A 288,358-nucleotide genomic window follows, 5' to 3' on the forward strand; every position below is an offset into this window, starting at 1 on the left:
TTTTTGTTTTACATTTTTACCATTGATAAATACAAAATTTTTTGAAAAAAAAATTAATTAGTAATGTAGGTTTGGGGCCACTGTGGGGCTCCACCCCTATGGAGGGATATGGGAGATGTCTCAAAATCTTCAGGAAGAGTCCTCCTACTAATCCTGAGAGTTTGATCGATTGTCTTTTTGTTTTACGTTTTCCTCATTAATAAATACAAAATTTTTTGAAAAAAAAATTAATTAGTAATGTAGGTTTGGGGCCACTGTGTGGCTCCACCCCTATGGAGGGATATGGGAGATGGCTCAAAATCTTCAGGAAGAGTCCTCCTACTAATCCTGAGAGTTTGATCGATTGTCTTTTTGTTTTACGTTTTCCTCATTAATAAATACAAAATTTTTTGAAAAAAAAATTAATTAGTAATGTAGGTTTGGGGCCACTGTGTGGCTCCACCCCTATGGAGGGATATGGGAGATGGCTCAAAATCTTCAGGAAGAGTCCTCCTACTAATCCTGAGAGTTTGATCGATTGTCTTTTTGTTTTACGTTTTCCTCATTAATAAATACAAAATTTTTTGAAAAAAAAATTAATTAGTAATGTAGGTTTGGGGCCACTGTGGGGCTCCACCCCTATGGAGGGATATGGGAGATGGCTCAAAATCTTCAGGAAGAGTCCTCCTACTAATCCTGAGAGTTTGATCGATTGTCTTTTTGTTTTACATTTTTACCATTGATAAATACAAAATTTTTTGAAAAAAAAATTAATTAGTAATGTAGGTTTGGGGCCACTGTGGGGCTCCACCCCTATGGAGGGATATGGGAGATGTCTCAAAATCTTCAGGAAGAGTCCTCCTACTAATCCTGAGAGTTTGATCGATTGTCTTTTTGTTTTACGTTTTCCTCATTAATAAATACAAAATTTTTTGAAAAAAAATTAATTAGTAATGTAGGTTTGGGGCCACTGTGGGGCTCCACCCCTATGGAGGGATATGGGAGATGGCTCAAAATCTTCAGGAAGAGTCCTCCTACTAATCCTGAGAGTTTGATCGATTGTCTTTTTGTTTTACGTTTTTTACATTAATAAATACAAAAAATTATTAAGAAAAATTGAGTTTGTAATGTACGTTTGGGGCCATTGTGGGGCTCCAACCCTATAGAGGGGTCTGGAAGATGGGTCAAAATGTTCAGGAAGAGTCCCTCTGTCGATTTAGTAAGGTTTAATATAGCATTTTTAATTTTTTTGCAAAATTGTATTCGGTCATATATAGGAAAATTGTATTTTTTTTAGAGGAAAAAAATATGGAATTTTCCCATAATATGGGCCCCCAGGTCCCCCATTTGGGTCTAAAGTGGTTGTGGAGGCTATCCTGATGATAAGAAATGCATTTTTCCTCATTTCCCGTTAAAAAATATCAGTGAGCTTTTTTTTCGTCAAACTGTTTTTTACAGTGTACCTGAAAGTTTGTATTCGCCGCAAGTTTGTATATACTTCAGGGACGTATTTTTTGGGGTGATTGAAAAGCGTTGGAACTCGATTAATAACTTAGATAAATGTTTCCAGGTGGACAAAGATAGTCCTGAATGCAGCCTGTGCGGCAGAAAGTCATGTGATGAACACAGAGCTCATCAGTGGCGACCAAAAGAGCCTTGGCGTGGATGGAGTGTTGATGAGCAACTTGACAAGGCTGTGGATCGTTTCTACACTCGCATTCTCACAAGTTTCGTTGAGAGTTGGTTCTCCCTTGTTTCCCGGAATGAAGATTTCGTGCAGCTACTGAAGGAGAACCTGCGAGAAGCAACTTGTAGACTTGTCCTAAAAATGCGCCAAATAGATGCCCCGCTGCTTCTAACAGACAAACTCCTTCCGTGTGTCTTTGTCCACCACGAAACTGTCGCTAAGATGCTGGCCGAGGGTGTTTCTGTAGAGAAACTCTCAGCTACTTTTGTGCATCAGGAATTCTCTGTTCATCCGGCAGCGCTCAATCGTGGCGCAGAACTTGAATATCTTCGTGGAGTGGCTAGATGTCTCATGCCACGCCTTTTGAATATTGATCAGCTCGAAAGCAGAGTTCTGGGTACACTTCTTCGAGAACTCCTAACTTGCTGGGTTCTTCTTCCAATCATGGATGCCATCTCAGATCCAAATCTCATTAATCTCCTAATTGTTGTTGCTACAAATCCCCGAAGTACACCCATGACCTTCAGGGAAAGCTACAGAGTTATCTTCCTGGAGGCATTTGTCCAACGTAAGGATTCTATTCCGGCGCCTGGATGGGCTTCATGTGACGATCTCCTAGCCGATCAAACCAAGCTTTATTCATTCATGCAATTTCTAAAACGTGAAGGCGCCGTAGATATGCTGCGCTTTCACTTGGACGTGGACAATCTCAATAGGGAACTCCTTGATCCCCGACTCACCACGGATCCCGCCAAAGTTTCAGCCCTTCAGCAGCAATCGGAGAAGCTGTTGGACACTTATCAGACACAGATGCAAAAGCAATTCGGCGCTAGCAGTGTCAAGACTCTGACAGAGGCTCATGAGGTTATCAGAGAGAGTCTCCAGGGTCGTTGGAGGAAGGCCTTTCGCAACACTCCTGAATACTTCCGACTTATCTATGGCGATAGGGATGTGCATGCAATTGAGGGTAGCCACAATCAGGGTCAAGGTGGATCAACGATTTCTCGGCTTTCGAAGCTCAAGGGCGTAATCCGGGGTGCCGTAGACGGAGCCCCTCTAGAGGCTACAGAAATCCCCACCGTCTGGGATGCATTCAGTGAATCTCAGGTAAGTCCACATTCCACAAATTTATCTTTTTTATTTTGTTTTTTTTTTATTGCTTTTTGTCCCGGCCAGAAAATCAATGCACTTTGCAAGTTTTGGAAGTTTTTTTTTTATTTTACAAAATCCGTATCCTTTAAGACTCTGTGAGTATCCTAAGAAAAATATGGATACTGTGGGAAAATTAATTTTTTGTACTATTTAGAATGGTTTACAAATTTAATTCCTGTGGATGATTACAAAATATAAGGACGTAGAAGTGTAGAATATTTATTGCAGAACTCTAAATAATTTATGAGCTAATACATTATTGATCAAAAAATCGTAAAATTGGCTCGATGAAAGTTACAGTCCGAAAACAGTTAAATCTTTCCGGATCTTCTGTTTTGCCCATATTTAAAATCCGAAATGATACTACGCAGGGCCGGATTTAGAAATGTGGAGGCCCAATGCCCATTTGTGGGGACCCCAAAAATCGCAACTTTAAAATTTTATTATATATCGTTATTCAATGTTACAGGTAAATTTAAGCAACTTTAAGTTTACGTGAGACCTACGACTTTTCTTTTACTACTCCAAACGACTCGAACTCTATCGAAAAAAAAATAACAAACAGTACAATCCCTCGGTTTTTTTTTGCCTATGATATGACAGTTGCAGATACAGGTGAAAGGCCCAAACGAGAACATTTCTCTAAAAAAAAAATTCTAGAACGTTTAAAATTAAAACGTATTCTCTAAGTAATACGAATTATAGAAGTTAGAATTCATAAAATCTGCTTATAACACTCTTGAGCCGTCTCTGTGACTACTTAAAGTAAAGTGGTGAACTTTTAATGGGTTTATGAGCTTCTACAGGAATTTGAACATAAAATTCTCATTATAAGCCTTGTGAAGGTGTATTAAAAGATTTGTAAAGCCTTGGTTCTATGACGCAGCTATTTTGTTTCCCGACTTTCTTGAGTGGTAAATTCTGATAAAGAAAAAATGTTCTTTTATGTGTTTAAAATTAAAAATTTAAATTAAATTCAATCTTTCGGAGGATTTCGTAAGCTGAAAGCTTGCTAAAACCACCAAGAAAACTTTTCCTTGTAGAAAATTATGGGATATTGATCAAAAATGGAAGGAAAAATGCTCTTTACAAATCTTAAAAGCTTTTTGATTTTTTTTCCAAAAATTCAATGCTAACCCTTTTTTGATTATTTTAGTTTAGGGCCTAATGAGGAAAGCTTTAGCAAGATATTCCCTAATACTTCTTTGAAGGCGACTTCGTAGCTTCTTTTGCGAAAAGTTGATCAAAATTTTACCCAAAATTCCTTTAAAAGCATATTTTTAAGATTTTGAAAATTAGGTTTTGCACAAGAATTTGGCAAAAAATTAAGTTTTCAAAACATGTGAAAAAATACTATAATGTGATTTAAATTTTTGAGGTCAGGTCCAATGGCCTCTACTCGACACATTGGGAGCAATTTTCGTCAAAAAAAATTGCTTTTTTTAAGGATATTGCCTGCAGCGTTGTAGGTGGAAACATCAGAATTCTGTTAAAAAAATGGACTGATCTTAAAGAGGCTCAATGGATCCAGTCAATTAAGTGTCTTAGGTATCTTATAAACTTAAAAAAAAACGTATTTACAAATTTATTTAAGAGAGCTGTTCAAGGGAAAGGCCCCATCAAAATTGTCTCTTTGCTACCCCCTATATCCGCCGCTTGAATCAGACAACTTCAGTGAAATATAATATCATTGAAATTTTGAGTTATTTAAACTCTGATTCAAAACAGTTATCTAAGTATATTTAACAAAAATATAGAATACAAAAAAATATGCAAAAAAGAAATTTTAAAACCCGAGATCACAATACATTTCTCCATAAGTTAGACCATTAGAAAACTTTATTAATATGAGTAAATTATGCGAAACGATTTTTGGGACTGAGCACATTGTTTTATTTATTTTTTCTTATTGTTTTTAGCGATTCTTAACAATATTATAAATAAAATAACGATTTTGAATGGGGCCCTCAGGACGAAAAAAAAGGAAAACCTTTTCCAAAATGCAAGCCGTTTCAACGTTTTTTTTTTTAATATTTTTGTATATTAAATGCTTTAATTGTTAATACTTAAAGCAGGTTAAACTGTAGTTTTTTTTGTAATAATTTTTATTTTGTGACCATTGTGACTATAGTAAACTTCTTAAATGTGGAGGCCCTTAAAATGTGGGGGCCCGGTGCCATAGCCTCGGGGAACCCACTTAAATCCGGCACTGATACTACGGAATGGGCATTCGAATGACAAATCCGTATTGCTTACTTTATAAAGGATATAAAGTGATTATTCTTCAATTATAATAAAATGAGTGTGACCGGAATTGGTTTCTCAAGCAATACACGCACTTTCATAATCTCTACTCACGCAACACTGAATCCCATCACGTCTTTTTCATTGATAACTCCTTATCAAATTGATGTCTAATTAGTTCTTAATTGTAATTGTTACCAAAGAACATTTTTTTTTATGACAATCTTTAGTGGTTGGACAAAGACAGTTTAAGAGCTACACACTAAAGGAAAATCTCAGGAGTTTTTCACTAAATATGGATATTCATTTTAAAACTCACTGGGGTGAGTGAGGTACCGTCGTTGCGGGTGACTTTGCACTTGGGGGGTGACTTTGCACTCTGCTGTTCGTGAGAGTTTGAACAATTCTAGCACTTATTGATAGTCTTCGCCGATCCGGTCTACCATGTCAAAGTATATAGGGATATGCTATGTACCAAGTAAGGTACAATGATCCTCAAAAGGATTCTTGTAGTTTCAGTAATAGTCAATGAAATCCTAGTATTGGTATTTTGTCAAAAAACGACTCCGCGAAAAAGTTATCTGAAGATGCAATTCCAAAACCGATTTCAGAAAAGTAAATTGTCCAAATCTATTCTAAATTTATCTGGCTAGAATAATCCACTTCGATTTTGTTCATTATTTTTATGAAATTCCTTTTTTTCACCATAGTTTTCCTAAGAACGCATGATTTATATTATAAAATTGCATATACAGTAGACTCTCTCAAAATCGGGAATATGGGGCAAAATGTCATCCGGTTTATCGATTGATTTGGGCGTCAAAGCCTTTGTAAATTCCACAAAAAGCGCTCAATTATAAAGAATCACGATAAAATAGGAAGAACTACAGCTAATTTGATCGAATTACCATCATAATTAAACATGAAAATTGTCAACAAAATTTGTCGTCCGATTGAAAAAGAGCCGATTGAGCGAGAGTCTACTGTAATGGGATTTCTTAAGCTTTATTATAGAAGTATTTGGCTAAAAATTATCCAATTATTTTTATAACTTAAGATAAAATGACCGAGATCTACAAGATGGTGTGGTCGCCATCTTGATTTGACGATTCTGTCCGCCAATTTGAATAACTGTCAAAACAAAAAACTTATCCGATTGAGCTGAAATTTTAGTATGTTCTGGCTGATGTCAAGATCTTTTCAGAACATATATAACACCGACCTAGGTCAAGCGATTGTCTGGATACTGGGGCTCTAAGTTCAAAATTTTGACATTTTCATAAATACAGAACTACGGAGAGTTTCTTTTATCGAAACCATCACAAAAAAGGCAGTATTATCGTTAGGCGATGAGATCTAAATAACAAACAAAAAGAAAAGTAATATTTTTCTTTATAACAGCATATTATTTGAAGATCTGAAAAACTTTTGCAAAGATGAAAAAATAAAAAAATAAATAAATACACTTTTCATTTATTTTTTTAATTATGTAAGAGTAAATAAATATATAAAATTAAAGCCTCAACCATGTCTAATGGTTACTGAGGCATTTCGTTTAGGTTTTAAAATTCAGGATTAGAAAATAAAGATCGCCAAAATATGAATATTTCAAATTTTTAAACTTTGAGCCTCTGTATCAAGGTAAATACTTGATGTAGACCGGAACATAGATACGTTCTGAAAAGGTCTTGATATCAGCTACAACATACTAAAATTTCAACCCAATCGAACCTGTTTTAGATTTTGACAGTTATTCAAAATGGCGGACAGAAACGTCAAATCAAGATGGCGATCATGTCATCTTATAGATCTCGTGCATCTTACCCTTTAATGTGAAGATCTTCATTGTCGTTTATTATCAGAAATTGTTGATTTTTTAGTATTTATTAAAAAGTGCAAAGTCACCCGCACCTTATCCCCAGTGCAAGCCTATTTTCTTGATTTTTTTAAACATAGTAAAATTTTATAAAATTAATGCTAGTGGCACAAAATCCATTCATTAACAACTGAATACAAATAATTTTATTCAAAAACCCCCTTCCCTTCACTTTAACTATCCACTTTTAGAGAGCAAAGTTGAAAAACAGCGAAAAAACATGCAAAGTCACCCGCAATGACGGTATGTCTTGAAAATCTCGTTTACGAGAAGATTTAGTTCCTCTAAGGAACGTTGTGTCACTATTATTTTATCCATAAATCGGTCTCTGTAAAATCAGGAGAGGTAAATGCAGCGGCATACCCAGGACTTTTTCCATCGCTTTTTTAATCCTAGTTTGCAGAAAATTATAATTTTTTATCAGTGCACATCAAATTTTGATATAAACAAATCTAAATATTTAAAGTAAGTATGATAAGCTCAAATATACATAATGGGATTTTCAGGCCCAAGCATCAAATCCCACAATTTATAGTTCAGTCACACAAAAATTGAGGAAAGAGCGTGGTCAAAATCTAGACAATTTCATGGTCAGCTTCATGCAGTCCATCGAGCAGACCACAGATGTAGGTGAGGAGGTTATTGAGATGCGAGAGGAGAGTGAGAGGCGAAAACCAAATCCGCCAGGACGAAATCTCGTTTTTGGTGATTTGTTTGAAGTACATAAGAATGCCCACCTGTTACACAACTCTTCCTTAGCGCTGCCTTATACCATCAAGGGACCGTCGCAGTGTCTCGTGTATATTTGTAAGTAGAGGGAGGATTTGTGAGTATAGGAGACCTCCCCCTTTGGTGTTAGATGAAAATTAGAGATTTTATTTTTGAAAAGGGATACTAAGTATTCCTTTTTTTTGGGACTTTTCCCTATTTCAGTGACTCGAATACTTGTTGTACCATCTGTGATAGTGAAATTTGCACTGGCTCTAATACGTCTTTCACGAACCACTGTGGATTCAGTTATTTGTCGAGGCCTGGCAAAGCTAGTAGAGGTAGGTTTGCATGAGCCACGACTGGCATTTCTGCTTACACTGCTAGAGGAGCAGATATTTGGTAGTACCAGACATCCAGAACCGGGCGGAAGTGAGTTGAAACAGCGCCAGGAGTTAGCTAGGAGGCGAATTGTGATGGTTTCGAGGCAGCTAGGCAATGTTCTAGATACTCTTCAGTCGCCAGCACTTAACAAACATCTCATCTACTGCCTCTTTGACATAATTGTGGCTGAAATGTTTCCCGAAATGGATAATTGTGCACGTGAATAGGACAATTACCCTTTGGTTGTTATTTATTTTTTTTTTCATTATTAGACAATTTGTACAGATCGTTTTTTTTTTGTGTAAAAAGTAGATGAAATTTATTAAAAAAAAATGGGACTCAATTGTATAAATTTATTTGGATTCATATACCCCTTGTATTTCCGGATGACATAAAAAAAAATCCCACGAAATAGGGGCTGTCGTGCAATATCTGGGGGCCTATTCTGGGGGCCAATTCTGAAGTTTATTTGCTATGTAGTAAGAGACTACATAGCTTCGTTGAAATGTCTCTGTGTGTGTGAGCCACAGGATGCCGAGCTGTTGCCACTTCACATTTTACTACCTACGAATACAGGCACTAAAACACTTTGGAAAAAAGATGAAACCTTATTGAAATGTATTTTACAGATTCTCATCGAATTAATAGGTTTTTCCGCGATTAAACTGCACAAAAATGTCTTTTGCGGAGCTGTTGTTTTTCATTTAGTCGACAACGAAAACTCGGCGGTGACTGAGGCAACTACCGCAATTGACGAAATTCAGTGGAGACACACTGATTGAGACTGAAAATCGCTATTTATTTTCGCGGTAATTATTTGAATTCAAATTGCATCTTTTTTGGGAATGGGTGCATTAATATTGTGGGTGCATTAAATTACCCATTTTCTTTATTTAAAAAAGAAGTAAAGTAAAGTTATTTCTTGCAAAAGGTTTGTGGTATTTGATGATAAATAATTTAATTTCTGGCTATAATCGTTATAAAAGAAATCCTAAAAATATCAAGAGAAAAAATAAAACGCTAATTGATAAGTCAAAAACAGTTTCAATTAAATTTAAATTTATTTACAGCAAATAGAGTTTGATCCTCGTACAAGAACGTGGTAAAACAGTTAAATGAAGGCCTTGGGGTAGTTAACGGGTAATAGAAAACGATAAAATTCTGCATTATTTTCAAAAAAAAGTTTTATGACATTTTGCTAATAAATTGACGGTTTTTTTTTTAATAAAACTCTTTTAAGCTGGATTCACATGATGAAAATTTGCATGAGAAATTTTACTTTGTAATTCTCAATTTAATTCACAACTGTTCCCAATTTCAAATCAAATGCGCGCGCGACGAAAATCAGCTGTCAAATCAATTGTGCGGTGCGCGTGAAGCAAATTTGTTTGTTTCGTGAGTAAAAATTCACGGAGGAGAGAAAAATACAGATTATTTGGGCAGAGAGTATTCCAAGCATCGCCCTTGTGTGTGATATCTTGGTGGAATGTGTGTACATTTGTACAGAAAGACTCAGGTTTGAGATGTGTCAGGACAGGACCATCAGCAAAACATGGAAGAACCACTCCAACAATAGAAGTGCTGTTTTTCCACGAGAACTCAAGAATTGAAATGTCCGGAATTGATTTTGAAGGAAGCTTGTGTGGAGTCAGCATCGCATCCGGAGAGAAGTTGTATCTGAGCCGCAGAACCTCGGGGAGAATCTCTCACCAGTTGTAACAAGTAAGAAATTACGTTTACTGTTTATTATAACTGTGAAAATTTGACAGCTAATTTTTGTCGCGTGCGCATTTGATTTGAAATTGGAAATAGTTGGGAATTAAATTTAGAAATAAAATTATCTTTATGAAAAATTTCTATGCAAAAGTGCGTAAGCTTCAGCCAATCAGATTGCTCTATTTCAGTTTATGTATTTTTTCTTATGCAATTTTTCATCATATGAATGAGGCTTTAGAGTTAACAAAAATGCGGTCTACGATAATTCCTAATGAGATGTGAATTAATTTTTATGGGACAGGACTATTTAATTACTGTTAATTTAATATGCTTGCACTGTACATAGGCAAATTTAGGTATTAAAGCTTAGAAGCTTGCGGGTATTGAGAAAGACAAGGAGAAAAATTATTAAAATTCTATTATAATTTCTTATATCTTTCTTTTTTAACAACTTTAAAAGACAAATTGTTATTTCTAAAGGATTTTTCCTTTAGAAACTTTTCAATTTGAAAGCAACATTAAGGCTTAATATAGTTATTTATGCATTCTTTTTATAGCTTTTACTAAAACCATATTATTGGGATTAAAAAACTCTCAAGTTAGAAATAATTTTTCTAATTTCATTTGTATTATTTATCGGAAAATCACAATTTTCAATTAATTGCAAATTTGAGTATTAGTGATTGAATTTTATCTATACTTTATTTATAAATTATATTTGCATGAGAAAATTAATACTCCCTCTGTCCCAAAAATGTCGTACATTCTTTTATATATAAAATGTATTAGCAAAAGTATGAGTTTTTTCGGGACGGAGGGAGTATTAAAATTGGGCATCGTTCATAAGAAAAGCTTTTTTTTGGTAAATACTCTATCATTACTTATTGTTTATTGTTTAATATGATATAATGCTTCTGGAAGACAACAAGAATATTGTTATAATATTCTAAAGAGATATTAAAGAGTTCTACTAGTTTTTGTGTTAAGAATGTAAGAGTACTTCAGACAAAATGTACGTAGCTTGTAGAATTTTTAAGTCTTTTTTTTTTAACAAACCTCGTGGATTAAAAACTATTTTTTATATTTATACATCTTTATAATTCTTTATTTTCACTAATTATCTTGATTAGTGAACACGAGACCTCAAGTCTTTATAAGTTTATATCTTCTAAAGAGGAAAATGAACAAGTTAATACATCAAAATATTTTATATCTCTTTTTTTTAAATTTAATTTAATCTTCTCTTTCAAAGACATGAGAATATTCTTGCTCCCTCTTTGAATTCGAGCAATAAAATTTAAGGATGGCACATTTTTAAATAGGAAACCATACATCCATAAAAAATTAACATTAGAAAAGAAATTTTAAATTCAAATAACAGCGATTCTAAGCTTTCAAGCGTTAGATGTAAAGAAATATTCTAATTTTGAGTGGACTTTTGCATACAAAAAATGCAATTTTAAATATGTGGAATTTGTGCATACATTTCATATAACTTTAATTATTTAGCATTTTTTACATTTACTGAATGTTTTCAACTATATTAAAGACATTTTTGGTCAATTTCAGAGAAAGTTTTGCCATCTAGGCATGTCCAAGAGGTGCCTAGATAGCTTTTGGCTATGTAGTCTCCTATCTAGTCAGGGGTTGTCGCATTTTCAATTCGTTAACCAACTTAACGAATCCCAGAGACTAGATAGGGATACGGCAATACTGAAAAATGTGTCTCGACTACACTCACACACATTCACCAGTAGTGTACATGTACAGTAGACTCTCTCTCAATCGGGAATATGGGGCAAAATGTCATCCGGTTTAGCGATAGAATTGAGCGTCAAAGCCTTTGTAAATTCCACAAAAAGCGCTCAATTATAAAGAATCACGATAAAATAGGAAGAACTATAGAGAATTTGAGCGAATTAGCTTCATAATTAAACGTGAAAATTGTCAACAAAATTTGTCGCCCGATTGAGAAAGAGCCGATTGAGTGAGAATCTACTGTACAGCTATGTAGTCAGACTACATATATGTAGTCTGACTAGATACGGTCAGAATTGGCCCCCTGGAAGATGTCTCTAGGAATCCGTTAGAACCCGTATGCACTGAGTTTATAAAACTGACGAAAAGACATGGACAATCTCAAAGTTTAAAGGGAGTCTTCAACAATGAAGATACTTCTATTATTTGTGATTTTCTTTGTCGCGATTAGTGCCTTTCCTACTCGCAGTAACCTGCATCATTTCATGAACGCCAATGAATTGGGATACTACTTTGAGACTGATTCTGTTGACTATGTCCCGGATTATGAAGTTCTGCCCCTGGTTATCGCTGAAAGGAATGCTCTGGGTGAGTCTGGAGAAAGGAATATCCGCCTCAATTTCTCAGCATTTAATCAGCCCATAAACTTGGATCTCCTACCTAATCGTCAACTCGTATCACCTGAGATGCGAGCTGTAGAGATTGAGGAAGACGGGAGAGCTAGAGAAATCCCCCTAAAAGACCAAGATTGTCACTTTTTATCGTCTTCTCGGGATATATTGGCTGCTGTGAGTCTCTGTGAGGAGGTTGAAGATGCTTTGAGTGGCATTGTCTTCTTGAACGGTAATCCTCTTGAGATTCTTCCACTGAATACCCGTCTCCAGAGACTTTTATCAGCTCAGGAAGCTCTTCTGGAAGGTCCAGTTTCTCCTGGAATACCTCACATAATCCGCCGAGCTGTTCGTATTCCTCCGGAATTTTCTCAAGATTACACAATAAATAGTGATTTGCTGAATGCTCTGGACAGTGAAATTCCCATGGATCGTTTGGGATTCAGAGATTTGAAAAATACAGTGGAGTTGGGTGTATTTTTCGATGAGCCTGCGTATCGAGTTTTCGCGCCATTTTTCAATTATGACTCGAAAAAACTGAAAAATATGATACTAGCATATTTGAATGCTGTCCAGGCGCTCTACCATCATCCATCTCTAAGTGAGGAAGTTGAAATTGTAGTGGTATATATGGAAATTATGCGTCATCAGCCAAAAAGTATGCCCCATCACGGTGGAGAGAGGAATGCTCTTCTTGATGAATTTTGCAACTACCAGAAAAGTCTCAATCATCAGTGGGATTCTGAGTCGCAGCACTGGGACATGGCAGTGTATATTTCAGGATTGGATCTCTTTGCGTGGGAGAATGGAAAGCGCAATGGCGTGACAATGGGTTTGGCTACAGTTGGTGGAGTTTGTGTTCCAGACTACAATTGCGTTATTGCGGAATTTGGAGCTACAAATTCTCTTGGAAAACCATATCCTTCCACGGGATTCACTTCAGTGTTCATCCTGGCTCATGAGATCGGGCACAATCTGGGAATGCATCATGATGGCACTGGGAATGCTTGTCCGAAAGAAGGGTATATTATGTCACCATCGCGTGGTGTTGAAGGGGAAAGTACTTGGTCATCTTGCAGTGCTAATACCATACGATCCCTAAGACGCTTTGCAACTTGTTTGAAGGACAAGCCTGATCATGTTAAGGCTGAAAATGATGCTTGGATTTTTCAAGGAATTCCAGGTAGTACCTGGACAGCTAGAAAGCAGTGTCAAGTGCTTCTCTTGGATCAAGATGCTTTTGCCACGGAATCGGCTAGTATGTGCCGGAATCTCCACTGTCGGACACCAAATCGCAGTGGATTCTATTTTGCTGGACCTGCTTTGGAAGGTACAGAATGTGACACGGGGAAATCATGTCAAGGAGGAATGTGTCTACCTAGGAGGACTACTACAGAGCCCCAGAAACCCATAAGAGAGGGTGGTTGGAGTTCTTGGCAGAAAGAAAAATGTTCCTCAGGATGCATCCAGAATTCTCGTGGTTTTCAAGCCAAAAAACGTCAATGCACGAATCCTCCACCTCAGAATACTGACAAAGGTTGCGAAGGACATTCTTATGCTGTTGATCTTTGCCCAGATGATCGTCTCTGTCACCGAAGACGCTCAATCGAGGAGTTTGCCACTGGGAAATGTCGGGAGTTCAGTCGAAAACTCCCGGAGTTGCACAAAGGAGCTCCTGGAATGCAAGCTCCTCATGAAAATAATAGATTATGGATGAGTTGTGCCATCTTCTGTAAGCGTAGAGACACTGGAGCTTACTATACTCCGCGAATGGAGCTAAATGATCTGGGAATTGATCCATATTTCCCTGATGGAACTTTGTGTCATAAGGATGGTGGTGAGAATTATTTTTGTCGGCATCATCACTGTCTCCCGGAAAATTTTCATCTTCAGAAAGTAGATCCATGGCTTTTGGGTGAAGATGTTCCTGTACCAGGAAATGCTCTTCCGGATTCTGGACAGTTTGATGACAGTCTCTTGAAATATCACTCCTTGGACAAAAATGGACATCCAGAGTTAACACATCTCAACGTTGAAGATCTTCCGGATTGGACAGACGAGACTAATTGGATGGATAACGACTATATTGAACTCAATTTTTAAATGTTTAAAAAAAACAATCCTTTAATGGAAATTTAATTTATTATTCATTAATTTGCAATATATTTCAAATTGTCTGAAAATCTGTTAGGGATATTGCATTGTAAAGTTAATTTGTTCTGACCGTTCTATGGATTTTGCATGAGACTTTAATCAGCAAGAAGCGAGGCACACATCTTTTTTAATTTCAGATTTTCTAGAATTTACTTAGAAGTAGTTGGTGGGAATGCAAGGATGAGTTTAGAAGGAAATAATTAAAATTGTAGGTTCTACAATATGATGACTATTAATCAAATTTAATTTTATGCTACTGGCTGATTAAGGGCAGAATCACATTGACAGTAAAATGCTCATCGTATTTCCTTAATTTACGCATTTTCATTACAACTCTTACGCAAATTCTCGATTACCGTATTACCTTATCTCACACTCGGTGGCACTAAGTGAAAATAAAATATAAGAAAATTGAAGAAATAAAACGAAAATTCGATAAACGGTGAGCAAAAACAAAAACTGTACGATTAATTTCCCTTACAGATTTTCCTGCTCACCGTTTATCGAATTTTCGTTTTATTTCTTCAATTTTCTTGGTTTATTTTCACCTAGTGCCACCGAGTATGAGATAAGGTAATACGGTGATGGAAAATTTGCGTAAGAATTGCAATGAAAATGCGTAAATTAGCGAAATACGGTGAGGCTACAGCGAGCATTTTATTGTCAATGTGATTCTGCCCCAAAGCTGGCTATACATTAGACATAATTTATTGAAATATTTCTTTTCAATGTCAAATATTGACAAGGATTGCCTCCACATTGCAAAGATTTATTGACATAAATGTTTCAATATTGAAGAAAATTGTCCAGTGTGTAGGCAAATATTGAAATATTTGTTTCAATATGGAACATTTTATTCAATATTTTATTTCATTATTTTGAATGGCTACAAACTAGGCAAAATCATTTCAATAAAAAATTTCAAAGTCACATTGAAATAAAATTTCAAAGAAATTCTAAATATCAAATTTAGTTGATATTTCTTTCAATATTTTTTAATGGTCAGGAATCTTCGTCCTTCAGAACATCACAGAACTGCTGGATTTTCCTTGATCATGAATGAAAACACATCCAAGATCAAAATACAAGTCAAGACACATCTCTCCTGCTTCCCCCAGAAAATCCCAGATTCTTGGAATTTGGTTATATATTTTGTTCAATCTCCTCAAGAACCCAACTCGGTCAGCACTAATCACCTGCTTTCTCCAGAAAATCTCAGATCTTCTGGGATTTTCTTGAATATTATGCCCAAAGCACTTCAGATACATTCTGTGGTCAGAGGATTCCTGCAGCTTCCTCCAGAAATCCCACTTCATAATTTTATGATACGAATTGGAATCCTACAGAAGGAACGAAGGCTTGTGGTTGTAGCCACACGGTATGATACGAAGCATGATCCTGAAAGTCTGTGAGAATTCAAGTTATTAATTCAATTTGGCTTTTCTTTCCAATCTGAAGTGTTTTTGACATAATATACAAGAAAATCCCAGAAGATCTGGGATTTCTGGAGGAAGCTCCAGAAATCCTCTGACCAACTTGGTTATGTTTGGGTGTTCTTGACAAAATACGGAAGAAATCCCAGAAGATATGTGAATCCCTGACTAGACTGGTGTTTTTAATATTGAAGTTTTAATATTGAAGTCAATTTGTTCAGTGTGTAGGCAATTATTGAAATATCGGTTTCAATATTCGCTTCAATATTGAAGTTACTTTTCAATGTCACTTTGAAATGCTATTATTTCAATAATTTGTTTAATGTGTAGACAGCTTAAGTCCATAAAGTCAGAAATGTTAATGCTGTTGAAGCAAAACTAAAAAAAAAAATGAAATTTAAGGTAACTTTTTTTCACTTAAAAATCCGCCCAATTCATAAAATCTTCTACTTAGTTCTAAGATAATCACATTTTTAATTCTTAATATCTAAAATATTGGAGAATACTTCTGCTTTAGCTGACTTTATTGATCATTTTGGTGAGTTCTGTGTAGAGAATGCAATTTCGATTGCGAGGTTTGCAAATTTCACGGTGATCCAAATGTACGCCACAAACCTCTCCAATTCCCGGATCTGCTGAATCCACACCAACAATTCGCAAGTAGAGCACAGACATAAGAGTTAAGGCTGTCTCGATAAAACTGAAGACACGAATTTTCAGTTGTCCGCCGCTGTAGAGAGCTAAGAAGCGCCGATGGAGCTCCAAGATGCTCTTGCAATCTTAGAGAAAAAAATAATTTAAATTAAAAATCGATTTGGGAGAACTACTAACCGCAGAATGTCTTACTTTTCTGAATTTCTGTAAGTTCTACGGATTGACGCAGCAGAGGAAGGTTGAAATCAGCCAGAGAAGATCCACGATGTGGAACAGAGTAGAAGAGAATCCCTCGGCTTGACTGCCAAAGAGGGGCCTTTTCGGTACGACCACTTTCCCAGGCTATTCTTGAAAAAAAGACAAGCTCTATATAATAAGAAAATAGAAAATTTATTTATAAAAAAACCCACCATCAACAATAATCTGTTTGATGAAGATGCCTCCTTTGGAATGTCCCACCCAGACAATGGGATGCCCAACTCCAACCTGATGCTGAATCAAGAGCTCTGTCATCTCCCTAGAGCGTTCAACTAGAGATGTTCTATTGCGCTTCCGGACCCAAACTGGCCTCCAGAGATAGGGGTCCGTTGTATAATTAAGAGCTATCACTCTCACTCCGGGACAACTCAGTGGTAGCCAATCCCCTGGCCAACATTTGCTATAAGGCTCTCCAGAGGCATCTTCTACCATAGGTGGAGTTCCTGGACACTCTCGTACATCCTCCTCGGAGTATCGTGTTCGAAATGTTGGAAAATTTCTCTCTTCCCATTCACTACATTCCCCGTATTCCCCGTTAAAGCACTGAGCTAGATTATGCTGAGCCTCAAAACACATTTCCCTCAAAAGTTTCTCAAACTCTTCGTCATTTTGTAAAGGGTTGGAGTAGTGCCTTGCTCTTTTGGCTACATGAGGAGGAGGAGGAATTTGGTGAGAGTGACGGGGACGCTTAGGAGGACGAAGTGGTGGTCTTGGAGGACGCTGAACATTCTGTTGAATCCTCTGACGCTTCCCATTAGTATCCCAGAGACCCTGCTTCCATGTATTCACCTGAGAACCATGTAGACCATGGATGAAAATCACATCAGCCCGGATGGGCATTCCTGGTGGTGGTTCGGCTAAAACATTTAAAGTCACGCATTTTTCTGGCAACTCATCCAACTGTGGTGTTGGAATGCGGCCTGGAAGCTGGGCTCCCCGTCGGATTTTCATCATCTTCAGCAGAGGATCGATTTTATGTACCACCTGAACAGAGGAGAGACTCATGGAAACAGAATTGGCCGAGAAGGCCAAAAGATTCGTCAACATGCTTCGACTAGACCGCAGATTCCTCAAAGAGCGCAACACTCGAATACCTCGAATTCCATGCCAGCCTCTTATGACCCCATTCAAGATGGGCACCAGAAGTCTCATGAGTACGCCAAAAGCGACTCGCATGCGGTTACTTTGGGAGCTACAATATAGAAATCCATTGAATATCTGCAATAATATTTCTTGACCTTCCCCAATCAACTTAAATACTCAAATACTTACTCTATAGATACCGCCAAAAAGTCATTCCTGCGTGGCACAAGAGCCACATTTTCCTCCAAGTCATCTTGTGTATCTGCAGAAGGAGGATCAGAATTCATCGAGGTATTTTCTATCCTCTCAATTTGTAATGTTCGCGTATCTTGATGCATTTTCTTTCTAGTTTTATCTCAATCTTATCGCCTTACTGGCATTTGCTCCAATAATTTCATCTGAAATGACAAACATTTGTTAAAAATAGCAACAATAAGCCCAAAGAGGCATGCTAATTGAATTTTTTTACAGAGGAAACCTCCGGATGCTTGCAACTTGGGGTACATGAACTTAAATTTGCACGCATTCTAAGTTGCAAGAGCTCCGAGGTCACCTTTTAAAAAATTCAGTGATAAGCTTATCACTGGTCATTAACTGTTTTAAAACCTTTGAGTGCAGAAGCCCAACAAGAGAAATAAAATTCATAGAAATCGATAACAAAATGTTAGAGATAGAATCCGGCTAATTTAGGTACAACAAAGGATTTAGATTGAGGTGAAAGGAAAAGGTCCTAATCTCAGCTACAAATTACCAAAATTACATTAAAAAAATCATTGTTTAGTTTTCGATATATTTTACATCAAATTTTTAAAAATCATTTTTTGTTTAATATGCCCTTCGATTAAATTGAGTACGGGAGACTGGGGCAAAAAGTCACAAAACGGATATTTTATTTTTTTTATACTAGAACTCCCCAGAAATTTCTAATTAGCGCAGTTTTATAGGAAATTTACCGCTCTACAATTTTGTGAAAGTAATTTTCCTCTATTTTGTAAGGAAATACGTTTATCGAGCCAATTTCTAAAAGGTAATTTTGTGACTATTGTCAAAAATGCTGAGGCAAATCAGGGGCATGACGATTCCTATGTTTCCCATATGTTTCTGTCATGCCGAAAAAACTTTTGAGTTTATTAGCTGTTTTCTGTCATTGTAGAATGAATTAGCAAATAATTCTGATACAAAATAAAAGTCAATTTAGTAACGAAAAGGCAACCGAAAACCCCAGATGGGCAACCTATGTAGTTTTGGAGATATCTCGTGAAATGTGTACAAAAACAGGAAAAAAAATACACTAAAAGTGACTCCATTTTTCAGAGCTAATGTCAACCCCCTGGGGCAAATAGTATCAGACAATGGGTATTATGATATTTCGATTCGCTTCATTACAGCCTTCCCTAAATTTGAAAAAATACCTAGAGGACATATTTTCATAGAAATTTTATTTATCTACACCTTTGTAAAACACAGTTTTCTCTGCGAGAAAAGTGAGAAATAGGAAAAGCACTTTTCAAGCTATTTTGGAAAAAACACACAAAAGACTGCAAATCGTTTGACCAATGCAAACAACAAGCCGCGAGACATGATAATGACGTTTCTTTTCGCCGTCAGACATCAGAAATTGTTTCGCTTTTTTGCTACTTTTTGCTCTATACATTTTGTTACTTTTTACCCCAAGTGGCTATTTTTAATAAAAGGATTTCTGGAGAAAAGAACTTTTGTGAAATTCTAAAATGGATAGCGGATTCGTATTCAAAAAAATCCAAATTATTTAGAAAATATTCACCAATGCATCAATTTTGGAAAATAAGTAGGTAATAATTGTTATCTTCTGCAAGGAAAATATTTCAAAAATAGTGCTAAAAAGTTCGATATTTTTTATTTTCTAAATTTCTTGTTCGAATTCTAAGTAAGAAACTTATACAGTAAAAAAATGTGTAAAATGTTACTACTATAATAGTGCAAAATCGACCATTTTAGTTGTTTAATTTAAAAATGTTTAAAAATGCACAATAATTTGGTAATTTATTGTCACGTGATTGAAAATTACCACTATTATAGTTTAAAAATTTTCAACAACGTTGTTTAATTTGAAAATGTGTAAAATTTTCACACTATAATAGTGTGAAATCGGATAAATTAATTATTTAGTTGCGATCTGCGTGAAATTTCTCACTATTATAGTCATAAAAGATTTTCAACAATATTTTGTTATTTAAAACTGTTGAAAAATCCTAAAAATTACCACTGTTATAGTATGATTATAGTTTTTCACATTATTATGGTGTGAAAAAATACACAAATTTATTGTATTTTTTGTCACATGATCAAAAATTAACACTATTATGGTTTGATCATAATATTTCACACTATTATAGTGTGAAACCTTGGGTATTTCAACCAAAGTTGTTGAATTTTCATACAAAAGTTGGTGAATTTTTAAACAAAAGTTGTGTAAAAATTGTTGAATTTCTATTTAAGACATATACTTCAGTCGAGATGTTTTTCATTGGGCAAAAGTCATATAGAACATCAAATATTTATATACATAATAAGTACATCGTGAAGATCCAAGCATAAGATGTAATTATTTCGCATTAGGGATGATCCCAAGGAAAAAACATTACAAATGTCCAAAAAGGCAAAAATAAAACTAAAATAAACGAAATGAAATGAAAATTCAACAATTTTTGAGTTTACACACAAAAATTCAACAATTTTTAAATTCAACAACTCCAAATTCAACAACTTAAAATTCAACAACTTTAAATTAAACAATTTTGAATTAAACATTTTCTCCAAATTTAACACTGTAATAGTGGTGTGAAAGATTACACACTATAATAGTGTTAATTTTTTTTACTGTGTACGACATTGAAGAAGGTCTATGGAGGCTATCTATAGAAAAAAAATTGAGCCGGTATCTTTTTTACCTTGGAAAATCTTGAATTTTGAATTTTTCGATTTGTGACTTTTTGCCCCAGTCTCCCTTAAAGTTAAGATGCTTTGTAAAGGCATTGTATTAAACAAGACCTTTCTCAATTACCACTCAGAATCAAATTCTAATAATTAGAACTAAAACTGTGACCAATTTAAGATATATTGAGATATAAATGGTATAATCTAAAATTAAAATTCAAAGTCGCTTGTCAATATATCTTTCGTTCTCCCTCGAATAACATTTGTACTACGGACGAATGGAACGTGCGATTCATCCACTACAACATAATGTCCTTGTAAAAGTGATTTTGGGCCCGATCTGACGAAGTTGGATTTCACATCGAATCTCAGAAAAAGAATTAAATTAATGGACTAAATCTCTAAGCCTCATATATTTTTGCAAGAGTGTAAGACATTATGTACTCTTAACATAAGAGCTTCAATACTTTTGTACTTTAACTTCACTTTCCGCTTTTCTTCGTAAATTCAAGTACAGTAGTACGCTATAATATTTAAATAGGCACCTGTATTTGATTAATTGTTGCCTTCAATTATTATAAAGTGATGGGAAAATTAGACAAGAAAATTGTGTCGACTGTTTTAGTTGAGAAAATGAGAGAGAAATATAGCAAGAAAAAAATATTATAATTAGAATTTTAGCTGAGATTTTTTGCAATCTCAGCTTTTGTGGTTTGAGGTGGAATTCGACCTCGTCAGATCGAATCCAAACTTTATATGTACATGTTTTGACACTCATAGCCTATGAAAATCATATGCGCAAAAATCGCTTATTTACCCTCAAAATTAAATTGTTAGTTGAATTTTCACGGATTTTGAGTTGCAAGCACCTCGAAATGCAAGCGCTCTGATATCGCCTATAAGGAATCTCTGCTACCATAAGCTTATTTGGACTTATCACTGGTTTTCTCACTTGAAGCGTAAAAATTGTTTTAACATTTCTCAAGACATACATTGAGATCTCACACAATGAATCAATTTAATTGAAAAACTACCATATGACTAAATTTGTACACATGATCTCACGAAATGGGCAATTCTGCTGAGCTTTGAGAGTGGTCTTGTGGAGTCAATTGGGAAGTGAGTGGTTTTCGAGTGCCTTAATAGACTCGTCTTAAATTGTCTCTAGCTGAGTATATTCATGTGTGGCTTTTCCTTCGTCAAAGTCAAAACAATTAATAAAGGCAAGAAAATGCATTTGTAGAGTACATGGCTGAATCAGTTGCCATATGAATATTTTTAATGCAATTTCTGCAATTCTGCACATAGTGCTTTGTCTATAGAGAAATAGATTTTCTCTGTTGGCAAACAATTGACAATGAACGATAAGATACTATTTTCTTATCATGTCGACTAAAGCAGCCCAACCACAATCTGCTTATATTATAGAAGATTTAAAAAAAAAAAGTATGAGCGACGCAGAGATAAATTTAAACACAATTCTAGGCTGCACGTGGCTAGAACGTGCCCAATGAATCCCAAAAAGTTTCACAGACAATGTGAAGAATTCTTGCTTAATATCTTTTTTTAGTTTTTTATTTACTTGAATGTTCTTTAGACAATTTCGAGAAAGGCAGGAACTTTTTCCTAAGACTGTGTACTCTTGGCGATAGACTTTGACCTAAGATAATTTTTAGTCTTTAGTTTCTTGCAAGAAATCACCACTGTGATAGCTAGCCACACGCAATGAAATTTCCTTATCGCTTTTTTTTGTTAATTAAAATTTTCTTATAGAACGATTTTCATTTTTTGGGCTTTTGTTCCACATAAGAAGCAAAGTTTGATAAGAAATTTTATGTTGTAATGTAAACGAAAAATCACGTATAAACAGCATCTAGTGCAAGAAGACAAATTAAATTTATGATTACAATAAATACAAAATTAGTAACATCAATGTTTCTGTTTCAGTTTTGAAAAAAAAAACTTTTAGTAAATCAAACTAAAAGGAATTACCCTTATCATCGTCACATTCAATTGTTTTATATACATTATAAATTATAATGTACACGGTAAAAACTTTTGGACACTGACCAAAATATTGGAACAAGTTTTCCTTGCAACAAATTTTTTTGGAATCAATTTGTACCTAAAGAAAATTTGTTTGTTCCAAAAAGTTTTCTTTACAGTTTCGTTACAAAATACAGTTACAATTTTGTTAGAGTTTTCTTTTGGAACCGTTTTGATACGGTGGAATGTCTACAAATTTGAGTTGATTTAGTTTTATACAAATTTGTTCCCGAAATTTGGAACAAAATTTGTTGCACTCGGCTGTTTTGTTCCCACTGTCAGGAACAAATTGGTACATATTTTTTATAACAATATTATTCCTACATCTGGAACATATTTGTTCCAAAAATTTTCAGTGTCCGTGGACGAGGTAATTTTTGGAACGAAATTGTTACTCATTTGGGGAATCTTATTGTTCCCATTGTCGGGAACAAATCCGTGTAAGTGATTTGGTCTTACAGTTAAGCCCTATACTTCAGTCGAGATGGATTTCGATTGCGAAAGTTCATAAGGAACATCAAATAAGAATCAACTTAAGAGTGTTTTATACAGACGCGTGCATGACGAAATCATATGCGAGTGCTGGCAGCAAGAGGGGAAGGGAATCTCGAATTAAAAAAGTGAAACCATGTAACACTAAAATTGCCACAGATTTGGCGTCCTCTTCACTTCGGTGACGGGTGACTGAGTGTGAGAGGAGAGATACGCTTTTATACTAGACGAGCTATTTATTGGAACAAATTCATTACTATTATTGGGTATCTTTGTTCCTCCTAGAAGGTACAAATTTGTTCCAAAAATTTTCGGTGTCCGTGGATGAGCTACAATTTGGAACAAATTCGTTACTAACATTGGGTATCTTTTTGAGTCTCATAAAATGAACAAGATTATGCCAAAAATTATGGTGTCCGTGGACGAGCTAATTTTTGGAACAAATACGTGCCGAATTTTTTTACCGTGTATATAAAACAATTGAATGTGAATGTGTGTGTTTATAATAAATTTTTTTACGTAATCTAATAATTTTCTTCTTCCGCGATAAAAGACTTCAAATAAAACGTTAAATAATACAACATTTTTTTTTTAATAACTTTTTGCTAATTTTATTCTGAATATTTTATTTCTTCTATGTGCCAATCCTTGGTTTACGTTAAAACTCTACTGTTTCAAAGAATTGATGAAATATTTTAAAAAAGTTTCTCGAATAATTTTTTAGCTGTGAAATTATTAATTTCTGTTGCAATTATATGTTGCGAATACCTTTAAATATTAGGAGAATTCAATTAATTTTTTAGCAAGATTATCTCAGAATCTATAGTGATTTATAAATACTTTACTCGGCATTATAATTGATAACCGATAAATTTCCCTTGACCGCAAACAGGCCGTGTTACTCGGTTTGGCACAAACATTCGAACACACAAACCTCTTATCTTCAATTACTAGCAATTTATATGTCAGACAAAAAGCAATTTAAATTATATACTTCAATAATGAATTTGCTGAAAAATCATTTTGTTTACAACAACAACAGATATATATTCGTGCTAAAAAGTCCTATTTCCGGCTTTTTTTTCCCAATAAATGCAAATTTTATTTCAGGAAGTGAACTTTGAACTCTATAACTTTCGCGGTTCAGTGACTTTCGGCTGAAGAAAAATTTCTAGAGTCGCATTTGCAGAGAAGATTTATAGAGAATCAACATGTGAATTCGTAGGAATGTTTTCTGTAATACAATTTGTTTGCTTTATATACTGTTTTTATACTGTCTTATATACTTTTAAAAAAAAATTAGGTCATCGTCACATCAATATTATCCTAGCAACAAAAGGTGAAAAGTGAAAATTTTATAGTGATTGTATGAATGTCTATCATATCAAGTTAATTTTATCGTTGAATATGTATTGAATATTGTAAAAGTAAAATCTCACTTTTATTTATGTCAGATTAACCAGCTGAAAAGCACCTTTCAAGGTGAACTACTTGGTAAACACATTAGAAGTTCACAAGACATTTAATCATACTGTAAGCACACGATAAATTATTCCGTCTTAAGCACCTCTTGTGAGGCAAAATAGGGATATATTTTCTTCAAAACTGTTCTACAGCTGCTTTCTTCACAAAATTCCTTTGTCTCTATGTAACACACACCAAAATTTGCCCTCTCACACAGTTATTCAAATTTATATCAATTGCAAAAGTGAGTCACTTGCATAACACTATAATGTTCAATTCTTCGTTATACTTTTTGGAGAATTACTATACTAATATTTATAATTTGTTCCGTGGTTCCTTGTGATGTCTTTTTTTTAATCTTGCCGATATAGCAATTTCCACTCTTATAGACTTATTGATACTTTTTCTAGTCGAGATGGTAACTGAAATCATCCAACAGCTTAAGAATGCTATTCACAACTGAAAATAAACGCGGAAAATACAAATAACGCAAAACCATGCGCGAACAAACACTACAACGTTTGCTATTAAATGGGAAAATGTGTGAGAATTCTGTGATAGTAGATTTCCCAGGGCTGAATTCAGGAGATATTTTATTGAAAAAAAAAATAGTATAATTCTCAACTGTTTGGGCAAAGTTTGAGTGCATTATAAAATTTTGAACCGGTATTAAATTGATAAATCAATTTTTATCGGAAATGTAGAATTTTATCCTGGTTTTTGGGAAAATTTTAAATTGATTTATCAATTGGCTTAAAGATCGTTTATGAACTAGTAAAAAATAAGGAAATAACGTAGTGGAAAAACTTTACGAAATTATCGAACTCATGAACACAATGATACTTCCATGAGTTGTACCGTTGAAGTACTGAAGTACGGAGTTGTAACTATAGATGTCAAATTTCATGAAATTTCACGTTTTTCCGCCTATTGTAGATGGAGACTACAGTGAAATTTCATGAAATTTGCCATCTAGACTAATAAGTAACACTGAGAAAAAAGAGGGTGCGATTAACTTTTTTTCCTCATAACTTTAACACTTTTTAGGTGTAAAAATATATCAACATTTTTTAATGTTAATTTTACACCTTTTTAAGGGTAAAATTAACATGAGAAAGGGTAACTTTAACCCCCAATACACCTAAAAAGGGTAATATTTACACCGATTTCGGATCAATACTGCAGGGTAAAATTAACATTTCCGAAATGTTATTTTAACTTTTTCGGATTTCTCTCTGTGAAGGAACGTCTATGCATATTTATTTAAACTTAAGCGGTATTCAGGCTAGAGGTTCAGCCTAGTTCCCGAAGGTCTCAAAATCTTAAATGGCGAGCAATTTTATTGCTTTTTGAGAACCTAATATGAGTCATTTATCTTTAATAATCCAATCCTAAGTTAAATTTTCCAAAAAACATCGTTATTAATAAGAAATTAGATCAGTTAAACCATACGGCCAAACCTTAGGTCTAAAGCCCATATTAGAGGTTCTTTGTAACTTAAGTGTGTTCCCTGGCTAATCCCTCTGGGTTGGCTGATCCAAACGAGGGTAAAATTGAATATCATAAAGAACACATGATATACCTCAGCCACTTGGACCTTGGATTCTATCTCTTCGGTCATAACTACATACATGCAGCACAAATAGGTCCTTTTCAGGACCGACCCTGAATATCGTTTTAAAGGATATTGAGGGTTTATAACGCGGTCAAAGAAAATCTTATTTGTAAACTTTGTGTAAAGAATAAAATTGACGGCTTTTGTCTGTAGAAGAGTCACTGGGGCCTCACACAACGTCTATTAGCCCTTTAAGGACGATTGGGACACTGGTGTCCATTAAGAAAATAATTTTTCCTGACTACCTAAAATTATTTTTTTCTTATGTTCGTATGTAATTGCAAAGTAGAGGATTGAGGAATCCAGGATATTTTTTGCAAGTCTCCAACTATTTGCTATAAAGTAAATATTTAAGCTTAAAAATGACGAATTTTTAAATTCTCATATTGAAAATAAATTTGAATTATTTTTTATACTTCAATTTTTTTTAAGCAAAGCCGTTCTGGAAAAAGAAACTACAATACTCATACATAATATTTTCCATTTAAATGAAAATCATTATTCATTGGTATTGTCAGAAAATTGATTTAAATTTTTGGGCTATTTTTGTCCCTATCGCCCGTAGAGGTAAAAAATGCACTGAATCAGACTCTGTTGGATTTTCCAAAGTCAGATGTAAAACGTTTCATTGATTTTGTTTATCGGTTAAATTTTTCTTGTTGGTTTTTGGGTCCATAAAATGTGTCTCGTCGTTAAAGGGTTAAGGATCAGTGGGATGAAATTGGTGATTGAGAGGCACCGAACTCGTAGTTCAATTTTTACAAAATCGGACATTGATGCTAACATGGTGGTTCTCATGCATTCCAACAACATTGAGGCCATTTACATCGCCGCATTAGATCGGATTTGTTTAATTTTTCTCGATATAAACGGCAAATTCAATACGACACCTCGTATCGAATTGGATTGAATTCAAATTGTCCCAATTGTCCCAAACATTTTCGGAGCGCGCGAAGCGAAATTCGGAGTTGCATTTGACGTTAAAATTAACCTATCATTTGTGTTGTTTTGGTAAGGAAGTCGCACAAAATAAAACTTTCAGGACTTTTTTTTGTGTATTGGGCAAGGATATAGGCAACGACAAGTTTAAAAGAGGTGGCAAAGCAAGGAGACTAAGCTCGTCTTCTAAATTAATCAGGAGAAGGAGTTGTTGTGACGATAGACTCTAAAAAAATCGCAACCAAGAAGTTTTTGCAGAGTTCCTTAAACAAGGTATGAACGTAATGTTAAGCAAATTGTGTAGTTAAATTTAAGAATCTTAAGCAAAAAATCCAACTTAAAAATCGAAAATATCATTTTTAACCTCACAAAAATGGCATCCCGCTAAAAATCCAATTCAATCTCAACAGTAGTACGATGTAAACAGACAAGATTGGATTCGGATTTTGGGACAATCCAATCTCAATCTAATGCAACGATGTAAATGGCCTCATTGAGATTCTGAATGTGCTTCTTGAAAAATGTTCTATGATAACCATTTATGAATTCCTCTGGGATAAGAGTACAACGAACACGGCTAGGTAGGAAAGTCAGGAGGAATGGTATAAGAGCAAAGAGCTAACATTAATTTACTATGATAAACTACCAGTATCCTTTCACATTTAAAGATGGCGATAGGGTTACAGTCCTGATTTTATCTTTGTAGATACAAATTGAAATGGGAGTCTCTTGTAAAAAGAGTATTTTGCTCACTAGGGGGAACTGGGGCAGTAGTAAACATAGAGGTAAACACTACGATTTTTAATAAAATATTAGACTTCAGAAGACGAGGTCTATATGAATTTGTTAATACTATAGGGATCCTTGTTCACTGAAAAATGGTCAACATGGTCCATCTATTGTAGAAACAAAAATCAGTGTTTAATAATAATAATAATAATGCATATATTTAAATCACAAAAATAGGGTCACCCCTCTTACAATTGTGATTAAAGAACATATAGAAAGTAATGCAAAATATAATTCAGAATAAAGGAAAAAAAAAGAATCTTAATAATAAAAAGAAACAAAAGGAAAAAAAATGAGTAGATAAATAAGAAGCATAGAAGCTTCTAAGGTTCAGCCAGAAAGAATTCACGGATAGCATCCGCGGAATTCCGACTACCACACGGAAGAGAATTAAAAATAGTGATGCCTTTCACAAAAATCGTCCGATAAAGGCAATCACTGTTAACTTTAGGCACTATAAGACTCCGAACCCTGGCCGAACCCCCCCTAACCAAAAGAGTCGACAGGTACTTAGGACATCCAAATATCAGCAGGTGAAAGAGATATAAAACAGCTCTCATTCTCAAAAGAGATGGCAGATCACAACCAATGAACACATTTCTGTGAGGAGTGATGTGATCTCGGCGACTTAAGCCGCATATATACCTGACACAATCATTAAAGGACACTGTCAAGCGGCGAATTGTGTCACTATCCGCTGCAAAAAAGAGCTCTGCCCCGTAGATAAAAAAAGGAAGAAGAAGCGCTCGAGCGAGGATCAAGCGAGTGTCATAGGGCGTAATGTCCCGGAAGCGTCTAAGAGTGTAAAGAGAATAGTTGACCTTACGGCAAATAGATGTGGCATGATCAGACCATGAGAGTGTAGAGTTGAAAATAATACCAAGGTTTTTGACTTGATCAACAAAAGGGATAATTTCACCGTGTAGGTATAAAGGTTGAAAATTAAATGAGAGAGCTTTCTTAGAAATAACAATAGCCTGGGACTTTTTCGGATTCAATACTAATCCATTTAATGAAGCCCAATTTTCAATATTGGAAAGATTTGCGTTCATTAGAGAAAAGGCATTTGAAGGGTTGAAGGGATCACCCTCAACATAAATTTGAAGATCATCTGCGTAAAGGTGAAAAAAGCAATTTAGCAGCACAGAGGGTAAATCATTGATGAAGAGAGAAAACATGAGAGGGCCAAGAATTGAACCCTGACCGATGCCCTTGCTTAGGGAAGCAGGAGGTGAAATATCTTCACCAAATTTGACAACTTGTGATCTTCCTGAAAAGTAAGATCGAATAAGGGCAACAGCTGAAGATGAGAATTTGAAAATTGAGCACAATTTATAACAGAGCAAATCGTGAGGAAGACTGTCGAAGGCCTTTGTGAAATCTAGCAGAACTAGAATCACAAAATGACCTTGATCGATAACTGAAGAAATGTCATGAGCTACCCTGAGAAGGGCAGAAGTAGTGCTGTGACCCTTTCGGAAGCCCGACTGGAACTCACAAAGCATACCATTGTCAGTCAAATATTGAGAGATTTGCTCATGAAGGAGGATTTCGAATGCTTTTGAGAGAGAAGAGAGGAGGCTAATTGGCCTAAAATCAGAGAGAGATTTGGGATTAGATATTTTGGGAATAGGTACTACTAAAGCCCTTTTCCAACAGTCAGGATAAGTTGAAGTCACAATAATGTGATTGAATAGGTCAGTGAGCACTGGTACAATTACCGGGAGAAGAATTTTAATAAAATCAAGGGAGACGCCATCACACCCCATAGCACTAGACTTGACACAGGAGATAGCGTAAACCACATTTTCTTGCGAAACACAGCTGAAGCTAAAACCCTCCCAGGGCGCGGAAGGTAGAGAAGGAGAAGCCAAAATACCAGCTGAGGAGGACGAGAAAAAGGAACTAAAATCATTTGCATTAAAAGAATGATTCTCACTTGGCGAAATGGAGGGTCGCAGGCCAAGTTTCTTAATATTCGCCCAAAGTGTTCTGGAAGGGAGTTTAGGGTTGAGACTATTACAAAAATGTCGCTTTTTGCGAGCCTTAATAAGGCTACAAACCTTATTGCGCAGCTTTTTAAAACTTCTTTCATCCCTTTGCGAACCCGACCGCTTCCACTTTTTATAGGCTGTATCTCGGCGTTTAATAAGTGTTACTACGCCGTCATCAATCCATGGTGTGGAAAGAGGAGGAATAAGGAAGCGCTTCCTGGGCACAACTCTTTCGAACAAGCTAATAAATAAATTTGTAAACCTATCAACCCTCTCGGAGGCCGAAACACTCAGGAATACATCTCCCCAATGAACTAACGATGCAGCAGCACGAGCAGCTGAAGCATCACAGTTTTTAATATCTGATATTGTTTTGTATTTATTCTTAGGTTTAGGGAGACGCATACTATATGACACGCAAATCAGATCATGATCAGATATTCCTGGAAGAGGAGTCTGACAAAATTGAATGATTTTCTGCGAATCACAAGAAGGAAGAATTAAAAGGTCTAATAGTGACCCCATTCGCGTTGGATTGAACGGCACATAATAGAGAGAGCGTGCTGATAGGAGAGCCAAAAACCTTTTGGCTAAGGAAGTCTGTAATGCAAGGTTAACATTAAAGTCACCCATGATAACGAAGTTGTCATAAGACATCACAAAATCAAGGAAACATTCAATATCTCCAAGATTTGTTACTGGAGGAGGGTTATAACATGTGAAGATATTAAAGGTGACACTATAAGAAATTGCACGAGCACCGACATACTCAAGCTTTCCAAATGTTCCCGAGCAGAGTACTGAGGAATTGAGGCAATTGCGGACGTAGATGCCAACACCACCTCCCCTTTTTTGATTAGATCTGTCACACCTGAGGAACTGAAAGTCCCGAGCACCAACAGACTCCATGGAGTCAGAGGAATCAAGCCAGGTCTCGGAGACACACAGCACCGAAATCGAAAAGCCTCGAAGAAGAGCTCGAATCTCATCAACATGGCGCCTGATGCTTCGCGCATTAATATGCGCAAGCATGCAAGCGTAACGAGAATCAGCAGTAAGCTTATTTAGGCATATAGAAAGAGAATTAGAATTAGAATCAGCGTAAACTAAATCATCAGGCTGAACCTCAGAAACTGCAGAAATGTCACTAAAGTTAATATTTAACAAAGAATTACAAGAAAAGCTAGAATTCAAAGAGTTAGAGAGGGATGACCCACTATATAAACCAACAGAGGAATCGCCCCGAGTTTCAGAATATCCAAGTCTAGTTTTCCGATGATCCAGCGGCAATTGGAAATCGGGAGTCCGTGTCAATATCAGTTGTTGGGGCACTTTCTTTGATTCCAGGAGTCTTTTTTCTTGCCCGAAAAAGAAATGGTTTCACCAAAATCCCCTCCTCCCAGAAGTCAGGAGAAATCGCCTCCCCAAACTCAGCATCTGTCAACTCCACGCGAAAAGATGCACACTTTTTAGATGCAGGGGCTTTAGAAGTCAGGCAAATACATTTGGGGGTCCGACCAGAAGAAAGTCGCTTCGATAACTCTCCACGCAATTGGTCCTCCGTTACCTCACGAGATAACCGAGACAAAAAAAGCCAACGATAATTCCTTGCGATAGGCAAGGCATTAGCCATTTTGGCCCGGCCCCAAATCACCGGCCTGGGATCCCGGCCACTCTGAGGAGGTTCACTGTTACCTTCCACAGCTACATCGACAACAGGTGAAGGTTCAAGACGTGGAGGAACTCCCGGAGGAGCACTAGTAGTTTTCAGACTGGGTATCAGGAGCTTTTCACGCAGATTTTGCACTCCATCCCCGCAACTCGGAGCAACTCCATCACCCACAACACCAGAAGAGCGACGATTTTGGTCAAGCGTCTCACGCTCATTCAACAAAGTTGATTCCAACCTGTCCTCCCAAATACCCCATGTTTATTACTACCCCAATTTACCCTATACCTCACTCTCAGCACAGACTCATCATGTAGCAAGTCACTATTACAACAACTTCGGGATAAATTTGTAGTTAGGATAAGTATTAAGATAGATTAGATATAATTTTCCAGTAGTGGTACTATAAATATTTTCTTCACTGTAAATAGAGAGGAGCAGATGATGTCTTAACAAAGAGAGAACTGTCATTGAAAACTAAGAAACATAAACAAATCGTCCCTTGAAAGAAGTAGAATACTTATTGAAATTTACTTTAAAATTAACTGAAGCTTTCCTTAAAGCTATTGAAATAATCTTTAATTAAAAAAAAGTTTGAATGTTTTAAATACAGTGTCCAGAACTCGTGATAAAAGTGCAGAATATGTTAGAGAATAATCTGGATGTGTTTGGGCTGAAGGAGAGAATTTTTTTGGTGAAGCACTTCTACCAAAACTACGGTAATTGTGTTACTGTAAAACAGGACTTTGAGATTTACTACGGATCTTCCCTGGAACAAGGAATTCCTACAATAGAGAATATTGTAGAGGTCATTGAGTTATTTGAGGAAACTGGATGCGTCTTCAAAAATGTTGTAAATCCAGAAACTGTCTTTCAAGTGACTGAGTTAGCTAATAATGTAAATATAGATAAAGTAATTGTTAATAGACAGAATAATGAGAATGACGTCGGTGTGGAAAATATAAAAGATGAGATAGAGTTTGCGAATGTAAAAATTGAGCCTCCGGAAATTGATGAGATGGAGAATGCAATTCTTCCAGAAGAAATCCAGAACTCCCAAAGAGAGATTGTTATCGTAAAAAAAGAGGAGCCTATTGTTATACGAAAATGTCCTAAATGCTGGGAAAATTATGAGGAGTACTCTCAACATCAATGTCGTTTGTTAACCTGCTGTTTCTGCGGGGAAAAATTCCCTAAAAAAATCTTAAAGAAGCACATGAGGAAAGTGCATAATATTAATAACCGTAAGACAATGTGTCGAGTTTGTGGGAAGGTTCTAAGTTCAGAAAAGAGTAGAAATGTCCACGAACAAACCCATTCAATGGAAAAGCCTTATATCTGCACATTTGAAGGATGTGACAAAGCATTTTCCATCCAATACTACCTCAGTCGACACCAAAGAATCCACAAGAATGAGAAGAAGTACAAATGTGAGATGTGCGAGAGGACTTTTCGTTTCTCCAGTACCCTTTACAATCATACGTGGCAGTATCACAATTGCACGGAATGTGATAGTAAATTCACAGAGCATAGCGATCTGCTGGAGCACCAAAAAATGCATGATGCAGCTCCCGGAAATTTCCTGGATAAACCACCGTCAAAAGGGAAGTCTAGGAGATGCAAGACCTGTGGGAAACTTTTCGCCTCGAGGTCTTACTTGAAGGTTGAAACTAATTTTTTTTTTTTAAAATCAAAATTGAGAAATATGTTAATAATATCCTAATTTCAGACTCACATGCTGACCCATTCTGGCATTCGGTTGAACAAATGTTTATACTGTGAACGTTCTTTCAGAGATAAGCACGTTATGAAGGTGAGTAGGACGTAGGAAGCTCTTTGAGTGTCTGATAAACCTGGGGTGAAATAATAACTTTAGCTCTCGCTAGTATCGATTCGACACTATCGAATCTCTAGTATCGTTAGATCCAAACCCAGTAGCGAAAAGATGTCTTACATAAGTCTTACATGATAGTGCATGTAAGCCTTACAAATCACTATCGCTTATGGAGGTTTAACATGGTATAACCACACTTTTGTCACTTACGTAAGCCTTACTTGTAAAGCATAAGAAAGCTATTGGATGCATTTTTGTGGTTTTTAAGGATACCTTACATAAATACACAAAGCATTTGTAAGCAAATTCTGTAAAACTATAGTAATAAATACTTGTAAGCCATAAGAATTGCATTCATGTAAAGCATTTCAGAAGGCAAAAAATATTCAAGGTAAGCCCTAAAAAGGACCAACTTGTAAGTCATACGTCAAACTATCTTTTATGGACGTTTAACATTGTATAACTACTTTTTTGTCACCTAAGTAAGCCTTAAATATAAGGCCGACGAACGCTTTTCATGAAAAGCATTCGTAGAAAAAGTTGAAGTGACTCTCATTAGAGAACTCACTTCAGAATATGATCACAAGTATCATATTCATAATCATTCATCTTAATAGTAGGTTTTAGTTAAAAACAAAACCCCACTGATGAATAGAAATAAAATATTTCACCTGAACCTTTTGTATCAGAACTCCGGTGTAGCTCGCATGAATTATATCTTTAAAGTGAAAATTTCCAGTAAGCCATTCGTAAGTCATACTTATGTCTTACATGATAACGTATCCTTCATAGAACTTACATGATGATTAATATGCATACAATACATAGTAAAAAGTAAAACTTTCATAATGATTTATTTGTAGAAGAAGAGAAAAACTTACACCATGTTGTATTTATGCCTTATATGACAGTATAAACTTTCATATACCTTATTTCTAAGTTTTATGAGAGCAAAACATGGTAAAGCTTTAGAATAGTTTACGTGTTGATTAAAAGAAAGCTTTGCATCTTACGTTACTTAAGCCTTACATGATGGTGTACCCTTTCAATTACCTTACTTGTTATTATTACGAAAGCAATACATAGTAAAGCTTTAATATGTGTTGCATGTTAATTGAAAGAAAGCCTTACACTGTGACTTATTTATTCCTTACATGACAGTGTATACTTTCATATACCATACATGTTAGTTATTTTGAAAGCAATAAATTTGTAAAGCTTTCACATGACTTAAATGTCGTTTAAAAGTATAAGGCTTACACGGATCCTTACAAATCACTATCACTTACATGTAAGCTGTACCCTCGCTACTGGGAATGATGAGATGAAATGAGTGTCGGCTCTTTCCGCATTGTCGACTCGTTATTGTGACACTTTGGGACAGTGCAACATAACCTCACTCTCGCTTGTTTTGATTTTGCAATCGGAGTTCTTTCAGTAATTTAATTGATTTTAAGTTAACAAAATGAACATAGAAATTACTTTTAATGGAAAATGTGGTATTGGGGAAGCTCAACATTCATTTTGAGCAAAAAGACGCAAGAATTGTGGGCTGAAAACGAATCTTTGGAGCTTCCGGAAGATGTGTAAGCAAAGAATTTTCATTTACAGTAGACTCTCTCTCAATCGGGAATATGGGGCGAAATGTCATCCGGTTTAGCGATAGAATTGAGCGTTAAAGCCTTTGTAAATTCCACAAAAAGTGCTCAATTATAAAGAATCACGATAAAATAGGAAGAACTACAGCGAATTTGAGCGAATTAGCTTCATAATTAAACGTAAAAATTGTCAACAAAATTTGTCGCCCGATTGAAAAAGAGCCGATTGAGTGAGAGTCTACTGTATATAAAAAGCTATCTATTTACACATATCTTTTTTATTTGCCTTAGATTCTAACAAATTAATTGACTCTCGAAGATTTGCTGCACTGCTTCTATTGAGGAAATGGTTCCAGGAATTTCAGGAATGATGGCATTCTCTGTTCAATCAGTGCATGTATTCTTGTTGGATTGTGATGTTTTATAGTTGTCCAGGAACAGCAGAAACTCCGAAGAACGTTGACTCTCTGGTCATCTTCAAGAACTAACGAGTTCCTGCTGGATAAATTTCATTTAACCACAAGAAATCCATGAAAACTTGTGCGTCCACTTTCTGGATAGTGTCTCAAACATTGCAACTTTAATTACCAAGAACAGCTACTTCATAGGATGAGCCTTTCCTGGTGGGTGCAAGCATAATTGCGTGTTTGGTTAAACACAATCAACATAATACAATTTTCCCATTCAATTTGGCTAAGATTATTCCATCAATTCCATATTTTATGAAATGAATAAAATGTCCCGGAAACTATATTACTACTAACAACATTTAATAAAGATAAATTAAAAGTATAAAAAAAGTATTTACTTACTAGAAAAATTCAAATGCACTTCAAGGGTACAAATCGACAGCTCTAGAGGTGTCGATAAATTAGTGGCGATAATTATCGACAGTAGCGACAAAAAATGTAAGTCATCATCTCGATCGCCCATAATCGACACTCGACACTAGCGATGGGACAATTCGAGAGAGTTATCATTTCACCCCTGGGGTGAAACGATAACTGTCCCATAGCAATGTATCGCTAGTGTCGAGTGTCGATTATGGGCGATCGAGATGATGACTTGCATTTTTTGTCGCTAGTGTCGATAATTATCGCCACTAATTTATCGACACCTCTAGAGCTGTCGATTTGTACCCTCGAAGTGAAATTTAGGAAATATTTTACATTTTTTAGTACGAAAATACTTTACTTTTATTCTTTTAATTTATATCTATTAAAGTTTTTTTTAAAAATAAATAATTCTCATGAAATTATATTTATTCTGGATCCATTATAAAATGCGGAATTGCGCGGCATCATCTTCGACAAATCGAATACAACAATTTTTCTGTCGATTCTGTTCAACAAAAAAAAATTTTGGACCGACCGGGAAAGGCTCATCATAGGAAGCTGCTACCATATATTCTGTGATTGAAGCTACAAAACTTGAGGCACTCTCCAGGAAGTTGAAGAAGTTTTCATGGACTCCTTGTCATGAAATCGAACCTCACTAGCAGAAAGTTATGAGTTGTAGAAGGTAGTCGCAAGTTCGTCTGCTTCCTTCAAATCTTCTGCTCATTCTTAACAAATATTAAGTACGTTACAAGGGTTACAAGCCACAAAAATTTCCGGAGCCATTACTTGATCGATAGCTGTGTAGCAAATCTATTTTGTTTGATCTAATATAAAGTAAAAATAAATATGTGTAAATAGATAGAAATTTATGTAGATGTTAGTTTTTTACTTGCAAATATTCCGGAAGCTCCAGAGTTGTTTTTATGTCACCACGTTCTCGTCCTCGTTTCAAATGAAATATGGGCTTTCTCAGCAAACCCAATTTCCGTGAAAAATCACTTATGGGTTGATTACTTTAACTTAAAATTATTAAATTTACTGAAAAAACTTATTGCAAAATCAAAACAAATGACTAGTGAGGTTATGTTCCACTATCCCAAAGTGTCACAATAACGAGCCGACAGTTCGTGAAGAGCCGACAGAGCCGACACTGATTTCGTCTCATCATTTGGATCTAACGACCCCATAGCAAAATAAAGCGGAATAGGAATAACAAGCGAAAAAATCCTCGGAATTTTCCACTATTTGCCTTAAAAAATTCCATAGGAATTTTCCATAATAGGTTCCAAGGAAAATTTAATGGATTTATGCTGGATTTTTCATATAGAATACATCCATGGAAATGCTCGTGGAATTTATGTGGATTTTTCCACCAAAATAAAATGGAGAAAAAATGAAGCTGTCACATGCACCTCGTGATTTTACTTCCGAATATTAAAGAAATAGCAAAGATTACGAGGATTATAATATGTTTTACTAAATCAGCAATAACGAATTAACACTTTAAGCAATAAAAAAATATTTTGTAAAAAAAAAATAATTTTTTCGAAAATATTTATTAATTAACATAAAAACAGTATTATTTTAGGTTGGCGACCTATTTAATGTAATCACTTCATTATTATCTACACGAAACGCAGCATCGCATAATTAATTATATTATAATTGCCACATGAATCACTAGAAATGTTTGCGGAAGGTTTGGAAACAAATTCTAAAAGTTGCCGCAACACCATTTTGTTTGACATTTCAGAAAACTAGTGGAAAAATCCATATAAAACAGTATGGAAAGATAGTGGAAATTTCCATATGTTTTTTCCAGCTTATCCCGCGGACGTTTCACGTGTGAGTTTCCATATAAATCTTCCGCGGAATACCGCGGAATTTAACGCTGGAATTCCAGCATGTCGTACTAGTAAATTCCATGGAGCACTATGATTTCCATGGAATTTCCGGCTTTAAATTCCATAGGAAAACTTAGTGGAATTTTAGCGTCAAATTCCAGCGAATTTAGCCATTTGGACGCAAGTTTTCCATTGGAATTTTTGCGGAATTTTGCTATGGGGGATACTAGAGATTCGATAGTGTCGAATCGATACTAGCGAGAGTCAAAGTTATCATTTCACCCCTCTGAATTTCAATTTTTCAGAAACACATGAAGATCCATGAGAGACCAGAGAAAGCATTTAAGTGCAATGTGGAGGACTGTATAAGTTCCTTCGACAGAGAACCTGATCTGAAGAGGCACATAAAGAGGTATCACATTGAATTTTTGCATCGATGCACATTCTGTTCAAAAGAGTACAAAACCAAGTCTCATGTACAGGTACAACTAAAAATTGAATCATTTAAATTTTCTTCTAATTTTCATTTTTCATTTATTTTAAAGGTCCACATTCGGAGGGATCATTTGAAGGAAGACGCACCCCTGAAGTGCACACAATGTGACTATAAATCCTGGTTTTCACACCTATTCAGGGCTCATCTTAAGCATCACCATCAAATTGATATCGCTTCCATGAAGAACTACAAAAATGTTTTATGTCCAGAAACTGATCAGGAAAATGAGTCCGATATCATTTCTGTTAATAACAGCAAAAGGATTCCATGTCAAGAAATTGGCCAGGATGCTTAACTTGTAGTGAATTCTTATAAAATAATACATTAATAAATTCTTTATTTTGTTTATTTTTCAATTTATACATTAATTTGGAATATTTTCATATTAAATCTCATCTCTGAAGATGAAAAGAAATACTTCAAGCCACTTATTAGAAAATACATTTTTCATGGAATCAAAACAGTTTAGAAATATTTTTTGACTAAGATTGTTTAGTATTTTACTGATGAATATAATACAATATTATTGGTCAAAATAGTACGTTTTACTATATCAGTTTTTTATTGATCATTATTTTTAACCCTTTAACGACGAGACAGTTTTCTCGGACCGAAAATCAGCAATAAAAATGAAACCTATATACAAAATCAGTTAAAGGTCTTACATCTAGCCTTAGCAAATCTAACAGAATCTGATTCGGTGTATTTTTTACCTCTATAAGCGATAGGAACAAAAATAGCCCAAAAATTTAAGTAATTTTTCTGATAATACCAGTGAATGATAATTTTCACTTTAATGAAAAATATTATGTTTGAGTATTGTAGTTGCATTTTCCAAAACGGTTTTGCTTAAAAAAAAACGAAGTTAGTTTTTGAAAAAATGTTTGAATCAGACCGATAAATATTTTAATGAATGGATTCCGGTCAATATCCTGAAAGTCAAAATCCCGAATACCAAAATCCTAAAAGTCAAAATTCTGAATGGGCTAAAATCCTGAAAACTAAAATCTCGAATTTTTATTAGTGACATAGCTAGGGGGAAGTGGGGCACCTTTGAAATTGGGAATTTTCACCTATTTTTAATTATAATTGAGCCTTATCGTGATATAATTTAGCTGCACAAACAGATTGAAAATCTAAAAATATCCCGATTAGTCTCAATTTTATTTAAAAATAGGTGGAAAATCCCAATTTCAAAGGTGCCCCGCTTTCAAAAGTACCCCACTTCCCCCTACTCCCACAATTGCACCCGCGTTTGCTGAAGGCAAAGGGAAATTGTCTGGTCTTGGGAAAGTATTATACAAATTATCCTCTATATAATTTCACCCCTTTAAAGATTTTGAACATTCGGGATTTTGGGTTTCGGAATTTTGACTGCCTTCGCAATGAATATAGAGGGAAGTGTTCAATTTACTTTCAGTAAAAGTTACTTTGTTCAATATTCCGTCCATGGCAAACTATAACATCTCACTGTGTAATTCTACCCCTAACTAATTCTTCCCCAGTCACCCCTACTAATAAAAAGTGTTTATTTCTTGTATCAAAATAATTTCTGTAAATTAGATATTAACGTTTTGCTCGTCGAGTCAAACGGAGTAAATTTATGATTTCTATGATGACAAAAGTACAATAACATATGAGAAATATCGATGAATTAATATTCAATTTATGTCTCTGAAAATTCTTTATAAATAGTTTGTTTTAATTAATGAACTTAGCTCTATTAGATCATCAATTTTGAGAGCTTCCCACTTCCCACCATTATTTTTATTGACTTATTACAGCTTCAGAAGTTGGATATTTCATGGGATTCTTATGTGATGTTAAATTCAATTAAAAATTCTGAATATAGTAATAACTACACTACATATCCATTAAATTCCACATTTTACATAAATTATGCAGGTGTTGAGCGAAATTAGAACTATTTTATATAATTTATTATTTATTTTTCACTCGGGATTTTGTACAAGGGTTTAGTGTTATTTGCCATAAAGTATGAGAAATTAATTGCACGAAGCATTGATTTGCAAAAAATACGTAGCCAGAAGTATTAGAATAAAAGCTCAAGAGGAGGAATGTTTGAATTTGAATAAAATTCATCTGACATTCCTGAGTTCAGACGGAAAAATTAGTATACAATTTTAAAATATAAAATGTAATAAAGAAAATGTCACATCAATGCAGACATATCGGTTGTTGTACAAACAATCACGCTATATTATTTTTTTTTCGTCTGAATTTCTTGAATATGACTACACACTACACACACAGTGATACGTCGTTTGCAGGAAATGCAGATAATAAAGCTTATACGAAGACTATGCAACTTATCCAAAAAGAGCTGAGATGCTCTTTGTCACAAAATGATGAATGAAAGGAGCTTTTTGTCACAAAATGATTTTGAGGAAATACAAAATTGATATGTTCTATCCGGTGGCAGCCAAAATCCCGAACGCCAAAATCCTGAAAAGGCCAAAATCACGAAAGCCAAAATCCCGAATTTTCAAAATTCTAAAAGGGATGAAATTACACGGTAAAAACTTTTGGACACTGACCAAAATATTGGAACAAGTTTTCCTTGGAACAAATTTTTTTGGAATCAATTTATACCTAGAGAAGATATTTGTTTGTTCCAAAAAGTTTTCTTTACAGTTTCGTTACAAAATACAGTTACAATTTTGTTAGAGTTTCTTTTGGAACCGTCTTGATACAGTGGAATGTCTATAAATTTGAGTTGATTTCGTTTTATATAAATTTGTTCCCGAAACTTGGAACAGAATTTGTTGCACTCGGCTGTTTTGTTCCCACTATCAGGAACAAATTGGTACTTATTTTTTATAACAATATTATTCCTACATCTGGAACATATTTGTTCCAAAAATTTTCGATGTCCGTGGACGAGGTAATTTTTGGAACCAAATTGTTACTCATATGGGGAATCTTTTTGTTCCCATTGTCGGGAACAAATCCGTGTAAGTGATTTGGTCTTACAGTTAAGGCCTATAGTTTAGTCGAGATTGATTTCGATGGCGAAGGTTCATAAGGAACATCAAATAAGAATCAACTTAAGAGAGTTTTATACAGACGCGTGCATGACGAAATCATATGCGAGTGCTGGCAGAAGGAGAGGAAGGAAATCTCGAATTAAAAAAGTGAAACCATGTAGCACGAAAATTTCCACAGATTTGGCGTCCTCTTCACTTCGGTGACGGGTGACTGAGTGTGAGAGGAGAGATACGCTTTTATACTAGACGAGCTATTTATTGGAACAAATTCATTACTAATATTGGGTATCTTTTTGTTCCTCCTAGAAGGTACAAATTTGTTCCAAAAATTTTCGGTGTCCATGGACGAGCTACATTTTGGATCAAATTCGTTACTAATATTGGGTATCTTTTTGAGTCTCATAAAATGAACACGATTATGCCAAAAATTATGGTGTCCGTGGACGAGCTAATTTTTGGAACAAATACGTGCCGAAATTTTTTACCGTGTATATGGAGGAAAATGTTTAGAATAATTTCCTAAGACACAGAAGATTTCCCTTTGCCTCCAGCAAGTGCGAGTGCAATCCTGGGAGTAGCTGTGACACTTTTAAGTATTCGGGATTTTGACTTTCGGGATTTTGGCCCATTCGGGATTTTGGCCCATTCGGGATTTTAGCGTTCGGGATTTAGACCCGGACCCGTTCTATCATATCACATCAAATATTTTTAATTTTGTGGTTTTCAAAATCATTTTGAGACAAAAATTGAAAATTTCTGAGAGGAGGCCATAAGTATGGATTGGCCATAAGTAATGCCGCAACCCTAAATAAAGTTCTTAAAAGTGAAAATCATAAACTTCAAGAAATTGGAATTAGATAGCAGATTGTCTGTTAAGTCTTCTCTTAAGACACGAACCTTTTATAAAAGAATCAAAGAAAATCTGGAATAAACAAAAAACGAAAAATGTCATAGATAGATACTTGCCTTACATGCATGAAAAAATATGCTGGTCATTTATCACAAATCCACAGAGATATCCGAGATGAGTGACGGGGAATTTCTCAGTATTCGATATGACATCATTATATTTAAGTTTATCGGAGAAAAAAGTCTCAAGAAAAACAAGACCTTTCAGTATCACGTTCTGTAGTTTTTTCCACTTCAGCATCAGTTTTGGTTGTTTTCCTTTTGGATTTTCCCATTTGTTATGCATGTGAATGGGACATTGTGTATTTGAAGATGGGTTGGCAAGTGAACTGAATCCCTAACACTCCTTATTGCAACTTTTTCTTTAAAGCTGAAAGAGAAACAGAAGAATTCCCGGAAAATTCTTGCTGTGCATATACAACAAGTTTTCTGCTTTCACGTCAAGAGTTGCAGCTTTGAATATCTTGAGAAGTTGCACTCCAAAGCTCCAGGAGATATGTACTTTACTCACTGTTTATTTTTTTTCAATTGCAAGTTTTTTTTTCGTAGTTTAACTCTTACACACATTTAACTAAAAATCAACAAAATCTACAGGCATATAGTATCTCTACAACCATAATTTTAATTAAACTAATTCCTTAATTGAAATTTGCTTGTTTACAAAACTCGTAAAGAGACCACCATTTGACGCATATAAATTCAAAGTGCGGGTTGAGGTTTGTCTCTGATTTTCACCATTGTCTTTGTCAACTGAACTATACAAAATTTTTATTCACTTTTTGGTGACAGGATCCCTACTCACAGTGTCCTCAATTGACACGGTGGAATTTTTGCTATTTCATGTTGTATTTCAAGTAGAAGTAATCGCAAAAATGTTAAATAAAAATTTTCAATGGCTCCATAGAAGTTGATGAAATGGATCTGGTGTTTTTCAAGAGAGTTAACACGCTTTGAATCTCAAAAGATATCTCTTGAAACTTTATATTAAAAAAAAAACTTTTGGACTCCGGAAAAGTCTAATGTCATCCGTAATTATGTGTCACATAACATTATAAAGCATTATATTTATTTACTTGAATTAAAAATGAAGAGTATTAAGTATGTTCTTTAGTATTATGAGCCAAAAGGCAACGTTCGTTCATAGCTGTGTCATATACACTACAAGTGGGATTTAACGCACAAAACATAACTATGCTTTCCTGTTGATATTTTTCTTGCAAAAGTACTTCTTTTATTTAGAATGAAATTGTTTGCAATCTAACTCATTAGCATATTAATATTATCATTAAAAATAATTACTGCCGCGAATCGCGGGTACTGACAAGCCCCGAGATGGATCACATATCACAAACAATTTTAATTATTAATAATTATACACGTCAATTGATATGTAAATTTACAAATAGTTTCATTTTCCATAGAGACACGTAGATTGCAATACATCTTAAGGAAAGCTTACGAAAGTAATATTTTGTGAGTATACCAGTAAATGCAAAACTTTGTAGGGTCATTTGCCTAAAGCGAGACAGTTTGGAAAGTTGGACAAAGCAGTGTGGAATGTGAGACACCTCCTTAAAAACTTGATAATAAATCAATTAAAGATTTCAATTTTCGATAAAAAGATTATCAAACCTAATTTTATGATTATTTTAGAAGTTAAAAATGCAAAAATCGTTATAAAACAATCAAAGGGTGACTTGCAAGAAGAATTTAAAAAACGTATTGCATGCGTGATATTCATAACCTTGACACGGTAGTTGTCATTTTCTCTGTTTCTTATGGAAGTTGCTAGGAAAATATCAAAGTGTTTTGTTTGATTTTTCGGCATAATTTGTGAAATATTGTGAAGTCCGCAGTGAAAATCGAAGGACATACATCCATTTAAAAGGTGAATAAAAAATATTTGTGAAATAAGGATAGAAAAGTGATTTAATTTCGTGTTGTTTTCAAAACAAGTTTTTTGAAATCTTGGACTAGTTGATTTTGTGAATGAATGAATGAAGGATGTCAAGCGAATTTTTTCTTAAATTCAGACATCCTTTCCTCGAGCTTGCAAATTCCTTCGCTTTTGCGCATCATATGGCTATGTATGTTTTTGCAATTAGGGACAAATTTGTACTAAATCAGCCAAGGACGAAAGCTTTTCTGCCGTTTTGCTTTTGGAGGCTGTCGTGAAGTCGGCGGCAGCCGCCGCTCGAGCTCTAGAAGCAGAATCTTTGTCTGCAGTTACTTGCTTTTGTCTACCTGCAAAGCATTCCACTTATGTCCATGTATTTTTATTTGTATAGCTCGAGTGAATAAATATTATTATTATTATTATTATTATTTGGTGGTTTTGTGCAGTGAAATCATGTTAACAAGAACGACAAAGCGTTCCTCAACTATTACCCGGACATAAAGGAGGGATTAGCATAACCATCAAATGTGCAAGTATACAGAGAGAAAACCTTCAACATTTGATTTTCTACATATTTTGTATGATATTTTGTCATTAATATCACTATGTCCAACTTTCCAAAAGTTTTTGTCCAACTTTCCAAAATTTTGTCCATCTTTTCAAAATGTGTTATTTTTTAATTTCCGTGAATTTTCCGATTATTTGGTTGCAATATTTAATAACAACTGTTAAGATTCTGCTAAAATATGTGTGAAAGAATCCCATGATACACAAAAAATGGTAAAAAATAATTATTTATTCAGTTTAAAAATTCATTTAAAATTGAATTTTTTCTTAAGTGTCTCGCTTTCCACCATTCACCCTAGTACGTACGGATCTGACTTGACTATGAACGAATTTAGTCACGTTCTTGCTTAAACTGTAAATAGGTCCGACACACTATTTCGCACATTTAAACTAAGATTTCATTAAAGAGAAAAAAATGAAAGTTTAATTTCGCTTACAACTGCTTAAATGCCAATTGTATACAAAAAAGAGAAAGGGCTTTTCCACCGTTTTGCTCTGGAGGTTGGACACCAACGCTAAAGCTGGCTATACACTAGACAAAATTTATTGCAATATTTCTTTTCAATATCCAATATTGACAAGGATTGCCTCCACATTGCAAAGATTTATTGACATGAAAGTTTCAATATTGAAGATAATTGTCCAGTGTGTATGCAATTATTGCAATATTTCTTTCAATATGGAGCATTTTCTTCAATGTTTTATTTAATTATTTTTAATGGCTCCACACTAGGCCAAATAATGTCAATAAAAATTTTCAAAGTCATATTGAAATAAAATTTCAAAGAAATTCTAAATATCAAATTGATTTGATATTTTCTTCAATATTTTTTAAAGGTCTGGAATATTTTTCGTTCAGAACATCACAGAACTGTTGGGATTTCCTTGTTTATGAATGAAAACACATCCAAGATCAAAATCCAAATCAGGACACATCTATTCCTGCTTCCTCCAGAAAATTCCAGATTCTTGGAATTTCGCTGTACATTTTAACAAATCTTCCCAAGATTCCAGCTTGGTTAGCATTTCTCACCTGCTTCCTCCAAGAAATCACAGTTCCTCTGGAATTTTGTTGTGCACTTGGTCAAATACAGCCAGAATACTCAAGTTGGCCAGAAGATTTCTCTAGCTTCTTCCAGGAAATTACAGATCTTCTTGGATTTTCTTCTGCATTTTATCAAGGACACTCGAGATACCCAAGTTGGTCAGAGGATTTCTCCTAATTTCTCTAGAAAATCACAGAACTTCTGAGATTTTCTTCTGTATTTTGTCAAGAACACCCAAAATACCGAAGTTGATCATAAGATTTTTTCTGGTTTCTCCAGGAAATCACAGAACTTCTGGAATTTTCTTCTGCATTTTGTCAAGTTCGCACGGAATACTTCTGTTGGTCAGAAAATTTTTCTTGGTTTATCCAGGAAACAACAGATCTTCTGGGATTGTCCTATATCTTTTGTCAATTACGTCCAGAATACTCAAGTTGGTCAGAAGATTTCTCTTGGTTTCGTAGATCCCAGAAGATCTATCTGGAGAAACCAGGTGAAGTCCTCTGTCTTCTGACCAACTTGGGTATTTTGGGTGTTCTTGGAAAAATACAGAAGAAAATCCCAGAAGATCTGTGATTTCTTGGAGGAACCAGGAAAAATCTTCTGACCAACATGAGTATTTCGGGCGTGCTTGACAAAAAATACAACAAAATCCCAGAAGATCTGTGATTTTTTGGAGGAAGTAAGGGAGAAGTCCTGACAAAGATGGGTTCCTGGGATGAATTGAGCAGGATATACAGCAGAATCTCTGGTCCTGTCTACGATGATATTCTGAGATGTCTTCCTGTTCATAAACATACTAATTCCAAGAGTTTTTCGTTGTTTGAAAGAAACTCAATCTCTAACTAAAATGGTATTTTAATAAGTTGTAATATTGAATTTTTAATATTGAAGTCAATTTGTTTAGTATGTAGGCGAATATTGAAATATTGGTTTCAATATTCTCTTCAATATTGAAGTTTCATTTCAATGTCACTTTGAAATGTTATTATTGCAATAATTTGCTTAGTGTGTAGACAGCTTAAGACAGCAGTGCACGCTTACTTTTGAAAGTTGGGCACATTTGAAATTGGGATTTTTCACCTATTTTTAAATAAAATTGAATCTTACCATGATATAATTCAGTTGCACAAACAGATTGAGAAGCTAAATTACATTATGATATGGAAAAAAGCCCCACTCCTCCCTAGTCAATTTTTAAATTACCAATTAAATCAAATATAGAGGGAAGTGGGGAACCTTTGGAAGTGGGGTACCTTTGAAATTGGGAACCTATATGTTTAAGTGGAACTGAGGCAGAATGTAATTTAGCTTCTCAATCTGTTTGTGCAGCTAAATTATATCACGATAAAGCTCAATTTTATTTAAAAATAGATGAAAAATCCCAATTTCAAAGGTCCCTTATTCAAAGGTGCCCCACTTCCCCCTATTAATCTAAATGGTGAGTTTTTATTTCGGAAATAAAAGTGGAAATAATTTAATTAACAGATAAAACTTTCTGTTAATCCTAAAAAGAAATTGATGTATTTGTCAGGTACTATATAGAAAAACGAATCTGAAATTTAATGTGAAGTTTCTAATTCTGAGGTATCGCAATCCCAACAATTTATTAAGATTGTTATGAAAATTGACAAAAATTCATTTGATTGGCAATAAATTAAATTTATGAGATAAATTTCCTTACCAGACTTTACCTGGGTGTATTTCTTAATTAATTTTAAACCAACCCTATCGGTTGCCATATCGTATTTTTCACTCAAACTCTTTCCAACAGAATTTTCCAAGGAATTCTGCGGCAGAAAATTTTCTATTGAGTTTGGGGAAGAAGTAACATCTGTCTGGGCGTCTTTGGAATGTTTATGAGAAAAGTCGTTTTTTTTTTGGGGTGGTTGAAAAAAATGCCAATCGTAAATTCAATCGTATCGCATGACAATTTTCTCGCATTCTCATTTACCCAGCGCGGAGCTTTTGGGAGCAACGTGACAAATTCCGGATGTATCATTTTCATTTCAGCCCCATCTCATTTCACAACCTCCCTGGTATCACTTCTCGAGACAGCCAAAAACCACACATCGCAACTTATAATTTATAGACGCATTCCTCCTCTGGGATAACACTTTCTTATACACACTCCAAAATGTCTTTCTTTGGGAAAATTATGGGTAAGGATTGTGAAATTTTAGATTGATTGGGAAGTTAGATTTTAGTTATGTACCAAAATTCAGTGGAGTTAGGAAAAGTAGTAATTATCAACGTTGAGCTATAGAAATTGGCAAAAATGACCTTAAGGGGAGATGAAGGTGTAAATTGAGATCGTCAACAATTAACCCAGAAGAAACTGTCTCTCAATCTATTTTCCTGTAATTTAATGGAGGGTTGATGATGGAGTAATTAAGAAAATTTACCAGGGCAGAGAGATACGCAATCAGTCAGTGGGAAGAATGTCCAAAATGAATGTGTATCAATCTCTGCAGTCACCTGTTTATCTCAGCACATGTGGGTACTATCACCGCAAAGTTGAGGGAGTCCCCAATTGGGGATTTTGAGATTTTTGCTGCCCTTCTAAACCTCCTTTATACCCATCAAAGTCATGCCGGGGGAGAATAAAATTAATCAGAAGCTTCATACGTGATATTTGCAAAGCACAGAGGCTCGTGATTTTCGGGTTATTTGCACAAATTTGTCACAAGGAGTATTTTGTTTCCAGTAGGGAAATTTGTTGTTTCAAGAAGACTGCTTCTGATACGTAAAAGGTGTAGTGTATGAAATGGTGTTAAATTATGCAAATGGAAACTCACATAAACGTCATATTTTCACCTACAACTACAACACCGCACAGAAAAGAGGGATTTCAAGTTCAAAAGAGGATTTTACATTAATAAGTTTTAGTTTTAGATTACGTATTCGCTTCTTGCAAAGCATTTGACTCTGCAAAATTTATGCACATCATATAAGAGGAAAATTATGCCAAAATGATCCTTATAAATTCAACTTTTCTTTAAGACTATATATGAAAGACTTATTTGCTTAGAAATTCTGTATGATGAAGAAGACTTACTATATCTGCGAAAGTTAAATTAAACTCAAAATCAACATAGGAAAGCTCTTTTCAGAATGGACAAATATTTTTTTGCTCACGACATAAAATATTTACAGAAAAATTGCTTTTGAAGACTAATATATCCATTCAGGATATTAGTAATTTCTAAGGCAAGCAGAAAACTCATGCAATACACTCGTAATTTTTTTTTTATATTCAGTAGGGGAGATAGGGGTAGAATTAGCCAGCAAATTAAGCTTTTTTTTCGCGCGTGATTTGTAAAAAGATGATAAGGTTTGTCTAATGTTCTTATATTTCATAAGTAGCATTAGGATATTGGCTGTATGAAACAGTGTAGTCCAAGGCTCTAAAATCCTTGAGTTCTTCTAGAGAGGATAATGAAAAAAAAAATTGACACATTGGCTACACTTGCCCCGGCCTGGGTAGATATAGCCACTTTTAGGGTGCTAATTTCCACCAGAATTCCAGACGAAATTTTAAACTGGAGATACCAAATATTGTTTTGCTTGATACATTGAAGCCCACTGATGCTAAATATGTTAAGCTACTAAAATAAATATGTGTGCTACTGATTCTCTTGAAGTATATAGGACTATTCGAGGTCTGAGGGATGGTTGCGCTAGTGGTTATGATGGAATTTCCAATAAGGTTTTAAAAGCTATAATTTTCAATATAGTTGATGTTTTAGCTCACCTAATCAATAGATCTTTCGAAATGGGAGTATTTCCGAATGCCTTAAAATTGGCATTGGTTATTCCTCTTCACAAAAAAGGAGATCGAACGAACCTAACTAATTGTAGGCCGATTTCAGTACTTCCTGCTATATCTAAGATCTTTGAAAGGATAGTGCATGCTAGAGTTTATAAATTTCTATCTGGACGCAATTTTTTCTCTCCGTCGCAGTTTGGCTTTAGACCGGGGTTGGGATGTGAGGACGCCCTCTCACGATTTATTGGTGACCTGAATGGCAATTTAAATTATGGATATTCCGCCAACATGGCTGTTTTCGTTGACCTTACGAAGGCCTTTGATTCAGTTCGGCATTGCGTTTTGCTTGACAAGCTTGAAGCTGCAGGCTTTCGTGGTCTTCCCCTTTCCTGGTTAAAAAGCTATTTGGCCAATAGAGTTCAAAAAGTAAAACTATCTCCAAACGTCATTAGTTCTCCAGTCTCATGTACTGTTGGGGTGCCGCAAGGCTCGGTACTGGGGCCACTTTTATTTCTAATTTACATAAATGATATGTTAGAGTTAGACCTGTATGGAAAACCGACTGCGTATGCGGACGACGTGGCTTTATTGTATAGGGATTATTCTAATGACAATGTTATTGTTGGAATGGAATCTGATCTTCTTGCGATTCGTAAATGGCTTAGGGGAGACTGGGGCACATGTAACCATTTTCGATAAATGCGAATTTGAGGTGATTTTCCAAGGACACCGTGATTTTTTGGAAAATCTTTCTTAGCTCATGTTTTACCCTTGGGTATAGGCAATTCGTCGAGGGTAATGCGGATGCTGGAAAGCAATTGAGTTTTCCATAAAAATAAAATTTGTGTCACTGTGCATTTTTCTCTTTTCACAAAATACCTGGGGTAGAAGTAACCACTTTCTGGGGAGGATGTAAACACCTTTTTTCCCACCCTTCAAATTAACTTTACACCACTTTCAATTATTTTAATTACTTAAGAGATATATAAAAACTGCATATTTTTCAAAAAATCACAACACTTTTTACAAAGAATAATTAAAATAGCAAAAAAACTAAAAGCATGCATATCAAAGACATTTTTCAATGGATTTTCCCCATATTTTGACATCATGTGACTTTTTATTTAACACAGCGCCACCAATTTCTTTCGTAATCTATGAATTATAGATATTTCGCATGAAGGTCAATTTCCCGCTCTTTTACCTACTCATTTTGTGAAATTGAAATTGCCTGTTTACATCTACCCCAAATGCTGTTTTCTGACCAATTATTAATTCTTTTGAAATAATAAGAATCTCAATTTCTCTAGTAAATCCATAAATATAATCCTAAAAGATGTAGGAAAGAACTGGTATTGCTACATTTCGATTATTTTACACAGTTTTTAATTTCCAGGTGGAAATCCAAATGACCAAAATAATCGAAATATCAACATTTTCGGGAAAAATGATTTTTATTTTTAAAGTATTAGGATTTTATTGACCAATTTTTCTGTGGACATACATCCCCATGGTATCTATGAATGCTTATGGGTTTTATCCTCTGGAGTCTTAAAATTAATGAAAAAAATCACAGTGTTTACAACTACCCCAGTTTACTACTGCCCCAGTTCCCCCTATATCTCACGGGATGCAGATTAGTGCGAAGACTGAGGTCATGGGTTTCTGTACCAGCGCTGTGAGTCTCAGGGGCCGCACAGTGTGTTGTCATTCACCCGATTGTGGGGTAGGTTGTGTTGCTCAATGTATGAGTATCTCTCCGGTTGCCCGTTTTAGGTACCTAGGGGTCATGCTAGATGAGGGTTTATCTTGGAGGGATCATACCGATATGGTGGCGTCTTCCTTGAAGTTGTTGGCTCATCAAATTTATAAATTAAGGGGCTCATGCTCTTTAAAACTTCTTAGGGCTTTTTATTTTGCGTTGGGCGAATCTCGGTTGCGATATGCTTTACTATGCTGGCGTGGGGCGTGTGCACAGCATCTGAAGCCAGTGATTTCGGGTCAGAGAAGAGTCATTAGGACTATGAAGTTTCTAAGACGTAGGGATTCTCTTGCTGCCGTATTTCAGTCATTGAAAGTCTTACCCTTCAGGTCCCTCTATGTTCATAAGGTTACAGACACATTCTTTAAATGTAGCGGCTATGATTCGGGATATATCCGAGAGAATGGGGTTGGAAGCAGGGATAGGTTTTCTGTTCCACTGCCAAGGTCTCAGCTATTCAAACGATCACTGAATTACCTCCTTTCCTTTGGTGCTAAATAACGTTGCCAGGATTGTTTCCCCATTTGTGGGTGGCACTGTTCGAGCTTGGTTACTTTCTGCCGATCCTCAGAGTGTCGAGCGACTCTTAACTTCGATATATGTTTGATGTGTGAGAGGGTTGGTACATTTTGTTGTCGGGGTGCCCCTCGATCTGCTCTGCTTGATGGCGATGCCTTGGTTGCTTGCCTGGGCATCTCTTGGTTGACCTAATGGACGGGGCTAAGTGCTTAGGATGGTTTTATTTAACGCAGCTTCCTTTCCGAGGTGAATGGTCGCGTTCTTATGCTGGGGGGGTTTCTTCCTCGGCTTCACTGAGTTCTTTCCCCCAATTTGTGATGGTATAAGCATGCGATTTCCGTCTCGGGGGCGCACGGTCTCCGGGGTACACCCTTTGGGATGCTTTCTGGGCTTGCAATTGGGGGGTTGTTGTCTTTGCAGAGGGATTTGGGGGGTTGTCTTCTGGCGGTGATGTGCTGATGTTCTCTGTGTCTTTCTTTCTCTCGATGTCTTGAGTTTGAGTTTTTATTACTTATTATTTTTCTCTTTTTTTTGTTGGTTCATATGATTTAAGTGGCTCTTACATTTTTGTTTAGTTTTGCTCTTTTTTATAATTTCATTTTATTTATTTAAAGATTTATAAATATAAGTTCTTAAAATGGTCTCCTTGTTTATCTAAATTTAATTAATTATTTTCATTTCTTTTTTTTTAATATTCACTCTACTCTTTATGCCAAACGGCTGTCACAGCCTGGCCTTTGTCTCTTGATTCAGTGGACATTTCCCATAACTTTAAATTAATTCTAATATGATTGTAAAAATCTTTATATTATGTTGATTTCTATGGCTGATTTCTATGGCTTATACAACCTGTGAAGGAGTTTTCCATCGTTTTGCTCTGGAGGTTGGTCAACAACACTAAGACGGCGATGGCCGCAAGGGGGGGTGGGAATTGTCTGAATCAAGATGAATAATAAATACAATACAATACAATACAAAATGTCATTAAACCTAAAGAAAAAGGCTTTAGCCGACTTTTTTATGAAATTTTTGTAATTGCGGCAAAATTGATGAAAATATCTTGAAAAAATCTATTTCACAAATTTTTCATCCAAATGGCAATATTGCTTGGAATATCAATAGTACTTTTTCATCTAATAATTATCCATATCCATGTATTAGTGAAAAATCATTGATAGTTTTATCCCGGCACGGAAGAGTGGCTACAACTGCCCCGAGGGCTGTTTCAGTGTTTATCGTCTTAAAATTGGATAATTATTATCCAAGTGAAAAATATTTTTTAATTAGGTTTATTAAACCAGAAACGAGGTAAAATTATGAAATCTTGACTAGAAACTCAGAAAACCAAATGCTGGTCCAAAAACTATACCATCAACTTTACAATTTTATACCCATTTTGTAAAAATGCTTCTAAATTGTAGGATAATAGGATCAGACTTATAAATATTTCTGGCAATATTGGGATGTGTTCCTACTTTCATTAAAAAATAATTTGCTCGATGTACATTTTAGGAAAAACGAGAAAAATCCACTGACTAATTCTACCCCTGGCCATAGGTACCCCGGTCACCCCTAACAACCAATAGTAAATTGATTTTTAATACTATAATTCAATATTGTTGCCATTTTTTTCTCACCTCATAAATTTTATTCCGAAGATTATTAATTAAATATGAATAAATGAATAAGCTCCGGTGGTTGAGTAGCAGAAAGCTTTCCCTTATTAATATTTCACTAAGTCGAATTTAAGCGGATTAATATTTAAAATAGGGTGAAGAAAAGAATGTGAAAGGGACCACAGATGAAGGGGGTTGGTGAGAATGAGAATAAAAGTGGATTAAACATATCCATGTAGATGATCCTCTTTTGGAGTTTTATGGGGCGAAACCGACATGAAAAGCAAGCAGGAAGTTTTCTAAGTGAACATCCTACTTTTTCTTTTCTTTTTATCTTTTCTACGAATCTGTGGCAAAAGCTCGTTTCTCTTGAACTCAATATGTAGTAAGATAGCATGACTAAAATTGTCCACTTTTGGTACTTATTTAAAAGATTCAAGAGAATGACAAAAACTCAAAGTGTAAAGAGAATAATATTTCCGAGTATGGAATAAATTTGAATATATCAAGTAAGATATTAAAGACTGACAAAACTTTTTTAGTACTTCCCGATAAATTGTAAACTCATATTTTAGGAATTTCTTTTAAATACTAATAATATCAATATTTTTATGAATTACAAGTCATGAATAATAAATCTACTAATTTAAATTTGAATCGCACTCCTCGACGCACTTTTCAATTGGTTGTTCGCCTGGATCTGACAAAAAAAAGCTCAAAACTTTTGAAAAAAGGGATGCTCTGCCAAAAAACTTTATGTGATGTGTATCGATTTGTATAAAATTATTTTCTTAGGGCATAGAATGGCTCAAGAGGGTTTGAAAAGGAATCGTGCTGAGTATCACTGTATGAAGTAAAATCCATCGAAAAAAGCTCTATAAATAATGTCGAAGTGAGTAGCATGAAAAAAGCAGCTTTATGGATCTTTCCACCTCTTTTCCTGTCTTTAAATTCTTCCAATACCCATAGTCAATTTTCCAGCATCTAACATCGCAAGCCCTTCGCAGCTGTGGGCTAGGATTTAGTTTCTTTATGAATTATGTTGGCAAACGGAAGTTGTGTGTGAACATCTAGAAGTGTGCAAGGGTGCCTCAAAAGAAAGAAGTATATAAAATATTCAACATTAACCCCAAAGTATGGAAGTGTGTTAAGAAAAGAATCACAGGGAGGTAAATTCCTATAAAAGGGTTCTCCTGGCCATTTTTCGCGAACATCTTTAGAGATTTTTTTTACACTATATGTATCTCTACAAAGAAACACTTAGAAGGGATATTTTCATCCCTTAACCCCAAATCTTTATTCATATTATACTTCTTGTTCGTGACTACCGTTTTATTCTCATCGTAAACAATAAGATTAAATCAGAATGTGACTTTAAAAAATAGTATAGCTTTGAAATATGAAAGGGGTGGCAAATCATCCCATGCTTTGCGAAATGCTTAAAACATATAATTTTGAGTCTACCTCAATATTAATTTTGCATTATTTTTCTAGATTAATATAGTTCTTTAGAGGTCTAGTTCATGAAGAATAATGTGTTCACAAATTTGAGGATTTCGTCAAAGTTTTTTACTGTGTAATTTCTTTTCTAAGTTGATGCGTTCTCAATCGATTTGAAGCGATTTAAGCTTAAGAGATTATCTAAAATAGCTTAAGAAAAACAATTTTTTCGGATAAAAATTAATTATTGGTTCATAATCGATTAAAACCAATTCATTGTCAGAAAATGCGAGAACCTTTTCATCAAGCCCATGCAAACACGACCCTTTTCGGTTGACAAAAAATATACTCTCAAAAGCCTCTTTAACTTTTGACAATACACTACCGTTATTAGGAATTATTTATTGATATTTTCGTTTATGAACGAAATGTATGCCTATAAGCAAACTCTAAAATTATATAGAAAAATGAAAAAAAATCTCACAATGCATTTTTGAGCAATCTCAAGAAACTGGTTTTATCGGAAAAGAGGAGAGATGATAGATACACTGAGAGAAATCCGAAAAAGTTAAAATAACATTCCGGAAATGTTAATTTTACCCTGCAGTATTGATCCGAAATCGGTGTAAATATTACCCCTTTTAGGTGTATTAGAGGTTAAAGTTACCCTTTTTTCATGTTGATTTTACCCTCAAAAGGTGTAAAATTAACATTAAAAAATGTTGATATATTTTTACACCCAAAAAGTGTTAAAGTTATGAGGAAAAAAAGTTAATCGCACCCTCTTTTTTTTTCTCAGTGTAATAAAGGTCATGTTAATAATCGGAATTTTAGGTAATTAAATAACAAATATTGGTTAATAGGGATGACCCTATTTGTGAGAATAAGTTATAATCAGATGTTTTCCTGAATTGCATATTTATTGATTAGGGGGAGGTGGGGCTACTTTGAGCTGTGGGATTAGATTGTTATACGACTTTTTCGCCTATTTCTAAATGAAACTGGTTCTTACAATTATTTTATTTAGATCCAGAATTATTTTGTCTATCCAAATTACATCATGTTAAAACCCAGTTTTCATTAAAAATATGCGAAAAAATCGTTTAACAATGTAGCCCCACCTCCTTCTAATAATAATTCCTGAGCTTGTATCTTTTATTTATTATAGTAGGGGAAGGCTTTCATGCTTCGCATATACTCTAGCTTCGAATACTTCATATTTTTCTCTTATGTTTTTAAAGAATCTGACCTTTTTTTCAGGAAATATGTAACTTAAGTCTAGCTATTAAAATATATTGCCACAGATTGGTCACATTCATAAAAGGAATATGGGAAAAATATAAAGTGTTCAAAGCCAGAGTGTGTGTTATGCCTATAAGCTTTCTGTTAGTATATAGGGTAAGTGTGCCAAATTCCGGCCAGCTTGCAATTTCGGCCACCTTTTTTGTTCCTCGAATTTCCATGAACTTTTAGATTTTACGTACTCTAGAAATTATACAATGCAAAAGAATAACGAAAAATGTAGCTTCGACAAACAAGATGACGTGAAAAAGATATTGGAAGAATTCCCGAAGGGCAAGGAACTATGAGAATGAAGGTGGCCGTCTATATTTAACTATGTATGTAACTATGTTATGACTATGTCTATATTTTTATTCATTTTAAAATGTATTAAGAATGATTTTAGAGTAAATAAAGACGGTAAACTCTTTACAAGGTTCCAAGCAACACTCTTTCAGAAGAAAGAATAAAAAAAATCAATTTGTATTTAAAATATTAGGGGAAAGTCGTCTGCCTTTAAATGCAGCAGCCTTCAAATGTTGCGATTTTTTCGTTGTTCTCAAAAGCATAAATTATATTCTATTAACTATTAGGTAGCTATCCATCATCCTCACAAATCATCAAAAAATGGAGAGCCTAGCTCCTATTTCCTAGATGCTAGATCAAAAAAATGAAAATGAGCTCTAAACTGTAATTTTGATGTTCCACAAATCATGTGATTTTTCATAGTAAAAATCATTTTACAAATAAATCTTCCATTGTGACACATAGAAGGTTAATCAGGCTTAATATTTCTGTTAATACATTTTGGTTCAGATGACACAATTTTTGTGGGTGGCAAAAATTTGCAAATATCACCCTGCAGCAGCTTTTAAATGCTAATGTCGTGTGCCTTTAAATCCTATCTTTCCATACATCAAAACATGTGAAATCGAACTCCTACTTTTCTCTGACGAACGTCATACAAATACTTATAACCTGCTATCTTGCTCCGGCCGGGATGTTTCAAGTTGACAATTTTCAACTTCAATGGCTTTTTCTTCCAAATTTTCAAGTGCAAAACAGTGCTTCAGAAAAATGTGAAGAAAAGTTATTGTTTAATGTCTTTTGACTGCAGTGATGATTTTAGTGAGTGCGTTAGGCTTTAACCTAATCATTTATAGCCCATTTAGTTTTATTGATTCAATATTCTCAGTGAAAAAAAAAACATTTAACTCTTTCCGGACCACAACATATCCAGCGAACGAATTTCAGTAAAATTCACTTTATTGTAAGTCTTAGTGGTCAAATATGATACTTTTATAGAGAAAGAATTTTCTCCGCCTCTGGGAAATTGGAAAACTCATGGGAACTCTCGTCCCCTAAAGAACGCAAAGGATACAAACTTGGACAAACTTCAATTTTCCAAAAGCCAATAATATCAATGTTGTGAATTATTTTTGCGTGTCAAATGACTCCTTTACAATATTGATCACTAAAACAAGAAGAATTATTGACCAGTATCTTCTGTGATGTCCAGGAAGTGCTAAAAAGGACACCCAGCTCCTGCTTGCCAACAGATTCCTCAAAATATTTCACAGAATAACACTTTAACACACATTTCTCTCAACAGGATGTTATTGCAGACACATTAAGCTTTCTCAAGAGCCAAAAAACACTTCCTGGACAATCAGAATTCACCAAAATCTGGAAGAATAGGAAAAACTTCCCCGAAAGCAATCTCCTTCGCTGCCAAATGTCAAAATTATCGGCCATATTGACAAAAATTTCGCTCCCGCTTGAATTTTCTTACAAGGTTGGTGTCAAAAAGCAAATGGCGGACATTGGCGGGATAACCTTACATTTGACCTCTAGATTTTTGGGGACGAGAGTACCCATCAACTTTGAACAAGTTTTTTGAAAATTTATGAAAAAATTGTTTTTCGAATTTATGTAATCTGTAATTGTTAGTTATCATACTTATTGGCCCCGAGAGGTTTTTCCTTATTCGGGTTTAGGAATATCAAAAAAGTCACAATATCTGCAAGGAAGCAGAAAATCGAAAATTCACGATTTTTGACCAAGAATATCTTAGCTCAGGAGTTAATTGGGATCCTGCAAAAAATATCCTAGATTTGGACATCCTTATAGTTTGTAATTATCCAGAAGAATCGGAATTTTATCTATTCTAAATAGTCTAAAAAAATTCTTTTTTCCATGGGTACCCAGAGTCCCAAAGGAGACGAAAGAGTTAAAGGCAGCAGTCTCGCGTTTGAAGGCAGACTATGCCAGCTGCATTCATACAAATCGACATCACTTTTTTAATTTCCTCAGAAGGAAAAACTGAGGACTTGTAAGTGCTAAATGAGATAATCATATACGCCGAATGAACAAGAGAATTTTTTGGTGTAGTAGAAAATAAAATCCATTTTGTGGATTCTTCAGAAAAAAATCTTAAATTTGGAACTCCATTTTTCTTTTGAAGGCAGACGACCTTCCCCTACATTTCAAACTTGAGACTTTGACGCTTGCATGCAATTATGCCGAAATTTGGCACACTTACCCCATATTTTTTAAATTATCTTATGAAAAATTTCTTAAAAATTTTAAGACTTTTTATAAGATAAGGTTTTTGGCGTTACAACGGTGCAAATTATGGAATTTTGTAGATTATTCTATTAGGATATTACACGTTAGCATATTTAAACTATGCGCTTGCACTGCAAAAGTAATTATACATTTGGTCCATTTGGACGTTTATCCAAAACTCTTTTAATTATTTCCAGTGAATATGGGAAAATTGAAAGAGACGTTTGGAAAATGACTTTTAGGATTTTGGAATTATCAATTCCACACACTCTCTGCAGAAATGACCAACCATGTGAAGAGCTTGTGGAAAATTGTACTGTTCTACTGAAAAGTATGCTGTTATTGTCACTCTAAATTGTATTAAGTCTCATGTGAGGAATTTTACATTTAAATTTAAAACATTTCATTCGCGTGAAAGTTGTGAGAAATTAAACACAAGCGGAACCAACAGAACGAGCAGAACATGTGAGAGAACAAGCATTTTTTTTTCTCAAACAGAAGAAAAGTTTTTTTTCCTATGGAAAAATTATCGAGGGAAAAAATTATTTTGAATTTCTCCCTAAAGTCTGTTTAATTCCTCATTCTTGTGCAAACTTACTTTTTTTTTTCACCAAAAAGACTGAAAAGCGGTAACCAAGGATGCTGGGATTTCCCATATAGTAATCTCTCCTTCGCGTTCTTTTCAGGCAAATGCCTTTGAGGCATTGGAGCTTTATCCTTTCCCTAAGAGTTATATCAATCACTTTGAATTCATCTTCCTCATCGATGGAAAACACGATAAAAGTTTGCATTGGGAAAAGTTGCTTTTCATCTTTTTTTTTCTCAATATCTTCATCAGATATCCGTCGAAATATAGTCTGGAATGGAATAGCCATTTCGTCCGTACAATATAGGGAAGTTTTCTGAAACAACTCTCAAGATTAATTTTTCTGTCTTCTCTTCCTGAATTTGTGTAATCTATATTAAATAAATAACTTTATAGTAAATACTTGCAACGTATGCCAAGGTATATAGATTTGCAAAATAAAAGCAAAGGAAAAATCGATTTGGAATTAAAGGAAACTGGAAATGCAATGCAATGAATTTGTCATACAACTTTGCCAGAATTCTTGACTTAATTCCTTTCACATAAAGTGCTCGATAGCACATAAATCTCTCGAAGCTGGGATTTGCTGAGAATCGAGTGCTAAAATGATGGATGAAACCGAAAGAAAAGAGAGATGATATCCCAAATTATATACATTCATATACTTATATACATTATATGTATATAATATAAATACGCGTGTGTGTATAGACGGAAAACCTACATATTTTCCTTATTAGTATTCAATTCACATTGGCAAAGATATCATGAATAAAATTGCAAGAATACTTTCAATGGAGAATTTTGATTTAAAATTCCGCTTCACAGCATTTTGAAAATTTCAATTGTGAGCTGTGCAACGTTTTTACGAACAATATATGATTTAATTCAGATATTCAGATAGCATCTAAGACTGAAAATGTTTATAAAGACATACAAACGTCTTTTGTAGTAAATTCTAAACTAAGAATCAGATGAAATTATATCTTAGGGTGGTACAGTTTTGCAAAGCAATTGTCGTGATTTTCGTAATTTTCCTTACAATTCAGAAACCATGAGGGGTAACGTACAAAAAGCACACAACTTATATACAGTTCGTGTACAATTTTAAAAATGATGATGTTCGTAAAAAAGCAAAAGAATCGTGACAAAGGTAACGAAACTTGGCATTGAGATGCACATAAGAAGCTAAAAAGAAGAATGAGAAAGGGGGTGGAATAGGTGGAGCACGTGACGGTTTATTTATAACCGTTTATTTGTGAGTGTTTTGTGTGAAATAAAAAATTGCCAGGTAAATGAGAAAACACTTCTACCAAAATTGGTCAAATGCGAAGAATATTTGCTATGTGAAAAGTTTTTTTTTCTTCCTTTTATGAGTACGCCTATATTTTATGATCCTTAACTTTACATTGTGATGCACGAAGTCAAAAGAGAATTTTTATTTGCGTCGTTCACTTTATGTGTCCATGTTTTTAACCTTAACTCACCATTAAACTGCCTCCCATCTCAATTCCAGCACGTCTTACTCACATATGGCAGGTGGAATTTTCTTGCATGAAGACTTTCGCGATATATTTATTTAATAAACCTAACCTGATGGAAATTTGAACTCCTGGACAATAATCTATCTTAAATATAAAAAAAAAATCAGTCTGAATATTTTCTTTTTCACTTCATTGAAATGAATTGTAAATGAATGTTCAATCTCAAGCCTCTGAAGATCAAGTTAGACTTTTAAAGGACTTATAACTGTCCTCCAGTAAGGTTTACGACAACAATTTTGGGGTTAAATACAGCTAGACACTATTTAAAGTGACACTCTCTTACGGCGTTATCACACTTACACATTAAAATTTTAATGTGATTCACATTAATTGTCGCTTGTGAGCGTCCAAATATGTTATTTGTGTCTCTGAGTAACTTAATATTTGGGGTTTTTCTATTTATTGATAAACAAGTAGACTTGGCCTGCAAAAATAAGTTTAAATTTACCTAAAGCACAAATATTTTTCACATTAAAAAATTAAAGAGAAAATCGCATTAATTTTTCGCATTAATGCTATAAATCAATTTATATCAAATTTTGCGGGCCAAGTCTACCTTTTTATCAACAAATAGATCTAATTTTGAATATAAAATGATTCAAACACACCTAATACACATTTGGACTCTCACCAGCGACAATTAATGTGAATCATATTAAAATTTTAATGTGCAAGTGTGATAACACAGTTATACAGGGTCCCAGGGATTTTGCATATTTCATAGATTTTGTGTGATTATGTTGCATATCTTCCAAATACATCTGATTGGTCAGAAGATCCTTCCCGTTTCCTGTAGGAAATACACACACAAGAAGACCTCATAAGTCAGAAAATTTCTCATACTTTGTCCTAGATCTCACATTATTCTTCAACTTTTTTGGCTTTGTTATCGTTGAAATATTTTTAAAAGCATTAAAAATGTTCTAATAAAGTTGTATGCTGCCACAATAACTGATGCTTATGGGGATAATATTAAAAAATTACCAATTTAAATTATTTTTTATTTATTAACCTAAAATAAAATGTTCTTATTTATTTTTAAAAAAGGCATGTAAAAATGTTTTACATCCCAAAACTGGGCAGAAAACACAATAATAATTTTGTTTGAGAATTGAAGTCGATTAAGGTGGCGGCATTACTTATGGCCAGTCTATACTTGTGGCCACCTCGCAGATATCTTCAATTTTTGTCCCACAAAGGAATTTCGAAGAACCACGAAATTAAGAATATTTAATGTTCGATCATTAAATGCAACTTTTAAACTGATTTACTTTTATATTTTGGTAGAATTTTATTTATTTTGTGGAGATTATTGTACTGATGCGCTTGACGATCAAACGTCAAATCGTTAAGAAATTTACTAACGATCTCACATTTTTTACTGACTAAATTATGTATTTTCAATTAAAAATATTTAGTACTATTTTTCAAAACTTGTTTTCTTTGGAACTATATTTTCTTTTACTACTTGATTTTGATAGTTTTTCAAACAAAAATGTAAAATAATGACAAAGGCCATAAGTTATGACTAATTTGATAAGATTATTAACTTGTGGCCACAGCATTTGACATGTGGCACCCTCACAGATATTTGCTTTAGCGAGTTGTCAATCGTGTTATTTTGATTCAGTGAATTTGAGTTTTCTAGCAAAAATTGAATAAAATTTTAAGGTAAGTGTTGAAATTATAGCATAAAATTGTTTACAAATGTGTGGTGTGAATGATCTTATTGATTTTTTCCATAAACTTGCATTTTGTTGTAAATAACCTAACTTTTTCTCTCTTTTTTCCCTCTTAGGAGAATGAAAAATACGAAAAAAACAAGAGAAAAGCCTCATTATTGAACTAAAAGGATGAAAAAGGGGCGTTGAGAAGCATTGAAAATAGAATGACCACGACCAAAGTATTCCAGTCATTCCAGCTATACCACATCCCCTCACAAACTCTGCGTTAAAGTTTTCGGAAAGTCTCCGGAAGAAATATCAGATGACCGAGGCTTTCACAGTGCCCTAGCAGGCAGAGGAGGATATTATAAGGTGGGTTCTTCATGCAGCCAAATGTAGCTTTTCCATCACGAAAGTCTGATTGGATTACTAGCCTCTGTGGGGAGAATCAATATTAGCAGTATCCGACTATTATGAGAAAAATATTTGAGAAACTATGAAAATTTGTTAAACAAAATAATAAAAACCTGTGAAAGTACCTAAAATGCTTTTCTTTTCTTTTGTATTAAAATTATTTTATTACCAAGTTTGTTTTATATAATTTGAAATTGTGGCCATAAGTTATTACACGAGTGGCCACAAGTTATGAATTTTGCATGGTTGGGAAAATCACATATTTTCCGGGAATTGAGGGATTTTCCTGATAAATTCATTTGGATATATCGAATGATACTAAATGAAAGAAATTACTCTTAAAATTTCGCTTTAATTGGTCAAAAAGATCATCAGCTGTATGGAGATATGTCCTTAATGTGGCCCTAAGTAATACCTGCACCCTACATTAGGAAAAAACAACACATATTATTATGAAACTCTTTAATTTGATTTTTTAGGAAAAAAATTGTCCTAATTGCATGAAAAACTTTAAACACGATTATCTCCTAAACTTGCAACTAAATAAATATTTTATTCTAGATCTATACTGTTTGCCTATTTTATATAAGAATAAGAAAAAATCATTTTGAGAACATTTTTCAAAATTAAAATATTACAAAAGAATTGGACGTGTGGTCAAATGGAAACAAAAAAGGATAATATTTATAATACTTGGTGTATTTTCTATTGAAAAAATGAATTGTACAATACTACAAAAACGACTGCCAAAAAAAGGAGTCTGGTTTATTTTATAAAGAAATTGTTTAATTTTCAAGGTATAATCTCACCTGGATATGCAGCATCAGTGTTGCATGTTGCATGCTCGCATCTCATCCATATTACTAGAACCTTTGGAACTAATGTCACCAGCATAGAAAGTATGCCTTCTCCAACCAGCCACAGTCGATTTTGGTCTTGGCCAGTCCCCTCCCAGAGGAATACCGGAAGTTCATCGCTTCTCTGAGCTACAGAATCTTATAGTAAGTATATAGAGATAATTTATTCAGTATATTTTGTCTATTACAACATTTAAGACCATCAGTGCAGTGCACTGAGTATTGTTAACATACTCATTAGAGATCAATCAATTTAAGAAAATAGTCATTAGAGTTTGAATTTCATGCTCAACCCAATGTCAATAACTCCAAGGGATTTCCCGCACAGAGTTTGCAACTTTTGCGCAAACAGTGGGAGGATTTCAAATGATTCAGTATAGTGGTACGTGCAGAAAGCCGATCAGAAATCATTAGGTTTATGCTCAGTCTCTAACCGTCATCAATGAGATGAAGGAGAAAATTTTGTTGACAGAGAGATAAAATTATTAACTCATGCGTAAGGACTTCACATCATCCAGCAAGATGTTCAATTCACATAACATTATTAGCCAAGAATGACAAGTATGCCAAGTCATGGGATTATTCTACACGCTATTTGACCAATTTCCACTGTCACCAAATGCTTGTTCCGGAGAGTTTTTTTTTTTGGTTAAACTCGCCATAAAATTTCCCTAAACTCAATTCAATTTTATTCTTCATCATCGTCCTTTGATCTCTGAAATTCACAGAGTTTGCTGTATGATTAAAAAAAAAACTGATGAAAGGTTAAAAAAAGACGACCAAGAACGCGAATGAATTTCCATGATGATGATGATGAATAAAAAAAGAAAAATGGGAAAATTTGTCATTTATCAAACGATTTTTTGGACAAAATTAATTGGTGGGAAAATTTGTTGAATTTACTCCAAATATTCCCCTCAAAGACTTACCTTAAACTTATTTACATGTTAATATTGTAAATTGTCTATTAATTCATAGCACTATAGAAAAAAGCATGTTTCGCATTTGCAATTTAAGAGGTATTACATCTTTAGACAGAATATTCTCGTAGCACCTTTTAGCCTTCCATCGTCCAAGATGACTCTCAAGTACCATCTCCAGTTTTTACTCACACCTCTCGATAACGAAAGCTAATGATATCATTTTCTTTTAATGATGATTGAGGCAGAATGTCTCCCACTGAGCCTCCAACCTCGCACCAAACGAGAACGGATGAGTCTTGTAATTAATAACCAAGGGTGGAGGCATCAAATGAGCCCCCACAGACGCTCGTAGTTGTTAGTTTAATGTTTGCACACAATGTGCTCAGTGTAATTAAGGATTTCTTTTCTCATGACAATATTCTCATCAAACGATCTGCCTAATTCTCTATCATTCTTTAACTTGGGCAAAAATTGAGGAAGTTTTTTTTTTCTATAGAGAGCATTTACAGGATATTAAAGGTGTAAATTTTCGGAAACTAATTGAACTTCTGAAAGAGTTTAAATATTAAGGAAAGTGGGACAGTTGATGCATACATCACTGTGAATTTTCACTCTCTATTTATGAAATTGATTAAAAATCTTTTTAGGAGGAGATGAGGTTACTTTAAGCTGTGGGGCTACATTTATATACGATTTTTTCGTATATTTCTAAAGAAACCTGGGCCTTACCTTATAATGTAAATGCAAAAGTAATTTGTCTATCAGAAAAACATTACGTTAAAGCTCAGCTTTCTTTAGAAATATGCGAAAATAGGGTGGAATAACCGGCTATCGCCATGTTTAGGAAAAAATTAAATTCATTTAATCATAACTTTTGAATCCTTGTTACAAGATAAGTCAAATTTGACACAAAGTTACTTAGATGTATTGGCTCTAGATACGTGAAAACAATAATCCTAGAACATAACGCTGGACTACTTAAAAAACTGATTTTTATTAATAATGCAAAAATAACCATTTCGTCGCCACTTTTTACCACTTTTCGCCAGTTTTGTAAAATTTGTAACCACTTCTCGCCACCCACTTGAAAAGAACCACACTCGGTTATTTTAGGCAATGCTATGAAAAGAATACATTCACCATTTCTCTTTCCTTGTGATCACTTTATTATTACTCTCTTTAAATGATTTTTCTTCACTTTTATTTAAGAAATCAAATTATGGGGCTTTTGCAGAAAGTAAACAATGCAGATTTGACAACTGAGAATGTACGAAGTGAAGTTAGCGTCGCCTATTGAAAAGATATGGCGACAGGTGGTAAAATCAATTCCAGAATATTACCACTTCTCGCCATGCCTCATTTTTATACAAAAATAATATAAAATGAAATATTAATTGACTAAATACAAATTTTATGTATTCCACAAGTGCAATTAAATATTCAATAGACAAATTATTTACCCAAATAGGTATTTTTGGCCTGATGAAAATTTGACGACACTTAGTACATTTGGTAAGAGATGTTGGATTCGATGCACTTGCTTAAAATATTGCTCTAAAAAGTGATCAAAATCGTGAATCCAAAACGAATAATTATTATTTTTCGATTCTATGCGTAGAAGCAGAAACAATACAAAAAAATTGCCACTCATTTATTTCATAAATTGCGAAAAATAGCGATTTCAATGTAAGTGGCGAGAAGTGGGGCACTGGCGAGAACTGGTGATTCCACCTTAATCGTTGCTCCACTGCTCAAAGATTTAATTACTCAGAACTTTACTAGCTAAACTGAAAGTTTATAATTTTTCATTAAATTTTAGTAACGTTTTATTTTGTCTTACATTTAAAATATTTTTAATAGACACTTTTGAATAGGTATGAAAATAAAAATATTTTCAAAAAAAACTTTTCTATTTCAAAGTTTGGCGTTTCACATTAAATGTATATAGGGTAAGTGTGCCAAATTCCGGCCAGCTTGCAATTTCGGCCACCTTTTTTGTTCCTCGAATTTCCATTAACTTTCAGATTTTTCGAACTCTAGAGATTATACAATGCAAAAGAATAACAAAAAATGCAGCTTCGACAAACGAGATGACGTGAAAAAGATATTGGAAGAATTCCCGAAGGGCAAAGAACTATGAGAATGAAGGTGGCCGAAATTGGACACCAAAGCTATGTCTATATTTTTATTCATTTTAAAATGTATTAAGAATGATTTTAGAGTAAATCAAGACGGTAAACTCTTTACAAGATTCCAAGCAAAACTCTTACAAAAGAAAGAATAAAAAAAATCAATTTGTATTTAAAATATTGCATTTCAAACTTAAGACTTTGAAGCTTGCATGCAACTATGCCGGAATTTGGCACACTTACCCTAATAGTTTAAAATTAAAGATTGTTATAGAAGAATGTCAGTCAGTTTTTAAAGTTCAATTAATTTAACGTTTTGAAACCTTAAGATTTATCTCAGAATGCTAAATATTTCTTTTAAACAATTCTTTGAAAAAAGAATAGGTATTTAGACAATTGAAAAATTCGATTTTTTTATGGTTTCCTTTTGTAAACCAATTGTAGTAAATTAAAAAAAAATTAACAATAATGTTTTTCTTTATTGTTTATCAAGTTATTATCACACATTCTCAATATCTACTCTCATACGTGTATATTCATTACATAAAATCTACTCATTATTTATAACTTTGATATAATTTTTAAATGACTAATATTACAATGTATTTCATTTTAAACACTTATCAAGATTTATATATATTTGTATATTTAAAATGATCTCCCTCGTTAATTTATTGATTTTATTAATTAAATTTCTATTGCATTATCGCAAAACGGAAGGAACTTATAAAATGCTTAACACTTCTCAAATAGGCTACACTGAAGAAATACAGAGTTTTAGAACTAATCTGGGTATTTGTGGCAAAAAAGACACCACTGTAAATTGATTTTCTCTCACACAGCATGCAACAATAATAAGCAGTTTGATAGAGAAAACCAACTTTTTCTGGGGCTCTGAAAAATTTTGTGTCCTTTTACCACAAATTCATTTTAAATTTATAAGACTGTACAATTTTTTTTTAACAATTTTATACAAAATTAATCTATATTCATAGCAAGATAATTTCCTTGTAATTTTGCTGAGAGAGTTCAATACTACACCTCTTATTGTTTAAATTACTCACACTGATATTGTTGTTTTTTGACCCTCTTTTGCTGCTTTGTAAACAGTAAATTCGCTGTGTCAAAATTGCACCTCTTTGTGAATTCTCAGAATCTGAAAAATGTTTGTAATGCAAATTGTTAAAGTTGTTAGAACATAAAAGTTCACCATGTTTGCGTTTTTGGAAAGCTCAAAAAAAAAATAGAGAAAACGACAGATTTTATGCAACGGAAGGAAATCGTTCTTAGGAAGTTCCAAAGTTTAACAGGAAACAGGAAGCTTGTGTGAGCATATGTGTTTTTCAATACCTATTCCTTATTTGAAGTGTAATCAGAAGTAAAAGACGGAAGGATTTGGAATTCAAAAGAATCAACACAGATTTGAAATTATTGTCCTTGAGAAGGATTTTAAATTCTGGATAAGAGAGAGAGAGAAAAAGGAAAAAAATGGCCGATTTTCTCATACAAATATTTAATGTTTCTCTAATTGAATCACTCAAACTTTGTTGTGCGTCCCAAAAAAGGCATCTCAAGAAAATTCATTTTAGGCCTTATTCTTTTTAACATGGCCATCAAGTAATCTTTCAATGTTTGCTCATTGTTCTACGCTCATAAAAAAAAAATCTCTAAAATTAATGTTTTTCCTGTTAAAAGCTCAAGCAATATATAAAATGTCATTTACATAAAATTGAACGGATTTTGCTTAAGTCTATTTAAAATTATGCAAAAATATGACTATTATATAATAATATACATTATACTCTTTCATTTCCATGATTAAATACTTAAGGGCAAATATGAAATACACGAGAGCTGCTGTGAAAAAGAACATCACTTTTATCTGAAATTCTGCACAATTTCTTTCTCAAATATTCACATTTACTAATTCTTTTTCTAGAATTTCTACTACAAAGATTTCGAACATTTGCGACTTATAAAATAGGTCTATTATTAAAATTTTTTAATACAGTTCTTCGTTTTTGTAATAGGGGAGACCGGGGAGGTTTGGGACACTTTTTCATGTTTTGACTTTGAGACACTATTCCAAAAAACCACGATAGTGTATTACAATTTTATGCGGTCTATAGGATACTTATGGGTATTGACTTTATAAAAAGTACTCGATAGAACTTGGAAAACAACTGAGTTTTCTTGGAGAAGATAAAACATTTTACTTGACGCTTTGTCCCAAACCTCCCCGATGTGGGGCAGTATGGGACGCAAAAGGTGATGTTTGGGACGCGTTTTTTTCTCGCATAATTTGTAACACTGGAACACATTAATTAATTTTAAATACCAGATTAAAAATATTTCTGATAGAAATAAAAATGTTTCATCTTTTATTTACACTTAGAAATTAATATCAATTTTATTTGTACAGTAGAGTCATTTATTGTCAATCAATTATTTAAAGTATTTTCATATTATTTTCCATCTACCTTTCTTTTCTTTTTTTTTTAATTCTAAATATTGCAATCATGATTATCAAATTCCTCAGGCGAGTAGATTTTCTTGCAACTCTTAGTTTTGAACTCATTGATGGATTCCTGTTTGATTTTACGACAACTGCATTGTACCTGTTTTCTCATTATTTCTCTGAATTAGCTCTCGGCTTGCCTTTTCTGGAGAACTTGTTCGAGAAATTTTCGAAAAAAATAGTTTTTAACTAAATTGGGCAAAGATCGAATATCCTCTGAGAAGGAATTATTGATTCGCAAGACATTGATGGTTTAATTGTCCCTGTAGTTAGAGAAATCTGCTCCACTGGTAAACTTTGCACAAGAGGAGGGAGACTTCCAGTAGAAACTGGGCATTGCTCTTCATTTTGGCAATAAATAATTGCATACCACCTACAATCTTGTCGAAAATTAACGTCCCATTCATTCCCTTTCAGGTGTCCCAAACATCCCCACGTGTAGTTTTGGTATTTGAAACCTTTATGTAAAAAACAAGAGTGTATAATCTCTGAAACTTTTATAAAAATATGTTTCCAGATTACACTGCTACCTAATGAGATAAAAAAGTTTTGATTATATATCGCGGATATAAAATACAAAGAGGAAAACTGAGACGTCAAAATATACAATTTTTATCAATTTTTAAAAAAGTGTTCATAGAATTAAGACAATAAAACTGAGGACATCCATTCTTTTAGTCAAGATACATTTTAATATTGCCTACGATACAGTAATGGTTAAATCCCATTTATTTCAAAAATTAATTGAAAAAATCGCCTTGTCCCACACTACCCCTGTACCAAACCTCCCCGGTCTCCCCTAATTATTTTTTTCAAAAGACTGTCACATTTTTACGGTATAAGCATTTGTAATACAAAATCAATATAGAAAACGATACTGCTTCCAATAAAAAATAATCCGTCTTTTCATCAATTCAACAACTATTCATTACGTTTGTTTTATCTCATGAGGGTTTTACAAGAAAATGTACACAATTTAACATAAATCCTTCCCCGGCGTCTATTTACATCTACATTGCTAATACACTCTGATTATTGGTTTTGGCTCTCAGTTTTGCATCTGATTGTATTGTTTTTCGATATATATATATATGTATAGTATAACGTCAATCAATTCTACTTCAATGTGTGGAAATGTTGCATCATGAATAACCCTCAAATCTGTACTCTGAAAGAGATTAGTATTGTTACGGAAAAGGTTACCCTTATCTATTAGGTGTAATTCTTTCATAATAACACCCAATTTCATTTACCAATTTTGTGAAACATTGTTGTTTGTTTATTTTTTTTAAGCTTTTATACAGGGGGGTGACATTAGCTCTGAAAAATGCGACCGGTTTTAGTGTAATTTTTTCCCTGTTTTCGTACACATTTCACGAGATATCTCTAAAACTACTTAGGTTGCCAATTTAGGGTTTTCGGCTGCCTCTTCGTTATTAAATAAGCTTTAATTTTGTATAAGTATTTTTGGTAATTCATTCTACAATGACAGAAAACAGCTAATAAACTCAAAAAATTTTTCGGCTCGCTAGAAACATATGGGAAACATAGTAAATGTCATGCCCCTGCTTTTATATCACTTTTCTAACCTCCTTGATAAAAAAGTTAAAAATGTATCATTGGCAAGTTGTTTAATTGTTCGATGTCCAGTGAATCCTAACATTTTCAGTATGACTTCAACCATACATTCTTATCCCGGGATGAAAAAAAGTAAATATTAATTTGGCAACAAATATAAATCTTAGATACTAATTAAGTTGACAATAAAAGGAACATCTTTATCAAAACTCGGGGACGATTGGTGGACCCTACTATAGAGCTTTAATCGGTAAACGTGAATCTTTGCATAAAATCATAAAAATGGGCAATAAACAGTATAGATATAGACTGATTCATTTCAGTATACTAAGGGTCGGGATATACGGAAATAAAGTGGAAAGGGATGTGACCTATCCTTGAAAAGGTCTCTAGTCTCTATCTACCTCAGACACAACATATTAAAATTTCATCGAATTCGGATAATAAAACATCGACGATATAGACTGGCCAAGTTATTTTCGTTTATAGTTTGGGTCAGGGTACATCGATAGAAAGTACGATTCATAATTGGAAAGGTCTCGACCTCAACTACAAAATACTAAAATTTCATCGTAATTGAAAAATAGGGGTTTCGAGATTGCCTCTTTTTATGATTGTTTTTCCAGAATCTCATTTGTGAATTTTAGTCCGAAGTATATATAACATTTAAAATATCTAACACGTTACATTTACAACTAAGCAATAAATATCTATTCTGGGTTTGATAGAAATGTTCCTCAATCATAATGAATCGAATATTTAATTTTGCTATTTAATGATTTGACATTTTACTTTAATTTCATATTAAAAAATCCAAGAAAGGAAAATATTGCTTTGGGAATTTTGTTCGATAAATGACTTGTAAATTCATACTAAGAAGACAAATTAATTCATTTAAAAATCAACAAAATCACGTATATAATATATTTCATTCGAGATAAATTGTTCCATATTTATCATGAGTATTTGCAAGCTCTCAAAACAATTCCAAAACGACATCTTTAATATCCACAATCCATCTCTGTTCTATGAAAAGTAGTTGTTCAACCCGAATTAACCATTGTCTTATGAAATTTCAGAGAACAATGCCAGGAAAAAGAAAATAATTCAAAATAATTAATTTTTATAGAATATTTGCAAAAGATACTGTGAAAATTAGCTTTTTCTATTCAGAAATAAATTTAAAGGTTATACTAAATGTTTTCCCTAAAAATTAAATCTTTCAACATATCCCTTTTAGTATGTGTGTTTGATAAATTATACTAGCTATGCAAAAAACTATATTTGTCTCAAAAATTTTGGGTGCTGCAATAAAAGATTATATAAATGATAATAGTGAATGAGCTAATAAATTTAACTATCCAATAAAGAGTAATAACCCAATGCTTTTGAAGATAGTATCCCATTTGGGAGCAATTCCAAATTCTTTTTTTTTTTTTAATATAATATATAGGGTAAAGGCTCATAATTTTGGACAGTCTGCTGATAAGCATCGATGTTCCAAGTTTGAAGTGCGATATTTTCAATACTAATTGATTTTTTTTGCTACTCTCTTTTCAGAAGGGTTGTTTGGAAACTTAGCAAGCTATTTATCGTCTTATTTTTACTAAAATTAGTTTTAATACGTTTAAAAATGAATTGATGTGTAGAGGTGAATTTGACTCTTATTTTGGACAACTTGTTTATTAATTTGACCAACTTGGCTGTAAATTTGGACAGCTAATCCGCCTCAATAGGATGCCCATTGTTCTTTATTTCATGAACCAATCTTACCAAGTCCTCTTCCTGTTCATGTAAGGGTAACGTAGAATGTCACAAGAAGCCCAGAAACTTTCCATATCATTCATTAAAGTGAGTTAACTTCGGTAATCCAAGTTCTCGCAGATGCGCTCATTCCCTGGCCTTTCCGGGAGCCTTTCAAGGCTTTTCTCGCTACATCTCTTTCATAGAGATGATGCTCCTTTGTTTCTCCAGGCATTTGTCCAACCTAGTTATCACAAAAGCTAAACTTTACGAAATTTCGAGAGAGAAACACCTGCCCAAAATAAGGAGTATCACCTCACTAGTGAATGTCTTAGAAAAATGTCCAATTTTTCACACGAAAAATCTAATTCACAAGGCAAATCTCACTTCAGGTCAAATGTACAAATCATCATTAATGTGAATCAACACAATATTCAATGAATATTCAATAATATCACTTAAAAAGGCGAAGAAACATTGTTAGTACTTCATCACAGCTAAATAAGACAGAAGTAAACACGAAGTTCTGTCATATTTCTCGTAAGCAATTGGTCACACTGAATTTTCAACAAAGCATTTCAACTCAAATCATATTCAAAATTTATCGTATTTAGTGTTAAAATCTTAAAAAAAGAACAAATATTTAGATAGTATTCATTATTCATCAAATATCGGATTAAAAATCCATAATTTTAATCAATTTATTTTTAGTGTCCAATTTTATCCTCAAAGTGTCCAAAATAAGAAACTGGACAAAATTATGAGCCTTTCCCCTAGAGCTTTTTGCAGAAAAAACCCTAAATGTTTTTATACACCTTTTGCTGATAAGCCCTGATGAGCTTGTGGTATCTGGGATTCTTTAGAGGCTTTGATGTACTTCTTATAACATAACAAATGGAACTGTGGAAGAACTTCTAAATTCAGGCAATAGGATGCAAATATCTACTATTTATGGGTAAAATGGAAATAAACAAGGGTAATGGCACTCGAATCCGTTGGAAGGCTGTAGAGCCGGAAGACTGGCGCCCAGTGGGCGGTTCCAGACACCCACTTTTCACCATCCTCAATTTTACTTAATTAGTCAACAGGCTAGCAATGACATCTCATATTTACGCTGTTACTCTATCCAATGAACAAACATGTGCCCATTCGTACCGTGAAAAGCTATCTGTTTTTTCCACCATCTCCCTGTTTTTTTTTTCCTTCACACATTCGTGGGTAGTGTTAATCATGAGTTATTTTCGTCAATGTCGATCCTAAATCGCCTTCCATCGAAGTCCTTCCTGGCTACAAAAATTAACACTACAACTCTTATACTAAGAAAACCTAGTGAAAGCCTTGAGAGTGTTAGAGAAATTTTCCCTTTTTTTTTAAACAAAATCCTTCCTATTAAAAATGCAAAATTCCTCATTTTTGTGTGGTTTTTTTCTATAAAGATAAAGAATTTTTCAATTCAACTTAAGAATCACCTCCTGGTGAACTTTTGAAGAAAATATATAATTGCATCGGTCTCAAAGTGGGTAGATATCATCTTTTGAAATAGTTTTCGCACAGAGTTAAACAATATTTCAGTGTGAAATCCACCATTGCAATTAAAATCTAAGAGCATCTCAAGAATATTTTAATTAAACGGGTTTCCTTTTATTTGCGTTCAAATTCTACTTGAACTTTTCTAACTTCCGAGAGATTGTTTAACATTTCTTATTCAATGCTTTTATACAAAAAAAAAACATACGAACTTTTTGAAGAAAAATATACAATGTTTGTGGTTGAAATTGTCTGAAGTGTTTGATAGATTTGATTGAAACGTGCTTGCGAAATAATTCTGGAAAACTCGTTGAAAATCTCATGTGCACAAATATTGAAGTTTGCGAAAAATACGTGATAAATTTTAGCGAGCAAATTAGTTGTTTTTTTTTTGGAAAAAAGAATGTTTTGCAAGATAAAATAAATGGAGGTGATCAAGAGGTTTAACACCGGGCCATAAATGTGGGTAAATCGGAAAAACATTTTCTCGGTATTTTCATTGCACCCTCAAAATGTCCACTGTGAGTTTTATATTTGTCGTTTTCACCTTTTTATCCTCCCTTAATCCAATCACCTATTCGTCCCTCGTTTTCTGCTGAACAAAAATCGTACTGAATTTGCTGTATACTCAATGCGAAAGGTTGAATTGCACAGATCACATCTTAATCCTTTGGTAATTCCTTCTTTTATCTCATGGATTTTCTTGCGATCACTCTTCGTTTTCTTATTGACCAATTGTGTTATTTATCGTAGATACCAAATAATTGCTATTAAATCTTCAACATCCTTTTCACTGTTGACTAACAAAACTTCTTTATTTAATTGTACTTTATATACTCTATCTAGAAAATTAAAGTATCTTCTCTATTGAAAATATAGAGTTGACAAACTATGTACAAAATGTACACTCTTATGCGATTGACTCTGTGGTAATTTTATGCAAAGTTTATGAGGAAATTGCATTTCCGGAGGGAGCTGTATTACAATGGAAAATATTTTACAAATATTTGATACAAAAGTTGATCCATTTCATATAAATGAACACAAAATACTATGAACATGTATATACTGTTTCATTTGGAGAAAAAATGGCATATAAAAGTGCATTACTTTTTCTCACAATTTTTGGGTCCATACCGGGTCTCCTACGGATTTTAACTGATTCATAAATAATTAAAAAACAATCTCAAAATAGTAAACTGATAATTAAGTGTGAATTTTGAAACAGGGAAGTGGAGCAGCTTTGAAATAAGGCTTTTTTCTCCTATTTTTAAATAGAACTAGGCCTTATTATGATATAATTTAGCTTCACAAACCAATTGCGATGCAAAATTCGATTATGATAGGGCTCAATTCCATTTAAAACAGGAGGAAAAAGCTCAACTTTAAAGCTGCCCCACTTCCCTCTACTTTGACTTTTTACTTTGAAGCAACTTTGATCCGTATAGACTGTAAAATAAACTTAAGAGTACTTTAACATTTGATGTTCACAAATTGTTATAACGAAATGTTCGCTGTAATGTTAGTGCTTATTATTGTAAAACCAACATACTAGAGCCACACTTATATAAAAGAAATATTTAAATTAAATTTGAATTGTTCTTTATGCATAAAGATATTGAAAATGTTCGTTTCAGTCTAGAATGCTTGCCTAATAAAAAAGTTTCAGATACATTTTCTTCAGTTTTGGGAGGAACATGTGAAAAAATATTAGAAGAATTCTTTGGGGCTCAATTATAATTTTCACAAAGAATGCAGCCTTGTTAAAAGTTCCTCAGCTATCTAATGCCTCTCAAATCTTTATTGCTCGAACTCTAAGGAAAGCAATATATACAGTCCCTACAGTCATAGACACATTGATAGAAAAAAATGTTCCTATCGAATTTTCTAAGGTCAAAATTCAACCACTTTTTAGGTCCTATTTCCTCAACAATTTGGTTAAATTTGTAGTTTAATTTCAAAAACAGCTCTAGCACTTTCTTCATTTTCGGACGTGATTTAAAAAGTGTATATAAACGACGATTCTTAAGATTTAAGAAGTGTATAAAAAACGATGATTGAAACGCTTTAGGAGTCTAGCAGAGTCGGTGGCAACAAAAAAATGTATAGTCTAAAATAAATCTTTGGATTTGTAAGACAATGAATGTGACAATAAATTGAATTGAATTGAATTGAATTCTATACAGGTCAACGACCTCAATTCACTCTTTCGACTGATTTTTCAATTTCAAAAGTGTAAATACTCTAAAATTATTTCAGAGCCAAAATTGAATATGGTTACTAGCTGAAATCAAATCTTTTAAAAATTGTACTTTCGAATTATAAATTTTAGGATGAATATTTCCATTTTAAGTAAACAGATAGGGGAGAGCCGACATGCTTGAAACACTTTTTATGTTTTGACTTATTTCCAAAACAAAGTAAATTATCTTAAAATTTTTTAAAGGATTTAGTACACTGACTAGCCTCACTAGTATAGACTGTATCAACTTGATGAGTGTTCTTGTTATATTTATTTAAATAATCAAAGAGTTATCCACTGCGTGTCAAACATGTAAACATTCTAGATATAGACACAAAAAATAGTGAAAAAATAACTCTCGGAGAACTCTATTTCATTAATTCGAGCATTCCGCAAAGCTAGAATACTTTGTCATGTCTTTTTAAATTAAATTCTTTTCTCTTGAGTATGATATACACATCAAATACGTAAAAATCTTTCAATTTGTCCTCCGAGGCATTCATGATTCACATCTCTCTGGGGAAAATCGAAATTTTATAAAATGGAAATTGCCTCAATATGGTTGAAACTTAATTTATCAATCTTATCAAGAAGAGTTACGACGTGAAAATTGGATTGGCAGTAATTCTCCATTTGGCAATTACATTGCCATTGGCGCAAAAATTATGAAAATTTACGAGATACTGAAAAATGATAATAATAGAGACATTGCTTGCGAGTACATTAAAAGATCATTGAATGCACTACAGAGCTTTTCCAGAGCTTAAAAGGGAACATATACAGCAAATAGATGGGTGGATTGAAAACAGTTTATTCTCAGTTTGAAATTGCACTGTTGGGCGATGGAATTATTGAATCATAAATTACAATTTAATGTCTCATATCCCACCCTTCATACTCTTGCGTATATAAATCATGATGAGGGTTTGGAGAAATGTACGATATGTTTACGTCCGTCTCTCAATAATCTCACCTATTGGAGTCTTCACTATATTTCGAATAGTCAAATCGGGCTTAAACGTAGGCCAAGTGAGTAGTGACTTCCTACATTACGAAGATAAGTTGACTGACGATCCCATCTTTAGAAATTAATCTGACAAATATTTGAAAGTTCTCTAGTCTCAATAAACAACAATTCATTTTTTGTCATCTTTTCACAATTTTCACTAAAATAAGCAACCTAAATTTGGCTGTGATACCAAATGAATATAAAATAAACTTGTATTCTTACAAATAGTATCCTTCTTTAGAAAAAGACGTAGGGGAAAGTGACCATGCTTGATACTGTAAAATGATGTCCAAGGTTTGTGATTTTTTTCTGGTTAACACACAAACCGAAGCGATTCTACCACTATGAAAAAAAAAAAATGTCTCACTTATTAGGTTCTTAATTCCACCTCAAATAGTTCCTGGAAATCCTTAGATTTTCCTCAAGAAGAAAATGAAAATTCAGTGGCGACTTTTATACAAGTCGGGTCCGGGGCCTTCCTGTATAATAATTGATTCGACAAATCGGAGGTCTATTTACACTGCAAAAATTTCACCGGATACAAAAAATTGCACATCAATATTTAGACGGAACTCTAATCTATCTGCTTAAATCGTTTGTACGACTTTTTATTAGTTTTAAAATCACTTTTATGTAATTTTTTTAAGCCGTGTTTTTATGACATTAGGGCACTAGCGAAAACCATTTTTTCACTTTGAGTCCATGAAAATGTCACTCTGCAACCTTAAAATTCAGGCAACAGGGTTGAAGGCTATGTCAATTGCCGATAAAATTGGAAGATTACAATAGGTGTAATTCTGAAAGAATCAATCTAATGATAGAGTTGCCACAATTACATTATCATTCATGGACCCTTTTTAAAATATAGGATGGACACAGGTAGAATTTATGAATTTGTCACCAACCACAAAAACAGTGTTCACTAAGTAAATAATATTTTTACATAAATATTAATATTGGTGAACCCTCTATGTGCCTATGATAGCAGTTTTCCTGAACAGCGACATTAATTAAGAAATACTTATGAAATATCATGTATCAAAATTACAGTTTTGGGCCTATTTTTGATTTTTGCTTCCTGAAACTAGGAAAAAAGAGCTAGGATCCTAATTTTTTTAGGAAATGTGAGGCTTAGGACCAGCTATTAAAACATATTGCTTTGAGTCATAACTATTGATTAACATAGGCAAAAAATAGTTATTATTAAGCTTGGATCGTATCAAGCATGGGCACTTTCCCCTAGTACAGTATATATCTAAAATCTGAAGTCCAAAATTTACTATTCTAAAAAAGCATGTTCATCTTGAACACGCTATAAACTGATGTTTTGTTTGTAGTTCCTTCACTAATCAATTTAAAATTCGTCATCTGATGAAAATTATTATGTTTTTTTTTAACGTACCTTATTCACAAATAATTCGTGTTAACACATATTAAAGAATCCCCGTACAAATAAGGTAATCTAGACTTATTTCAAAGTTTGCTGTTCCTTTCAATTCTGTGACAACCCCGGAGTCTCCCTCTTGCACTCATCACACTGTATTTGGGGCAATTTATGCTACGGATATGTCATGGATGTTGCCAAAAAGCCACAAGAATGATGAAAAATTAAGGGTGAGAGTGAGATCTCGGGGAGAGAACATCAACCGGACTTTTGTCGCCGAGAAGGGAGCAATAACTCTACAGAGCACGATTGACCAACCCACTTTATTTTTATAGTTAACTTGCGTTCTTGGTCTTTTAGATTTTAAAATATCCCCATCAGAGTTGAAAAGAGAGTCGTTAAGTAATTCTATTGAAATAAATGTTTCAGATTTAAGTATATGCTATCTGCTTGGCACTGTAACAGTTGTTTTATCCCAGAAAATTTCTTGTATAATATTCTATATAGCCCAACAATATCGCGTACAAAATTACTATAAGTATTTGTTATCTTGTATTTTTTTCTATACTTTAGAAAAGCAATTCTGACATTTAAGTGAATTATATTCGAAGAATATATAATTTAAAATAGAATTGCATTTGATGATACTAAAGTTACAATTGCGCATACATTATTCTTATTCCGACAGAAATATTCTTAGTGAAGTTTGCTCATAAATTTGCCCTTTCGAAAGAAAGAAAGAAAGATACGGAGGAGGAAAACTCCCCTGGAGATCTTTTTTAAAAATGTGCATTAGAGATACATCGCATTTTTTTTTATATTTCTCTCATAATAAAGCGTCAAGGAAAATGTATTCTTCTCCACCGCGTTTATTGTGTTATGTATTTGATTTTTTTTTAATTCGAAAGAGAACTAACCAAGAACATTCACTTTTGAGTTAAAATTTGTTGATATTGCAAACCATCAGTTGGAATTCTTTTTGTACCAAACTTTGAGATGGGGTGGAATGTAGTGAAATCATAAAGGGAGGTTTCTTCAGCATGAATGAATGACCTCGTTTTCGGTCTCAATGGAATTGTATGTTGGAGAGATGCATGAAACGCGCAGGAATCACTTTCTTCTTTTGATGGTGAAAATATTGTTTCTCATACTAACTTTATCTCATCCTCAAGATGGTACAAATTGCACGACAAGTGCGTGAAGCAATTTATACCATTTTCATTATTGAATTTCTCTTTAAGCTATACACTTCCTTGGTTCATCCTTATCATTCTCTCCAATTTATCCGCATTGATTTGAGAAAGAGGATAATCTTTTTTCAGGGAAAAGAACCCCTCGCTTCGATCTCTAACGACTTGTGTTTTACTTAACAATTATCCTTAATCCATATTAAAGAATAAATTTATCCGGTTCACCTTTAAAACTTTCTTATTCAATATTCGTAGATATTTTTTCTAGTTAATATTTATCTTTAAAAAGTCATTTACAGCTGCAATTCTTTTTAAAACTGCCTGACACATAAGATATTACAAATAATTAAGTTGACGTAAAATAGTTACTGGAAAAGTTTATCGGAGAAGAAATAAAAATTTAGATTCCTAAGAAATTGTGATATTTTGTAGTAAATGGAGTAAAAGTAATGAATCGGAATAAAGTAGTTACAAAATACTGTACCCCAAGCGGCATTTGATATCTAACACTGAGTGAGAGAAATCCGAAAAAGTTAAAATAATGTTGTGTCGAATCCTTTTGGGGTGGGATTCGGCACCCTATGAGTGTTTTAGGGGCGAAAAATGCCTTTTTGTAAAATCCCCGTATACTTCAGGCGAACACCAGAAATATCGGGCAATGACCTAGTTGTTGGTTTTGACAATGTAATCAATTCCTTTGGCACACTCTTAAAGCCAACTCTGGTGAATTAGTGTATGTGTGTGACCTAAAGAGAGAGAAAGAGAGAGAAATAAGTAGTAAGTCGTCTCCTTCCCACTCTTCCACTGATCAGGTAGCATACCGCAGCGTAGCATAAAAGCCACGCTCCTTATAGCTCTCAGTGGCCATTCCTGTCACCTCTACTGTTGCTGGATAGAGCATTCAGAGGCGCGGGTTAATCTAGCGCTCTAAATAGCTCCCGGTAGCACTTGAGAGTCCCTCTGTATTGCCCTGGTCAGAAGCATTTAGAAGCGCGGGCTGAGACTAGCGCTCTAAATAGCTCCTGGTGGCCGAGATCCCTTAATCTTGCACTGGCTGGAAGCATTCAGAATCGCTGGTGGAACTAGCATCCTGAATAGCTCCTAGTGCGCTAAAATTTCCCTTCCTCTCACACACTGTACTTACCTTTCCTTCCCTTGTGGGTTTTGCGGTGCTCGAGGATCGAACTCCAGCAGTGATTTCCCTTTTCTCGGGCGACCCCGTGCGGTGAAAGATCCGGACTCCCTGAGAGTGTAGTCTGGAAAAGCCAGAAGCCTGATCTCCCTGCAGACGTTGCGTGAGGGATTACGTGCCCTGGTGAACCCTCTGGTCTGGGGCAGCATCTCCGTGAAGTCTGTTGCCACGTAGAGGTTGTGTTGCACCCAAGACACCCTATACTGGTGTTCACCTGCATTTTGGCCACCCTCATTTCGTCCGGGAGTAACCTCGGCCCCAAGTAGGCTGCTGACACGAGCTAAGCCGCGACACCATCACCGGAAGCAGCTCGTAGAAGCCTCTGGCCTTGAGACAGAAGGCATTGGCTGTGCTGGGATAAACCCACCCCCACGGGGGCCTTTGAGAGAGTTGCCTAACCACCCTGCCCTCTACGCCAAGAAGGATCTTCCTGCTCCAGCTGTTGGTTTGTCACACCGCTGTATACCCTCCAGCTGTTGTTAGACAAAGGAGATCAGGCCTGGGTGAAGCAGGCGGAAAAGGAAATACTCACCAAAACCCTCGGATAGTCCAGGAAAGTCCCCAGTCACGATCACTACCACATCACCACAAAACCAAAACAACTCTTGACATTTGCCTCTTGAAGACATAACCTTGTATTTTTGCCTGCATTATCGACTTTGTACATTTGCGCTGATAGCGCCCCTAGTGGAAATTTAATAAAACCCAGAAGTAAACAAAAGGTTGTGTTGTCATTGGTTCATCTGTCAAAGGGGACAGATTCCCTCCAGAATTCATCGTCGAGCCCCTTTTCCGCGATCAGCTGCCTTCCCGGAAGTCCCATCCACAACACTGGTGTCAGAAGTGGGATTTGCCTGACCACTTGCGAGTATGGAGGCAGCTGAGACCGGCCAGATATTGGACGGACTGAAGGAGTGGCTCACGGACAGGATGGAGAGGTACGATGGGTTTCTGCAGGAACTTCGCATCCAGCAGGAGGATTCTGAAGCCCGTCAAAGCTCCACTTTGACCAGGATCTTGGACCTGCAAAAGAGCAATGAGAAGTTACAGAGACAGCGCAATGAGCGCACGGACAGGGAAATAATGGAATTGAGACAGCAAATCAGTCTCTGGACATTCCAAATGACCGGAAGATTATCCGGAGATGCCCCTCTACCGGCTGGGCAAGTACCGCCGGAAGAGGCCTCTTTCCAGGTACCACCTGAGCTATGCTCAACTGGAGCTCCTGGTGGGCGTGTGGCAGCCGAAAATTACCCGAGCATCGCTCAGATTTTGGAGGGAGATCGTGCGACCTTGGAGACCAGCCGTCTGGGGTTTTTGGCCTCTGACCCAATGCCTGCGACCAGTAATGAGGTTACCGCCCCCCAGGGAAATTCTAATGCCTTACCTGTTGAATCCGGGATCCGGGTGACTCAGGTTCGGGCTGGGCGTTTGCCTTCTCAACAGTACAGGGAAGAAAGAGCTTTTGAGACTCTAGAAGGGGGTACTGGACCGGGAAATTCACGGCTGAATCGTGACATGAACCATCTCAAACTGAAAGTGGACCATTTTGATGGTAAAGTGGTTTTAGAAGATTATTTATTACAATTTGAGATGGTTGCCAAGGCTCGCGGATGGAATGCCTCTGAACAGGCCATCATGCTGGCCTCTTCTTTAAGGGGGGATGCATTAGCCGTACTCTCTGAAATCCCACCGGCTAAACGGGGGAGTCTGGTCGAGTTGGTACGGGCCTTGAGGAGTCGGTTTGGGCGTGAGTTCCAGCAGGGATTGTCACATCTCCACTTGAGGAACCGTAGGCAGAAGCCTGGGGAAGAGATAGGGGCTTTTGCTCTAGAGATCCGTAGGCTCACGCGCCTCGCTTTTCGGGACTGCCCAGAGGCTGCACGCGACAAGATTGCCCTGGGTCAGTTCGTAGATGGTTTGTGGGACCTGGATTTACAAGACCTTGTCAGATTAACAAGACCGTGTTCTATGGAACAAGCTGTTTATGCGGCCTTGGATTATGAGGCTGCCCGGAGAGCCAATCGGGCTTCCCGCAACGTCTCTAGAGCCGCCGTGGCGGAACAGGAAATCACCTCCTCCGAGTCAGTAGCAGGGAATCAGGGAGGAGCTATCTCGTATCAAAGAGGCGAGGCCTCTGCCCCTGCTGGGAATCGGTATAGGGGAAATTGGAACCGTAGGAGAGGAGGTTCCTGGAATAGCGCGTCTGGAAGCGGAGGTGCTGCACCCACGGGACCATCGGAGTCTAGTGGACGGAGTTCCGGGAACACAGGAGCTGGTGGTCATGGTGGGGACCCTCCCGCACCTACTACTGAGTCCAATGCTGGAGCCCCATTGTGTCGTGGAACACGGGTAGGCCCCCAAAATGGGATGTCGATAGATTATTCGGCCCGTGGCTTGGTGGTAAGGGGGCGTGTGAATAATGTGGACTGTGACGTAGTGGTAGATACGGGGGCAAATTACACCCTGATTGGCCGCCGGATATATGAGGCCATGTCTCCCCAGCCTCCAATCCGCCCTGTGCGATGGGTTCTAACGACAGCCACTGGACAAAGCTCCCCCATCCTAGGAGAACTGGAGGTGACACTGGCACTGGAGGACTGCATACATCATGTCACTGTTTTGGTGGCGGATATTGTAGATGATTGCGTCCTGGGGTTGGTGTTTTTGCGACAACAGGTGGCCCGGTTGGATCTGGAATCAATGAAATTAACTTTCTCCGAGAAGGTTAATGAGAGGACGATTGGTGAGGATGGGATAGTGCGGATATGTACTAGTGAGGCTGTCGTCCTAGCTCCCCGCCGAGAGACTCAAGCCGAGATGGAGAGGGAACTGCCGAGAAAGCAATCGGAAGTTTTCTCCAAAGTCCCACGGGGTATTGGGCGCACTCAGTTAGTGGAGCGCCCGATAGACACAGGAGATAGCGCTCCCGTTAAGCCACCACCCAGGAAATTCCCAATGGAGTGCGGAAAGCCGTCTAAGGATAGACCTGATCTACATGTCGTAGAAAACTCACGTCAGACAATGAACGACATACACCGGAAGGGGCGAGAACGCTTGCAATTTTTTCCTCGAGTGGCCAAGGACTACTATGACCACACTCAGCATCTCTTGACCTTTGCACCAGGGCAACCTGTTTGGTGGTACAAACCCCTTAGGAAGGTGGGAAGGTCTCCCAAGTTACAGAGTGACTGGGATGGGCTCTATTTGGTGTCCGAGAAGATAAATGAGGTGGTATATCGTATCCGGAAGAAGGCTAGAGGTCGCTCCCGCATTGCTCACGTGAACCGTTTAGCTCCTTACCGGGGTGTTAATGCTGGCCGGGACGGCCAGAACTAGGAGGAGGGCAGTGTTGTGTCGAATCCTTTTGGGGTGGGATTCGGCACCCTATGAGTGTTTTAGGGGCGAAAAATGCCTTTTTGTAAAATCCCCGTATACTTCAGGCGAACACCAGAAATATCGGGCAATGACCTAGTTGTTGGTTTTGACAATGTAATCAATTCCTTTGGCACACTCTTAAAGCCAACTCTGGTGAATTAGTGTATGTGTGTGACCTAAAGAGAGAGAAAGAGAGAGAAATAAGTAGTAAGTCGTCTCCTTCCCACTCTTCCACTGATCAGGTAGCATACCGCAGCGTAGCATAAAAGCCACGCTCCTTATAGCTCTCAGTGGCCATTCCTGTCACCTCTACTGTTGCTGGATAGAGCATTCAGAGGCGCGGGTTAATCTAGCGCTCTAAATAGCTCCCGGTAGCACTTGAGAGTCCCTCTGTATTGCCCTGGTCAGAAGCATTTAGAAGCGCGGGCTGAGACTAGCGCTCTAAATAGCTCCTGGTGGCCGAGATCCCTTAATCTTGCACTGGCTGGAAGCATTCAGAATCGCTGGTGGAACTAGCATCCTGAATAGCTCCTAGTGCGCTAAAATTTCCCTTCCTCTCACACACTGTACTTACCTTTCCTTCCCTTGTGGGTTTTGCGGTGCTCGAGGATCGAACTCCAGCAGTGATTTCCCTTTTCTCGGGCGACCCCGTGCGGTGAAAGATCCGGACTCCCTGAGAGTGTAGTCTGGAAAAGCCAGAAGCCTGATCTCCCTGCAGACGTTGCGTGAGGGATTACGTGCCCTGGTGAACCCTCTGGTCTGGGGCAGCATCTCCGTGAAGTCTGTTGCCACGTAGAGGTTGTGTTGCACCCAAGACACCCTATACTGGTGTTCACCTGCATTTTGGCCACCCTCATTTCGTCCGGGAGTAACCTCGGCCCCAAGTAGGCTGCTGACACGAGCTAAGCCGCGACACCATCACCGGAAGCAGCTCGTAGAAGCCTCTGGCCTTGAGACAGAAGGCATTGGCTGTGCTGGGATAAACCCACCCCCACGGGGGCCTTTGAGAGAGTTGCCTAACCACCCTGCCCTCTACGCCAAGAAGGATCTTCCTGCTCCAGCTGTTGGTTTGTCACACCGCTGTATACCCTCCAGCTGTTGTTAGACAAAGGAGATCAGGCCTGGGTGAAGCAGGCGGAAAAGGAAATACTCACCAAAACCCTCGGATAGTCCAGGAAAGTCCCCAGTCACGATCACTACCACATCACCACAAAACCAAAACAACTCTTGACATTTGCCTCTTGAAGACATAACCTTGTATTTTTGCCTGCATTATCGACTTTGTACATTTGCGCTGATAGCGCCCCTAGTGGAAATTTAATAAAACCCAGAAGTAAACAAAAGGTTGTGTTGTCATTGGTTCATCTGTCAAAGGGGACAGATTCCCTCCAGAATTCATCGTCGAGCCCCTTTTCCGCGATCAGCTGCCTTCCCGGAAGTCCCATCCACAACAATAATATTATAGAAATGTTAATTTTACCCTGCAGTATTGATCCGAAATCGGTGTAAATATTATGCTTTTTAGGTGTATTGGGGGTTAAAGTTACCCTTCCTTCATGTTGATTTTACCCTTAAAAGGCGTAAAATTAACATTAAAAAATGTTGATATATTTTTACACCTAAAAAGTGTTAAATTTATGAGGAAAAAAAGTTAATCGCACCCCCTTTTTTTCTCAGTGAAATAATGTATGTCTCAAATGTAACCAACATATTTTTAACGTAATCAAGCTATTACTAAAAAATATAATGTATGAACATTATGAAGGTATATTATCTGAAAATTATGTGCGTTGTATGCTATAAAAATAACTTAACTAAAAAATGTATAGAAAATATCAGTTATTTTCTATTAATATGAACAATACGTTTTATTTGATAAATTCGAGTTAATATATTGGTATTTCCCCTTAAAATTATGACTACATGTTTTTATAATCCATAAATAAGTCATAATATAATTCACTTTTGAGTGAAAATGTGTAAATCTATGTCGAAAATATCGTAAGTATAATTACTTTACATATTCTTGCTGTTATGTCCACATAATGTCGTTAAATTGTATGAACATCATGTTTTGATATGTTTTAGTTACATTTGTTCTGTAAAGGAGACAAGTTATGTCCAACTTGTGTTCTTTTTATATAACACTGGCAGTTTGTCAAAATCGGCTTTATTTACTAATCAGAGATATCACCCTGAGTTCAAATTTGTGAACAAAGTGATGTGTTTCACAAAATTAGAGTATGAAAGTGCATCAATGTCAGCAGTAGAGCGGAGTACTGAGTTAGAAGTGATAAAATTTACCAAGATAAGGAAAATTTACGGATAAATTTTCAGTTTGTTTGCTAAAAATTTCTTTCTTTAATTGCAGTGTATAGCGGAAGTGAAAGCATTCGAACACTTTTCTAATCATTTGTTGTCAAACTGAGTTGCAGAAAATGTGCCCAGAAATGTCGAAAAAGTTCACCAAAATCATAAAATTGGCCTGTTTTGACACTTGATGTTGTGTAGTTACATTATTGTTGTAAACGTTGTAAAGAATCCGTATTGTAAATATAATGTACGACATAATGTAAATAAAATAACAAAAATCTGTAAAGACGTATTTTCTTCCGCATTTCTTGCTCTATGAGGTTATAATATCTTAATTTTATTTAATCGGAACTAAAATAGGATTATGGCGTGGAAAATTACAGAAAATAGGTGATGGCAAACTCAATTTAATTGAAAAGTATACAAAAAACATTGATGAGTACCGATATTTGTGCAGAATTGTGTTTAAAGTGATATATTCTATCAATAGACTCAATAAAAACCTGAGATCTATAAGTTTTTTTTTAATGATATGCTGGAAAAAGCAATAAAACCACACAATTTTATTTTCTTTAATTTCCCAGCTTTCTATTACGAATTTCAAGTCGGGAATATAATATTGTTCACTAAAATTGTATCCTCTAACGGAAAACACTCATTGCATTAAAGTTTCATACGCGATAAAAGTGCACGAGGCATACAAAATGTTACTGAATTGTTGAGGACAAATAATAATTAATTCGAGGAAAATATTTGAGTAAGTTTTAAAGAAAAATTCCAAAGAAATGACAGCTCTTCAGCCGATAGTTATAATACTGACATTACTGAGTGATTATATTTTGTTCAGTCATAATCGATACATTTTGCCGTACATAATACCGTGATTATATATAAAATAAAAAGTTGTTATATTTTGGATGTAAAAATTCCCCATTCACCCGAATATGGACCTCTTTTATGCGGTTATATAGAAGAAATTTGTAAAATCTTCGACATTATTTTCGTACAGATATCAGACATCTCTACTCATTTATAGCGTTAAATGCCACTTGGGACTCTATATGGATGATAAGAAAGACCACTTTAAAAGGCTTAAATAGAGAATTTAAAAAGGAACGAATAAGTGCGATCTGAAAAAATCCCATTATGTCAGCAAAAATTGTTTAGAAACATCTGTAAATCCATTTATGTTACCAATGCGGTTTATAAATTTATAATTTCCATTTGCCATAAACATTTCACTATTTTCTTATAATAAAGGGTTATGATTTAAAATTCAAAGGAAAATCTTTAAATTACTTCCGAGCTTGACTCTGGACTGGGTTATTTTCTGACGTTTGCTTTTTCAAAGCACAAAACTTGTTTTTTTTTTATTTAAAAACGCGAAGGTTGGTTTTTGCTACAGTAATTTGTGAATATGTAAACATGTTGATTATACTTTCGCTGGACAAGCATCCCAAGAGTATTTAGGTATCGTATCGTCCTTTGAAGTCTAATACTTAATTAAAAAATCGCGGTATCGAAGCTACCTCTATTTGGTAGTGCAGCAGTTCTCCCTATGTACTAACGATATCTTTAAGGATAATTGCAGACTTTTGATTGAACTACATTATATTAGTTAATTAGTGGGAAAAATTGTCGCCAAAACATTTATATTTCAAATTGTACAATTAAATTTTTATAAAATTTACCAAACTCAATTAAATCAAATAATGAACTATCAATGGAAAAATCTACAAAAATTAAGATTTTTTGTTTATAACTAATCAAAATTTGGGTCTCCGTGGGTTAAATACAATGTGTTGAAATTTGATGTAATCTTGAACTGTGGTAGAAAACTGTTTATGGGGAGAAAAAAAATACGAAAACAAGTGTTATTGCCTCATAGCAAGTTTACCCATTTATTTTCATCCACTCTTTTACACCTCAATGGGGCGTAAAATGTGAAATAGAGTTGAGAAAAGTGGGCAGTATGTCACATTCTTGTAACTTCAATTACGCAGTGTTATTTATCGTGGCTTCCGCCCATTAGAGGTGTGTAAAAAGAGAAATTGCTCCCCAACCATTGAGATAAATTACACATACACCCCCTTAAAGAAAACTGTTACTGAAATAGGGGGGTGAGAAGAAATGAGGAAGCCAAGGTAGATTAATTAATGGTCTGTGGGTTTGAGGATTGTCTTGGGGAAAGTTTTCCTCAACGATTAAAATTACCACCAATTGCTGGAAATAAAAGTTGCATAATCTTGCTTAAGTGCAATTGCCATAGAAGTTGAAAAAATTATGGTACCTACTTGTATTCCTAGCGCGTCCAAAAGGTTCAGAAGAAAACGATGGCGACAAATAAAATTTAGTTCTTCCAATGTTACAGGTGATTCCTACCTGAATTAAATTACAACGAAACGAGATAAAACTTTCTATTCTTGTCTCTCTTTTTTTATACGAGCCATGAGAAAGTTTATCACAGGGAAAATTGACTGAAAATGTCACGTAGTTGGAAAACATTGAAAAATATGTAATTATTTTGAGTTTATTATGCGACAACATAACGATTTTTCACTGAATCTACTCCATACGAACAAAATACTCCTACAATCTTATTTACTCGACTTTCACGTTTTAATGATGCTTTTTTTTATCTCTGAGTTGTGTAGCTTTGGATTTTATTTATTTTATTCTGTTAGTCATTCTGAAAATATAAATCAGAATAATAATTAAAAATTATTTTGAAACTTTGATGTACCCTTAATTCCACTAATTTAAATTATGTAATTTGTAAAATTCCGTACTCCACCCTTTCATTGGGTTCAAAATTTTCCAACATATAGTTGATAGTTATTTCTACATTCCATTTAATTATTGAAGAGTGAAATGTCTGTATAACTTGAGTCAGTCATCGTATGAGAATATTTCATAGGAATTAATTAAAGACAAGGAATGAGCATGAAGTTAATTGTAATTCCAATTTTATCTATTTGAACCGCTAAGAACACTTTTACTTATAAAAAACCTCAGCTAGGGGAAAGGCTCATAATTTTGTCCAGTTTCTTATTTTGGACACTTTGAGGATAAAATTGGACACTAAAAATAAATTCATTAAAATTATGGATTTTTAATCCAATATTTGATGAATAATGAATTCTATCTAAATATTTGTTCTTTTTGGAAGATTTTAACACTAAATACGTTAAATTTTGAATATGATTTGAGTTAAAATTGCTGTGTTGAAAATTCAGTGTGAGCAATTGCTTACGAGAAATATGATAGAACTTCGTGTTTACTTCAGTCTTATTTAGCTGTGGTGAAGTACTAACAATGTTTCTTCGCTTTTTTTGAGTGATACTATTGAATATTCATTGAATATTGTGTTGATTCACGTTAGTGGTGATTTGTACATTTGACCTGAAGTGATATTTGCCTTGTGAATTACGTTTTTCGTGTGAAAAATGGGAAATTTTGTAAGAGGTTCACCAGTGAGGTGATAATCCTTATTTTGGACAGGTGTTTTTCTCTGGAAATGTCGTGAATTTTTAGCTTTTGTGATGACTAGGTTGGACAAATTCCTGGAGAAACAAAGGAGCATCATCTCTACGAAAGAGATTTAGTGAGAAAAGCCTTGAAAAGTTCCCGGAAAGGCCAGGGAATGAGCGAATCCGCACGTACTTGGAGTATCGAAGTCAACTCACTTTAATGAATGATATGGAAAGTTTCCAGGCTTCTTGTGACATTCTACGTTACCCTTACATGAACAGGAAGAGGACTTGGTAAGATTGGTTCATAAAATGAAGAACAATGGGCATCCTATTGAGGCGGATTAGCTGTCCAAATTTACAGCCAAGTTGTCCAAATTAATAACCAACTTGTCCAAAATAAGAGTCAAATTCACCTCTACATATCAACTCATTTTTAAACGTATTAAGACTAATTTTGGTAAAATTAGTCTTAATAAGACAATAAGCCCTTGCCAAGTTTCTAAACAACCCTTTTGAAAAGAGAGTAGCAAAAAAAATCAATTGGTATTGAAAATATCGCACTTCAAACTTGGAACATCGATGCTTATAAGCAGACTGTCCAAAATTATGAGCCTTTACCCTAACCATAACTTTATCTGGCATTATCATTAGTTTTCATGTTTTGGGTCAGATGTTGAAATTCTCTTTTGTAATGAAATTTATTAGAGACATATTATTTGTCTGCTTCATGAAACTTCTTCACTATTCTATAATTGTGAAATTGTGCATTTCCAGCACTTTCACTTGTCTGCGATATCCTTGAAAGTGTCGTAAAGATTTTCATCTGTGCTGTCGAAAATTTGCTCAATTTTGTAGTTGATGACAAATGAGAAATTTTCAGAGGGTGAAAATTTATTGTGGAAACCCCATTCACTATATCACAAGTCAATTGATAAACTTTCCCAATCGCCAGTGGTGTTTGCTTCCAATTTTATTGGAGTTGAGGGAGTTGAGAGAAAAGTTTCTCACACAGTCCACTTTTCGTTGGTACAAAATCTGGTTCATATCCCATTATAATGAGTGTAAGGAACAAATATTGCTATCGTGAATAAATAGATAATCTGCTATGTTAGTATATAGTTTTTCCCGTGTTTGGGAAGGATAATGTAATGGATATTATATTATTAATCACTAATCAACAGCAGAGCCATTGTGTCACACTCCACTAAAATGTTTATGTGCCTCTCTTGGGGAAAAAGGTTTGGGTATGCTATGCTATATATTGGCGAAGAGAGGAAATGTGCTAATCTAAGTGGATGTCGTTACGTTATTCCAATAGATTTTCTCGTTTTCCTGCCACTCACAAATGAATGCCACCAACAAATGACGACGCCATTCACCGATGCCTTTTTCGCCTAGTTTCTCTACGTGTCTCCGCACACATATTTAGAATTTTCCTCTAACATAAAGTATTTTCGTAGGGGAGTGCCACAGGTCAAAGCCCGATATTTTCTCAAACTCAATATTTTGGGCCAAATGATTTGTTTGTCTTTTTTCAGACCTCAACATTGATTATTCTTCGTTTTTTCCTTTCTTTACAACAATTGTTTACGAAGTAAACAAAGCCTGTTCTTTTTCATCCTTTATCCAACATTGGGGATTTCTTTCAATGGACATAGCCTTCCATCACGTAATCCCTCACTAAACCAAACTAAATATTACATGTCATTTTTTGAAGATATTGCTAGATATATGCATAATCTAGAGCCTCTGCATACAGAAACATTCATAAAATTCATACCACATTGAAAAAGAGGGAATTTAAAGTATGGAACTCTTTAAGGGCTTTAAAAGTTGTTTTGAGATAGAAAATAAAGTATAGGGAAAAATGTGGTAGGGGAAAGTGACCATGCTTGATACTGTAAAATGATGTCCAAGGTTTGTGATTTTTTTCTGATTAACACACAAACCGAAGCGATTCTTCCACTATGACAAAAAAATGTCTCACTTATTAGGTTCATAGTCCTACCTCACATAGTTCCTGGAAATCCCTAGATTTTCCTCAAGAAGAAAATGAAAATTCAGTGGCGACTTTTATACAAGTCGGATCCGGGGCCTTCCTGTATAATGATTGATTCGACAAATCGGAGGCCTATTTTCACTGCAAAAATTTCACCGGATACAAAAAATTGCACATCAATATTTAGACGGAACTCTAATCTATCTGCTTAAATCGTTTGTACGACTGGTTATTAGTTTTAAAATCGCTTTTATGTAATTTTTCTAAGCCGTGTTTTTGTGAGATTAGGGCACTAGCGAAAACCATTTTTTCACTTTGAGTCCATGAAAATGTCACTCTGCAACCTTAAAATTCAGGCAACAGGGTTGAAGGCTATGTCAATTGTCGATAAAATTGGAGGATTACAATAGGTGTAATTATGAAAGAATCACATCTAATGATAGAGTTGCCAAAATTAAATTATCATTCATGGACCCTTTTTAAAATATAGGATGGACACAGGAAGAATTTATGAATTTGTCACCAACCACAAAAACACTGTCCCCAAGTAAAAATATTTTTACATAAATATTAATACTGATGAACCCTCTATGTGCCTATGATAGTAGTTTTCCTGAACAGCGACATTAATTAAGAAATACTTATGAAATATCATGTATCGAAATTACAGTTTTGGACCTATTTTTGATTTTTGCTTCGTGAAACTAGGAAAAAAGAGCTAGCATCCTAATTTTTTTAGGAAATGTGAGGCTTAGGACTAGCTATTGAAATATATTGCGATAAGTCATAACTATTGATTAACATAGAAAATAAATAGTTATTATTAAGCTTGGATCGTATCAAGCATGGTCACTTTCCCCTATATGGATAAAGGTAAAATCAATCAATAAAAATGAATGAATATTTTATTTTTGGCTTTGGATTTATATATTTGTCTATAAAGCCTATAAAGGAGACTTTTTGATGAGGAATTTAGCCAAAGAGGAAAGCATTAGTGACTTTTTATTTGATTTTAAGTTTGATTGATTTTAAATATAGCCCATAGGGGAAACTTGAGGTACCACCAAACATGGGGTAGTACCAAACACTAATTTTTATTTCTAAACTATTTGGACAATCTCGACCATTTCTTCAGTGGACTGGACATGCATCCCTATAATGCCTAAAAATTTGTATAAGTCTTGTCCTCTTAAGTCTAATATCCTATTAAAAAATTCCAGTGTTTGGTGCTACCCCGTGTTGGGTGGTGCCCCAGTTTCCCCTACTTACTAAAGATTTAACACCCGTGTTGGGTGGTGCCCCAGTTTCCCCTACTTACTAAAGATTTAACACAGTAAACTAGTTTTGGGATTTTAAAAATTCTGTCACTGTTTTAAACTCAATTGTAAATCTATTTTACTTAAAAAATCAATAATAGGGGAATGTGACCATGCTTGATACGATCCAAGCTTGATAATAACTCCTTTTTTCCTATGTTAATCAATAGTTATGACTCATCGCAATATATTTCAATAGCTGGTGCTAAGCCTCACATTTCCTAAAAAATTAGGATCCTAGCTCTTTTTTCCTAGTTTCACGAAGCAAAAATCAAAAATAGGCCCAAAACTGTAATTTCGATACATGATATTTCATAAGTATTTCTTAATTAATGTCGCTGTTCACGAAAACTACTATCATAGGCACATAGAGGGGTCATCAGTACTAATATTTATGTAAAAATATTTTTACTTGGTGGACACTGTTTTTGAGGGTGGTGACAAATTCATAAATTCTACCTGCGTCCATCCTATATTTTAAGAAGGGTCCATGAATGATAATTTAAGAGTGGTAACTCTATCATTAGATGTGATTCTTTCATAATTACACCTTTTGTAATCCTCCAATTTTATCGACAATTGACATAGCCTTCAACCCTGTTGCCTGGATTTTAAGGTTGCAGAGTGACATTTTCTTGGACTCAAAGTGAAAAAATGGTTTTCGCTAGTGCCCTAATGTCATAAAAACATGGCTTAGAAAAATTACATAAAAGTGATTTTAAAACTAATAACCAGTCGTACAAACGATTTAAGCAGATAGATTAGAGTTCCGTCTAAATATTGATGTGCAATTTTTTGTATCCGGTGAATTTTTTGCAGTGAAAATGGGCCTCCGAATTGTCGAATCAATTTTTATACAGGAAGGCCCCGGACCCAACTTGTATAAAAATCGCCACTGAATTTCCATTTTCTTCTTGAGGATAATCTAAGGATTTCCAGGAACTATTTGAGGTGGGATTATGAACATAATAAGTGAGACATTTTTTTGTCATAGCGGAAGAATCGCTTCGGTTTGTGTGTTAATCAGAAAATAATCACAAACCTTGGACATTATTTTACAGTATCAAGCATGGTCACTTTCCCTATTTCAATTCTTAGATATTAAAAATATTTTAAAAATTTTAAGTTCTTATTTTTTTTTTTGAATCAAAAAACGGAAAGTTGAAAATAAATCTATATTCCTATTAAATTCATGAAATTTTTATTGAAATATTCCTAATGTTTAGGTGTGGTAGAAACAAAATCGTCTTAAAGACAGTCTAGAGTGGACAATGAAAATAATTTTTTCTAACTTATCTTGAAGATTCTTGATTAATCAGTACTCTCTTCGGATTTATTACTTATCTGGTTTCAATATAATATTTAGTTGTAGAATAATTTGATCATACAAGTCATTTTCACCAGACTAAAAAAAATCTTAATTAGTCTTTGGATAAAATGATCCCACCCTCTTCTACCATTACGTTTGGCTGTTGATTGTCGTTCAAGGATCATCATCTCAATGTGAAAAGTGTCATCTCTGACAATTTACTATAGTTTGTGATTTCCTGATAACCAACATCACATCTAAATTTGACGATAAATTCCATCTACAGCACAGTATCTCATGGAAAAAGAAAATCTCCCCATAAATATACTTGATAGACATTTTGTGTGATTGTTCAGTTTATCGTCCGTGCCGAGTGGTGGTTAGGGAGTAAAATTGTGATGATTTTGGGGTATGTAAATACTCATAGAGAAAAAAAAAAAGAAAACCAGCGATAAACCTGGATAAGTTTATGGTAGCTGAGATTGTTTAAGGTGACTTCGCAATATTTGCAACTCGAGAGACTTGCATTTTTAAATAAATGAAAATTCTATTATGATTTGAATGTTGAGAAAAATAATCGTGCTGGGTTAACTTTTTAATCGAAAGCTTATAGATCTAGCTGTGATATACTAAAGTTTGAAATTAATGTCATACGGGCTGAGGTATTGAAGAAAAAAATTTTGGAAGTGTTCCAAAGCGGTGGTGTTCGCAGCACCGGGTACCCGGTTCCTGAATACCCGGGTACCCGCCAGGTTTTTTCACGGGTTTAGGAACCGGTTCCTAGCCATGGAACCGGTTCTAGAACCGTCTTTTTTTTTTAAATAATTTAACTGAATTTTACATAAAAACTGCCAAGACTGCGCTTAAAATTATGCACAGCTCCATCATAAAACGGGTTTGCATGTTTTCAGCACAACTTTAGCTGTATTATAAGCGAAATATTCACCGTTTTGTGATTGAGCCGTGCGTATTTTTAAGTGCAATTTTAACCATTTTATGATGGAGCTGTGCATGATTTTAAGCGCAACTTTAACCGTTTTGTGATGCAGCTGTGCGTGTTTATAAGCGCAATCTTGGCCGTTTTATGATTGAGCTGTCCATGTTTTTAGCACATTGTAATGAAATGTTGCTAAAAAAAATAAATTTCACTATTCGTCTTGTTTTTCTAATCATCTTTCCAAAACAAAATTAAAACATAACATAAAAGTATGCATTTCTGAAAGCTCTATTTCTAATTCTTGTTATAGTAATAAAATAAATTTTTAAAAAAAAAATGTTTAAAAGAGAATGTAAAAAACTTTATAATAAAATATTTTTTAACCTTAGATATCTCGCATAGTGTTTGCAAATACCCGGGTAATTTGAAATTGACGGGTACCCGGTTCCACTGAAGGTCTTACCCGGATACCCGGGTAGGAACCGGTTCCACATATCAATTTTTAAATATATTTTTAACTGCCCTAAAAATGGGTGTCTTAGGGATTCAGGCATTCTCTCGGCCGCATGCCATCATTTTTAGCCTGCTACTTCGGAATGTTACCCTCCGCGAGGATTATTCAATCTCTCGGGCGACAGGTCACTTTGCTCTCCTTTTTCCCTCGTGAATGTAAGCAGCCACGAGGATCATTGTGTATTCAGTGATGATCAAGCAAAAAGTCGAAGTAAATTTAAGGATGCCTTAAGAAAAAAAAATGAAAAACTCTCCAAACTAACGGAAAATTAAATAAATAAAATACCTGATTACTTTATTTAAAAAGGAGAATTTAGATCAATTTAGATTAAAGAAAAATGTGCTAAGAAATCTTGTTTTATAGATACGTGTCTGGAAACTTATAAATTTTTGCTTTAGCGAGTGTGATTTTCATGGAGCACAAACTTAAGTGAACCAACAAAGTAAAAAAAAACATTTCTATAATAACTTTCTTTATCCCAAAAAACCCTGTAACTTTTGTCGTGACTTCAAAGAGCCTCTGCAGAAATCCAGCGAACTAAAAACGGCTATACAAAATTACAGATTTAAAAAATCATTTAACACATATTTCTAGGACTAAAACTGAGTTGGAATTTTAAACAAAAAGCAATTTTAGGGTTTCTGAACATAAGACAACATTCCTGAATTGCTCGAATTCTGAGTCCATCCACATAGTAACTATTCCCAGAATTGTTCTGGACAGGCAATTCTCGTGCATCTGTCCCATCTCTTTATGAAAATGTTGAGATTTTGGGCAGAACAGGATGAAAAATTAAAAAAAAAGTGGTTATTTGTTTCTTACAGGCTCCCAGTGAGAAATCCTTAGTCTGAATATTATTATTCATTTTTTTCTTTTCTTCAATTTAACCAAAGATCGTTTTGCTTCACGTGTTTTAGACTTTTTCCAAGAAACAGAATAAAATATCGTTTCTTTGAGTTATAATAATTTAACATTGTTTCTGCGAGTGGAATGGTCGTGGCGTGGAGTATATATTACCAACTTCTAACCACCCATCGATATTTGGTCTTTGCGGAAAACTGCTTTCCTATATCACTTTCCATTTTCTCTTAGAAGTGTTTATACGGACAGGTCGGAAGGGTTTAGATAGACAGCCACTAAGATTGAATCTTAGAACATAATGATATTCGTGATCTATGAATGTTGAAACACGTACATACAAAGTTTAAGCCCGATCAAATAAAACTACATATCACCTGTCGCACCACAGATGTTGAGATTGTTCAGGATGTCACCTAAAATGGTATCAGTTGATGGATCATTTGAGAGAGGAGTGTTTGGTGTGGAAAGTGAAAGGGAAAATTTGTAAGCTTGGGTTTGACCTTGCTGTACTTTTTATTGGTCGAAGTGAAGGTGGGATTTGAAATGTATTAACGAGCTTCTCAAACCAGAGATTCACTCTTATGTCTCAATGCTCGCATGTTAGATTGACGTCAGTTAATGGCATAAGCACAAGTCGTTTATCGAGAGGCTTCAATATGTATACTTCGGCAATATTGCAAACTGTTGCTCGCAAAAATACGATTTGCCCCATCGATGATTGAATGAATCTGGGCGATGTTCTCTGGCTGTTGACTTGTGTATGGAAAAGCACACGATATACATTTTTGTGGTTTCACTGAAAAATGTCTCCTTGAATTTACTACAGAGACGATATGACGACATGTTAGAAGCCACAGAGTTGCTTCCAACTCAATTGAATTTACCAAAAAGCTCCTCACACAAAGTGACTCAGTCGCAAATTGATTTTTCCATAAGGAAAATGATATTTCTCGGACAGGATATCCTCACTTTTCTTCAAGGACGGAAATACATAAGAGAAAAAAAATCATTAGTGAAGTCAGAAAAAATGGGATTATTTTGGCGGAAAAATAGAGGTACCCATGAGAGAGTACAAGAAAACAGCTTTTTGGTCTCTTGTCGCTAAAAGTGTAGGGTACATAAATAAGCCTATGATGCTACGATACATACATATACTTCAGTAGATAGGGAGCAAAAAGTCTCACGATGCTTTATGCTTTAACGTTGATGTGTGGAAAATGACATGTCAGTGTAATTCTAAAAGATTTCATGTAATTTTTCACGGGAATGATACGAAAAGCTTCGGTAACATTGTCTTTGGCAACAAAAGAAAATCTCACCCAAGAGATACTTAAAATTCTGAGATTTAATACCTTGGGATTGCCTTTCTAAGATACTTCACCGACTAAATTATATAGACTGAATAATGAGTGCTGTAGCTAAAAACAACCCCCGCCCCCATCTCACATTTTGAAACACCCTGAAATCCATGACAGCCTCTATGACATGGATCGGTTTCAAATTTTAGAATGTTATAGATGGGTCTTGAATATTTTGATTAAGAAAAAAACTCCGACACACTCCGACTTCCTCGGAGCAGGAAGGTATTCACCTCGCAAAATTCAATTCACAAGCGAATTTCAGAATTTCCAGCTCCAAGAATTCTAAGGTCTTATAAACCATAGTCTCAGCTAACATAAACTTATCTGAACTTATCACAGATTTTAATTTATATTGCTTTACAATATTAAAATCGTTAAAATAGTAGTTTGAACCAAGGGCGTACCCAGGATTTCAGTTAGGGGGGGGGGGGCTAACTCTCAAATTTTGTTGGCGGGGGGGGGGGGGGTACATAATTTTTATTTTGAAAAAAGTACATTGAGATAAAAAGTATCTATATATACAAACTGGTCCTACTTTTCACGAGAGATTAGCCTATGCCCAATTTGCAGGTATTGGTTAAGGAACGATCATCAGTGTTCCTCGGACCAGTGCATTGTCTCCCATATTGTTGGCCAAACATAATGATGATGATGATGATCAAGGACTGGTTTGACTCATTAGCTAACAGGAAATATTTGGTTCTTGGATTTCGGATGAATTTATTTCAAGAAATCTTGTCCATCGAAAAGTAAATTTTTTTCAAAAAGGTTTCCGATTTCCGAAAATCAGATCCCTACAACTGATTTTATAAAAGAAAATTTCAGAAAATATACTTTAAATGTTGTGCTTTTATATGCCTAAGAACTTGAATTAAATAAACTTTCTATTACGTTGCAAAAATATAAGAGAAAAATATATTTTTTTTAGTCAGTTTGACCTACGTAACCTCTTAAGGGGTTCCATGGATCAACCAGCCTAATAACAGCACGTTTTCTTTCATTTTTGTCAACGTAATAAAATTATTTCAATTAAAGCCCTAAAGTATGTATAAATACAACATTTGAACTGCATTTTTTTAAATTTTTATTTAACCTTTACTCCTTAGAACTTGGCACCTAATTTTTGGAAATCTGTTTTTGAGAAAAACTTTCCGGAAGTCACGATAACTCAGTGTGGATTAATCTAACGTCAAACAAAAAAAAAACAAATTATTTCCTATTAGACTATGACTATGAGTTAAACTAACTTGAACCATGGATTTCTTGTTGCTTTGATAACAATTTATTTTGCAAGACGAAACAAAAATACGCCGAAAATCATATTTATGCATTAAATTTTCCCAAAAACCCAATTTAATCCTTCTTTCTAAAGTCCTCAAGTTCAAGTACGGGTTTAACTGATCTGCTAACAGGAAAAAAAACGGTTTTTAGGGTCAGATGAATCTACTCTATGTTATCGTTACTAACGAAAAGTAAGTTTTTTCAATAAACGTTTCCGACAATCAGATCCTAACGGCCGAATTTTTATTTTTTCTTTTAATAAAAATGTAAAAAAAAAATATTTTAAATGTTATGATTTTTCATGCCTAGGAGCTTGAATTAAATAAAATTTTTATTATGTTGAGAAAAAAAATTAGAAAATATGCTATTTTCAACATTCTTGACCCGCATAGCCCCTCAACAGATCAAAGTTCAAAGTCAATATACGCCTCAGCTTAAATATTCTTAAATTTGACGTCTGAGTGCTCCATTTGATGACTTCAAAAAAACTTCCGGAGTCCTTGGTGCTTTTTTTTAAACATATCGCCCGAGGAAATTAGAGGTCCATCACGACAAGTTTTTAAGATGTCTTTGGGCCTCTACATTGGGAGTAATTTTCAAAAAAAAAACAAATGCTTTTTAGAAGGAAATTTTCTGCACTTCTCTAGGTGGAAACGTCACAATTCTGTCAAAAATGCAATTTTTGACGAAAACAGTTCCCAATGTGTATAGGCCATTAAGAAGAAGATTATTAAAAATAATCGGTAGAATCATTTTAAGAAACTTGATTGCTTCTCATATGGTGAACCGTTAGTGCCAAAAAATACGATTTTTAGAAAACATATTCTAACTGTATTTTTACTTTCTCTGTGGATTTTTAGGCTTTCCTTATAAATTCTTAAATATCCTTTAAATATGTGAAAGAGATTACGTGACAACTTCCTTCTTTTCGAAAAATATATAATATTACTGAATAAATTTATTACTAAAATTACGTTAGAAAAAGAAAGCAAAAATAGTTACGAAATATTTACCCATTTTTACACTTTTTTAATTCTTGAATTTAGTACAGTACGGACAAGAGCCTTGTCCTGCCCCCCTCCTCCCATTGGGCTTTTAATAGTTTTTGAGTTTTTATAAGTGCATTTTTGTATTGACCCTCTACAAATGAGCAGTAAAACATCAAATTTGAGAAGTGACTAAATTTACAACTTTAAAAGCAATAGAATTTTCGTGAAAGTTTCGATCTTTATGAATTGAAAAATTAGGCCCATTGTTGGAAAGATTTGGATTTTTTTACTGGTCAAACTAATTTTTTTTGCTAAATAAATATATTTTTTACTTTTCACTTGTTTTTGAATTTTTTTGACGCTTCTAGGGGGGCAGCTGCCCCCCCCCCCTGCCCCTAGCTAGGTACGCCCATGGTTTGAACGTTTGAAGTTTGAAGAACAAAAAATAGCAGCAAACAAATAACTTAGGGAGATTAAATTTAGTTCGACAAGTGTTGAGTAAATCCTTTCATGAATGTTCTGTATATATTGTTGCTCTGAATACGTATATAGAAATGTGCATAACGCAATGCTTCAGGAACGTCAATGCTAAATACAAGTATCCCCCCATGACGTAGAACGGTGAACTTTCCAAATTTGCTATTATGTACAAAACAAGGAAATAATTTTAAACTTACCGGATGAGTGTTTGAAGGTGTAGCTTATCCATTGTTGTTTGTCAGTGGATTCTCTTCGAAGTGTGTCTCTAAAACACCACTGGGAAGAAGGAAAGTCTTATCATGGTGCTTTACAACTGCTGGATAAGGTGGTGGCGACGATGATGTTGAGGAGGAGGCAGCCGTTGTGGTTGTAGACGAGGCGACAGTTCCTGCAGTTGACAGATTGACGCAATTCCCGGCATCACGTGTTGCATTGTTGGTCCTTTGCGGCAAGAGGCTCTCCTGCATGGCTTCACTGTTGGCGCCATTACACTGAGAATTTCGCATCTTGCCACGATTTCTGCCCTCGGCTACACTGACCGATGGAACTATGCCCATGATATTGGCATTAGAATCGAAGAAACACGGCATTAACTGCTTGAATTCCTTGCGGAAGTTCTCATTAAGCCAAGCGTACAAAAAGGGGTTGTAGCATGTGGAGGACATTGCAACACAGTGAGAAATGAAGAAGAGCAGCGTGGCGTATTGCCACTCCTCCTCCATGGAGTAAAAATCATGGAAGATATTGACGAGATTGAGCGGTAGCCAAGAGATGGCAAAAACAGCTACCATCGCAATAAGCATTCTATTTGTGCGTTTCTTTCGATCTCTGTCAGCTTCTTCTCGTTTCGAAGTCTTACTACCAGGCTTCAATTTAGCACGATCGTTTAGCTTAATTGAAACGCAAACGTAGCAGAAAGTGATAATCACCAAAGGGATTGCAAATTGAAGAAGTGATGTCAAGGCTCCAAAAACCTTCCGCCATTGTTCAGATGGCCAATCTTCCTCACAAAGTGAAACATCTGCATTCTGATCTTTTACGGTGATGATCTTCATGAAGAGCCCATAGGGCAATGTTCCCAGAATTGAAAACATCCAAATGGTTACAATTATCCAGACACACACGCATAGCTTCATCCTCGGTTGGAAGGGATACATTATTACAAAAAAGCGATCTATGGCTACAGCTGTTAGGGTCAATGTGGAGATGTAGACACTACAGCCCTGTGCAAAGGGTACCAGATGACACAGAGCCACCCCAAACACCCATCGCCTCAGAAATGTGTACAGTGGAGTAAAAGGTACTGCCAAGATACACAATAAGATATCCGACAAGGCGAGATTCGTGATGAAGAAGTTTGTCACTGTCTGCATGGCTTTATTCCTGAATACCACATAGCACACCTGAAAGCAACCAAAGAACCAGATGGTGTTCATAAAGCTTAAATTGAGTGTGAATTACAATGACTGTAGTGGATTATTTGCAAAAAGGGACAGATAATCCTAACCGGCTTATGTAGGTGAGATTCTTAACGTGAGCTAACTCGGAGTGCATGCAAATTCGATTTAGAGCTGAAATTGTGAGTCGCCATTCAGTTATCTTGAATCAAATTCGTGAAATTATACAAATTTTGTATTTAAACCAAAATATCAAGGATTGGGATGAACTGGCACAAAAGTGATATATGGGTGAAATGTAGACCAGAATGTACTCTATAATTTTCCTATAGAACATGATCTCATCGATTACTCAGAAGCCGAGATAATCGACATTGTTTGTTTCTGAACTGGTTTTTTCGACCAGAGCGCCCCAAGTAGTCATTTGTTGAACTTCAACTATATCAAAGAATTGTTGTATTTTGTGAGACTCTTCATTTAAAACCCTATTTTAAATGTCTTGGTGGAGTAGAGGCAGTCAAATTGGCATCTGAGTGATTTCAAAGCGTTATTATGGGAAAAATCAATTTTTTCACACTTAAACGGTAAAATCGGAGTGATAGCGTAATCTGATGATGTATGGACGAAATGTAGAGACAAATGTCCTCTACAATTATGTCGAAGTAATCATCAAAATCGGTTCAGCGACAGTCGAGATAATTGAGGTTATGTGATATTGAAATTGGTTTTTCGACTGTGGCGCCCCTGGTGTTGGTCCCACGAAGTTCAAATATTCTAGAAAGTTGTAGCATTTGGTGAGATCTTTCGTTTAAGCTCTCATTCATCAAAATCGGTCACATAGAACCGGAGATATGATTTTTTGAATTTCGTGAACTTTGACCCCTCATATCTCCGGTTCTATTGAAACCACAGCACACATACGCACCATTTTGGAAACGTCCTAGACTGGACTACAACATACTAAAATTTCATTAACTTGCACAATGCCGTTTTTGAGAAAAGTGACTTTGAATTTCGATGAATTTTGACGCTATCACAGCGCCACCTGTGGTGACTTTTTGAACTTCCATCTGAAAGTGCTCATCGAGACGAAACCAAAAAGGTAAAATTTAGGTCGCTATGTTAATTAGAACCGGAGATAGAGGCCGGTCAATGTTCGAAATTTGACCCCTTATAGCTCGGGTCAGGGGTTTTAGATCGACTTAAGGTTTTTTTGTTTGATAGGTATAATCAACGGCTACAACATACTAAAATTTCAGCCCGATGCACAATGGAATTTTTTAGTTATTTAACTTTTAAGATTTAAAAATTTTCTTTTTAATAATAGCGCCCCTAGCGGTGGTTTTATGAACTTGCAATGTTAGAAGGGGAAGTGGCATTTCATGAGAGCTTTCCAAAAAGCCCTCACTTTTTAAATTCTGATAATTAGAACCGGAGTTATGGCCATTTTAAGAAAATTTTTTTGGACCCTTATAGCTCGGGTCAGGGGGGTCGGGGGACCTTAAGTTTGGTATTGATGGAAAGCTCTAAGGCCCAGCTATAACATACTAAAATTTAAGCCCGCTCGATGCCATAGGGGCGGAACTATTGAGAAAACAAAAAAAGGGGGGTCTTCAAAATGGCGGAAGGAGGGGTGGGGGGTGGGGGGTCAATGCACCATGTTGCAATTTTCACCCGATATATAACCTTTGCCGAAAACCGCAAGTCGATATCTTTTTTAGTTTAGGAGCTATTAAGCTCCAAAGAGCGGCCGGCCGGCCGGCCGGCCGGCCAGCCGGCCGGCCGGCCGGGAACGTAAAATAGCCACATATATATTCGTGATCAGGAAGTGCTGAAACACATTTTGGCCAAGTTTGAGGTCGATCGGACGACATGAAATTTTGTTAGGATTATAGTAGGTGAGATTGTTAAGAATCTCACCTAATAATAGCTTAGCGTTTCCAGGATGCAAAACTGACCCTGAAGGGAAATGTTTTCAGTATATTATTGTGTAACCGTGTAAAGTACCTGAGAAAACTAATTCTTAACCCACTCTCGTGCTCATAAGATACCCTCTGTTGCTCACCAAATACACATCTCAAAATATATATATATAAAAAAAAGTGCTTAGGGATAGGAAATAATGGAGATAACTTGTATCTGTCTCATTTACATTAAGCACTGAATGTCCCTTATTTATTAAGAAAATTATCTCTTTAGTGTTTAATGAGAGATTTTCCACTTTACTGCTGCACTGGGATTTTTTTCTGAATATTTATGCGTCCGAGAAATACTCTTTCAAATTGATGAATCATATTAAGTGTTTTTCCTCTCAATTTGAAATAATAATAATTAAAAATCAGATTTAATTTCTCTTAGAGATTTTACAGAAACAACTAAATATTGTAACTTTTCGTCTGTCGGGCATAGAATAGTGTTTAACTTATGGTAAAATGTCGCTTGGATCAACAATTGCCCTAACTGCATTTCGTCGGTTCCGAAGAAGACTATTGTAAGTCTACTTACAATAGTATAAAAAGATGGTATTATTTGATGCAGAAACCTTAGATCTATATCACCACAAAATTTTATGTTGATTAAGATATTCCCGCAAAAGTTACAAGAAAAAAACTTAAAATCAGCGTGCCCAATTATAGAGTTTTTTGCCCACCATTTTGCTATAATTAATTTAAAAGTAGTGTTAACTAGAAGATATTCAATGCGTAAATATGATGAAATAGTTTCAAAAGCTGAAAGTATACTAATTGCAATGAAATTAATGAAAATAAATTTTAGCTGTCAAACTTTAAACCTCTTTCCTGTAAAGTTTACATTTTGGACTTACAATAGTCTTCTTCGGAACCGACGATTTCATTAGTGCCTTGCGTTTGTTGCTAATACTTATGCATCGATGCGTTATTTTCAACAAATATATATAAAAAATACTATTAGAAAAATTGCTAATCTATGCCACGAAGTGAAAATAAATAAATAGAGTGTGAATTAATAAATCACCACGGGTGGTCCGTGGTATTTGAATTGTCTACTCTGATAAATCCATTAGAACATAATAATTTATTATCTCGATATCACTTATACATTAGTTGTCATTAGAATCTCATCTACCACAAGCTTGTCTGGTATTTTGGTTTATTTCAAAAACAGCACTAATGATTTCTTTCATTTTCGTTTATGATTTAAAGACTATCCAATGACTAACTCAACTAACCATAATGACCTCAATTCATTTCCTCTATCGATTTCTCAACGTCAAAATGTTAAAGTCCTGTTAAATTATTTCACAGCTTATATGTTTTAAGATTACTTTAAAGTACAAGATAAAAATATTCGGAACGGAAATGCACAATTATTAATCAATTTCCAATTTCAAATTGGCTTCCTGAATAGGGTAAGTGTGCTAAATTTCGGCATAGTTGCATGCAAGCGCCAAAGTCTCAAGTTTAAAATGTAATATCTTTAAAAGAAATTGATTTTTTTTAATTCTTTCTTCTGTAAGAGTGTTGCTTGGAGCCTTGTAAAGAGTTTATCATCTTTATTTACTCTAAAATCATTCTTAATACATTTTAAAATGAATAAAAATATAGACATAGCTTTGGTGCCCTATTTCGGCCACATTCATTCTCATAGTTCCTTACCCTTCGGGAATTCTTCCAATATCTTTTTCACGTCATCTCGTTTGTCGAAGCTACAATTTTTGTTATTTTTTTGCATTGTATAATCTCTAGAGTACGTAAAAACTAAAAATTCATGGAAATTCGAGGAACAAAAAAGGTGGCCGAAATTGCAAGCTGGCCGGAATTTGGCACACTTACCCTATCTATGGATGAATTTCAAACACCCACAAACTGTGCGATAGGACAATTTACTGAAAACAGTTTACACTATTTCGTGAGTTTGAGTATTCCATAGAACTTTTTTTTTACTTAAAATTGCAATTCACGTTCGTTAAAAAGGAATGAATATTATTGTCACTAAGAGATTTAAAGAGTACGACTTTATTGTATCATATTGTGAAATTACTACAATGTTTATTTTCAGAAAAGGCTATAAATGTGGAAATTACCGAATTATCGTAAAACCCTTTGGTATGTTTGTCCCAGAGAGGTTCCAAAAATTAATGACCATATTAGCCGGTCTGTTTCACGGCTGTAAAAATTTCACTAATTGCTTTTAATACTGATGTGAAATTGTCCGTAATTTTATTGTTTGTTTTTTTTCATATTTTTTTGTAATTAAATAATACTTGACAGAGGGGAGAGTTGTCATTTAGTAATGTATAAAATCAGTAATACGTACCAAGAGGTTACCAACGACGCCTAGGATGAAGATGATGGTGTAGAGGAGGCAAAAGGTGGCTTGAACGAGTTCGTTGTTGATGATGTCAGTTTGTGTGGCATTGAGCGAATAGGGCTCGGTTGTATTGTCCGCGGTGAAGCCACTTGTTGGCGACGATTGGACGTCAGCCACCCACGTGCCATTGTGGGTATCATTTGCCAGGGGTACTGAGTCCAGCATGTCCATCGCGGGCATGTTGGCTACACGCATTTACCTCACCTCACGCTTTCGCTCAATTGGGATTGTCCTGGTGGAACACTAGCAATTATAAACAGTCGCTGTGCTCGGGCAAACTTTGTCCAATTATGTTTATTTAGGTCATCATCAAACGATCCACTTTTACAGATTGACACCCCGATGACGAGTGAATACCGACTGGCATTTAATTACCATTTTCTACAGCGCACTTTTCACATAGGGATCATTTACGAAATATTCAACCCCCAAATATTGTCATTAAGTCTGTCACATTGCAGGGTATCGTCACCATATCACCGAATTCTCACTGTTAGCTACTGAAAATAGCATTTTGATGGAGATATCATCTGAAATGGAAAGTGAATTAGATAAAATTAAGGGTGATTAAAAGAATTGTTGAATTTTGAATTTTATTTGCGTAAGAACAATGATATAAATCAAATACATAATCTAGGGTAAGTGTGCCAAATTTCGGCATAGTTACATGCAAGCGTTAAAGTCTCATGTTTGAAATGTAATAATTTAAATACAAATTGATTTTTTTTATTCTTTCTTTTGAAAAAGTGTTGCATGGAACCTTGTAAAGAGTTTACCGTCTTTATTTACTCTCAAATCATTCTCAATACATTTTAAAATGAATAAAAATATAGACATAGCTTTGGTGTCCTATTTCGGCCACCTTCATTCTCATAGTTCCTTGCCTTTCAGGAATTCTTCCAATGCCTTTTTCACGACATCTCGTTTGTCGTAGCTACATTTTTTGTTATTCTTTTGCATTGTATAATCTTTAGAATACGTAAAATCTAAAAGTTCATGGAAATTTGAGGAACAAGAAAGGTGGCCGAAATTGCAACCTGGCCGGAATTAGGCACACTTACCCTATTTCTTTCCTATACGTTACCAATTTGTCCTAAAAGGAATTTTAACAATTTTCCAAAGATTTTTTAATTTTATGAGTATTATATTATATTTCGTTGAAAAAGATTTTAATTATTAGCCTGATTAGCTCATTTAAAAAGCCATTACGTGAAAGAACTTACAAGTTTTCTGCGCAAACAAGGTTGTTTAACTTACAAAGAAATACAATAGTTTTATTCCCAAGTTAGTGTCAATGAAGGCATTTACTAATTACTCAAATTTTTAATTAGCAATCTCAAAAGCAGATTCAACTGTCCGTATTTAAATTAATATCATACAGATTTCCGCAAGTTTTACTTTCTCAGCTATTATCCTCTTTGACTTGCAAACATCTCAAAAAAAAAACTTTGGAAAACTTATAACACTCAACTTTTAGATATAAAACAATGATAAAGCGTAACCAGCTTTGCAGTATACTTGAAATCACAAGATAGAGTGCTTGGTGAATTTCATTAACGATTCCAACTATGATTCACAGATTATAAGAAAACCATTATAAAATTATAAATTGCTGAAGATATGCGCATTAAAAGAAACTTAACCCATTTAAGCAATGTACTAGATATACTAGAGATAAAATATTCATATTGTGCAATAAGATCGTCACAGAGTCGATCATTATTTTCAAAAAAGTATATATAAAAAGGCTCCAATAAAATACTACCAAATACACGTATTGAATTTAAATTCTTTGTATTAAAGTTCAGTAAAGTTCGAGCAGTAAATTAGTGTATTCCATATATTGCTCTCTGTATTTGAGTTTCGAGCAATAATAAAATACTGTGGAGAAATTTTGATGGATGACACTTAATTACAAGTTGAGGATTTTCCAACACAAAAACATACTTTACTTTTTTACTGTGCTGCTTAGAGTGGTAAGTGATATGGGGACAAAAGTGTGATAATAAAAATTCTATCAGTTTATGCTAATGATAAGGTTTCTAGTGTGCGCCAGAATGACGATAAAGATAGAATGTCGATGAGGAACATCACTGAATGTTATTTATACATAACTATCGAATGGGAATTTCTCTCAGATTTCTAATAAATGGTAACCAATTTATCCTTGTCGTAATAATTAGACTGAATATGACTGGGGAAGATATTGAATCAACAATTATTTTTTTACAGCATGAAATTCCTTTACTGTTAGTCCCTGCCAATTAATTGAGATGAATGTAGATAATCCAAGAAAAATTCCCAATCTGAGTAATTGATTGTCTTTAAGATGGTAATTAAATTGTGTATTCAGCTACTCTTACATGATTATTAAGAGACTATTCTGCAGGAGATATTGCTAATTATGTCAACAATCACTGCCAGTATTTTTGCCGAAGGGTTGGAAAAAATAATTATATTTGACCCTAGCGGCCAAGATTTCTCACCATAGAGAAAAAGACAGGCTGTTTCAAAAATTAATTTACTATACAGAAGTTTAATTATTTATTTTGAGATTAATTTCTTTCATTTTTTTTCAGCATGTTGAAGGAATAAACCAGTCCTACCGAAAAGTGCCCATTTTTCTTAAATTTTTTTTTACTAATAGTAGGGTAATGTATAGGGAAGTTCCAAACTTATTTTCCAAACGTTTATGAATTATTTTTAATATAAAACTAAACTCACTAGTTTCTCTTAGGCTATTTGAAAAAAATATAACACATTTCTCATAACTCATTTGTTATCCTAATAATTTACATTTCTGAAAGTCATGTATGCCTAAAATTGTTATATTCTCCCCTATATACAACATGTCAAGAATAATTTCCCTAAACCTCAAATCGATCAGAATAAAACTGGAAATTTATGTCAAGGTTGGGCCAGTGCATTAGTTATATTCGTGTTTTTCTCTTTTTTTTAACGTGTTCCATGATTTCTCAAAAATTATTTCCCAAATTTTAATTATACATTCATCTAGTGAGGATTGACTAGGGCTTAACCATATTTTATTTAATCACCAGTTATTTTACAAGATAAAAATTGTGTAAATTTTACCTAATACTGTACTTTTTTTTCAAATTCTTAATTGTTTTCCAAATTCCTTCGGTTAAGCCCAAGCAACACTCACCTAAAATTGAAAATATTTGTTCTACTTCATACATTATATATGTAGGGGAAAGTCGTCTGCCTTCAAACGAAAAATGGAGTTCCAAATTTAAGGTTTTTTTCTGAGGAATCCACAAAATGGATTTTATTTTCTTTTTTTTTTTTTTATTAGGGGTTCATCAATAAGATGATTGCCCCATACTGATTTTATTTTCTACTACACCAAAAAATTCTCTTGTTCATTCGGCGTATATGATTACCGTATTTAGCACTTGCAAATCCTCAGTTTTTCCTTCTGAGGAAATTAAAAAAGTGATGTCGATTTGTATGAAGGCAGCTGGCATAGTCTGCCTTTAAACGCGAGGCAGCTGCTTTTAAATGTTTTTTTTTCACTGAGAATATTGAATCAATAAAACTAAATGGGCTATAAATGAATAGGTTGAAGCCTAACGCACTCACTAAAATCATCACTGCAGTCAAAAGACATTAAACAATAACTTTTCTTCATATTTTTCTGAAGAACTGTTTTGCACTTGAAAATTTGGAAGAAAAAGCCATTGAAGTTGACAATTGTCAACTTGAAACATCCCGGCCGGAGCAAGATAGCAGGTTATAAGTATTTGTATGACGTTCGTCAGAGAAAAGTAGGAGTTCGATTTCACATGTTTTGATGTATGGAAAGATAGGATTTAAAGGCACACGACATTAGCATTTAAAGGCTGCTGCAGGGTGATATTTGCAAATTTTTGCCACCCACAAAAATTGTGTCATCTGAACCAATATGTATTAACAGAAATATTAAGCCTGATTAACCTTCTATGTGTCACAATGGAAGATTTATTTGTAAAATGATTTTTACTATGAAAAATCACATGATTTGTGGAACATCAAAATTACAGTTTAGAGCTCATTTTCATTTTTTTTGATCTAGCATCTAGGAAATAGGAGCTAGGCTCTCCATTTTTTGATGATTTGTGAGGATGATGGATAGCTACCTAATAGTTAATAGAATATAATTTGTGCTTTTGAGAACAACGAAAAAATCGCAACATTTGAAGGCTGCTGCATTTAAAGGCAGACGACTTTCCCCTAACTGTTATGAGTTATGTTTGCAACTGCAAATATGTATATCTTTTAAATGTTTTTCAAAACTTATGCGCCAATGACAGAATTTTGATATTTTTAAATGACAATTTCAGAATATATTTTTTAAATGTAAAATATTTTTGTTTTTAAGGTTTAAATTAAAAAACAATGATATTAATTTAAAAAAAAGAGTGAAAGTGTATTCTTTTAGTTTTCAAAATTCTTATAATCTCATGATACTGTTCATTTCGTTAACTAAGTTATAGTTTTGTAAAAATAATTAAATATTTTTGTATCAATAATCATTATTTTAAAGGACCCTTTTTCCTTTTCAGTAATGTCTCTATCTATATTTTGAAACCTGTTAATTCCCATTTATATATCAATATTAAATTGCCTGTGTTTTTGCTAAGTATTTTGACGGTTTAATTTTTGATGTCTTACTAAATTAATTAATAAATTATTACTATGCTTAGCTGATATTTTAGTGGTTCTAAAGTATATTTTTTAGCTATTTGTAAGTGGTTAAATAATAATGAAATGCTTTTACTAGGACATCCTGTACAAGATTAAATCCTCAGAGATAAGTGAGAAAGAATGACAGAGATTTTCTTAATAAGTGGCATGAGGAAAAATCTCAGGGCTAGTCTTATGTATAATTGATGTGCAAGATTAGTTGGCACTGTCGCGACGAAGAAGATGACAGACATTAGGATCCATCGAAGAAAATCATTTTTGCACTTGAGTTGACTGATGGAAAAAAATATTTTTTCCCAAATCCCTTTTCTTTCCTCTCCCAAGTTTCCCTATTTGCCACTTGAGTTCTTTCTACCTGAGCTGAATGGCTCAGTGACCAAAACAATTCTTGATGTCTTGTTTTAAACTTTTACGGAAGAAATGCCATGTTCTTGAAATTCCGAGAAAAGTTAGAGATGTAAAAGAATTTACAGAAAGATGGAAAGAGGAATAGAACTTGTGTTGAATTTGGAATATAAAAAACTTGAGAACATGATTTTTCCTCAAAGAATCATGTTTTTTTTTTATTTAATTTCATAAGACGGTTATATACGAATTTTCCTGTCCATGGCCTTGGTGTAAAAAGCACCAAATATTTTAAAATTGATATTTTTGACATACTGTGGTGGTTAGGCACAGCGGCAAAATCACACAGTATTCTTTTATTGTTGATAAAGATGAGAGGAAGTTATAAATTTTCTCACACTGATCATCCACATGTGCCTCATGCAGGGTGTCTCGATGGAAATCCAAAACTGACGTTGTAACATATGAATGTATATCTTAAGGAAGAATTCTTATCTTTCTGCAAAAGCACTTGAAACTCGCAAACGTTGTACTTTTTCGATATGCAAATCTCTTCGCAGGAAATGTGCAATGTTTTTTTTTTCTCATGTAGGAATCACTTTGTGGGTGATAAAATACAGTAAAAACTTTTTTTAATGTCGTCCTTAACATTTCAGTTAGACTAGAAACGTTTATGATACAGATTATATTTAATTATTATATTTTAAAGTGTAGAAATTGTTTTTGTATATTAAAATTGAACAGATTGAATAATCTAATCCAGAGGTGTGCAAGAACCGTTGAAACCGAATAAACGTCAAATTGAAACATGTACGTCAATAGTCAAAACGCTACTACAGTAGAGTCTCTTAAATCTGAATCTCTCAAATTCGAACGCCGTTTGGATTCAAAACGTCAATTGTGAGGTTATGTTAAAAAATTCGTATTCTTGATGAATGAAAATCATATTTATGTGCATCTTCCTGAATGTTTACATACATTATGGTCGTGTAAAATGAAAAGGAAGTATGTTACCACTAAGATTTGCGTGAAAGTACGGGAATTTGATTCAAAGTACAATTTAATCTCACACAAATTTCGTTAGTTTTGAAAAAATCGTTCGAATTTGGGAGGTGAGAACTGTCAAAAATACCCCCCGAGCGTTCGAATTTAGGAGACTCTACTGTATAACAAACTAATTTTGACGTTAATTCGGTTTCAACGGTTTTTGCACACCTCTGATCTAATCAATCTTTGAACTTTGACTACTGATAACTTAGGTCAGTTTATTTTAAAGGGATCAAGTTTTTGTTTTATCGAAAACTCTAAGGTACACGATTCATGCGATAGGGGAGAAATTATGAAAGAAAACATAAAATATGTAGAAGTCTTTGGAATGGCAGTTGGAAGGGTGGAGAATGGGGAAGGCAATGCACTAAATTGCAACTTTCATCAGGTATTTCACTTTTGCCGAAACCACAAGTCTATATCTCTCTTAGTTTGATAGTTATTAAGGGGTTACGTGGGTCACGAAGATTGTAGAAAACTGCATATTTTATATAGTTTTTTAAACGTAATAAAAAAATCATTCAAGCTCTTACGGCGTTATCACACTTGCACATTAAAATTTTAATGTGATTCACATTAATTGTCGCTTGTAAGGGTCCAAATATGTTATTTGTGTCTTTGAGTCACTAAATATTTGGGGCTTTTCTATTTATTGATAAATAAGTGGACTTGGCCTGCAAAAATAAGTTTAAATTTACCTAAAGCATAAATATTTTTCACATTAAAAACTTAAAGAGAAAATCGCATTAATTTTTCGCATTAATGCTAGAAATCAATTTATATCAAATTTTGCGGGTCAAGTCTACCTTTTTATCAACAAATAGATCAAATTTTGAATATAAAATGATTCAAACACACAAATTACACATTTGGACTCTCACCAGTGACAATTAATGTGAATCACATTACAATTTTAATGTGCAAGTGTGATAACACAGTTAAGCATATAAAAGTACAACACTAAACTACATTTTCTGAAACTGTCAATGAAGAAAATTTTAATAATTCAGACTGCTTATTTTCTGCTGCTTTATTTTCGGAACCTTTTTTGAAAAAACTTAATTCTTAGTAATCACGATTACACAGAGTTGGGTCGTCTGAAATAATAATAAAAAAAAACAAAATGTTTCTGTTCCCAAATGACTTAAAGTCGTATTTGAACGAGGGGTATCTGTTTCCTTGATTACTATTTATTTTATGGTACATATAGTGTAATATACGCTGAAAAGTGTAATTTTTTATAAAAATATAGGGTGGAATAACCGGCTATCGCCATGTTTAGGAAAAAATTAAATTCATTTAATCATAACTTTTGAATCCTTGTTACAAGATAAGTCAAATTTGACACAAAGTTACTTAGATGTATTGGCTCTAGATACGTGAAAACAATAATCCTAGAACATAACGCTGGACTACTTAAAAAACTGATTTTTATTAATAATGCAAAAATAACCATTTCGTCGCCACTTTTTACCACTTTTCGCCAGTTTTGTAAAATTTGTAACCACTTCTCGCCACCCACTTGAAAAGAACCACACTCGGTTATTTTAGGCAATGCTATGAAAAGAATACATTCACCATTTCTCTTTCCTTGTGATCACTTTATTATTACTCTCTTTAAATGATTTTTCTTCACTTTTATTTGAGAAATCAAATTATGGGGCTTTTGCAGAAAGTAAACAATGCAGATTTGACAACTGAGAATGTACGAAGTGAAGTTAGCGTCGCCTATTGAAAAGATATGGCGACAGGTGGTAAAATCAATTCCAGAATATTACCACTTCTCGCCATGCCTCATTTTTATACAAAAATAATATAAAATGAAATATTAATTGACTAAATACAAATTTTATGTATTCTACAAGTGCAATTAAATATTCAATAGACAAATTATTTACCCAAATAGGTATTTTTGGCCTGATGAAAATTTGACGACACTTATAGTACATTTGGTAAGAGATGTTATGTTGGATTCGATGCACTTGTTTAAAATATTGCTCTAAAAAGTGATCAAAATCGTGAATCCAAAACGAATAATTATTATTTTTCGATTCTATGCGTAGAAGCAGAAACAATACAAAAAAATTGCGACTCAATTATTTCATAAATTGCGAAAAATAGCGATTTCAATGTAAGTGGCGAGAAGTGGGGCACTGGCGAGAACTGGTGATTCCACTCTACATAATGTGGTGTAATATACGCCGAAAAGTTTAATTTTTTGCAAAAATATAGATGTTATTTTTTTCAAAAATCCATCGTTCAAAGACCATTTTAACTAATCCGCTAATATGAAATTATTTGTTTTTGATTACAGTGGAATCAACCCTGTAATAGTGACTACTGCAAGGTAAGTTTTTTTTTCTTAATTTTTTTAATGAAAATTTCAGAAAATATAGTTTAAATATTGTAATTTTTGTTTGCTTAATAACTTAAATTAGATAATTTTTTTATTATGTTAAAAAAAAATTAAAGAAAATATGTCAATTTTTAGTCTGCGTGATCCACATAACCCCTTAATTTTAAATCACATCTACACTATTCAGAAATAGTGATATACAATTGGAGTACTTGCAATTTTATATAATTTACGCTTTGTTATTATTATGAGAAAATATAATATAAAATTAAAAATAATCTTGATACATTCAAAATGATCATAAACTAACTATATTAAATAATTTATTTAATATGAATGAAGCGGGGATCTCATGAGTAGCATGTAAGAGCACCAGATAGCTCTTTGGTGGTGAGATCCTTGACTCAACTATCATAAATTGTGAATTCGTGTCCCGTGTCCTGTGCCTTGTGCAAAATAAAATGAAGGACATTTTCAATGTGGTCGTAATTTTTCCAACACGATTACATTGAAATATGATTGAGTTTTATGATATTTACAAAAATATCTATACGATTTAAAATTATTTCAATTTAGCAAATTAGTCTCTTAAACTTTAATCTTCACAAAATCACAAAGCAATTATACCATATAATGGAAAATTATCTAATTAGTATGTTGTGTTATATTTTGAATAGTAATTTTTAATCTATCGATGAATTGTCCAATATCCAATTTCGTGAATATTGTATATGTATACTAAGATGTAGGATACTGCAAATTTTCTTTTAGAATAACAAATTTCTTACAGCAATGAAGTTGAATTTTGCATGTTTTTTTTTTTAACTCATTACACACCTTAGCAATTCCTTACAGTGCATTGCTAAAAATTCTAAATCATTGGCTCAAATGGAGTAAAAGAAAATTAAATTAGGTCTCCCTTGAGTTTAATATTCCTCGGGATGTAATACAATATTAATTTTCTGATGTTTGAGAAGTGTTTTGCAAAATTAAGGTAGAAAATTCCATTGGAGTAGACAATTGGGTTCAACGCTATGAAAGTATAGATATTTTGAGGGTTGGAAAATTGTGGAAGTAAATCGAAATCAGTGTTGCAAAGGAGAGACTCCACCACACTACCTTTTGCCTATTGAACGATATAATTTATTTATTTATTTGGCACATTTTTTCTCGCCTCTATAGCCTTGCGAATCCGTTTTGTGTGTGAAAATTGGCTTTCCATTGTCATAATTCAGGCACACACGTCGAAGGGATTTGCCGCAAAAGGGCGACAAATTGCAATTTAATTTCCCATTGAAGCACATAAAGAAATTGTATTTGAAATTTTTTTTTCTGTAACGCTAAAAAAGCACAGATTGTGTATTTTTTTTTCGTGGAATATCACAAAAATTACCACAGTCAACTTCTGGCAGATTTTCTAGCTGTACTAGGCTATCCGAATTCTTTTTTTTTTAGGATAGAAAATCACTAGTTATCTTTAACCGATTTCTTTAATTTTAGACCATTGATAAACCGCAAAAATTCTGAGATGTGTCTTGGACGGCGAACCAACAGCAACTGATGGGATTTCCTTCTTTACGTCTGATTCCATCCCACATATCTATCTGGTGGCGTCGACTGAGCGAATTCCATTGGAGGCGTCCACGCCAAAGAGTCATCGTCTCAATGCTCTCTCCTCTCGCGCTGTTTACCGTCTCCAGGAGAACGCCACTCTCTCAGGAGCACGTGCAACACAAGGTAAGTATCTATATTATATAATATATTCAACATTCCATCGCTAAATAGTGTAATCCTTGGACTAATCAATTATTATTATCAAAAAAAAAATACAAATTTCTAATAAATCAAATATACTGATAGGGTAAGTGTGCCAAATTCCGGCCAGCTTGCAATTTCGGCCACCTTTTTTGTTCCTCGAATTTCCATGAATTTTTAGTTTTTACGTACTCTAGAGATTATACAATGCAAAAGAATAACAAAAAATGTAGCTTCGACACTCGATATGACGTGAAAAAGTCATTGGAAGAATTCTTGAAGGGCAAGGAACTATGAGAATGAAGGTGGCCGAAATAAGGCACCAAAGCTATGTCTATATTTTTATTCATTTTAAAATATAGGGTAAGTGTGCCAAATTTCGGCCAGCTTCTAATTTCGGCCACTTTGAGTGTAATTTCGGCCATGCAAATAAATTAATTAAAATTATGTATGTAATCTTCGAATAGTCAATGAATTTATTTTGCTTTCAAATATTTATTCATTTTAGGATGTATTAACACAAAGACAGTTAAATTATAGGTATAATTTGAATTTAAATTGTGTTGTAAAAACTCAGTGTGGAAAGAGTCTTACAAAAAATATGACAGATCGATTGTGTCTCTAGCAGTGTTGTGATTTGTGGAGAAGTGCAGAAGGTTTTCCTTCGGTGTTTTTCATGAAAATTGATTAGTTTTCATTAAAGATTGTTTCTGTTTAAGTTAATAGTGAATCAATCTTTAAATTTCGGGTAAAATTTCCCAGCTGTATCCTGTATTTCGCGTAAAAAAGTATATACTTTGTGAGCGTCTCTCCGGTGAGATAGTGTTGCCTATTTCGGCCACATCTTTTGCTTTCCTAAATTTCTTATTCATTTTATGTTTTCTTTTTCGATTTCTGAATTCTACAATGTCCAGAGAAAAAAACCATCGCTTCTATGAAAAAGATGATGTGAAAAAGTCATTGGAAGAGTTCAGGAAGTGCAAATTGCTACGGGAATCTTCGCGTAAATTTGAGATGCTACTCTTCAGGTCTTCACGACAAATTACACGGAAGATCTCAGGGCTTGTGAGTCATATAAACGTATTAAATTAAATATTAAACTCGTTCCGTTTGACGTTTTGAAATTTTCTATCCGTTTGAGTCACAAAATGTGGTCAGAAAAAAGGTGGCCGAAATTGCACACAAAGTGGCCGAAATACTACCCAAAGCAATGTCCATATTTTTATTAATTTTTCAATATTTTAGGAAGTGATTTAAAGAAAACAAAAATGATAAACTAGTCTTGAAGGTTCCACACAACCCTCCCGAAAGGGAAGTAACAAAAAATATCAATATGAATTAAAAATATTGCGTTTCAAACTTAGGACTTCGGTGCTTACATGCAACCATGCCGAAATTTGGCACACTTACCCTATTAAGAATGATTTTAGAGTAAATAAAAACGATAAACTGTCTATAAGGTTCCAAGCAACACTCTTTAAGAAGAAAGAATAAAAAAAATCAATTTGAATTTAAAATATTACATTTCAAACTTTAGACTTTGGCGCTTGCATGCAACTATGCCGAAATTTGGCACACTTACCCTATACTGATAAATTTTAACCATTACCACTAAAGGCTTTATTAATCGTTTTCGCATATTTATGTATTTTTATCACGATTTTCACACAATTTAGCAAACAATTCTTGGCTCATGCGACATTGCATGAAAATATTTATACTTCACAAAAGAAATAAGTGAAAAATGCAAGAAACTGTGCGCTAAAATACTATGCATCAAAATCGGTCAATTTAGTCGAGACACAAAGTTCATACTCACCGTTTTATTATAATATTATGCACCTTTTCTCTTATTCTCTAAAATTATTTTCACGTAATATCTATTAGATAAGCATAATAATTTTGAGTATGTTTCAGAATTATTAAAAAAAAAAAAAAGATATAGGGTAAATTAAGCTAATTCAAAACCTGCTCTAATTGGAAACGTCATTGTTTTCATGATAATTCCAGTACTAAATTATTATATTTATATATTTTCTTTACCTTAGTTTCATTATTTAGCTAATTTTGCTCCAAATAAAGTGAAAATCCATTCATATTCACAAATTTTAATTTGGTAATTTCACAGAAAAATTAAAAGTGTACCTTTTCACCATCGAATTTTTCATCGATTGGCCCTGATTTTCAATGAAAAACACAATAAAGTGACTGTTGTTTATTCGTTTTGTTCAACATTTATGTCATATTTCTGGCTAATTTTAGATAAATTAAATGCTAATCTTTATTTTTAACGGTACGTAAGGTTTTTAAATGAAATATTTACTTATCTCGTGAACAAAAAGTTTTTTTCTGAAGTGTCTGCAAATGCTTCAATAGGAAACCCCGGAAATATGATTTTTTGGAGAGATTTTCTTATTGTTTTAGATGAGAAAGGAGAAAAGACAAGGAATAAGAACAAATCCTGCACTCAGGAACAACTCAGCAAGGTTTTGGAAGCCTTTCGTGGCGGTTTCACTTACACTCTTTGTCTCCAATTAAAAACCTTCCCTTGTCTCCATTTCGATTAATTTTTTTCCAATAGAAGCATTTTACACTCGCGTATTTTTCTTGTATTTAAGAAGTTTTCAAAATATATTTAAAGAATTTTCACTAAACAGTAACATTCTAGAAGAGTCAAGAAGGAAATTGATGTAATTGTCTTCAAAAAAGAACTGAACTTAATGTGTTGAAACTTCTGTCAAAGTCAAAGCGTCTGGAAATGGTTTTGAATTAGGACATTTACCCTATAAATTAAAAACAAAACAGAATGAAAGACGTCGACGCTGACAGTAAGGATTTTCCCTTTAAAATGAGCAAGGCTTCAGATATACAAGTTTATGAAACATGATAGCTTTTATGCAAAAGCTTCATGAAATGCCCTTCTGCTCTGATGCGGAAATTATCAATTAACAGAGAGGATTATGAAGTTTATCAACAATTTTCCAATAAATGTGCTAGACTAAAGAGATTATATTGTACAAATATTTGGCAGAAATGGAGCACTTTTTGTTATGAACGCAAAATAAGATAAACATTCACATAGTGAGTGCGATTTTTGTCGCATAAAAGCTTCGTGGAATTTATTTTCGAACCTCTATTATGAAGGTAATACAAAACATCCGTGCAAAATTGTGATAAATCAATAAATTTCTTTCTCAAATAGACAGCTTATTTGAAATTTAAACCTGACATTTAGACACATTGTCACTTGTAGGCACAATTGAATATTTCACGAATTACTAAATTGCTTAATAAACTATATGCACGAGCTTCCCATCAGCATTCACTGATGTTAAAGCTGCCAAAAATAACTCACCGATATTGACGAATTTGTACTTGACTCCAATTGAAATGGTCAAAATATTATAAATTATCAGAATTTTCAGTGCATTGAAAAAAAAGTGAAAAAAATGCTTGGGTGGATTTTATGAAACTTAATTTATATCACTCAATGGAGCAATAAAGTAGTGTTCAATGTATTAATGTCTCAGCAAAGTGTGACATGTTGATTGAGAGATTTTTTATGAGTTTTTCCACTGTTTTGTTTTTAATTCCGGAAATTCAAAAAAGTTGTAAACAACAACCATTTCTCTAGGTAGAGAGGGGCCAGTGGGGTTGAAGTATTCGCGTGTTTTGTAAGTCCAATTAAGCGTATGATAATTGAGATTCCTAATATCAACCTTTTTTAAAGTTTGCAAGTCGCAATGTATACAAATTTGATTATGAGTTAAATTTTAGTTAAGTAATGCCTAAAATTGGCTCCATGTGATTTTTCACCTCGAAATAATCACGATTTAAAAAATAGAAATATCAAAAATCGGTTCTTCGATCTGATTTTAAAAGTTTAAAAGAAAGTTATGACAAAATTCAACAATTCAATTATAAATTAAGTTCGTAATGGGAACACTAAGGGTGTTCTGATAAAAAAAAAACAATCGAGTTAACCCTTTAAGGACGACAGGGTTAAAATTGGGGATCTGAAAAAATCAATTGTTCCAACTCTGTTTTTTAAACAAAGCCCAATTTTAAATGGCAGTAAGACATTTTTTAATAACTGTTGAAGCAATTGTTATTAAAGTAAAAAAAATTGCTGATCAATTTTATACTGGATTTTCAGTATTTAACTTCTCAGGACCTATCGTCTTCTCTGTGATTTTTCTATGGTTCTCAAGTATTTTTTACTGCTCGAACTCAAAGAGAGCAGTTATATAATCGACTTTTTTTTCAACTTTGCACTGTTCTGGAGCTTAAACGGTAAGAGATATCGACTTCTGGTCTTCGGTGACCTTTCCTCAAATGACATTGTCTTGTACCCAACCTCTTTATTTTTCCCCCTCCCCTTTCATACGTTCCCTATTCCTCAAAAATAGGTCAAAAATGAGGTTTTGCCAATTTTGCAAAAAATTGGCCCAAGATTTTTCAATGATTTTTGGATATGTCTTAGAGCTAGTCCTGGCGAACATTTCGTCCAAACATATCTATGACCGGAAAATTCGCCATTTTGAATTATTGAAGGTCAAAGTTCAATCACTTTGGAGGATCCGTTTTTCAACCGATTTGGTTAAATTTGGATTTTTTGGAAAGATATTGAAATTTCGAACCCGTCTGCATCGGTCTTCATCGGTAATGAACCGGTTAATAACCGATTTTAGAATAATTTTACATCCCCTTTTTAGTAATATTCCCTAAGAAAAATGTTTTTCGATTTTTCTCAAAATTGGCCCGAGCTTTTTCAATGATTTTCGGATATGTTTTAGAGCTAGTCCAGGTGAACATTTCGCCCAAACATTACTTATGACCGGAAAATTCGCCATTTTGAATTATTGAAGGTCAAAGGTCAACTACTTTGGAAGGCTCATTTTTCTTTTTGCTTAAAATTTGATTTTTTAGAAAAGTATTGCAAATTAGAATCCGGCTGCATCGGTTTTCATCGGTAATGAATCGGTTAAGTACCGATTTTTTGATTTTCAAATGCTTTTGTGATTGATTTATGAATCAATTTAATCTCTAAGTAGACAGTGATTCCAAAAGATTATGCAAAAAGCTAATTCACAGTGAGCTCTGTCTCGTGAGTTCGAGCATTCCGCAAAGCTGGGACGCTTTGCCATCTCTTTTTATGTCCATAACATTAAAATCAGGGCTGTTTTGTGGTTGACGACACACTAATTTCATGTCAAAACTCAAAACCATTTTGTGACGTAGCCGCAGATAATTCTCTTTCATTTCCAATGGGATATGGTTTTATAAAAATATTTCTCAAAATTACAACTTTTTTAAGACACGAAGAGCAACGTTAAATATAATAGAATTTTTGATTTGGCGAAAAAAAGAAAACTTCAATATTCCCCTAATAATCAAATATTCAAAATTTATTCTGTAATTTTAATTATTTAGTTGCAGTTTCCGATGAAATAATAAAACTTTCATAGTATTCTAAAATGTCAAAAGGAGTGGGGGAGGAAGGACTTGTCATAACTATCTCTTGTCGGAAATCTCTTATCAATATCTCTTTCTATTCCCTCTATAGAAGTGTGAATAAAAGAAGGGCAAAAAACAAATGGTCAGTAAAAAGTCAAAAGTGGTCAGCAGAAAATCAAATTTGATCAGCAAATAATTCGAAATAATCAGCAAAAATTTTCAATTTTGTCAGTAAAAAGTGAAATTTTGTCAGTAAAAAGTTAAATTTGGTCAGCAAAAACTTCGAATTGATCAGTAAAAAATTAAAAATTAATCAGCAAAAAATTTAAAATGATCGCAGTAAAAAGAAAATATGGTTAGTAAAAAATTAAAAATGAGCAGTAAAAATATTCGAGTTGATCAGCAAAAAATTAAAAATGAGCAGCAAAAATATTAAAAAAGCAGTAAAAAATTAAAAATGAGCAGTAAAAAATTAATAGTGGTCAGCAAAAAATTAAAAATGATCAGTAGAAATATTCGTATTGATCAGTGAAATATTAAAAAGTGGTCAGCAAAAAATTAAAAATGAGCAGTAAAAAATAAAAATTGGTCAGCAAAAAATTAAAAGAGGTCAGTAAAAAATTAAATGTGGTCAGTAAAAAATAAAAATCGGTCAGTAAAAAATTAAAAACGAGAAGTAAAAAATAAAAATTGGTCAGTAAAAAATTAAGTGGTCAGTAAAAAATAAAGTCAACAGTAAAAAATTAAAAGTGAACAGTAAAAAATTAAATGTGGTCAGTAAAAAATTAAAAGTGGTCAGTAAAAAATTAAAAGCGGTCAGTAAAAAATTAAAAGTGGTCTGTAAAAAATACAAATTGGTCAGTAAAAAATTAAAAACGAGCAGTAGAAAATATAAATTGGTCAGTAAAAAATTAAAAACGAGCAGTAGAAAATATAAATTGGTCCGTAAAAAACAAAATTTGATCAGTAGAAAATCAAAAGTGGTCAGCAAAAAATAAAAAGTCGTCAGTAAAAAATAGAAAGTGATCAGCAAAAAATTAAAAGTGATCAGTGACCTTTTTTTACTGACCATATTTTATATTTCACTGATCATGTTTAATTTTTTGCTGACCACTTTTCATTTTTTACTGATCGATTTTAATAAAGTACTGCTCTTTTTTAATTTTTTACTGATCTTTTTAAACTTTTTGCTGCCCTTTTTTTATTTTTTACTGACCATTTTTTTATTTTTTACTGATCATTTCGAATTTTTTGCTGACCAAATTTGACTTTTTACTGCTCGTTTATTCAATGCCTAAAAGAAGTGATCAGACAATCGGAAAAATCAATTTTTACGTAGTGCTTATGATGTATTAGTATCAAGTTTGAGCCTAATCGACAGAGGTTGAACCACAGAAGTTGAATTATTCTTGAAAGATTTGTACCATCATCATGTTATATATGATGATGATGAAATTGTGGGCAAATTGAAATTTTCCAATCACTCAAATAATGCAGGAATTATATGAAAGCAATTGACTTGGGGAAAATTGCATGGCAATTTCTGGTCATATTCAACCCATTAAATTTGCGCTCTGAACTGCTAAAACCTTTACTGTACAATATACTATGTTGCTTTTAAAATTTTTCTGCTGAATCTCTCATATTTTTATCTGCGTGGAACAAATTAATGTTCTTCCCATGTTTTTTTAATGATCACTTTTGGACTTTTTTTTTAGCCATCTCTTGTGTATGCTTTTGCTTTTTTCCCGCCATTATTTCCACCAGTATTTGCCAGAGTCTATTTTTATATTTTTTTATTGGAACAAAATGCAAAGTGCGTCATTTGGAATATATGCGGGATTTTTCTTTTTAATATTTGGCTGCAAATTCCGGTTAGAAAATTTTATATATTTTCCTCTTCCAGCAAAAGGACAATTATTCAAACTTTGATGTGATACCAATGGAGAAAATATAATTGGAAAAGTTTACTGTGATGATGGCAGATGCCTCTTTTTCTTGATGAAAGTAAAATAAATGATTCGGCTTTAATGTTCAAATTAACTTTTACGCGTTTTAATGGATCGAAATACTTTAGAAAGATACAGTGTTCTGTCCATGAAATTTATATGTTAATCAATTTTCATGCATATTTCCGTTTGATATCCGAAAAAAGATCCAGGAAAATTGCATGCAAATGCTATGCACAATATTGGGATTTTTATTGTGGGAGGTCGGGTTGACCAAAGGGTCACTTGGGATGCTACTGAACAAACATATGAAAAATCTCGAGTGTTGTGTGTCAAAATTGAACAAGAAACCCAAGGGCAGGCAGTCTAATTTTAATTCCTCAGGAGGGATGAGTGTTGGAACGATATAGAAAATGTAATTTAATCTCACTGTATGTGCTTTACATGTCCATTGGGATAAGAAAGGGTTCAAATGTGGGAGTCATTTTCACTATTAGCATCAGATGAAATTACGATACACCACGTCCTCGATGTCCTCAAATAACATGCCTCTGAGCATCTTCCAATCAATCCAAATACAGAGAAATTCTACAGAATTATTCTACATCCACTACATGTAATTTATCAGCACGGATAATTTTGTTTAACAACCCAACTTCCCACTTCTGGAATGATATTTTTCATCACTTTTCTGACTCATTTTCATATAAACGCGAGAACTCAGTAAAAAAAAAAGTGACTGACTTCCATATTGTGATAAGGAATGCAGAGTTTTTCCGCTTTTATTGTACCAAATGAACAAGATTGACAATTTTCACTGGTATGATTATAATAAAAATGTTGTAACCCTCTCATGACTATTATCACCAGTTCATGTTATACACAGTAAATTATTTGATCAAGTTAAGATCTTATGACATATTAAAGTTTTATGTTTCCACTCGCAACTCACAACATTGCAGTATTTGAATATGATAAATTTTAGTCACAACTTTTTGTGGCTTTTTATAACAGAAAGAGGAAACAAGATGTAAAATTTATTGATTTTTTAATTAAATGCATATGTGGGTACACCATCCAGATAGAAATATTCAAAATTTGAAAGTATTTAAGGAAAAGTACTCTTCCTTCGAACGTTCATGCCTTCGAATAATGTAAATTTCTTTTATTTTTTCTAAAGATTTAGGGTAAGTGTACCAAATTCCGGTCAGCTTGCAATTTCGGCCACCGTTTTTGTTCCTCGAATTTCCATGAATTTTTAATTTTTACATACTAGGGGAAGTGCTTATAATTTTGGACAGTCTGCTTATAAGCATCGATGTTCCAAGTTTGAAGTGCGATATTTTCAATACTAATTTACTTTTTTTGTTACTCTCTTTTCAGAAGGGTTGTTTAGAAACTTAGCAAGCTATTTATCGTCTTATTTTTACTAAAATTAGTTTTAATACGTTTAAAAATGAATTGATATGTAGAGGTGCATTTGGTTCTTATTTTGGACAACTTGGTTATTAATTTGGCCAACTTGGCTGTAAATTTGGACAGCTAATCCGCCTCAACAGGATGCCCATTGTACTTCATTTCATGAATCAATCTTACCAAGTCCTTTTCCTGTTCATGTAAGGGAAACGTAGAATGTCACAAGAAGCCCGGAAACTTTCCATATCATTCATTAAAGTGAGTTGACTTCGATACTCCAAGTACGTGCGGATTCGCTCATTCCCTGGCTTTTCCGGGAGCCTTTCAAGGCTTTTCTCGCTACATCTCTTTCATAGAGATGATGCTCCTTTGTTTCTCTAAGCATTTGTCCAACCTAGCCATCACAGAAGCTAAAACTTCACGAAATTTCCAGAGAAAAACACCTGTCCAAAATAAGGATTATCACCTCACTGGTGAATGTCTTAAAAAATTTCCCACTTTTCACACGAAAACGTAATTCACAAGGCAAATATCACTTCAGATCAAATGTGCAAATCACCATTAATGTGAATCAACACAATATTCAATGGATATTCAATAATATCACTCAAAAAAAGCGAAAAAAACATTATTAGTACTTCACGACAGCTAAATAAGACTGAAGTAAAGAAGAAGTTCTGTTATATTTCTCGTAAGAAATTGCTCACCCTGAATTTTCAACAAAGCAATTTCAACTCAAATCATATTCAAAATTTAACGTATTTAGTGTTAAAATCTTCCAAAAAGAACAAATATTTAGATAGAATTCATTATTCATCAAATATTGGAATAAAAATCCATAATTTTGATCAATTTATTTTTAGTGTCCAATTTTACCCTCAAAGTGTCCAAATTTAGAAACTGTCCAAAATTATGAGCACTTACCCTATAGAGATTATACAATGAAAAAGAATAACAAAAAATGTAGCTTCGGCAAACGAGATGACGTGAAAAAGGCATTAGAGGAATTCCTGAAGGGCAAGGAAATATGAGAATTAAGGTGGCCGAAATAAGGCACCAAAGCTATGTCTACATTTTTATTCATTTTAAAATATATTAAGAATGAATTTAGAGTAAATAAAGACGGTAAACTCTTTACAATGTTCCAAGCAACACTCCTTAAGTAGAAGAAATAAAAAAAATCAATTTCTATTAAAGATATTACATTTCAAACATGAGACTTTGTCGCTTGCATGCAACTATGCCGAAATTTGGCACACTTACCCTACACATAAATTTTCACATATTTATCAATAATTGATATTAAGGTAACTATTATTTAATATAAATGTGTAAGTCTCTTAGGAAAAATAAAAGAAAATTCACATTATTCGAAGGCATGCAACGACTTTCTAAGTCGAATAATAATTTTAGTTAATTTTTTAAGACATATCACTAAACGAGTTCTACAATTTTACAAAATCTTTTCCACTTCAGGACTTTTTATGAGATGGATTCTGATTTTTTTCTCAAAATGGGAGCATTTGCAATTCTCCATACCCACTTAGGGGTGTATCGTAGGTAAATTAGCAAAAAGTATACTCGATACTGCAATAATGTGAACATTTGTCATTGCTGAACACAGCATGAGAACCCTCAGGTGAATTATTAATATGTCGCTAGTACTGTGCACTTTCATATTCTTCTTTCACAAATCCGTGACCTGGAAAATTGTTGGAATATTAACCGAGAATAGTGTTGGACTACATTGTCCGGTTTATTGAAAAAGTATGCAATTTATGAGGTTTCTGGATTTTTTTTCAAGTAGTAATTATCCTATCATGCTACACAGAAAAGTAATCTCGTGTCCTATTGTACAAATTTCTATCTGCTTGACGTTTATTGCATATTTATCGATTCTTAACCGCGATTATGTGGAATTTGATATAATGCGACCACTGAAACCTACATTTTTTTTAAAGATTAGGGCAAAATGAGGTAATTCAGTATGATTTCTAAATGGCCTCTACACATTGGGAGCAATTTTTGTCAAAAATTGCTTTTTTGAAGGAAATTCCCTGCAGCGTTGTAGGGGGAAACGTCAAATTTCTGTCAAAAACGCAATTTTTGACGAAAATTGCTCCCAATGTGTAGACGCCTTAATTCAGAATGAGATTTCCTCAATGTTTCATGTGGACAAAAGAAAAAAGAAAGGGACAGATAATCCTAACCGGCTTATGTAGGTGAGATTCTTAACGTGAGCTAACTCGGAGTGCATGCAAATTCGATTTGATGCTGAAGTAGGGAGACGCCATTCAGTTATCTTGAATCAAATTCGTGAAATTATACAAGTTTTGTATTTGAACCAAAATGTCAAGGATTTGGATGAACTGACAGAAAAGTGTTATATGGGTGAAATGTAGACCAGAATGTTCTCTATAATTTTGCCGTAGAACTTGAACTCATCGATTACTCAGAAGTCAAGATAAGCGAGGTTTTTTGTTTCTTAACTCGTTTTTTCATCCAGAGTTCCCCAAGTAGTCATTTGTTGAGCTTCAACTATTTCAAAGAATTGTTGTATTTTGTGGGACTTTCCATTTAAAACCCTATTTTAAGTGTCTTGGTGGAGTAGAGGCAGTCAAATTGGCATCTGAGTGATTTCAAAGCGTTATTATGGGAAAAATCAATTTTTTCACACTTATACGGCAAAATCGGAGTGATAGCGTAGTCTGAGCGGAAAATGATGTATGGACGAAATGTAGAGACAAATGTGCTCTACAATTATGTTGAAGTAATCATCAAAATCGGTTCAGCGACAGTCGAGATAATTGAGGTTATGTGATATTGAAATTGGTTTTTCGACTGTGGCGCCCCTGGTGTTGGTCCCACGAAGTTCAAATATTCTAGAAAGTTGTAGCATTTGGTGAGATCTTTCGTTTAAGCCCTCATTCATCAAAATCGGTCACATAGAACCGGAGATATGATTTTTTGAATTTCGTGAACTTTGACCCTTCATATCTCCGGTTCTATTGAAACCACAGCGCACTTACGCACCATTTTGGAAACGTCCTAGACTGGACTACAACATACTAAAATTTCATTAACTTGCACAATGCCGTTTTTGAGAAAAGTGACTTTGAATTTCGATGAATTTTGACGCTATCACAGCGCCACCTGTGGTGACTTTTTGAACTTCCATCTGAAAGTGCTCATCGAGACGAAACCAAAAAGGTAAAATTTAGGTCGCTATGTTAATTAGAACCGGAGATAGAGGCCGGTCAATGTTCGAACTTTGACCCCTTATAGCTCGGGTCAGGGGTTATGGATCGACTTAAGGTTTTTTTTGTTTGATAGGTATAATCAACGGCTACAACATACTAAATTTTCAGCCCGATGCACAATGGAATTTTTGAGTTATTTAACTTTTAAGATTTAAAAATTTTCTTTTTAAAAAAAGCGCCCCTAGCGGTGGTTTTATGAACTTGCGATGTTAGAAGGAGAAGTGGCATTTCACGAGAGCTTTCCAAAAAGCCCCCACTTTTTAAATTCTGACAATTAGAACCGGAGTTATGGCCATTTTAAGAAATTTTTTTTGGACCCTTATAGCTCGGGTCAGGGGGGTCGGAGGACCTTAAGTTTGGTATTGATGGAAAGCTCTAAGGCCCAGCTATAACATACTAAAATTTGAGTCCGCTGAATGCCATAGGGGCGGAGCTATTGAGAAAACAAAAAAAGGGGGTCTTCAAAATGGCGGAAGGAGGGGTGGGGGGTGGGGGGTCTATGCACCAAGTTGCAATTTTCACCCGATATATAACCTTTGCCGAAAACCGCAAGTCGATATCTTTTTTAGTTTAGGAGCTATTAAGCTCCAAAGAGCGGCCGGCCGGCCGGCCGGGAACGTAAATTAGCCACATATATATTCGTGATCAGGAAGTGCTGAAACACATTTTGGCCAAATTTGAGGTCGATCGGACGACATGAAATTTTGTTAGGATTATAGTAGGTGAGATTGTTAAGAATCTCACCTAATACTCCTGAAGGGTTGCAGGGTTGCTTCGTGGTCTTCTTTCCTCAAAATCTAAATCTCAAAATTCCGAATTGGAATTGATTCCAAATGAATAGAAGCCCTAACACTTGTTTTTTGGTATTTTTATAATATTTTTATCAATTTTCTTTCAAAGACAAGCTAGGACTTGAATATTCCACTGGCACTGTCTTATTTAGCCCCGATCCTTCCATTAAGACATCGTTTTTTTCTTCCCCTGAAGAAATACTCATTAGATATGACTCAATATAAGATTGTTAGACAAAGAGAATTAGTACATGAACTGCATGACCATCTTGAACAAACACTAGCCACAATTGGATTTGAAGACCATATCAAATCTTATTCATGTTACAGCAATGAAATTTTACTGCAATTGACGTTCACTTGAGTAAAATTCAAATAACTATCTAGACATTCAGAAGCTGCAATCTCATGCACCATTTGGTGCTTGCTTGACTTTAATAAAATCAAAAGTCAATGAACATATTCTGTTTATTTGAGCAAGCTCGAAGTGTGTAGTGATAGAATAGAAATCCAATTAATTTATTATTTTGTGGCTTTAGCCATCAAATGTTGTTTGGCAGCCAAAGAGATTTTACCAGCAATTAGTGGAAAATCATTGAGTCAAAATGCAATTTGTCAAGAAAATTCATCATTTAGTCAGCAATGTGTGAAATTAAATGATCTATTATATAATAAAATTTCTCTGCAAAGTTCATTAAGAGAATTCATGCGAAATCAAGTAAAATTCTGCTTGTCTTTTGAATTCCGCTTCAAGTGACTTGCAATTGAATTGCTAACAAATTAATGACTCAATAATTGAGTCACTCATTTTCAAGGTTCGTTCTAAACTTTTTGATTGGAATTTTCAATTGAACTTCATCGTAAATTGTTTTTCCTCTTATTTTTATGGGATTATATATAACATTTTAATCACTTTTAAAATAAATACCATACATTATTCACTGAGGGTCGATGAGTGAGAAATAAATATTTAGATAAATTCTATTTTTGTGCCACGCTGAGAGAAAAATCACTTTTCTCTGTGAATCGATCATCTAATTGAAAAAAAAGGCTGTTTTACTTCTTAAGTCCACTTCACACATGATACATGATTTTCTGACTTTACGTCATTAAATTATTGTATGTATAATATTAAAATTGATAACGATGGCTCCAAACATTATTTTATTTTATTCCCTATTTAGGGGAAGTGCTCATAATTTTGGACAGTCTGCTTATAAGCATCGAAGTTCCAAGTTTGAAGTGCGATATTTTCTATACTAATTGACATTTCTTGTTACTCTCTTTTCAGAAGGGTTGTTTAGAAACTTAGCAAGCTATTTATCGTCTTATTTTTATTAAAATTAGTTTTAATACGTTTATAAATGAATTGATATGTAGAGGTGACTTTGGCTCTTATTTTGGACAACTTGTTTATTAATTTGGCCAACTTGGCTGTAAATTTGGACAGCTAATCCGCCTCAATAAGATGCCCATTTTTCTTCATTTCATGAACCAATCTTACCAAGTCCTCTTGCTGTTCATGTAAGGGAAACGTAGAAAGTCACAGAAGCCCGGAAACTTTCCATATCATTCATTAAAGTGAGTTGACTTCGGTACTCCAAGTACGTGCAGATTCGCTCATTCCCTGACCTTTCCGGGAGCCTTTCAAGGCATTTCTCGCTACATCTCTTTCGTAGAGATGATGCTCCTTTGTTTCTCCAGGCATTTGTCCAACCTAGTCATCACAAAAGCTAAAACTTCACGAAATTTCGTGAGAAAAACACCTGTCCAAAATAAGAATCATCACCTCACTGGTGAATGTCTTAAAAAATTTCCCATTTTTCACACGAAAAATCTAATTCACAAGGCAAATCTCACTTCAGGTCAAAGGTACAAATCATCAGTAACGTGAATCAACACAATATTCAAGGAATATTCAATAATATCACTCAAAAACAGCGAACAAACTTTGTTAGTACTTCACCAAAACTAAATAAGACTGAAGTAAGCCACGAAGTTCTGTAAGCAATTGCTCACACTGAATTTCCAACAAAGCAATTTTAACTCAAATCATATTCAAATTTTAACGTATTTAGTATTAAAATCTTCCAAAAAGAACAAATATTTAGATAGAATTCATTATTCATCAAATATTGGAATAAAAATCCATCATTTTAATCAATTTATTTTTAGTGTCCAATGTTATCCTCAAAGTGTCCAAAATAAGAAACTGGACAAAATTATGAGCATTTCCCCTATATAGAATTCCTTTATTTTCCTAACTTAACAGGGCACGTTTTGGGTTCTAGTTTTAGGTTTAAAATCCCATTATTCAAATTTACAGGCCTTATTTTTTTCTCATTGTGAACATGTCTAGATTCTACAATAAATTTGTGATTTTGTCAAACAAATGATGAGAATTTTTCTTCAAACCCCTAACCAATTTAATCCGTAAATTTTCCTAACAATTTGGAAAACACGTAAAATACAAAAATAAAAATGCGAATTTGATCTTCCGTTAGGAGTAAGAATAGGGTTGAAAATAAGGTGAATGACAAGGGAATAAATCACACTGCCAATCAGTTCTCACGTGACATCCTGGAGATGAATCACAGAAGTTATGTATACATAAATTGGGGTGAAAACGGTGAAAAAAGTTTTCTTGCGAAAACATCTCATCATCGCTGGGTGTATTGAGCGAGAGTGAAATTTTACACACAAGACTCTCATGACACCTCCACAACATGATTCGTAAATAATTCATCAAGAAAGGGAGATACAACACCACCCATACTTTCTCCAAAAAAAAAAAGTTAAACATACATTTCGTACCATAAATTTCATGTCATTGGCTTTACCTCCAAGGAATTTTTTTCTTCTTTCATGTAACAAGAGGAAGGGATGCCGCACGATTAAATCTTCTAAAGCTCTTTAGAATCATTTTACGTTGATTGCCGTTCCAGTGTATTTCCCAAAAAGTCAATTGAAGATAAATTTAATTTTTTAGCTAAGTTAAGTAGCTTTAACAAGTAAAAAAAAAATCTGAGAGAAATTCCAAAACTTGAATGATATGGAAAATTTTTCACAAAATTCGTCATTGTAAGCTTTTAAGGAAAAAAAAATACAAAATGATCCTGTGAGGCATTTATTTCTCACTTTTATTAAGAACTGAGCGAAAAGAACCACAAGGACGTAAATTGAAGGAGACACTATATAAGATTCTCGCTACTGTGTTCGGTGTGTCAAGTGAACAGTGTAAATGGAAGATACCTCAAAATTGTCATTCTACATATGTTTATCATATGTAGAGAATCACAAAGTCATAAAAATTCACGTGTCTCTTGAGAAAGAATTTGCTCTTAGGGAGAAAAAGTCATCTTGGAATATATTATTATTTACTTTTTGAGTAATCTCACGGCACGAAGCTTCTCGGGGACCTTTTGCTCAAATTCAATTTGAAAACCATCAAGGTGAAATAGATATTCAAACCACGCATTATGGCAATTTAGAACCTTTAAAAGGAAATTCTCTGGCTATACTGCATAGAATATTCTCATTTGCTTATACAAAACTGGAAGTGAAAGTTTAATAGCGTTCCAATATTTTAAAAGACTACAACATATATTATGAAAAATAGCACAAAATCGATTTATCTAAGTAATTTGAGAATATTTGTACGGGGCAGAAGGTCATTATAACCTTTTAGGGCAAATCACGGAGTTATATTATTGTTTGTGACCACAATCAGCTTATACTAGAGTACTATTGATTGTTCTCAAACAAATTGATTTCCTTCTGCAATTGTTTGATAAACTGGATTAAGGCTTCCAGCAATTGTTCCATTTGATTAGAACCCCAGAAATTTATTGGCATTGATTGTTCTAGTTGTTTATGTTTAACTGATATAATTGGACAAAGAGGACTTTGACAAAGTGCTACAAAATGCATCCTATTCATATTATAGTTTATTGAGGAGCTTTCGAAATCAGCAACATTTCTTGGCAAATTGCAAATGAAATGTTCTACTGCAATTGGGTTAAAATACTTGAGCATGAGTTTGGTGTAATCTGACAGTGATTGATTGTGCCGACACTGCAAAAGTATACCTAAAGGAAGTTACCTTTCCATCACAAGGAGTATTGCGTGTCTTAACTTTTTCCGTGTGGATTTAATTTATCGCCTGAAGCTCAAGTTTTTGCCTCATCCTATTCAAACCACATCGAATCCACTTCCAAGACAAATTTTCTAACTGTTTCAACTCCCATCGGAAATGTTGAAGATCTTTATTGATGGATTTAGCGTACAATTCACAAATGGATTTTTCGTCCTTCTTGGTGTTTAGAGATTTTCTTTTCTAGAGCTTCACTTGTTGCTCTTACTGGGGTTGGATGTGACACTTTGTAGTGAAAAATTTAAAAAAAAATCTAATGAATTTATTATCGTTTTTACTGTAAAATATTTTAGTCTTATCGCGTTTTCTAATTGGCTAATACTTTTAAACTCTAGCCAATCAGAAAATTAAATAGCAATAAAATATTTTATAAGATTGAAAAGTTGTGACAAAGCATCTCTGCCTTGCGGAGTACTGGAACTCGCAACTTCGATTTAATACTCCACAAGTACATATATTAATAAAGTTATTCGGAGGATTAATTAGGAAAGTTGCAGAGAAAACTTTAGTTCTTACAAGTTTGATTACTTCTTGAAATTTTTCAACGGTATTTTCCTACATCGACAGTTGTTTTTCCTCATATTTTGCCTAGAGAATCTCTAAAACGTATCTAAAAATGAAAATAATCTCACAACGGATTTTCCACCGATCTCAAAAAAAAAAAAACATTTGGTCCATATTTTGAGTGATTTTGAAATTATTCAAGTCGGTTACAAACCTTTAGACTTAGAACAATACAAAAGCATAATAGGGGAAGTGCTCATAATTTTGGACAGTCTGCTTATAAGCATCGAAGTTCCAAGTTTGAAGTGCGATATTTTCTATACTAATTGACATTTCTTGTTACTCTCTTTTCAGAAGGGTTGTTTAGAAACTTAGCAAGCTATTTATCGTCTTATTTTTATTAAAATTAGTTTTAATACGTTTATAAATGAATTGATATGTAGAGGTGACTTTGGCTCTTATTTTGGACAACTTGTTTATTCCGCCTCAATAAGATGCCCATTTTTCTTCATTTCATGAACCAATCTTACCAAGTCCTCTTCCTGTTCATGTAAGGGAAACGTAGAATGCCACAGAAGCCCGGAAACTTTCCATATCATTCATTAAAGTGAGTTGACTTCGATACTCCAAGTACGTGCGGATTCGCTCATTCCCTGACCTTTCCGGGAGCCTTTCAAGGCATTTCTCACTACATCTCTTTCGTAGAGATGATGCTCCTTTGTTTCTCCAGGCATTTGTCCAACCTAGTCATCACAAAAGCTAAAACTTCACGAAATTTCGTGAGAAAAACACCTGTCCAAAATAAGAACTATCACCTCACTGGTGAATGTCTTAAAAAAATTCCCATTTTTCATACGAAAAATATAATTCACAAGGCAAATCTCACTTTAGGTCAAATGTACAAATCATCAGTAACGTGAATCAACACAATATTCAATGAATATTCAATAATATCACTCAAAAACAGCGAACAAACTTTGTTAGTACTTCACCAAAACTAAATAAGACTGAAGTAAGCCACGAAGTTCTGTCATATTTCTCGTAAGCAATTGCTCACACTGAATATTCAACAAAGCAATTTCAACTCAAATCATATTCAAATTTTAACGTATTTAGTGTTAAAATCTTCCAAAAAGAACAAATATTTAGATAGAATTCATTATTCATTAAATATTGGAATAAAAATCCATCATTTTAATCAATTTATTTTTAGTGTCCAATGTTATCCTCAATGTGTCCAAAATAAGAAACTGGACAAAATTATGAGCATTTCCCCTACAATGCAAAAGATTTCGAAATACACAGACTTCAGACAACTAAGGAACTTTATTAGATTAATTATATGAAAATAATTTTTGGATATAGCGTTTATGTCACGACATAAGCCACAACGCTTTTTCATCCTTTTTCAATTAATTTTTATCACAGATTTTCACTACAGTATTATCAAAATTTGTAAGTATTTGGATAAGCAGTAAATTCTATCTATAAGAGAAAGTGGCCTGCCTTTGAAAGTTTGAATTTTTCTCTTATTTCGCAAAGCAAAAATTCTATTTTGTGAACTATAGTTAATACTATTAACTATTTTCTATTAACTTTGATTAACAAAATGTAATTTTAGTTTTGGGAAATGAGAGAAAAATTGAAGCATTCAAAGGCTGCCGCATTCAAAGGCAGGCCACTTTCCCCTACTAATATTTCCCATTTATAAGCAACCTTTGAGCACCATTAATTATTTGAAATTTTTTTCTGTTCGTTAAGGTATAGGGGAAGGTTTTGAAGGTTCGTATTAAAAAAGGAGTCCAAGATTTCAGATTTTTTACTGAATGCCACACACGACGAATCAGTTATATCACTGTATCAAAAAAATCTCCTACTTATTGGGTTCATAATTCTGCCTCACAAAATTCCTGGAATTCCTTGGATTTTCATCTACAGGAAAATGAAAATGTAGTGGCATTTTTTACGAAGGTGTCCTGGTTAACTCAGCTTCGTACCACTTTTTCCCACCTCTGTATGCCTCATTTTCCTCGAAAACGTTACACCAGACACAAAAATTTGGACATCACTACTTAGATGGAACTTTCATCTACTTGTTTTCACCATTTGTAGGAGGTATCACGCATTAAAAAACAATTTTAAGCTATTTTTCTAACACATGTTTTTTGACACTCGGAATACCATTTTTCCCCTGCATTTTGACAGTCAGTTAAGAGCTTGGTTAGGTATGATTCTCTCATAATCACACCTATTGTAATCCTCGGATTTTCTCTAACACCTCCAATTGGTCTTACAGAACATATTTCGGACGTAACTGATTTCAAAAATGACCAGCCACCAATTTATAGTGAAATGTGGGAAGTTCCACTTTAAAACAAGGAAAATTGAATGAGAAATACTCAAAATACATCGAAGTGGCAATTAAAGAATCACATCTACCATAAGCAGTCTAGTTTCGTCACTGTACAAATCAGAAAGAAGTTATCACACCTATTGTAATCCTTGTTTTTTCTCTAACGTCTCGAATCTGTCTTACAGTACATTTTTTGAACATCAGTGATTCTTAGAATTACCAGTGATTAATTTAAAGTTAAATGAGGAAAACTCCGCTTGAAAACAAAGCAAATTGTATGAAAAATTCTCAAAATGCACCGCATGATCAATGAAAGAATCACACCTACCATAAACAGATTTAGGCTTAATGTTTAATTTGACAGAAGTGAAATAAAATCATCTGATGAAGTCTCATTTTGATGGGGAAGTGCATATTTTCCTTCGAGATTTTAGTGAAAATTGTTTAATATCCCAATTTTCTTGTGAATTTATTCAGTGGACTTTCTGATGAGTCAAATATACCGAGCAGAGTGCACAGTCTGACCCAAAACAGTGAGGAATTCTCAAATTTGGTGGCCAGTAATTTTGACAGATGTTTTTACGAAGCTGCAAAATTCAATTTTCCTAAGCTGCAAGGGTGGTAATTTTTTTGAATTTTCCTCCACCCTCAAAAACGACCCTCTTTAAACAAAAAATTTTCACGGTAAATATTAACCCTAATAAACCCTCTATAACTTGGAATAGTTGCTTTTTCGAAAAGATACTTGCGGTGTGCAAAAATGTATAAAATATTACACATCAGAATTACGATTTTAGGCCCATTTTTTATTTTTGCCTTTTGGATCCAGGAAAAAAGGCCTAGGCTTCCAAGTTTTTCAGGAAATGTGAGATCTGGAACTAGCTTTTAGATTATATCTCCATGGATGAAATTCATTTAGTAACTTGGAAAAGAATCAACTTTTACAAAGCTGCAACATTACGAAGGTGCAAAACCTTCCCCTAAGTTACGTTTACCTCAACCAAAATTTGTAATGATTCAATTATGCTTTTGCTTTTACTAATTAAATTACAGCCATGAGTTTAATCATTCCCTTATCGCTCCAAATTATAATTTAGAACTAATGAAAATTTGGGGCTAATGTAGTATGAAAGTTGGGGAAGGGTATTAAGATAGTGAGTCTCAGTAAACGCTTACTCATGAAGGATCGTATGAATGTCGAGCGTCGTTTTGTCCTATAGTATAAACTTTCACCACACAGTTCGTCATTTTCTAAACTTTCACTTTCTGTGGGGTCCATGGTGCGAAAATGAAGATTGACAGAAACCATATTTTTATATATAGAACCTCCTACAAAACTTGTCTACATCATTTACACTTGTTTACTGGTCTTTCTGCTCACCTGTTTCTCTGGGCAACATGGCTCAACAGATATATATCTTGTGAATTGTGCAAGAAATCACCTGCTTTTTCATAGTAAATTTCCCAAAGAGTGAAATAAATTGGGAAAGTCGGAAAAGAAAAATAAAATTCAGATCAACATCAAGCTCCATTAGGGGAGAGAAAAAGGGGCTCAAAACTTTTCAAACAAATTTGCGTATAGATGCCAGGCATCTCCACTGTGAGATTTATTATAGCTAAAACATGCAAAACTTAGGGGACTGTGCTTAATGGGTACTTTTCTTAGAGTATGCACGAGTCGAAATTTTCTTCTACGAAATGTAGATTCAATGCAAACGAAAAAATCCTTTTTTAACAAACTGGTATAGGGTAAGTGTGCCAAATTTCGCCATAGTTGCATGCAAGCGTCAAAGTCTCAAGTTTGAAATGTAATATTTTAAATACGAATTGATTTTTTTTATTCTTTCTTCTGAAAGAGTGTTGCTTGGAACCTTGTAAAGAGTTTACCGTCTTTATTTACTCTAAAATCATTCTTAATACATTTTAAAATGAATAAAAATATAGACATAGCTTTGGTACCCTATTTCGGCCACCTTCATTCTCATAGTTCCTTGCCCTTCAGGAATTCTTCCAATGCCTTTTTTACGTCATCTCGTTTGTCGTAGCTACATTTTTTTTTATTCTTTTGCATTGTATAGTCTTTAGAGTAACGTAAAATCTAAAAGTTAATGGAAATTCGAGGAACAAAAAAGGTGGCCGAAATTGTAAGCCGGCCGGAATTTGGCACACTTACCCTACTGATTATAAATTCTCCCATGCTTTGATTTTCATTGGTTATCTGATGGATAGTGAGTGAGATTAGATAATGAATTGGCCAACATAGCTCATGTTCGCGTGTCTCATGCAAAACTTCCATCCTTATGAGAGCCATGAGCAACTTGTTGCCTCTGATTCAATCAGACTATGGCATTCTAATAAGAGGAGAAAATCTGGAAATTTTGAGGATTACTCAGCTGTCCCTTTTTCTCATTTAACTGCGCAAATCCCATTTCCCCCACTGTGCTTTTATTCAAGTCTGGGAGAGAATATCTCTTAGAACCTATTCCCCTCTAAAGTTTAACGGACATTTAATATTTCCGAGTTGTCTCAGCAAAATTTAAGTTTTGTGCTGAATGACATATTTATATTATAATAATTATTATAGTATTATCTCAAGTTCGAGCTGACTATTTAGCCAATGTAAACTGCTATACTCTCTTCTAGCTCTCTCCAGAAACAGACTAAATAGACGCTAACGCTAGCGAGAGAGAAACGCATTGGGTTGGTGGGTGGACGTCTGTTGTCTCGACGAACGTCGCGGTGGCCACAATTTCAAAATGCTACCCATTCAGTATTCGGTCGAACGGCGTATGAGACGTACGCAAAAACCAAACCCTCAGACTCACCTTCAAAATAAGAGCATTTTTAGAAGATCATCTATTAATAGAAGTGGCGAATTTTTCTAATTCTCCCATTTTCTCCAAAAAGGTGCAAAAACACTCGATTCGTGTGTGAGATTTCGCAAAAATTCTTAATAATCTTTACAAAGACACAACGCTTAGCCCAATTTTTATCTGTCTCTGGCGGTCCTGTCTCTCTTTATTTCTATTTTTAATTCAATTTAATTTTCCACTGAGGACAGATTAATGTATGAAAAGTGTGGATAATTCCGTATGAGATAGAAAACAGACGATTCTTTTTTTTTTTGTGAGTAAAAGTTTGAAATGAATTTTGCTGAAATTCTCTGTGTCTCCAGAATCTCGTAAACACCTGGAAAGCTGCTGCACCAAAAGGTGCTTTTGACATGCAGGTAAATATATGGAATTTTTCTATGAAACAAATTTTTACATCCAACAAAAGAACACAATCTAACAAATGGTTTTCGATTATGAGAAAATTTTATGGACCCACCCTAATCCAAATCGCACATATTCAAGTGTTCTGCTGTTGAGATAAGATTTCAAAATTATATCGCTATCCAGAACAGTCAGAATTCCTTACAATATTGCATGCAAAAAAGGTGTGTATACTGACCTTGAATAAGGTGGAAGAAAATTGAATTTTGAAGTGTTCAAACACAAAATACCCAATTTCTCTATATTTCCATATTACTTGAAAATGGGGGTGAGTGGTAAAAAGGAAAACCCTTGCTATTCCTTCTGCCAAATTATCTGTGGTCCATGAAAATTCGCCATGCTGGTGTATCTCAAAGTCACTGAGGTGTATCAGTTTAAGTGGCACTTTGGAGTCTTTGTCTGGCTTGTGATCCTTCAAAGTAAATAATCTACGATGGGATTTTTTCTGTGTGAATTATGAAAAAGATATCAAAGAGGCAAAAAAAGGAAATAAAAACACCAACATTGAAATTTCAGGTGTAATCCTAGGGGAAATTCTGTGGAATTATAACAGACGTAAACCAGAGAGAAAAATCACCGCGAGAATAAGCCAATGTTTATCACAATAATAAACACACAATCCTCCTCTTCATGTTTAATTAATAATGTGTGATGTGGCTCGAAAAGAACAGAGAGGGTGCAACAGATGAAGAAACTGTTAGCCAAAAAAAAAATCATATAAATATTTCAGACAAGTCAAATTTTTTTAATTTCCACCTCATTCTTTTCTGCGTGAAATTCTTCGCATTTTTGCTGCTTCCTCAGATATTCTGGCATTAAAACATACCCCAGTGGAAAATACTCTTTTGCCTTTTCTTTGGACATCAAAAGCACAATCGTAAATGATTTTCGTTGTCTATTCTTATGCTCAGAAAAAATTCCATCTTGTGAACAATAGAAGATGGATTATATAAACGAATTATTTGTTGGCATCAAAATCTCCATGTTACAACAAAAAAAAAGTTTTTGTTTCCTGTTTTGCACCAAGCAAGCTCTATGTTAACAATTAGTGTACAGCTGGATAGAATTGTGAAAAAAAAATCATCCGTGAATTTTCGTACAAACATTTGATATTATCATAGATGCTATGGCTTATGTGCATTATATGGAGCATATCTCAAAACTTACTAAATTCTAAATTATCCTTCCTTTCAGTAATCAATATTACGCTGAACATTGCTTTTCCGTGGCTAATGCTACTCTTATTGGTATAGTTTCTTGTTGAGCAAGAAACATTGATCCTTTTCTAAATCCGGGAAAGTCTCAGATTTTGCTGATCGCGATAGGAGGGCACCATCTTACCCCTCTTTCTTTTTGACTCAAAGAGTGCACTATACCTTAGATTTCTACAATCCCACCTAATACAACCCTAGCAATATCTCATGTTCTCAGATTGGGCCTAAAAATTTCCAAAGTGTGTTTCGCCACGCTCTGATCACGAATAGGGGAAAGCGCGTTATCTTCGGACGACTCAAATTTCGAACAATTCAATTTTTTCTCTATGTTCCTTATGGATTTCACCCATAGCTTTTTTCTGAAAATTTGAGACATAGGGTAGAGTCAGCCCTTTTCGCTATGTAAGCACTTTTTCGCCACCTAATATAAAACAACTAATTTAAGGAATTTAAGAATAAGTAGCATTTCAACACTCATAATATGTTCTGTTCTAATATCCCAATACGTTATTACGTCTCTTAATTAATTAAAATTCGTTTTAAAACAGGTGGCGCAAAGTACTGAAACAAGCATAATTGGGGAAAATGCATATTTTTCAATGAGATTCTCTAAAATTCTCGAGACGTATCCTGGATATATAGATAGATATTGCTTCAATGTATCTTTATACAAAAATTCATTTTAGTCTGACAAAAATATCACACCTTACGAGGCCCCTAAAGCTTAAGGGTGGCGAAAAGTACTGACTCTACCCTTAGGTAAGTGTGCCAAATATCGGCATAGTTGCATGCAAGCGCCAAAGTCTCATGTTTGAAATGTGAAATCTTTAATAGAAATTGATTTTTTTATTACTTCTACTTAAGGAGTGTTGCTTTGAACCTTATTGACAGTTTGTCGTCTTTATTTACTCTAAAATCATTCTTAATACATTTTAAAATGAATAAAAATGTAGACATAGCTTTGGTGCCCTATTTCGGGCCAGCTTCATTCTCATAGTTCCTTGCCCTTCAGGAATTCTTCCAATGCCTTTTTCACGTCATCTCGTTTGTCGTAGCTACATTTTTTGTTATTCTTTTGCATTGTATAATCTCTAGATTATGTAAAAACTAAAACTTCATGGAAATTCGAGGAACAAAAAAGGTGGCCGAAATTGCAAGCTGGCCGGAATTTGGCACACTTACCCTAGGACTACATAGCTAGTAAAATATAATATTGTAATGGGCCATATTAGGGGAAAGTGACCATGCTTGATACTGCAAAATGATTTCCAAGGTTTGTGATTATTTTCTGATTACCACACAAACCGAAGCGATTCTTCCATTATGATAAAAAAATGTCTCACTTATTAGGTTCATAATCCAACCTCAAATAGTTCCTGAAAAATCTTAGATTTTCCTCAAGAAGAAAATGGAAATTCAGTGGCGATTTTTATACAAGTTGGGTCCGGGGCCTTCCTGTATAATAATTGATTCGAGAATTCGGAGGCCCATTTTCACTGTAAAAATTGCACCGGATACAAAAAATTGCACATCAATATTTAGACGGAACTCTAATCTATCTGCTTAAATCGTTTGTACGACTGGTTTTTGGTTTTAAAATCACTTTTATGTAATTTTTTGTAAGCCATGTTTTTATGACATTAGGGCGCTAGTGAAAACCATTTTTTCACTTTGAGTCCAAGAAAATGTCACTTTTCAACCTTAAAATTCAGGCAACAGGGTTGAAGGTTATGTCAATTGTCAATAAAATTGGAGGATTACAAAAGGTGTAATTAAGAAAGAATCACATCTAATGATAGTGTTACCACTTCTAAATTATCATTCATGGATCCTTTTTAAAATATAGGATGGACACAGGTAGAATTTATGAATTTGTCACCACCCACAAAAACAGTGTTCCCTAGTAAAAATATTTTTACATAAATATTAATACTGATGAACCCTCTATATGCCTATGATAGTAGTTTTCCTGAACAGCGACATTAATTAAGAAAAACTTATGAAATATCATGTATCAAAATTACAATTTTAGACCTATTTTTGATTTTTGCTTCCTGAAACTAGGAAAAAAGAGCTAGGCTCCTAATTTTTTCAGGAAGTGTGAGACTTAGGACCAACTATTAAAATATATTGCGAGGAGTCACAACTATTGATTAACACAAGAAAAAATAGTTATTATCAAGCTTGGATCGTATCAAGCATGGTCACTTTCCCCTAATTTATAACACACTGAAAAAAATGAATTGTTTTTTTTTTATTTTATTTATAAACGAATGGACGAAGCATAAATCGTCCGAAGGTAGCCCGCCTTCCCTTATATGAATATGTGCCATTCATTCAATCTTTCAAGCTTAATAACACCCAAACTAGAGATATCGACTTGCAGTTTTCGTTTTCGCAAAATAATATATGAGATGCTCAAAAATAAAGAGGCCATCATATATGTATTTCCCTATAAAAATAGGCCACTCTTGCTCTCAGCGACAGATTAGCTGAAAATTGGAATATTAGGTAAAAAAAAAAATTAAATGGTCATAGATCCAATTCAAATTGTCTTAATTTTTGATCATCGAGGGCATTTTATGACAAAAAAAATCCCTTGATATTCCACATATCTCCTTTTAATATTTTTTTGTAAAACCACCGTGAGAGGTGCGATAATATAAAAAGAAAATTTTCATTTTTTTAGTTAATTAACTCAAGCCATCTGACATGAATTAAGCCGAAAATTTAGTTAGTATGTTATAGTGGAAATATATGCCATGAAACAAAAAATACTTCCGTCTCTTTGACCTTTTGGCCCGATCTAAAAGGGTTAAAGATTCAAAAATTGTGCGGGCCGTTTTTATTAACATTTTGATTTAAGTTTGTGCGTCTGGATGAGCAATCAAAATAAGATTGTAAAGAATCTCAACTAAAATTATCACCGGTGGCTAGGCAAAAGTGTAAAAATTTAAATTAAATTTTCTCAAAAACGTTTGATGACAGTTACTTAACCTTTGTCAAAAATATGAGAATATATCCCCTAAATAATTCAATAAAATAATTTAAATCCAATAAATTGCTCATTTTAAAATTTCTTAATAAAAATTCCATGAAAATATAAATAAATTTAATACCAAAATTCTTGGTGATTTTCACCACAATTTCTCTGTGGTGGAATATATAAAGATTTTACGTGGAAGGAATAATGTCGCAAGATCAACAAAATACCACTAAATATTTATTTACTGGCAGCTTGACTGTTTTCAAAACATTCCACCCATCCTAAAATTTTCCCCAACTCGTTCAATTTTCCACGTAATCCACAAATTGAAAATTCAATAGATGGGAGAATATGTGCTATTTTGTCACTTTGAAGCCGCGTGGAGCGGCAACGCAATTTTCCCCATGATTTTCCCATCTTTGGTGAATTTAACAGGTTGATGATAAATCAATAAATTAAACTCTGAAGGTGTTTTGGAGGTAATCAGATCAACAGATATAATTAACTGAGAATGGATATACATAAATCCCCTTGATTTAGGGATTGCAACTTTAACTAGATTTCCCACACAGAAATAATGTGGAATTTTCGTGTGACGCATCCAGAATATTCACCCTCAATTTGTATATGTTGTTCTGTCGCGATAAATCTACTTAGATTAACTTATCGCGACATAGATAAACATCATTAATGAATTTTGTGGCACTTCCATTCATTAGGAAGAGGTATATTATACTCATATTGATCTGCACGTGATTTTCCCGCCAAATATTCCAAACTGTTGATATTTATGTTCCTGATGAACAAACAAACCTTACGTAGGGATTACTCTTATATGTCACAAACAAGAAATGCCGCAGGCGGTTAAAAAGTACCGGTAAACTTTGTTGCATTTCACACACATATATACTATCTTCAATTCTGCATTTTATCAGGAATATCGAAGAAAGCTATATAACGATTAGTGACAACACGTAGCCTTTACTTAAAAATAACTAAATGGTAAAAAAATTTCTTTTTGCTTTTGCGCAGAAAATGTTTACAAAAACATACTACCTAATTGGCAAACCCTCTTTTGTGGTTATGCATAACCACCAATTAATCTTATCTTTATTGTGTTTAGCCTAAAAATAAGGTGTTGAGCAGATAATAGAGTTATAATGATGATGTCTAATTTTGGAGAAATACGGATGAAGTCTATTGTGAGATTGTCAGCAGAGCTACGTAAGTCATTTGACAAGTACATACAGTAGAGTCTCGCTATAGTCCATATTTGGTTTCAAATTTGACACTTGGGTCGCACTATAGTCCATGTCATTTTTTAAAATTATCAACGACTTTTAGGACTTTTAGTATTGAAATTGCTCGACGGCTTCCACTTTCTTTGCGATTGTGGTACTTGTCCTTGCTCTCTTCATTGTGGTTCACAATTATCACAACTACTTAATAAAGTTTGCCAAAAATATTAAAATAATTAAGCATGTCGCATACTAAAAAACATAACCTAACTTAAAATCAGTGTTTTGAAATCAACGGTCGATAAATTGTGGACTATAGAGCGATGGCCTATAGCGAGACTCTACTGTAGAAGCAATTGCACTTCATGCCAACTTCATTTGTTTCGTATAAAAAATTGAACTAGTAATTAGGCAGAATGACTATTCTGCGTTGCATGGTACGTCTTTAAAATCAACAACGATGTTAAGATTTCCTAGATAATTTTGACATATTGTATCAACTTTAGACTGACAAAGTAGGTGGCCTGAAGATTGATTTTATGTCGCTCAACATCACATTTTCTGTTCACTGACAGTTCCTCCTTCCTCATGTCTTTAAGTTCTTTCTTTTTACTTTCCCCCCACGAGGAAATTAAATATCGTGCAAAATGATGATATTTATTGGTGCCTTGAATCTAGCTTAGACCCTCGAGAAAACTTTTTCGCGTCTTCTCCTTCAAACTTTTCAATATCTTCCAACGAAGTAAAACCCAATAAGATTTTCTTCGATAGATTGAAAAGACATAAGGAAGTGCCTCTTGATCATCTGCTTTATTTAATTTTAAGTTGTTTTTATTACGTTCCCTACTCAACCTACGAAACTAAATTTCTCTTTGTGTGTATAATCATCTTCCTTCTTACTAGTGCAAGTACCTATACACTCTTAGAAAAGTTTAGACGTGATTACTAATGAAAATTAGTTGTTTGGTCAAATCAAATCTATTTAAAATAGTTCTTATATTCTTAAAACATTATACTCATAATAAATTTATTAGTAGTGAGAATATAAGACAATATTTACGTGGATAAGTTGCGGCAATTATTTCATAATGCTTTCATACAATTATATTTGCTTGTGTTAATTAAATGAAATCATTATCCCAACTAATATTGGTCACTAATTCCTTTTAGTTCTCACAACCAATGTAAATAGATGGGCCTATATTTTCATAAAGTTATGACTACTTTTCCAATAGTAAAGAGTGGTTTTTATTTTAGTAATGCGTTGAAGCTCTTTCGAATTTTAAGCAACTAATAAGAAATATGCATCACAATGAATGCTATATAGTAACCACAACTAATATGATATAGTTATTACAGCCAATAAGATGGATATCAACCCCATTTATTTAGTAATTGGAACTAATATGTTATAGTACCCATTACTATTTTGATTTAGTTGTGATAACTAAATGAAAAGGATACTTTAACTAACTGTGGTCAACTATTTCATTTAGTTACCCAAACTAAATATATAGTTGGGTCTATATTTACTATATTTTATAGTTCTAATAACTGCATATGAGCTTGTACGAACTAATTTTCTCTAAGAGTGTAGTTTGTGTTGTCTAATAATTTCTTGTAGGAGAACGTGTCACGGAAAAGTGATGTATCTCCGAGACGTGTTTGATGAGAAATCTACAAAATTTGGTGCGTCATTTTGTGGAGGAAATACAGGCGAATTTTCATCTAAAGCTTTCTAAGATTACAATTTTCGAAAAGAAAAAAAAAACGAGATATAAATGCGTGTGATTTGATTGCCTTAGGTGAGATCCACAATGAAATCTTTCCCAATATTCTCACGAGTGGCAAACACAAATGCTTCATAAAATTTATTAAATTGAGAAAAGAAATCTCACAGTGGGAATAATCAAGTGAAACACAAACAAAAATATAAATTGAAATTTCACCCAAGTTCAATACTATTAATTAATGAGGATGTTAATTTAATTTCGGCATGAGAGATAGACGTGGAGCAGAATTTGTGAAATTCTTAATTGATTTCTCATTTCAGCTATATACTCAGAAATGGGAAGCTCAATGTCGTGAGATTTCCACTTCAACTGTGAATAATTAAGGAAAAATCCTATAGGAATTTCACAGAGATTTTAGGCCACATTATTTAGCTTCAGAGTTGATGTAATTTGATAAGGAATTTTCTTTGCTTTGGTCTGTCCTGTTGACAATGTTCCAAATTAAGAGAATTACTGTTTATTTTCTCACTGTCGCAGGACAAATTATGTTTGACCCAGAACGTTTGGATATTAAAGTTGGGGTGGTGGTTGCTTTTTCGAACTTAAGAATACGTTTTGATGACAGTGAGAACTAGTATTATTGCTCTCAAATAGATCCAAAGAGATTTGTAGAGTAATAAAATCACAAGTGCCATAAATATTGGTCATCATTGTACGAATTATAGGTGATTTACTGTATTTTTTCTGATTTTTTTTACAATATAAAATGAGAATTTATTGGCAATATCGAATTTTTAATAACCACCCTTTTAGGTTTTAGGGCTCGTAATTTTCCATTCAAGCACTGTACTTCGAGGAAATGGACTTGTGTGGCATGAAATGAGCAAATATGGAATCAATAGGGACCGCATATAATATCTATGTTGCTCTATCACATTTCCTCATCCATTATCGCCACTATTTGAGCTTGTTGATCCTGCTAACATATATATCTACCCTACCACTCTGTTGCATCTGATGAGAGGTGGCAACCAGTTGTACAGAAAATCTACTATACAAATGATCCCAGAGAGTTGAACTATCACACCAGAAACTTCCAATGAGCAAACATGATAATATCGCATCAAAGAGAGTGAGAAAATTAATTGGGCTCTGAGGAATGTGCAACTAGAGTAGAGTACTATATCATTGATGTGCAATGTAATTTATATAAGTGGTCAATGAACAGCAGGGAAACTACAATGTTTCTGGGAAAATCAAAGCCTAGTTTTACTGCATACCAATGTAAAGTGTAGCGGTTCCCTGGTAAATAACAATCTATTGCCAGTTATCATATTAGGTGAGATTCTTAACAATCTCACCTACTATAATCCTAACAAAATTTCATGTCGTCCGATCGACCTCAAATTTGGCCAAAATGTGTTTCGCCACTTCCCGATCACGATTATATATGTGGGTATTTTACGTTCCCGGCCGGCCGGCCGGCCGGCCGCTCTTTGGAGCTTAATAGCTCCTAAACTAAAAAAGATATTGACTTGCGGTTTTCGGCAAAGGTTATATATCGGGTGAAAATTGCAACTTGGTGCATTGACCCCCCACCCCCACCCCTCCTTCCGCCATTTTGAAGACCCCCCTTTTTTTGTTTTCTCAATAGCTCCGCCCCTATGGCATCGATCGGGCACAAATTTTAGTATGTTATAGCTGGGCCTTAGAGCTTTCCATCAATACCAAACTTAAGGTCCCCCGACCCCCCTGACCCGAGCTATAAGGGTCCAAAAAAATTTCTTAAAATGACCATAACTCCGGTTCTAATTGTCAGAATTTAAAAAGTGAGGGATTTTTGGAAAGCTCTCGTGAAATGCCACCTCCCCTTCTAACATCGCAAGTTCATAAAACCACCGCTAGGGGCGCTATTATTAAAAAGAAATTTTTTAAATCTTATAAGTTAAATAACTCAAAAATTCCATTGTGCATCGGGCTGAAATTTTAGTATGTTGTAGCCGTTGATTATACCTATCAAACAAAAAAAACCTTAAGTCGATCCATAACCCCTGACCCGAGCTATAAGGGGTCAAAGTTCGAACATTGACCGGCCTCTATCTCCGGTTCTAACTAACATAGCGACCTAAATTTTACCTTTTTGGTTTCGTCTCGATGAGCACTTTCAGATGGAAGTTCAAAAAGTCACCACAGGTGGCGCTGTGATAGCGTCAAAATTCATCGAAATTCAAAGTCACTTTTCTCAAAAACGGCATTATGCAAGTTAATGAAATTTTAGTATGTTGTAGTCCAGTCTAGGACGTTTCCAAAATGGTGCGTAAGTGCGCTGTGGTTAAAACAGAACCGGAGATATGAGGGGTCAAAGTTCACAAAATTCAAAAAATCATATCTCCGGTTCTATGTGACCGATTTTGATGAGTAAGGGCTTAAACGAAAGATCTTACCAAATACTATAACTTTCTAGAATATTTAAACTTCGTGGGACCAACACCAGGGGCGCCACAGTCGAAAAACCAATTTCAATATCACATAACCTCAATTATCTCGACTGTCGCTGAACCGATTTTGATGATTACTTCGACATAATTATAGAGGACATTTGTCTCTACATTTCGTCCATACATCATTTTCCGCTCAGACTACGCTATCACTCCGATTTTGCCGTTTAGGTGTGAAAAAATTGCTTTTTCCCATAATAACGCTTTGAAATCACTCAGATGCCAATTTGACTGCCTCTACTCCACCAAGACACTTAAAATAGGGTTTTAAATGGAAAGTCCCACAAAATACAACAATTCTTTGATATAGTTGAAGTTCAACAAATTACTACTTGGGGCACTCTGGATGAAAAAACGAGTTAAGAAACAAAAAACCTCGCTTATCTTGGCTTCTGAGTAATCGATGAGATCATGTTCTATAGGAAAATTATAGAGAACATTCTGGTCTACATTTCACCCATATATCACTTTTCTGTCAGTTCATCCAAATCCTTGATATTTTGGTTTAAATACAAAATTTGTATAATTTCACGAATTTTATTCAAGATAACTGAATGGCGACTCACAATTTCAGCTCTAAATCGAATTTGCATGCACTCCGAGTTAGCTCACGTTAAGAATCTCACCTACATAAGCCGGTTAGGATTATCTGTCCCTTTATAATATGATTCTATCATTTTATCGAATATCTTTAACTCTTTCCGGACCGCAGTATATGCTGTAAGCCAATTTCACCATTTTTTAATCAAAAATATCTAAGCTCAGGAATTAATTGAGTTTGTAATCATCCACAAAAAATCGGATTTTTATCAGTTCTCAATAATTAAAATTAATTGTTTTTCACAGAATATTCATATGCTGCTTTGGGTACTCAGAGTCCCAAAAGAGACGAAAGAGTTAAAAAGTATTTATTTAAGCTTTAAAGAATGGGTCCCGGTCAAAATCCCGGACGCCAAAATCCCGAAAGCCAAAATCCCGAAAGCCAAAATTCCGAAAGCCAAAATCCCGAAAGCCAAAATCCCGAAAGCCAAAATCCCGAAAGCCAAAATCCCGAAAGCCAAAATTCCGAAAGCCAAAATCCTGAAAGCCAAAATCCCGAAAGCCAAAATCCCGAAAGCCAAAATTCCGAAAGCCAAAATCCCGAAAGCCAAAATCCCGAAAGCCAAAATCCCGAAAGCCAAAATCCCGAAAGCCAAAATTCCGAAAGCCAAAATCCCGAAAGCCAAAATCCCGAAAGCCAAAATCCCGAAAGCCAAAATCCCGAAAGCCAAAATTCCGAAAGCCAAAATCCTGAAAGCCAAAATCCCGAAAGCCAAAATCCCGAAAGCCAAAATCCCGAAAGCCAAAATCCCGAAAGCCAAAATCCCGAAAGCCAAAATTCCGAAAGCCAAAATCCCGAACGCCAAAATCCCGAAAGTCAAAATCCCGAATTCTCAAAAGTGTCACAGCTACTCCCACGATTGTACCCGCGCTTGCTGGAGGCAAAGGGAAATCTTCTGTGTCTTTTAGGAAATTATTCTAAACATTTTCTTCTATATAATTTCATCCCTTTCAGGATTTTGGCTTTCGGGATTTTGGCTTTCGGAATTTTGGCTTTCGGGATTTTGGCTGCCACCGATTCATTTTCCTCTTAAATCCTTGAATATTCTTAAATTTCGCGAAAAGGACGTATGGACGACTTATCTCTTTCGAAAAAAAAAATACTTTTCTTTCCGAAAAAGTAGGAACATCAAGAAATTTTTAATCAAGTCTGGGAGAAAATTCGTATAATAACATATTGATTAATTTACAAAAAAAATAATTTCCAATAACAGATTCAAATCTAAATAAATAAAATATAGAAATATTAGGAAAAAATATTTCTTTTGTTATTTGGACCATGACGACTATTTCATCGGTGAACAAGCATTCCCACAGTATTTACAAATATATATAGGTTTCACTCTTTAAAGTCTTATACATATCTTATAAAAAATAGTAGTACTTATGGTTACCGCCCCTGTTTACTATTAACCCCAATTTCCCCTACAGTGTATTTCAACTGAAATTTGACATAGAATATGTTTAAATCTGGATTCAGATTTAATATGTAATGTAACATTTCATGACACGAAACTGACAAACTTTCTCTTACAATGCACATCTATTAACCTTATGAAGCAAACAGGAAATATTTTTAGAAATGATGATTACTAAAATAAATATTACTAATATTTACAATAAAACACATGCAATATTACTTCAATTAACCACAAAGAATAAATTCAAAAAAAATAATTTTTCCATTCAGTATATCAGATATTATTTATTGCTATTGTTTAGAAAACATAATAGTAGAACTTTAACAACGACCTAAAGATAAATTCTGAGGATTGGAGGTATTGGTGATCTAAATGAATAATTGAGGTCGAAACTCCAAAGCATGAGTAACTTGGGTAAATTGCTTACGAGCGCAATGGTTCTTGATTGTCGCTCGTCAATATGATGAAAGTTAAATGGTTTAAATGACATAGAAGAGAATTTAGTGAAAATTATACTGTCTGTTCCGCCAGGAAGTCAATAAATGCGTCTCACTGGAGCCTCGTCAAAAATTCTAATTGTTGTCTCATACTTTCTTAGAGTTCCTTTTCCTTTTACTAAGCCTTCGTTGGGACGGAAGACGTAAATTATCTTTTCGTCGAAGACATCGAAAATTCATTTCTTCCCTTTAGCCTTAATCGATTGTGAAAGGGTTCTTATGACTGAATTTCTGATTCACTGAACACTCCATCTTGTCATTATTTCATACAATGTGGAGACATTTAAAATTACCACGGGGTCAATAGTTTGTGATACTTATTGAGGTTTATGATGTGGTTTCATGAAACTTTACCACACAGTACTAACCATTTCCATTGATTGCTTTTTGATATACAATATTTTTTACGATTTTTCCTCGAAAACTAGGAAACTATTTTATAACTCCAAAATATTAATGAATTTCAGGAAATGAATTCAAAAAAAATAGTATTGCAATAAAACTCTGAATTCAACTGATAGTTTTCCTGACATTTATTAAAGTTGGATGCAAATAGAAGTCTATATTTAGGTGAAATTGGAAATAGAATAGTCGTAAAATAATTGGTATATTCCATTACTGAATGCAATTTATGGAAAATAAAATTATAAATTGGAATATTTCAGATAGAAATGTAGATTTACAAGTCAGATAGTAATTTAGAGGAAACCTTATGACATTTAAGGTAATTGATTTTAAATAAAAGTGCTTTAAATTACTAAAACTAGGCTGATCAATTTATAATTAATTTTGAGATCATACATAGAGCAAAAATTGATTTAAAAATAAATACAATAAATTTTTCAAGATTAAGCAATTCAAAAAGAAACTTTCTTCTGAAAAACATGGTACCAGATATAACCTCACTATGAAGAACACTGAAGTGATGGTGTGGTTGATATTTTGTGAAAGTGAATTTTAGGTCCCATAATTACCTAATTTCACTGAAGACGCTCACTTAAGAGGAAGCTGACGGAAAATTTTCAGAGTTCTACGACAAAAGAGGACTATTTGGCTCCAGGAAAATTAGGCAGAAAAAAAACTTTCATCATCTTAATCTCTTTCTAAGCACTTCCTGAGGGGATAACTCTTTACTTTAAATTTCCACCCCATCTAGCAAAGTGTTTAAGAGTCCATAGCAAAGGGTTTAATATACCTATCATATGGCAACTTGAGAAAACTTTCTGTATTTTCTTTGAAGACAAAACACTTAAGAGGAGCTTCATGAGTTAAGCCTTGCAACACATCGTTATGCAATGCTTTCAAAAGTTTTTCAACGCCACTTTTTGATTGAGTGGGAAACTTTATTGACGGATGATTTCGAATTAAACTCATTAAAATATACCTTCCGTTTTAACTTTTAAAACAACTTTGAGAGTTGAAATAATTAAAACAAATATTGTTTCAAAAGTTCATTTTCCTGATGAATTCGTCAAATTAATAAAACTTTTCTTCTTCTTTCTTGTCCAAGAAAAATTGTGTTGTGAATGTGATTTTGGACAAATGATTTAATAAAAATTGCAATATTACTTGTGGGAAAATCTTTTTGAGTTGAAATAATATGTTCGCGATTTCTGATTCATTAAAGTTATTTTAATAATAATAATCAGGTCATTAAACATTTTTAAAAATATTTCTATTTCCATTATACAGTAGACTCTCTCTCAAATGGGCATTTGGGGCGAAATATCATCCGGTTTATCGATAGATTTGGGCGTCAAAGCCTTTGTGAATTTCACAAAAAGTGCTCAATTATAAAGGATCACGATAAAATAGGAAGAACTAGGGGAAAGTGACCATGCTTGATACGATCCAAGCTTGATAATAACTATTTTTTTCCTATGTTAATCAATAGTTATGACTCATCGCAATATATTTCAATAGCTGGTGCTAAGCCTCGCATTTCCTAAAAAAATTAGGATCCTAGCTCTTTTTCCCTAGTTTCAGGAAGCAAAAATCAAAAAGATGCCCAAAACTGTAATTTCGATACATGATATTTCATAAGTATTTCTTAATTAATGTCGCTGTTCACGAAAACTACTGTCATAGGCACATAGAGGGGTCATCAGTACTAATATTTATGTAAAAATATTTTTACTTGGTGGACATTGTTTTTGTAGGTGGTAACAAACTCATAAATTCTACTTGTGTCCATCCTATATTTTAAGAAGAGTCCATGAATGATAATTTTAATATGGCAACTATATCATTAGATGTGATTATTTCATAATTACACATATTGTAATCCGCCAATTTTATCGACAATTGACATAATCTTCAACCCTATTGTCTGAATTTTAAGGTTGCAGAGTGACATTTTCATGGACTCGAAGTGAAAAAATGGTTTTTGCTAGCGCCCTAATGTCATAAAAACAGGGTTTAGAAAAATTACATAAAAGTTATTTTAAAACTAATAACCAGTCATATAAACGATTTAAGCAGATAGATTAGAGTTCCGTCTAAATATTGATGTGCAATTTTTTGTATCCGGTGAATTTTTTGCAGTGAAAATGAGCCTCCGAATTGTCGAATCAACAGGAAGGCCCCGGACCCAACTTGTATAAAAATCGCTACTGAATTTCCATTTTCTTCTTGAGGAAAATCTAAGGATTTCCAGGAACTATTTGAGGTTGGATTATGAACCTAATAAGTGAGAAATTTTTTTGTCATAGTACAAGAATCGCTTCGGTTTGTGTGTTAACCAGAAAATAATCACAAACCTTGGACATCATTTTACAGTATCAAGCATGGGCACTTTCCCCTACAGCGAATTTGAGCAAATTAGCTTCATAATTAAACGTGAAAATTGTCAACAAAATTTTTCGCCCGATTGAAAAAGAGTCGATTGAGCGAAAGCTTATTGTATTGATTTCAATAGACTTGAAAATGACTTGAGATATTTTAGTTAAAAAATTATTGATTTTACAAAAAGAAAAATTTTGTAAAATAATTTTGTAATAGTTCATCTCATCAAATTAAAAGCAAGCAGGTATTAGTAGATGATCTCGCGAGGAATTTTGTGGTACAACAGTATATGGTCATTAGGATCTCCATGGGCAGCTAAAATAAACAGCGTTGGAAATATCTGTGTCAATATATTCACAAGAATTTCTCATATGATCTACTGCGATGTTACATAGCAGTATTTTCAGAATATTGACTTTTATGATTAATTTATACACAAAATCCTTATTAAGCGAAAGCATTTCAGCTTTGTGGAATTCTCGAACTCATGAAAGGAGTTTACCGAGAATTATATATTTTCGCATAATTTTTTCGTACATAACCGTGTTTACGACCAATTCAGTGTGGTTAATAATTTACCAGAAAACAATTTCAAAATTGAAAATTTGTAAGGAGTGTTTATTTTAGTGCTTTGACCTTTCACGATGAATCATAAACCATACGTCATTAGCATAGATGAAATGTTTGCCACTTTAAAAAATCGTATTGTAAGCTGTGATATGGGGCTCACCTAAATAATATTAGGTGTGACGAGTCGGGTGTGTCATAGGAATGCAGAATTAGAATTAGTGGTTTTCGACGTCGACTGGGCTAATAACTGTCGAATAGGTCGTACGCTCTTTCAAAAGTATCAGAAAATGAAAGAAATCATAAGCCGTTTACGAAAGAAAAACACACCATTTTGATTTGGATTGAGGAATTTAGGAGATAAAACGTCCCTAGATAATATCAATTTTTGGGAGATGTTACCGAAACATTGAAACTGATATCTAATTATCATTTGAGTTTTAGATAGCAAGTTGAGGTCGAGCAACAAAATATATTTAAAGCATTGACTTACTGATTTATATTAATTCACTAAAAGTAAAATTCCAAACTATGAAAATTCGTTAAGTTCATTAAGGTGAAACTTAGATACATTTTCGATCAATAAATTCAATAATGTGTATACTCCAAAAAAGCGAAAATAAAGCCCATAAAAATATTTTTGTCTTAAAAAACTTAATCACTCACTATCTTCAACATATGCTACAGATTTTCCAGCAAAACTTCAAAGCAGAAAAACACTTCCAGGGTCAGCTTAAAATAAAGCTTTTAAATTTTAATAGTTCTGTTTTTGATGAGGTGATTTTCTCACCACAAAAATGATGAGAAAATAGAAGATCCGTGAAATTTCCACCATGAATAGCTCATTTTATACAGAGTCGTCTAATTTTATTTTCACTGAAAATCTGATAGTAAGTCTTTATAAGTTTGCGATGGTTGAAATTTCTTTAATAACTCAGAATTGGTGCAAATTGAATAGAACCACCGAAATCACAACAGTTAGCACGATGCGCGAAACTATAAGTGGTTATTTCTTACTATTCTTTTTCAAGAAAATAGGTTGAAACCGATTTCTACTTGACAGTGATACCGAGACCTTGCCCACGATCCCACATTTAATCCATTCGGCTTGGAAAACTCGTTCTGTAGATTACTTTTTTTAAGTGATTAAAGGGGGATCCCTTGAACACACAAAGTCACTATCTCTAACTGTATAACTTATATGTCTCATGCCAATTAGAGGGACAGATTAAAAAATAGTGTGAAGTCAAAAAAAAACTCGGAGCATCAGTCGATCTAAAAGTTGGCGCCCCTGTAAATTTTAAAGAGTGATAGGGTAAGGGCACATAATTTTGACCACTCTGCTGATAAGCATCGATGTTACAAGTTTGAAGTGCGATATTTTCAATACTAATTGACTTTTTTTGTTACTCTCTTTTCAGAAAGGTTGTTTAGAAACTTAGCAAGGGTTTATTGTCTTTGTTTTTACTAATATTAGTCTTAATACGTTTAAAAATGAATTGATATGTAGAGGTGAATTTGACTCTTATTTTGGACAACTTGATTATTCATTTTGACAACATGGCTGTAAATTTGGACAGCTAATCCGCCTCAACAGGATGCCCATTGCTCTTCATTTCATGAACCAATCTTACCAAGTCCTCTTTCTGTTCATGTAAGGGAAACGTAGAATGTCACAGAAGCCCGGAAACTTTCCATATCATTCATTAAAGTGAGTTGACTTCGGTACTCCAAGTACGTGCGGATTCGCTCATTCCCTGGCCTTTCCGGGAACTTTTCAAGGCTTTTCTCACTAAATCTCTTTCGTAGAGATGATACTCCTTTGTTTTTCCAGGAATTTGTACAACCTAGTCATCACAAAAGCTAAAAATTCACGAAATTTCCAGAGAAAAACGCCTGTCCAAAATAAGAACTATCACCTCACTGGTGAATGTCTTAAAAAAATTCCCATTTTTCACACGAAAAATCTAATTCACAATGCAAATCTCACTTCAGGTCAAATGTACAAATCACCACTAACGTGAATCAACACAATTTTCAATGAATATTCAATAATATCACTCAAAAAAACTGAAGAAACATTGTTAGTACTTCTCCACAGCTAAATAAGACAGAAGTAAACACGAAGTTCTGTCATATTTCTCGCAAGCAATTGCTCACACTGAATTTTCAACAAAGCAATTTTAACTCAAATCATATTCAAAATTTCAGGTATTTAGTATTAATATCTTCCAAAAAGAACAAATATTTAGATAGAATTTATTATTCATCAAATATTGGAATAAAAATCCATCATTTTAATCAATTTATTTTTAGTGTCCAATTTTATCCTCAAAGTGTCCAAAATAAGAAACTGGACAAAATTATGAGCCTTTCCCTTATGTTGCCTTTTTCGGTGAATTTCAGCAATGAAATATTTTCTTTTCTCACATTATGATCCCGATTATGCAATAAAAGCTTTTTTTTTAAGTATCGTAAAAAGGGAATTGAGATTGCTATAATTGATAGAAGATGAGAAAATAAGTTAATTTGTTACATCGTATTTAAAATCTTCACAGAATTATGTTACAATCAAATTTCTAATGTTCTCTTTTATTAGCCTGGAGCTTAGAATTATTTTCTCTCGCCAAAAAACTGTGTTAAGCAGAACAATAAGTGCGTTTCCTTGGGAAGAATTATTAGGATGTCTTACATTTATAATAAATGGAAGAAACATGGAAAACCACTCTATAAAATGAAACAGATTAAAATATTATTTTTCGCTTTGGTTATAGGAAGTTATAAGTATAAGAAGCAATAGAGAAAGATGGATCATCAAGGGTCTGCTGGTGATGAATTTATATCATCTAGAAAATCTCCTAATTCATTTAAGTCTTGACCACTCATATGGACAATTTTTCCTTCTATATCTGCAGATTTTCGAGTATTTTCATTGATTTTGGCTTCGAAGCAATGAGACTGCTTTTTCGATGAAAGATTTCCTACATAATATAACATAAATCATCTTCAGTCATTAATTTAATAACCTTTCATCGTTATGCTGGATAATTCAATTGATCAATTTATGATGTGAGAAATTGTGCTATTTCCCGCACTTTATCTTTTGCTCTCTTTATGGAACAAGTAGATTAAATAGACACTATTCCAGACAATATCTTTTCTAAAGGATTTATTATTTTCTAGCGCTTGCACTTGCTATAAAAGTTTTGTGAAAGACTTTGTCAAATGTTTTGGATGTACAGCTTGAATAGCTGAAGATAAAATGATGAAATTATACCGAGAATCTCATGCTAATATTCATATTACTAAAACTCCGTAAACAAGAACTCTGTGGCGGATATTATGAACAGAGTATCTTAAACAATCTACGTTTATTGTAACATCAATATTTGACTGAATTGAACTACCATGAATTGGTATAACTCTATCTATACTAATTTTAAAGTATGTTACTAATCAGTGCTTCTGTGTATAATAATTTGAGCCCCGGTTAAATGAATAAAAAAAATATATTATATCAACAAGAACCTATCTGAATTTCTAATAAATAAATACCTTAAAAAATACTCAATATTTTCCAAAAAAAATAACAATGTAGGGGAAAGTGACCATACTTGATACTGTAAAATGATGTCCAAGGTTTGTGATTTTTTTCTGATTAACACACAAACCGAAACGATTCTTCCACTATGACAAAAAAATGTCTCACTTATTAGGTTCATAATCCAACCTCAAATAGTTCTTGGAAATCCTTAGATTTTCCTCAAGAAGAAAATGGAAATTCAGTAGCGATTTTTATACAAGTTGGGTCCGGGGCCTTCCTGTATAATAATTGATTTGACATTTCGGAGGCCCATTTTCACTGCAAAAAATTCACCGGATACAAAAAATTGCACATCAATATTTAGACGAAACTCTAATCTATCTGCTTAAATCGTTTGTACGACTGGTTATTTATTTTAAAATCACTTTTATGTAATTTTTTCTAAGCCATGTTTTTATGAGATTAGGGCACTAGCGAAAACCATTTTTTCACTTTGAGTCCAAGAAAATGTCACCTTGCAACCTTAAAATTCAGGCAACAGGGTTGAATGCTATGTCAATTGTCGATAAAATTGGAGGATTACAATAGGTGTAATTATGAAAGAATCACATCTAATGATAGAGTTAACACATTAAAATTATCATTCATGGACCATTTTTAAAATATAGGATGGACACAGGTAGAATTTATGAATTTGTCACCACCCACAAAAACAGTGTCCCCAAGTAAAAATATTTTTACAAAAAAATTAATACTGATGAACCCTCTATGTGCCTATGATAGTATTTTTCCTAAACAGCGAAATTAATTAAGAAAAAACTTATGAAATATCATGTATCGAAATTACAGTTTTGGATCTATTTTTGATTTTTGCTTCCTGAAACTAGGAAAAAAGAGCTAGGATCCTAATTTTTTCAGGAAGTGTGAGACTTAGGACCAGCTATTAAAATATATTGCTAAGAGTCACAACTATTGATTAACACAAGAAAAAAATAGTTATTATCAAGCTTGGATCGTATCAAGCATGGTCACTTTCCCCTATACTAATTTTAAAATATGTTACTAATCAGTGCTTCAGAGTATAATAATTGGAGCCCCGGTTAAATGAATAAAAAAATATATTATATCAACAAGAACCTATCTGAATTTCTAATAAATAATACCTTAAAAAACACTCAAAAATGAAATATTATAACAATGTATAAGTGACATTTAATTGAATGCTCCATAGGTATTTTTTTATATCTTTCGGAAATTGGCTGCTTATGTTTTCAATATTCAAGTCATGTGTTATAATTAATCCCACAGGGTATTTTTATCTAGACCTCATAAAATATAGACAAGATTCCAACGAGACAGAATTTCATCAAATACTCTTCACAGTTTGATTTTTACGATTCATGATTCAATTTGGGGTGCTGTTTGTGCGTCGCCAATTCATTAGGCACATTTTCTCCTGGGATACTAAGGAAGGAAATTAACCCATAATACTGATCACCAGGAGGTGTAGAGATGAAGACCAATAAATGAAACCACCTGTGGTCAAGTAGATTTCATTTTCTCTTATGACACTTTAGTATTATTCCTTTCGCATATTTACGTGCGAGATGAAAAGTATATTTTTAGGGCAGTTGTCCATATTCAAGTTGATTTTAGGATGGTTATACATTTTATTTATTGTCGTACTGCAAATTAATTAACTTAGTTGGTGTCATACAAACAAGTGGTGGAATATTTTATTTTCTCACCTCAGCATTAAATTTTCCATCAGCGAAATTGATGGAGTGGTTTGAAGGGCTAAAAGTTACTACAGCAACCTTTCAGGTCCCCTACTTTTTGGCTCAATTTTCCTGCCGCAAGTTCAGTGTGGAAATTTTGCAGCTGTGTATTGTTATTTGTGTTGGAATTTATATTTCAACAATTCAGTCAGATCAGAAAAAAAACAATTAAATTAGAATTTTCGTGGAGGTTTTCCAGGAATTACTCGCCATTTGATTGCCCACAGTCACAAGGGCAATTCAAATGCTGTCAGATATATTATTATCGTTTGTAAGGAAGTTTTACGATTCTATTGTGAACTTGTCCTTTGGTCCCTTAGGTAATTTTACCCTGCGCTGAATTCAAGCTGTGATCGAACGAAACTATATGTACAATCAATCAAAAATTTAATTAAAATCCAGAATTTTTTCAATGTAGAAATTACTTAGGGTAAGTGTGCCAAATTTCGGCATAGTTGCATGTAAGCACCGAAGTCCTAAGTTTGAAATGCAATATTTTTAATTCTTATTGATATTTTTTGTTACTTCCTTTTCGGGAGGATTGTGTGGAAACTTGAAGACTAGTTTATCATTTTTGTTTGCTTTAAATCACTTCCTAAAATATTGAAAAATTAATAAAAATATGGACATTGCTTTGGGTAGTATTTCGGCCACTTTGTGTGAAATTTCGGCCACCTTTTTTCTGACCACATTTTGTGACTCAAACGGATAGAATATTTCAAAACGTCAAACGGAACGAGTTTAATATTTAATTTAATACGTTTATATGACTCACAAGTCCTGAGATCTTCCGTGTAATTTGTCCTAAACACCTGAAGAGTAGCATCTCAAATTTACGCGCAGATTCCCGTAGCAATTTTCACTTCCTGAACTCTTCCAATGACTTTTTCACATCATCTTTTTCATAGAAGCGATGGTTTTTTTTCTCTGGACATTGTAGAATTCAGAAATTGAAAAAGAAAACATAAAATGAATAAGAAATTTAGGAAAGCAAAAGATGTTGCCGGAATATCCAACACTACCTCACCGGAGAGACGCTCACAAAGTATATACTTTTTTACGCGACATACAGGATCCAGCTGGGAAATTTTACCCGAAATTTAAAGATTGATTCACTATTAACATAAACAGAAACAATCTTTAATGAAAACTAATCAATTTTCATGAAAAACTCCGAAGAAAAACCTTTTGCACTTCACCACAAATCGCAAGACTGCTAGAGACACAATCGATCTGTCACATTTTTGTAAGACTCTTTCCACACTGAGTTTTTACAACGCAATTTAAATTCAAATTATACCTAAAATTTAACTGTCTTTGTGTTAATACATCCTAAAATGAATAAATATTTAAAAGGAAAATGAATTCATTGACTATTCGAAGATTACATTCATAATTTTAATTAATTTATTTGCATGGCCGAAATTACACTCAAAGTGGCCGAAATTAGAAGCTGGCCGAAATTTGGCACACTTACCCTACGCATTGTTATACAGATTCTTTGCTCCCAAAAATTCAACCCATCCCGTGGTCACCTGTGAAAAATCTCAGCTACCATAAGCTTATCTGTACTTATCACTTTTTTTTATCAAAGTTTAGAAAAAAAACTCTCGCTTGATAAAAATGCTCCATTTCTATATAGAAAATGTATAAGTAGGATTCACCAAGGATATTGTCAAACACCTCATTGGTGTGTCAATAAAAGAACACACAATAAATCCTAAAAATACGCTGAGATTATGTATATTGACATAGAGATATGGTATGAAGAACGTTTACCAAACGATTGGTGTTTATTTACATTGTAGAGAAAATTGCATAAATTAACACGAAATATCAGAATGAAACCACATTTATAATTATCAAAATCGATTTCCATTTGTATAAATTTGATAAATGACATACCGTGAATTGCAGAGAGATTACAAGATCTAAAGTAGTCTTCAGAATGCATTTATTTAAGCATTCTGAAAGGATTGAGAAAATAGCAAATGGCCATTATGGTAAGAGTGTTGAAGAGCATTAAGAAGAAAGCAATATAAAAGTGTTTATACCATTCACTGACACTTTTATGCGAGCAAATTGAATTTTCACAATGCTCTTTTTTTCTTTTCTACAACCCTCGATAAAGAATAAAAAGAAATATCACACAAATGCTGACACGATTCATAATTTAAATCCAAGAAAATCAATGAGAATCTTTTACACCCAATCAATTGAAATGAATCGAAATCGTGTACTAAGAAGCTTTATCAAGAATTCGTTAGTTAAAATTATAAAAGATCTTTTTTGCAGAATGTAATCGATAAAACTCCTTAAATGTGTTCAGGGTTTTGATAAGAAATTGCTTGCTCAATTGCTATAGGGTAAGTGTGCCAAATTTCGGCATAGTTGCATGCAAGCGTCAAAGTCTCAAGTTTGAAATGTAATATTTTAAATACAAATTGATTTTTTTATTCTTTCTTCTGAAAGAGTGTTGCTTGGAACCTTGTAAAGAGTTTACCTCTTTATTTACTCTAAAATCATTCTTAATACATTTTAAAATGAATAAAAATGTAGACAGAGCTTTGGTGCCCTATTTCGGCCACCTTCATTCTCATAGTTCCTTGCCCTTAAGGAATTCTTCCAATATCTTTTTCACGTTATCTCGTTTGTCGAAGCTACATTTTTTGTTATTCTTTTGTATTGTATAATCTCTAGAGTACGTAAAATCTAAAAGTTAATGGAAATTCGAGGAACAAAAAAGGTGGCCGAAATTGCAAGCTGGCCGGAATTTGGCACACTTACCCTACCTAGCGCTTATTCTTAATAGTTTCGCGTATACTGAATGATCACTTTTCGGCCATACCTTACTTTCTCTAGATGTTAACGCAGATATCGCTGTTTTACATAAATTACGAAATCTATTATTTTAGTGTGATATAAAACTGTCTGTGCTTTCTATGTGTGAATTTTTTTACTCATTTGAACATTCTCAAATTCACTTCTCTATATTTCTACGTTATTTAAATTTTAAAGAACTTTTTTTTGTAAACATTATTCCGAAAAAAAATCCGTCACACACAGGAGATCTTTTTTTAATTCATATTTAAATTAATTACAATATTACAATGCTATTTATTTAAAATTAATTAAAATTATCGAATAATTACAAAGTAGATGTTTTTTATATGGAAAGAGGTATCAATATGTTTAGTCGGTTAAAAAAAAACGGTGTGGAAAACTGCCTGAACATATTGGAAGGTATTGCATCTTTTTCTGCCCTCATACACCAGGTCGTCAGCTCTAAGAGCTGATTTCGGACCGTGACACGTAGTGCATCTTAAAATATTAAAAAATAAATTGTGCAAATATGGTTATAGACAAATGAATTTAGTATTTTGTTAAAATGACCAAACGTATTTTACGCTATACATTCCTTTTAGAACAATTTTGCTGTTCTTCTAATTGAGCACAATTGAAAAATTAATTGTGCGATACCAATTTAAATAATGTAAGAGAAAGCCATTGAAACATAATAAAACTTTTTAGTGTTCACATATATACTATAGCTGAATTTCTATCCACGAGTTTAAAAAAAAAAGGTAGAACTGAAAGTGGGAAAATGCGGAAAATTGCTACGACAAAGTGGCAAATGAGACAACACATAGAATTTGTAAGGAATTTAAGCTCATTCAGCTCAATGTTGGATTTAAAAAGGATCAGTGTCCATTAATTTGTGTGGCTCGATGGAAAATCCCAATGGTGGGTTGACTCACAACACTTTGCCACAACTTGTTGCCCAAGCTTCAAGAACACGTGGAGAACAATGGAAATGGGTGGTGATGCTAAAAGAATGAGTCTAGGTTCATTTTGCTTTATACCCATAGAAACAACCTCATGAGGTAATTTTACAGCAATTTTCCTTTCATTTCATTGCTCGAACTCTACTGAGATAGCTATATATATAAAATATATTTATTCTTTGATCCTCCAAAATTTCTACCTTCCATTCCCCAAGGATCAACTTTTAAAAGTATCAAAGGATTTCTAAAAAAGTCCATCTGCTCGTCAATATAGTTTTATAAACCAAATGGATTACAGATAGACTCGGTCTTGGTGCCTTTGTGGGGGGTCCAACGGGTCCAACCAATTCCCCTATATATCGACATGAACATAATTTTCCCTCATCTCTCCTCTTCCTCTCCAAAATTAAGTGTTTTTTTTTGGATTTCTCGAAAACATGTGCAATTTTTTCTACATTTTTGTTTATATTTTAGAAACTGTTGTAGCGGACATTTCGTCCATATCCGAAAATCAATCGCACCTAATACTTTTCAGTCATAACAAATATGCAAGGATAAAAGGGTAAAATTTTTCTGAAGATTAAAACGATTTGGGTAAATTTTGTGCCAATCAAGGGGGAGATATTTGGGTGAAAATGTGTACACCACTTCCAAGTACTTCCACAATTTGTATGGAAGAGGCCTTCGCACCTCTAAAACTTCGCAACACTCTCCAAAAAGGAGCAAATACTTCCAGCACTCCTTTCACTTCATACACTTCTCATACTTAGAAATCAGTAATTTATTTAATCTGATGAACAATCTAATTAAGAAAACTTTTAAAAAATGTCAAAAAAATTAATTTTTACTCATATTTTTGAAATTTTTCTTTTATTTGGATTTTCTAGAGCCAGATGAAGGGGTCTATTAAGGGGTATCAATATATTTTGAATTTTCCTAAGAGAGTGTAGTGAAGCTACTTTTGGAAAATAGAGTCTCTAAAAAAATGTAATTTCATTTGTAATTATTGAAACTGTGCTGAAAAGTCTGCAAGAGACTAACAGTACGAGTGCAAAAAACTAATTCAGTACTTCACACGTATCTTCACTTTTTATTAGGCTTGATTCTCACTCTGGTTTCAAAATCCTTTAAAATTAAAAGGAACGGTTTTTGATCATTAGGTTTACTAAAACCAATTTTTGCAACAAGCTTGGTTATTTTTTTTCTGGTTGTTTTCGCTATTGCTATATTAATTAGATCAATTTCTCATCGCCTGTCGACAATCGATCTAGAAAAGGTTCTTCATCGCAACATAAGGAAAGTGTACCACGAATCGGAATGTTAAGAGACATGCTCCATATTTAGCTGAAAATATGAGACCCAAAATACTATTTGGTAGTTTTTCATATGCCAGCAGTTGATACATTAGTGATCCATTTAAGTATTTCCGTGTATTTACACTTTTGTTATTTACGGAAATTACTAATATATCGGTTTAAATTTAAATGCAAGGATGCAGTGTGTTCCACGGATCAGAAGGGGGTGAGCCACGCATGGGCAGACGTTTTTGATGAAGATTCATTGTGCTTTCTTGGCATCCAAATCACTCTACAAGGCTTCAGTGAAGCTTTTTCGTCATTCTTGCACTGTGTTTACTGATTACTAATATAAGGTAAAGTACCCTTACTCGACCGGGTTCCTCTATTCGACCGGTGGGTAAATTTTTGAATATTTGATGGTGAATTTCATCAATTTCTATGAATTTGTCACTGATTCGTATTATTTAAAGAATAATTGACCTATTAATGTTAGATCATACACAAAATATTATAGCAAATATAATTAAATTGAATAAATAAATCTACCGGTCGAATAGAGGAACCGGTCGAATAAAGGGTACTTTACCTTATCGTATATTCACACGAAAAAACTTTTAAAATTGTCTAACTTAATGAAATTCTCACTGGTAAATAGTTCTTCCACAACAAAAATATCCAATAATGGCTATGAATATGAAGATGACTTGAGCGCGCTATGCGCAATTTTCCTCGAACACAAGTATGCTGATCCGAGGAACAAGTGGAACCAAACGTACTTATTCGCAAAAAATAATTTATTTTCCATTTTTACTGTCGATATAAATAAAAATGTGCACTGATAGTGAAATTAGTATCACTAAGTATGAATTTTTTTAATTAGCACAGTTTTGTAAATCATTTTAATCAAACATAATTTCTCATATTCTCACAAATTCTCATGTGAAATTTTAAGAAAGTGATGGTTGGCATATTTTTGGCTAAGACTCTGATACAGTGATTTAATAAATGAGACAATTAATAACAATTTTCTTAGAAACTGCATGAGAAAATTGGTTCTGTAGGTTAATTATGAACCAACATAATGCATTTAGTTAAAAATCATTGCTAAAATGCAGCGAATAATTTTCAAAAATACATTTTATTTCGGGATTCCGATACGCGGGATAGCTTTTCGATCAGAGGAACACTGACGATCGCTGGTACCTTATTAGGAGAAAAAATGGCCACATTTAGAAAGTTCCCCTTATTCCTTGAAGTGAAATAATGTGGCACCCATGTAACGAGCTTTTAAACACATCCAAGCTTTTCTAAATAGCGTAATACGATATAATTATTGTTTTCCAACATTTTACCAATTTCTTCAATTGTTATTAGACCTTTCCAAAATTAGTCTAATATAAAATATTACAAATGCATCTTTTCGTCCTTCATTTGGTAAAAGTCCTTAAAAGCACAAAACGACTTTTTTGAAGAATACTTTTGGCATTGAACAGATGTAAGACACTAGAACCTTTCCAGTATATGCAAAAAGATAAACAAAAAAATTATGGAAGTAACCTATAGGGGGTCCCGGTCAAAATCCCGAAAGCCAAAATCCCGAATTCTTAAAAGTGTCATAGCTACGCCCGCGATTTCACTCGCGCTTGCTGGAGGCAAAGGGAAATCTTCTGTGTCTTGGAAAATTATTCTAAACATTTTCCTTCATAAAATTTCATCCCTTTCAGGATTTTAAAAATTCGGGATTTTGGCTTTCGGGATTATGGCTGCCACCGCCTATAGGATACCCTTTAACGATATTCGCGAAAAAGTCCCACGAATTTATGCAATCATCCTTATACATATTATTTACGATAAATTAGAAAAAATATATATCAAATTTATTCAAAGTCAACTGCAATAGCTATGTCATTATTTGCGAGCCATTACATGAAATTGAAATTCATGTAAAAATTAAAGAAAATTATTATTTAACTGATTATTTCTTCGGAAAAATTACAACACAATTAAGCTATAATAAATTTGAGTGCATTTGCTCCATTTAGGTTATAATCGAACTTAAAAACTTCAATAAACCTTTTCAATTTGCCACCCGAATTAGAAATCTCAACTAAAAGTAACGTAGTCTGAAAAATACGAAATTAGACAGAAAAGACTTTATATTCAAGTACTCCCACTTCCAAAGACTTCCAAGCACTTCATTTTCACCTGTACACCACTTCCGACCCTAATATCTCCCCCTTGGTGCCAATGAAAATGTCTCTATGAGCCGATAATTAAGTTTTATACGAGTTCGAGCATTTCGCAAAGCTTGTACGCTTCGTCATCCTTTTTTGTGTCGTCTAGATTGAAAGACACAAATAAGCTGTTTGAGATCAATAATCTCATCAAAATGCTATTTTACATTGCATGGACTTTTTTCTCCCTTTTGTAAAACTGTCAGAAGCGTCAGGAACCTTGAGGAGTAGTGAATGAGAGAGATCCCATGGAGAATGACAATTTCAATCTTAACCATTTTAGCTGGATTTGACTTACAGACTGCTTCTTCTAGTGAAAATAGTAATAAGTTTGGGACATAGTTTTAAAGACTTTTTGTTCTGTTTTATTTATTTCATGTCTATCTTTAATTTTATTGATTTAGTTCTATGGAACATTCTGAATTGACAAGGAAAATTAATTAGTGTCACGAGGAATTTATGTAAAGTAAAACATTATCTCATAGATTATCGGTTTAGCCAATTACAGAACATAAGGATTGCTCTCTAAAATATCTTAATTGGCAGGAACACAAAGCAGTCAAACATATTGGTATTCCTGGTATTCTTCGTTTTTGATTTAAGAGCAAATATCACGTGGTAGATTGATTATCGGGGTAGAGAAGGAATTTTCCCAGATTTTCAAGAGAAAATGTTGAAATTTGTTTGAAAATTGCTTTGTAGTTAATTCCATCATTCAAATTTCACTATGATAAGTGTATGTATACCTGTGTTATTTGTTGATATTAATGTTGTTATTCTATTTATTTCAGAATCGAGACCGTTAGGAATGAGAATTAGCAATAAGGATGAAGAGGTGATTGAGTTTTCCTTGTGAGATTGCAATGATGGCATCTGGAGATGAAGCGAATTGGCTGCCAATGAATTCGATGAAGGTGCTAAATGATTCAAGATTGGATACTATACCACAACAGGATGCTGCTATAATGGACTTCAATTTGAGCTCTGCACATACAAATCGAGGCAGTGATGTTAGTTATACAAGTGGCTCACGCTACGATCTTATACACAACGAACTGGTGCAGGCCACCTTCTGCTTTCTCTACCTCGTGATCTTCGTATTGGGCATCTTTGGGAATGTCCTTGTGTGCTTCGTAGTTTTCAGGAATAAAGCCATGCAGACTGTGACGAATCTTTTCATCACAAATCTGGCCCTATCGGATATCTTACTCTGTATTCTAGCAGTGCCATTTACACCACTTTATACCTTTCTACGAGGATGGGTGTTTGGCACAATGTTGTGTCACCTGGTACCCTATGCCCAGGGCTGCAGTGTTTACATCTCCACGCTCACACTGACTTCAATAGCGATTGATCGCTTTTTCGTAATCATCTACCCATTCCATCCGCGAATGCGGCTTGCCACCTGTATCTGCATCATTGTTAGCATTTGGGGCTTCTCACTACTCGTTACACTTCCCTACGGATTGTACATGAAAGTGCTCCCGATGAATCACACAGGTGAAGTTAATTTAAATACCAATTTATTTTACATTAGAGAAGAATTTAATCAATAAAAGCAAAGATTTAACTCTTTCGCGTCATTAGGGTCATATATGACCCTGGGAAAAAACAATTTTTTTTGACTATTTACATTAATTGAAATCTATCGGTTTGTGCCGGACATCATAATAGAAGGATGTAAGATTCTTGGCTAATTTTCTCAAGACTCCAGATATTCAGGAAAAGAAAATATTTGAGATCAAAAATCACTAATTTCGAACTTTGTGAAAAGACTTTTCTTTTTCAAATTTTTTTATATATTTTTTTCAGCAAAAATTTCTTTAGAAACACAAAATAGAATATCCAAAGATTGTATATTGCATATTTTGATATAATAAACTACTCTCAATTTTCCAGAAAAGCGTGTAGAATTTTCCGGGTCATATATGACCCTATTGTCCCCAAGGGTAACAGTGTTTTCGTCCCAAACCTATAGCGAAATGTAGTTGGGACATTGTTTTTCTTCGTGAAATGCAGGTGGGACATCTTGCTCCTGGACATTTCATCTTATATCTGATGAATTATAAAATATTTTGCAATATTTTAGAGTATTCTGCAAGCGTCTCATATTGTGAAATTGTATTGTGTGTGAATAAATATGTGGATAAGTTTATTTTTGCCAAATACCATTCAAAATATTGTGACAGTGACTGTTCAAGGGATTACCAGGAAGATTCCTTGAACACCAGGAGTACAGTATTCATCAAGACAATCCAGTTTGCCATGGTTTTGGCCAAATTAGTAACTTCAAGCAAAAAAAAACTCTTAAAAAGCCCGTGATATAGATTTTTAAAATGGTATGTGCACTTCCCTTGAGGACAATAGGGTCTTATATGACCCGGGATTTTTCCGAGTTTTCACGTAATGGAAAATTTTTTTCCTCTCTTAAGTATTATATTTGATCATAAAGCATTAGGAAAAACTCAATTTTACATGAATTCATTTGCTGAATAAAAGTGTGACGCGAAAGAGTTAAGAAGTAATAGAAAATGACAAGCTTTTTCATAAAAAACACACGGGAGTGTTACAACAAAAAAGTGTCTTATAATGGTATGAATCGATACTTGTGTCAATCGGTTAAGAAAAATATTAGACTGTGCTTGCAGCTCTCCAATATCCGGAAGACAGCTTCTTGGGTACTCATCCGTCATTTTTAGCCCTTATGATAACAATATACAAAATAATTAAGTAAATATATAAAGTAGATGAAGAAATTTCCCATAGATAAAAGCTCGTTGAGACATTAAAAGAATATCTTTTGAATATAAAACTTACTAAGAATTTTTAATTTCCTTTCATTTTTTCTTATTTTAATACAAATAACTTTACCAAACTAGCAGATATTAATTCCTTGAATGAATACTGATTGCACTGAAAATTTCAAGGATATTAAATAATGGCTTTGCTTAAAGCCGTGCCTATTTATAATCATCTTAAATACATTTTATTTTTTAAATAAAGCAGCATTTTGTGAATTGTAAATCTTTATGACAGAATCCTCACAAAATTTCATACTTTCCGATCTTTCCGATCAAGCTCAAACTTTGCCAAAATGTTAATCTCAACTCTTTGATATGGCTAAAACCTTGTTCGGCCATACATCCGGTCTTTGAAGCTTAATAACTTCCAAAATAAATTGGGATATGGACTTGTGTTGTTGGCAGGTTTTTCGAATTGGTGATAATAAATCGTTGCTTAGATTATCAATTGTTGTACTTCGGCGAGTAAATCAGCAATTCTCGTAATTTTATAAGAAAATTCGCAGTTTAAAAGAGTTGCTGGTTTAGATTTTAGATGATGCCGAAGAGTAAGTTAGAGCAGTTGTTGATCGAAGTGACGAAATATATGTCTTTATATTTCATTTATATATTATTTTTGACACCATGTTTAATACACCTGGTGTTAATGATTTCAGTAACATTACTCTACAGGTGTTTGGCAGAACTACTGCGAAGAAGACTGGCCGTCAGAGCAGTATAGGAAGATATTTGGTTCGTTCAACTCAACACTTCAGTTTGTTATTCCCTTCCTGATCATATCCATCTGCTACACGTGCGTTTCGATCAAACTGAATGATCGCGCTCGCACAAAACCTGGATCTAAGACATCTCGTCGCGAAGCAGCCGATCGTGACCGGAAGAAACGTACCAATCGAATGCTGATCGCAATGGTAGCTGTCTTTGGCATTTCATGGCTACCACTGAACGTCGTCAATATCTTCAATGATTTTACGACCAAGACTGAAGAGTGGCCCTTCTATAATGTCTTCTTCTTCATCTCACATTGTGTTGCTATGTCATCCACTTGCTACAATCCCTTCCTCTATGCCTGGCTCAATGAAAATTTTCGAAAGGAGTTCAAGCTTGTGCTTCCGTGCTTCCATCCAACTACAAGGCGCAATGGCCTCTTACCCATGGGTACAAAATGGCGCTCAGAGAGGACTTGCAATGGCAACAATGAAACTGTACAAGAGTCTCTTTTGCCGTCCAGCTACATTCGATCCAGCGGCATTACAGATATTATTCCTCGTGGTCCAACTGGCCACGATGATGATCGTGTTCCTATTAAGATGTTCAACAGCGTTGACACGATTCTCTTATCTGAGGTAGCTCCTCCTGCACCAATTTCTGGTACTGTTATTCTTCCATCAGGAGTCCTGGAGACTCAATTTGATGCCTCATCTTTGCCGCCTTTGACTGCTCGTTCGCCCACTAGCGTTTTTTAAAGGTGAGTGTAGTAAAATTCCTTTTCTCGTAATTCACGTCTTTATTGAACTCTAGGCAAATGTCTAATGAAAATTCTGATGTGTCATGGTGGTGAGAGTGGTTAGAAACCTTTTAATTGTTATGTTGCAGCGCCAGCTGACGGCTGGCACTTTTTATAATCACAACAGTGAGTCAGAGATTTTTCACAAATATTGCAACGTTAAATACTTTTTAGTCACTTCCAGAGTTTCCTATTATATGAGACACTGATGGACAATACTATAGCCATTTTTAATAACTAACGCTTATTGAAAGCCCTGAAAGTTTCCACAAAGTCATTTAATCACCTGTTTTAACCCACAAAATCACCTTGCAATAGTGTGAAATTTTAATTACGGGAATAAATTGCTTATCAATCTCGTTCAATATTGGATATTCATTACCTATCATCACTTCAGTCAAAATTCAATGAGCTTTCTATTTAAAATTATTGGTACAAAAAGCCCGCAGCAATAAAATATTAGATTAATTAATTAGTCTTGCATTCTCAATTTAGCCCCAAACGTGCTTTTGCTATAAATCTTCTTGCCATCTAATTAATGATGCATATTCGACAATCATTAAATTATAAATTAATGATCCACTTTTGTTATGCTTGTTTTCTCCTCATTGTATATCTTAAGATGGGGGGCGAAACTTTCTATAAATATTTAACATGGTGTGAGATGAAAAGAAATATGAGCAGAGAGTATTTTCATGCGATAATTATTATCCCACGATGAAATTACTAAAATGGCTTGGGATAGGATGAGCCACTCACGGTGAATTCAATAAAAACGATCAAAAAGGATTTAACCAGGATGGTTTGGGAAAATTTATTCTGACCATTCACGGAAAACACTCTTCCCTAAAGGGACGTATCGATTATTGATTAGGCCACATGAAATGAATAATTAAATCACACTTTCTGGGGTTAGAACGTGTGAGGGAAGAACTTAGGGATGATTCCAATAGCGCAACACCAAACTAAAACTGAATATTCATGAAGCTGAATTTCGCTATTTTCCACCAACGGACATGGTTTATCCCCTCAATCTGCTTTTCTCGGGCCTTTTTGCAGTAAAGAAGGAAAATTCATGGAATTATAATGTGGAAACTTGTCACTGCAAACAAGGTAACTTATTCGCTTTTCAACCCATTCACTTCATCATTCTCCACCTCCTCTTGCTTTAATCTCAATTGGATTTTAAGCATACCAAGGCTTATTTAATTAATGCTCTAACTTCTTACTTCCCATTTAAAAAAATCGAACATCAAAGGCGAAAACTCGTTGTAAAGGACATAATTTACTTAATATAAACATTTAGTAATAAATGTCTTTATGTGATATCTGATAAAATAACAAAATAAATTAAAGAAATAAAAGCATTTTTTTTTAATTTTTATACACACGAAAATTTGAACTTAGGGGAGAGTGGGGCAGTTTCACCCCTAAATTGCAAAATGGATTTTAAGACCATTTTGTAAAAATATGATAAACAGAATTAAAACTTTATATATTCTGTGAGTTACAGTTGTGTTTCGGGTTAATAAAAACAATAGCAATAATCCTTTAACTTCATTGGTCTATTGTGGAGAATATGATTTCATTTGAATGGCAGAATGCGTGAAAGTCCCCCGTTGCGGGGCAATTTCAAGATAAATAATGAGGCAATTTTTGAGAAAGAAAAAATGTGTTTATATGAAACTTGCGATATCAGAATTGATTAAAATTACTATTTTAAAGTCTTCTAGGACTTTAAAACATAAAAATATAATCGAGCAAGAACTTTATAACAGAATTTTAACTCTTATTGATCATACAGTGAAAATAAAATATCGCCAGAAATTTTCAATCCTATTTCTCATTAATTGAGGAATTTTCTTTAATATTTTATACGAAAGAAATGTATTTTGTACTTCTAAGCTAATTAAGAACATAAATGGATCAATATGTCGCCTTAGAACTTGTCGTTTTTAGTATAACAGTTTTATAATAGTATTTTAAAATCTTGAATTGTCATAATACTACAAAAAATTATAATATCTTGCTGAAAACATTTTGAAAAATATTATAACACTTAACTTTAGCGTTTTTAAGCACTTAAAATCATTGAAAAATTGTTTTTTTTTTATTTTTTTGTTAATGAGTTTTTAGAAAATCTACTTCCCAAAATTTCGAACTTTATCGACAAAAACAGCTACAAAACGTTCTCAGTGATTGCTTTAAGTTAATTTTGAATAAAAAAGTAAATTATTGGACACAGGAAATTTCTCCATGTGCTTGCTTGAAACTGCCCCTTAGGGTCGAGTCTACACATATGGACAGATTAAGGGTATAACGGTTTGTAATTCGTTTTCCTTTTGACTAAATAAAATGAAATTTTAAGTGTAAGTTCTTTAATATAGCTCCTTTCGATAACCTCCAGCGAATTAATTAAAATATTCCCCTAATCTCCCCAAATAATTTGGATCTTCTGATCATATCAAATTCTCCACTTGTGGACACTTTTACACACTTATGGATGCTCATGTACACACTTATGGACACAAGTTAAAAAGTGTTAGAAATCCAAATTGATAATAAAAAATTTTGTGAAAGGGAATGTAAGTAAAATACTATAATTTTAAGCAAGTTCATCAACTTTTATTCATTTTTTTCTTTAAATTTTTTTGAACAGTTAATTTTCTTTTGCACCTCTTTTCTTTTTTTCTTCTTATTTTTTTAAGTTCTCTTTTTTCTTGATCTACTTTTCTTCATTTATTTGAACAACTTCCGGATGCCTCCTTAAAAATCTGTAGAACGACTGATTTGATGGTCTTGCGTTCTTAAAACTCTATTTGGAATTGCGTCACTGAAATGATTTTCTCTACTGTGGCTAGTATCATCTTTAGTTATAGGAAAGCTACACTTAGCAGAATTGAAAATCCACCTCACAATTTCCTCTCGCGTTTTCTTTTTCAAAGCACTGTGATATCCATGACCAGATACCTTATTCGGAGACTTTCCGGAGACTTTCTGTGTAGTGTGGTATAGGAATGTGCTGAGAATCCTTCGTCAAGTTCATTCCATTTTCAATAATGACTTTTAAGGTCTTCGTTACGCTCTGGCAAGAATATAGCTGCTGTTTTTTGATGTTTTCTTTGCACTTTTAGGAGGTGTCATTGTTCTTGAAATCAAAAGTTAGGTTATGTAGAAAAATATACAAACATTTAGTTTAAAATCTACAATTTTCAGAAAATTTTTAAATAGGATTATACACAACACTTTTCCACTTGATATCAAACATTTACCTTAAATTTTACTTGATATTGTTTGCCAGAAATCCTCTTCAACTCTATGGAAAAAACTTATCACAACGATTGACAATGCTCCAATAATAAAATTTTGTGAGGGCGCCACTCGTAAAATATTACGTCCATAAGTGTGTAATCTCCTCAAATAAATTTACACTTATGGACATCTCCTAATTTAATATTTCTATACCAAAATATCTAAAAATTCAAATAAAAAAAAGGAAAATTAGTAACTAATGAAAGAGTGTCAGAAGCATAACATTAAATATTTTCGATAAAATATATGAAATTTTGACATTAAAATTTGCAAGTGCGTTAGCAAATATCAACAATTTCATGTATTTTAATCAATTATCGCATCAGCAAAATATTTTTCATAAAACAATTAGAATTGTGGTTAAATATTAAAGGAAATTAGTTTTCAAGTTGTATTTGAAGATAAGCCATAAAATAATGTTAATATTGTAATTTTCCAACATTTATTTTATGTAAAAAATAGAGATTTCTACCAGCTGTCCATAAGTGTGTAACATCCACAAGTGTAGACTCTACCCTACGCACTTTCGGAACTCAAATCAAAATTGTCAGAACCGTCTTAGAATTCATTCAACGCTAAATGCCTTATAATAATCATAAAACTACTGGTAATTTAATTCAATTATGTTACTTCTATAGATAAGAGCAATAATTCAGAAATTGTTGAAAATAAAATATTATAAAAAGTTTCATTTTGATGCAGTTTTATAAAATCAATTACACAACTCAAACGAGAAGCGTTACGAAATTAATTATTTTTATGAACATAGGTCTCAGTTATAGCTTCAGTAACATAAAGGTTTTATTTCATTCCTTTCAAAAAGATAAGAAGAATATGCAAAAATTGAAACTGCCCCGTCGTTAAACTGCTCCACCCTCCCCTACGCAATAGTTTCGCAATAATTTTATTAGTAATACAAACATTTAGGTAAAAAGAAAATCTTGTATAAGGTACAAAAAAAAACAATAAAATCCAAACACAAAAATATCCTAACCCATTTACATAGATCAATGATTTATTGGCCATCACTTCTCTGAAATCTAAGAGTTTATGCGTAAAGAAAAATCCTTATAGGAGACAGTAAATTAGATATTATTCATCACAGAGAGAACTTACTTTATCCCTTCGTTCAAGAACATCTTCAAGCATTCCCGGTATAGATAGAGAATGTTAAAATTTATTCATGAAATAAATATCAGCTTTTATCGTCTTATGTCTCACTTTTCTTCATTTTCTCCTATTCACTGAGGGATTAATCAGGCAAAAAAAACATTTTTATTGCTCAAAGAAAATTTTCTTTCGTTTATACCTGAAAAAATATGAGCATAATAGAGATGGAATTTGGCTTTTTGAATATTTTATTACCGCGAGAAAAATTTTCCTGAGATATTATAGTGAAGTAAAATTTTTAATAGTAAAGAAATCACAGAAGTGAATTGCTTATTCTGGGTCTATATACCATCAGAAGTCGAAAGTTGTTTTCCTCCACATCGATGTTATTTTTAGGTAAAATGATCTAAAGCACTTTTGGGAATTCAACATTTCCATAATCACGTTAAAATTTGTATCACAACAACTCTTTATAATTCTACTGCTGCTCATGAAAATCATTTGCAAAAATATTCTAACGTTATAAAGTTCCAAGACATTTTCACAATATTATTTCAAACAACTTTATTCCTAATAATTTGCGTTTTTGATGTTCAATTTTCCATGAAAGTTTGATATTTAAACAAACTTGAGTAATATGCCCAATTCTGACTGAGTGAGATTCCATCTCCGAAGAGCTTTTCATTATGCTCTCCGTTCTCATTTACCGAAAGGAAGCATAATTTGACTAGAATACAAAATGATTTGTCTAATCTTCATTGTGATTGTACAGTACAATCACATCTTGTCATTAGTTGTAATATTTAATTCCTATTGAGGTTGAGTTATTGTTTCATATTGTCAGATAATTAATTGCATGAAATCACTGCTAATTAATTTTCCAGAGTGAAGGTGTGAGAGGCACGTGGTAAAGGAGACGTACGCCAGGAAACCATAAGGATGGTAACTTTCCTGGCCTTCGTCATTTTTACTTAGAAATTAATTCACTAGAACAATGGGAGTTGTGAGATACAATGGAGTTACATGAAATTTCCATGGAAGTGAATCTCTCAAAAATTGGCTTTTTTTTTCATTGTGATTTTCCATGAAAATTAAATTTCTGTCTCTCCCAGTTCTGTCATCAAATTTTCTATTTCAATACTGCGGGAAAAATGATGTTGGTAGAAGTGGAGAAAGTGGAAAATTCTTTTGATAAGGGTAGCATTGAAAAAAGAATGATTCTTCGGCTGATTTTCCTTTGAGAAATTGTGATTCGAATGACACATAAAATGAAGTATACGGGACCAAATTGGTAGAATTATACTCAAGATTTTTTCTGACTTTTGTCTAATTAAATTCTTTTTTTTTTTAAATTGTAAGCTCCATTTGAAATTTTGGCTTGATTTTTACCCATAAATTTTCTTTTCTTTCCCGTATTATTGAATCGTGTTTCACTTAGAAAACAACATTTTGTATATAAATTAAAATTGATGAGAATGTCAATTCAAAGCCAGAATAATGGCATAATGAACAGAAAAATAAGCTGTACCTAATAATTGTCAATTGCGTCCTTCGATGTTTTTCAATATTTCTGTATTATTTTTAGATTGATAAATTTTGCGAAGAACATAACGTTGGGATTTACCTCAATACATGTTTTTTTTTGTGGAGAATTCTTGGAAAATATTTCAATGAATTCATGGTACTGAATCAAGAAAATGATTGTCGTGCTGAAGTATTGTTTCTATTTTCGGGAGAATTCGCAGGTGAAACATCGTGTTTCTCCATAGAAATTATGTTTAGAACCAGTATTTGATGCATCTCACTTGCCTTTACTGACTCATATTACTCAAAAGCCCCAGATTTTCACCACTGAATTCTATTTCACAAGAAAAGTATCAATTATTTTGTACCACAATGGATATGATGATTTTGAATTCGAAAAAAACTCTTTCAAGTACAAAAAAAGTATTTTCTTAACATTATTGTGTATTGTTGGCAAAGAATCTGGAAGCCTATCGATTTGTATGAAAAAATATATATATTTTTTAATTCTTCGCAATTAAGGTGATTAAATGATAAAAGATCTAAATCATTTGATTAGGTACATTCTCAGTATCCCAGATAACGACTAATTTGTTCTAAAGTTTGATCAAAATATGATTTAAATTTATTTTTTTATGATTTAGGGCAGAATCACATTGGCAATAAAATGCTCGCCGTAGCCTCACCGTATTTCATTAATTTACGCTTTTTTTATTGCAATTGTTACGCAAATTCTCGATTACCGTATTACCTTATCTCACACTCGGTGGCACTAGGTGAAAATAATATAAGAAAATTGATGAAATAAAACGAAAATGCGATAAACGGTGAGCAAGAAAAACTGTACGCTTAATTTCTATTACAGTTTTTTGTGCTCACCGTTTATCGCATTTATATTTATTATTTTCACCTAGTGCCACCGAGTATGAGATAAGGTAATACGGTAATCGAGAATTTGCGTAAGAATTACAATGAAAATGCGTAAATTAACGAAATACGATGAGCATTTTACTGTCAATGTAATTCTGCCCTTAAAGTCTATTTTTGTCTAGTAAGTCAGAAAAAAATTTCTAGCCCCCAATTTTTGAACCTCCCATCCTTAAAAAGTTAACTCTTTGTAGACCCAGTGAATCATCGGTACCCTCTCCATTAAAATTACGCATCAGAAAAATACCCCACTTTCCCCTATTCTCTATACTTTGTCCTTTGGATTCATCCACGGATTAATTCAATTTAGCACAATTTTTCACTGATCGTTTGTTCTGACTTCTCCATTAAAAATGTGTGTCCTCTGATACATCCGGTCAGAAAAATGCATCACATCCGTGATGTAACAATTTTCTTGAAATTCAAAACAAATTGTTTTATGCAACGTCCAATCAGATAAACAATGTTGCTATTTTTTCTTCATAAATAATTTAACTAAGCTCTTATGTAACTGGATTCTTTTCTTTCACTTTTCCATCTTGACTACTTCATATCATATACATTAAGTATGAAAAGTGCTTTATGCAATGAAAATATTTATTTATTTCAGAAAGCTATTCTGTTGCTTAAGCTCCTTGAGGATTTTTTATAGTCTTATCAAGAGAAACTCTTTCTCTAATTAAATTGTGCAATATTTTAACTCGAATAATATTGAGATAAATTTAAAGCAATGCAATCGCGTTGGTACTTTTTAGAGCTTTTAAAAACATTCAAGTTTAACTAGATGGGTGAAAATTAGGCCTTTCAGACCAGTTGAACTTTATCCTCGAAAAATTCTAAATTTCGAATTTTCCGGTTAGATGTGTAGGGGAAAGTGACCATGCTTGATACGATCCAAGCTTGATAATAACTATTTTTTCCTATGTTAATCAATAGTTATGACTCATCGCAATATATTTCAATAGCTGGTGCTAAGCCTCACATTTCCTAAAAAAATTAGGATCCTAGCTCTTTTTCCCTAGTTTCAGGAAGCAAAAATCAAAAATAGACCTAAAACTGTAATTTCGATACATGATATTTCATAAGTATTTCTTAATTAATGTCGCTGTACAGGAAAACTACTATCATAGGCACATAGAGGGGTCATCAGTACTAATATTTATGTAAAAATATTTTTACTTGGTGGACACTGTTTTTGTGGGTGTAATATATTCATAAATTCTACTTGTGTCCATCCTACATTCTAAGAAGGGTCCATGAATGATAATTTTAATGTGGCAACTATATCATTATATGTGATTATTTCATAATTACACATATTGCAATCCGCCAATTTTATCGACAATTGACATAATCTTCAACCCTGTTGCCTGAATTTTAAGGTTGCAGAATGACATTTTCATGGACTCAAAGTGAATAAATGGTTTTCGCTAGCGCCCTAATGTCATAAAAACATGGCTTAGAAAAATTACATAAAAGTGATTTTAAAACTAATAACCAGTCATATAAACGATTTAAGCAGATAGATTAGAGTTCCGTCTAATTATTGATGTGCAATTTTTTGTATTCTGTGAATTTTTTGCAGTGAAAATGGGCCTCCGAATTGTCGAATCAATTATTATAGAGGAAGGCCCCAGACCCAACTTGTATAAAAATCGCTACTGAATTTCCATTTTCTTCTTGAGGAAAATCTAAGGATTTCCAGGCACTATTTGAAGTTGGATTATGAACCTAATAAGTGAGACATTTTTTTGTCATAGTGCAAGAATCGCTTCGGTTTGTGTGTTAATCAGAAAATAATCACAAACCTTGGACATCATTTTACAGTATCAAGCATGGTCACTTTCCCCTACATATATATGATGGCTAGGGTATCTCCAAATCATCCGAAAATAAATGAAATCGTTCGAGCCGTTTTGAAAATAAACAGTAAAAAAAGACATGGTTTCGGAAGGTGGGAGGCGTGGGAGGAGGGTAACAAAATCCGGTATCAAGTTGTTCGTGCAGTAAAATCACGACACATGACTTTCTGAAGCGTAACAAAATCATCTTACTAAGATTTATCTAGTTTCTTGCACTTCGTAATAAATGATGCACGGACATAAAAAACCTCGTATCATCTGCTGGAATCATTCCAATTTTTTTTTATTGAATGTTTTATACCTATAGAAATTTTCTGAAGTTAAATTTCTGCTAATCATGCAATTTTCACTTTTCTTTTTCCCATTTCCATTTTCCCGCCTTGGTTATTCATTCTACACATTCTTTTTTCGACCCCTTAAGAAAGGTTTTATTCAATGATTATTAATTTTTTCGAATACTTAGGATTATTTTTTATGCATCAGTTGATGTTTTTTTTGTGAAAATAAGATGAAAAAATATAAACTCCCTGGAAACCTCCAGGATATGGGGATCTCGTGAGATTTGTGTCAGTTTTTTGGAAAGTGGTATACACAGTGAATCTTGTCTCAATCAAAAGTTTTGCCTCAAGCAAAAAAGGAGTTCTTAAAGTCAGACTTCAATCCCAAGAGCAACATATTCCCCTGCCACTGATATTCTTATGAAATTCTTCACCACGCATATCTTATCTCTCGTGAATTCAAAGTGAGAAGGGCATGATGGGCTAAGAGGGTGTGAGTGATGTCTTTGAGGAAACTTTTGATGGTGGCTATTCAATGAGACTGATAATAAACCACTAAACTCTCCACAATTTCGGAGGAAAGTTGCAGTCAATTGAGGCATCTTGAGGTTACTCGGTAACTTTTGAACATTCCTCACATATAGTAACTCTGTCACAACATCATCTAATCAAAACACTTTTAACTTTGTGACAAAGAATATTTTTCATAACCAATTCCTTGTTTGACTAAAACGGAAGTCGCAATATTTTTCTTAAACGCAATTGAAAGAATTTACCCGATCAAAAACTTTCCGATCAAATCTTTTCCAAGAAAAATAAAAATAAAATCGTGAAAAGTTCTTATGGAATATTATAGATTTGATTGGTCTAATCACAGTGCAAAGACGTGACTGAATCGAGACACATTTTTCCACATAAATAATGGAAATGTTTTTCTTAAAAAAAAGTTTAAATCTTTTTTGTCAAAAATTGAAAATATTTCATTTTTATTTTCCTTCATTTGATTGTTAGATTACAGATTTTTGGAGTATCATCCAGAGACTATATAAAATTTATTTAATAATTTTATTTATTTTTTTTAATAAGAATACTATTTTTTCTGACTTGACTTCCACCTTAAATGTTTCCAAAATTTTACTTTTTGGGTAATAGAGAATATATAGTAAAGGTATTTGAATCAGGGATAGTTTAAGATGCACGATTTTCTACTCGGTTATTAAAGGGATTGGAGCCATACACTTCTCTGTACTAAAACTACGACAAGTCTGAAACTTTTAGTTTGCTTATTAAAATACTTTTTTAAAGAGATAACTTTGATTTTATTTTTAATCCTTACATTCAATTATTATAAATTTATAGATAATCTAAATTTAGCTATGTTATATAAGAACAATAATTCCATAACTTGAACAAAGAGGGCTCTATAATTAAATTAAATAAAGAATCAAATAGAATAAAGTATATTAATGTATGGGGGGAAGTGTACTGAATATTTCCATATAAACAGTACCAAAGAGAGCTTAGTTGCTGAATTTAGTTAGCTAGAATACAGTTCATAAATATTTGACAAATTAATCTTGAGAAAAAAATAGCTGTTTGAAATTACCCCACACTGTTCTAAATATCCTTACGGCACTTTTAAACAAATATTACAGTAGAGTCTCGCTATAGGCCATCGCTCTATAGTCCACAATTTATCGACCGTTGATTTCAAAACACTGATTTTAAGTTAGGTTATGTTTTTTAGTATGCGACATGCTTAATTATTTTAATATTTTTGGCAAACTTTATTAAGTAGTTGTGATAATTGTGATCCAGAATGAAGAGAGCAAGGACAAGTACCACAATCGCAAAGAAAGTGGAAGCCGTCGAGCAATTTCAATACTAAAAATCGTTGATAATTTTAAAAAATTACATGGGCTATAGTGCGACCCAAGTGTCAAATTTGAAACCAAATATGGACTATAGCGAGACTCTACTGTAATTTGCAAAATAAGAATTTTAAATTTCTGTCAAAGTCGTGTGAACTCCAGTTTCTTTCTATTTTAATAGCCAACAATAAAAGGAGTTTTCGGTCCAATAATACTTAACGATGATTTAAAAGTCCTCTAGACAATTAGTTATAAAGTAAAACTTCTTTCCTTCTTTTAAGTTACCGTACACAAGAAGTAATAGAATAAAAGGAAGCAAAGCATATAATTTTATAATTTTTCCATTTTCCAAGGAAAAATATTTATTTTGTGGATCTTAAAAGGCTATTTCACGATGGCAATATATTAATCTGATGAAATTCTTATTAGATTTTTCGAATGTTTGAAGTAGTAGGGGAGACCGGGGAGGTTTGGGACAGGGGTAGTGTGGGACAAGGCGCTTTTTTCAATTAATTTTTGAAATAAATGGGATTTAACCATTACTGTATCGTAGGCAATATTAAGATGTATCTTGACTAAAAGAATGGATATCCCCAGTTTTATTGTTTTAATTCTATGAACATTTTTTTAAAAACTGATAAAAATCGTATATTTTGACGTCTCAGTTTTCCTCTTTGTATTTTATATCAGTGATATATAATCAAAACTTTTTTATCTCATTAGGCAGCAGGGTAATCTGGGAACATATTTTTATAAAAGTTTCCGGGATTATACGCTCTTGTTTTTTACATAAAGGTTTTAAATACCAAAACTACACGTGGGGATGTTTGGGACACCTGAAAGGGGATGAATGGGACGTTGATTTTCGACAAGATTGTAGGTGGTATGCAATTGTTCATTGTCAAAATGAAGAGTAATGCCCAGTTTCTACTGGAAATCTCCCTCTTGAGCAAAGTTTATCAGCGCAGCAGATTTCTCTAACTACAGGGACAATTAAACCATCATTGTCTTGGGAATCGATAATTCATTCTCAGAGGATATTCGATCTTTGCCCAATCTAGTTAAAAACTATTTTTTTCGAAAATTTCTCGAACAAATTCTCCAGAAAAGGCAAGGCGAGAGCTAATTCGGAGAAATAATGAGAAAACATGTACAATGCAGTTGTCGTAAAATCAAACAGGAATCCATCAATGAGTTCAAAACTAAGAGTTGCAAGAAAATCTACTCGCCCGAGGAATTTAATAATCATGATTGCAATATTTAGAATAAAAAAAAAAGAAGAGAAAGGTAGATGGAAAATAAGAATAAAATACTTTAAATAATTGATTGACAATTAATGACTCTACTGTACAAATGAAATTGATATTAATAAAAGAAATATTTTTAATCTGGCGTTTAATATTAATTAACGTGTTCCAGTAATACAAATTATACGAGAAAAAATGCGTCCCAAACATCCCCTTTTGCGTCCCATACTGCCCCACATCGGGGAGGTTTGGGACAAAGCGTCAAGTAAAATGTTTTATCTTCTCCAAGAACACTCAGTTGTTTTCCAAGTTCTATCGAGTACTTTTTATAAAGTCAATACCCATAAGTATCCTATAGACCGCATAAAATTGTAATACACTATCGTGGTTTTTTGGAATATTGTCTCAAAGTCAAAACATGAAAAAGTGTCCCAAACCTCCCCGGCCTCCCCTATCTTGCCGTCACAGTGCAAAGAAAATGGCTCACGCTTCAACTTTCAACTCCATTTTCTATAAAATATGATCTACTAAGATGTAAAGTGAAATATCTTATAATTTTCACGATATGTATATGCTTTTCTTCTTTAAGAGTTTAAATAAAGCTTTCGCAAAGCTTCAATATTGTATCTAGACAAGAGCATCACCCAACAGTCTAAATTGAGGGATGTTTGGGTCAAATGTGAGTGACTCCTGTGTATCAAAAGAGTCATTGAAATTGAGAAAAATACTTCACTATTTATTCAATCATATCCCTCAGTGAAAGCGTATTTGTAACACTTGTGCGCAATCATATATTTTACACAAATCTGACGACATCTTTAAATCTTCCAATTTTCCACTGTTATTCAGGAAATTAATATTTAAAGAAAAATCAAGGGTCAAATTTACAAGCGTTTAGCCGATTTAACTGATTTAATTTAGCTGATTTATATGACAATAGTTAGTTTTGTTATGGCCTAAATTCTGACTTACAACAAGAAAGGAAAGGAATTCAATAAAGACTATAATATTTATATTCGTGTCGAGAGCCTTGTGATGGAAGGATCAGTTAGCCCCGGGGATTGTCCAGGAGCACCGATTCAGTTCCAATAATAAACTCTAAATACACGTGGAGGTTCCTTCCGTTTCCTTGCTCCCAATAGACAGTATTGTAACCATAGTTTCGTCTATAATTACGCTCTTAAATATGATCTCGAAGGTACTTTCGCAGGCAGATAATGAAATCAGTTAATACACAAAATTATATTTTCGGTATTTATGCAAATAAAATGATATATGTATATATGGAAACCCCTAAGAGTTCTCGTGCCTTTTTAACTCAAAAATCAATTTCCTTACCCTATGGAGTTTACTTAAGACTTTCCATATTTACTTGTTGTGTTTTCCCAGCATCTTATCACATCAATTTGAAACATGCTTTGTCCTCAGTCTGAGCCTTGGCGGTTTCCACTGTTTATGGCTCAGTTAGCTGAAGATAAATAAAATATCAGATTTCTCACCGGTGTTTTTCGACAAATACCCCCATTATTATTTGAGACGTTGGAAGATGTTTGGAGCATACCCAAGTGGCAAAATATTACTATAGTGCCAAATTGAGGTAATGAAAACGGTAGTCGGACGTCACTAAAGTTACCTCGAGTTGCTCTGAGGTGGGGAAACCCACGCGACATAAATATAACGTTTTAGTTACTTAAATTATTAACGTCATTCCGGCTGGTTAGACTAACGTAATTGTTTGGTAAGTAATTTCTCAATAAATTACGTTACTTATGAAAAGAAAATTTACCTTCCAATGACGTTATTTTGTGACACATGCTTTCCAGCATCTTTTTTGTCCCAAATGTCAAGTTCAAAACACAATATTTACCTATTTAAAGTGAAGTTTGTGAAAATTATCAAGTGAAAATGAAAAAGCTATATAAATATTCGTCAACACATTACCGTCACTTGAGAAAATACAGTGTACAAGAAGAGCAAGAGTCAAGTGCGCGAAGAAAAGACAGTGCAGTGGAAGTGAATCAAGATTTCCAATGCTCTTTGGTTGACGATGAAAATTTAAGAAGTCCATTCGAATTTGGGGGTAAATATTGACTATTTATTGATCTCTACTAAAATGATTCATCAAATTCATAGGAAATTTTTTTTTTGTATTTATTGTAAGAGTTAAGAGTTGGTATTTATTTTTGTCGACATAACCTCTTTTTTAGAACCATCTTCTGATGACAACGATATAGAGGAACAGGCTGAAGACCAAGCGACAATAGAAGATCTCCTGAGATACTGGGCACTTGATAATAATATCAGCCACACGTCGATTAAAGGACTGCTGAAAATACTTAGAACCGTGCCAACACTCCAACATCTTCCAAAGGATCCCCGCACCCCCCTAGAAACGCCAAACAACATTGCTGTGACGAGAATGGGATCTGGAGAATTCTGGCACTGCTCCACTGCTGTTATATTTTGAAGATTTGAGCCAAGATGTGAAGATTACACTTCAGTTCCATGTTGATGGCCTGCCAATTAGTTTTAACAAATTGCGTGTAAAGATGATATCAACAATTTTGAAAGCAATTTTTTCACTTTCACATTTCCCTGAAGTCCCACCAAAAGTCTTCATATGATTAATGAACCTTTTCCTGAGGGTTTGATCACATAGCTTTTTCTCAAATTCATCTAGTCCTTCTTCTGTTGACAGGGGAAGTTCTCCGATTTCTTCGGCTGAAGAGACAAGGAGTTCACAGTCGCTTCTTGAGGTGTGACCTTGTGAAAGGAGTAGAAGAGTCCTGTCCAACTTATCTGAATTTTTTACTGCGTGGTCAGTGAGTTTTGCGACTTTTCCTTCAAGAGATTCAACTACAAAAATGAAAAGAAAAAATGAGGTTATGTTTTTTTCACACTCATCAATACTCTAATTTCTTACCTTTGTTAAATACATTTTCAATCAATCCATAGCAATGACAGGTTTGAGATGAAGCTTCCTCTTGTCCCTGTATACCATGAGCAGTTAAAGTTATCTCCTGCAAATTCTCCAACACTGGAAGATGATCAGATGGCATAGCGTTTCCATTTTCTGATATCTGAAGAAATCGCAGATTTGGTGGATTTTCTGAAGCCAGATTCATGTGGTCAGTAGAAATCTGAAGATGTGCGAGGTTTTTAACGTGTCCTGAAATACTCTGCTGAGAAGTTAATTCTGTGTCATCTTGGGTTTCATTGCACCCCATTGTCTGACTTTGAGGCTGGGAGGGCTGGGAAGAAAGTTCAGCTATCATCTTGTTGTAGTCTACTGGCTTTGGTAGATCTTCGGAGCATCCATAATGCTTCTTGCGTCTTCTCTGAGGAACACTTTTTAGAATCTCATCTTCGCTTTCAGTGCTCACTTTTTCCAGAAGACGCTCCATATGAATTGCTTCTCTGAAGGTTTCATGAGTCGATATCACTACACATGGACAAGTAATCCAATTTTCTCCTAAAAAAAATACAAGAAAAAGTTTTAAATTCGTGAAAAAGAATCTTTTTATTGTACAAACCTGGTAGGGAATTTGCGTTTGATCTGAAACGCTCAATGTTGCCAGAAGTTGGCCAGGACAAAATCCCATTAATTTCCCATCCGGAAGGTACAGCCTCCACGTACACGAGCCCATTTTCTATCGTTTTTACTACCTTAAATGGCATATTTCTTTCCACAATAATCACAGTACAATGTAAACAACAAAATTGACAGAAAGCGAGAGAAATACACTGATGGCGTCTCACTTGCCGCCAATAGTTTCAGCCCAATAACACGATGTCCGCAATTATTTAACACGGGTAACCGGAGCACAGACATTGTGTGGATGTCGTACGACGTTCAGCGACAAATATGGAGATTAATCTATTGATAATCTTCACTTATAATTTTACTCTATTAATATTTTTTTTATAAAATTACTTTTTACAAGTCATAAACAAAAGCTTTGTTAAAAATATTGCTTTCACAATAATAATAAATAATATTAGTTAAAAAATATTAATGAACAACACAAAATTTCGAAACTTAAAATTTTAAAACTAAAAGAAAAATAAGTGATTTTTAAATAAAATATATTTCAAGTTTGAAATATATTTTTAAAATTTTTTTTTCTGGAGATATCAGTTTCCATCGAATAACATACGTAAAGCGTGTCCCGGATTTAAATGTTAAGAAGACAAATGACTCTCATTAAAAAACTGTAGTACATATAAAAATACTATTTATATTTCTTGAAAGGGTATTTCATTGTGATTCAAATCCACTTTATGGTTTTTTATTCAAGCGATTTCTCCGCGAAATCTTCGCACCATCTTCTTTACTCCCTCTGGACAAGGTCGTCCCCACGATCTTTGACGACTTTCTTCCACCTTCGTGCGAAGTTCTACAAATCTTTGGCTGGATTAGCCTTCTTCTTCAAGTCTCCTTTCAAAATTCCCAGTATTTCTCAATGGGGCGGACTTTTGGAGTGCAGGGCGGGTTGACCTTCTTATCTACATATTTGACATTGTTGTTGGAAAACCATTCCAGGGTGGCTTTCGCGTAATGATATGATGCCAAATCAGGCCAAAATAGAGGAGGGATGTCGTGGCTTTGATACAGTGGCAAAAGTCGTTTTTGGAGGCACTCTTTAATGTAGATATCCGCGTTCATCGTCCCTGCCATGAAAAATTCTTCGCTGCGACGTCCACAAGAGCAGATTGCCATCCAAACCAGATATTTCTTCGGGAACTTGTCGTACTCTTTAAACCTGTACTTGCTGGCTACACCCGTACGAGTCTTCGCCGTGTAAAACTGTTGGACGGGCAACTGAGTAAATTCACCTTTTACGACAGTTTCGTCGTCCATCAAAATGCATCCTTGAAAGCATTTCAAAACTCGATCACTCAGATTTCTCGACCATATTTTGGCGCTGTGCCTCTGCTTGTCCGTGCGATGGGGAGCAGCTTGAGCTTTGTACGTTATCAATCCGTTATATACCCAGCTTTTTGCCCACATCTCTGACTGAAAGGCAAGGTTGCTTCTGGAAAAGCGCCAAAACTCTCTTCTCCATCCCCATGTCTACAGCTCCAGGTTTTCTGCCACATCCTGGCTTTCGAACAACAGTCTTGAGTTCCTTGAAGCATAATATAACCCATGGATGGACATTTTCCGGCGATCCTTCCGATTTGTACGTGTCCACGATCAATTTGCGCAGGTTCTCCGTTTTTATCACTTTTCTCAGCCAAAACACAACCTTTTTCAATATTTTTTTTTCAGAAATAAATAGCTGACGAAATTCTCTTGAAACATAAAAAAAAATCAAAACAAAACTCAATTCCTATTGTGACTCACTTCATGTCGAAAACTTGGGATTTAAATCCGGGACACGCTTCACTAGCGTGATTCCAGTATAATTTATATACGCCGAAAACAAATCCGTTGGCTGTTCAAGAATTTTCCAGAAAGTTTTTCATTAAGAATTTTTTATGAAACTATTGTCATGAAATAAACTTCAAATTAAAGGAGATTGAGGGCACTCACTGGGTCAAGTGGTAGAGCACTCGCTCTATGATGCAAGTGTCCCAGGTTCGAATCCCCTTTAGGTCACCAGGAATTTTTGTGGCGTTAAAGGTGTTCGGATTGCATCCAGGGAGCTTCACCGCACTTGATTCAAACGGGCATGAGATTGAAAACCTCGTCCCGTACAAGAAAAAATAATAATGCATGTCTAGAAATTCCCTTGAGGGAAGGCCTAGTTCCTTCATGGAATGTTGTTCCAGCATTATTAATATTATTATTAATAAAGGAGATTAAATTGAATTGAAAAATATACAACTCTGAACAAAATAGACAAAAGCGAGTTCCACTGTATTACGGCGAAGAAAGAAATGTCATTGTCTTCAGAAATCATTTGCAGATTTTTTTCGGATTCACTAATTTATCAATTTTCGCAAAGCCAGTAAAATCCATATACATTTATTTTGCTTCTAAAAAAAATCAAAGCCTGATACTAGAGCTTCTTACGCGTTATGGTGTCTATACACTAGAAGCAATTTTCGCCAAAAATTGCCTTTTTTAAAAAATTCTGACGTTTCTGTCTGCAAGAATAGGGGAAATTTTCATTAAAAATGCATTTTTTTTTAAAGAAATTTCTGCTAGTATGTAGACGCCATTACAAATTACAAATATATTCTAACGGCCTAAAATTCTGTTAAGATCCATAAACGTAGAAAAAACACTTCATCACTGTTGTGTTCTTCTTATTATTTTAGCTGTATTTAATATTTACTTATCAAATTTTGTTCACCGAGTCACACAATTCGATTTTTTTGTATTCCTATTTCTCAAAAAGAATTTTCTTGTCAAACCAGCTTTCGGAAAATTCTCATATACATAGACCTAAAGGAAAATCGTCTTCGATAAAGTTGTATAGCAAAAACTTATCAAAATATGTCAACTGGAAATTTGTTGTATTTAAGATAGCTTGTAAAAAAGCGAAATAATAGCAAAAATTACTGTACGCTAACAAAATTTGCTACAAAATTTAGAAAATGTCTTGAAAAGCACATTTTTGTGCATGAAGAAGAAATTAGTCTACAGAAAAATTGCAGAAGGGTAATCCCACAAGAGTATCCTTATTAGAAATTATCTAGTTTTTCTCTGACCCTATGAGAAAATAAGATATTTGTGTTGACAAATTTTGTCCTATTCTTTTGTCCTATTTAGATTCTTCTGCGAAAACTTTAAAATTATTCTTTTCAATATAAAACTAAAATTGCAAATAGCATTTTTTCAGTTTTCTATATTATTTACAAATAAATTGCTCTTAAACTCTTTTTTTTTTTGCTTGTAAAATCACATAAAATCGATTCGGCGAATTTAGGTAAACATATTACATATTGACCTATAAAATTAAGAACGTGAAATAATATAGAACTTACCTACGCACATTAAAAGAATCTGTCCTTAGAATTGAAGACATGTCATACGACTATCCGAGGACACATTTTTATTGAGGTGAGTGCGCCATAAGATTTTGTTGCGCGCGAATTTAAAATTTTAAGAATGATTTTAAATTCCGTTTTAAGTTAAATCTAATAGATTTTGATAATTATTTTTGTGACTAGGTAGTTGTAATAACATGTAAGAAATTATAGGCAATGTTAAAAAAAATGTAGGGAATTTTCGCAATTATTTCAGCTAAAAAAAATATTAAATATTGCTTCTTCCTGGGTGGGATGTATTTTATATCGATAATCAATAAAATCTCTATCGGTAAACGACATCTGCATGTTCAATATAATAAATAAAATCAATGAAATCCCGCGATATTTGCGCGCTGATTATTGAAATATTTTCAGTGAGAGATTTCATGATAGAATTATGCGTCATGGAAATAAAAAGAGAACGAAGAAAGAGAAAAAATATAAGGAAGTGGAGTAGAAAGAGACGAATAGAAAAGAGGTAAGAAGCGACGTTCAACTAACGTGTCACTATCGTTAGTGAACTTACCAAAATGGTAAGTTATGTCGATTCGCTTACCTCTTTATAACGTGGAGGTTATTCCCCACTTCGAGAGTATGACGTGCGGGTGCACCAATTAATTACTATTACCATACGACAACGATGACGTTATAATGACACATTTTTGCTACTTGGGTATATTTGAATTATTGACGGAAATGAAGAAAAATTTCTTCAATAAAATTCATGATAGACGCGAAATTTTTCGTCGATTTTTTTTTTTTGACGAAATAACCCAACATCAAATTGTCAACTTATTGAAAGACATTCCTTTTCTTTGCGAAAATATCTCTATATATTGATTTACTTCAAGGGGCTTTTCATTTGCTAGGAAAAGTACAGTAAAGTAATAAATTAACGTTCTCATACTTCTTTCGTCATTTTCCCTTCGCGTCAGTATGTTCTGAGTAATTTAATAGTGGAAAATATACCTCCAAATAGCCGAGCGTTGGTGCAGGATTAAGAATGTGATGACGCTGCAGTGATTATGAGAAAAACGCCTACAGCGTGTGTCTGTCCCTCGCTTAATGTTTAATGATATAGAAGACACTTGAAGCTTTATATCCAAAGGAAGGCTTGATAACAAAGCTTTTGCCAATAAACTTCATGCCCAGTTATCGCTTTTAGTGACCACAAAAATCTTATTGGTCAGTTGTGCGAATGGATCAAATAAAGAGTTGATGATCAGAATTTCGATGGGGGAGGAGAGGGTTATTCTTAAGACTACGTATCCAATAACATTGAAGTTGTCAAGAGTTCTTGAGGCCAAAGAAGGCATATCCTCAATTCCATGGGAACACTTTAATATTCTGTGTGCGGTGTTTGTTATGGATGAGGAGAAATACATTGATTAATTGTCTGCTCAAAGTCAATTTATCAGACTTCCGAGAAATCACACCATGAACAACAAACACAACCCTTCTTCGCAAAAGCTATTGATGAATTTCTTACCTTAATACCCATTGTCTGACCTTATGTTTCAAGAAGCCAGAAACCGCACTTAATTTTGGACCTTTCTCTTATACCCCAAAAACAAAAAAAACTTCAGAAAATATGAGAAATAAGACAAAAAAAAACTTTTGATTTGTTAGGATAAAACTTTCTACAAACTATCTCACCTCCCTATAGATTTCAATTAAGCTAGTTGGAATTAAAATCGCTTCAGAGAAAGTTTCACTGTGGCTTCAGAAATAATATTACAGCTGGCATATCAATTAAATTTTCATGATTCAACGAACTTTTTCCGTTTGAAGTCTTCATGTAAGACATATTAGGGTAAAGGCTCATAATTTTGGACAGTCTGCTTATAAGCATCGATGTTCCAAGTTTGAAGTGCAATATTTTCAATACTAATTGACTTTTTTTGTTACTCTCTTTTCAGAAGGGTTGTTTAGAAACTTAGCAAGCTATTTATCATCTCATTTTTACTAAAATTAGTTTTAATACGTTTAAAAATGAATTGATATGTAGAGGTGAATTTGACTCTTATTTTGGACAACTTGGTTATTAATTTGGACAACATGGCTGTAAATTTGGACAGCAAATCCGCCTCAATATGATGCCCATTGTTCTTCATTTCATAAACCAATCTTACCAAGTCCTCTTCCTGTTCATGTAAGGGAAACGTAGAATGTCACAAGAAGCCCAGAAACTTTCCATATCATTCATTAAAGTGAGTTGACTTCGGTACTCCAAGTACGTGCGGATTCGCTCATTTCCTGGCCTTTCCGGGAGCCTTTCAAGGCATTTCTCGCCACATCTCTTTCGTAGAGATGATGCTCCTTTGTTTCTCCAGGCATTTGTCCAACCCAATCATCACAAAAGCTAAAACTTCACGAAATTTCGAGCGAAAAACACCTGTCCAAAATAAGGAGTATCACATCACTGGTGAGTGTCTTAAAAAATTTCCCATTTTTCACACGAAAAATCCAATTCACAAGGCAAATCTCACTTCAGGTCAAATGTACAAATCACCACTAACGTGAATTAACACAATATTCAATGAATATTCAATAATATCACTCAAAAAAAGCGATGAAACATTGTTAGTCCTTCACCACAGCTAAATAAGACAGAAGTAAACACGAAGTTCTGTCATATTTCTCGTAAGCAATATGCTCACACTGAATTTTCAACAAAGCAATTTTAACTCAAATCATATTCAAAATTTAACGTATTTAGTGTTAAAATCTTCCAAAAAGAACAAATATTTAGATAGAATTCATTATTAATCAAATATTGGAATAAAAATCCGTCATTTTAATCAATTTATTTTTAGTGTCCAATTTTATCCTCAAAGTGTCCAAAATAAGAGACTGGACAAAATTATGAGCCTTTCCCCTATTTCTACTTTTTTTTATTTTTTTATCCAAATTTTATTCACATCATGGAAGATTTATTTGTACTTACACAAAAAAACAAAAATTATTAACTAAGTGTTCATTAAAAATTTTTAGCATTTCAATTAAACTCACATTTGTTGTAATTAATGACGCATTGATGAAGAAATAAAGTGTGAATAAAAAGGTCAATATCTGCACTAAATGTGAGATAAGAGTGCAAGAGGCAAGGGTATGAAATTCTCATTAAATCCACTCTATGAAAAGTAAATATTGAGCTAGCATTATGCTCCTGTGTATTTCTTTTCTACTATATATGCAATTTACTTTTCCACGTATTTAATTTCCTTCTTTTATTTTATCTCGACATAAAGCTAAAGGAGCAGAAAAGAAGGGTCACAACACAGTATAACAACTGTATTGCAAAAGCCAACAATATTGCATTCAATGTATATTTCAGACATTGTTAACTGTGCTGCAACCTAGAATAATGTGTTTAGTACAGAAGCAAATTGCACTATTGAAAAGATGTTGCGATGTTGGGAAATATCTCTCAACACAAATTGTATCTAACGAAATGCATTTAGTAGTTGGGAGATGCATAGATTATCAATTTGCATCTGGTATACCATGAAAGAGAATTTCATTCTCACCCAGCCATAACTTCCCGGTGACTATGCTGGTGGAGTTTTCAATTCAATCACATAAAAGCATTTCCGGAAAATTCATGTAGCACACATATCCATTTGGCTCCAAACATCCGTCTATGTATTTCCGCTTTCATGCAAAAATTTCTGGAACTGTTCAAAAATCGTTGAGATTTTTGTTGTGCAGAAATTAATTAAAATGTCAAGAAAATGGGCAAATAATACTGACTTCTTGCTATACAATAAAATTATTTTAAATGATGCGCAGTATCATAAAAGGAAAATATTCTCACAAACTTTATTCAAGTGCCTTCAGACATAACATGTGAATAAGCACACATTTTAAATTTATTTTTAAAAAAAAAATCATACCTTCTACAGCAAGTAACAACTTCAAAGAAATTTCTTGATACCTGCCTCACGCACTTATATTTATTGATCCCAGACTATGTATAATTAATTTGTAGTACAACTTAAAGGGTTTAAAATTGATACTTTATTCTTTCCATTTTTTGAAGTTCCCATTTGTTTAATGACTTCAAAATTAATTTGTGTAATGACATATCTTTGAATTTAATTATTATTTGTCATGTTTTGACGAAATCTTTATATCTCACGAACTTTCCAAACAAAAAAAATTCTGGTAGCCTATAAAGGAGAAAGTCTTGTACAAGAATAGGGGAAAGGCTTATAATTTTGTCCAGTTTCTTATTTTGGACACTTTGAGGATAACATTGGACACTAAAAATAAATTGATTAAAATGATGGATTTTTATTCCAATATTTGATGAATAATGAATTCTATCTAAATATTTGTTCTTTTTGGAAGATTTTAATACTAAAAACGTTAAATTTTGAATATGATTTGAGTTGAAATTGCTTTGTTGAAAATTCAGTGTGAGCAATTGCTTACGAGAAATATGACAGAACTTCGTGTTTACTTCAGTTCTTATTTAGCTGTAGTGAAGTACTAACAATGTTTCTTCAGTTTTTTTGAGTGATATTATTGAATACTCATTGAATATTGTGTTGATTCTCGTTAGTTGTGATTTGTACATTTGATCTGAAGTGAGATTTGCCTTGTGAATTAGATTTTTCGTGTGAAAAATGGGAAATGTTTTAAGACATTTACCAGTGAGGTGATGGCTCTTATTTTGGACAGGTGTTTTTCTCACGAAATTTCGTGAAGTTTTAGCTTTTGTGATGACTAGGTTGGACAAATGCCTGGAGAAATAAAGGAGCATCATCTCTACGAAAGAGATGTAGCGAGAAATGCCTTGAAAGGCTCCCGGAAAGGTCAGGGAATGAGCGAATCCGCACGTACTTGGAGTATCGAAGTCAACTCACTTTAATGAATGATATGGAAAGTTTCCGGGCTTCTGTGACATTCTACGGTTCCCTTACATGAACAGGAAGAGGACTTGGTAAGATTGGTTCATCAAATGAAGAACAATGGGCATCCTATTGAGGCGGATTAGCTGTCCAAATTTACAGCCAAGTTGGACAAATTAATAAACAAGTTGTCCAAAATAAGAGCTAAAGTCACCTCTACATATCAATTCATTTTTAAACGTATTAAAACTAATTTTAATAAAAATAAGACGATAAATAGCTTGCTAAGTTTCTAAACAACCCTTCTGAAAAGAGAGTAACAAAAAAAGTAAATTAGTATTGAAAATATCGCACTTCAAACTTGGAACTTCGATGCTTATAAGAAGACTGTCCAAAATTATGAGCCCTTACCCTATATCAACTGTAAAGAAATGTGAAAATATAAAAATGTGTACTTGGAAGAGTAAATTCGCATTACCATAATACAAGGGGAATGGATGAAAAGGAGTAAATTCGCAAGAACATTGAAAATATTGAGTTGTTTCATATTGTTAGATTGTAAATGAGGCAATGATTTTTCTTTCTGTTTCTCATAAAGTACAAATCGCTTCAAGTTTACAATTATAATTTTCCCTACAACTTACAGGATTTTTCTTTAGTTAAAGAGGTTAAAGATGAACATTCTCGAAAAAAATAATATTGCATTTTTCATAACACAAGTCATTAAAGGTCTTCAGTCATCTTCAATCACGAACAGGAGCCTGAAATCCTAACAGTTTAACACTTAGAAGAACCCTAGTGGCAGCCTCTGCCAATTTGGTTTTCAATTTAATTTTTAATAGTGAAGAATATAACATATCGCCTGGAGGCCCGATTGAATGCGTGCAGAATTTATCTGGCTATTTTTTCGTTATAAAATTTTTAATAAAAATTAAATATTAATGTAAATATATTGCAAAAACAAAAAACTGCACTCGGAAGGACTAAGTGGCAGTTGCTGCCATATGCATTTTATATGGGAGTTTTACGTTCTGCAGATGTAATTTTCTTAATTGTTAGTGTATAAAAGCCTTAAAAGAACAAATTGAAAGTATTTTTGCAAATTCTTGAGAAGAATTATGGGAAATATTGAATTGGGAAATATGAAAATTATGGGAATTATTCAATTTTTCTCTTATTTCCCAAAGCTCAAAATCCATTTTGTTAAGCGTAGTTAATAGAAAATAGTTAATAGTAATAACTATTGTTCATAAAGTAGAATTTTTGCTTTGAAAAATAAGAGAAAAATTTAAACATTCAAAGGCTGCCGCATTCAAAGGCAGACCACTTTCCCTTACTCCGTGATTCTGATAAAGATAAAAACATCGAATGGTTAAAAATCTTTAGATACAGTACCCAAGGAGGTGAAATTTCTGGTTCAGACACCAGAAAAGAACTGACTAAAGCTTCGAATGTTTAAATATAATTAAAAATATCAAAATATTTTGTAAAATCCTATAAATGGCAGCGGCTGCCACTTGGTCCTTTCGTGACACTTTTAGTTAGGGTTCTACGAAGTGTTAAAGGAGTAATTCATTGGACCATCCTACTTTAAAATTTAAACTACATAGCTAAACCGCAGATCTGAAGCCCGTATAAGGCTAGTTGATGGAAAAATACTCATTAGATCTTTATTTAACCTGAGATTCCTAATAAACTCTATTTATGGTTCTTACTGTGCCAATTTCATAAATAATTTTATTATATTTACGAGTTCTTCTTTCTAAATATCTTGCGATATTATATAATATAATGCCTTGTTTATGATTTTTTTTTTTTCAAAATAGTCGCATTTTTTGGAGAAATTTTTACTTTCGAATAAAAATAAATTAGGACTGCTAAAATTCAGCACTAATACTGCTTAAACCTCCAATTTATCACATCAGTACTTCTTTCTCAAAAAAGGCATCTCAAGCTTTAATGAAAAAAAAAAGATTACATCAGAATATCTTAATAATTATAATAGAGAAATCTTCATTTTAATAAATATTTCCCTTTCGAACCCTATATTATAAAAAAAAAATATCTGTCACGCTTTTTACACAGAAAATCTCGTCTCTTACACCCCCCTCTGGGGAAAAAATCCTGTCAGCATACCCATTTGCTTTCCCATCTCCCTTAAAGTTTTCCAATGTACTCAGAGGCGTGTGTGTGTGAAATGAGATTGGAGGACTTTTTGGTCTGGGTGGTAAAAAGCCAAACAACTTTTTTGGGGTTTAGACACCACCATTCCCGCCTTCAAAAGCCCTACACCGTCTGATTTTGTATTTATTTACACTTCCGTGAGTCATGGCAGGGAAAATGGGGCTTTGGATGGCTAAATTTAAAATTCACCCCTCCCCAGCACACCTTCCAACCAAAGCAAATATTTCCATCAATGTGGAGTCAATCGAGGGGGTAATTATATCACGAATCACTGTGCGTGAAGCCTCGTAATGGATACTGGATATTGCCAAATTGAGAAATTGATGAAATACCGCATTGTGTACGTGTGCTAAGGAAATTGCCGAAACGTTTCTGTAAATGTCGACAAATCCCAATTCGTAATGTTTTTTTTTAATCTGTAATTCTCACTGAGGCCGAAAGATTAAAAACATATAGATATATAGCAATTTGTGCAGCTACACGGTAAAAAATTTCGGCACGTATTTATTCCAAAAATTAGCTCGTCCACGGACACCATAATTTTTGGCATAATCTTGTTCATTTTATGAGACTCAAAAAGATACCCAATATTAGTAACAAATTTGTTCCAAAATGTAGCTCGTCCACGGACAGCGAAAATTTTTGGAACAAATTTGTACCTTCTAGGAGGATCAAAAAGATACCCAATATTAGTAACGAATTTGTTCCAATAAATAGCCCATCTAGTATAAAAGCGTATCCCTCCTCTCACACTCAGTCAAAGTCACCAAAGTGAAGAGGACGCCAAATCTGTGGCAATTTTCGTGCTACATGGTTTCACTTTTTTAATTCGAGATTCCCTTCCCCTCTTGCTGCCAGTACTCGCATATGATTTCGTTATGTACGCGTCTGTATAAAATACTCTTAAGTTGATTCTTATTTGATGTTCCTTATGAACTTTCGCCACCGAAATCCATCTCGACTGAAGTATAGGCCTTAACTGTAAGACGAAATCACTTACACGGATTTGTTCCCGACAATGGGAACAAAAAGATTCCCCATATGAGTAACAATTTCGTTCCAAAAATTTCCTCGTCCATGGACATCGAAAATTTTTGGAACAAATATGTTACAGATGTAGGAATAATATTGTTATGAAAAATATGTACCAATTTGTTCCTGACAGTGGGAACAAAACAGCCGAGTGCAACAAATTCTGTTCCAAATTTCGGGAACAAATTTGTATAAAACTAAATCAACTCAAATTTGTAGACATTCCACTGTATCAAAACGGTTCCAAAAGAAAACTCTAACAAAATTGTAACTGTACTTTGTAACGAAACTGTAAAGAAAACTTTTTGGAACAAACAAATATCTTCTCTAGGTACAAATTGATTCCAAAAAAATTTGTTCAAAGGAAAACTTGTTCCAATATTTTGGTCAGTGTCCAAAAGTTTTTACCGTGTAGTTGATTATAAAATTCAAATGCACAATCTACGTAACAAAAGATTTAAATCAATTTTCAAACCGCAGCATTAAAAGACTGTCAGAGATTTTTACGATATCGCGTGGTGCTGAGAAAACAGAGGTAAATCGCAGGGAAAATAAGAGCAAGTGTCAATATTGGTCATTGGAGAATGAGCTACATAAATATGGAAATTTTATATGAAAATAATTTGCTCGAGGCATTTGGCATTGTAATTTACCGAGAGTGGTAAAACATTGTGTTTGATGTTACCGTCAGAAGACTCTATAGGCCGAATTGTTTGTTCTTTGTGGTGCTTTATTGGAAAATATTCTAACGTTACAATTCAATTATTCTAATTCTTTTTTCCTCATCTCAATTTCAGGTTTAAATAGCAAAATGAGGATGGAGATGTGGACAGGTGCGGAAGAATTTTAGGGAAATCCCTGTAGATTGGAAATTATGTGCGCAACTCGATACACGCCTTAAAAATCTACAGATTGTGAAAAAAGATACATTTTGGAGTTTTATCAACGAAGAGTAATTAATAAGGTGGTTGTAAAATCTAAAAAATCATTTAAGATATCCCCATTTAATACTCCCTCTTCCCACTCCTCTTTTTCCGCTACGGGATTCTTTACTCATCTACAACCCGGACTATGTCAATTATATTTGGAGAAAGAGATGAGTGAGTATTCCCAATAAATCATTATAATTCCAAGTGAGCATTTTTCATCAATTTGTCACAAATTGTCCAATTTAATTAATCCTTTAATTTTTGACACTTTTCCGCTCTCTAAATTTGTGACAGAATTTTTGGAAATTGTCTCATTTGTCTCCAAAATTCCAAAACCTTAAACGCTCCTATTTATATCAAACTGAAATTTTCTGTAAATAAAAGCTTAGACTAGAAGAGATATTGCAATTCCAACCAATTTCACAATGAGCCCCCGAGGGTATTTAAATATTCCTTCGTTTGAAATTGGCTAGAATATCACAATATCTCTCAGTTACAAAAAAAAAAGATAATACTCAATGTTGATGGCATTTGTGTATAATAAAATTAATGAGAAAAATATCCGAGTTATTGAACTATGTAAATATAAAAGTGATTCCTCGTGGGAATGAGCATCGCTCAATATCCTATCAGATATTGTTTAAATAAAAATAGAAATTCGGTTAATATACATGAGCTTCATGAGTATATAAATTTTTCACGTAAAAAATCTCTGTTGCACTCATTCCTATATGCAATTCTGAAAATTCCATCAGTTTGTTAAATTTTATTATCAATAATCTTAATATTTTTATCTCTCTAACCACCAACGCCGTATATACAAATGAGCGCGATAAAGCTTTTTTACATTAAAGAAACACCATGCGTAGCGTTTAATAAAATAATTTTATATCTATGGAAAAATGTTATGCAGAAAATGTTAGGCCAAGCATGTGACATAAATTGAGTGAAATAAAATTGGGCATATGAATTTACAGAAAAAGACTGGTATCGTATAATGCGAAAGTCGAATGACATTTTCAGACATCATATCAACATTATTGCCACATGCTCAGGAAATTGTAACAATTTTATCAAGAGAAAGGTTCAATCAACAGCCCAAAAGAAGAGGACTTACAGCTGTTGGTATATTCCTTTATTTGATCAGCACTTCAACTCATTGTATTTTTGTCTAAGTGATTCTGTTGGATTAAGTTTTGTTTTAATAAATTAAAGTTGAAGAAGCTTTACAGATTACGAATAACTGGTTTATCTATTTAATCGATTGATCCTAATTTCATTTGTTTTTTCAACGTTGTTTTTGGACGTGGTTAGAATATTTTAATTAAATTTTTATATAATTATTATTATTACAAAATTTTCTTCGAATTTGGAAAACTTTTCAGGAACGAGCTTTTTAAATGAGAAATTCTAAATGGTATTAAAAATTTTCTCCACTTTATTTATTACAAAATGTGGTATGTTCGCCGCTAAACTGAACTAGCGCAGTTGCAATTATGCGCTGGAAAATCCACTAAAATCTATAAATGTCTGGTTTTCCACAAAAACGCTCTGATTCCTCCCATTGATTTTCTGTAATTTTCCATTACAGTCGAATGAATTCTATCTAATTATTTAAAAGGGTCACTACAAAAAGTTAATTTAGCGTATGTAGCACGAATTGCAAATTCTGTATCTGATTATTTATCATTTTGACTGTGAATCATTGAAAATATTTTTTTTAATCATCGAACGGGATTGTAAAGAAGAATTTTCATGCAGGTGAGCTAATTTCTGTTAATTTTCGGATAAAATTGTTAAAATATTCAAACACAAATGACAAATATATCAAAAACACTGTATTTCAACTATACCAATCATACCAATGGAAAATGCATTAAAACTTGTCCATTTACATTTCAGTATTCTTTAACTAAAGTTTTCATGGCTAATATTCTCACTAATTTAGGGTAAGTGTGCCAAATTCCGGCCAGCTTGCAATTTCGGCCATCTTTTTTGATCCTCAAATTTCCATGAATTTTTAGTTTTTACATACTCTAGAGATTATATAATGCAAAAGTATAACAAAAAATGTGGCTTTGACAAACGAGATGACGTGAAAAAGGCATTGGAAGTATTCCTGAAGGGCAAGAAACTATGAGAAAGAAGGTGGCCGAAATAGGGCACCAAAGCTATGTCCACATTTTTATTCATTTTAAAATGTATTAAGAGTGATTTTGGAGTAAATAAAGACGATAAACTGTCTACAAGGTTCTAAACAACACTCCTTAAAAAAGAAGTAATAAAAAAATCAATTTATATTAAAGATATTATATTTCAAACTTGAGACTTTCGTGCTTGCATGCAACTATGCCGAAATTTGGCACACTTACCCTAATCACATTTAAAATAATATTCTCCATTTTATATCACAAATGAATACATTTTGTTTTTTGCCTTTCCCAAAGTATAAAAAAACAAGACAAAAATAAGCTAAATGATAACAAAATAAACAATTTAGATTTAAGATAATTTAATCTTTCAAATGAGTTGCTATTTTTAATTACAAAGTTATCTACTATCAGGTACTTTTCACAATGTTTCAGAGGACAGTCTAAAGCAGAGGAAACAGAGCCGTGATTGAATATTTTATTTTTAAGAAATAAAATTCTTAAAATTAAAATATTAAAATTACTTACAAAACTGAACGTTCATACACTTTGTAAGAATAAAAAAAAAGAAATGATAGAAAAATACTTTCTTGTAAAAAAAATTTTAACTGCTGCTAGTATCTTATCTTATTACCTTTTATAAGATCGTTGAATTATCAAAGTATGTTTTGTTTGAAAAGAGAAGCAAGTAGTAAGTAGCAGCTACTGAATAACGAATCTGAATTGATAAATGTTATAAATATTTCCAATATAATGTTGATAACGTCTTCAATTTTCAGTTCCGTTATTGAGTGCCTTAATGGCGTATCTTGGCGTCACTCTGGTCTGGAATAATCCCAAAATAAGATTACACCTGGCAAGATGAAAAACAACAAGAGTATGGGGGAAGTGGGGCATCTTTGAAAGTGGGGCACCTTTGAAATTGCTATTTTTCATCTATTTTTAAACAAAATTGAGCATTATTGTAATATAATTCAGCTGCACAAACAGATTGAGAAGGTAAACTACATTTTAATATGGCTCAGTTCCACTTAATCATAGGAGAAAAATCCCTCTTTCAAATGTGCCCCATTTCCCAAACACTTTTCAGTTCACTTTTATCAATCCATTCTCATCTATATGAGTAGAGGAGGGCTTTCAGGCTTCGCACATAGTCTGCCTTCGAACATTTCATATTTTACCCATTTTTATGAAAGAAATGAGTAACTTAAGACCGTCTATTCGCATTTTTAATTACCTGAGTCCTTCAATAAAACAGGAAAAATAGTCTGACAGAAGTGGAAATACAATTTGTTGCTCTATTCATGCTAAGCAAAAAATTATGCAAAATTATTTGCATAAAGTTGCACACGACTTGACATTGCGACAATTTTCTTATTAGAATTTTCCTTCATTCGCTTTCCTAATTTGAATTCTGAGTGACTAATTCTTATCTTAGGTATGTTTACACTATAAATAAAGATGTTTGTAATAATTTAATTTGTAAAGTATTTAAATACGGGAATCGCAGGAGAAACCATCCTTTAAGGATGACACGTGGCCGTGAAGACGTACGTTTAACCCTTTAACTCTTTCCGGACCGCAGCATATGCTGCAAGCCAATTTCACCATTTTTTAATCAAAAATATCTAAGCTCAGGAATTAATTGCAGTACTACAAAAAATATCTTATATTTGGACATCCTTATAGTTTGCAATCATCCACAAGAATAGGATTTTTATCAGTTCTAAATAATTAAAAAACATTGTTTTTCACAGAACATTCATATGCTGCTTTGGGTACTCAGAGTCCCAAAAGAGGCGAAAGAGTTAAGGGCGATTGGGTCACCCGTGACTCAAAAATGAAATTTTTCCTACGGCCTTCTAAAGCTGATATTTTGCTCTAAAAAGTTAGAAAAAAAATATTTTTTCTGACCCTCGATTTTTGATCTTCTCGTCCTTAAAGGGGTAATGTCACAATAAAGCAATCTTTCTATTATTATGTCATTCCAAAAATATATGAAAATTCTGTCCATTCGATCATATGGATCATATGTATTTCTAGTAATTGCCTAAACGGTCTTAACGAACTACAGTAGACTCTCGCAAATTCGGCTCTTTTAAGATCGGGCTACTTTTTAATTCGCGCAGCGGTTACATTTGAAAAAAGTTTGTTGTCATTTTTCAAATTTAATTATGATTATCAAATGAATCAAATATGCTCAAATTTAGCATGGTTTGTCTTAGTTTTGATGTGATTTTGCATTATTGAGGGTGTTGCCAACTGACAATGTTTAAATTCAAACGTTCTATTATTGTAAGCCCTTCTGGCAAAACTTCAGTTTGCTTTAATGGCGTGATAGTGAAGTCCATGTGCTCTTGCTCTGAGATTAATTTAAGCTGTTCAATTAAGATTATATTTGATAGCAAAAAGGTGAGGTATTTAAAACTTGTGGATTATTTCCTAGATTTATTATAGATTCGTTCAAATAGGTTTTGAAAGCTAAAAGGATCGAAGAAATAGGCAATAGCGATAAGGGAAGGAGAAGTCTCTTTGAAATGTAAGGTTAGATATATTTTAAAGTCACCACGCCATTAAAAATGATTTTATATATTTTTTGTAGATCCCTATCTATAGTTCTATTTTAAAATTACGAGAAATAAATTATGACTGATTTGGAACAGAGGGATTTTCATTCAATTTACGATATATATCAGTGTGTAAACTCAATATCTATTTGAACATGTCGCCCGAATTTCTGTCTAATTCGGCTGACGTTTCGGTCCCATATGCCCGAATTTGAGAGAGTCTACAGTCTACTGTATCTTTGAACACTGTCCTTTTCTCTTTTAATTTAGACGAAATTATTTTCACCACTTTTTCAACCATATGTGTAGTGAATTAGGGAAAAATTAGAGAAATTTACATAGAACATAGAAGAAAACGATGGAAAATGTGAACAATTGTTGAGAAAATATTGTCTACATTGGTAATGCAATACAAAGTTGTGAAGTGTGTGAAGTGCACTAAACGTTTTCATTCAAAGTGTGTATGTCAATTTCGTACCTATGCGGTAGAGAAGGACGCCAAATGCATTGTTTTTGTCGAGTCATATTTTGTACGGAAAAATACCGTCATTTGGAGTCGCTTTTGTTACTGCATGGTAGAGTAAATTTTAGAACCGTAAAATAACGATAATATTACTAATTCAATCTTGAGTAATGCTGTGACCAAAATTCGACGAGAATACGACTAATTTTTAAGATTCCAATTAGGAGTAATTTTTTTGACCATTTATTAACCAGTCATTTTTGAGTCAGAGTAATTTTTTGCGGATTGGGATTATGTGTCGTCGAAACTGTTCGACAAGTCAGTTTTTTCCAAATTCGCGTCTCTGTGGCACGATTCCTTCTTTTCTCTTTGATTTCTTTTTAATTTTACTGCTTAACACTTTAAAACCCAAAGTGGCATTTTACTCCAATTTTAAGTTTGGAGCTTCATAGTAGAAATTCTATTTAATATTATGCTAGAGTAATAACACTAATGTATAGAGAATTTAATTAGCTTTCGTTTAGTAGAAAAAAAAAATAGTTACTAATTTTTTTATTATTTAAAAAATTGGGAAAAACCAAAAAATGGGCGTAGAATACCAAATTGGCGTAAAATGCCACCTTTTTTTATATGGAGTTGGCATCAAAAATGGACATTTGAATGGCTTATACTACATAACCTAAAAAATGTTAACATTTTTTGAGTTTTGTCACGATTCGAAAAAATCGTAAAAAATACGTGAAAATGTTAAAATAATTATTAAAAATTAAGTAATATAAGACCTAGAATTGTTGTAGAATGGTAATATAACAAAAATAAGGTGAAAATTCACTTTTCGCTTTGTTTTTCTTTTTCGATTCCCTGTTTTAATTTCACATAAAATTTTCTTAAACAAAAGCATAAAACTACATATGAAATTTTGAAAATTTCACAGGAAAATATATAGATATGAGTTCTAAGGCTCTTGCCAAATTGCTAGGAAAAAGGAAATTGAAAAGAAATTGGCTTTTTGCTACGAAAATTTGTAAAAATTCACTTTGGCATCTTTTGTCAATTTTCACAAAATTTATATAAAAATGACAAGAAAAATGGGAAAATATTTATTGAAAACGGAATTTATGAGTCCTACAACTTCTTTAGAAGTCTTATGGAACGAAAAACTATTGAAAAATTGCTTTTTTGTGGAAAATATCTCCACTGGCATTTTATACCAGTTTGGTACCATTTTACGTGATTTTTTGGATCGGGTTTTAAAGTGTTAAGAATGTTTTCTTTCTTAGATTTTTGTAAGAAAGTTTCCTCAATATGTGTTTTTCTTTATAAAATCAGTGAAATTTAAAATATTTACTTAATCTTTTATTAATAGTGTGAAAGTGGACGGGGATATTTTATGTGGCTTACTTAAGTAGCCATATTGTGAACAATTTTTGAAACGGTTGAAAAACAATTTTCTTTTTTTTTCTTTATGATTCATCGGCTTTGTTTCTGAATATTGATTTAATTAATATAGTGAAGAATATTTATCTGTTTATTATAAATATTTGAAGTGTGTGACGTTTTTTTTTAAAGAGATGAAACGAAATCAAAGGCGTCATCGTACAGGTTAGTGCTTTCTTTTTTACTTAATTATCAAAATATTATGGAAAATAGAAGATTGGTCTTAAATCCAAACTATGGCAATACCACAAAATGAAAATTCAATTATGTAAATACTTGGAAGAATGCATTTTATTTTGAACTATTGTTGATTGGCTAAGAATTTTTCCGGGCTTGAGATGAACAATGTCCTTTACATAACGGAAATGACCCAGTTTCTGTGGCTGGAGACACGATCGTAGACATCAGGGAAGCCACGAGCGCAAGCAATAACCCAGGATGGGATACCAACGACATTGCTTCCAACAACAAGTGGTCCACCAGAGTCTCCCATGCAGATGCCTTGTCCAGAACGTGTGAAGGTGCACATTTTGTGGTCAAACACAAATTGAGCGTTGTTTGCGGTGTGGCGATTGCGGCAGTCAGCATTGGTAAGGGTAGTGAGGGCAGCCCATTGGAGTACATTGGGAGCACTGCCGGGGTGAGAAGTCTGTCCCCATCCGGACACAATAGCGGTAACACCACCACCAACATGAGCGGATCCCATAGCAATGGATTGAACGGTGTTACTGCCCTGGAAGTTGGCACTAGTCTGGACAATAGAAACATCAAAAGCAATGGTGTTGGCATTGTAATTGGGATGGTTCACAATCCTGTTGACTGCATGAGACATTCCACCGGAGAGACGAAGGTGGGTTCCAACGACCACGCGAGTGCCGCCAGTTGAACGACCAACAGTACAGTGAGCAGCAGACAGAACAGTTCTTGCAGCAATGATAGTGGCTCCACAGAAATGAGCATTACCAGATGTCCTCAAACTAGCCATGTATGGGAACTGAGCAGCAGAGGTTGCAGAGCTTCCGCCAACAACACGGCCTTGGAATTCTGGATTGAAGTTGAAGTCATCGTCGTCGAAGTAGACTCCCTCAGGCCTCTCTTCAATTGGGCTCTCTACAAAATGGAAATATAGAATAGTTTTTGGGAATCCCAAATAATTGAAAAATAAAACTCACCATAAAGGGGTTCTGGTTGGCCATTTTGGAAAGATGGGAACTGACCGAGGGCAACGCCAACGAAAAGGAAAGCGAAAATAACACTGAGCTTGTTCATCTTCAACTACAAATTGAACCCAATTGAATCCTAGATGTGCTTTTATACCCTCAGAAGTCAAGAATTAGTATTTGTATCTAATCTTGCATCTCACAAATTTCCAAAAATGTCTACTCTAAGTGTGAGAAAAATAATCAATAATCTTTAGGATATGTTATCTTCTGAAGCGTCACTGGAAAATCTTAGACAGTCCTGAAGATTGGGGCAATAAATCTTAGCCATGGCATTTAATCATCGCGATAGAAGCTACTGACTTGCTTATTGTTTCTTGTTTGATAAATTCACGGAATCTCCAATTCTTATCATTTTTCATGGGGGATTTTCCCACAAATCATTTTAAACGCCACCATGGAAAGTATTTTTTTAGTCATGCGAAAAGCTTAATCTGAGTTCTTGTAGTAGCCAAGACATGATTAATATTTCAGTGATCGAGAACTTTTAAAGCTTACAACCACACCTCATTGGAAGAGCTTTTAGCTTGATCGTATATTGCTAAAAAAATTAATGTACTACATATGTTCTTCTGACTGAAAGCTTTTTCGGCTTTTTGTCCCCATGAACGTTTTTTTTAAATATCAGTTAAAATTTGAACAACCCAAATTTGTAGTTTTTTAACAGATTATTTTAATTGGTATTCACTGGATTTCTTCTTTTCAAAGTCCCTTATTGGCTATTTGTTTTTAGATGTGATTCCTTCTAATCACACGTAGGGTGGAATCACCAGTTCTCGCCAGTGCCCCACTTCTCGCCACTTACATTGAAATCGCTATTTTTCGCAATTTATGAAATAAATGAGTCGCAATTTTTTTGTATTGTTTCTGCTTCTACGCATAGAATCGAAAAATAATAATTATTCGTTTTGGATTTACGATTTTGATGACTTTTTAGAGCAATATTTTAAGCAAGTGCATCGAATCCAACATCTCTTACCAAATGTACTAAGTGTCGTCAAATTTTCATCAGTCCAAAAATACCTATTTGGGTAAATAATTTGTCTATTGAATATTTAATTGCACTTGTGGAATACATAAAATTTGTATTTAGTCAATTAATATTTCATTTTATATTATTTTTGTATAAAAATGAGGCATGGCGAGAAGTGGTAATATTCTGGAATTGATTTTACCACCTGTCGCCATATCTTTTCAATAGGCGACGCTAACTTCACTTCGTACATTCTCAGTTGTCAAATCTGCATTGTTTACTTTCTGCAAAAGCCCCATAATTTGATTTCTCAAATAAAAGTGAAGAAAAATCATTTAAAGAGAGTAATAATAAAGTGATCACAAGGAAAGAGAAATGGTGAATGTATTCTTTTCATAGCATTGCCTAAAATAACCGAGTGTGGTTCTTTTCAAGTGAGTGGCGAGAAGTGGTTACAAATTTTACAAAACTGGCGAAAAGTGGTAAAAAGTGGCGACGAAATGGTTATTTTTGCATTATTAATAAAAATCAGTTTTTTAAGTAGTCCAGCGTTATGTTCTAGGATTATTGTTTTCACGTATCTAGAGCCAATACATCTAAGTAACTTTGTGTCAAATTTGACTTATGTTGTAACAAGGATTCAAAAGTTATGATTAAATGAATTTAATTTTTTCCTAAACATGGCGATAGCCGGTTATTCCACCCTATTTTTTTATTTTAAAATAAACAAAAATTCATTCAATGTATGGTGACATCTTGTCTTTTTTTCATATAGGGGTCAATTCAGAGATTCGGCTGATTTGTTTGGCTGATTAAAAAACAAATGTGCATAGCTATTCACAGATTAAGAGCTTTCTCCAAAAAAGCTACTAATGGGTACTGATTATCGCTAATCAGTGTGGAGAGTTCGCTCTTTGGCGGGAAATAAAAATTATTCAATATAAGAACAGTATTAAAACTTTAATAAACATTTTTTCATTAGAATTTTAATTTTTATTTTACTTATGGAATTATTGAATCCACCACATATCACAGAGCAGTGATGCCCACAAGCAGTGAGAGGGAGGAGAGGCTCTTCAATCTTAAAAAATGAGGGATGTTTAACGGTTAGATCCCCTTTTTGTACGTCATTTTTTAAGATTGAAGAGCCTCTCAAGTTGTCAAGTTGTGTAGTGTTTTTTTATACATGACTACACGGAGTACACGCGAGACAGTAAATGAAAATTCTTTGTTAAAACTTATGATAAAAATGAGCCAAAATACAAATCAAAGTGAAGATTTTGTACTCCAAATGCACGCTCAATACAATTTCTTGCAGCTATTTGCTTTTTATTAAAGTTTTTTTTGGAAAGCTTCGTTTTCATTTTCTCCATAGGGAGTTAAAAGCCACGGTTCTCCTGGATAGCCGCAATCAGCTAGAAGAAATTTCGGGTTGAACTGATCAAATCGATCTCTTAAAGCAGCCCGCACAGGCGACTTGGACCAAATTAAGCTATCGTGTGATGATCCGGGAAATCTGGCATTTACACTGGTGAACAGTAATTCAGAATCGCACGTCGCCTCGACATTTATGTTATAAAATTTCTTGCGATTTCGATAATAGCGAGGATGATGTTCAGCTTCCTGGATGTTGGGTTTAATGATAGAGATATGGGTGCAATCCAAAGCTCCAAGTACATAGGGCATTTGGTGTTGAATTCTAAAGCCCTCTGTAACCCTTGTAATCTCATTCACATTAGACGGAAATTTCACATATTGCTCTGCCAGGTTTTGAACCAAAATTCTTGAAATGAAAGCCATAGCTCTTGAAACAGAAGGCTGACTGACACTTAAGGTGTTACAATCACCAATTTGGGTTTGAAATGACCCATTGGCAAAGAAATATAAAGAACTGAGCACTTTAAAATAAAAGGGAATCCCTTCATAAGAATATTCATTGTAGTTTTCCCAAGTTTTCCAGAATATCAATAAGATATTTCGCCAAATCTCGAGGAAATCTGTACCTCTTCATTGAACAAAGTTTCTGGAAGTTCAAAGGGATTGTTGGAGTCTCTCAAAATTCTATATTTTCTGAGGCTCTTCCTCCTAAAAATAATACTTATTTATAAAATAGGGAATACAAATAACACAAATAACTTACCTCAAGTTCCTATTTTGCAACTTTTTTAAGAAAATAATAGCGAAGAAAATACCAAGAGTCACCGTCGACATTTTCACAACCTTATTTTAAATGTCAAATTATCTTAATCAGTTTTTCGGCCTCCGCGAGAGGTGGTCGAGAATAAATCAGCGGCTAATCAGTAATTTGCTGATTCCACCGATGTGTCTGAATACGAAAACAGCTTAGGAGCTTTTTGGAGACTTTTTTAATCAGCCAAATCAGTAATCAGTAATCAGCTGGGATGACTGAATTGGAAAGCAGGTTTATAAATGTGTAATCAGTAATCAGCTGAATCTGTGAATTGACCCCTTAGTCATAATAAAAAACTAAATCTGAAAGAATAAAATTTGAAAATAAATAATTTTGTTTTAGATTATAAATTCTTTTATAAATTTATGAGATTATTTTTCTGTTTTTAAATATATTCAAAGGATTGATGTTAATTTTAAAAACTTATTTCACTGAGTTACTTCAGGAAATTTGATAAATAGTTTTTAAATTCAGTTTGGGCGGACACCCTGAATGATGCCACTACCCCACTTGATGTCACCTTGAAAGAATGGTATTTGTTCAATATTACGATATTAAGAAATTATGAAATATATGCAGTAGTGACTGTTGCATATAATCATAATTTCTTAACATCGTAATATTGAAAAAATATATCGTTTTATTCGTTCATTGTTTAGGATAAGTGTGCCAAATTTCGACATAGTTGCATGCAAGCGACAAAGTCTCAAGTTTGAAATGTAATATTTTTAATAAAAATGGAATATTTTTGTTACTCTTTTATAAGGAATGTTGCTTGGAACCTTGCAAACAATTTATCATCTTTATTTTCTCTAAAATCATTTTTAATACATTTTAAAATGAATAAAAATGTAGACATAGCATTGGTGGCCTATTTCGGCCACCTTCATTCTCATAGTTCCTTGCCCTTCCAGAATTCTTTCAATGTCTTTTTCAGATCATCTTGCTCGTCGAAGAGACATTTTTTTGTTGTTTTTTTGCATTGTACAATCTCAAGAGAATCCAAAACCTAAAAATTCATGGAAATTCTAGGAACAAAATATGTGGTCGAAATTGCAAGCTGGCCGGAATTTGGCACGCTTACCCTATCTAAATGAACTGAAGGAAACAAGAAAATTTTCTTGCAAATAGATTTCTTTTATTAAAATCTCCATAAATTCTGCTGAACTACAAGTCAGTGTTAGCGTAAATCCATTCTCTATGGCTTGAAACTCTGGCATAGACATCAGGACGTCCCTGGGCACATCCCGGTGATACCCAGCTTGGAATTCCCACGACAGTGTTGCCAACAATCAAAGGTCCTCCAGAATCACCGAAACATAGACCTTGGCCTTCCATTGTGAATGTGCAGATGGTGTTGTCGTGGACCAGGAGCCTTACTGGCAATGGCTTTCTCGCGCGACAATCCTCAAGAGTCAATGTATAAACTTGCAGCCACTGAAGCCAAACAGGCACTTCATCACTTGGCTGTTCAGTTTGACCCCATCCAGATACTGTGGCTGTGATTCCTCCGCCGACAAAGGCAGATCCCACTCCAATGGGGCGCACGTAGTCATTGAAGACAAAGGGGGTGGCTACTTCAACAACTGAGACATCATTGGTCAAGGTGACACCACTGTAACCTTCATGGTTGATGATCTGGGAAGCTTGATGAAGAGTTCCCTGGAGACGATTGATGGTACCCACAATAGCATGAACAGCAGATGCTTCGCGACCAACAGTGCAATGAGCAGCTGACAAAACCCATCTAGTTGAGATTATGCTAGCTCCACAGAAGTGATTTCCAGTAGCAACATTTCTCAACGACACCATGTGAGGAAACTGTCCAAGGGCAGCATCCTGTCCACCAACAATACGACCTTGTGGCGGCAAACTGGCTGCCAAGGAGAACAGTCCAATGAGAATCACAGCACAGAACTTCATCTTGGTCAGGGGTATCACAAGAAAATGATACAGCAGAGTCCAAAGAGGCACAACTTATAACAGCCTCAAGCCTCATGCCCATATCTTATCAGCAAAAAAACACCTCAATTGGGGATATTCTCAAAATGATTTATTATTTAGCCTCCGATCATTGTGGAATGAATCCAGGCGATGTGGGAAGCCACACGGGCATGGTTGTCTGGATATCCAATAGCACATCCAACATGCCAGGAAGACACACCTGCAAGGGTGTTCCCAACAAGCAGACTACCACCCATATTGCCCAAACACAGTCCAAAGCCAGATGTTCCACGCATAGTGCAAACTGTGTTGTCATGTACAAAGGATTCATCGATATCAGGTACCATATTACGACATTGACTCATTGAGATCGTTGAAACGAGCAGCCACTGCAAGTTGTCGTCCAGATGACCGCCAGGGTACTAAGAAAAAAAAAAGAAAGAAATTATATGAAAAAAAAATTCATATCACTTCATTGACAAGAAGAATTATACTCCCAGAAAAGTTATGGATTCATTCAATTGATAAGATGATTGATTGATTCGAGTACTTACCGAGGTGTGCCCCCAGGCCGAGAGGACAACAGTTCTCCCAGCCGGAAGAGTATAATTGGCCATTGCGATCGGTCGAATACTTGTGGTGACAGGAAAAGGCATGGCTGTGTGGATCAGAGAAATATCATAGGCCATTGTATTGGCATTGAAATGATCGTGATTTATAATTCGTTGACTCTGACGTTCCATGCCACCACTACTCAGTCTTACACTCCCTGCGACCACCATCACTCCATCGTCTGCACGTCCGACAGTACAGTGGGCAGAAGTAAGGACCCAAGAAACAGACACAAGATTCCCAGCGCAAAAGTGAACATTTGCAGGTGTTCTCAATGATACAATATGTGGAAATTGGCCAGGAGCGGCATTTGAACCGCCCACAAGTCGAACACTAACATCTGATGATGGGAAACCTGCAGGGAAATTAAAAAGGGGTTAAAGGACAATAGCCGGGAAAATTTTCCAGGGGGCCAATTCTGACCGTATCTAGTCAGACTACATATATGTAGTCTGACTACATAGCTGTACATGTACACTGCTGGTGAATGTGTGTGAGTGTAGTCGAGACACATTTTTCAGTATTGCCATATCGCTATCTAGTCTCTGGGAATTCGTTAAGTTGGTTAACGAATTGAAAACGCGACAACCCCTGACTAGATAGGAGACTACATAGCCAAAAGCTATCTAGGCACCTCTTGGACATGCCTAGATGGCAAAAATTTCTCTGAAATTGACCAAAAATGTCTTTAATATAGTTGAAGACATTCAGTAAATGTAAAAAATGCTAAATAATTAAAGTTATATGAAATATATGCACAAATTCCACATATTTAAAATTGCATTTTTTGTAGGGTAAATGTCCTAATTCAAAACCATTTCCAGACGCTTTAACTTTGACAGAAGATTCAACACATTAAATTCATATTTTTTCTGAAGAGAATTACATGAATTTGTTCCTTGACTCTTCTAGAATGTTATTGTTTAGTGAAAATTCTCTAGATATAATTTGAAAACTTCTTAAATACAAGAAAAATATGCGAGCGTAAAATGCTTCTATTGGAAACATATTAATCCAAATGGAGACAAGGGAAAGTTTCTAATTGGAGACAAACAGAGTAAGTCAAACCGCGAACAAAAGGCTCACAAAACCTTGTTGAGTTGTTCTTGAGTGCAGGATTTGTTCTTATTCCTGGTCTTTTCACCTTTCCCATCTAAAACAATAGGAAAATCTCTTTAAAAAAATCACATACCCAGGGTTTCCTATTGAAGCATTTGCAGATACTTCAGAAAAACCCTTTTTTGTTCACGAAATAGGTAATTATTTCATTTGAAAACTTCACGTACCGTTAACAAAAAAGATTTACACTTAATTTAACTAAAATTAGCCAGAAATATGAAATATGAAATATGAAATATGTGTTTTTCATTGAAAAACATTGTCGATCTACGAAAAAATCGATGGTGAAAAGGTACAATTTCAATTTTTCTGAGAAATTAACAAATTAAAGTTTGTGAATATGAATAGATTTTTGCATTATTTGGAGCAAAATTAACCAAATAATGAAACTGTGGAATAGAAAATTATATAAATAAATAATTTAGTACTGCATTTATCATGGAAAAAGTGACGTTTCCATTTGGGGTAGCGAAAAGTTTCCAATTGGAGCAGGTTTTGAGTTAGCTTAATTTACCCTATGCAAAAGTCCACTCAAAATTAGAATATTTCTTTACATCTAACGTTTGAAAGCTTAGAATCGCTGTTATTTGAATTGTAGCGAAAAGTTTCCAATTGGAGCAGGTTTTGAGTTAGCTTAATTTACCCTATGCAAAAGTCCACTCAAAATTAGAATATTTCTTTACATCTAACGTTTGAAAGCTTAGAATCGCTGTTATTTGAATTTAAAATTTCTTTTCTAAGGTTAATTTTTTATGGATGTATGGTTGCCCTATTTAAAAATGTGCCACCCTTAAATTTTATTGCTCGAATTCAAAGAGGGAGCAAGAATATTCTCATGTCTTTGAAAGAGAAGTTTAAATTAAATTTGAAAAAAAAGAGATATAAAATATTTTGATGTATTAACTTGTTCATTTTCCTCTTTAGAAGATATAAACATTTAAAGTCTTGAGGTCTCGTGTTCACTAATCAAGATAATTAGTGAAAATAAAGAATTATAAAGATGTATAAATATAAAAAATAGTTTTTAATCCACGAGGTTTGTTAAAAAAAAAAGACTTAAAAATTCTGCAAGCTACGTACATTTTGTCTGAAGTACTCTTACATTTTTAACACAAAAATTAGTAGAACTCTTTAATATCTCTTTAGAATATTATAACAATATTCTTTTTGATGTATTAACTTGTTCATTTTCCTCTTTAGAAGATATAAACATTTAAAGTCTTGAGGTCTCGTGTTCACTAATCAAGATAATTAGTGAAAATAAAGAATTATAAAGATGTATAAATATAAAAAATAGTTTTTAATCCACGAGGTTTGTTAAAAAAAAAAGACTTAAAAATTCTGCAAGCTACGTACATTTTGTCTGAAGTACTCTTACATTTTTAACACAAAAATTAGTAGAACTCTTTAATATCTCTTTAGATGTTGTCTTTCAGAAGCATTATATCATATTAAACAATAAACAATAAATAATGATAGAGTATTTACCAAAAAAAAAGCTTTTCTTATGAACGATGCCCAATTTTAATACTCCCTCCGTCCCGAAAAAACTCATACTTTTGCTAATACATTTTATATGAAAGAATGTACGACATTTTTGGGACAGAGGGAGTATTAATTTTCTCATGCATATATAATTTATAAATAAAGTATAGATAAAATTCAATCACTAATACTCAAATTTGCAATTAATTGAAAATTGTGATTTTCCGATAAATAATACAAATGAAATTAGAAAAATTATTTCTAACTTGAAAGTTTTTTAATCCCAATAATATGGTTTTAGTAAAAGCTATAAAAAGAATGCATAAATAACTATATTAAGCCTTAATGTTGCTTTCAAATTTCAAATTGAAAAGTTTCTAAAGGAAAAATCCTTTAGAAATAACAATTTGTCTTTTAAAGTTGTTAAAAAAGAAAGATATTAGAAATTATGATAGAATTTTAATAATTTTTCTCCTTGTCTTTCTCAATACCCGCAAGCTTCTAAGCTTTAACTCTTTCGTCTCTTTTGGGACTCTGAGTACCCAAAGCAGCATATGAATGTTCTGCGAAAAACAATGTTTTTTAATTATTCAGAACTGATAAAAATTCAATTCTTGTGGGTGATTACAAACTATAAGGATGTCCAAATATCAGATATTTTTTGTAGAACTTCAATTAATTCCTGAGCTTAGATATTTTTGATTAAAAAATAGTGAAATTGGTTTGCAGCATATGCTGCGGTCCGGAAAGAGTTAATACCTAAATTTCCCTATGTACAGTGCAAGCATATTAAATTAACAGTAATTAAATAGTCCTATCCCATAAAAATTAATTCACATCTCATTACGAATTATCGTAGACCGCATTTTTGTTAACTCTAAAAGAGTTTTATAAAAAAAACCGTCAATTTATTAGCAAAAGGTCAAAAATTTTTTTTTGAAAATAATGCAGAATTTTATCGTTTTCTATTACCCGTTAACTACCCCAAGGCCTTCATTTAACTGTTTTACCACGTTCTTGTACGAGGATCAAACTCTATTTGCTGTAAATAAATTTAAATTTAATTGAAACTGTTTTTGACTTATCAGTTAGCGTTTTAGTTTTTCTCTTGATATTTTTAGGATTTTTTTTATAACGATTAAAGCCAGAAATTAAATTATTTATCATCAAATACCACAAACCTTTTGCAAGAAATAAAGGAATTATTTATTAATTTACTTCTTTTTTAAATGAAGAAAATAGGTAATTTAATGCACCCACAATATTAATGCACCCATTCCCAAAAAAAGATGCAATTTGAATTCAAATAATTACCGCGAAAATAAATAGCGATTTTCAGTCTCAATCAGTGTGTCTCCACTGAATTTCGTCAATTGCGGTAGTTGTCTCAGTCACCGCCGAGTTTTCGTTGTTGACTAAATGAAAAACAACAGCTCCGCAAAAGACAGTTTTGTGCAGTTTAATCGCGGAAAAACCTATTAGGGGAAAGGCTCATAATTTTGTCCAGTTTCTTATTTTGGACACTTTGAGGATAACATTGGACACTAAAAATAAATTGATTAAAATGATGGATTTTTATTCCAATATTTGATGAATAATGAATTCTATCTAAATATTTGTTCTTTTTGGAAGATTTTGACACTAAATACGTTAAATTTTGATTATGATTTGAGTTGAAATTGCTTTGTTGAAAATTCAGTGTGAGCAATTGCTTACGAGAAATATGAGAGAACTTCGTGGCTTACTTCAGTCTTATTTAGTTTTGGTGAAGTACTAACAAAGTTTGTTCGCTGTTTTTGAGTGATATTATTGAATATTCATTGAATATTGTGTTGATTCACGTTACTGATGATTTGTACATTTGACCTGAAGTGAGATTTGCCTTGTGAATTATATTTTTCGTGTGAAAAATGGGAAATTTTTTAAGACATTCACCAGTGAGGTGATGATTCTTATTTTGGACAGGTGTTTTTCTCACGAAATTTCGTGAAGTTTTAGCTTCTGTGATGACTAGGTTGGACAAATGCCTGGAGAAACAAAGGAGCATCATCTCTACGAAAGAGATGTAGCGAGAAATGCCTTGAAAGGCTCCCGGAAAGGTCAGGGAATGAGCGAATCCGCACGTACTTGGAGTATCAAAGTCAACTCACTTTAATGAATGATATGGAAAGTTTCGGGGCTTCTGTGACATTCTACGTTTTCCTTACATGAACAGGAAGAGGACTTGGTAAGATCGGTTCATGAAATGAAGAACAATGGGCATCCTGTTGAGGCGGATTATCTGTCCAAATTTACAGCCAAGTTGGACAAATTAATAAACAAGTTGTCCAAAATAAGAGTCAAATTCACCTCTACATATCAATTCATTTTTAAACGTATTAAAACTAATTTTAATAAAAATAAGACGATAAATAGCTTGCTAAGTTTCTAAACAACCCTTCTGAAAAGAGAGTAACAAGAAATGTCAATTAGTATAGAAAATATCGCACTTCAAACTTGGAACTTCGATGCTTATAAGCAGACTGTCCAAAATTATGAGCACTTCCCCTAATTCGATTAGAATCTGTAAAATACATTTCAATACGGTATCATCTTTTTTCCAAAGTGTTTTAGTGCCTGTATTCGTAGGTAGTAAAATGTGAAGTGGCAAAAGCTCGGCATCCTGTGGCTCACACACACAGAGACATTTCAACGAAGCTATGTAGTCTCTTACTACATAGCAAATAAACTTCAGAATTGGCCCCCAGGAGTACAGTGTTCATCACAACAATCCAGTTTGCCATGGTTTTGGCCAAATTAGTAACTTCAAGCAAAAAAATCTTAAAAAGCCCGTGATATAGATTTTGAAAATGGTATGTACACTTCCCTTGAGGACAATAGGGTTATATATGACCGGGGTTTTTCCGAGTTTTCACGCAATGGAAAGTTTTTTTCCTCTCTGAACTATTATATTTGATCATAAAGCATTAGGAAAAACTCAATTTTACATGAATTCATCTGCTGAATAAAAGTGGGACGCGAAAGAGTTAAGAATTCTGAAACTTTTTGTAAAAAAAAAATCAGAAAATATTAATAATAAAATTTGTAAAGATTGTCGGTGATGATATAAAATCAATGATGATTGCAAATCTAAAAAATAACAGCGTGATAAAAAGCTTTCATTCAGACTTGGAATTTCCCAAAGAAAAGAAGGTTTATTTATGTAGAAATCCAATTTTTAATTCCGAAACACAAGTCTTCTCACCTTTAACAGTCGCAAGAAGGCAGAGAATTACTCCAATCACACTCACTTTGATCACCGTCATTTTTGTAACTGGTTAGTGCTCCCGATTAATAATCCTCTAAATGTGAATGCTGAATTTGCGATGTTCAACACAGAGTTCAATTTTATATAGGCAATCATTTATCTTATCGTATATTGAATCTTCCTCCATTTTCAGTCCCCTTGAGAATTTCCCAAAATTATATTTACACACCTGATGAGTGAAATGCTTCCCCGATTAGTTCAAATGATGTAAGATTGTTAACTTTCTTCGGCTCCATTGATAGTAGCCACTCTATCAAATTCACGTAGTACAATTCAATAAAAGATGTTTTGTGTGTGCTTTATTAGCTTTTCGATACCAGGTTATTAGAGGATTGAAAAGATATTTTTTCTTGCCTCATCTTCGGATACTTTTCCGGCTAAGTGCCAGTGCTTCAAAATAGCTTCTACAAATTCGGTCAACAAATTATTTTTCTTGGCTATAGGATCAAATGTAAGACCGAGAATTGCCAACTGTAAAAGCAGTAAAGCAAAGTTAGAATTAACAATACAAAAAAAAACCCTCAAATTACCCAAATTTTACCTTCAAGTGGATGAACAGGAATCTGTCGTCAGTCTGCTTTGTTCCCAAATGAAGCATGTATTTGCAGAAAGATCCCCAATCCTGCTGATCAATGCATTTCTGCATAGCCTTGAGAATACTATTGCAAGACATCAGTGGATAGTTCTGCATGGGGCCATTTAGTGATGACCGGAAGCAACACTTTGGTTTTAGTTGCGGAGTCGCAGTAAGAGCTTCCATAGCCTCGTCTAATTTTGCTTGAGTTATACGTACAGTCTTCCTCTTGCCTGAAAGGCAAAGTAACTTAATTATTATAACAGAATATTATGAGTATTCGTGTAATTTCTTCAAACCTTTTGTTTTTGCAACAGTGTTTTTGAGGTTAGGTTTCGTCTTGGAACATTTCTTTACGCTTTTATCACCTTTTATAGATTTTTCAGCAGAGTTTCTTTTCAAATTCTTTCTCTCAGGCTGTTTAATATTATCCATGTTTATAAAAAAAAGTTAATTTATTCTAAAAATCTGTGTGAGTACTTTGAAACACAAACTCTCCGGCAAAAACAAAAAAACATAACCCAACTTTGCCTAGATTTCCAGTTTCCACAAGTTCCACAACAATTTTCATTTATGCCCAGCCAATCAGTGTAGCCAACTCTAGAAGAATTTCCCTAGATTTAGGAGATTCGAGTGGACATTTAGGTCCGAAAATTTTGATCTAGAGTTAGGAGAATTATTTAGGAGAATATCTTTTTTTTTTAAAAATTATCGAAATTATCTAGAAAATTTATCAGAAAAATTGCGACAAACACAATCTAACATGGAAAATGTCAACAAGAGCATTTAAAAAAGCATTAAACGTGACTACACATTGGAACTGATTTCATCAAGAAATACTTCAAAAATGTTTTAAAGAATAATTCCTATTTTTGAAGAAATTTTAGGAGAAAAATTCTTCCACATTGTGTTTCATTTCTTCAAATATTTTTGACAGATTGCTAACATATATTCCCAAGTCTCTTGCTCTTGTGATTGTTTTTCACAAAAATTTGTTGTTTCACTGCTGAAAAATGTGAGAAAAGTGTTTGTGGAAGTTCCTTAGGATAGTATTTAGTGAATTTTTGTAGACAATATCCTAAAAATGCAAAAGAAGAGTGTTTTATTTTTGGGATTTCATTCTGGTGGAATCCCCAGCTTTGAAGGAAGAAACATTTCTACACATTTTTTCCCCTTTTAACGTAATCTCAGCTTGATTTTTTGACTTTCCTATACTATTTTCACTTTGTTGTTTTTCTTTTTACATGTTTCTTTGACGAATTCTTTTGCATCTCTATTGACTTTCTGGAATACGTTAATATAACCTCAAAACTTTGTCTTTACTTTCTTGAATATTGCGTGATCGTGATATTCGCAGTTTGCTGTGGATAAAAGTCGTTTTTTCGCGTTAATCTCAAAAACATTTTCAACAGAAGAAAAAAAGCAAGAAGAAATGTTCCTTTCTTCAAAGCTGCGGTGGATTCCACCAGGAATGAAATCTCCAGAAAAACATTCTTCTTTTACATTTTAGGGATATTTTCCACAAAAATGTACTAAAAATTATCCCAAGGAACGTCCACAAACGCATTTCTCATCTTTTACAGCACTGAAACAACAAATTTTCATGAAAAATAATCTCGAATCGTGATGTTTTCCTTTAAAAATTACTGTTGAATTTTGTTCCAATGGGTAGCGAGTAATTTCTTTCATTTTTTTTACGAAAATTACCTTTAATTAATTGAATTGATTCTAGAAAGAAATTGCCTACCACACAAATTTACTTCAAAAACCCATCTTTTTATCAAAAATTCATACCAATGTGAAGGCAAGTTTTTTGAAGCACACTTCAATTTTGATTATGTTTTCCAAATAGCGGAAACAAATGATTTCTGCTCAAATTGGCATTCGATTTTTTTGTTGTGTTCTGATTGTTTGCATAGAAGTTTTCTTGACAAGTTTGCAATTATTATTAAGACTTTGTAAATTTATATCGATTATATAATTTTAAAAAAACTTGCTTTTCATACTATTGTTCTACGTCCAAATTTCTCCATAAATTGGATGAAATTTCGCTTCCAAATGCACGAATTTGAAAGACTTTTTGTTTTTTTTTTAGTTTATAAAACTCAATTTCTCTGAAACAAATTCAAGGTAATTTTTATTAATCATAATAAAGGCAGTTCTATAGAATTTTGTAAAATACAAAACTTTTAATAGATAAATAAAAAATGTCCATATAAAATATAATTAAAAAAACTGACTGCTTTTGCTTGCAGAAAGATTTTATGAAATAAATTAAAATAAATATAGATGCTTTCTACTTTTAGAATTTTGCAAAAAAAAATTATACAAAAAAGTTAGGTTTTTTATCGTGGAAAAGCCATCGACTTTTATTAAAAATAATAATAATAAAAATAGGGATAATCATTCGAACGATTTAACTATCCTCCTATTCCGTATTCTGAAAAATAAACAAAAATTATTTTGTTTTCCATCCACCAGTAAAAAAATGCATGTGAAAATTATTAAGGATAAGGATATACGCACGCAATGAATATTCTTGAGAAGGCAATACTCCCGGTGAATATTCAAATTCAAACATTTGAAATTTAGGAGATTTTTGGGAGATTTCAGCATCTCCCATCATTGATATCATTGAAATGTTGGCAACACTGCAGCCAATCAGTAACAAGGCTGCTATGATGTTTAGGAAATTGTTTGTCGCGAAAAATGCAATTTTTCTCGCCAATTTAAGGCAAAAATATTTACTCAGTGAATATGTCAATCACCAAAGGACACGCTTTATTAGTTCTTCTATCCAAAGCAGTGATATTTGGGAAAATGAAGCGTTTGCCATGTATTTGGAGGGTATCCGGAAGGAATATTCTGACCTGCAGCAAACAAGTGGAATGAAAGGAAATCGCTGGCATGAACTCTCAAAGATGTGCACGATTATTGAGAGACGAAACAAGGTGATAGAAAACCTAACAACACTTAGGAAAATAGCACAGGAGGAAAAAGACAAAGACTTCAAAGCAATGGCAGCTGAAGAGGAAGTTGAATTGAAGGGTGTTTTGCAGAATATTCACGAAGAATTGCTAGAGACAATTGTAACAGCCTCAGAGGGAGGATATTATCAATCGATTGTGATGGAAGTAACTGCTGGAGTTGGAGGAAAAGAAGCTATGCTGTTTACTAGAGATTTGTACAGTATGTACAGAAATTATTGTGATTTCAAGGGATGGTACACTGAAGTTCTAGAGGAGGATCATATGGAAATTGGTGGAATTCGGCATGCCAGTCTGTGTATCACAGGAGAAGATGCCTTTCAGTGCCTGAAACACGAAGGTGGTGTCCATCGTGTCCAGAGGATTCCTGTCACTGAAAAATCTGGTCGAGTACATACTAGTACTGCCTCAGTGGCCATCATTCCCCGTCCGGATGACGTGACTGTAACACTGAATAGTAAAGATCTCAGAATTGAGACAAAGAGAGCATCGGGAGCTGGTGGTCAGCATGTAAATACAACGGATAGTGCTGTAAGAATCACCCACATTCCCACTGGACTGCAAGTTGAATGTCAAACAGATCGGAGTCAGATAAAAAACCGTGAACTCGCCCTAAAGAAACTCCAGGCACGTCTCTATGAATCCGAAATTAATGCACAGATGGCTTCAACTCAAAACCTGAGAAGCAGTCAGGTGGGAATGAGTATGCGGAATGAGAAGATCCGCACATACAACTTCAATCAAGACAGAGTAACGGATCACAGGATTGAAGATGGGACTGTGCACAATCTGAAAGGTATCCTCGAAGGGAGAGAAATCCTCGACGATTTCCTCGACAATTTGAGAGAGAAAAGCCACAAAAAGAATTTAATGGAGTTTATTAGAAGATTTAAGGACTAAAAAAAATTATAGAGAATTATTGATTTAATAAAATTTCATTTAATTAACTATTTTGTGATGGCTCCCCAATCCCCAGCCGAACCTATTTTAAGAACGTGTTCTCTAACTGCTTGATCCAGAACTCGCTTAACTTCCCGGCAACCGGCTAGTGCATATTCTAAGACTCTTGGCAAATCATCAAGATGGAATCTCTGTGACATCTCTAAGAAAGCAATCCTCCCTGAAGAGGGCAAAGAGGCTACTGTGAGGGTGGCACCTCCGCTAATCTCTTCAATGTGTGATATGTCTGTCATGGGTACTTTTCCATTGGCCAGGGATGCTGTACACGCACAAATATACTCCCTTAGGCAAATTCCAGCATCAATTAGGGCCAGTGTAGCAGCATTTATGGCCACACAATAATTCCCACCGTCTGCTTGAAGCACCTCTATGAAGACATCGATCTGAGACCGAGGATACAGCTCGAGTTTGATAGCAGCACTGAGGGCTTGCTGTATATGCATTGTCATTTCCTGAGATTTTCTGTCACCGTAGTTCTGGCGCTTACGTTCCCCAGTCGAAAATGTTGCCATGCTATACTCGCAATTAATTACAGCTTCCTCCACATTCATCCTCTTCGAGGCAGCCTGATGGGGGCCATATACAGCTGCAAGGACTTTAGTGTTTCCCTGCTCAAGATACGCACTTCCATCTGGCTGACTGAACACACCGAGTTTGCACCGTATACTTCTCAACTCCCCTGCTCGTCTTCCATCGAGCCTTAACCCTTGGTCAGACAGTAAATCCTGCCCAGACATATTTTCTTAACTATAAAAGTTCCTCCCAAAAACACGCTGTTTTGTTTGTGGAAGTGTTGCCAACACTTCTATGACAGTTCCTCCTAAATGCTCAAATCTCCCAAAAAATCTCCTAAATTTCAAATGTTTGAATTTGAATATTCACCGGGAGTATTGCTTGTCAAGAATATTTATTGCGTGCGTAGGGGAAAGTGACCATGCTTGATAAGGTCCAACTTTGATAATAACTATTTTTTCCTATGTTAATCAAAAATTGTGACTCATGGCAATATATTTTAATAGCTGGTCCTAAGCCTCACATTTCCTGAAAAAAATAGGAGCGTAGCCCTTTTTTCCCAGTTTTAGGAAGCAAAAATAAAAAATAGACCCAAATCTGTAATTTCGATGGATTATATTTCATACGATTTTTCATAGTTAATATTATTTATCAAAAGAAATTCCTATTACAGGTCATTGAGGGTTGACCATGGTTAATATTTCTGGAAAATTCTTTTTCCTAAGAAAGCCTTGTTTTGTAGGTGGTGGAAAATTAATAAATCCTGCCTGTGTCCATGCTTTAAAATAAGAAAGAGCCATGCTTGATAATTCACTATCATTGTATCAGATTCTTTCGTCCTCACACCTATTGCAATCATGCGATTTCATCGAATACTAGAATCTAGAAAGAAAAAAAAACTTAAAGTCAATAAACCAAAAATAATCTGACTCAGTTATGCCGCAGTTGAGTATTTATGGAACAAATTTGCATTATTTTCACATAAGAATATTTTTTCAAGATTGCACAAACCGATTACACAATGAAAGAATCACATCTCCCATAAGCTCCTACAGCTTATAACTGATTTTTGTGTATCTTTAACATAACCTCACTTTCATATTTTGTTTTTGTTTTTTTTTTTTCAAAAGAAGTAAGTTTATGAAGATTGTGAAACATTTTGTGATTCATTTCAAAGTAAGGTGAGTTAATTATTTTATTTATTTTAGCGATAAATACAATACAAAATATATTCTATTTATTTACGCAGAAGATCCAGAAGATGGTGAAAAACAAAGTAAGAAGCGAGAAACGCAACAGTTTGGATGAGACAGTAAATGCAGACTAATCTTCAGGAAATTTCCCAAAACAGAACGAGAACTGGGGACAGGACACTTCTGCAGCCTTTGGAATCCTTATCTTCCGGAAAGTCAGCAGTGAACTTTGAGTTCAATGGTTTCCGGAAGTGGTATCTTACTCAATGAAATCTTACGAAAATCTTACTCAATGAAAACCGCTTGAGATGCTCAACTGCCCCTGAGGGTTTCTCAAAATCTGTACTGATGGTCCTGTTCATCCGATAAAGCTTCAATCCTGAGCCAAATCCCTAATTCTGCTACTGTGTAGATTGGATATCTTCAGGGAGTTGTGCGTGCCTCCAAATAAATTTTTAGAGGATATCAGGCTTCACAAGGCAACAGTGGAACTTAGGTGGTCTTCTTCTTCACGTTTCTTCACCCCCTTATTAACTTTAAAAAACATTAAACAATGGGAAATAGATTCTTTTAGCGATATTATTCACCAGATGTTTTATTTTCGTTTATGTCAATTGACATAACCTTCAACTTTCGTGTTCATATTTTAGAAAAATGGTTTCATTTTTGTTGTGAAAATACGTCCTAGAAAAATTGCTTAAAAGTGATTCTTTATTATCTTATCCCTTGTGCAAACAAATTAATCAGGTAGATTAGTGTTCTGTCTAAATATTAATGTGTAATTTTTTTGTGTCCGGTGTAATATTTACAGCAGGAAATGGGTTTATATAGGTAGGGAAAATCTCTATACAGGTAGGCATCGGGTCCAACTTTTATAATAATCGCCACTGTATTTTCATTTTCCTTCTGGGGAAATTAGAAGGATTTCCAGGAATTACTTCAGGTGGGATTATAAACCTAATAAGTGAGACATTTTTTTGTCCTAGTGGAAAAAACGCTGCGATTTATGTGGTAGTCAGAAAAAAAATCCAAAACTCGGACATCATTTTACAGTATCAAGCATGGTCACTTTCCCCTATAGTATATCCTTATCCTTAATAATTTTCACATGCATTTTTTTACTGGTGGATGGAAAACAAAATAATTTTTGTTTGTTTATCAGAATACGGAATAGGAGGATAGTTAAATGGTTCGAATGATTATCCCTATTTTTATTATTATTATTTTTAATAAAAGTCGCTGGCTTTTTCCTAATTATACAAAAAACCTAACTTTTTTTGTATAATTTTTTTTGCAAAATTCTGAAAGTAGAAAGCATCTATATTTATTTTAATTCATTTTATAAAATCTTTCTGCAAGCAAAAGTAGTCAGTTTTTTAATTATATTTTATATGGACATTTTTTATTTATCTATTACAAGTTTTGTATTTTACAAAATTCTATAGAACTGCCTTTATTATGATTAATAAAAATTACCTTGAATTTGTTTCAGAGAAAATTGAGTTTTATAAACTAAAAAAGAAACAAAAAGTCTTTAGAATTCATGCATTTTGGAAGCGAAATGTCATCCAATTTATGGAGAAATTTGGACGTAGAACAAAAGAACAATAGTATGAAAACCAAGTTTTTTTAATTATACAATGAATATAAATTTACAAAGTCTTAATAATAATTGAAAATTTGTCAAGAAAACTTCTATGCAAACAATCAGAACACACCAAAAAAATCGAATGCCAATTTGAGCAGAAAACAGTTGTTTCCGCTATTTGGAAAACATAATCAGAATTGAAGTGTGCTTCTAAAAACTTGCTTTCACATTGGTATGAATTTTTGATAAAAAGATGGGTTTTTGAAGTAAATTTGTAAGTGTAGGCAATTTATTTCCAGAATCAATTCAATTAAAGGTCATTTTCATTAAAAAAAATATTTGAAAGAAATTACTCGCTACACCTTGGAACAAAATTCAACAGTAATTTTTGACAGAATTTTTGTAGGAAAACATCACGATTCGAGATTATTTTTCATGAAAATTTGTTGTTTCACTGCTGTAAAAGATGAGAAATGCGTTTGTGGACGTTCCTTGGGATAATGTTTAGTATATTTTTGTGGAAAATATCCCTAAAATGTAAAAGAAGAATGTTTTTCTGGAGACTTCATTCCTGGTGGAATCCACCGCAGTTTTGAAGAAAGGAACATTTCTTCTCACTTTTTTTCTTCTGTTGAAAATGTTTTTGACAACGCGGAAAAACGATTTTTATCCACAGCAAACTGCGAATATCACGATCACGCATTCAAGAAAGTAAGGAAAAAGTTTTGAGGTTATATTCACGTATTCCAGAAAGTCAATAGAGATGCAAAAGAATTCGTCAAAAGAAACATGTAAAAAGAAAAACAACAAAGTGAAAATAGTATAGGAAAGTCAAAAACTCAAGCTGAGATTACGTTAAAAGGGGAAAAATGTGTGGAAATGTTCCTTCCTTCAAAGCTGGGGATTCCACCAGAATGAAATCCCAAAAAAAAACACTCTTCTTTTGCATTTTTAGGATATTGTCTACAAAAATTCACTAAATACTATCCTAAGGAACTTCCACAAACACTTTTTTCACATTTTCAGCAGTGAAACAACAAATTTTTCGTGAAAACCATCACAAGAGCAAGAGACTTGGGAATATATGTTAGCAATCTGTCAAAAATATTTGAAGAAAAGAAACACAATGTGGAAGAATTTTTCTCCTAAAATTTCTTCAAAAATTGGAATTATTCTTTAAAACCTTTTTGAAGTATTTCTTGATAAAATCAGTTCCAATGTGTAGTCACGTTTAATGCTTTTTTAAATGCTCTTCCCAGCAAAACTTCGATCTGTAATTCTGCACTTTTGAAATTTTAACGTTTCTTGTCATTCAATCGGATACTTCGTGTGGCTTCGGGATAGTCGTGCGACTTCGTGAGCATCGCGAATTTCTTTCGTGTTTTCTAACCATTTCCTTCCCCTTCGTATTTTCTATTATGGCTGATTTAATAATATTGTATTATAACATTATAATAATATTGTAAAAAAAGAGAGTATTCACGTAAAATTGTTGAATAAAAATTGAATTTTAAATAAATTGAAATACATATTTTTATGTAGTTAAAATAATGTTTAGAAACAATAGAAAGGGTAGAAAAAATGTAGAAATCATCTAAATACAGTTCTGTCTCTCTATATGCACACTCTCTATATGCACAGCTTTTGTGTCGGTTGCATTCAAAATCAATTTGTTTACATTTTGACAAAGTAATAAAGAAAATTATTTTCTTGGTAACTAATTTTTCTCGTTTTTAATTATCTTAATTTTATTTTTTCTGTCTCATATTATAGTTAAAATAACACGGGAAATTCTAGAACAACAAAAAAATGATAATTTATTAAAAGGAACAAAAAAACCGTTGGGAATTTCAAAAAAAGTTGTGCATATTCAGAGAGAGAACTGTCAAAAAAAGTACCCAAACTGTGCATATAGCGAGACAGCACTGTACTCTAAAGAAATTCTGCCGATAATTTTAAAATTTTCTATAGAAATTCTGCAGAATTTTCATACAACGATCGGATCCACCTTAGTACAAAATTCTGCAGAAATTCTGCTGCTTTTCGGCAGTTAGTAATTCAAATCTGACGAATTTCTGCAGAATTCTGCAGAATTTGCCGGGTGGGTTGTTGACATTTTCCATGTTAGATTGTGTTTGTCGAAATTTTTCTGATAAATTTTCTAGATAATTTCGATAATTTCTAAAAAAAAATATTCTCCTAACTCCTAGATCAAAATTTTCGGACCTAAATGTCCACTCGAATGTCCTAAATCTAGTGAAAATCTCCTAGAGTTGGCAACACTGAAAAGTTCCTCCCAAAAACACGCTGTTTTGTTTGTGGAAACTAATTTGACGGCTGGAAGAATGGAAATTTGGTCTAAAATTATACTACGATTCTCATATATAGATGGCAGCACAATGTGCATCAAAATTTCCCTCCGTATTAAATTAAGACACCACAATTCATAAAAAATAGAATTATTTGATGACAATATTAATTTCTCAGAATCACAAGTATAATTTCCTTTATAATCCCATAGTCAAGGATTTATCTACGAACTATACCAGCTTTTCATATGGTAAATTAAAATTTGTTGTATACTTTTTTTTGGTGTTGTTAGAGTAACGCTTTAAAAATTCACCAATGTAACGTCCAAGAATGAGGAAGAAGAGCAAGGAGGAATACTTCAATATTAATGCAAAATAGAATGGAAAATCCTTTGGCGATTTCCTCCCTCTTCAATCGATCGAGAGCGAGAGTGCTAGAGAAAGTGAAAATTTTCTCTTCCATGTGTGAGATGGAAGCGTCCATGTATCACTTTAAATCGTTCATCTCTTGTGCACAATTTTCTCCCGTTTGTAGGATGAGGACAAAAAAAAAACGATGAGAAAATGATGGAAAATTTGCAAGGGTTGTCGATTATTTCATCTCTTACTGTCTATATATGTAAGAAAAAGGAACAAAAAATTATTTCTTTTTGCCTCTCAAATTCTTTATTTTTTAAGCATGCACTATAGTCTAGCTTCTAGTATTTATTTTTCTGTCCCAATTTTCTTCAATCACACTTCATCGAGCACAAAAATATCCCTTTTCTCTTACTGTCCATACCTTCTTAACTTTTTTTTTTGGCAGAAGGGGCAGAGAAGAAAATTCTATGAAAATCATTTGCTAAGTTCTTTTTTTTTCAAAGAGTAACCCGCTTTGAGTTTCAATAAAATCCTGCAGAGTTAATTATTTTGCTCATATTTAAATGAATTAGAATTCTATAAGAAGGTAATTTCCGGAAATGTTTGTTCATGAAATATTACTTCAAAGGGTCTTGATTTCAATTTACTTGGTTTAATAATAGTTTGAAATTGAAATAAAAATATATATGATGATAAAAGTTAAGAAAATATTGCATTTTTACATTCTTCACTTTCGGTTTTTTAATTCCATTTTGAGTATTTTTCGATTATTACAGAATTTGATAGATAATTTTGTGCTCCTTCAGAATTAAGTGTTTATTTAAGAAAAGTTTTGCATAATTTTAAATTTTCCAAACACTTGTTTGCTGTAACATCTAAATTAAATTAATTTAAACGTTTAAATTGAAAACCAATTAAATTGGTAGATCTCCACTTATTTATTAATATAAAATAATACTTGGTCCACAAAAACCTGTTTAAATATGTTAAAATATCATAAATGTAGTTGCTCAAATTAATTTGAATTCAGAAAATTAAAATGTTAAAATTGGCTCATTAATTTCAATTTTATTGCAGTTATACAAGTAGCCTTTTGAACTAAATTCTTCTTATTAAATTTACCCGGCTAACACATAAAGTACTTATTTAGTACCTATAATAAGTTCTTATCTCAATGATTTAATTTTAAGGAGTTGTAGAACATTCAACTACTTAAAAAATGTATGAAAATGAGACAAACGTCAGCGCTTTGTGGCGAGTAGTGAAACTAATATGACATGACTCAGCCTTAAGACTAAGTACTTAATTAAGGTCTTTGTCAGAGTCCTTAATTAAGTAGTTTGTATTGAAGACATGAAAAGTATTTTCAATAAGTACTTATTTAAGGACTTTCAACTAAGCACTTTTTAAGTATTTACTCTAATGCATATAAAAGATGTATTTTTATTCTTCATATTTTTTATTTCTCAATTAAAAGTTAAAATCACACTTTGCCTAATTGTTAAGATGAATCCGTTGTTACCGCAGCTCTGTTGTGTTATCTGGCACAACACTTTTCTCCCTGGTTGCTACTGTTGCCGGATGGAACTGTAGTCTTCAAATTTCTTTTAAGACGTGTTTCAAATGCATCTGGAACAAAAAACCAATAGGACAATCAAATAAAAAAATTATAATATTCAAAACTTTTTAAAAAGTAGACTCCCGCTTGAAACGTGAGTTTATGAGATTTCATGAAGATATACACTCCCGGATTATACGTTAGTGGCACTGGAGAGAGGATTCATCGAAATTTGATAATTTTGTGTAATTTACACTCCCAGATTACACGCTGAAGGGAAAATTTAACAAAAATGGGACATTTATTGGAAATTTAAGTTTCGGTATCGCAAGTTCAGAGCATAAAAGAAAAAAAATTAATAGATCTTGGGATACTTGTGGGTAAATAAACATTCCCGGACTTTAAAAGGTCTAGAGACTACGGGGAGTGCCTTGAGTTACACTTACCAATTCAAAATGCAAAGAAGTATATTATAATTATATTTAACTTAATTCACTGAACTTTACTATTTACAAATTAATCACTACATCACTAGAAGAAAGACAACTTTGTAAAGTATTTAATAAGATTTGGTGGTTATGTTTTCCTGAAATGTCAATTTGTTTCATCTCTTTCTAACCAATGGTTAACATGTGTCCATCACATTCTCTATTCCAGTTTCCACTTTTTACCACCAGTTGTCACTAGTTTCGCTCGAAAAAATCCTTAATTAAGTACTTAATAATTACTTATTAAGAACTTAATTTATGAACTCGGGCTAAGTTATTATTTAAGAGCATCTGCAATGCCTTTAATTATAGCATTGCGCTAGTAACAGCTTACCTTGTGTTAGCCGGGTATTTACTCATAGTAATAAATATTATTTGTGGCCAAAAAATAAGATAAGTACAGTTACAGTGATTTAGTGAAAAAACTTGTACTGGATACTCCAATACTCCAGTATTGAGAGCAATTTGCTAAGTTCCTCCTAAGCCATTCGAATGAAATTATTGTGCCAAGAAATCTGCTATTTGTATGATTTTGCATAGATTTTCAATAATACTGTATGAGAGTCGCTTCATGAGCCCTTTCCCTACAAATCTTTCTTCTGGCTTTGGGGATCCTTCTACAGATAAGTGACTTCTAAGACATTTTAAGTGATCACCCATTTTCCGGAGTCATTCCCAATCAAAAATCTAGCGGCACATTTAAAATTGAGCAAATTTCTTGCAAAATGTGTCCTGGGTATGAGAAATTTCATGTAATTCTTAGTGCTCAATTAAATTTAAAATTAAAACGTGAAAAATCCTAGTGTGATAGCACCGTTAAACATATAAAATGCCAAAAGAGCAACTAAAATATCGGAAGTATATATGTATAATAAGTATATTAAGGAGAAATAACTGATAATGCTTCAATTTCAGTATATTATCAAAAAAAATCTTAATAAGTTAATAAATTCTTTCTTGTTTATTTATAAAAGTTTTTTTTCAAATTTTCCTATGTTGCTTTTGGTAAGTTCATTTTCATATTTTTCTTTATTTTGAATTGATTAGATATTAGATATTTTAGTAAGTGGAAAATATCAAAATTACATAAATTACCCCGTAGACTGACATTATTTTATAGAATAATACTTACAAATATATTTAACATTGACAGCCTTAAAAATGTACAAATCCACCATTTGCCTCTCAAATGACATAAACTTAAAATGTAACCGGTTTACATTAAGTTGGTTGCATGTTTTGACCATTTTAAATTAGTTTTTTAAATGAGGCAACAAACTTTTGATTTTTCAAAAATGACCAACTATTGGAAAAAGAATTATTTTTGATATAAAATAATTTTTTTTTGAAAAATATAAATAATATTTATGGATTACAGGGAACTCATCTGCAAAAAGTAAAATTTAAAAAAGTATTTTTTTTCTATCATTTTTTTCACTTGTTTTCTCAAACATGCATTAGGCAACAAACTATTGACACTCACTGTAGATGGTTACTCTGAACCATACTTCATCTATTTCGTCCATACATCATTTTCCACTCAGACTACGCTATCACTCCGATTTTGCCGTTTAAGTGTGAAAAAATTGATTTTTCCCATAATAACGCTTTGAAATCACTCAGATGCCAATTTGACTGCCTCTACTCCACCAAGACACTTAAAATAGGGGTTTAAATGGAAAGTCCCGCAAAATACAACAATTCTTTGATATAGTTGAAGTTCAACAAATGACTACTTGGGGCACTCTGGATGAAAAAACAAGTTAAGAAACAAAAAACCTCGCTTATCTTGGCTTCTGAGTAATCGATGAGATCATGTTCTATGAGAAAATTATAGAGAACATTCTGGTCTACATTTCACCCATATATCACTTTTCTGTCAGTTCATCCAAATCCTTGATATTTTGGTTTAAATACAAAATTTGTATAATTTCACGAATTTTATTCAAGATAACTGAATGGCGTCTCCCAACTTCAGCTCTAAATCGAATTTGCATGCACTCCGAGTTAGCTCACGTTAAGAATCTCACCTACATAAGCCGGTTAGGATTATCTGTCCCTTTTAATCATGAAAGGTCTAAAATTCTACCTTAGCAAAAGTTTTTTTTATAAATTTCTGAAAAATTTAACTTTATCTTTAAAGAAAATACAATTTTCGAGTTTCAAACATTAAAAAAGAAAATTATTAAAAAATTCTATTTGCCAGATTAAAAATATCTTGAAGGCTTGAAAAACTTATTCTTATTTTCATTTTCCTTTTAGATAATGTGTTCTTTGAAGTATTTTAAACTCTTTCAAAAGAAAAACTGTTTAATACGACTAAAGTTATTTTGAACACTATAAGAAGTATATTAATGAACCTCTTTGAAAAAACTATTATCAGTGCTCATTCAGTGCTCTAGATATTTTTTGTAAGGGAGTATTGTAATGAAAATGGTAAGAAAAGCATTAGATATAGACTTCTGTAAAATCTAAAATATTAGTTGGAATTTCCAAGTTGAATTGTTAAAAAAAATTAAATTACTACGATTATAGTATGCAATGAGGGTAACACAATTATTTCAGTGAATTTTCAACGATCTTAACGTTTTTTTTTTTCAGACGAAAGTTGAATTTTCCTACTTAAATTCCTAAAACTAATATTCCTTTAATATTGAACCAAAAGGTTAAAACTTAATATAATAATTGATGAAAAATGAACAATTTTATATGGTTGGAAGTACAGTAGACTCTCGCTCAAACGGGCGAAAATTTTGTTGACAATTTTCAAGTTTAATTATGAAGCTAATTTGCTCAAATTCACTGTAGTTCTTCCTATTTTATCGTGATTCTTTATAATTGAGCGCTTTTTGTGGAATTTACAAAGGCTTTGACGCCCAAATCTATCGATAAACCGGATGACATTTCGCCCCAAATGCCCATTTGAGAGAGAGTCTACTGTATTACTACGATAAACTTATAAATTTCATTACACAAAATAATCGTAGTAATTCATTTCATAGTCGAATATTACTGCGATTATTGTTTTGACTTTAAAGACTTTAGGAACAAAACTAAAACTGAAATTTTAAACAATAATCGTTGTAAATTTCAATTTCCAGAAAATAAACTAATGAAATAGTAAAATTTGTAAGGCTTAGTTCTCGGTTGAATAATGAACCAATAAAGCGGAAAAAAGTTCATAAATTTCTAAATGAACATATTGCTATAATGACTACAAATATCGTGTGTAATGGCAGCATCTCTTTAATTACACCAGAAAAATCGTAGTTATTTTCAATCAAATTAATATAAACTTTCTGCAATCTCATTAGTTCGTTTTTCATAACTCAGAGTTTTATTCTTTACAAATTATGCTGTTTCATTGGTTCATTTTCGGCTGTAAGTTAAATTTTATTATGATTATTGTTTAAAATTTGAAATAGATGAATTGTAGTAAATTTCATATTGATACTGCTTGAACTCTACCAAGATAGTAGTTCATTTATAATCTCTCAACATATTGTATTTAGGCAGGTTCTGCTTCAATAACATGAAGACTTTATAGCTTTAGTCTATACCTTCCAAAGGGATAAGTAAAAATTAAACTAGGTCTTACTTGAACTCTTTCATAAAATTTACAAGAATAAATTAGGGGGGGGGGGTCACTGGTGTTTGGTAAGAGCTTTCGGCTCTCGGGCAGTGTGACCTATAACTCGACTGTCACAATTGTGTGTTCAAGTCCCGCCCGATGCAAATGATTAAAACGTCTGAAGGGACATATTTCTCATATATATCAAAATAAATAAATAAAACCAGTGATTCTTTACAGGCGACCTCGAAATGCGTGCAACTCGGACACTCGGAGTGCTTGCAACTGAATGTGTGCACATTCTATTGTGAATTGTTTGTCTAATTCATGTTTTTTTTTATTTTTCTTAATTTTAATTACAACAATTTGTTGTGTATAGTGGCCAAACAGCTTTTATGGCTAGGCCCATTTCTTACCATTAAGGCACTCATGGACAGACTCACCACTTAAAAAAATTGTAAAAGTGTAAACCTGACCATACAACCTATGAAGGGGTTTTCCATCGTTTTACCCTGGAGGTTGGTCACCAACGCTAAGACGGCGATGGCCGCAAGGTACGGTGGGGTTAACATGAGTTATTGTAAGTTATTAATGGTAATGAAAAATAAATACAAATACAAATACAAAAATACAATTGAATTTTGGGGGTAAAGAATCGCGTCGAATTTTAAATAGTCTAAGTGCAAAAGGCCAACAGAACACAGAGAAAAAAATACCCTAGAATCAACACTTTTTTGGGATACTTTTGGTATTAAAAGGGCTCCAATACCTCGTGGTATTAAATTCTAGGGTATTTTGGGATTAAATTCAAGAAAATCTCTGTTATTGATTTAATACCATAAAATCATTAAATTTCAATCGCAATGAGTATTGATTCTATCCCATTTTGGTATTGATTCTATCCCATTCTGGTATTGATTTTTATCTCACTCTGGGATTGATTCTATCCCATTCTGGTATTGATTTTAATCCCATTTTGGTATCGATTCTATCCCATTCTGGTATTGATTCTATCCCACTCTGGGATTGATTCTATCCCATTTTGGGATTGATTCTATCCCATTCTGGTATTGATTTTAATCCCATTTTGGTATCGATTCTATCCCATTCTGGTATTGATTCTATCCCATTTTGGGATTGATTCTATCCCACTCTGGTATTGATTTTAGGGTATTTCGGTATTGATTTTATCCCATTTACGTATTGATTAAAAAATATTCTTTGGAATCAATACCTCCTTAGTATTGATTTTAGGTTATTGTGGTATTAATTTTATCCCATTTTGGTATTGATTTTAGGGTGTTTTTATCCCATTTTGGTATTAATTTCATTCCAATGTAGTATTGATTTTCGCAAAGTCCAACCAAGAATCCATTTTTTGCATCGGCCGAGATTCGATCTCACAACTTTGCAGCAAATCTTCACTTGAGAGTCGACGCCTTAGCCAGTTGCGCCACGGGACTGCTTGAATTTCCTTTATTACAGCACAATGAGTTTCTAATTTCATCCCATTGTGGGATTAATTTCATATAATTTCAGTATTGACTTTAGGGTACTCCAGTATTGATTCTATCCCACTCTGGGATTGATTCTATCCCATTTTGGGATTGATTCTATCCCACTCTGGGATTGATTTTATCCCACTCTGGAATTGATTTTTTTTTGTCAATTCATTCAATTAATTTTGTGTTGTTTTGCCCACTAGAGGTCTCTACTTGCCGCAGAGTTCGTCAATATAGTCAAATACTCTTTGAAATTAAATTTGATCACTTTCATTCATAGTCAAATATTCAAATTTAATATATTTTAAATTAATATTTGGTGGTTTGACATTCAATTTTCCAAGTTTAGGCAAATGTAATCATGGGGAAATTTTATTTTTTTAGAGGTTCTTTTAAGAGTTTTGGCTCCAGGCGCATGGAACAAATTGTGAAAGTGGCACCTGAACATGTTAAATTTCCTAGATCAATCTTGATTAATGGAATACAACATTTCCATAAAATCAAAGACTTCTGATTATGTCGCTAAATCTAATCATTTGAAGAAACCAACTAAGGATTTTCAACATTTAACATCAGGATTTTTAACATCAAGTATTTAGGAAATTATTTACAGAAAATCTCTAACAAATCCTGATAAAGTTGAATATTCATTTTTATTAGCTTTATTTATTAAAAGATGTTTTTAAATAATAATGGTATTAGAATCTAATTTAGTGGAGAGACAGCCTTAAATGTGTGTGAGTTAATTTTATAAGGAGACAAATTGTAATTCACTTGTGTTGTTTGTTATTTGTTATTTATTTATTTAGCATTTTAGCATTTTAGAAGTGGTTCTTGGTCATAATAAGCCCAAGGGTTTTAGACCTACAAAGGGGTAAGGGGGGGAACAAAAAAAATTTCTTAAAAGTATGTCCATGAAGATTCCTTTTCATGTCCTTGAAAAATCGGGAAGCTACTAGATCAGCCCTACCCTCTCCTACAGTAGAGTCTCTCAAATCTGAATCTCTCAAATTCGAACGCCGTTTGGATTCAAAATGTCCATTGTGAAGTTATGTTACAAAGTTCGTATTCTTGGTGAATGAAAATCACATTTATGTGCTTCTTCCTGTAAGTTTACATACATTATAATCGTATAAAATGAAAAGAAAATATGTTACCACTAAAACTTGCGAGAAAGTAGGGCGGAATCACCAGTTCTCGCCAGTGCCCCACTTCTCGCCACTTACATTGAAATCGCTATTTTTCGCAATTTATGAAATAAATGAGTCGCAATTTTTTTGTATTGTTTCTGCTTCTACGCATAGAATCGAAAAATAATAATTATTCGTTTTGGATTCACGATTTTGATCACTTTTTAGACCAATATTTTAAGCAAGTGCATCGAATCCAACATCTCGTACCAAATGTACTAAGTGTCGTCAAATTTTCATCAGGCCAAAAATACCTATTTGGGTAAATAATTTGTCTATTGAATATTTAATTGCACTTGTGGAATACATAAAATTTGTATTTAGTCAATTAATATTTCATTTTATATTATTTTTGTATAAAAATGAGGCATGGCGAGAAGTGGTAATATTCTGGAATTGATTTTACCACCTATCGCCATATCTTTTCAATAGGCGACGCTAACTTCACTTCGTACATATTCTCAGTTGTCAAATCTGCATTGTTTACTTTCTGCAAAAGCCCCATAATTTGATTTCTCAAATAAAAGTGAAGAAAAATCATTTAAAGAGAGTAATAATAAAGTGATCACAAGGAAAGAGAAACGGTGAATGTATTCTTTTCATAGCATTGCCTAAAATAACCGAGTGTGGTTCTTTTTCAAGTGGGTGGCGAGAAGTGGTTACAAATTTTACAAAACTGGCGAAAAGTGGTAAAAAGTGGCGACGAAATGGTTATTTTTGCATTATTAATAAAATTCAGTTTTTTAAGTAGTCCAGCGTTATGTTCTAGGATTATTGTTTTCACGTATCTAGAGCCAATACATCTAAGTAACTTTGTGTCAAATTTGACTTATCTTGTAACAAGGATTCACAAGTTATGATTAAATGAATTTAATTTTTTCCTAAACATGGCGATAGCCGGTTATTCCACCCTACGAGAATTTGATTCAAAGTGCAATTTAATCTCACACAAATTTCGTTAGTTTTGAAAAAATCGTTCGAATTTGGGAGGTGAGAAATGTCAAAAGTACCCCCCGAGCGTTCGAATTTGGGAGACTCTACTGTACTTTGAATTTAAAGAAAATTCGGTTGAAGAAGCTTTTGAAAATTATTTCAAACAAAGCAAGTTCTCATTGAAATATCAATCATTTCCAAAATTGTTAAAAGGAGGAAAAAGGCTTGCTTTGTTCAGTCAGTTCAGGATTTGGTTACTCAAAATGTTTAATAAATTTATGATTTGTTTAGTGTAATTTGTTTTGTGTTTCTAGTAGTTTTTTTTGAAAAATTTAAAAAATGTGTAAAATTTAAATCACTATCCTCACACTTTGTATTAATCTTTTAAGATGGCGAATCACTGTTTTATTTGAATTACGCAATTTGAAATGTACCTATACTCAAAAAACTACTGTGCGGATATCATGAGATATTTTGGGTGTGTTCCTAAGAAAACGTCCATTATTTGCTAAAACTATCAAGCATAATGTAATGTATGATTTTCTACCATAAAGTCACCCACTCAATACCCATCCAATAGAAATAGAGCCCTCTGAATTATCTGAAGCAGAGTTCGCCGGGGAAAATCATCTCACACAGAGCATTCCCGCACTGAAATTTAATCACATTCATTTCCCAATGACTTGAACGTTGGTTTTCGGAATTGCCATGGGTGAGGCAAATGTGAGGATGGTTTGAAATTGCGTATGTGTATGTATAGTTTAAAGTTTAAATTTAAGATGAAAACCCCATTGAGAGCCCCCTGGCCTCCTCGCATCTCCGTTGTCCTTTACAATTTTCTGTGTGTGCTCTTGTGTTGGAGAAATATTCTCTGGGCCGAGTGCTGGAGATATTTTCCAAAAGCTTGTGTTGCCTATACATGAGCCTGGTGAGATAGATACCAAACTCACCCCCGGCTTTTGTACTTTTTGGTATGGTAAGTTTGGACGTTAATGGTGTGAGGCGTACTGGGTTGGGGGGGTGGCTTGATGAAATTGTACACTACTATTGGATTGGCTGGTGCCTCTCCAAAAAGCTACCCTCGTCCTGAAAGTGTTTTCAGTTTTAGTCGTTGGAATTCCTCCCCTCTTACCCGACCTCAGCCCCGTTTTTGAGACATACACAGCATATATTCCACTCCTTATATGGCCCTTGGCCACCCACTTACGCTGCCCAGCTTGCCTACGCACATTTCTCTCCGTGTGCCTTGCCCATCCCTTAGCCCCCTGGTCCCCGCATATACCGAAGCCCACCGTGTATGTTTGTGTGTATGTAAAACAGCATATAGTTTAACATAAAATCATATATTTTCATATGTAGGTGGGGAATTGAGGGAGCGAGGGTAGAAATTGGGGGTGGACAAGGAACAGAGAAAAGACATGGAAGCGGGCTGTGGGAAAGCGAGAGGGTATCTCCTTAGCATATAGACCAGGGCTGATTTGGTTCTGGAGGGCAGCAGCTTCTATACCCCCATACCACTGGACCAGGAGAGTCCGTTGGCTGGGTGCGGGATGAAGTTGGGACCGAGGGAGAGATTAAAGGGGTGTGGGTGACTTATATGAATAATACAGGAAGGAGGATGTGAAAGAGAGCGAGAGTGTTAAAATAGAGGATGAGGGATAACGGGCCTCGATTCAACCAAACACCACCCCAGAGTGGACCTGCTTTCGAGATATCACAAAAGTCGTGTGTTTGTACAAAATAGAGGTGTGGGATGGACTGAGCTAGAAAAGGGGTGTGAGGTCCAGGCCATGCCATACAGCAAGTGTAAGCGAGACTCTGACTCCAATGCCCATCTATTTGAGTGGGAAAGTGATGGCGGTAGAGAGTAAAGGGCGCACACAGCATCTCAGAGATGGTATGGGGTGGTATGGGGTGCGTATTTTCACTCTGGGGGTATCCCGAAGAGCGCCTCAGTTGTGTGCTCCCTCTCGCACACACTTGGGCAAGGAAAAAAGGGGGAATTTGTGTTGGAAGCATTGAAATCCATTACGTTTATACGGAACATGCGAAAATGTAGAAGTTTGGACTTACAGCGACGCAAGGAGAGAAATTTAAATTACGTCCGCGCGGCGCAGTGGACATAAAACAGGGACGAATTCAGAATACTTTAAAGTGGATGTATTGCAATGTACGGGCGTCTCAAGGAGTTGACGCTTTTAAAGGTGATACACTTCAACCCTATCACCAATTTTTCAGGCATATTTTAGATTAGTATATATAATTCTTTTTATTTAAATCTGCGTTCAAAGTGTTAATTATTTTGATTAAATTAACAATTCATAGCGAAAGAGCCTTCAAATATTAATTGTATAAAAAACCTTTTTTATCAATTTTTTAAATATACATATAAGAGTTATGACATTTTCAATAAGATAAAAATATGCACCGTGATAAAGCTAAATAAGGTAAGTGTTCCAAATTTCGGCATAGTTGCATGCAAGCGCCAAGGTCTCAAGTTTTAAATGCTATATGATTAATTAAAATTGAATATTTTTATTACTTCTTCTTAAGGAGTGTTGCTTGGAACCTTGTATACAGTTTATCGTCTTTATTTATTTTAAAATCATCCTTAATACATTTTAAAATAAATAAAAATGTTTACAAAGCTTTGGTACCCTATTTCGGCCACTGTCATTCTCATAGTTCTTTGCTTTTCGGGAATTCTTCAAATGTCTTTTTCACGTCATCTCTTTTGTGGAAGCTGCATTTTTTTGTTATTCTTTTGCACTGTATAATCTCTAGAGTATGTAAAAACCAAAAATTCATGAAAATTCGAGGAACAAAAAATGTGGCCGGAATTGCAAGCTGGCCGGAATTTGGCACACTTATCCTAAACCTAATTCTTTTCACTTTTTGGACAAGCTCAAAATTATCTTGATTATTTATTTGATTTTTTTACTGTCGAATTATTTGCGAAAGATATTTTTAGGATGTTTTGAAGTTTTTCTTTCAGCAGTCTTTTATTTAAATTAAATTAATTTTGTATGTATTCTTTTTATTGCGATCTCAATTTTGATATGTTTTAAGGTGTGACTCCTCCATAATCACACCTTTTTTTTAAATTTGTAATTAAATTTAGAAAAGAAAACAGTTGCATTTGTTTTAACATAATATTTTAATATAGGAATTGTTCAGTGAATTTCTTAAGTTTGAATTAGTAAACAAAGGCACTTGTCATTAAGATAGAATTAATATTCATAGATTCTATGTTCATTATTGCAGCTGCAATAATGGACATAGAAAAGGGGAAAAAGCTCAAAAGAAGCTCATTAAGCTCATAAGTAGATGTGTGAGAAGAGTGAAGAATTGAATTAGTGAAAAAGGGATAAAAATTTCAAAAGAAGTAAGTTATTTTATAGAGAGAAATTAAATGAAATGTAAGAGATTAAATTGTTATAGGAATCCAGAAGAAAGAGAGGAAAGGGAAGGAATTAGGTGTAGGAAAAGTTCAATGTCTTAAAGGAGACTGTAAGTGCCTGTAGCCATAGTTTTTTAGAATTTGTTTTATATTATAAAATTTATATTTATCCCATCAGGAAAAACTCCTACATAAACTAATTGATTTGTAATAAAACTACACCTGAAAATCATACCCCAATTGCCCTCAAACCCCCTGGAGTTCTCTAATAAATTAAAAACCCAAAAGCTATCGAAAAGTAACAAAAAATCAAAGACTCTGCCATTGAATATTAAAAATTAAAAATCCCACTTTTCCACGCACAGGAATATTCAAAAGAACTTCAGTATACAGCAGAAAATGTGATTCTATTACAATTACATTTTAATCCTTTAGAACTGTGAAAAATGTAATAAGATGGCCGGGGGCTAGAATAAGATAATTTCTGACAAACGGATTTTTTTTTATAGTTTTTAATCTAAAAAGATTTCCAAAATTTTTTTTTTTTAATTATCTTACGAAATCTACGATATTTGCTTTATTTTAACGTACAAAACAGCCTTAAAGTTAAAAGATTAAAATAAATTTCAGAATTGTCAGGAATAACTTTGGGCGTGTTTTTCTTAAATTTTCAATTTTTTTATATTCTAGTGAGCATCATAATAAAAAAACTTTTGTAATATTTTTTGCATTATAATTTTTTGTCTCATTTGGGAATTATACCCAAAATACAATCAATTTCATTTTCTTAACTTTTTTTTTAAACATTTCAGTGAGGTTAAATGAAATCTAGATCTAGTGCACCATAACTTTTACTTTTTAAACATATTTTTTTTATAATGATAAAGAATAAAATCTAGTTAGATCTTGTGTTCTCTCTCACTTTCACAGGCAATTTTGAAAACATATTTATAAACAAAAGTTATTTTAGTATGGGCATTATGCCCAACTCACAATAAATTTTGTTTATAAATGTGTTTTTGACATTTCAATGAGAGTGAGTGAGATCTAGGTCTAGTCATCTCGCTCATTCTTATGGGAAATTTTGAAAACATGTTTATAAGCAAAAGTTATTGTGCGTTGGGCATTAAAGAAAAGAATCCTTGCATGTTTTGTACTTCAACAAACTAAGCCTTGTTTTTTATATGTCCAAGATAAAAACAATTTAGTTAGAGCGAGGCTTCCTTAAGCTCACAAAGCTTCAAAATAATATTTCTAAAAGTTGTTAATTCTTGTTATTTTTTTTACTTTAATTTTATTCTTTTTATTTTTTATTGTTTTTTTTTTTTAATTTTAAAGCCCTTTGACATACATGTGTAAATATTATACTAATTATTAAACTAAAATTAAAAATTATATAATTATAATGTGATATAGTAAGAAGAAAGATGCTGTAGAAAATACATATCTCAGTCGATTCGTCTCTGCTTCCACGCGAATTTCCATTTTCATGTTAGTCCGGCAGCAGCAGAGGAGCGCCAGTCTCTTAACTGGTGTGTGCGGGTGGAAGCGGCATGAATGAAGGGCAGGCAGGAAAGGGGGTTGGCTTGGTCGTTCAATATACATAGTCCTATCTACAGTGCGTGATACACACACTGATGCTGGGTCGAGTTGGGGGTATGAGTTCGGGTGGGTGTTCTGTGATGGTTGAGTGGGTGGTGAGAGAGAGAGTGAAAGTGGAAGACTGTGCGGGAAGTGAGGGTCGGGCTGAAGGGGGCGGGGAGGTAGAGTGAGATCTGGTGAGACGACGTTGGGGAAAAGGCAAGTGAAAGCGGCAGCAGCAGCCAGCAGAGGCGATTATAATGTGTATACTGGGCTTGCGGGGGTGTGGGGTTGAGGCATAGAGGAAAGGAGTGGATAGGGGTGGGTGCGGGACTGAGAGGGGTCTTTCAACTCAGGCTATATGAGGGATGAGGATGTGGACGAGGGAGGCTACTTGAGATATCGACCGACCGAAAACTGAATGTTTCAATGTTATGTATTTTACATATAGTATAGGGAGGGGGGAGAGAACCCTTTCTTCAAATTTAGACTTAGTGTCCGAAATGGTCTTGGAGCAAAATACATGAGGGGAGCGAAAGAAAAGGGATGAAAAAAAAAACGAAGAGAGATTTTCAGGCTCCGCCAATACGACAGCAACGAGGATCCCCCAAATGTTTTCTATTTCAGCGTCCTCCTTGTCCCACGCCCTAGACCCCGCTGGTCTCCACTGTCCTGCTTTTTCTTCTTCGGCAGAAAACTCTTATTTTCAGTGAATAAACTTGTGAATGTACAATTTTTGTGATATTTGAAACCAACGCCAAATAGATTTCAATATCCTATCCTATAGCACCATTCAGGATGCCCAATCCTGGCCTTCTCACTTCCCATAAGATGGGAATGTGTTGTGCAGATGAATTTGCGGATGAATGTGTTCTGCTGCTGCCAACGATAGTATAGCTCTGGGCATGGGTATGAGAAGATTATGTAGAGAAATTCGGAGGAGCTAAAATTTTGCCTATACGGCATATGAAACCCGAGGGTGTTATGCGGGGGTGTGGAGGATGGTTCGAATCCAAATGTGTACAACTAAAGTACACACATAGTAAATGTCCATGACATTAATTCGTGCTTGGGCAACTTCTATCCTCTACCCTATCTCATCCAAAACTTGAGTGTTGGAATATCTCAACGTGTGTGAAATGGACGGGGGTTGGTTTTTGTTGAAGTCCCTGGGAAAGGGTTGCTCGCTTCGGTGTTGCTAACCCATCTCTCTTTCACTCCCTGGCCCATGACCAGAAAAGAGGAGAGAAATGGATGAGGGACGCCAAGATGGGAATAGGGTGAGGTTTGAGAGAGAAAATTCATGCAAATGCTGATGTGTGTATTTTAACTCATTCCAGCACATTCGGGGTGTTTTCGAGGCAAAACTCTTGTGTGCTTTCTCAAATACAAATACACCCATCGTGCACCCCTTCTACGTCCCCTGAACGTCCTTCTTCCTAGGCTCTATGTGCCGGAGGGACATCACCAAGAGTGTGTGTTGAACATATCCACACATTTACCATTTTCCTGCCTTTACTCTCTAAAGATGAAGCTGGGCTTCAAGATGAAGAAGGATCTCCTCTTAAAATTTTCTCTCCATCTCTTTTATGTCTATTATATATACATATTATATAGGTTTACTCGCAACCCTTCATCAAAGAAGACTACACACCAAAATGGACTAACAACGCCTCTATTTTATGCTATTTCTAACTTGAAAATAAATCGAAGAAAAACTATCAGGTTGAAGAATTATCTTATTTAGTCAATGTATCGCAAGAGATCGCATTACATTTCAATCGTACGATTTTCTTATTACAAATATTTAAGTAATTGGAACAATTAGCGATCTTTCAGTTCTTTAAATGTCTTTCCAGACAAAATGTATTGTTGAATTTTATATTACATTTGTTGGTTCTTCTCAGATACAGTTTTCTTCCTTACCGGTGTCTGGTATGATCAAGAAAATGTTTGGGTTAGTACAAAAATTCGTACTATTTCATCAAAAACATTTGCGAAATGCATCATTTCAAGGCACATTTATATTACTTTTTTTTTACATAAAATAATCCTTATATTTACTTGTAAAATGTCGATCAATGTGTCCTTCATGTTGATTTAATTTACAATTTCAATATACAAGGAATTTTAAGTATGAGACCTTTCTTAAATGTGTGTTATCAACTAAACCTTTATTCGCAAAATTCTATTTGAAAATACATTTTAAAGATATGAGTGATTGTTTATAAATAGGATTGCAAAATATTTGTTCTAACTCTAACTTTATTTAAAAGAAAAAGTCTTTATTTCAAATTTATAAATAAATGAAAGACTATAGAATCAAGATGAATAAAAACAAATATCAAAGTAATAAGGTGGGCCAGATCGGACTGGTGATGACGTAGATACTTTTTGGAGGTTATGTCAAAAGTTATCGGTTCTTGCCTCGCGCCAAAATCTCATACGAAAATATTTCAGTAAAATGTTGGGAATGTATCAAAATTTCTAATTTAATTGTTAACATTAATAATTGTTCTTATCAAATAAAAGGATATTCAATGTTTTTTCTCCTTTTCTTATACTATTTTTCCACAAAATTCTACTTGACAAAAATTATTTGCACGAAACCCGGTGGACCATACATCATATGAGCACATCACAAATGTGTCAGAACATTCAATACTCATATATGTTTTTTTGGAGAAACTTAAAAATAAATTAAATAAAGAAAAATGTAAAGTACAATCTTATGGCGCTGGCACACCTTTTCAATTGAGTGAAATTCAATCGTTAGAAATTTTACCTCTTACTCTTTCAAACTTTAATTAGATATAGTTGTCTCTTTCTGCCAAATGAAATTTAAAATTAAAATTGAAAATGACATTGAAATTTAATATCCATTTGACAGAAAGAGATAGCTATATCTGATTTTAGTTTGAAAGAGTAAGAGAGGTAAAATTTCAATCGTTTGAAATTCACTCAATTGAAAAAATGTGTCAGCACCATTAAAAATTAAATAAAATTTAACCTTTTTCGAAATATTTAAGTTTTGATAAAACGAAGGACACTACTACAAAGAGTCTCTCCCAATTTTACAGTATGCTAAAACTCACGAGATGTAGCTCTCCGTGAATTAAAATGTTACACAGTTTTTGGGTACGTAAGCGTACTAAATTTAATAACAATTTAAAATATATTTCATAAAAATTATCAGAAAATTATAGAATCAGAAAATTATTATATAAATTGAGAAATAACGAGAATAATATTTTCAAAATTATTCAATTCTTATTTTTCTATTAGAAATATTTCATAAATGTGAGTTGTCAACACTGTACTAGTCGGGTAAAAGTATCTACGTCACTGGCGTCACTGGACTATATAGTGCGACCGAAGTGTCAAATCTGGAACCAAATATGGAGTAGAGTGAGACTACTGTAGCTCTGATCATATGGCGCTTTGCCAAATGACGTTCACTAAAAAAATGGGACATTTGACGTTTATTCGGTTTGCAACGTCTCTTGCTGGCCTTTGGACCATAACAAAGAGTCTAGACATCAGAAACCTTTGTAGAGTCTACAATCAATCGGAAGCAATCACGGTGTACAGGGAGATAGATTATTATACGGCTGGCCAAGAGCCTTAGATCATCAAAAAACATTACTTAAATTTGAAGAAAAATGTGTCGCAAAATAATTAACGACACGACGTTTGCGACACGTCGTAACGACACGTCGCAAAGACGTGTCGTGTCGCCGTGCCAACACTGGAAAATATTAGAAAAAGTAACTTTTTGAAAAAAAGATAACTAAATCAACATTAAAAAAAATGTTCGAACATATTCGGCAACCAAATCATTTTCCCAATATATCCCATCCCATCATCTCATTCTTTAACATTGCACATTCTCATCAGTTTCTTTGCCTGATATTTTTCTTCCTTCTTGATTGTTATTTCATCTAACTTCCCTGTTTGAGAATGCCCTGAGATCCGTTAGATTTGGGGGGAAGAATTGAAAAATAAAAGGGGTGAAAACTACTATACTTTCAAATAAATCAATCAAGAAAAATCATTTAAAGGAAGTGTCTTCTGCCAAAACGACCCTCTATTGTCCTCGAATTACGTTTTTTTTTGCTGGAGATATGGTGTATCCTGTTGGAATTAATTTTTGAAATAGCCATGGCCATATATCTCCCTCCGGTTTGTGCGCGCCTTCGGAATGTTACGAAAGAGAGATGAGGATGTATGTGGACAGAGGGGTGGTATTTTTATTGATTTTTGCATTTTTAACCAAATTCAGAGATGTCTTTTCCGCCCAACAATCTCAAATTCAATTCACCCTTCTTTTGGTCACTTCTGGTATATTTATACTAGCATTTTATTAATTTAAATTTGAGGATACCGATGTATAATGCAAGATAGTTGAATAGAAATGGCGCTCTCAGCATCTCCTGTTAGGCAATGTCCATCTCCAGCAGAAAGTTTAAACTGCGGAGAGGAATTGAATATATGGTAATTTAAAATTGAGAGTCATACATAGTAATTAAATATGAAATTGATGATACTGTCTCACTCGCATAATGTACCATGGATGTGATCCTAGGGATGGGTATACTGTATCGTCGTGCCGAAGCACAAGAGATTATTTTCTACAGGAAATCGCTGCTACAGTAAAAATGTACACCTGTAAATAGTGTATAGTCATCTCTTTCATCCATCTATTAGCTCTCTATGTGGAGAGATGGTGTGTACATAAGGCAAAGAGGATGGTATTCGTCTTGTAGTATTTCGGTGCGTTCGTTCATTTGGTTTCGACGAGTCGAACTGAGTGGTTGTGTGACGTGCGTTGTGTAGTGCCAAAAAGTAAAGTGCCATATAGAAATACAAAACTTTAAAGCTTTCTGGACCAAGTGGCTCTATTAGTCCAAAGACTCATTTCACCCACAAACAAAATGATACCATTTAAGTGAAAAAGAAACGCACAAACTATTTATAGAGCCCTTGCTCAGGACATTTCGTGCATATTTTTTTTCTTTTTATTTTTGTTATTTTTTCTTTCTTTTTCCCTACATTCCTTGAATGTTGAGATGTAACTAAGAGAAAAGCATAAAAAAAATCTTTTTGGAAATTGTTTATCTTTTGTCCAAGAAAAAGCGCGGGACAAAATTAAATCTGTTTTTTTTTCCCTTTTTTGATATGTTGGAGTTTCTTTTGTGTTTCTCCGGACAGTGTGTTGTGATGGTACCGTGATTCTGCTAAAGAGAGAGAGAGAGAGAGAGAGAACAAAATCGGGAGATAAAAAAAACGAAGATATTAAGATAGAGGTTAAAAATTGTGGCTGTATTTTTGTAAGCTTCCTTTGCTCTTTCTTATTCTTCACAAAGTATAATTTTCTTCAATTCTGACTACATCAGAAAGAAAGACATTATTGTGGAATTGTGCCGTTGAAACAGCTTAAAACATTAGTGAAAGGACGATAATATCCTTTCGAAGAAATTGGAGTATAACTTTTTTTTGACAAGGAAAAAAGAGGAGAGCGCATCTGTTGATACATTTCTCTCTTCTGACTGTTATTCTCGTACTGCCTCGCAATTGTCCGCCGTTGGTGGGTGGTAGTGTGCAATTCGTCCCACCCCAAACTCATCCTCCGGGAGTCGCGTCATCTGACGAAGAAAGTGACGGAAAATGTGCTCCTTAGTGAATGTTTGACGAAGCTCGCGAGTGAACGCGAGGGCAGAGCGCTAGATGGCCAGTCAGAATCGGCCAAATAGTCAGAAGCATCATCCGAACGAACATAAGCCGGCAAATCTCGTGTGCGGCTATTGTGGTTTGATGGTGGAGAGTGCAGCATCGCTGCGTGTGCACATCCACTTCAATCATGAGAATGCCAGTCGCTGGACTAGCGCATCATCCCCAACCTCCTCAACTATGAGAATAACATCGCCCAACGAGGGGGCGTCCGTGTCTCCTACGGACTCGGAGAATAACAATCAGCCATTTAAGCGTCAAAAAACACCCAATAACTCACCCATCGACGAGAAGACGTGCCAGCAGAATCCCGTTGCAGCTCCGGCGGATTCGAGCGACAATAAGCCACCGTCGCCGGTACATCAACACCAGATTGGCTCAACAACGGCGGCCTTCGAAGAAGCTAGCTCGCGCGCCTACGTTCAACAATCTAGCACATACTACGGCCATCCTTTCTTGGCCCCACCAACTTATGAGGCCAGCTACAGTCTTTTGGCTAATAACTACGACGGCATGCAGCAGCAGCTGATAGGTCAGCAGACACGACAGCAACAACACGAGTACAAACAACCAGTGCCTTCACACCGTTATCATCCCTACCATCAGCAGCCCATCAATAATCACAATCCGCCCTCACCTCAGCACCATCACATTGCAAGCACCTCTAGCTCGGCCCCAGCACCCCTCTCCGACACAATTATCAATTCCACCTCCGTCAGATTGGTGAGTAGCCCTTTTTAAAATATGTTTTTTTTTACTACAGTAGAGTCTCGCTATACCCGGGTGACACAAAATCCTTTAAAAAGGCTGAATTCAGCCTGAGCTTTCAGGTCCTAAGGCTGAAAATCTCCTGAGGCCCTTGTAAAAAACCCTGAGGTTGGTGTATGGAAATGAGACAGTTTTGCGCTCTTACTTTCGTGGCGGATAGCGGAACTTCAAAATCTTAGAAATCAGGCTGAATTCAGGTTTATTATTTTTGCTTTCATAAGCCTGAATCAGGGGGGTGACATTAGATCTAAACACTGCGACCGGTTTTAGTGTAGATTTTTCCCTGTTTTCGTACACATTTCACGAGATATCTTCAAAATTACGTAGGTTGCCAATTTGGGGTTTTCGGTTGCCTCTTCGTTATTAAATTAGCTTTTATATTGTATTTGTATAATTTGCTAATTCATTCTACAATGACAGAAAACAGCTAATAAACTCAAAAGTTTTTTCGGCACGCTAGAAACATATGAGAAACATAGAAAATGTCATACCCCTGGCCTAAATACTCAGATTCAGACCAAGTTTCCCTGAATGATACTTTAGGTTTCAGACTTTTTTCAGCCTGAATCCTCATGGGCTACTTATCTCTCCCTGAATGATACCTTAGGTTTCAGGCTCATTTCAGCCTGAAATCAGCAAACAACACTTCTTGCCGTGGAAAAAATAAATTATCAATTCATTATTTTCTATTTACATAAATAACAAATTCAATAAATATTTTTCTTATTTTAATTTAAGTTTTTAAGTCTTTTTGTTCATTTTTTTTAAGCGTGGGGACTATATGTTATGTTCTATATATTACTTCAGGATTTTTTTCAAAAAATAGAATTTTTTAAACAACAAAAATAGTAAAATGATCATATTTGTGACCTGGCTTTTTGGACCCTTTTCCTGTCATACTTAAGTCACATGTATTGTCTGCAAGGAGTGTTAAAATCCATCTTGTGTGGCTGAAGATTGATGTCTGATGCCGTAGAGACCATGCGACGGAGATCATAAAAAGATAAAAAAAAAATTAGAATCTTAAAATGAATTCAGACTTAATTTAACCTTAATACTAAGGCAGTTTTAAGGAATGTCAAGAGGATAATTAAACAAATAAAAGCACGTAAATATAAATTTTAGCATTCAATATCACTTTTCACATAGTGTAATACATTTCCGGACAGTATTTTGCCAAGAAACAACCTTCCGGATAAAAGAAATTGCTGGAATGTTCTTTGACAAGCTGGGAAGCAAAAATCGCCTTTTTTGGCAACACAAATACCTATACCACATATTAGCCAGTTGTTGTTCACTGTTTTAACAAGCTAATAGTGATTTTCGGTAGCATAGCGCCCCATTTTGTTAGCATAAAACCCTAACCAAGAAAATTTTTTGCATACTTACCAAAACACTATTTTTTTCTTTCTTCTTGGTGATCTTTCACTGCCGGATCATGCACAAAACTGTTTTGAACCAAGATTACATTTACACTTTCCACCTGTAAAGGTGAAACACTAAAACAAGTCAAGATGTTTACAATTGCACTTTCCTCCTCAAGTGACAGCAGAATTGTGAAATTCCTTCTAGTAGAATTTACACATCTAGTCACCGCGGAGCGCTAATGTCTCTTAGGAGTAAAATTGAAAACGATCAGAATTCATGTTTAATATCAATATAGCTGAGAACAGGATGAGTTTCCTTAGTCATGAGGATGTGTCACCCGGGATAGTCCATGTAATTTTTTAAAATTATCAACGATTTTTGTATTGAAATTGCGCGATGGCTTCCACTTTCTTTGCTATTGTGGTACTTGTCCTTGCTCTCTTCATTATGGATCACAATTATCACAACTACTCAATAAAATTTGCCAAAAATATTAAAATAATTATGCATGTCGCATACTAAAAAAACATAACCTAACTTAAAATCAGTGTTTTGAAATCAACGGTCGATAAATTGTGGACTATAGAGCGATGGCCTATAGCGAGACTCTACTGTACCTTATTCCCATCTCTAGTTGTCACCCTTTCAAATCGCCCCTTTTCGAATAACTAAAAACTGTCTTGAAAAATACGTTCCCTGGAGTGAACTTAATTAGTAAATAAGGTAGAGTCATCACTTATGGACGTTATACACTTATGTACAACTTTGCAAAAATCATTCTCACCTAAAACAGATTTTGAAAAATTGCAAAATTGTTAATCACAGAATAAACTGATAATTTTATGTTTTTTCAAAATCTGTTTTAGATAAGAACTTAAAATTTTTGAAAGATGTCCATAAGTGTATAACGTCCATAAGTGATGACTTCACCCTAATTTTATTTTACATTCTCCTTATAAACTGATAAGTGTGTTAAATTCTCGGAATCGCTTTCAGTCTTTGTTACGTGAAAACCTAATCCAAAACTACCGTCTTAGCGTTTTAGGTTTAAATTATTTAAATTGCGATTATTATCATTCCAAAGCTTTTTCTTTATAGTTTAAGATGGCAAAAACAAAAGAAGTTAAGAATTTTCTTTTCAATACTTATGGTTTATTAGCTAAAACATTAAATATTTTGTGTACCTGAACATTACATTATATGGGTTTTAGACATAACGTATAACTATGGCTTCATTTCTATGATTTTGAAGTGGATAAGTTTTATGGAAAAAATTTTACTTAAGATGATATAAGAGCAATTAATTTCTTATTTTTTGGGATTGTGCTCCGGCTTGTTATTTAAAAAAAAAATTGAGACATTCAGAAACGAATTTGAACTAACATCAAATCTGAAGACTGTTACCAAAATGTGAAAAATTAAAGAGCCTATGTTTCAGTAGTAATATAAACGTCCCAGAAGGACTATATTATGACTGTATCTCCTTACTTAAACCTGACATAAAGTTTTAATACCTAAACTAGTTCATTTACATTTAACATTTTTACATTTTAACATTTTTTAGAATGTAAATTGGAGTTTTAGTATACACCTTGCGAGAAAATTAAGTAAAAATTTTAATATTTTTAAGAAAAGTCTTGAATTTTTTATAATGTATTTTTTAAACAATATAAAGTGCCCATAAAAAATATCAGAAAATCAGTTATTAGTTTACTGATAACCAAAGCAATCTTTAATTACACTGAGAAAAAAATGGGGGTGCGATTAACTTTTTTCCTCATAATTTTAACACTTTGTAGGTGTAAAAATATATTAACATTTTTTAATGTTAATTTTGCACCTTTTTAAGGGTAAAATTAACATGAAAAAGGGTAACTTTAACTCCTAATACACCTAAAAGCATAATATTTACACCCATTTCGGATCAGTAATGCAGGGTAAAATTAACATTTCCAGAATGTTATTTTAACTTTTTCGTATTTCTCTCAGTGTAGCGAGAAATGTGTAGCTTATAATTCTTGTTAAGAAATCCGAAAAATTCAAATTCTTGACAAAAAAAAATCCAAAAAAAGTTGCAATTTTCATGAGTGTATTTCGTACCAAGAAAAATCCAGGAAAATCGTGATGACATAAATTTTATTCTTTTTTAATGCTTTTTCCAGAATAAAATTTTAATTTTAACATGCTCTAAAAATATTTAAGAAAAAAATGGTTTTTAATAACAGGTTCAATAGGAAGAGGCTTTTAATTCTCTTAATAATAAAGATTTAACAAATATATGCAGTTCAAGTTTTCAAAGTGTTTCTATTACGCGAGTGATTTCTATCAAGTATATCACTTTTTACCAGCAAAAATATTCTTGATTAACTTTTAAAATCTTAAGAAGAATATTTTAGTGCAATAAATCAAGGGTACACTAGATATTGAAATTGCTTTGACTTGGTTTGCGAAGTGGACAGAAAAGAAACAGCGCGTCCAAAATGACCGAGCGACGCAATTTTCAACTCCTTTTGCGTTTCCAAGGCCCAGGGGAGGATGTTTTAAATCTACCATCTAAGTCTCTATCCACCAAGAATTTCTCTCCCCACCCTGCGCTCTCTTGTAAATTATTCAAATGAAAAGTGGGGGTACTTTCCCTACGCAAGCGATATTTTTTGCTCATCGGAAAATGTTCATGATTGAAGTTTTTCTCCCCAGTATTCAAAAAAAAAAAAAAAAAAAAAAAATTGGACGCGTTTGTCTTGGCAAGGGCTTCTAATGAAGTGTTCAAAGTTGTGGAAAAATGAGAGTAAAAGGGTTAATCATTTCTCCAATGCCCAAAAAAAAAAAGAATAATTTTTGGTTAAAACTTTTTTAATGTGTGATTTTCAATGATGATATTGTAAATAATCTTTATACATAATTCATCGGTTTCCTATTCCAGTTTAAAGAAAATCTTCATAATATCAACTACAAGTTTCACTTTTCGTGTAGCAAACAGTAAAATATATTTTTACGAGGGTTGAAAGGGGATGACTCGAAAGAGACGGAAAAAATATTGCTGTAATTAAATTTGATTTCTGACCCTTAGGTCATTTAGGTCTTCTCCATGCCTTTTTGTGTCTCGCCAAATATACCTGGGTTCAGGCAGGACTTAGTGTGTACATTTCTCTATAGTTACCTACCTATTAACTCTGCAGGATAGAGTTTTGATGCAGTTCTTTTAAATTTTCTTTAGAATATTTTTCAAAAAGAAAAGGAATTATATTTTTGAAAGAAGGTATATACAATATTAAATCATTTTATGCAAGAGAAAATCCCTTTATCAAGAGAAAAATTTTAGGTGTTTTTCAATAATTTTGTTTTATTGTGATCAAGGGCGTACCCAGGATTTCAGTTAGGGGGGGGGGCTAAGTCTCAAATTTTGTTGGCGGGGGGGGGGGGGTAACTTAATTTTTATTTTGAAAAAAAAAACGTAAAATATACAATGGGATAAAAAGTATCTATAAATATAAGATGGTCTTATTTTTCACCAGAGATTAGCCTATGCCCAAATTTTAGGTATTCTTAAGGAACGATCATCAGTGTTCCTCGGACAAGTGTATTGTCTCCCATATTATTGTCCACAAATAAAATTAATTTTTTAGAAATTATTCGATACTTTTTACCAAATAACTACAGCAAGGATGCATTCCGTTAGTTCATATTTAGAGCAGAATCACATTTACAGTAAAATGCTCACCGTATTTCGTTAATTTACGTATTTACACTGCAATTCTTACGCAAATTTTGAATCACCGTATTACCTTATCTCATACTCTGTGGCATTAGATGAAAATAGTATAAGAAAATTGAATAAATAAAATGAAAATGCGACAAACGGTAGAAAAAACTATAGGATTTCTTGCTACAGTTTTTCGTAAAGTTTTTTGCTCACCGTTTGTCGTATTTTTGCTGTATTTCTTCAGTTTTCTCATATTATTTTCACCTAGTGTCACCAAATATGAGATAAGGTAACACGGTAATTGAGAATTTGCGTAAGAATTGCAATGAAAATGCGTAAATTAACGAAATACGGTTAGGCTTTGGCGGTGACAATGAGCATTTAATATTTAACATTTCATTTCGTGATACCCTTCAATGCAAAAAGGGACTATCAGTCTTTAGAGAATTAATGATATGCTTCTGAGAATTTCCAGCTTTGTTATTTTTATTTAAGGAAAATTTACTTAAAGAGTTACGATTGTCAAGAAGACTAAAAAACAGAATATTTTTTTCCAAATTTATTTTCCAGTATAATAAAAAAATCAACTTCTTAAGAATAAAAGGAACAAGATTTAAACTATATTTTCTGAATTTTAATTTAAAAATTTTTAAAATTCAGCCATTGAGCTATGTTTTCTGATATTAAAGACGTTAAATTTCCTGTTAGGTGATGAATTAAACTAGTCTTTGAACGAAGGATTTCGTGTTTACTTGATCATAACTTGTTCTATAAAACGAAACATGGTGTAAAATACTTCTAAAATGCTATTCCTTCAAGGATGCGACCCCAATAGGAATAAGCGGTTGTAAATGATAATGATGATGATGATGAAGGACTGGTTTAACGGGTTTAACTCATTAACACGAAATATTTGATTTTTGGATGTCGGATGAACTTATTTCAAGAAATCTTGTCCATCGAAAAGTTTTTTTTTCTCAAAAAGGTCTCCGAATTCCAAAAATCAGATGCCTACAGCTGAATTTTTAAAAGAAAATTAAATTTTATGTATTAAATTTTCCCAAAAACCCAATAAGTCCTCAAGTTCAAGTATGGGTTTAACTCATCTATTAATGTAGATGAGTTAAACCCGGGTAAAAGGGGTCAGATGAATCTACTCTAAGTAATTGTTACTAAAGAAAAGTGAGTATTTTTCAATATTCGTTTCGTTTTTATTTTTTTTAATAAAAATGTCAAAAAATATAGTTTAAATGTTATGCTTTTATATGCCTAGGAGCTTGAATTAAATAGACTTTTTATTATGTTGAGAAAAAAGTTAGAAAATATGCTATTTTCAGCCTTTTTGACCCGCATAACCTCTCAACCGATCAAAGTTCAAACCCGTCAAATAATATCTGCAGATATCTTTAAGATTTCTGTAGAGAAAATCTACACCTCTACAGAATATCTGCAGATAAATTCTGTAGATATTCTTACGAATTTTATTTGGGCTTGGGACAAAATTCGTCAGAATATTTCGGCAGATTTATGACGAATCTCTGATGAATTTCTGTAGATATTCTGTAGATTTTTTCTACATTCCAGACTTTCCAGACAAGATGTGTCAGAAGAGATGGAAAAATTTTTCACTGAAGTTTGCAAAATTCTATAGAGTTATTCTTAGTGATATCACGGTGTTTATATAAAATAAAGAATTCTGCGACGCCGTGTTACAAGTAGAGAAAAGTGAAGTGAAAACTTTAAACAGAGTGTCGACCAAAATTTCGTGTTTTTGTATCATTCGATTGGCGATTTTTAAGAAATTAGTATTTTTGCTCGCAGTTTTTTTACGTATCTAAAATGTGTACTCGGTAATGCTTGTTAAGCAGAGCATACAATTTTCTTTATAACTTCTACAGTTTCTTCATAAATCAACAATATTTTTGTGAAGTAATGGAGGTTATGCAAATTTTCTAGGGAGAAATTCTGCCGAGAATCTGCAGATTTTCTCTGAATGTACTAGAATATACCGTTAAAATTCAAAAAACCTCCGAGTAAAATCGGCAGGTAGAGCAATGATTTGACGGGAAGTCAATGTACGACCTCAGCTTCTCTTCAATTTCACCTCTGACTACTCCATCTGATAGCTTCATATAAACTGTCGGAGTCGTCAGTGCTTTTTTTTAAACATATCCCCCGATGAGGTCAATCGCGTCAAGTTTTCTTAAGGCCTCTACACAGTGGGAGCAATTTTCATTAAAAAAATGCATTTTTGAAGGAAATTTTCTGCACTTCTATATGTGGAAACGTTAAAATTCTGTCAAAAATGCAATTTTTGACAAAATCTCTTCCCAACGTGTATAGGCCATTAAGAAGATTATTAAAAAAAATATGGGTAGAATCCAAGATGAATATCACAAGCATATCACAAATATGTCAGAACATTCAATACTCATATATGTTTTTTTTTGGAGAAACTCAAAAATAAATTAAATAAAGAAAAATGTAAAGTACAATCTTATGGCGCTGGCACACCTTTTCAATTGAGTGAAATTCAATCGTTAGAAATTTTACCTCTTACTCTTTCAAACTTTAATCAGATATAGTTGTCTCTTTCTGCCAAATGAAATTTAAAATTAAAATTGAAAATGACATTGAAATTTAATATCCATTTGACAGAAAGAGATAGCTATATCTGATTTTAGTTTGAAAGAGTAAGAGAGGTAAAATTTCAATCGTTTGAAATTCACTCAATTGAAAAGGTGTGCCAGCACCATTAAAAATTAAATAAAATTTAATCTTTTTCGAAATATTTAAGTTTTGATAAAACGAAGGACACTACTACAAAGAGTCTCTCCCAATTTTACAGTATGCTAAAACTCACGAGATGTAGCTCTCCGTGAATTAAAATGTTACACAGTTTTTGGGTACGAATTTAAAATATATTTCATAAAAATTATCAGAAAATTATAGAATCAGAAAATTATTATATAAATTGAGAAATAACGAGAATAATATTTTCAAAATTATTCAATTCTTATTTTTCTATTACAAATATTTCATAAATCTGAGTTGTCAACACTGTACTAGTCGGGTAAAAGTATCTACGTCACTGGCAGTTCGATTTGGCCCACCTTATACTTGAAACTCCTTGGGTAGAATCATTTTGAGAAACTTTCTTTCTTCTCAATAACATATTGTATGGTAAATTGTTATGCCCAACGCACAATAACTTTTGTTTTGTAAACATGTTTTTGACATTTCAATGAGAGTGAGTGAAATCTAAATCTAGTCATCTTACTCACTCTCATTGAAATGTCAAAAACATGTTTACAAAGTAAAAGTTATTGTGCGTCGGGCATTAGTGCTAAAAAAAACGCTTAACTTTTTTAAATTTTTGTATGTAGTACAGAACGGGCAACAGTCCTGCCCTGCTCTCCCCTCATTGGGCTTTTAATGGTTTTTGAGTTTCTATTTTTGTATTGACTTGACACTGTACAAATGAGCAGTACAACATCAAATTTGAGAAATGACTAAATTATTTATAACTTTAAAAGCAGTAGAATTTTCATGAAAGTTTTGATCTCTATGAATTGAAAAATTAGGCCCATTTTTGGAAAGATTTGGATTTTTTACTGATCAAATTTAATTTTTTTTTTGCTAAAAACATATTTTTTTACTTTTCATTTGTTTTTGAATTTTTTTTGACGCTTCTAGGGGGGGCAGCTGCCCGCCCCCCGCCTGCCCCTAGCTGGGTACGCCCATGATTGTGATATTAAGGAATAAGTTTTATTAAACATATATATGTAGAGTAGATCAAGAGAAATTATTGAAAAATTCGCAAGAGAGCCACAAAAGCCATAAGTGAAAGTGGAGGAATGTTTATTGTAAATTTCCAAAGAATTTTCAGGTGTTTGTCACTTCCTTCTTTTTGTTCGTTAATGGGTGATTTCACCAAAAATTATCTCTCGTCTCTCTTCATCAACAAGCTCTTCATCTTATCTCTGAAATATTTAAATGGATTTCCTTTAGCGACTAATCTTGATGGTTCTCCCTTTATTTCTCTCTTTTCCTTTTCGCGTGCAGCAAATGGCAAGTGAAGGCGATCCTCAGATGGTGTCACCAAAGCAGTGTGACAAATGTGGCTTCGTTTGTGATTCTGTGAATGTGTTAAATGAGCACTGTTCCACACAACATGGCACTGGAGAGTCTCAAGACACAGAGTCAATGGGATTCTCAATGAATCAGCAAGGACCTCAACATCCGTATATCAAGGAAGAAACGACGTCAGACATTCTAGACTTGGATTCCCAAAAAGTTGTATATCCGCAACAACATCATGATGGTGTTCTTCCAACGGATACAACAGCACTACCACCGATGCATTCTCTACATCCCTTGCAATCCATGCAGAGACATACGTTGATGTGGCATGAACCACAATCAAGTTATATGCCTCAGCAACAAACCCTAAAACCACAATATTTTCCCTCGATGAAGGCACCGTATCCGGTGTTGGGCAATAAACCAGATTATGGATCGGCAGCTGTTAAGGGTGAATATATGTCCCAGACAATGCTGCCCCCGCCTGATGTGAAGATGTTTGCAGATTCCAGCAATAATCAGGTGACAACGAGTCAGTCAGACTTCCCTACCACTACAACTCCAGCAGACAGTGATGCTGCATTCAGGACACAATTTGAGCCAGCATCTTCATCTTTGCCCAACAGCCAACAACCGAAGAGTTCATCATGGAAAAGCAATGAGGCACGCCGTCCAAAAACATATAACTGTACGGCGTGCAACAAATGGTTTACAAGTTCGGGACACCTAAAGCGCCACTACAATACAACTTTGCACAAAAATGCGGTGAAGAGTAGTGGACAACCGGATCCGGCTACACTGCCCATCAGTGCCCATCACCATCCGGCTCGGGATTCTGTGAAAAATAATCATCACATTAGCGCCACTGATCCACCACCTTTGGTGATACCAACTTCATCGGCAATGGATACAGCAGATGGTGAATTTAGCACCGGAACTCAACAGTATACCGGTGGGGATTTTCGTGGTGGCCTCCTGGGTCAGGTGACGCCCACAGAGAACAACAGCGTGTATCAGGCACAGCAATTCTGTCCAAATCCCCCAAACGGGGAAGCAGGTCCCTCCGCCCTCCATGCCTCCCAGCCGAGGGGCCTGCTGACACACATGGCCAACATCACGCCGTTGGCGTCCCACCAGGAGGTGCCACAGCCAATTCCTACTACCACCATCCGCACCATCATCCACCCATCCACCAGCCAGGTCATCATCAGTTCAATAATGGAGCAACCACCGCCACCGTACACCATCAGGCAGCCGCCGGATATGCACCATACGGCGCCCTCTCCGCTCACAATCCCATTGCACCGGGCGGACATGCCGGCGAATTATCCCATTATTATTGGTGATCATGGGGCTGTGGATGATCGGGAGGCGTATACCTATGAGACGACTTTTGACATCGAGACGCCCGTTACGAGATTCACATCGCAAGTCATCGGTGATACGGTTCCACCATTTTCACCGGACATGCCTGAACATCATGTCGCTGTGCGTTCCTTGACGCCCAAGATGGCCGCCATAGCGCCACCTGTATCGCCATCATCACCTAGCGTGACAACATCAGCGCGCCAGGGAAAGCCCGCTAAGAGAGTATACAGGAGTACAAAGAAGGGAGGCTTTGTTGAGCAAGGAGGAGAGCCACTAAAATGCATCGAATGCGATAAAGTATTTAATAAGGCATGCTACCTCACCCAACATAATAAGACATTTCACAGTGGTGAGAAGCCTTTTAAGTGCCAGCGATGTGGGAAACGATTCCCCTGTGGCCAAACTCATGAATCGCACGTAGTGAAGCATATGGGTGAAAAGCCATTCAAGTGTGATCAATGTCCCAAGCAATTCAATCACAAAACCGACCTGAGGCGCCATCAGTGCCTCCATTCCGGCTATAAGCCTTACACCTGCGATCAATGCGGAAAGGGCTTCATACGTAAGGATCACTTGATGAAGCATAAAGATGTGCATAAGAAAAAAGCAGCGGGAGTTAAGAAGCAGCTGACCCAGGGAAAGGGTGCCAACAAGAAGGCAATTACTGCGACAAATGTGCCAAATTTACAAGTTATTCCCAACGATAATGTCTTGCATATCTAGGTGATTGCCTAGAAGTCAACAATACTCTCTTTTAGTTTGCTTTTTTAACCACTGATCCTCCATATAGCAATAACTCTAGCAAATATAGTATTTAGTAAAAAAAAAAAGACAAACAAAATGATTCCTCACTTGAAAACCTATTAATGGTCTTGATTTTGCCCAGGGATCTCCCCTAAAAGAATATCTTTCTAAACTCTTTTTTTTGGGATGAATACATAGATAAAAGAATAATAACAGAAGTCAGTTGATTTCAACACTGAGAAAAGTTCATCTGGTAAGTTCATATGCTTATTAACTCTTTCGTCTCTTTTGGGACTCTGAGTACCCAAAGCAGAGCATATGAATGTTCTGTGAAAAACAATTAATTTTAATTATTCAGAACTGATAAAAATCCTATTCTTGTGGATGATTACAAACTATACGGATGTCCAAATGTAAGATACTTTTTGTAGGACCTCAATTAATTCCTGGGGTGAAATGATAACTTTGACTCTCGCTAGTATCGATTCGATACTATCGAATCTCTAGTATCGTTAAATCCAAATGATGAGATGAAATGAGTATCGGCTCTTCACGCATTGTCGGCTCGTTATTGTGACACTTTGGGACAGTGAAACATAACCTCACTCTCGCTTGTTTTGATTTTGCAATCGTAGTTATTTCAGTGATTTTATTAATTTTAAGTTAAAATAGTATAAACCTATAAATTCTATTTTTAAGGAAATTGGGCTATTGAGGAAGCCCCGGAAGCTCAACTTTCATTTGGAACGAGGACGAGAAAATTGCGGTATAAAAACAACTCTGGAGCTTCCGGAAAAAATGCAAATAAAAAAATCATCTATACATAATAATTTCTGCCTTACGCAGATCTTTTCACTTTGTCTTTTACATTCTTACACAATAATTGACACTCAAAGACTTGCTGAACAAATGACTCCAGAAATTTAAGGAATTATTTTTCATCTTATCAGTCGCGGTGATTTCTGGTGGCTTGTAGTGTTTTAAATTTGGCAAGGAGGAGCAAAAGATCTGAAGGAAGCACACGCATGTGTGACCATTTCATACTCTGTGAAATTAAATCTCACGAGAACGAATCCACATCTCCATCAACTTCCTGGACAGTCAGTGTCAAACTCAATCACTGAGTATAATAAGATCATCCTCTGATAAGCCTTTCCCGGATGGTCCAAAAATATTTTATGGTTGTGCAGAATCAACAGAACATAAATTTTCGTATCCAATTTGGCCGAGGTTATTCCGTGCAGAACAAAAAAATTTCACAAGAATTATACTTAATATTATTAAAATTTAATAAATATAAAATAAATGAGGGCATTTACTTACTAAAAACATGTAAAATCTTCTTTAAATTTCACTTCGAGGGTACAAATCGACAGCTCTAGAGGTGTCGATAAATTAGTGGCGAGAATTATCGACACTAGCGATAAAAAATGCGGGTTACCATCTCGATCGCCCATAATCGACACTCGACACTAGCGATGGGACAATTAGAGAGAGTTATCATGTCACCCCAGAGCTTAGATATTTTTGATTAAAAAATTATGAAATTATGGCTTGCAGCATATGCTGCGGTCCGGAAAGAGTTAATAGGTCGATTGTTGTACAAGTTTTGTCATTATTAAATTTTTTACATAATAATAAAATAATCTAATAAAGTATAATGAATGCAAAATAACTAAAAAAAAATTATTTTCAATATTGACATTTTCTGTATAATGATCACATTGTAATATGAATTTATCTAATAAACTTTTCTCTTTTTTTTCGCTGTATCACATTTTTAGTCTAACTTTTTTAGACTTAACTGTCAAGTGTATTCAACAAAACAGACAATTTTTTCTCTCCCAAGGATGCGCGCCAATCAATAATTCAGAAATTTTAATAGGCAAAAAAGTTGATATTTTACAAAAAAAAAGAGATATTATAAAATGGAAAGATAGATAGTGGATACAGTACACAAAACATTTTTTTACCTATATAAATTCTTATAGAACAATTTATTGTGATTTGCAACCGTCAAAAGACAAAACTACTTAAACTACCTCTGATGAGAATATTTTTTGACAGGTTTTATTTTTTTTTTATTTTTAATTTTCTATATTACAAGTTTTCTATGAAAAAAAAACCGGCAAGTACAAATATTGATAGTAAAATATTGAAATAGACACACTTTTAATCTATAGCAATTTATGCCGAATTTTTAAATATTGACCAACGATCTAATAAACATAAACTTTTTTCTATTATTTGAATACTACAAAAAAAAACGTAAAAAGAATTAAAGACACTATTTTGAAACAAATAATGTATTCAGTCAAATTCCATATCAGCAATCTACATATTTAAAAATATGATATTAAAGAAAGCATAAGATGATGGATAAAAAAATGGAATTCTATATAGAAAATATTTGATGATAAATCAATATTTAATTATTATTAATACGTAAATAAAAAAAGATATTAATTATAAATAGAATAGTTAATAAAATAGAGTGAAGAAACGGATATAGGAGACAGTGTTAGTAAAAGAAATAGGAAACCTATTCAAAATGTAAACCAGAAAACCTACCTCAGATAAACAAGAAAAGGACCTCAAAAATAATAGATATTGTTATTGATATATATTTTCTGCTCACTTTTAAATTATAATATAAAATTGCAAAAATTGCAATTTTGTGAAGAATGTTTCAGCACCACCTGTCTCTCTTCCCGTAGAAAAGATAAAAGTGAAATTTTTAATAAAAATTACAATTTTAAATGAAAAAAAAGAAGAAAAATCATACATATTAAATGTGTAATTAAATATAAACTAAATTTAGATGTAAAGTTTACAAGAAGTATGTCTATAGTGGTTGAAATTCATCTGAGTAAGAAACATTATAGACAAAATGATTTTATTTGGGATAGAGAAAAAATTTCTCATCCTGACATTTTGCTGGATGCTGGAGAAAAAAAAACTGTGAAAAAAAACTATCTTTCTGGGTACCTGCACACATTTTTTTTATGCAGAAGAATCCTCCAAAAGAAATGAATAGAGCACAGAAAAATATCCAGTATACAAAGGAATGCTCAGAACACTTTTTTCACATTTTATTTGTATGTGATGCATAGCGAGGAAGATTTGGAGAAAAAAACCTAACCATATTGTGGTGTATTTGAAAATGAACGAAAAATATTCAAAAGAAAGGAAAAAATTGCAGAGGGAGACAATTTGAAAAATTAGAAAAAAACACCATAAAAACAATATTTTCGACATTAAATAGAATTTTCATGTAATAATTATAGTGAAAAAAAGATATTATCATAAAATTTTATCGGTAAAAAAATTCAAAGTTAGGTAAGTAAAAAAATGGACAAAGAAAATTTTGGTGTTTTGTTTTTTTTGCAAGAGACACAAAAATTGAAGAATTTTAAAGACTTTCAGATAGATTTCAATTCCACAACTAACAAGAAGATAATTACTGCACTTGTGATTTAAAAAAAAGTAGTATAAAATGATCCTCTTGTTCTGCCCATTTATAGTTTTTTTTTCAACCCTATCTTCTTTCCTTACTTTCCTATTTTTTTTTAAGTTGTTTTCTTGGAATAAAAAATACAAATTGCATTCCTCGTTAGTATTTTTTTTGTATATTCAGCATTCTCTCTTTCTACTTATTGTTAACTAATGTTTTATTGTTAATTAAATATGAGCTACGGTTCTCATTCCTGCCAACTTAACATCATTATAATTTTCATTGCAATATATATATATATATTTTTTTATTTGAGTAATGCCCAACGCACGATAACTTTTGTTTAGTAAACATGTTTTTGACATTTCAATGAGAGTGAGTGAGATCTAGTTCTAGTCATCTCGCTCATTCTCATGGAAAATTTTGAAAACATGTTTACAAATAAAAGTTATTGTGCGCTGGTCATAATGCCCAACGCACAATAATTTTTGTTTGTAAACATGTTTTCAAAATTTCCCATGAGAATGAGCGAGATGACTAGATATAGATCTTACTCACTCTCATTGAAATGTCAAAAACATGTTTACTAAACAAAAGTTATTATGCGTTGGGCATAAACTAGAAAACAACAAAATGATATTGATTATAGAATACCAAACTATGTATTATAAAAGGTTGTGTTAGTTTCTTTAAAATGAAATGGAAATATATTTTGGAATCGAGATAAAAGAAAAATAGAACAAATTATATTTCTAATGCATTATAATTATTTGTTTCATCATTACTACGCCCCGTTTTTGTGTAACTGAAAAAAGCTAGTTGTTGACGAAACAATCAAGAAATTATGAATAAGTGAGTAAAAAATAGTTTAAGGTGAACAGATACTATTATTTTTCTTCCACGAAACGAAATAGTTACCAAAAAAAAATCAAGAGAGATAATAAAAGGAGAAAGTAAGTTAAGAAGATAATAAGCCTGTTGAATTTTAAGCATTTTTACTAATTACAAATTGTTTTTCTCATATTTTTTTATTATGTTAATTTTTCTTTATATTAAAGTGTAAATGATTTCAGAACGGAAAACGGGTGTAATTGAAAATGAATGAAGGCCAAAATGCTCAAAGTTCAGAAAAAAAAATTTGTACAAAATGAGATACATAGTAAAAATTTTATTTAGACATTTCACAGGAGATTATAAAAAGGAAAAGAAAAAAAAACATACAGAAAATCCTTAAGACGACTTTACGCATATCAAGTAATAAACATAAATGAGAAAATAATTGTTTAAAAAATAAAGATTGTATGTAAAATGTATTTTTATGTTTTGTGGTTATTTTTTTTTAAATGGATATTTGGATTTTTTTTACTAGTTTTCTTGTGGAGTTATAGAAAAGAGAAGTAATGCATAAAAGGGTAAGTAAGTAAACTTTACCAATACTTTTATTAGAGACCGGGGAGGTTTGGGACAGGGGTAGTTATGGGACAAGGCGATTTGTTCAATTAATTTTTGAAATAAATGGGATTTAACCATTACTGTATCGTAGGCAATATTAAGATGTATCTTGACTAAAAGAATGGATATCCTCAGTTTTATTGCTTAAATTCTATGAACATTTTTTTTTAAAAATTGATAAAAATCGTATATTTTGACGTCTCAGTTTTCCTCTTTGTATTTTATATCAGCGATATATAATCAAAACTTTTTTATCTCATTAGGTAGCAGTGTAATCTGGGAGCATATTTTTATAAAAGTTTCAGAGATTATACGCTCTTGTTTTTTACATAAAGGTTATAAATACCAAAACTACACGTGGGGATGTTTGGGACACCTGAAAGGGGATGAATGGGACGTTGATTTTCGACAAGATTGTAGGTGGTATGCAATTGTTTATTGTCAAAATGAAGAGTAATACCCAGTTTCTACTGGAAATCTCCCTCTTGTGCAAAGTTTTTCAGTGCAGCAGATTTCTCTAACTACAGGGACAATTAAACCATCATTGTCTTGGGAATCAATAATTCCCTCTCAGAGGATATTCGATCTTTGCCCAATCTACTTAAAAACTATTTTTTTCGAAAATTTCTCGAACAAGTTCTCCAGAAAAGGCAAGGCGAGAGCTAATTCAGAGAAATAATAAGAAAACATTACAATGCAGTTGTCGTAAAATCAAACAGAAATCCATCAATTAGTTCAAAACTAAGAGTTGCAAGAAAATCTACTCGCCTGAGGAATTTGATAATCATGATTGCAATATTTAGAATAAAAAAAAAGAAGAGAAAGGTAGATGGAAAATAAGAATAAAATACTTTAAATAATTGATTGACAATTAATGACTCTACATGTACAAATAAAATTGATATTTATTTCTAAGTGTAAATAAAAGATGAAACATTTTTATTTCTATCAGAAATATTTTTAATCTGGTATTTAAAATTAATTAACGTGTTCTAGTAATACAAATTATGCGAGAAAAAACGCGTCCCAAATATCCCCTTTTGCGTCCCATACTGCCCCACATCGGGGAGGTTCGGGACAAAGCATCAAGTAAAATGTTTTATCTTCTCCAAGAAAACTCAGTTGTTTTCCAAGTTCTATCGAGTACTTTTTATAAAGTCAATACCCATAAGTATACCATAGACCGCATAACATTGTAATACACTATCGTGGTTTTTTGGAATACTGTCTCAAAGTCAAAACATGAAAAAGTGTCCCAACCTCCCCGGTCTCCCCTACACAAATTTCATTAAAGTGAACTCAACGGAAAATTCTATTAAACCTCTACCCTTATTCATATCCTTGACTTGGTTTTGATTGGCCGTTGCAACGTAGTAGTTACCTTCGAAGATTCCACGAGACTGGTCAAATCCAGGGCAAAGGGCAGAGCGAGTGAGGTTAATCGGTCAGCAAAGGGTCAGAGGGTTAAGTGTGACCTCCTCGTGAATGGATCATCATGTCTTTCCCAGGTCTCTGACCACTCGACCCTGGCCCTCATTGTTAATAAGATGAGCTGAGAAACAAGTCTATCAGGCGCCTGTTTTACACATCTTGTCCTGCAAGGGATCCCTCTGAACAAAGAGGTGCAAAAATTAAAATAAGACAGAATGTTACAAGCCGCTATGAGAGGGCAAGTATAATTGCTGTTTTAGTAGAAAACCTGCTTAACGATAATTTTTCGGTGATCTCGTTTATGTTTAAAGTGTTCAATTCAAATCAACGGAAAAAATTACTTATAAATTGCAGTAAGGAAACGTAATGGCCATGATAGCGTTGCTAAAAAATTTTATAGTTTTTGTTTTTAGCAAGCTAGAAGTCATGTTAAAACTCACTATTCTTATTATAATCTATTGGTTATTTGTGGTTCCTAGTGCAGCCATACAGTTTTCCCAAGATCTGAACAATGTTACATTTGTGAAATTTTCCTCTTCATCCATCACAAACTTCATTTTGGGTCACAATGGTCTGAGAAATAGGATGGCCTTTAACACCAACAAAAGTGCCTCAAATATGAATTTTATATTCTGGGATCAAGAAATGGTTCTCAAATCTAAGTATTGGATTCAAAAATGTTTCAGTACGCCAAATCCACCTAAATTCTGCAAATCTAGGCAATTTCCAGGAATAAATAGGATTCAGCTGAAGAGACTGAGACTAGGATGGGAATTCTCAACAATTCGAATGTGGTTCAGTCCCTATCGTTTGACTCCAAACCATGAAATCGATTACTTAACATACCCTACATCTTTTAGTCAACTCATATGGGCTACAGTGCAGATCTTCGGTTGTGCCATAGCCAATGTTAATTTAGACTTTTTTATCATCGTTTGCTCCTATGATCCACCTGGAAATAAGATTGGAATGCAAGTGTACAAAACTGGACTGCCTTGTACAGAATGTGAAGATATAGATGTGTGCTCGGCGTCATTTAGTGGACTCTGTGGCGTCGACAAGTCATTTTCCGGGACAGTCAGGAAGTTTTCAAATATCTGGATTTTCCCCTTTATACAGCTGATATTAGTTGAGTCATTAGGCATTCTCAATTTTGCAACATTACCAGCCTAATTGTCGAGGCAAGCAAATTCTTTGGACAAATGGGCAGCAATTAACACACTGCAGTATAGATTGTCACATAAGATTGAAATAGAGTGAGAAGGATAGAGTAATAAACTCTTGCTCATCAAATTTCAATTTTTGCATTATATAATTTAGATTGTAATCCCTCATCATTGGTATATAGAGATCACTATCTTAGGGAGTCTTATGGTTTCATTTGGTGAGTAAATCTAAAAGCATTCCATTTTCAGTTTCATAAAGATACACTGAAATTGACAATTTTACAAAATAGAAACAACATGTAAGAATTGGTAGTTAATATTTGATCATGAAAGTAGAATGCGGAAAGAAATTATTAACATTTATTAGGTTTATAATTTTATATCTTCATTTTTAACGAATTTTGTAATAAGATTTTTTTTCGTATTATATTTTTTATATTTTATCTTTCGTAACATTATCATTCATTGATATTTTCAGAAAGATGTTTACAATACAGAGTCTCAAAAAAGTAAGCAATATAAGTCAATTTGCGATCAGCATTAGGGTAAGTGTGCCAAATTTCGGCATAGTTGCATGCAAGCGTCAAAGTCTCAAGTTTGAAATGCAATATTTTAAATACAAATTGATTTTTTTTATTCTTTCTTCTGAAAGAGTGTTGCTTGGAACCTTGTAAAGAGTTTACCGTCTTTATTTACTCTAAAATCATTCTTAACACATTTTAAAATGAATAAAAATGTAGACATTGCTTTGGTGCCCTATTTCGGCCACCTTCATTCTCCTAGTTCCTTGCCTTTCGGGAATTCTTCTAATATCTTTTTCACGTCATCTCGTTTGTCGAAGCTACATTTTTTGTTATTCTTTTGCATTGTATAATCTCTAGAGTACGTAAAATCTAAAAGTTCATGGAAATTCGAGGAAGAAAAAAGGTGGCCGAAATTGCAAGCTGGCCGGAATTTGGCACACTTACTCTAAGTAAATTTTCTTTTCAAAACTGGAGATTTTTTGGTCACTTTCTCAGATGAGGAATAGAGCATTACCTATTTTCTGTGAGAATTTAGAAGGGTGCAAGAAGAGCTGAATAAAGAAATGCTCAAAGTTCGTATGTATTGCCAGTGCCGATGATTAGATTTCGTGCTTATGCTGTCTCTGTTGCAGCCAATGATGGCACATCTATTTGGATGATTTTTTCTGCCTCTGCCAACCTTTCTGGCACATAAGAAAAGAGCGAGAAGAGCGATTGCTCGTATGGCACCATCGCATGTTCCTGGAATTGCTACACAGCTGCTGCTATCGCTTCTTTTGCCAAAGAAGATCGCTAGTGGTTGTCCAGGAGCAATCGAGGGGAAGAGGACGCGAATGAGCAGAAACTAGCACACACACGATGATTTTGCCCATTAAAAAAAGCATCTCTTCACTCCATCACAGTTTCTTCTTCATCTTCTATTTCCTTCCCCATATTCAACATTTTCAAATTGCTAGATTTTTCGTTTTGTTCCAAAACATATAACACACTGAAAAAAACAGTCTTTCGGGGTGTTTTCTCTCTCTCTCTCTTTTACCAAAAAGGGAACAAGAAGGACGTAACAGCTGAAGAAGGAAAGAGAATCAACAGTTTGTAATATAAAATTTTACCTGCTTGGTGAATTATTTCACAAAAATAAAGAAAAAAAAAGATAAGAGAAACTTCATCCCTCTCATCTCTCAGTACTTGTCTCACTCACACTCTTCAGGTAGGAAAAATGATCACATAGAAATTATATTTCGTTGCAAACATCCAAAAATGCTTTACATGGAGAGACTCTCAAATATCAAAATTAAATTATATATCTCAACTTGGAGGACAAAAAAGACTCACACACATTCATCGAAAAATCCAAGAAGAATGAGACAAAAACGATTGTAAGATTCCAAGTTCAAAAATTGCACACTGCAGAGAATTTACGAGAAATCCAAGATTGAAAAAGAAGGAAATCATTCACGATAAATTAATAAATCTCCTAAAGATGGTAAAGACAAAAAAACTCACCAAAGTATGGAATTAATTTTCATATCAAAGCGATCAGAATCTCCTCTATAATTATCATAATAAAAAAAAAAGAAATAATCAAGAACGAAAATAGTTACTCAAAATCTTTTCCATTGAAAAAAAAAAAACGAAATATATAGCAAGAAACTATCCTCATTTAATGTCTTTTCGGCAAAACATCAGAAAAATAAGTTTTTTTTACAACTCTATGAGGCCATTTACATCGTCGCATTAGATTGAGATTTGTTTAATTTTTCTCGATATAAACGGCAAATCCAATACGACCCCTCGTATTGAATTGGATTGGATTCAAATTGTCCCAATTGTCCCAAAAATTTTCGGAGCGCGCGAAGAGAAATTCGGAGTTGCATTTGACGTTAAAACTAACCTCACTTTGTGTTGTTTCGTCGCACAAAATTAAATTTGCAGGACTTTATTTGTGTATTATGCGAGGGTATGGGCGACGACAAGTTTAAAATAGAATCTGTACTGCATTCTTCTATATTTCGATAGATACTTTTAAAGACACTTGATGTTTCGTCGTGAGAAGAAAAATTAATTTACTGAAAGTAACTCGGGACATTTGTAATGCAGCTTAAAATTGTTCTTCTGATGGTTCATTTCTGAGCCCAAACCATACAGTATCGGTATCGGGATATGCCCAGCCCTCTAATCATGCCCCCTCGAAACCTCCTGTTTCGATAGCTCAAGAGTATGAAATACTCGAAGAAAAACAACTTCTGTTTTCACTTTCTTTTAAACTGCCTTTTCATCAAAAGGTATTTTATAATACTTATCACCACTAGTCTTTGAATAGAAATATTTAATATCAACCAAAAATCCAACTTAAAAATCGAAAATATCATTTTTAACCTCACAAAAATGGCATCCCGCTAAAAATCCAATTCAATCTCAACAGTACGATGTAAACAGACAAGATTGGATTCGGATTTTGGGACAATTCAATCTCAATCTAATGCGACGATGTAAATGGCCTCTATGTCTATATGTAAATTTTCAAAGCAAAATCTTTTCTCAAGGGCTAAGAAATAAATTAGAAGAGAGATAAAAGTATAAAAAGTCCCAAGAAAGACAGAGAGGCAGAGATAATAGAATATTGCATTTTTTTCTGCCAAAAATGCAACAAGCAGTAAAAGTCTCAGGGAATCCATTTTTTTTGCATAACAATAGTCACTAGTTCAAGGACAAGAAATGTAAGAATGGTATACTAAAGTTACGCAGTGAAAGGTGTTTCTTCCAAGGGATATATATTGGGCATTATGTGTGCATCTTTTAATCAAAATTTATAATTCCTGATAAGATCCTTGAAAACATTTGAAAAAATGCAAACCTTAATTATTTAAAATGCACGGAATTTGTATTCTTTACAATTTTATATTTTTCATTATTATTTTATTTTAAGTGAAGAATAATATGCATGATGCAATGTCATTGCTCGAACTCCACCAAGGGGATAATAGGGGAAAGTGGGGCACCTTTGAACTTGGTATTTTACACCTATTTTTAAATAAAGAGTCTTATCGTGATATATTTTAGATGCACAGACAGATTGAGAAGCTAAATTACATTATGATATAAGGTAAGAGAAGTATATATCGGCCATGTACCTTGTATCGGCCAGCTTGCAGAAGATATCGGCCACCAAGATAAAAATGAATATTTAAAAATTACAAACTACGTTTTACCAATTATCTAATACAAAATATATTGCGTTTGTTCATAAATGATCTTCTGAATTAAGTTTTTCGTCGACTTTTTAACAAAATATAATTATTCATCTAATTAATTGAATCACTGTGTCAGAGTCTTATTCAAAAAGTAGCCATTTCTCAAATTCTTATGATTTTATACTAGAATTTCAGTGACACAAAATAAGGAATTATACCTTATTTAAATTATTTACGAAAATGTCTGAATAAAAAAATACTACTCAATTATTCTACTTTTAGTATCAGAACACTTTTTAATTGTCTCGCTACGCATAATTAGAATTAATTTGTTAATTGAAAGGAAGTTCGTTTTGTTCCAAGTACAGAGCTCACCGGCCATTTTTCATCGCATTTCGATGTCATGTTCGCGAGCAGTTGAGGTTATGTCGGTAATGTTTTTGTTGTGAAAAAGGATTTCCTCAGTGTGAATTTCGCCTATAAAGAATGTCGACTACCATCTGAACTTATCATTTTTGTGTGATTTTACTTGTTTGTGATCACTTGGTCGCCGGTCCCGGCCGACGACTCTTCAAAAACTTCAATCCCTAATCACAGGGACTCTTCGAAAAATGATTGCATAGCCTTGGATATCTGTTTTTGATCACAGCGACTCTCACTTAAACCGCTATAGGGTAAGTGTGCCAAATTTCGGCATAGTTGCATGCAAGCGCCAAAGTCTCATGTTTGAAATGTAATATGTTTAAGAGAAATTGATTTTTTTCATTCCTTCTACTTAAGGAGTGTTGCTTAGAACCTTGTAGACAGTTTATCGTCTTTATTTTCTTTAAAATCATTCTTAATACATTTTAAAATGAATAAAAATGTAGACATAGCTTTGGTGCCCTATTTCGGCCAGCTTTATTCTCATAGTTCCTTGCCTTTCGGAAATTCTTCCAATGCCTTTTTCACGTCATCTCGTTTGTCGAAGCTACATTTTTTGTTATTCTTTTGCATTGTATAATCTCTAGAGTACGTAAAATCTAAAAGTTCATGGAAATTCGAGGAACAAAAAAGGTGGCCGAAATTGCAAGCTGGCCGGAATTTGGCACACTTACCCTAGTTATCTGACTAAAATAAATTTATTTTTTACTGAAAGATATGTCATTCTACTTTGTATATTTTATTTAAAAAATTTGAAAAAACTAAAAATGTGAATTTTAGAAGCAAAAAGAGTTTCAAAATTTTTTTTATATTTTCTCACCTAGCTTCTAAACTAAAAGAGATAATAAAGAATGGATGGTTTTTCGACTTTATTGGATCATAATTATCCTAGAAAACATTGTTTTAAAACTTTTTTTTCGCGTATTAAAGAAAACACCGTTAGAGGGTTAATCAAGGGGGAGATATTAGGATCGGAAGTGATGTACAGCTCGAAATGAAGTGCTTGGAAGCCTTTGGAAGTGGGAGTGCTCGAAAATAAAGTCTTTTTGGTCGAAAAAGTTTGTTGAGATTTACCAAGTTCGGTTATGATAATAAAATAGAGTAAATAATGCTAAAATTTATTATAACTTAATTTTGTGTTGTAATTTCTCCGAAGAAATATTCAGTTGTCGGTTATAAATTTATTTACAATATTCATTATTTTATGAAAAATCTATTTTTTTCGTTACAATTTAATTTTAATTAATTCTTACACGAGTTTCAAATTAATATAGTTGCTCGTAAATAATGATTTAGCTATTGCAGTTGACTTTGAATCAATTAACAAAAAAACCCCAAAACGGGAAAAATATGTCAGCAAAATTTTTAAAATTCAAGTGTCTCACGGATTTTTTTATGTCACCCGGAAAAAAGTTCACGGATAAGTGAGAGTCTACTGTATATTGTCTCTAATGCCAAGTATCCTTCAAATAAGTCGATATTACTTGAAGGACTTTTACAAGATACGTAAAGAACGAAAAAGTGCCTTTGTAATATTTAATGTTAGACGAATTTTGGAAAGGCCAAAATGATGGACTTCTACAAAACAGAATTTTGAGGGTGTATTTAGATTTATATCGTGTTTAAATTATGTGTTTTGATATAGGGATTTATTCTTGAAAAGATTGACTTTATTTTAAATGGTTTTTAACATGGTTGGCAATATTGTAAGTATTCGAGTGGAAAAAAAATTATAGATAACAATTGAAGAGATAATTGATTTTGGAAAACAAAATTGAACTTTAGAAAAGCTTGGATGTGTTAAAAAACTCGATACATGGGTGCTACATTTTTTCACTGAAAAGAATAAGGGGAGCTGTAGGAACGGTATCAACTGTTTTACGGGATATTATGGTACTTTTTAGTGGTAATCCTTAAACAACGACCCCCCTATCCAATTCCAGAGTACAGTATTTGTCAGATACCGCGCCGTGGTTAAACGGGTATGATGGGGTTAACGGCAATGAACTTAAAAGCATCTCACTGATCTAACCGCTATCCTGTCGGATGATCTATTTTTCAGAGTAACATTTTCAAATGTGACAAGAAACTTTTAGCCGATAAAAAAATTCTTTTGGAAAATAAATATTCTTGATACGATATTAAATTAATTTTTTTTTAAATGTATAAATAATATTTTTGGATTACAGGCAACTCATTTGTAAATAGAAAAAAATTAATGATTTTTACTATCTGGGGTGACATTTATAGCTTCTTTTCGATAGTATCGACTGTCGATTCTAAAAAGTTTAAACGGTAACTTACTTTTTCTAGCTAATGCAAATATTTACAAACAGTCGCTTTCCATTAAGAATGTCACAATAAATGGCCTGAGAATGCGATAAAAGTCTTCATTAATTTAATTTAACAGATACAGATTTATCGATACTATCGATTCGATAGTACCGAAAAATTAATCATTCCACCCCTAATTTCTCGAATATAACTTAGTCAAGAAATGTTTGGCCGACACTGTAATTCTGAAGTGCTAAATTAATTATTGCACTCGTACTTTTGGTCTCTTTCAGACTTTTCAACGCACTTTCAATAAATTAGAAAAGATAATACTTTTTTTAGAGACTCTCTTTTTCAAAAGTAGCTTCACAGGTCTCTTAGAAAATCAATAGAAAGAATTCTTTTGGTACACCTTCGTAAAATACAGATAATAATAAAATATTGTTAATATGCAAGAATATCTGTATCCAGAAATTAAAAATATAAGCAAAATATAATATAATATGCGTAAAAATAAATTTCTTGTAATCTTTTTAAGTTTCCTTAATTAGATTTTTCATAATAATACAGTAGAGTCTCGCTATAGGCCATCGCTCTATAGTCTACAATTTATCGACCGTTGATTTCAAAACACTGATTTTAAGTTAGGTTATGTTTTTTAGTATGCGAAATTCATAAATATTTTAATATTTTTGGCAAACTTTATTAAGTAGTTGTGATAATTGTGATCCACAATGAAGAGAGCAAGGACAAGTACCACAATCGCAAAGAAAGTGGAAGCCGTCGAGCAATTTCAAGACTAAAAATCGTTGATAATTTTAAAAAATTATATGGGCTATGTATAGTGCGACCCAAGTGTCAAATTTGAAACCAAATATGGACTATAGCGAGACTCTACTGTACTTTGTATATTTTATTTAAAAAAATTGAAAAAACTAAAAATGTGAATTTTAGAAGCAAAAAGAGTTTCAAAAATTTTTTATATTTTCTCACCTAGCGTCTAAACTAAAAGAGATAATGAAGAATGGATGGTTTTTTCGACTTTATTGGATCATAATTATCCTAGAAAACTGTTTTAAAACTTTTTTTCGCGTATTAAAGAAAACACCGTTAGAGGGTTAATTCATTCCAAAAACATCAAAAACATTGCTTAAGTTTAGTTTAGTTTCCAAATCGAATTCTTGAATTCCAAAAATAATTACTAGCTTTCGTGCTAAAATGTGGGATTTATTGTTAGATGATCTTGATACTTTTACATTGATTGTTCCCATACCGCTTCATCTTTTAGCTCCTGCTGTGTATTCGTCTCTACTCCCACTGGCACCAGAGTCACCTTGACAGTCTCCGGATGGAACTTCTCTACGCGTCTAATATGGGATGTTATGATAATCCCATGGGCCTGTCGCTTATGCTGCGTCAAATGGTATCCTTGTATAAAGCTGGAACTACACTGGTCACATTTGAATCTCTCCCCAGTGTGACGCCGGATATGGGCCTTTAGGTCATTTCCTTGGGCGAATTTCTTCTCACAATGGGGACAGTGATAAGGGCGTTCACCGGTGTGTACGCGCATGTGGACCAAGAGATTATAGGCTCTATGGAAGGATTTACCACAAGTAGTGCAGAGGTGACTTTTTTCACCGGTGTGATAGCGTTCATGTACTGTGAGATCTGTAGCTCTAGGGAATCCTTTTCCACAGTACCGACAGGTGTACGGCTTCTCGCCCTTGTGACGTCTTAGGTGTATCACTAGATAGTCATTACGAACAAATCTAATTCCACATTGAGAGCAAAGATAAGGTCTCTCATTTACATGTAGCTGGTTCATGTGGTCATTGAGTTCCTTACGTGATGGAAAAGTTTCCTTGCAGAATTTACAAGGACGCTGACCATCATCAGATTTTACTGCCACCCGACGTACTCTAACTTTCTTTCCCGATTTAGTTTCTTTAGCTGCAACATTGTGGCTTTTTTCGTGGCGACTCAAAAGCTTTTGCTTAGTAAATGTCCTCCCACATTCTGTACATTGGAAATTTTTCTGAACTTTCACACTATTAGATTTCTCAGGATCTGTGAAAATATTTTTCCGGGGTCTACCTCTTCTCTTAGTAACTTGTACATTCTCCACTACGTATTTTGCTTTATTTCGAAGAGTTTCTGCATTGTCTGAAACAGACGGAACTTCTTCGTTTTTTATATTTTCCTCCGCACCTTGTGTATTCTGCACAATAGACTCTACTTTCGTCCCAAGAGCTTCTATATTTTCTGACATGCACAGAACCTCTTCCTTTAGACACTCTTCAGAAATCTCTTCCTTCATACTCTCCTCAGAAACCTCTTCATCATCTGATTTCTCGTCTTTGGGTATTATACTATCTTCCTCAATTTCGATATTCTCTAATTGAGTAAGGAGTTCCCAGAACTTCTCATTCGATTGCTCACAGATTGTCCGGAAGCGATAGGCTACATGCAGATCCGCCTGACACTGATCACATATGCCATTGGGCAGTTTATCATGTGCCACAATCTACTCTACAATACAGTTCAGTGTAATCACAAGGTCCATAGGAATGCATTTAAATCTGATAAAATTACCTCAATCGTGGTGCAGAATTGTATCATGCCTATCAGTGTATCATCAAATCTGGTGATCTTCTCATCCTCCCGCATACACACCCGGCAAACAGCATCACTTATCTCCATCGCTACTTTACTGGACAGTTTTTACTGCAAGATCACAGGAAGAAAATGTGAAAACACGAAAAAGTAAAATGTTTTTTTTAGAAAGAAAATTATAACCTCTATTTCTGGTCAGACAGGTTTTTGACACATAAACCACCCATCAAAAATAATGCGAGTGGAAACCGCGAGAGCGCGTTAGTTGCTCTTGACATTTCCCGGCCGACTATTCGTACTGACTTCACAGATCATACTGAGTATATACACTGTATTCAGATGAGAAAAATACTAGTTTCCTCATATACTATGTACTTAACTGAAAGTTATACAATTTTAAATTTATACTCAATTAATACGTGGTAATTATACACAGAAAATACTGTGTTGCAAAAACAGACATTAATTTATCGGGGTACAGCTCTACTACTACATAGACATGCTCTATCGGTGCGCCCGCCGTCAGTGTTTGACAAAGTGACAAAATCGCGTCGCGACGTGTTTGACGTTGAAGTGCGTTCTTCAGTGGAAAACGGTAAATTTTCTTCAATTTTATTAATTATTTCCTTATATTTAATCAGAAGAGACTCCTTCAAGACCATGTCGACATAAATCAATCGAAAGATAGGTGTGCGCGGACGTTTTTGCGAAGGAATTTTAGGAAAAGAAAATTGCGTCATATTTGTAGTGAAAAAGGGCTCAAACTTCTTGGGTTACATTCCGGAAACCATACACATTCATAGCTGAATGTTCGGCTAAGCATATTGGTGAGGAATCAATCCGGGAAGAGCATTTATGTTATTCTTGGTGCAGAAATTTACAGATTATTCCAAGAAGCAAGCGTCTCGGCCGTGAACATTAAAGTTAGCAATTTCGTTAATATATTTTTTTAAACTGAATTAAATATTGAGACAAAAATTAAAAAAAAATGATTTTGAAAAACATAATATTTTTAATAGAGTAACTAAACTTCCCAATATTCATTTATTGGCTAAGATAGATATTTTAAGCAACAAATAATTCTAAACGTGCATATCAATATTTATCACCATAATTTATTTATCAAGAATATCAATTCATTCAGTTATCAAGAATATAAATTACTACAATTTCAAATATATTGATATATTGTGGATTGGATCAATCTCTACTTTTAAAATATTTATATTTCTTTGTTTGCAAAGGAGAGACCATTTTGAATAACTTTGGGACGACGTTAAAACTGAAATATCTCCCGTGAAAAATAAATTAAATCAGAGCAAAGTTCAAAGAAAAAAAAGCAGATTCGTCAAGAACCCAACGAAACAATGAAGAATGAAGAAAATGCATAAACAAATTCAGAATCAGCTGAGTTCTTTCACGAAGTATCCGAGTCGTCAAAATCATGTGATACATCGGATACATCCGTATCAGAGCCAGACGAGCCAGGCGATCTACAGAAGCCACACGATTAAAATGTAAGATAATTCATAAAACTTCCTTTTTAAAAAAGTTTAGAAAGAACGAATATTTTTATTTTATTATTTTTTTTTGAATATTAATTATGAAGTAAATTATCATTTAAATTAAATACTAAAAAACAATAACATGAGTTCTTTTATATATATTCCAACAAGGAAAAAATAAAAAAATGTATTTCTGATAAAAAAAAAGAACATTATAATAGATGAGAGATTTTTATATAACATTTTGATACTATACAAATGTGAATTTTCGAACAAATAATAAAAAAAAGTGTTCCTATGTGTATATTAACATTGTAGTCAATCTCCTTTTACTAATTAATTTAAAAAAAAAAATAATTTAATTTTTTTTTCATGATCGCTCTCCAAAGAATCTTTGTTAAAAAAATTGTAAAATTGTAAAAGTTTAATTAAATTGTAAATTTAATTGTAAAAGTAAAAAAAAATGTCAAAGCACAGTGACCTGCAAGTGATATTTTTAATTGTATTATTGTTATCAAGAAAGGCTAACAGAACAGTGAGTTGCAAGAAGTTCAAAAATGGATTAATCAGATCTCTTGCAGCTCTGAAACATCCTAACCACATTGTATTTTAAAACTAAAAGTATTTGAATAGAAAATAAATATTTAAAAAATATATATAAATATTGTTTTAATTAGTACAACTACTCAAGAAATACTTTATTTTAGATACTAGGTATCTATTCGATAAAAATACTTTAAAAATACTTAATATAAATACTTGAAAAATACTTAGAAATTTATGAAAAAAAGGAAGAGGAAAACCAAGTAAATACTCAGTATAAATGTGGACTCACGCACACTAATGATGAGTATTTCCCGGCCGGCTATCTACTATGTACAAACTCAGTATATATTGAGTATAATACTTAGTACGAAACTAGTATACCCATATAAAATTAGCCCATCAACTCGAGTTGATGGGCAATAAAAAATACATACTTCCCGCCATTTTTAAACACTGGAAAGCTGAAGGATTTGATGGAATTTCTCGGTTTTATTGATAAAATATAGATAAAAAATACCCGTGTAATATTTCTGGCTTAGATATCTGTGGGATTAGTCAGAAGTCGGTGGTTCTTCTTCTTTTATCTCCAATTTCGGCTTTTTCTCACTTCCCGGATCGCTTTCTTCGTCCTTGGAAGGCTTGGAATTTTGAGGTTTTCCCAGCCAAGCCTGCATCATTTTGCTCTTGATAGGGCTACTGCCTCTTTTTTCTCCTTTGATGGGCTTGTTGCATTGATCAGATTTGTTCCGGGAGTTATTAACGATCTTGGACACTTGATGCCAAGTGATTTTTTCCGTTGGCTTAAGCAGTTTGAGGGCATCTTCTGGCTTTACTCTCTTGAAGTCCAGCCAATCGGCAACTTTTTCTTCTGTGTCCAGAATTGCTGGCATCCGATCGTGCATCCATGAGAGCTTCTTGTTAGACTGGAAAGTGATGATGGTGTAGCTGTAGAGAGTATCTCCGCTCTCACTTGTCCAGACATCGTAGATTCCCGCCATTTTCAGAAGATCAACATCTTCTGGCTCCCAAGTGGCTTTGTCCTCGATCTTAATGCCCTCGGCTTGAGGGCTGTAAATGAAGAAGACATCCCTCTCGGAGGATTTGGCCTTCTTGGTTGTCTGCCACTCGTAGAATCCCTCGCAGACGATCACGCAGCGCTGACCATTCATGAAGGAGCGTTTGTAGAGCCGGGAATTCATAAGATTCTCCAGGCGACAATTATTCGTGGTCAATCCGTGAGTGTTGTACTGTCCCTTATGCCAGAATGGGACAATTCCCCACATCATTGGCACGAGAACTCTCTTCTCTCCGGAAGCCTTTCCCTCTTCTTCATCCTCGAAATGCGCCTCAGAAATCAAGACTGGAGTGATGTCAGTGGGAGCAATGTTATAAGATGGATTGTAGGACTTCCCCAGGTTGTACTCCGATCGCCACTCAGGCTCTGCCTTCTTCCCATTGGCCCCCTTTGAGGCTTTGTACTTGCAAGCTCGACAAACATCTTCCGGAGCCAAAGTTCTGAAGCGAAAAAAACAATGTTAAATACACTAACAACCTCTACAAAGCACAAATTTGCATTGCCAAAGATACTTACAAACAAGTTCGGCCACACATTGCAAAATTTTTACAGTTTTTCACAAAGAAAACGACAAATTTTCACTTTCAAAACAAATTTTGGTTTTCTAGCAACGCCATTTATGTTTTCTTACGAAATATTTCCAATATTCCAGTGGAAAGTGGCAGATCCCGGCTGACCATCAGGTGTTAACTCTTTCTCGACCACAACATATCCAGCGAACAAATTTCAGTAAAAACTCACTTTATTGTAGGGGAAACTGGGGTACCACCAAACACTTTTGAAAGATGCGATTTTGACTGAATTTCCTAAGAAAACTGTGAATTTTAGAAAAATGTTGCTTACCCCATGTTATAGGCTTAGGTATAGGCTGCATATTAATGTATACAAGGATGATGTGAAGCACTTCAATTTTCCGTAAAAAGAAAAATTGTATCACCATGCATTTTTCGCTTTTTTCCAATCACCCGGAGTACCAATAAACACTTTCTGGGGCACCAAAAATCATCTGTTTTTCTCACCCATTGAAGTTATTTTGGACATTCACCACAACTCTTAATTTTAAAGAAGGTATTGAAAATGTAAATAATTCTCAAAAAAGCACTGCAAAGTTTAGAATGAGTGACTAAAATAGCAAAAAACTAAAGCACTGCACATCGAACATATTTTTCAATGGATTTTTCATCATTTTGACAATATTAGACTTCTGAATGGAAAGCAGCGCCACTAAAATCGTGGCAAACACTATACCTAAAGTTCAAATATTGCGCGCTCTTCTGATTATTTGCAATAAAATCGAGAAATCATTCGTCAATCCTTGATTAAAATCATTTAAGTATCATTAAGAATCATTTAATGCAAAATTGGGTTCTTGAAACTATATTTCTCCTGAGTCTTGAATGAAAATCCCATGAATGGATATAAATTTCTGAAATCGAACAAAGAGGGAGATGAAGAGTAAGAAAGATAAGAGGAAAAATTTTGCCATTCAAGCTACGCTCGCGACATCTGCAATTGTGAGAAATTTGCCGGTTTGTTGGTGCCCCAAACACTGTTTTGTGATGGATTTTATATTCTTTTTAAAAAATGTGAACATTAATTTCTTTAGTAGATACATAAATATTATCCCAAAACATGTAGGAAAGTACTGGTGTAGTGAAATTTGATGTAACTTATTTCAGTTTTATTTTCCACGTAGATATATAAGTGACTAAAATTATCAAAATCTCACAATTTTGCGAAAAAAGATTCTTATTTCTAAACTACTTGAATTATGTGGATCATTCTCTCTCTGGACAAGCATCCCTATAGTATCTATGATTTCGTGTAAATCTCGTTCTCTGAAATCTTATACCTATTTAAAAAATCGCAGTGTTTGGTGGTACCCCTGTTTGATGGTGCCCCAGTTTCCCCTATATCACGGGCTTTCTAAGAGTTTTTTTGCTTGAAGTTATTAATTTGGCTAAAGCCATGGCAAGCTGGATTGTTTTGATGAACACTGTACTCCTGGTGTTCAAGGAATCTTCCTGGTAATCCCTTTGAACAGTCTCTGTCACAATATTTTGAGTGGAGTTTTGGCAAAAATAAAGTTATCCACATACTTATTCATACACAATACAATTGCACAATGTGAGACGCTTGCAGAATACTCTAAAATATTGCAAAATATGTTATAAATCATCAGATATAAGATGAAATGTCCAGGAGCAAGATATGTTCCTTCTGGATTTCACAAAGAATAACAATGTCCCAACTGTCCCAACTGCATTGTTGGGACAAAAACACTTTCATAAACTTTTCCCTTGCCGACAATAGGGTCATATACGACCCTGGAAATTCTACGCGCTTTTCTGGAAAATTGAGAGTAGTTTATTATATCAAAATATGCATTCTACAAACTTTGGATATTCTATTTTGTGTTTTTAAAGAACTTTTTGCTGAAAAAAATAAATGAATATAAAAAATGTAAAAAATTTTGAAAAAGTCATTTCACAAAGTTCGAAATTCGTGATTTTTGATCTCAAATATTTTCTTTTCCTGAATAACTGGAGTCTTGAGAAAATTAGCCAAGAATCTTACATACTTCTAATATGATGTCGTGCATAAACACAAAGATTTCAATTAATGTAAAATAGTCAAAAAAGCAAAAAAAAACCTTTTTTCTCCGGGCCATGACATGACGCGAAAGAGCTAACATTCTGATACAAAAGAGCTGTTATGGTTGTTAACATTGGTCAGCTGGGATTTATTTCCACTGGAATGTTGTCATCGGTAGTTTCTAACCTCAAAAATCAAAATAGCAAGTTCATCGTGAGTTTTCTGGTGCAGTTTTTCATCAATTTTCTCCTGTTTTCCCTGGAAAAGTGTGAAAAATGTCGATTTTGGCGTACAACGGAGGCTGTGTGGTGGCAATGAAGGGCAAGGATTGTGTAGCAATCGCCACAGATCATCGTTTTGGTATCCAGGCACAAACCATCGACACGACTTTTGAGAAGATCTTCGAGATCAATCCGCAGATGTTCCTGGGCCTGGTGGGGCTTCAATCAGACATCCTCACCGTGCGGGATAAACTGATGTACCGGAAGAATCTCTACGAGGTCAGGGAGAATCGTGTGATGACGCCGGAGAGATTCGCAGCGATGCTGTCCAGTTTCCTCTACGAACGGCGCTTTGGGCCCTATTTCATTGAACCCGTGATTGCTGGGCTGGATCCCAAGACTGGCAAACCATTCATCGCCAACATGGATCTCATTGGCTGCCCCAATGTTCCAAATGACTTCGTGGTGGTCGGGACGTGCGCTGAGCAGCTTTACGGAATGTGCGAAACACTCTGGGAGCCAGATCTAGGCCCAAATGAACTCTTCGAAGTGATTGCCCAGTCCATGGTGAATGCATTCGACAGGGATGCCATTTCCGGATGGGGTGCAACTGTGTACATCATCGAGAAGGACAAAATCACCACAAAGTCCATCAAAACTCGCATGGATTGAGAGGATTATACCTTTAATTGTGACTTTTTATGTCTCTTATTAATAAATTTCTTTCTACAACCCATTTTTTTCTTCTCATCCTTTTCACTTTACTCTGAAAAGAAGAATTTTGTCAGCTTCCGGACACATTCCCGGATGTTTCTTCTTCCCTTTGAAACATGAAACACAAATGAAACCTTGAAACATGAAATATGTTTCTCCAAGATTGAATTCAAATTTAACGAAAACACTCAGAGAAAATTTTATCGAAAAATACGTGTAATAAAAAAATATTTTCAACTTAATAAATGATTTATTGTGCAAAAATTAACAATTGACAAGACTTTATAAACAATACTGATACAAATTTCATCTTCATCCGCAAAATACTTGAAATTATTTGTTGAACACTCGGATCAGTTGACCTTGCTCGTTGTATACGTAGATGGGGTCGGTAATAGGTTGGACTGGAGAATATCTGTAGTAAAAATTGAAAAAAATATTATAAATATTAAAATCAATAAAAAATAATAATATTAAAAATCTGCTTAAACACTTCCAACACTTCGGAAGTGTTTCGAAAATCTGTCAACACTTCTGATAATTCGTGTACTTGTGATATTTTTTATATTTTAGACTCCCGCTCAATCGGGTCTTTTTCAATCGAGTGAAACATTTTACTGACAATTTTCACGTTTGATTTTGAAGCAAATTTGCTCAAATTCGCTGTACACTCAGTCCCGGCATTAAGTCCTTCGGGATTATGCACCTGACTGAATTATGCACCTTACGGAATTATGCTCCTAACGGAATTGTGCACATACAATGCAGTCAATCATTTTTGAAATACGCCTGAATGTATACTATTTTGCTACGCGGGAAATTTGAAAATATTTTGCTACTTTTTCAGAATAAAACTTTTATTTCTTTTATTAACTCTTTCCGGACCGCAGCATATGCTGCAAGCCAATTTCAGCATTTTTTAATCGAAAATATCTAAGCTCAGGAATTAATTGAGGGTCTACAAAAAATATCTTACATTTGGACATCCGTATAGTTTGTAATCATCCATAAGAATAGGATTTTTATCAGTTCTAAATAATTAAAAAACATTGTTTTTCACAGAACTCATAATGCTGCTTTGGTTACTCAGAGTCCCAAAAGAGACGAAAGAGTTAACCCTTTAAGGACGATTGGAACACCGGTGTCCCATAAAGAAAATACTTTTTCCTGACTACCTAAAGTTATTTTTTTTCTTATGTCTGTATATAATTGTAAAGTAGAAGGTTGAAAGAATCTAGAATATATTTTTGCACTCTAGATATTTGCTATGTAGTAAGTATTTAAGCTCAAAAATGGCGAATTTTTAAATTCTCAAATTCATAATTGATTTTATTTATTTTTCTTACTTCCAATTTTTTTTAAGCAAAACCCTTTTGGCAATAAAAACTACAATACTCATACGTAATATTTTTCATTAAAGCGAAAAATATTATTCATTGGTTTTGTTAAAAAAATTACTTGAATTTTTGGGCTAGTTTTGTCTCACAAAATACACCGAATCAGACTCTGTTGGACTTTCCAAGGTTAGATGTAAGACTTATCATTGATTATGTTTCTCAGTTTAGTTTTTTGTTGATTTTCAGTTCGTAAAAAGTGTCTCGTCGTTAAAGGGTTAAGGTAATTTTTTTTTAATATTCTAACCATTTATTGAAGAACTCTGGCCAAAAAGTACTGTTTGTTAATGCTTTTCTATTAAAATTAAACAGTTGAATCTTTTTGTTTTAATTTAACTACTTTTACTCCGCGCGAAATTCGTTCTACGGCCGATTTATTCAAAAGAAAGCCCCTGCGGAAATGCAAATTTTCTCGATGCGTAATGCCATTTCGCGCGTTTTTTTCCGGTCCCGAAAATGTGCATAATGCCGGGATCTAGTGTAAATGCTTTAGAAATGATGATTTCGATGTAAAGAACCAAAAGACCAAAAACAATCAAAACTGCCGATCTTTTAGCATTTCTATGAATGAAGATATAAAATTAGCTTTTGGGGACATTAAACGGGCATTGGTAAAATATTTTGAAGTGTTTACATTCCATGGAAAAAAATCTAAATGAAGGAAAATGGGTGCCGCATGCGGCTGCATGAGTTATCTAAAAAACAGGTAAAAAATCAAAAAAGAAGTAATACATGCGATAAGAAATGGCTGTTGTCCGAGTATTGTAAACCCTAAACTAAACGTTGTTGCTTTCACGTAG

General features: G+C 33.8%; 17 protein-coding genes across 20 annotated transcripts in view; 7 read left to right on the forward strand and 10 right to left on the reverse strand.

The window, feature by feature from the left end:
• Nucleotides 1-8,382, forward strand: part of LOC129803763 (sorting nexin-14-like) — a 17,485-nt gene extending 9,103 nt beyond the window's left edge. Inside the window, exons 3-5 of the mRNA XM_055850545.1 lie at nucleotides 1,550-2,773; nucleotides 7,445-7,745; nucleotides 7,872-8,382. Of these exons, the coding sequence (XP_055706520.1) occupies nucleotides 1,550-2,773; nucleotides 7,445-7,745; nucleotides 7,872-8,257 (1,911 nt within the window). The 3' untranslated portion in view covers nucleotides 8,258-8,382. The remainder of the gene's footprint in view (nucleotides 1-1,549; nucleotides 2,774-7,444; nucleotides 7,746-7,871) is intronic.
• Nucleotides 8,383-11,816: 3,434 nt separating this feature from the next.
• On the forward strand, nucleotides 11,817-14,572 carry LOC129803758 (A disintegrin and metalloproteinase with thrombospondin motifs adt-1-like). Its single transcript, XM_055850540.1, has one exon. The coding sequence runs from the start codon at nucleotides 11,912-11,914 to the stop codon at nucleotides 14,216-14,218; it is 2,307 nt and encodes a 768-aa protein (XP_055706515.1). The 5' UTR covers nucleotides 11,817-11,911; the 3' UTR covers nucleotides 14,219-14,572.
• A 1,521-nt stretch (nucleotides 14,573-16,093) lies between these two features.
• Nucleotides 16,094-25,132, reverse strand: LOC129803773 (uncharacterized). Its single transcript, XM_055850556.1, has 5 exons — nucleotides 24,591-25,132; nucleotides 17,887-18,095; nucleotides 16,767-17,806; nucleotides 16,549-16,698; nucleotides 16,094-16,481 (listed from the first exon to the last, which is right to left on the reverse strand). Exons 2-5 carry the CDS (start codon nucleotides 18,033-18,035, stop codon nucleotides 16,216-16,218), a joined length of 1,605 nt encoding a protein of 534 aa, XP_055706531.1. The 5' UTR covers nucleotides 18,036-18,095; nucleotides 24,591-25,132; the 3' UTR covers nucleotides 16,094-16,215.
• A 6,933-nt stretch (nucleotides 25,133-32,065) lies between these two features.
• LOC129803806 (zinc finger protein ZFP2-like) lies at nucleotides 32,066-38,592 on the forward strand. Its single transcript, XM_055850610.1, has 4 exons — nucleotides 32,066-33,284; nucleotides 33,351-33,434; nucleotides 38,042-38,218; nucleotides 38,282-38,592. The coding sequence occupies exons 1-4, from the start codon at nucleotides 32,265-32,267 to the stop codon at nucleotides 38,525-38,527; spliced, it is 1,527 nt and encodes a 508-aa protein (XP_055706585.1). The 5' UTR covers nucleotides 32,066-32,264; the 3' UTR covers nucleotides 38,528-38,592.
• Nucleotides 38,593-63,629: 25,037 nt separating this feature from the next.
• Nucleotides 63,630-202,278, forward strand: LOC129803783 (prolactin-releasing peptide receptor-like). Of its 2 annotated transcripts, XM_055850581.1 has the most exons (5): nucleotides 63,630-63,823; nucleotides 117,028-117,264; nucleotides 169,409-170,117; nucleotides 172,091-172,886; nucleotides 200,907-202,278. In XM_055850581.1, exons 3-4 carry the CDS (start codon nucleotides 169,481-169,483, stop codon nucleotides 172,882-172,884), a joined length of 1,431 nt encoding a protein of 476 aa, XP_055706556.1. In that variant the 5' UTR covers nucleotides 63,630-63,823; nucleotides 117,028-117,264; nucleotides 169,409-169,480; the 3' UTR covers nucleotides 172,885-172,886; nucleotides 200,907-202,278. The 2 variants fall into 2 exon arrangements, with proteins under 2 accessions (XP_055706556.1, XP_055706557.1); XM_055850582.1 differs by lacking the exons at nucleotides 63,630-63,823; nucleotides 117,028-117,264 and adding an exon at nucleotides 139,935-140,394.
• On the reverse strand, nucleotides 67,191-119,185 carry LOC129803782 (prolactin-releasing peptide receptor-like). 2 transcript variants are annotated; one of them, XM_055850580.1, is made up of 4 exons: nucleotides 119,102-119,185; nucleotides 107,019-107,602; nucleotides 101,523-102,728; nucleotides 67,191-67,887 (listed from the first exon to the last, which is right to left on the reverse strand). In XM_055850580.1, the coding sequence occupies exons 2-3, from the start codon at nucleotides 107,265-107,267 to the stop codon at nucleotides 101,547-101,549; spliced, it is 1,431 nt and encodes a 476-aa protein (XP_055706555.1). In that variant the 5' UTR covers nucleotides 107,268-107,602; nucleotides 119,102-119,185; the 3' UTR covers nucleotides 67,191-67,887; nucleotides 101,523-101,546. The 2 variants fall into 2 exon arrangements, with proteins under 2 accessions (XP_055706555.1, XP_055706554.1); XM_055850579.1 differs by lacking the exon at nucleotides 119,102-119,185 and adding an exon at nucleotides 116,921-117,086.
• LOC129803793 (uncharacterized) lies at nucleotides 187,520-189,100 on the reverse strand. 2 transcript variants are annotated; one of them, XM_055850598.1, is made up of 3 exons: nucleotides 188,590-189,100; nucleotides 187,980-188,528; nucleotides 187,520-187,912 (listed from the first exon to the last, which is right to left on the reverse strand). In XM_055850598.1, exons 1-3 carry the CDS (start codon nucleotides 188,732-188,734, stop codon nucleotides 187,554-187,556), a joined length of 1,053 nt encoding a protein of 350 aa, XP_055706573.1. In that variant the 5' UTR covers nucleotides 188,735-189,100; the 3' UTR covers nucleotides 187,520-187,553. The 2 variants fall into 2 exon arrangements, with proteins under 2 accessions (XP_055706573.1, XP_055706571.1); XM_055850596.1 differs by having other exon boundaries at nucleotides 187,980-189,100.
• A 5,646-nt stretch (nucleotides 202,279-207,924) lies between the features above and the next one.
• Nucleotides 207,925-208,962, reverse strand: LOC129803807 (trypsin alpha-3-like). The gene is made up of 2 exons (XM_055850611.1): nucleotides 208,828-208,962; nucleotides 207,925-208,765 (listed from the first exon to the last, which is right to left on the reverse strand). Exons 1-2 carry the CDS (start codon nucleotides 208,922-208,924, stop codon nucleotides 208,008-208,010), a joined length of 855 nt encoding a protein of 284 aa, XP_055706586.1. The 5' UTR covers nucleotides 208,925-208,962; the 3' UTR covers nucleotides 207,925-208,007.
• A 4,193-nt stretch (nucleotides 208,963-213,155) lies between these two features.
• LOC129803816 (chymotrypsin-1-like) lies at nucleotides 213,156-214,056 on the reverse strand. Its single transcript, XM_055850620.1, has one exon. The coding sequence runs from the start codon at nucleotides 213,960-213,962 to the stop codon at nucleotides 213,207-213,209; it is 756 nt and encodes a 251-aa protein (XP_055706595.1). The 5' UTR covers nucleotides 213,963-214,056; the 3' UTR covers nucleotides 213,156-213,206.
• A 14-nt stretch (nucleotides 214,057-214,070) lies between these two features.
• On the reverse strand, nucleotides 214,071-221,606 carry LOC129803813 (chymotrypsin-1-like). The gene is made up of 5 exons (XM_055850616.1): nucleotides 221,380-221,606; nucleotides 221,048-221,313; nucleotides 220,444-220,977; nucleotides 214,538-214,950; nucleotides 214,071-214,405 (listed from the first exon to the last, which is right to left on the reverse strand). Exons 3-5 carry the CDS (start codon nucleotides 220,502-220,504, stop codon nucleotides 214,100-214,102), a joined length of 780 nt encoding a protein of 259 aa, XP_055706591.1. The 5' UTR covers nucleotides 220,505-220,977; nucleotides 221,048-221,313; nucleotides 221,380-221,606; the 3' UTR covers nucleotides 214,071-214,099.
• Nucleotides 221,607-223,758: 2,152 nt separating this feature from the next.
• Nucleotides 223,759-225,014, forward strand: LOC129803788 (peptide chain release factor 1-like, mitochondrial). Its single transcript, XM_055850589.1, has one exon. The coding sequence runs from the start codon at nucleotides 223,759-223,761 to the stop codon at nucleotides 224,965-224,967; it is 1,209 nt and encodes a 402-aa protein (XP_055706564.1). The 3' UTR covers nucleotides 224,968-225,014.
• Nucleotides 224,987-225,841, reverse strand: LOC129803817 (exosome complex component RRP41). The gene has a single exon (XM_055850621.1). It carries the CDS (start codon nucleotides 225,762-225,764, stop codon nucleotides 225,015-225,017), a length of 750 nt encoding a protein of 249 aa, XP_055706596.1. The 5' UTR covers nucleotides 225,765-225,841; the 3' UTR covers nucleotides 224,987-225,014.
• A 21,967-nt stretch (nucleotides 225,842-247,808) lies between these two features.
• On the forward strand, nucleotides 247,809-267,728 carry LOC129803753 (uncharacterized). Its single transcript, XM_055850534.1, has 2 exons — nucleotides 247,809-251,666; nucleotides 260,848-267,728. The coding sequence occupies exons 1-2, from the start codon at nucleotides 250,941-250,943 to the stop codon at nucleotides 262,954-262,956; spliced, it is 2,835 nt and encodes a 944-aa protein (XP_055706509.1). The 5' UTR covers nucleotides 247,809-250,940; the 3' UTR covers nucleotides 262,957-267,728.
• A 10,370-nt stretch (nucleotides 267,729-278,098) lies between these two features.
• Nucleotides 278,099-279,753, reverse strand: LOC129803784 (zinc finger protein OZF-like). Its single transcript, XM_055850583.1, has 3 exons — nucleotides 279,692-279,753; nucleotides 279,488-279,619; nucleotides 278,099-279,419 (listed from the first exon to the last, which is right to left on the reverse strand). Exons 2-3 carry the CDS (start codon nucleotides 279,593-279,595, stop codon nucleotides 278,145-278,147), a joined length of 1,383 nt encoding a protein of 460 aa, XP_055706558.1. The 5' UTR covers nucleotides 279,596-279,619; nucleotides 279,692-279,753; the 3' UTR covers nucleotides 278,099-278,144.
• Nucleotides 279,754-282,028: 2,275 nt separating this feature from the next.
• Nucleotides 282,029-283,290, reverse strand: LOC129803803 (abasic site processing protein HMCES). The gene is made up of 2 exons (XM_055850606.1): nucleotides 283,151-283,290; nucleotides 282,029-283,074 (listed from the first exon to the last, which is right to left on the reverse strand). Exons 1-2 carry the CDS (start codon nucleotides 283,168-283,170, stop codon nucleotides 282,111-282,113), a joined length of 984 nt encoding a protein of 327 aa, XP_055706581.1. The 5' UTR covers nucleotides 283,171-283,290; the 3' UTR covers nucleotides 282,029-282,110.
• Nucleotides 283,291-285,366: 2,076 nt separating this feature from the next.
• On the forward strand, nucleotides 285,367-286,182 carry LOC129803825 (proteasome subunit beta type-3). The gene has a single exon (XM_055850636.1). The coding sequence runs from the start codon at nucleotides 285,505-285,507 to the stop codon at nucleotides 286,120-286,122; it is 618 nt and encodes a 205-aa protein (XP_055706611.1). The 5' UTR covers nucleotides 285,367-285,504; the 3' UTR covers nucleotides 286,123-286,182.
• Nucleotides 286,183-286,394: 212 nt separating this feature from the next.
• LOC129803818 (uncharacterized) overlaps nucleotides 286,395-288,358 on the reverse strand; it is a 3,911-nt gene continuing 1,947 nt past the window's right edge. Inside the window, exon 4 of the mRNA XM_055850622.1 lies at nucleotides 286,395-286,579. Coding sequence (XP_055706597.1) covers nucleotides 286,498-286,579 — 82 coding nt within the window. The 3' untranslated portion in view covers nucleotides 286,395-286,497. The remainder of the gene's footprint in view (nucleotides 286,580-288,358) is intronic.

This window comes from Phlebotomus papatasi, chromosome 2 (genome assembly GCF_024763615.1).
Source record: "Phlebotomus papatasi isolate M1 chromosome 2, Ppap_2.1, whole genome shotgun sequence".
Taxonomy (NCBI): domain Eukaryota; kingdom Metazoa; phylum Arthropoda; class Insecta; order Diptera; family Psychodidae; genus Phlebotomus; species Phlebotomus papatasi.

Coding starts and splice junctions, on each gene's coding strand:
- LOC129803825 (XM_055850636.1), top strand. CDS start 285,505: ATGTCGATTTTGGCGTACAACGGAGGCTGTGTGGTGGCAATGAAGGGC.
- LOC129803758 (XM_055850540.1), top strand. CDS start 11,912: ATGAAGATACTTCTATTATTTGTGATTTTCTTTGTCGCGATTAGTGCC.
- LOC129803817 (XM_055850621.1), bottom strand. CDS start 225,764: ATGTCTGGGCAGGATTTACTGTCTGACCAAGGGTTAAGGCTCGATGGA.
- LOC129803784 (XM_055850583.1), bottom strand. CDS start 279,595: ATGGAGATAAGTGATGCTGTTTGCCGGGTGTGTATGCGGGAGGATGAG. Junction 279,420..279,487: donor AATTCTGCACCACGATTGAG/GTAATTTTATCA, acceptor ATTGTAGAGTAG/ATTGTGGCACATGATAAACT.
- LOC129803807 (XM_055850611.1), bottom strand. CDS start 208,924: ATGAACAAGCTCAGTGTTATTTTCGCTTTCCTTTTCGTTGGCGTTGCC. Junction 208,766..208,827: donor CCAACCAGAACCCCTTTATG/GTGAGTTTTATT, acceptor TCCATTTTGTAG/AGAGCCCAATTGAAGAGAGG.
- LOC129803803 (XM_055850606.1), bottom strand. CDS start 283,170: ATGTGTGGCCGAACTTGTTT. Junction 283,075..283,150: donor ATGTGTGGCCGAACTTGTTT/GTAAGTATCTTT, acceptor TTTTCGCTTCAG/AACTTTGGCTCCGGAAGATG.
- LOC129803783 (XM_055850581.1), top strand. CDS start 169,481: ATGATGGCATCTGGAGATGAAGCGAATTGGCTGCCAATGAATTCGATG. Junction 170,118..172,090: donor GCTCCCGATGAATCACACAG/GTGAAGTTAATT, acceptor ATTACTCTACAG/GTGTTTGGCAGAACTACTGC.
- LOC129803806 (XM_055850610.1), top strand. CDS start 32,265: ATGTTAGAGAATAATCTGGATGTGTTTGGGCTGAAGGAGAGAATTTTT. Junction 33,435..38,041: donor GAGATAAGCACGTTATGAAG/GTGAGTAGGACG, acceptor TCAATTTTTCAG/AAACACATGAAGATCCATGA. Junction 38,219..38,281: donor AAACCAAGTCTCATGTACAG/GTACAACTAAAA, acceptor TTTATTTTAAAG/GTCCACATTCGGAGGGATCA.
- LOC129803782 (XM_055850580.1), bottom strand. CDS start 107,267: ATGCGTGTAGCCAACATGCCCGCGATGGACATGCTGGACTCAGTACCC. Junction 102,729..107,018: donor GCGTCGTTGGTAACCTCTTG/GTACGTATTACT, acceptor GGTTGCTTTCAG/GTGTGCTATGTGGTATTCAG.
- LOC129803813 (XM_055850616.1), bottom strand. CDS start 220,504: ATGACGGTGATCAAAGTGAGTGTGATTGGAGTAATTCTCTGCCTTCTT. Junction 214,951..220,443: donor CCTTCTTGCGACTGTTAAAG/GTGAGAAGACTT, acceptor ATTTCCCTGCAG/GTTTCCCATCATCAGATGTT. Junction 214,406..214,537: donor CGGCCTGGGGGCACACCTCG/GTAAGTACTCGA, acceptor TTTTTTTCTTAG/TACCCTGGCGGTCATCTGGA.
- LOC129803816 (XM_055850620.1), bottom strand. CDS start 213,962: ATGAAGTTCTGTGCTGTGATTCTCATTGGACTGTTCTCCTTGGCAGCC.
- LOC129803773 (XM_055850556.1), bottom strand. CDS start 18,035: ATGCATCAAGATACGCGAACATTACAAATTGAGAGGATAGAAAATACC. Junction 17,807..17,886: donor TTTTTGGCGGTATCTATAGA/GTAAGTATTTGA, acceptor TCTATATTGTAG/CTCCCAAAGTAACCGCATGC. Junction 16,482..16,548: donor ACTTACAGAAATTCAGAAAA/GTAAGACATTCT, acceptor TTTTTCTCTAAG/ATTGCAAGAGCATCTTGGAG.
- LOC129803793 (XM_055850596.1), bottom strand. CDS start 188,703: ATGGGCTCGTGTACGTGGAGGCTGTACCTTCCGGATGGGAAATTAATG. Junction 187,913..187,979: donor TGAAAATGTATTTAACAAAG/GTAAGAAATTAG, acceptor TCATTTTTGTAG/TTGAATCTCTTGAAGGAAAA.
- LOC129803753 (XM_055850534.1), top strand. CDS start 250,941: ATGGCCAGTCAGAATCGGCCAAATAGTCAGAAGCATCATCCGAACGAA. Junction 251,667..260,847: donor ATTCCACCTCCGTCAGATTG/GTGAGTAGCCCT, acceptor TTTCGCGTGCAG/CAAATGGCAAGTGAAGGCGA.
- LOC129803788 (XM_055850589.1), top strand. CDS start 223,759: ATGATGTTTAGGAAATTGTTTGTCGCGAAAAATGCAATTTTTCTCGCC.